Source organism: Halichoerus grypus, chromosome 9 (genome assembly GCF_964656455.1).
Source record: "Halichoerus grypus chromosome 9, mHalGry1.hap1.1, whole genome shotgun sequence".
Classification (NCBI taxonomy): domain Eukaryota; kingdom Metazoa; phylum Chordata; class Mammalia; order Carnivora; family Phocidae; genus Halichoerus; species Halichoerus grypus.
In genome coordinates, this window is record NC_135720.1 from 134,284,269 (window position 1) to 134,502,603 (window position 218,335).

General features: G+C 41.6%; 2 protein-coding genes, 1 long non-coding RNA gene and 1 pseudogene across 5 annotated transcripts; 2 read left to right on the forward strand and 2 right to left on the reverse strand.

Annotated features, from left to right (window-relative positions):
• LOC118530225 (coiled-coil domain-containing protein 34 pseudogene) overlaps window positions 1–1,797 on the reverse strand; it is a 6,371-nt pseudogene extending 4,574 nt beyond the window's left edge.
• A 15,228-nt stretch (window positions 1,798–17,025) lies between these two features.
• STMND1 (stathmin domain containing 1) lies at window positions 17,026–40,929 on the forward strand. The gene is made up of 5 exons (XM_036083605.2): window positions 17,026–17,128; window positions 26,936–27,116; window positions 31,653–31,801; window positions 39,723–39,848; window positions 40,479–40,929. Exons 1-5 carry the CDS (start codon window positions 17,048–17,050, stop codon window positions 40,752–40,754), a joined length of 813 nt encoding a protein of 270 aa, XP_035939498.1. The 5' UTR covers window positions 17,026–17,047; the 3' UTR covers window positions 40,755–40,929.
• On the reverse strand, window positions 27,165–145,004 carry LOC118530228 (uncharacterized). Of its 3 annotated transcripts, none has more exons than XR_013441415.1 (5): window positions 144,777–145,004; window positions 107,019–107,193; window positions 106,146–106,253; window positions 101,442–101,621; window positions 27,165–27,852 (listed from the first exon to the last, which is right to left on the reverse strand). It is a non-coding gene; the product is annotated as an uncharacterized LOC118530228 (long non-coding RNA). The 3 variants fall into 3 exon arrangements; XR_013441416.1 differs by lacking the exon at window positions 27,165–27,852 and adding an exon at window positions 99,748–99,975; XR_013441414.1 differs by lacking the exon at window positions 27,165–27,852 and having other exon boundaries at window positions 100,402–101,621.
• Window positions 145,005–145,025: 21 nt separating this feature from the next.
• Window positions 145,026–157,380, forward strand: RBM24 (RNA binding motif protein 24). Its single transcript, XM_036123647.2, has 4 exons — window positions 145,026–145,344; window positions 146,636–146,759; window positions 148,249–148,303; window positions 155,157–157,380. The coding sequence occupies exons 1-4, from the start codon at window positions 145,177–145,179 to the stop codon at window positions 155,515–155,517; spliced, it is 708 nt and encodes a 235-aa protein (XP_035979540.1). The 5' UTR covers window positions 145,026–145,176; the 3' UTR covers window positions 155,518–157,380.
• Window positions 157,381–218,335: the final 60,955 nt, after the last annotated feature.

Genomic DNA, 218,335 nt, shown 5'->3' on the forward strand with positions numbered 1-218,335 from the left:
TTTGGCTATTGTGGACATTGCTGCTATAAATATTGGGGTGCACGTGCCCCTTTGGATCACTGCATTTGTATCTTTGGGGTAAATACCCAGTAGTGCAATTGCTGGGTCGCAGGGTAGTTCTATTTTTAACTTTTTGAGGAACCTCCATACTGTTTTCCAGAGTGGTTGCACCAGCTTGCATTCCCACCAACAGTGTAGGAGGGTTCCCCTTTCTCCGCATCCTCACCAACATCTGTCATTTCTGACATGTTAATTTCAGCAATTCTGACTGGTGTGAGGTGGTATCTCATTGAGGTTTTGATTTGGATTTCCCTGATGCCGAGTGATGTTGAGCATTTTTTTCATGTGTCTGTTGGCCATTTGGATGTCTTCTTTGGAGAAATGTCTGTTCATGTGTTCTGCCCATTTCTTGATTGGATTATTTGTTCTTTGAGTGTTGAGTTTGATAAGTTCTTTATAGATTTTCAATACCAGCCCTTTATCTGATAAGACATTTGCAAATATCTTCTCCCATTCTGTTGGTTGTCTTTTGGTTTTGTCGACTGTTTCCTTTGCTGTGCAAAAGTTTTCTATCTTGATGAAGTCCCAATAGTTGATTTTCACCTTTGTTTCCCTTGCCTTTGTCTCTTTCTATCCTGTTTTTTCTATGTGGTCTCATCTACTCTCCGGGCTTTATGCTAATGATCCCTAAAATTTCTACATCTTCCTCCTGAGCTCCAACCTTATATCCCCATTTGGATATCTCCCCAACATTCCAAATTATTATGCCTAAAACTGAACATTTGGTCTTCTTTTCCTCATCCTGCCTTCCCCAATTCAATAAATGTCACCTATCTACCCTGTCATATGCCAACGCTCTGGGGGGTCATTCTCAATCCTTCCTCCTTTAACCCTGACATCCAAGATATCAGCAACTTTTACTGAATCTCACTCAGAGTACATCTGGAATCTATTTACTTCTCTCCATCATCACTATTAAGCAGTCATTGTCACCTGATGACTATAATGGCCCCCTAATAATTCTCTCTGCTCTAACTCTTACTCATTTCATTTTTTCTTTCTCTAAGTGGAAGCCAGACTGGTCTTACAAAAAATGTAATTAGATCCATGTCAATCCTCTGTACAAAACTTTCAACATTTATTGCCTTTAGGATGAAATCCCAAACCCTGGACATGACCTACTGGGTACTTGGCATGAAATGGCCCCAGCCTCTTTCTATAGTCCAGTATACCTTAGAGTCAGCCTGGAATACTCTTCTCCAGGTTTTTTGTTTGTTTGTTTCTTCCCTTGAGCCTCAGGTTAAGTGTCAGTTTGAGACATCTCCTCCCATTGTATGATCTCTCACTAACTTGTACTTTCCTTTATATCATCTAATACAGTTGGTGATTAGAGGTTGGTTTGAGCATCAACTCATTATCTGTATCCCCAAGAGACCCCGAGTTCCTGGGAGCAGGGATCATGTCTGTATTATTGTTGTTGGTGTTATTATTCCCCCCAGTACAGCCCAGGCCAAGCCAATGCCTTGCCCATATTAGGAACCCAATAAGCCCATGTTAAATGCTGAGGCACATGGAGGAGATCATCATCCTCCTAGAAACAGGGTCAGAACCCAGAGATCCTGAGTCATATCTACAGGGAACCTCACTGAGAAGGCTGCATAGTCTTGTGGGGTTCCCAGTAGATGTGACAGGATCTCTGGGCTCGGATCCTGTTTCTAGGAGGATGATGTTGGGGGATTCACTCTTCATGTCTCTGGGACTCATTTTCATTATCTGGAAGCTTCCACTCTTGTCCATTACAACCCCCTCCCCACCCCACGACTCCCATCAGAATCCCTTTTAAGGCTAAAATTTCATTCTAAGGGGAAAGTAGCAGAGGGGAATAAAAGTTCTCCCCACAAAGCCTGCCCAACTATACAGGCTGCAAAGGCTGATTATTATTTTTATTTTAAAGCAGAAATGTAATTACTATATCAGTACTTAATTGTATTGAAGACCATGAGTAGCGCATAATCCCTTCACCTAAGATTATTCTTTTTTTTTTTTTTTAAAGACTTTATTTATTTATTTGACAGAGAGAGACACAGCGAGAAAGGGAGCACAAGCAGGGGGAGTGGGAGAGGGAGAAGAAGGCTTCCCGCGGAGCAGGGAGCCCGATGTGGGGCTCGATGTGGGGCTCGATGTGGGGCTCGATATGGGGCTCGATCCCAGGACTGTGGGATCATGACCTGAGCCAAAGGCAGATGCTTAACGACTGAGCCACCCAGGCATCCCCACCTAAGATTATTCTTATAGATGATTTGAACACAGTAACGGCAAGGTTATTACTATTCCAGCATGGCTGTGGTGTTATTGCCCCCTGGTGGTGATGTTAATTACATAGCCCTGCATGTTGGAAGACGCTGCTAAGAGGGGTCCACAGATATTCCTGGAGACTGTGGCATTGAGTTCTCTCCAAGTTAAACTAGAGACAAAAGCATCAGAGTATGTTCTTGATAAAAATGTATCTGTTGGCTCCACCTGGACCTCTTCCTTAGGGGCTACCTTTTGCTCCCCTTCACCTAAAAGACAGTTTGTCCCCTCTTAGGGAGACAACCACCAGAGCCATGAAGCCATTTGGTATCAAAGAACAACTGGTTCGGGACCCCCATTTTAGAGAACATCTGTGCAATATTCAGTCTGGTAGGAAGTAGCTTCTCCATGGGACTTAGACATTCAGGAACAAAAATTTTTCAAATGTATAAAATAATAGCACTGCTAACCATCAGATATGAAGTTACATGTATTAATTGCATATAATAATTACATGCTAATGCAGTGTCACCCATATACGTTTTCATGTCTCCATGCATTTTCACTCTCCAAATCAGAAACTTACTCATGAAACACAATTCAACCACTCACAACTATACAGCTTTGTTCTAACCTGAGTCACATCTACTGGGAACCTCACTGAGAAGGCTGCATAGTCTTGTGGGGTTCCCAGTAGATGTGACAGGATCTCTGGGCTCACAAAGTAGAGGAGACAAAGTAGGGGAGCGGTGCGTATGGGGAACAATGTTTCTAATTGATAGAAAATGCTTTGGCAGAGTTGAAATGTGTGTTTGTGTGTGTGTGTGTGTGTGTGTGTACACACTAGTCTTTGCTATATCTTCTTTCCAACAGAGAGAGCATTTCCCAAAAGCTGAAGATGGCTGCATTTATCTTTAATGGAAACAATTCAATAAGAAATAACAAGCTGTTCAAAAAGCAGAACCAGCAGTGGAAACACAGATTCTCCTGATATCTGCTTTCCCTTTTTTTTTCTCCATAGCCCTGGATTTAGAATCAGACAGCTCTGGGTCTGAATCTCCACTCCTCCCTTACTAGCTGTGTTACTTTTGGCAAGTTACTTAAGACTTCTAAACTTTAGGATCTTCTCTTTATCTACAGGATGGGTATAATAATACCCACCTCGTATGCTTGTTGTGAAGATCTAATGTGATATTATATGTAAAATACTGTGCAAAATGTCAGGCTTAAGCATTCAAGAAATGGTAGCTGTTATTGTTACTATAATTATTCCTAAGGTTATTCAAAACCTTCTGAATGGTCTTGAGGAAGAAAAATAATATAAAGCCAATCAAAACTAATTGTTTATATCCAGGAACAATATTCAGTCACTTACAAGAGATTATGAGTAACAAATAATATCTTTCCTATGCTTATTCCCTTCTCTCTTGGTGGGGAAGGCAGAAGTCTATAATGGCCCTTAAAATCCCAGGACCCTGGCAGATAACCCCCATATAATCCCTTCTCTTGATTGTGGTGGGCCCTGTCATTATGATGGGATGTCGCAGTCATGATTGGGTTACATACTATGGCAAAGGTGAATGCATTTGTAGATATAATTAAGGTTTCACATTAGTTGATTTTGAGTTAATCAGAAGGGAAAGTATCCCGGGTGGGCATGACCAAATCAGATGAGCCCTTTATAGAAGAAGCAACAGCGTCTTTTCTGTTAACCTTGAAGAAGCAAGCTGAAATGAGTCCCACAGCTGTCGGGAAATAAATTCTGCCAATAACCACATGAGCTTGGAAGAGGATCCTGAGTCCCAGGTGAGACCCAGCCAATACCTTGTTTGCACTTATGGGATCCTTAAAAGAAGACCTAGATAAGCTATGCATGGACTTCTGACCCATCGAGAGGGTGAGATATTAAGTGTGTGTGGTTTAAAACCACTAAATTTGTGGAGATTTGTTACAGAGCTATGGAAAACTAATACACTTTCCAATTACTATTACTAGTAATTACTATTACTAATTACTTGCCCAAAATACTATCATGATACTACTGGTGTTTTAATTTCCCAAAGAACTGGGAAAAGGAACCAGATGTCAAGACTCTTTCTTTCAGTTCTTTGGTTGCTTCTTTGACTCAGGGATTATTTAGAAGAATGTCATTTGGTTTCCAAATATCTGGGGGTTTATCCAGAGAGCATGTTACTGGTTTTTCCCATATGCTCCCAGCATATTTCCATTCCTCCCCTCCTAGCCTTTGTGCTATAATTGCTGTCATACACGGAACATTCACATACATTATAAACCCCACACTGCATGCTCTTATTTTTGTTTAAACAATCAATGATCTCAAAAAGATTTAAATAGTAATAAAATCTCATCTACTTATGCATATAGTTACCATTTTCAGTGCTTTCCACTATTTTGTGTAGATCCATATTTCCATTGGGTATTATTTTCCTTCTTCCTGCAGGACTTCCTCTAACATTTCTATATATGGGTCTGTTGGTCATGAATTCTGTCACCTTTTGTATATAAATAAATAAAGAAAAGTCTTTATTTTTGCCTTTGTTTTTAATAGATATTTTTGCAGGGTATAAAATGATAGGTTACCACTTTTGCCTGCAGTATTTTCAGATGCTTTAAAAGTACTTTAAATGTGCTTTAAAAGTGCTCTGCACCTAGTAGGTTTTCTTTCTCCATTTGCTATTAAGATTTTCTCTTTATCACTATTTGTTTTTTAAAGATTTTATTTTTTAAGTAATCTCCACACCCAACGTGGGGCTCGAACCCACAACCCTGAGATCAAGAGTCAAGCACTCCACCCACTGAGCCAGCCAGGCACCCCCTCTTCATCACTAGTTTGGATCAGTTGATGTTGATACTTTAGCATAGTTTTATGCTTCTCGTGCCAGTTTCCTTGAGTATCTTGGATCTGTGAGTTTATAGTTTTCATCTAGTTTGGAGTTTTTTTCAGTCATTATTCTTTCAAATATCTTTCCTACCCTCCCTCACCCCCTTCTCTTTCCTCTCCTTTGGAAACTGCAATTATAGGCATTTTAGGTTATGGGAAGTTGCCCCTGAAGCTCTGTTCATTTTCTAGTCTTTTTTTCTCTGTACGTTTCATTTGGGGTAGTTTCTATTGCTGTCTCCAAGTTCACTAGACTTTTCTTCTGGAATGTCTACTTGCTCATTGCAATAGACTGAGTGTTTGTGTCCCACCCCCCACTGTCAAATTCCTATAGTGAAGTCCTAATCCCCTAATAAGATGGTATTAGGAGGTGGGGCTTGGGAGGTAATTAGGTCATGAGGGTGGAGCCCCCATGAATGGGATTAGTGCCCTTATAAAAAGGACCCAGAGAGCCCTCTGTCCCTCTTTCCACCATGAGAAGACACAGGGAGAAGTCTGAAACCTGCAAGAGGGCTCTCACCAGAACCCAACCATGCTGGACACTGAGCTTGGACTTCCAGCCTCTAGAGCCATGAGAAACAAGCTTCCGTTCCTAACTCATCCAGCCCATGGTGTTTTGTTACAGCAGCCTGAACAGACTAGGCTTGGCAGGAATCCCATTCAGTGCATTTTTTTAAGATCTCAGACATTAGAGTTTCGTTCCCATATGTTCAATTTAGGTCTTTTTAATAACTTTTGTGTCTCCACTTTCACATGCTTAGTCTTCCCTCTAGTTCTTTGAACACACAGAATACAGCAATCCTAAATTTTGACATCCTCGTCTGCTAATTCTAACATCTGTGTTCATTTCAGCTCAGTGTGGGCTGACTAATTTTCCTCCTAATTGTGGATCATATTTTCCTGTTTCTTTGCATGCCTGGTAAGTTTTTTTTCTTATTATTATTAGATGTCTGACATTATCCATTTTGCCTTCTTGGGCCCTGGGTGGTTTTGCGTTCCCATAAATATTCATTTTGGCCAGAAGCAGAAGTCTACCAGATCCATGTTACATCAGGGAAAAGGGAAGACGGTGGGAGGCATCATTCTCCAGAATTCTGTGAAGCTGTCTAGGTATAGGAGAATCATATCCCTGAGATAGCTTTCCTGTTTCTCACTCTGTTTCTTTTTATAGAACAGACTGAGGAAAGAGGACAGGTGAGATGCCTCTTTTTTTTTTTTCTTTTGTGGGAACTTTGAAACATTCTTTGCTTTTTTTTTTCCCTCACAGAACAGAAAAAGAATTCTTAAATTGTTGTTGAATTTAATTCAACCAAAGCCAAAAGGATAAGAGAATAGCAAGCTGAGTATTTCCTTCTAGCAGTCTTCAATGATATCATATCTGCTCTGAACCACTGAGAGTACAATTTGGCTATGTCATTTAGTATCCCTTAAAAGTAAGATTCTCCCTGCTTGGTGAGTCTCACTGCTGCTCTCACTGCAAATACCCATCTCCCCGCTGCCTGTTCAGCCCTTAGCTGGTAAATACTCAGTCTAATTCATAGTCAGTTGGGATTAACTCTATAAAGGGGAACAAGAATGAGCTCAGTGGGAAGGTTTTAGGCCTGCCCACCCTGGAGCATTGTTCAGTTACTCCTTTTGAGTCTTCAGATGCTGCCCTGAAAGGGTCTGATGGCGCTGTTAACAACAGAGCCTGTCAGGGGAGAATGTTCCCTGCTTCAGTGCCTGCCAGAGCACATCACTGAGCAACATCCTGGGTGCCCCCTGGCTGTGAACACCACCTGTTTGCAAAGTAAAACACATTTGTTGGGGGGGTGGGAAATGGTTGGCATTTTGCCCTGAAATACAATATTATTCTCTGCTGAGTGCCAGAGAAACTCTACTAAGGGAAGAAGAAATAGCAAGATCCATGCAGGTGAGGTGGACTTAGAAGTATTGGGGGCACCCACATCCTGGGCCTGTTGCTTGGTAAATTATCCCCTGTTCCGATCCTCAAGCACCTCCTACGATGAGTGGAATAAAGACTACATGACTGCGGGGCGCCTGGGTGGCTCAGTTGGTTGAGCGACTGCCTTTAGCTCGGGTCATGATCCCGGAGTCCCGGGATCGAGCCCCGCACCAGGCTCCCTGCTGAGCAGGGACTCTTCTTCTCCCTCTGACCCTACCCCCTCTTGTGCTCTCTCTCTCACTCTCTCTCTCTCAAATAAATAAATAAAATCTTAAAAAAAAAAAAGACTACATGACTGCCTCGAGAACAAGAACTGGATGGTACTACTTCTCGGGAAGTCGCACCTAGTCCAAAGAGCAGGAGCGTTGACGTTAGGTACCTCTCTGACCTCGTCCCTCCATTCTCCTGTCTCCTCTGCAGCCACACCAACCTCTGTGCTCTCCTTCATGTGCCCCAGGCGTGTTCCAGCATGTGTGCTCTTCTCTCTCCACCCACCTTCATCCCTAAGCGTCATGTCTGCTCTACCCTTCCCGTTGCTTTCTATTTCTTTCCAAGTGTTTTTTGTTTTGTTTTGTTTTCTGCATAGCACTCTCCAACACCTCTTATGGTATATGTCTACTTATCTGTTTATTCTACTGCCCACCCATAAGCTCCATAAAGGCAGGTATGTGTTTTGCTCTCCCCCATATCTCTACCACGTGGGACAGCGCCTGGTGCCCAATAAATATTTGTTGAATGAATAATTAAGCATGCATGTAGAACAAAAGGCAGGCCAATTGGTGTGTGTGCATCGTAAGAAAATTAGCTTGACTAGACCAAAGTAGCAAATGATGTTGGTCACAAATGAAAATGTAGTATGTCTGGGGCACCTGGGTGGCACAGTCGGTTAAGCGTCTGGCTCTTGGTTTTGGCTCAGGTCATGATCTCAGAGTCGTGGGATCGAGCCCTGCATTGGGCTCCATGCTCAGCGGGGACTCTGCTGGAGATTCTCTCTCACTTTCTCCTTCGCCCCTCCTGCTCGAGCTCTCTCTTAAATAAATAAATAAAATCTTTTTTTTTTAATGTAGTACATCAGGCAATTGGAGATAACATAGGAGTCTGTAGGTATGAGTGGGCATAGCTGGTTAGCAATCTAGGACGACAATGAGGAAGGATTCTCAAGAATGATGTAATGTATGGTGATTAACATAACATAAAAAAAAAAAGAAAAGAATGGGGCAAATGGCCTGAAACTCTCCCACAAGAAAGAATTAGAATTAGAAACAAGAGCTTCAACCCCAGACCCTGTGCAGCATCTTGCAGCAGGCTGATGGAGGCTCCACGGGAAGGGGACCAGCACAGCCTTTCTGCGACCCACAGGGTTAGCTGGTAGTATTACCCGAAAGTGCAGTGGCCAAGTGACCTAACTGCAATCGAAAGCTACGAGCAGCCACTCAGGATGGTCTACAAAACTGAGCTAGAGTTTGGCATTAGCACGTTCCCCTTCCGCACTGGCATTCCTAACACGGATTTCTTAAAGAATGCACATTTTCTCATTTTAAGTCCACAGCATCTGCCCGATTCCTCTCTTCTCACGGGTGTCACCATGAGAATTCCACCCACAACACACAGCCAAAAGGTGGGCCTGAGGCAGACGTTATCATGGGCCAACGATGGGCCCCACAGAGTGCCTGACCCTTAGTAGGTAGGTCCCCAATCCATGTTTGAGGAATTCAGTGGAATCGAGCCATTTCTGCAAGCAAGGGTGGGTGCCCTCCAGAATGTGGACGAAACCCAATCAGGCACAGGGAAGTTGAGGAACAGAGTCTCTCTTTCTCAGTGGAGGCTGGTCCGGAGCCTACTCGGCACCTCATCTGTTGGAGAAAGTTGTCCCTTTATCAACAATCTCAGTCTCTCTCTCTCTCTCTCTCTCTGTTTCTCTCTCTGTCTCTGTCTCTCTCCCTCCCCGATTCCTAACCCCCAACAGTGTGTGTTTGTGCCTGAGTTTCAAGTCTTCCCACAGAGAGAGAGAGAAATCCAGAGCAGCCTCCCTGTGATGGTTTTCCTGGCGGACTCAACAGACTTCTAGGGGAGAAGAGCTATAATTTCACTCCAAGTAATTCTGACTCTGAGGCCCTCCTTGCAGCTTGTTCTGTAAGAGAAGCAAGCAAGGCAGCTTGCTGTAGCTACTCTAATTGTAGAGCCGATTAAAGGAAGACAGAGGGCGGGAAGGCGAAGCCCAGAATCATGGGGTTCATGTGAACCCCGTCTGTCTGCGTTCGGAAGGGGCTTCTCCACAAGAAAGAGCGTGGGTCACATCCACTGTGAAGAGAGTCATGCTAGAGTTACGCTGGTGGTAGGTGACACATGATCCTTACTCTCTTTTCTTAATTTTTCTAGAGCTTTTATGGCCTGACGCAACAGGTGAAGGGCAGTTGAACTGTCCTCATTGGTATAGAAATGAGATGCAATCAAACTCGTGGTTAAAAAAAAAATTAAAAACATTAAATCTTGTTTAAAAGCCAGATTATTCAATGAAAAACTGTTTTCTTCCCTTGCAGTGATGTTAATTTGATAAAGTTGTGGACTTCCAGTCAGAATTTAGAATTTTATCAGGTACTTCATGCCTATGGGGATTCCCCGTATATACGCCTATTAAATTTTATTTTCTCCTGTTAAAAAAAAAGAAGAATTTAGAATTTTATCTCCTTTACAATAAAAAAATAGGTCGACCCTAAATGTCAAAATGTAGCCTCGGTCATCTAAGCTGACATATACTGCATAATCCCTCAGGATCAATGAAGTACTTTCTATGCCTTTTTTTTTTTTCAAAATTATTTTTCCCCATAACCCTAGGAGGTACCTCCTATTTTATTTTATTTTACTTTTATTTTATTTTTATTAGCATATAATGTATTATTTGTTTCAGGGGTACAGGTCTGTGATTCATCAGTCTTACACAATTCACAGCGCTCACCATAGTACTTACCCTCCCCAATGTCCATCACCCAGCCACCCCATCCCTCTCACCCCCTCTCCACTCCAGCAACCCTCAGTTTGTTTCCTGAGATTAAGAACTCCTCATATCAGTGAGATCATATGATACTTGTCTTTCTCTGATTGACTTATTTCACTTAGCATAATACCCTCTAGTTCCATACATGTCATTGCAAATGGCAAGATTTCATTTTTTATGGCTGCATAATATTCCATTGTATATATATACCACTTCTTCTTTATCCATTCATCTGTTGATGGACATCTAGGCTCTTTCCATAGTTTGGCTATTGTGGACATTGCTGCTATAAACATTGGGGTGCAGATGCCCCTTTGGATCACTACACTTGTATTTTTGGGGTAAATACCCAGTAGTGCAATTGCTGGGTCATAGGGTAGCTCTATTTTCAACTTTTTGAGGAACTTCCATACTGTTTTCCAGAGTGGTTGCACCAGCTTGCATTCCCACCAACAGTGTAAGAGGGTTCCCCTTTCTCCACATCCCCGCCAACATCTGTCGTTTCCTGACTTGTTAATTTTAGCCATTCTGACTGGTGTGAGGTGATATCTCATTGAGGTTTTGATTTGGATTTCCCTGATGCCGAACGATGTTGAGCACTTTTTCATGTGTCTGTTGGCCATTTGGATGCTTCTTTTGAAAAATGTCTGTTCATGTCTTCTGCCCATTTCTTGATTGTATTATTTGTTCTTTGGGTGTTGAGTTTGATAAGTTCTTTATAAATTTTGGTTACTAGCCCTTTATCTGATATGTCATTTGCAAATATCTTCTCCCATTCTGTTGGTTGTCTTTTGGTTTTGTTGACTGTTTCCTTTGCTGTGCAAAAGCTTTTTATCTTGATGAATTTTTTGCCCTTGCCTTTGGTGATGTTTCTAGGAAGAAGTTGCTGCAGCTGAGGTCGAAGAGGTTGCGGCCTGTGTTCTCCTTTAGGATTTTGATGGACTCCTGTCTCACATTGAGGTCTTTCATCCATTTTGAGTCAATTTTTTATGTGGTGTAAGGAAATGGTCCAGTTTCATTCTTCTGCATGTGGCTGTCCAATTTTCCCAACACCATTTGTTGAAGAGACTGTCTTTTTTCCATTGGACATTCTTTCCTGCTTTGTCGAAGATTGGTTGACCATAGAGTTGAGGGTCCATTTCTGGGCTCTCTGTTCTGTTCCATTGATCTGTGTGTCTGTTTTTGTGCCAGTACCATACTGTCTTGATGATTGCAGCTCTGTAATAGAGCTGGAAGTCCGGAATTGTGATGCCACCGGCTTTGCTTTATTTTAAAGATGAGTAAACTGAGGGCGCCTGGGTGGCTCAGTCGGTTAAGTGTCTGCCTTCGGCTCAGGTCATGCTCCCAAGGTCCTGGGATCGAGCCCCGCATCGGGCTCCCTGCTCAGTGGGGAGTCTGCTTCTCCCTCTCCCTCTGCTCCTCCCCCCTGCTCGTGCTCTCAATCTCTCTCTCAAATAAATAAATAAAATCTTTAAAAAATACAAAAATAAAGAGGCATAAACTGAGACTCAAGAAGGTGAAATAATTTCCCAAAGGTCAAAGGTTGGTCTCCCTCCAAAGCCCGGGTTCTTCCTGTTCTCCTTGCAGTGGGACAAGCCTGCCTGTGCTCGTGAACCACCCAAGAAGATTCCTGAAAATACACCGTCCTCAGAGATTCTGACTCAGTAGGTGTGCCCGAGTTGCTGGGACTCTGTGTTAGAAGCCTTAGGGGCTGGCCCCCAGAAACCAAATTACTTCCTGGAGTGTGGTCCACCAGCCCAGAGTGGGACCAGGGTCAGAATCGAGCCAGCTGGCCCAGCATTCTTTCCACCACATTCCAGTGGAGAAAAAAAAAAAAATCCAAGTCTCTTAGGGAGCTTTGTTCTCCCTGAAGTCATTCAGTTCTTGCAGCAACCCAGCTCCCCTGCAGCGTCCAGCAATACATTCAAGGCCGGCTCGATAAAAATCACACCAGCAATTTGAGAAGCCTCAGTGCTTTGGGCCCACGTACTGCCAAAATTGGAAGCAGCGAAAATCATTTAAATATTACTTTTCTTTAATTGTGAGAATATCGGTGTGTGAAAATTGCCATGTGTAAGCTCCGGAGTCGTTACGGCTTTCTCAAAAGCAAGCCTGCCTCTCCAACTGCCATTCAGTGAGTATTGTTTCTCCCTGTTCACAACCCCATTAAGCGCGCAGCCCCAAATTAGACCCACATAGTCCCTAAACGTGGCCCAGAACTGGTTCTTAGGGAGGATGTAAATGGAAGTCTTTTAATTCTAGGAGATAGTTCCTGCTAAATTTATGGTCAAGGTCAATAATCTCTGAGCAATTATCCTGAGATGGGTGTTTTCTCTCCGTATTTATCCAGTTTGTGTTGAATGAGCAAACATCAAGATGGTTGGCTTAATGCCAAAGTTCGGCAAACAATTCTTCCCCTGTTTGAGGGCTGACTTCTTTATTTCTGGATGTTCTCTGCAAGAATCTGTCATATCAAGTCCTTGAAAGCGAGTCCTGAGATGTGCCTGCCCTCTGCATTTTGAAGCAACTCCATTAATTCATTGCTGGTGTTACTGCAAGCATTCGGACATCGATTGGGTCGCAAAGATCCTGATGAGGCAACTGCGTTGTTGCCTCTTTTTTGTGACAATATTCCAGTACGGTTGTTTCTTCTTTACTAGTGGTAGTTCATAGACAGATTCAGGAGGTTTCTAAATGTGCTTGGTACTGTCGTGGAGGCCACCTGCCAGAAAGGCAAACTTCAGCGGCCCCTCACATCTGAGTGACACGATGTATGTGTACAAAGGAGAGGACTGTTTCCCAGATATACAGTGTTTGGGCTGAAGTGTCTGACAAAGGAACATGAAGAACCAGAACGAGATGGGGTTTTTTAACTAGGTCTTTAAATTCAAGAAGACACTCAAAATGCCACTCGTTTCTGACAATCTGGTGCTCTCTTTTCTTTTTCCAGAAGCTACAATGTTCCCTGCACCACCTCCCAGGATACAAAACAGCCTTTCAACATAGTGAGGTGGTCTTCCCCACTCCACAGGCTTCCTGTCCAACAGGGTGTTCCAGCAAAGCCCGGGGGGTAAAAACCTTTCTTAGCGCATGTATCAGGGCACAAAAGCAGCCCTAGATAATATGTAAACAAATGGGACTGATTGTGTTCCAATAAAACTTTATTTACGGACACTGAAATTTGAACTTCATGTAATTGTCCCAAATGACTAATTAATGGGCTTCGTTTTTCTATTTTTTTTCCAATATTTTTTTCAACTGTTTAAAAATATAAAAATATAAAAACGTGTCAGACAGGCAGTGGGCCCGATTTGGCCCGGGGGCCATAGTTTTCCAATCCGGGCTTTAAGCCAATAACTGACTAATAAAATAGAAATAAAATAGAAACACCAACATAGCCATGAGCTTCCCTCTCTCAGTTAATCCTTAGCAAGCACCCAAGCTGTCAGCCATTACTGTGGTGATTAGTCATTTGGGACATGTTTGGGAATGAAGGTCAGCATGGAATCGTTCTATTCAGTGCAACTGGAAACCCCTCAGCTGCATGGCACCGACCCTGCCCTCATACACCAATGTTCTCAGCGCCGCAGGGAAACATCTATCTCTGCCCTCTGGTCTACCCACCATCCCTGGAAGGATAGCTAGCTCAAAACAGACAAAGAGGAAAACCTAACTCCAGAGCTTGGGTGACAGCAAGGAAGGATTTTCTTTTCTTCCTCGCCGTGACCCAGTTACTCACAAAGACCCATCCTCTACCAGAGAGGAGGGAAAAGAAGCTGTAATTTTATGCTCAGAGGTACTTCCTAGATGGAAGTAAAATGAAGTATGGACTTCGTGTTCATTCTCACCTCTCATTTTCCTCCTCAATTCTTTCTCCTTCCTTCCATCTTTCCTGTCTGTCTTTTGAAGTAATGATTTAATATTCAGATGTGTTTTATACGCTTCCTACCCCAAGTACGATGCTCTACCAATAGTACCACTGGAAGCTTGTTAGAAATGTGGTCTTTGGGCCCCAGTCCAAACCTACTCAATGGGAATCTACATTTTTTTTTTAAGATTTTATTTATTTATTTGAGAGAGAGAATGAGAGAGAGAGAGAGCACATGAGAGGGGGGAGGGTCAGAGGGAGAAGCAGACCCCCTGCTGAGCAAGGAGCCGGACGTGGGACTCGATCCAGGGACTCCAGGATCATGACCTGAGCCGAAGGCAGTCGCTTAACCAACTGAGCCACTCAGGCACCCAGGGAATCTACATTTTAACGAGGTCTCCGGGGGGTGCACGTTACAATTTGAGAGACACCAGTCCTTACAATATCCTCATCACTCCAGAGAAAAAAGAGTTCAGATCAAAACTCAGGCTTAAATTCTATAGGGAAGTGGAGAGTTGACCTTCTCGAGATTATTCAAAACTGAAGAGAAAAACCAAGGATGGTAGTCAAACTTTAAAATGGGCAAGTGTTGGGGCGCCTGGCTGGCTCAGTCCATGGAGCATGTGACTCTTGATCTCAAGGTGGTGAGTTTGAGTGCCAACTTGCACACAGAGCTTACCTTAAAAAAAAAAAAAAAAAAAGGCAAGCGATGGCCCTGTTTTGGTGAAAATCAAAGGCTTTTTCACATTGGCAGCCTTCAAAGTGGAAACAAATTATCCAAGACCAGAGCGTGATCATTAAGGGCCAACAGAACAGAGCCTTAGTACAAGGCTCCAGAATGAAGGGAGGAGGAGAAATGATACGCACACATATTCCATGGCTGGGGGTGGGGGTGGTTGCAGAAATCAGAGAAGGGTAAGCAGAGTAGAGCTATTTCTTGATGTTCCCAGAATAAAAGAGAAAAGGCCGAAGTAGGCTCGTAAATGTTTAATAACCAGCTCCAGGGGTGGGGGTGGGGGGAGAAAGCCCTGATTGTTACCTTTTATCAATTTTCATGGTGTCCATATTCCCACTTTGGCTGTGATGTCACTGGGGGTGGAGTTGGAAAGAGATCCACAGTAGCACATCATGAAGGCACAATAAACACTAACAAACTCAAAAACATAGCAGCAGTAAATTGTAATAAAATAATAAGGAACTGATAAGTTGTATTTATTACCTTTATTTTTAATATAACTAATCGTAAATTTATATAACTTTATTTTTAATAATGACTGTGTTTAACAATTAGGTCCAAATATTCCTGATAATCAGCTCTCCTGAGGCAGTGTAAGTAGACTCTAGCACATCCCTAGAAAAAGCATTTTACAACTTTGGAAGTTATAGGATGCTTCCAGAGATACCTGCAGAACACATTTGGCTTCCACCCCATTGATTCACACTGATGGCTTAACAAATCTCTGTTCACAGATTGCCTGGAAAGGAAAGGAAAGGAAAGGAATGGGAAGGAAAGAACAGGAAAGGAAAGGAAAGGAAAGGAAAGGAAAGGAAAGGAAAGGAAAGGAAAGGAAAGGAAAGAGAAAAACCTCTCACTGTTCATCCTGTACACTTTCATTAAACTTTGTCAAGAACATTTCATTGGTGTCTTTTGTGTCAAATTATTTTAGTTGAGAATTTTTTGTTCCCAGTTGGAATATTTCATGTGACTCATTATAACCATGAGTTAATACTTTCAGATATGTTCCCCAAACACCATCTGAGCCTTGTTTCAGCTTCATTCACAAATCCTTCAAGCTCCTTGCTCAATAACTATAATGTTTCCACTTGAGTTTAATCCCCTCTTTCCTCGCTTCTCATTTTTAGTGAAAGGAAAATTGACAGGCAACACCATCCAAGCAGTAAGGAGAGGCAGTGAAATGAACTTAAATGCTATGATGTAAATAATCAGCTTCTTCTAACAGAGCCGACCAGTAACTTCCCCAGAAGGATCCAGGATTTTTACATTTCCAAGAATCCTTACTGGAATCTTCCTGGTGTTGTGGATTCATGGACCCACTGAGTCAGGCCACCCCATTCCTCATTCCAGATCCCTCATTAACTAGCCTCCCCCCCGCAATCTGAATCACTCAACCTCTCTGAGCCTAGGTTTACAGCCTGTAAAATAAGGGGTTGGTAAATGATGTCTAAGATCCCTTTCAGCTTTTTATTTTTTAATTCTTGAAAATAAAAATTAATTTAGAAATAGAACAAAAAGAAAAAAGAAATCCAGGAAAGAACCTGTTGCTCTTTGAGCAGTCTTCCTGGTCTGCCTGTTTTGGTGGATGACACCATTTTTATTTAATTCTCGGAGAGAAGTATGCCTAGCCAGGCACTTTCCTTACCCTGTAACAGCTCACAAAACGCAGTCTCCATAAAAATGATTTGCATAACCCATTTCTCGGCTGCCGAGCTGTTCTGATCCTAATGCCTGGTTTTCTTCATTGTGTGGGTTTCTGTTTGCGTCACCGTGGCCGTCCTCCCCAGCTCTGCCTGTGACCCTGCCGTCGGGGGCCGTGGGTCTGTCTGCACTGCCTGCCTCCGCTCGGGAGCTGCTCGCGCGATCGGACTCCGCCGCCGCCGCCTTCCGCACGGTCCCCAGCGTCCGGGGGGCCCGGGAGAGGCTCCCACGGGGCCTTAGAAAGGAACAAATAAGAGGTCCCCGCAGGATGCCTTAGTCTAGGGTACTTCCAAAACTAACTCAGCCGGGCAGCGGGCTCCTCCCACCCCTCGCTTCCCTCTGCAGAGGGCTGCAGTTTGCATCCTCCTTGTGGTTTAGACGCCTCCGATCTTCCCGTTTCCAGTTACAAACGTCCCGCCGCCGCCCAGGTCCCAGGTCCGCGTGATGCGGTTTATTGTGGCAACAGTTCCCGGCAACTGCCCAGCTGCGGAGCGCCTCCAGCCCCGGCTCTCAGTGCGCAGGGGCGGGGGAGCAGGGCGCAGGGGCGCAGCAGGGAGCACCCCCGGGGTGCACCGCCCGCCCGGCCGGAGGGGAAGCGCGCGGCGCGCGGCATGGGCTGCGGACCTTCCCGGGCCGCTGAGGACCAGAGACGCGTGCCCGCGCCCAGGAAGGGCTGGGAAGAGGGATTTAAGGTAAAACAAGCAAACACAACAAACAAGCGGGCACAAAGCCGTTTGCCCCGCTTGGGGGGCGACTGGAGGCTGGAGCTGGGTCCGCAGGGGCTCACAGCCCTCCTGGGTGGGTGCGCGGGGTGGGAGCCGCTCTCTTTCCCGGTGTTTAACGGCTGTTGGATCCAGGACTCATCCGGCCACAGGACTAGCTTTGAGAGCCCTTTGTGTTCCAAGAACTTGCGGAGGTGGTCACACCCCAGGGCAGAGGCAGGAGTGGCAGGTAGGGCTGTGCGTTCTGCCCAGAGCTGGGGTTGGGGGTGATTCTGGGGGCGAGGGGGGAGAGTGCCTGAGAGCTGCTGTACGTTATTGGCTTCCGGAAAGTGGGCCCTTTGAGAATTACTTAGAGCTCGAAGAGATCGTGGAGGCCATCTGTCTGGCTGAGCCCTCTCGCTTACCTCCGGAGGACCCTGAGGCCCAGAGAGGTGGACGTCTTGCCTGAGGGTGCACAGCTTGTCTGGGGGCAAAGCTGGAGATAGAATCTGATTTTCAAGAGTCTCATTCTAATACTGTCTCTGCTCTCTCTTTCTCTCTCTCTCTCAGTTGCAAACCCCGTAATTTTTCTGGAGACATGAAGGGGAATTTTTTCCAAGGTGGGGCCTAGAGGGATGAGGTCCAGGATTTCGTCCCATCCTCACCACCATCAGTATTGCACAAATGAAACTGGGAACCCGCAGGGCTATACCTTGGAGAGGGGTCACCCAAAGATAATATTACCGTATAATCTATCATCAAAAGCAGGATTTTTTTTTTCTTTTTTTAAAGATTTATTTCTTTCTTTGACAGAGGCACAGCGAGAGAGGGAACACAAGCAGGGGGAGTGGGAGAGGGAGAAGCAGGCTTCCCGCTGAGCAGGGAGCCCGATGCGGGGCTCGATCCCAGGACGTTGGGATCATGACCTGAGCCGAAGGCAGACGCTTAACGACTGAGCCACCCAGGCGCCCCAAAAGCAGGATATTTTTAAGAGTGAAAAGGAACACTATTAACAAATTTGCCCAGTCTGGTTTAGGCCCATACAGTCCGCAGAAAACTGGGATTTACGGTCACCCTACCGAAAGGGCATTTTTGGAGCTACTGTCTAAAGAGCGCACCTTTTTTTTCAGCAGACGATGTGCCAGTCCATTTGGTGCCACTTACAGCAGCTACCGTGTAGGTGGCACACATCATCAAACAAACCAGAGACTCGGGCTTAGGACCTGGTATCCACCATCTTGACACTGTTTTCTGCTTTCTTTCTTTTTTAAGATTTTATTTATTATATTTGACAAAGAGAGAGAGAGCACAAGCAGGGGGAGCAGCAGAGGGAGATGGAGAAGCAAGGCTCCCCGAGGAGCAGGGCGCCCGATGCGGGACTCGATCCCAGGACCCAGAGATCATGACCTGAGCGGAAGGCAGACGCTTACCCGACTGAGCCACCCAGGCGTCCCTGTTTCCTGCTTTCTATCCCAACTGCCTCTGTCCCAGTTTAGGGCCCTATTACCTCTTGCTGGGTCTTCCTGGCTCTCCCACTGGCATCCTCCCTACCCCATCTGCCTCCCACACTGCCACCTTTCTTTCTAAGAAAAAAAAAATCCTTGGAGTGTGCAAAACCCTCTACACGTGGTCCCGCCATTCTTCCTGACGTCATCTTGTCCAGTCCCGCGTACTCCTGGGTCTGCCCCAGGAACCTGCAGTGCTCCCTTCCTCTGCTCATCAACTCCGTCCATGCTGTTCCCCATGCCATTCCCCCTTCCTGGAATGCCCTCCCCAGGCCCCTATTTCCAGTTCACCTGATGAATTCCTACTTAACCTTCAGCACTGAGCCCAAACACCACTGTTGTGACAGTCCTTTCTCACGTGGTAAATGTTTGTTTCAAACTCCTTCTGCCTCATGGATGTATTAGCTTCTTGGAAACAATTTGGTCATCTTTATTACTCATTACTGCTTTGAATTAATATATAAGAATACATTTTTCTCCCTTTTTCCAAAAACTATATTAATGTGGGGCATGTGGGTGGCTCAGCCGGTTAAGCATCTGCCTTCCGCTCAGGTCATGATCTCGGAGTCCTGGGATCGAGCCCTGAGTCGGGCTCCCTGCTCAGTGGGGATCCTGCTTCTCCCTCTCCCTCAGCCCCTCCCCACCACTCATGCTCTCGCTCTCTCTCTCAAATAAATAAATACAATCTTTAAAAAAACTATATTAATGTGACTTAAAATATTAACCCATTGTGCTTTTATTCTTTTCATATGAAAAAAATTTTTTTAATTTACTCTACTGGCATGATTACGAATAAGACTTCCATAGAAGGAAATTTTCACTATCTGTGTTTCTTATCTGGCCGTTAACCTTTGTTTCATTTCGTGGTTATTACTGAAAATGGTTTTGTTGAGCAGGAGGGAGGTAGAGCAGGAGGAAGTGATAAAAAGCAATCCTCTCTGGGTCCCTCTAAGCCAAGCTTCCTCAAGCTTGGGAGGGTTTCTGTATTTCTTCCTGAAGTCCCTGGGTATGAAAGTCACTGTGTCTCTGTTGGACTTCTGTCCAGTTCTCCTAACTGGTCTATCTGGGTCCTTCCTGCCCACCCCCACCTGTGCTCCAGCTTGTCCTCTTCATGACCTCCAGGGCAATCCTGAGTTATTACCTTCTCACGCATATACCTCCTTCCCCACCCCAGGCACTTGACTTTGGAAATCTGATCCAGCAAAGGTATGATTATTAATTAAACACTCTCTAGCTATCAGAGCAGTGCGGCTTTTGCTAACTTCCTAAATGCACAGGCTGAGGGTTCAGTAGTTCACCGGTGTCTTTAAAATGAGATGAACGGGGGGTACCTGGGTGGCTCAGTCGTTAAGCGTCTGCCTTCGGCTCAGGTCATGATCCCGGGGTCCTGGGATCAAGCCCCATATCGGGCTCCCTGCTCAGCGGGAAGCCTGCTTCTCCCTCTCCCATTCCCCCTGCTTGTGTTCCCTTTCTCGCTGTCTCTCTCTCTGTCAAATAAAATCTTTAAAAAAAAAAAAAAAAATGAGATGAACGTGCTTGCTTGCATGAAATATTTATGTGTCTTAGCGGCACAACTTTAAAATATTCTGACTCGAACTTCTCGAGACCTGCCTACTGACTTTCTCCTCACTTTTACCTTAGTCTAAAGTGGTAAAAAGACATGGTAATAAAATAATGCACGATGAGAAAAGCATGGGAAACTTTTCTCAGTTGGAGAAATGTTCTTCTGTAGGATGAACTCCGAGTTTCCGGCTTCTTATGAAAGGGAACAGACTAGATTGGAATAGACCATCTCCAAGGACCCTTCACAGTTTTTCCCTAATCTTTGACAAGAAAAGTCTTGTTTATCATCAGAATAAAAGGGACTAAGTGACTTCTTCTAGTCAAGATTTTTAAAAGATGGTATTTCTGAGTGTTTTTGGAGGGTTGCTATTTGTTTTTACATTCATTAGATGTAAACTAGAAAAATCAAATTTTGAAGAATACATTTTTCCTATATGTCTGCAAGACAAACATATTTTTAAAATGCACCTGCCAATAATGTGATTTAAGGTTTCAGCTCAGGGGAGACTTGACAGATGACTCCCTCCAACTGTTTGGCAAATGTGTTTCCTGAAAGATTTAGAACACACCCTATAGTACCTCCAGACCCAAAACAAACAAAACACCAAAAACAACTCTGTCTGTAGTTAAAACTAGTATCTTTTTTGGAATGCTGATGATTCTCCTGCATCGCTGTTAGCTTAGAATTCTCAGCTTTTCAATTGTGTCTAAAATTGATAAGATTTTATCCCCAAGACAATGAAGTATAAAATATAATTAATACAAAATACAGAAACATATTGATTCTGTACTTCTACCACAACTTCATCTCTAGGAAAAAATAAAATCTCCCCCCACCTCCCCACCCCCACCCCCAGCACCACGGCAGATAGACTTCTCATTGGTGTGAAAATAAAAACCCTGCATGCATAAAAAGAACAAGAAATCTGTTTTTCCATACCCCGAGGGGCAGAGATATAATTAATTTGTAAATATCTCTGGTCTTTGAACTCTATTTTCCAGTCTAGATTATGAAATAGGGTTAAAATTTCCAGAATGTGTTGCACATAGATAAGATATTTGAAAGACAGACTTAGTTTTCCAAAGAGAAAAACCTTACATTTCTGCTCTGGAAACTGAAGGCTGGTATATGTAATTTTATGTCAAAAGATTGTGTTTCCTCTGCTACCATTTAAGCTTTGGTCACGAACACAGCTTGAAGGCAGACTGGGTCTAAGTAAGCATAAAAGGGCGAAGATCCTTGCTAAGGCCTGGGTTCATGGCTTTGATGAAACCATTGGGAGATCATGCAGGGTTGTGAAACTTAAATATACTCTGACTTGTAGATGACAGAATATCTTTGTGAAAAGCCACCTTTGAGACTGAGAATGTTCAAATTTGCTCTCAGCTCCAAAAAGGGCATTTTGTTTGTGGTGGTTAAATTTTTCAGGGTCTCCAATGGGAAATGTTAGATGGCAACACTCATCCCTATGTTTAACTCAGTGCCTTCCTAGGTCCAAAAACCGAAGGGTCTGCAAAACAAAACGAAGTTGTAAAATCACCTGTCTCACCATCACTGCAGAGAACTGGTTTTTAATAGTTTATTTGGAAAGAGGGGCAAGAATACCTAACACGATTTTTGCTTTACCTTCAGCATGAACTGTGAGCCCCAGAAAAAGCATCAGTCTGCTTTTCCTTTGTTATATGTAACAATATGTATTTATATATATTTGTGATATATGTGTGCATAAGTGTGTGTGTGTGCATGTGAGAGAGACCCTGTCTGATATAATAGGATTATTATATAATAAACAATAATATGTAATGTCTATAAAGACTTTTCCTGGGTCGGCTTACCATACACGGACCACACGGCAGTAACTATGTCTAGGAAGAAAGACAAATGGAGAGAAAGAAAAAGCACATATTTGCTCTCATGCTTTCTCCATATACCATTTGTATTTCAAATCGATTGACTTCTTGTTTGCTTACTCGTTTGCTTGTTCAGTTGGTCGCTTTTTCATACTTTCCCATGGAGTCCTGAAGCACATATCTAACTAACCCTCAGCACGATAAAGTGATGTTGGTTTAGCTGGAGCGATCGTGCTATGTAAAACTGGTGATGAGGAGGTACGTGAGTCTCCCTATGAACATACGAGAATCCCTAACTGAATGACAAGAACCTGAGGGTGTTGGAGCCACCATGACCCAGCTACTGTGATTTCTACTTAGCCTCTGAGGGATTTCAAAGCACTTTGGAGAGCTTCCAGAAAGTGAACAAATGTGCTTAGCTTTTTTTTTTTTTTTTTTAATTTGTATGATTTTTATGGTGAGAGTACCAGGAGTTTCATGCTGTTGTCCTATTTTTTTTTTTTTAAATTCAATTTTCCCAAAGGGAATGCTTTCTGTTTAGTGCCTGGAGTCATAATTTCGAACCAGAGAGACCTCCCTCATTTATTTATTTTTTAAAAGATTTTATTTATTTATTTGACAGAGAGAGACACAGCGAGAGCAGGAACACAAGCAGGGGGAGTGGGAGAGGGAGAAGCAGGCTTCCTGAGAGCAGGGAGTCCGAGGCGGGGCTCAATCCCAGGACTCTGGGACCATGACCTGAGCTGAAGGCAGCCGCTTAAGGACTGAGCCACCCAGGTGCCCCAAGACCTCCCTCCTTTAAATGGAAGTTCTGAGAAATGTGCTGTCTCCCTTTCTAATGTTTCTGGGCCCGTCTCTTTCCCCCAGTTTCACTGCCACTGTCTTAGTTCACATTCAATCAGACCTCACCTGGAAAATTGCAGTCATCATTACTGGCCGCCCTGCTCCGTCTCTTCCTTGCTTCCTTCAGCTCCCCTAGTTTGCACTAATCCCAGTGATTTTTCTAAAAACACATGCCTGATTATTTTATTTTACTTCCATATACAGAAATCCTATGAAGGATTCCTGTCGCATTTAAAATAAAATCAAATTCCTTGACTTTCCTTTCCCACCTCAGCACCAACCCCTTTATACCTCCATCTGTTTCTGCTCCACTGGAAAAATTCAAGTTCATATGCTCACAATATTGTTTCATACCCCATCTTTGTGTGTGCTTAGACTCTTGTCTAGAAGGACCCTTTCTTCTTGCCCACTTTTCTTCTTGGAAACTCATTCATCAAGACCCAATTCAAGCATCTTCTCTTCTTCAACACCTTCTGCTGCCCCAGCAAGATACAACGTGGTACTAGGGTACCAGGGCATTGCTGGAAATACTGGGGTTTGGAGGTAGGGTCCTGGGGCCCTTCAAATACACAGGGGAGAAGAAGAGCACCCCTTGGGCCAACAACACAAAATCAATAGACATGAGAAGAAGACCCAGAGGACAATACTCATAGAAGATGATTATGTTCTTAGGTCTCCTGGGGACACTGAGGAGGCTTCCTCTGGTATGTGTGTCTTAGATGCAGAAGAGGTTGGCCGATCAACCCAAGCAAGAAAAGAAGAGCCAGCGCTGAGAGGGAGGGGGCAGGGGAGTTAGAAGGAACTGGAGAAAAGTGTTCCTGAACATATCAATATTTAGAACATGCCGCTGCCTTTCCAAATAAATGACAGTTCTTTAAATTGAATTAATTTAGCTTTTTGAAAAACTCACTACATTTTTGTCTTACTTTTCTTCTCTTGCTGTGGGACTCTGAAAGATTTGATGCGGACCAGCATTCTGGGTGTTGTCTAAATCACATATGGGCCCTTTTTTACAGAGTTTTGACCTATTTGCAAGCAACGGAATTGTAGTATGGAGAAATTGATATTCTTAAAAGGGAAAGGTGGGGTTGTACGCCAGTGCAGGATTTATGGAGGACCCTCTGGAAACCCATATTCATATAAAATGTGTACATCTTTGGATCCAGCATGTCCATATCTAGGGATTTATTCTCATGGAATGATTGGGTGAGTTCACACTGACGTTTATGCACAGATATTATGCCAGCACTGTTCATTATATTGAAAATATATATATAAACACAGGTAGAAACAACTAGATGGCCATCAGTAGGAATTGGTTAAACAAGTTGTGGTACATGTAATTACATAATAGACCACACTACAGTCATCAACTAAATGACTACTCCCCACCATTAAGTAGAACGAGGTAAACCTATAAACACTGACCTATATATCCCTATATACACTGACGGAAGCAAATGTCTCTGATATATTGTTAATGAAAAAAACAGGTTACAGAAATATAATACAATACCATTTAAGGGCGCCTGGGTGGCTCAGTTGGTTAAGCGACTGCCTTCAGCTCAGGTCATGATCTTGGAGTCCCGGGATCGAGTCCCACATCGGGCTCCCTGCTCAGCAAGGAGTCTGCTTCTCCCTCTGACCCTCCCCCCTCTCATGTGCTCTCTCTCTCTCTCATTCTCTCTCTCTCAAATAAATAAATAAAATCTTTTAAAAAATAATACAATACCATTTAATATATAACCTGATTTATTCACAAATAGCTTTATTAAAATATAATCCACATATCATACAACTTGCCCATTTAAAATGCACAATCCACAGTCCTCACCACAATCTAATTTTAGAGCATTTTTATCCTCCCCACAAAAGAAACCACTATCCATTAGCGGCCAACCTCCACTTCCCAAGCAACCACTAAATCTATACTCTGTTTCTATTAATTTGCCTAGTCCGAATATTCGGTAAGTGGACCCATCTTTGCGTCTGGCTTCCTTCACTCAGCGTAATGGTTTCAAATGTCACCTACGTAGCAGTGTACTTCAGTATTTTATTTCTGTTTATTGCCATATAATATTCTTTGGTCTGGATAGACCACATTATATTTATCCATTCATCAGTTGATGGATATTTGGGTTGTTTCTACTTCTTTAGATATTATGAACATTAGTTTTGAACATTTGTGTGCAAGGTTTTGTGTGGACATATGTTTTCATTTTGCTTGGGTATATATACCTAGAAGTGGAATTTTTGGATCAGATGCTAACACTCTCTTTGGCTTTTTTTTTTCTTTTAAGATTTTATTTATTTATTTGAGACAGAGAGAGAGCGCACAAGCAGGGGGAGGGGCAGAGGGAGAGGGAGAAGCAGGCTCTCTGCTGAGCAGAGAGCCCAGTGTGGGTCTTGATCCCAGGATCCTGGGATCATGACCTGAGCTGAAGGCAGACGCTAAACACCTGAGCCACCCAGATGCCCCTCTGTTTGACTTTTTGAGAAACCCTCAAATTGTTTTCCAAAGTGGCTGCACCATTTTATATTCTCACGGCACTGTACAAAGGTTCCAATGTCCCCACATCCCCGCTCACACTTATTATGTGGTTTTTTTCATTGTAGTAATCCTGGTAGATGTGAGGTGGTATCTCCTTCCGGTTTTGACTTGCATTTCCTTAATGACTAATGATATTGAGCATCTTCATGTGCTAATTAGCCAATTCCAATTTATTTTTAAAGATTCTATTTCTTTAAACAAACACATCTGGGAAGTTATATACTAAGATGTTAATAGTGCTTTTGTCTAAGGAATAGTACCTACTTACTTTCTACTCTGTTTCTGTATCATTCAGGTTCTACCAAAAGAACAGAACCAGGATTATGGCTCGTTGACTGGATAGATAGATAGATAGATAGATAGATAGATAGATAGATAGATAGATGTATTACAAGGAATTAGCTTATGCGATTATGGGGGCTGGCTAAGCAAGTCCAAAATCCACACAATAGCATAAGCAGTCAGAAAGGACAGGTTGGAGTTGAAGATGCAGTCCACAGAATGAACTCCTTCCTCCTCAGGGAAACCTCAATTCTACTCTTAAGGCCTTCAACTGATTGGATGAGACCCACCCAGATTATCAAGGATACTCTCTTTTACTTAGTCAACAGATTGTAGACGATAACCACATTTACCAAATACTCTCTCAACAAACACTTAGTATGATGGAATAGCAATACTGTAGACTAGCTTAGTTGACACGTAAAACTGATCATCACCAGTCTCCTTCTGTGTTATTTATTTTTACAATGAGTCTGTATTACTTTTTTAATCAGCAAAAACAATAAAGATACTTTCATTAAAAAAAAAAAAACACCTTTTTACACCGCAATATCTTTACTTTTCACACTTGATGAACGTGTTCATCTTGGAGTCATCTGGGGCGCTCAGCATAGTAGCTTGTACCTGATAGATTCCTAGTAGATACTATATCCATTTCTATTGCTGCTATGACAAATTATCATACACTTGGTGGCTCGCTACAACACAATTTTACTCTCTTCCAATTCTGGAGATCTGAAGTCCAAAATCAGTTCCACTGGGCTCAAGTCAAGGTGTCAGCGGGGCTGGTTCCTTTCAGCAGCTGCGAGGAAGGAATCCTCTTCCTTGTGTGTCCTGGCTTCTAGAGCTGAATTCCTCCCATTCCTCGGCTGGTGGCCCTTCCGTTATCTGTTGCTGGTAGCATCTTCAGCGTGTCTCAACTTCTCCACTTCTGTAGTCACGTCGCCCTCTGTCTCTTTCTCATAAGGACACTCGCGGTCACACCTGGGTAATCCAGGATCATCGAGCCATCTCGGGGCCCTTAAATGAATCACATCTGCATGCAAGGTAACATCTCCAGGGAGCTGGGGCTATTCAGCCTCCACTATGAGTACTAGTTGGCTGAATATTTGCAAAGCAGACCTTGTGATGTTGTTTCCATCTTCCAAGAAACCATTTTCTAAGAAATCTTGACTCTCACATGGAGCCGTTCCCTTTTCACAGGCTGATGTCGGTGGGACTCATTCCAGGGAGGACGGCAGGCCCCAGAGTGAAGCTGCACTATGCAAGGACACTGTGGGCAGCCCCGACAGCCTGGAAAACCAGGCTCTGTTGGGAAGCTTACCTGGAACCATCCCAGAAAGTTCCCCAGCTCTTAGTGAAAGAAACAGAAGAATAAATTCAGGTAATGGCCCTCATTTATATGAATCTCCACAAAATACTGTCTCTCTAAATATATTGTATAATGTATGGTAGCAACCCTTTTATCACAGTTTTGTGGACCAGGCGGTGCTCCAAATGGCAAAGTCCCTACCTCTGAGACATGAAGATGGAGCCTTAGGACTTCATTATGTGAATAAATAATGCTAACCATTAATCTTCTTGCAGATGAAGTAATTAAAACCATCTTGGTTTTTTTCTCTTTTTTTTTTCCTTTTTTCTTTTTTTCTTCTCTCTCTCTCTCTCTCTTTTTTTAAGCTAAGAGCCCTTACTGGTGGTTGGGAAACAAGCCTTAGGAATAAGACTCACACAGACTTTGGTTACATTCCTGTAAACTTCAGCTGTGCTCGCATCTTTCCAAGAGAAAGTTCTCCATTTGAAAAAATAAATACAACCTACATCAAACTGTTTCCCCCGTGTCTCCTATCCAAAGGATCAGCAAATATACAAAACAGTCATCTTCCAAAAACACAGAAGAAGTCATTATGACCTGGTGTGCTCCCTAGAAACTATTTTGATTTTTCCCGTGTTTGTTTTTCTTTACTTGAGTTACCACTGCCCCAGCTCCGGTGTTGATTTAAGAGCCTCTGAAACAAAGTGAGCTCAATAGAACTCAAGGAAAAATGCTCTGGTTTACTTGAGGGGAAGGCTTTCGTATCATTCCTCACCACTGTCATTTCTTCCGTAGGCACATGTGAGACCTGGAAAATAGATGGGTTAGTCGTTAAGCGTCTGCCTTTGGCTCAGGTCATGATCTCAGGGTCCTGGGATCGAGCCTCGCATCAGGCTCCCTGCTCAGTGAGAAGCCTGCTTCTCCCTCTCCCACTCCCCCTGCTTGTATTCCCTCTCTCGCTGTCTCTCTGTGTCAAATAAATAAATAAAATCTTAAAAAAAAATAGATGGGTTAGTAAATGAGATTCTTTTCCGTGGACTTTGGGGGCACTCTCTACTAATGGTAGATTTCATATTAGCCTTCACCTGCTGGTTCTGATGTGAGGTAGGAGGTGGGGGATACAGCGGGGCAGCCTCTCCTCTCTCTGTGTGTCCGGCCAGCACGTATATTTTTTCTCAATAATTCCACTGATGGGAATTCCTCCTAGACCTCGGCACAGATGCTCAGTGTCTATGGTGCTAACAGACTGTAGACCGTAAGGTGCACGGGGACCCGGGCGAACCCTCGGTCAGTCCGTCCAGCAGGGTAGTGCTGACAGACACACCAGGCTGGGGAGGGAGTGAATTTTAAAGTAGGTGTTCCCAAGATGTGGTGTAAATTAGTTTCCAGGAAAGACCTTCCCACAGAATGAATAAGAACCAGTACCCTACGCTTTATATTTGTTTTCTGCCCGGGTTCTCTTCTGTCTCTTTTCTGCATCCCTGCTCTGCCCATCTTTAGAGTGTATTTGTTAAAAATTTCAAGTTTCACACTAACACTTCCCAAGTCTTTCCTTTAAAAAAAAAAAAAAACTTATTTTGAATAATTTCAGACTTAAGGGAAGTTGCAAAAAAACAAAGAATGCCTGTATTCTTTCCTCCAGATTCCCCAAATTCTAACATTATACCACATTTGAATGTGATATAATTACATGCATCACGGTCCCTCTCTCTCCCCCTCCTTCTCTCTCTCTCTCTCTCTCTCTCACACACACATACGTAGGTTTTTTCTGAGAGCAAATCGCAGACATAATGACACTTTACTCCTAAGTACACCAGTATGTGTTTCCTAAAACAAGGATATTCTTTGCATAATCACAGGACAAGGATCACAATCAGCAAATTACCCCTGATGCAGTACATTATCTCATCTGCATATTCAAATTTTATCAATTGTCTCACAAATGTCTTTTATAAATAAATTTCATGTTCAAGATCTAATCCAGGATCACATGTTTAATTTAGGTATCATGCGGTGTTTTTCTCCTTTAATCTGGAGCCAGTCCCTCAGCTTTTCTTTGTCTTTTATCAGATTGATGTGTTTGGAGACATAAGCCATTTACTTTGTAGAAACTTCCTCAGTTTGTGTCTTTCTGATATTTCCTGACGATTATCTTCAGGTTATCCATTTTTAGCAAAAATACCAAAAATGATATCATACCCTGTTTAGTACATCAAATCAGGAGGTATGCGATATCTATATTTGACCTTTATTGCTTTTTTTTTGCCTTGCAAACATTTTTTAATGTAAAATTTATCAATCTTTTCTTTTACTGAATCTGGAATTTGAGTCATAGTTAGAAAGCCTTTCCCTATGCCAGAGTTAAAGATGAATTCACCTACGTTTTCTTGTATGACTTCACTTTTTACACTTACGAAGAATTTCTAGCCTTGTGAGAAAACACTAATCTATATGTTAACTGCATAGGAAACAGAACTGTATGTTCAGTATGATGTCAAATTTGTAAAAATAAAATTTGATATAGCAACAACGGTAATCTCTGAATGGTAAGAGGATGGGCATTTTTCTTTTTTTCTATACTTTCCAAGTTTACTCTGATAACCATGTATTACTTTCATAATCAGAAAGAAGCATCATGTCACTTTCCCACATTCCCCCCAATCGTCTTCAGCATCCTGAGAAATCACAAGGATTAGTTGCAAGACCATCATAGTGGAGGGGTTTCTTTGTAGGTTGACCCCCGTCAATGTCAAGCCAGTATTTTGGTGGACTCAGAAAAATAATTGATCGAGATGGTTGTTTTTATTTCATAATCATTTTAATAATTTTATTACATTAGTGATAGTTGTCGACTATGGCATTCTCTTTAGAAGCATCCTGATGGGACGCCTGGGTGGCTCAGTCAGTTAAGTGTCTGCCTTCAGCTCAGGTCATGATCCCACGGTATTGGGATCGAGTCCTGCATCGGGCTCCTTGCTTAGCGGGGAGTCTGCTTCTCCCTCTCCCTCTGCTGCTCCCCCTGTTTGTGCTCTTTCTCTCTCTCTCTGACAAATAAATAAATAAAATCTTAAAAAAAAAAAATAGAAGCATCCTGAGAGGGGAAATGGACCATGCAGTGCAGCTCTTTCCATGACCTTGGGGAAGGAGGTGGCAGAGAACACGGGTATTGAAGTCAGACATTCTTGGATTCAAATCCTAGTTGATTCTCTTCCTACCCGTGTCACCTTAAGCAAGTTAATTCGCCTCTCTCATATAGTTTATTTATACAATAGGGATAATGGTAACTCTGTCACAGAAGTCACAATGTTACAAAGTATGTAAAGTACCTAATATAGTGCCAGGCACCTCAGTGCTCAGTAAGTAGTAACTATTACTTTGACCCTTCCAGATAAGCCCTTCTCAAAGAAAAAAAAAATCCTCCTAATTCTTTGAAGAGGATTTACCTCTAACTTTTTATTGAATTTTTCTCTATTGTTTCAAGCTTTAGTTTACTAGTTTACCGACTTGAAAGACATGTTTTACCACTCTAGCACTCTTTAAAGTGAAAATTGAGTCTATTTCAAGGGTAGAAGACCCAGCACTGGACGAGAAATGAGATTATTGGCAATTTGTTGAAGTTACTTGCAGTGGTCAATAGAGAAGTCTCTTGTAACAAGGTGAATATTCTGAAGTGAGAAACATCTGGCTAGTGTGTGTGTGTGTGCGTGCGCGCATTTTTTTTATCTTCCAGCTACAAATTCATGAAAACTGTCTTTGTTAACCAGTGAGGTTAGAAATTTTCATAAAAAGACTCAGTCCACTAGGTGGAATGAATCTGGTTACTATCAGGACTTCCCGATGATTACAAAACAGAAGATAGCCCATTTCTGAGGACTCCTCATTGCACCTTTATTTTATAATGTGAGTCTGTAAAAACAGATGCTTGCTTGTTTATTTGTAGAAGTGGGTGATTTCTATTGGGGGGATCTTTCTCATTAGTGCAGTTTATAAAGGCTCCCCAAGAAACTGTTTCAGTGCCATTTTTAGAAACAATAATAAAAATGTAGCTGATATCACTTGACTTCAATTGTGATTTGGTTCAAAGACTCTTTTCAAAAAGGCATACTCTTACTTACATAGATTTAGCAGATAGCGTCATTGTAAACTCAAGGTTGCAGAACTAGAAGTCTCTTGGCAACATCCCACTGTTTATCCTTTGTATACAAAGCATAGAAACCAAACTGCAGCTCAGAAGAGTCACTGGAAGAGTATCTCCTTCCTAGCTGTGCTTTAGCTTCACAATTAGCGTAGAGAACCCATGTAGTCATACTCAAGTGTGTAAGTGTTGTTACAACAAAAAAGTAGTACATAGCAGCACATGAAAGACTTCTTTTTATGTTAATACGGGGCCTGCTAAGTAAACAGTATATTATGCTGATGTGTATCCTCTGTAAAAACATTAAGAATTTGAACTTCAAACAATTCAAAGATTTATAATAGAAACATATATAGGTAAGAGTGCTGAGACTAAGATTTAGTTAAGTAACCTGATTTATAAGGCATCCATTTAGCATCTGATTGATAAAATGTTCATGCTTACATTTCTATTCCTTCTTTCTTTCCCTTTAGACCTAGTGACCGGATTAATCCATAAACCCCAACCCCTAGAGAGCCGAGAGCGACAAAAGTCATCAGACATTCTGGAGGAATTAATTGTTCAAGGAATAATACAAAGCCACAGCAAAGTATTTGGAAATGGAGAATCCTATGATGTCATGGCAAGTAATTCCATAATTAACATTAGCTTATAGTTAAAAATAGCAATAGAATAGGATCGGTAGCAAGTTACATTCTGCAAACTCTTCAAGTCGCCATGCAGATTGTAGCATTTAGCTAAGCCAGTTTTTTCTCCCATAAATTCTCTCTCCTGTCTACACATCACCCTTCTCTACAGATTCACGAAGTGCCCTAATCATTTTTTCAAGCTTATTTATTTAAGCAACCTCTAACCCCAATGTGAGGCTTGAACTCACGACCCCGAGACCAAGAGCTGCATGGTTCACCGACTGAGCCAGTCAGGCACTCCAGAAATTGCTTTAATCTTCAATGATTAATGAAGACAATAAAACATCTTGGGTTTTACTGAATTTGAGAGACAGTAAGCCCCATTGAATAACCTGCCTTCATTCTTGGAACAATTTTTATTAAGCCTTACCTGTGTACTAGGTATTATGACTATAAAACTGAACTCCGATTTCTGTAATAGGGAAATACACCTGAATACCAAAGCTATAACAGACATGCTTATATACACCCTAAGGTCAAACATGAGGAAATGAATACAATGATAAAAATCCTCATACTCTAATTTTTTTTCTTTGTTGATTCATCTTGACTAACTGATCATTGTTTTTCCTTAGTGTGGGCAGTATTTTTACTTTGATTTTAACTGGTTGTGGGCCAAGTCTTGAGTCCTTAATTTTTAAATAAGTTCTAAGCCCGTGAAGAGGATAGCAGGTGTTGTTTTGGTCTGTTTTCTCGTTTGTTTGTTTGTTAACCAAAGCGCCCAGGCAACCCCCATCATCCTAAAGAAGATGGAAAGAAGAATTAACAGAGAAAAGAAGCCTGAGGAGAAATGAGTAAGAAAAAAAAGAAAGACACAGAAATGACGGAAGTAGGGACCAGAAGGAATATCAAAGTCTCCTCTATGGTTGCCTGTCCCTGTCTTGTAGGGAAAACAACTAACTGGGAATAAAAAGATGCATTATTTAAATTAAGTTTGCCACCTCGACCAAGTCACTTAAGTGTTTGAATAAAGGTAATTTCCTTCTCTGCGTGTAGGAAGTGCTGAGAACTCATGAATAAAAGCCAAAGTGGCATTTTCTTTTGAAGAAGGAAAATACGTCCCGCAGAAGGTATTTGAGGAAAAGAGAGGAGATGGCGAAACCTCATGAATGATATTATCGGGCTGCCAGTAATAAGAGAGTGTAGGGGTCAGGGGATGGTAAAAATAGATGATATAATGGAAAAGATAATGCCAGTAAAATGACAGTTTACATCTGGGTGACGCTATTGTGATACGGGGCACTTTAGAATACCGTATCTTATTTGAAATTACTAGAAGATGGGTCTTTAACATGGAAAACGAAGGGAGGGATTTTTTTTTCTAGCTGTTGGGGAGTCTCTGGGGGTCAGAAAAAAGGAAGGTGTCTCAAAAGGAAAAAGACAGGAGAGCAAACTGGAGGAGAAGGATGGATTGTGAAAACTTTCAGTAGCGAAGCAATGCCTTCTTTAGGGAAATGCTGTAGAACCCTGATGCTAACAGCAGTGAGAACAGCATTAAAACATTTGTCAGTGATTCAAACGCCAGAGATAAATGAGTTCAGACTGAGTCTTTACAAGGGCACCAGCAGAGTTAATTAATATAAACTACAGCATGAAAGAAATATATCTATTAAAAAATGAAAACTATGGGCTTGACCTTTGATAACATCATTAGGTGAGCCCAAGAGGAAGACTGGGTTCATATTATATTGAAATGGAATTGTTGTCAGGAGCCTAGCTGGAGTGTTCTCAAAAAGATCTAAAGGTGACAGGACCACAGAGGTAGGCAAGAATAACACATTTCATTTCTTTTGCTTTTTGCTTTGCAATTGGGCCATGATGTCCCAGCATAATCCAGACTGGCAACAACACAGCTGTGTGTTTTATCGCCTAGGGCCGTGGTCCTTAACCTGGCTCCACATTCAAAGCACCTAGGAAGTTTTCAAAAAATCCCAGTGCCCAGGTCCCACCTGGGACCAGTGACTGGGGGGTGAGCCCTGGCTATAGAGTTCCCAGGTGATTCCGGTGGGCAGCTCTGGCTGAGAACCACTGCCCTGAGGTTTCTACCAACGTGGACACAAAATCCTCAAATTCATCATAAAGCTGCAAAGGGTTAAATCTTTTGAAATTGAATTCCCGGGGCATCTGGGTGGCTCAGTCCATTAAGTGTCTGCCTTCAGCTCAGGTCATGGTCCCAGGATCCTGGAATCGAGCCCCACATTGGGCTCCCTGCTCAGCGGGGAGTCTGCTTCTCCCTCTCCCTCTGCCTGCCACTCCCTCTGCCATGCTCTCTCTCTCAAATAAATAAATAAAAATCTTTAAAAAAAAAAAAGAAATTTAATTCCCCCATTCATTATGAAAAAAATTCTAAATTGTTCCTGAAAATGTTATTATAATGTTATATATATTAATATTATAATAAATATATATGTTAATATTATAATGTTATAATAATTATATATGTATTATTATATATTATATATAATTATATAATTAATATTATAATGCTGTAACACACTTTCAGGTAGAGGACTAAGGATATACCCAGGAACATATGGAAATGAAGGAGAAAGAATTGTACAGTGTCACAGGTAAAGTCTCTCAATTCAGGTGTAGTGAGAACATATGTATATCAGATACCAGGTGTCTTCATATTCTAGGAAAAGTTAGGAGGCCAATGTACAAAGATGAGTGAATACTGAAAGGGGAACCATACTAAGAACAGAAATATTATTAGACAGTTCATTCTTTTAATTATCCAATATTTAATAATAGTTAATTGGATCATACTTTTATTTATACTATCATACTTAATTGGATAGTTAATTGGATCATACTTTTAACTATCCAATATTTAATGATATGTTTTGAGGAAAAAAAGAACAGATGATAAAATTGGCTAAAAAAAAAAAAACAAACCGAAAGGGATGTAAATGTCAGCAGTTCCTACAATGTGATGAAGCCAACTAGACGTGTAACACAATTTCTTCATTGATATCAAAAAAATCTTTTAAATCAAATATTAGGGAGGAATGGAATAATAAATGGAGACTACTTTAAAAACAAGACTTCTTATGTAGACCAAGAGTATAAATACAAGGGAATGTTAGACAGATCTGTCCACTTCTGCAATTTGGTTCTCATGTAGACGGAAATATAAGGAAAGATTCTGTAAAGTGAGGGTCCTCTGCTCATCTGCTGAATCAGGGGACAGCGCCCCCGCCATGGACCAGTCTCTCCCTGGAGTTCCATGGCAGTATCTATCCCCCATAGGCTCCCACTCATCTTTTTTTTCTTAATTTTTATCATTTGCTTGTTAGCAAATACTACAGCAATTCCATAGTGCCCCGCCCACCTCAGATAACATGCTTTCAAGCAGATTCATACCAATAGAATATACCCTCACTCAGAAGGAATTATAATGATATGCAAGGAATATAATATTAAGCTAAATATCAGACTAAGTGAATCTTTCAGTATACTTTAAAACATTCTAAAGAGACTTGAGTGGCTGTATTATAAATGTGTATATACTTTATATACACATGAAACTATGTGTCTGGATGGGTATAGATCCCTACAAGAGTTGTACTTGGCTCTCATTTATCCACATTGGTATTGTCTACTTGAAGTGTCTTTTCTCCTAAACTCCTTTTTCCCCATCTCTAAACCCGCCCAGGGTCTCCAAACACAAGACTCCGATTTCTCTATTGACTCCTTTTGTCTCTGGCCAAAGTTTATTCCCTCCTCTCGGCAACTTCTGTGTGTGGTAACCTTCATTAGAGTGAGGGAGTTGGTTCACCTTGCATCAGAGTCTCTAACATTGTTGAACCTCATGAAGAGTTTTTTAAGGAGGAGGACGTGGACTGGGTGAGACTAATGTCAGCTAACGCCGTGACCTTGCTGGATGGCCTCAAGGGATGGAGCAGGAATGGCAGGAAGCTTGGACCCGTTCTGTGCACAAGACTCTAGTGAGGGAACTTAGCCAACGTAGTTCATCTGTGGGTCAACAGTTAATTAGGGAAGTTCTGAGGAATCCACAGTGGCAGCAAAAGGAATATATACGAGCAAGGATGGCTGGAAATAAGATCCAAACCTTATCACAGCATCTTTAGGCATAGCAATCCTTTGCTGGTATTCTTAAAGACAATCATTGAACTAGCGACTTCTATAGGTTTTAGAGTCGATTTTTTTTTTTTTTGAGTTTCTATGAGTAGCACCTCTCTGAGTGTAATGTTATCATTGTTATTTTCAAGTGCCGACAGTTGGTAAATCTTGACTTCAGAAAATCCAGTGGGAAAGAATACAGATATTTTCCCTGAGGTCTTTCAAGGAAAGGAAGAGGGCTGCACAGGGAGGATTCACTTCTGGAAGCAGGAGGAAGTACTTGATTTTGTAGGTGTCATCTGGGATAAAGCCACAGGAAGAGTCCACCCAGACCCGAAATCCCACATCTCTCAGAACTACTCATCTACGCCTTTAGTCAAGATGCAGACTCCTGTGGAAACCCTCACAGAGTCTTTCTTCATTGAATCTGAAGATTCAATGTTCTTTGTACCATTTCATGTTCTTTTAGCCCTCCATGAGTGAACTTCCCAAAAAAACTGTTTTCATACTAATTTCACAGTATCTTTAGCTGAACCACTACAGCAAAAACATCCCTCTTTGCAGCAAATAGCTTTTGCCAGCAGAGAGCCTGAGAGCCAATTGTCATAAAAATAATACAGTGATGGGGGAGGGGAGCTTGCTTTGACCAACATCCCACGGTTTTCATGTAGTGAAAAACTTCTCACCACATAAAACTGTCTGATGGCTGTAACTGAGCCAGAACTTCAACAAATGTTTCCCTCTAAAAGGCTTTCCGAGAATCATGGTTCTTAAAGCTGGAAGGAACCCTAGTGGTCCTCAGCCTCCTCACTATTTTTCCATGAGAGAAAACAGAGTCCAAAGAGAAGAGGTGCCTTGTCTCAGGTGACACCATGGGTATTAGTGGCCGACCCAGGTTTAAAGCCCAGGACTCCTGCTGGCCCCTGTGATTCGGGTTCCCATTCCTGCCCTTCAAGACGAACACTGTAACTTGGTGATGATTCTGTGTTGAAAAAAGCCACCGCTTGAAGACATGAGCAGACATCTCTCCAAAGAAGACATCCAGATGGCCAAGAGACACAGGGAAAGAGACTCAACATCACCCATCATCAGAGAAATGCGAATCAAAACTACAATGAGATATCACCTTACACCTGTTAGAATGGCTAAAATCAACAACTCAAGAAACAAGAGGTGTTGGCGAGGATGTGGAGAAAAAGGAACCCTCATGCACTGTTGGTGGGAATGCAAACTGGTGCAGCCAATGTGGACAATAGTATGGAGGTTCTTCAAAAAGTTAAAAATAGAACCGTCCTATGATCCAGTAATCGTACTACGGGGTATTTACTCAAAAAATAAAAAAAAACACTAATTCAGAAGGATACATGCACCCCTATATTTTTAGCAGCATTATTTACAATAGCCAAACTATGGAAACGGCCCAAGTGTCCATTCACTGATGCATGGATAAAGAAGATGTGGTGTATATATATATATATATATATATATATATATATATACACACACACACACACACACACACACACACACACACACACACACACACAATGGAATATTACTCAGCCATCAAAAAGAATGGAATCTTGCCATTTGCAGCAACATGGATGGAGCTAGAGAGTATTATACTAAGTGAAATAAGTCAAGTCCGAGAAAGACAAATATCATATGATTTCACTCATATGTAGAGCTTAAGAAACAAAACAAATGAACAAAGGGGAAAAAAAGAGAGAGCAACAAGCCAAGAAACACTCTTAACTATAGAGAACAAACTGATAGTTATTAGAGGGGAAGTGGCTGGGGGGGGGCAGGGGGATGGGGAAACAGGTGAAGGGGTTTAAGGAGGGCACTTGCGATGAGCCCTGGGTGATGTATGAAAGTGTTGAATCACTCTATTCTACACCTGAAACTAATATTACACTGTACGTTAACTATACTGGAATTAAAATTTAAAACTTCATTTAAAAAGTCATTGCTTTCACTGAATGAAATGTAATGACCATTTCCTGAGTGATTACTGATACTTCCTTAAGAAAGAAAATCCTGTGAAATAAGTATTATTAAAATGTCATTTTTTTAAAAAAGATTTTATTTATTTATTTGACAGAGAGAGACACAGCGAGAGAGGGAACACAAGCAGGGGGAGTGGGAGAGGGAGAAGTAGGCTTCCCGTGGAGCAAGGAGCCCGATGCGGGGCTCGATCCCAGGACCCTGGGATCATGACCTGAGCCAAAGGCAGAGGCTTAACGACTGAGCCACCCAAGCGCCCCTAAAATGTCATTTTTAAAATGACAAAAGCAAGGCTTACAGAGCTTAAGGACTCAGGCCAAGACACACCATGGCCAAGCCAGGGCTCAAACCTAGGTCTGTCTGAGTCTTGGTTTGGTATCTTTTTCTATTGTGCTGGACCTCCTCTCTGTGGATGTATTTTCAGTATGGGCAGTCTTATAGTATAAAGAAACAATCTTTTAGATATTACAATGGATATCAATAGTTCTTTTGTCTTTAAAATTCTTTAGAGAAATTACCTAGAACAATCAGTTTATTTATAGTGAAACCCCAGAGTTCATTGGGACCTTCCCCGGTTGTCATAAATCTATACATTCTGACCTAGAAGGACATTTGTAGCAAATTAAGTGAAAAAGGCAAATTGCAGAGCCTGGTGAGGGTATAATCCCATTTGTTTGGCTTAACATTACAGAGGTACTACACGTACATATGTATATAAATATATGTGCATAGAGAATTCTGGAAAGACACATACCAAACTCTAGTTCATGCTGATGAATAGGACTGGGGACCAGGTGGTTAAACCGAAGCCTAGGAAACTATTTATGTATTGCTTTACTTTTTCATGACCAATGTATGTTATGAAAAATTAATTTGTAGGGGCGCCAGGGTGGCTCAGTTGGTTAAGCGTCTGCTTTCAGCTCAGGTCACAATCTCAGGGTCCTGGGACCCAGCCCTGCATCGGGCCCTCTGCACAGCAGGACTCTGCTTCTCCCTCTCCCTCTGCACCTACCCCTGCTCATGCTCTCTCTCTCTCTCCCTCAAATAAATAAAATCTTTAAAAACATTTTTTAAATTAATTTTTAAAAAGAAAAAGTATGTACATTAAAACTTTCTTTATAAACCCTTTACAACAATTTTACTCTTTTATAACTAGAAATTGTAATCAGAAAGTCATTATCCCTGCTTTAAACTACAGGAAGGGTAATAGTCGGGGATGTTTCCTAATGTCATGAAAACATTCTCAAAGTCCTGACGCAAAGGCCAGCCCAGGGTCACTGCTCAGTAATTGTTAATTCTCTCCTTTTTGAGACCCAGAGTACTAAAACCCAATCTCGATCCCAAATGAAAGGCCTTTGTAGCCTGTGGAATATTACAAAATTATCAGATTTAACTTTTTACCTTGAACTACACATTCATCGCTCATCTGCTACGTTTCTCTGCCTTGTGCTTGTTCTCCAGAATTCTCCAGAATGTTTTCTTCTCCTGAATCCTCTTCTGGCTCCAGAACATCTTTACATTCTTTCATGGGTTTCAGGAAGAGCCTGTTTTTGTTTTTTCTAGACATCTCGCAGACTTTTTTTTTTTGAGGAATTAGTTCTGTTGTTCCCAGCGTTCACATGGTGGTTTTAACTCTGCCAAAATACCTGTGTCGATTTTTAGGACTGACATTTTACACTGTGTGTATTCTGCCTCTCCTGGATCTCTCCTCAGCCCCTGAATAACGTTTGTTTCTCCCTTTTGAAAACTGTCTTCCTCCAGGTAAACACGACGCCGCTGAGAAAGCTGCCAGCCAGGCTGAAAAAGCTTAAGCTCAAAAAGGAAGCAAAAGCATTCACAATGAACGACCTGGAAGAGAAGATGCGGGCGGTGGAGAGGCGCAGGAAGGTACCCAAGCTCTCGCCTGAGCAGGTTGCCTGCTGAAATGCACTCACATAGGCCTTTCCTATCTGCTGCTTTGAGATTGGGATCAAGCATTTGAGTAAACTGTATGCTTCCTGTGCTGTATGTGTAACTTTCCTTGAATTCTCTTTGTGGGGTGCAGGGGTAAATCCACATCTTGAAGCTGGCTGGATGCCGGTTTCATCCATGTAGGCTCAGGAAGCAGTGTTCCCTTCTGAGTATGGAGTCTTCTTCATAGGGAAGAAGAAAAGCTTCAGTTGGGGCGGGGATGGGAGGAGGCATTGTGTGGGAGGATGGAAGCTGAGGGAAGGCCGTGCAGACCATCAGAGGACACCTGGTCCCCATCACCCTCTGTCCCCCATCCCGTCAGAAGCAGCCTGCCCAGCTGTGGGCTGCCGACCTCTGTCTCCATCCTCCTACCTGGCCGCTCGGAGACCAAGGGCCACCCAGAAGCTCCAGGAGCGGAGGGAGTGTGTCTGCCCTCCACAGCAGTGCCTCAACCCGTGTTTGTGAAGTGACTGAATGATGAAATGGACAAGCCATACGGGTTCATTTCAGGCACAGGCATGATTAAGTTATTTGGGCTCATTTTTCTTCTTTCATACTGCTTTTCAGACTAAAGAAGAAGACATAAGGAAAAGGCTGAGGAACCACCGACTTTTGGCCAATCATCCGGATGCAGCGGAACCGGTTGGGGCTGAGGTTCCCTCTGCCAAAGGACTCGACACCGTGACCTCTGCCGAGTTTGAGCCGGCCCACCTGCAGGGAGCAAAGCCTCTGAAGAGGAAGAAGAACAGTGCAACCTCTAGTGAAAAAAACTTCAGTTACGAAGGACTTGGGGTGGTGGAGTCAGACTGGTCCTACAACCAAGCGGATGATGCATTTGAATAAAGCCACCTTACCCGAATTTCGTGAAAAGGCGCCCATTCTCCCTGGTTGTGACCATCTTAGTCTGTCGCGTGTTTTTCCTGGCGGCCTGATCTCCCCCCACTGGGACGCGCCGTGGGTAGAGGAATGATTATGTAAGCGGCAGGGGCTGATCTGAGTAAATGGAATGCCGCTGCTAGCGAAAGGGAAAAAAACCAAGAAGATTTGACTAGCTTCCAGATGATAGAGTTGGCATTCTCCTCCAGTGTGACTTCAAACATCGTGAAGATGTCTTTATGGATCCTTCCCAGCTTACATCAATGTGCCAGATGCAGCCCTTCTTTTTGGCTCCGGGCCCTTGGCCCTCTGAGGGTCCCTTCAGACGAAGTGCACGGATGTGAATTATGTATTTAAATGAGCTGTAGGCTTCTTATTACCTGTATGTTTAGTTATTTCTTTTTAACTCTCTTTGTGTGGTGAAGGATTAAAGCCATATCTTGAAGCTGGTTGAATTATAGTTTCATCCATATTAGCTTTAAGCAAGCTATATCCAATTCTTAAGAACTACATATGAAAAAAGAAAAACTTCTGTTGGGTCTAGGGGCTAGGAGGATGTCCAGGAGGGGGTGAGCTGGGAGGACACCCTAAAGTCAGTGTCTTACTTCCCTGTGAGCACTCGGAGCTGAGTTTGCTGGCCCTTATCTTACAGGAATTATGCTTGGTTCTCCCCTCTGCTTTACCATCCACATCCAATCGTTGCCAAGGTTGGATGTGTCTCCATTCTGAAGATCTCCCCTCCCTTGTCACACGTTCCCCCCCCCACACACACACCCAGCTATCATTCAACGGGATCACAACTTCTGTTGATCTTCAAACCATAGTCCTCTGGTTAAAACCCTCTCTTGGCCTCCTTTTGTGGTCAAGATAAAGTCCAGACTCCTTTCCATCACCGGTAAGGATCCCCTCACACAATGTACCTGCACTGAACTTTTAGTTCCTAAACTCGGCACACTCTCCCTAGCCTCGGGGTCTCTGCACCTGCAGATCCCCCCTTCCCCTCTCTCCCTCCTGCTACGTGAGCTGCCTAATGCCCTCTTGTTGTTCGTGTCTCCACTCAGACCACTTCCTCCAAAGCTCCTGGTCTGGGTGAGTGCCCCTCCCTCATAGTGCCTTTTGACACACTGGCCCGCTCATCTCTGCACTTACCACCCTTGGTTGGAACTGCCCAATACGTTTGCAGCTCCCCCACTAGATATCTCAATATTAACAGGGCAAGAGACAAGGCTGTTTGTTTCCCCCTCGGGAAGTGAATGGCATGTAAGTGCTGTGTAAATATTTTGTTAGCAGATGAGTCAATGTACCCATACATCTTCCAGAAGCAGGAAAGCCCCAGAAGATGGGAACCACTAGCTGGGGCAGTGCCAATTGGACTTGAGGACCACAGGGCCCCTCCTGTTTAGGCATTCCCTTTGGGATATTGTGTTCCTATAGCCTATAGGACTGAGGACTCTTGCAGCCAATGAGGCATGATGTTGGAGGGTGGGGTTTCTTTCAAAACTCATTGCAGAACAAAACCTTTCAGAAACTTCAAGAGTGTCCTTCATACAGTGCGACCTGGAGAGCCCTGGTGCAGGACTCCCCGGGTCTCCATTATCTTATATGTTAATTTGGGAATACCACTTTTATGAAGTCGTACCAAATACTACTTAAAAAAGTACTATTTAATCCTCCATGACACAAAGAGAATTTTTAAAAAACTAAACATGCAGATAAGAAGCATATAGATCATTAAAATGGCATCTAGAATATGCCATAATATTATAGAATATTATTTATATAAAATCCCATGTGAGCAACACGATGTTTTCCACGTGTCCTGAGATTTTTCTCTGGAGATTATCTTGTGGTGACATGTGCTAATCTTATAAAATATCGAAGTAGCTAAAATGACTGCACTAGGCCACTTAGGAAAAGATTTGGCTATCATTCAGACCTCCGTAAATAATCAAATTTAAATGACCAAAACAGACATCAAATGCAAATGTATAGTAACTGTTGGAAATTAAATCCCCCAATTTGATAAATACTCCAATAATACTTTCTCTTGAACTTTCATGCCCCTGCTTACGTTATTTATAGTGACTTGGGGGACATGTCTGTTGAGTTAAAACACACACACTGTAGATGTGGACATCATCACTGATACCCTGGCTTGGAGACCTCTCTACATATAGAGAGTCAAATACGCCCAGTCACACTCCCCGAATGACTAGCTGCGTATTTCCTTAGGGAGAAACACTTGAAAGGGTGGGAAGAGAGGCAAAGGAAGCGGACGTCTGGACCCAGGGAACAACTCTAAAGATCTAAGTATATTACTACTCACCAAAACAAGCGGAGGCTTTAGGGATAAGTTCAGAGGCTCTAAGCACCTCCCACCTTCGGAACCCAGGCATCCACCTTCAAACTCACGCACGATGCCCCCAGAGCTATCAACCCATCCCTGCAAAGTATTTTTTTAACTTCAAATGTAAATGGGACTTTTTCCATGATCTTTTTTTTTTTTAAGAATGATTTATACTGAAGAGTAATAGAAAAGAAAGAGATTTCTAAAATACAGCCAATGGGATCATGTTAATTTTAGGTGTTGAAATAACATACTTGGCTTTCTCATTCTTAAAACATAAAGTTTTAAACAACCACCAGGGTGTTTCGACTCAAATCCAGCCACAACCTTCAGGACGTCATGAGTCAGGAAGACAAGATTAGGTAAATACCCCTCAAACCACTTTAACTGGGGGCAACAGAAAAATGCCCATATAGATTTCCTTGTGAGAGATGATCCAGTCCCGTCTAATAGAAGGTAACCTTGATATTTAGTAAATCCTCCAGGTTTTTTTTTTTGGGGGGGGGAATACTTATGGATAACATCTAAAATAATGTTTAAAAGGTATATTTAAAATATTTCACATATATTTAAAATAATACACTTTGTAAGATTCTTATGTTAGGTCAAAAGTAACTTCGCGATCACAGGAACAAAAATAGAATTTATCCTAGACTGTTTCTAGAGTGATACCAGTAACTTATGACTGTGCCTATTTCTGTGTTTCTTATTCCTACCAGTAAACAGCTAGTATTGGAAGTAGTAATTATGCGGTAAATACTGCATTTTAAAGATGGGTGATGCTAAAGATCCGTGGATAGATCACTTTGCACTCACATAACTTGTAGATTCCACACCTTCTTGTAGGACGTCTCAGGTCAGGAAAGGGCATTAATTATTTTAAAATAAACTGTGGGAGAGGACAGTTATGGTCTCTCTGGGTCACTCGTATTTGCTTTTTAAAAATAATAGCTGCTTCTTTTTTTTTTTTTTTTTTTTAGTTATGTAAGTAAGTTGGAGTAGCAAACACTGAAAAACATAAGAAGCAAAAAACACCAGGAATCCAACGTGTTTCCGTCTAGCTAAGATAACTGCTAGGAACATGTGTTTCCCTCTAGCTAAGATAACTGCTAGGGACATTTCGCCGGCTGTATCTCAACACTGTTTCCCTGCAAAAATGGACTCATGCTATAGAAACTCTTTTTGCAGCTTGCTTTTTTCACTCGACAACATGCCATTCCATGCATATAAATCTACTTGAGCACCATCGTTCTTAATGATGTAACACTGTTTCGTTTTCTTATTACATATCTAAGGCTTCCCACAGCCAAAGACAGTCAGAATGCAGGTTCCATTTCTGTTTTTAAAAGGTTGGTAAGTCAAATGACTTGAACATTTCCCCAGTGAGCCCAGAACAGTCTGAACACCTGGGAGGGCAGAAGCTGCCTTGCTCACTTTCCCGGCACGCGCTTTCTGTTCCTCTGCCCTTCCATGCAGGATGGCCAGTGCAAGTGAACCCAAGGTCAGAGGCAACCAGCTTTGTAGACCCACCTGCAGGCTCTGCTCCTGACTTCCTGTCATCACAGTTCCCGTTCAGCACATGGAGACCTCAAGCATGCTTCAAAAGCCCATGTGATAAAGAGAAAACAAGAGTGACAATTACATCTCATCTCTGAGGTGGCTTTTCATGGATCCGGAATAAAGGCGAGCCGCATTTGCAAAGTGTTTTTGCCAGAAAAGCCATTTGCAGGGAAGGGTCTGAAACCTTTTCTCTCCTCATTCAGAAACAAGAAATTACAGTCCTAAAAATAAAGCAATTGGCTATTTTGAGCACAGAGTGCAATCATTCTAAACATCAGGGGCAGGAAAGCAGTAATCCAATTCCTAGTAATTTTTGGTAATTAATATATAAATTTCCTTTCTATGTAATACAACTCAGTCCCTGAAGTAAACACAATAGATCATCTAAAATGTACATGACAACAATTCATACCTTTTCCTTGCTTAACTTAAAATGAACAGCAATGCTCACTTGTTAAGTGGGAAAAAGACGGCACAGAGAATTTTTATCAACTCCCTGGGTTGGACTGTGCCTGTGATTCTCAGAGGGTGACCCCCCCCCACCAGTAGAACCAGCCTCACCTGGAAATTTGTAATAAATGCTAGTTCTCAGCCTTCCACCCAGACCTTCTGTATCAGAAGGTGGCGCCCAGCGTTCTGGGTCTGCTCAAGCCTGCCAAGTAGTTCTGAGGCTCACCCAAGTCTGCACTGGGCTTCCGTTCACTCGTAGGCACACAGTGCATGCCCGTGGAAGCTGCCCACTCAAGTCAAAGCCACTTTCCAGCAGGAACAAGGACCCCTGCCCCCGAGGCTTGCTTTAAATATGTACCAGTCAGTTATGTTTCTCCTAAAGCCTATTAATGCCATTTGTACTGGCTATTATATTTCATTTTTAACAGCTTCTGTATTTTAAATGTGGTCTGTAAGGGAATAGATAAGATGGTAAAAAAAAAAAATCTTCAAAGGTTCTACACTCACATCATTTGATAAAATGTACAGATTCCACCCTCCAATTAAAACAACTAAAACTTCGGTTGCGGATAATGCATTACGGATGTGGTTTGTGTAAGAATTCAGTCCATGCCTTGGTGTTACATCAAAGTATCTTCAAATGAAAGTCTATGTAAACGTTTTAAGTTAAAATAAACTACTTAGGGTATATAGGCATTGTTTCTTAAGACTCTCTGTCCAGATGACTATTTTTTATTAACTAAGAATCTCCCAGACTTGATTCTATTATATTTCAAAGGAATTTTATAACACAGCCTTTAATATACAGATCAAAATTATAAAAATATTTTTTATTTAAAATCAGTTCTCTCAGGGAGCCTGGGTCACTCGGTCGGTTAAGTGTCCGACTCTTGGTTTCGGCTCAGGTCATGATCTCAGGGTTGTGAGAACAAGCCCCGAGTCAGGCTCTGTGCTCAGTGCGGAGTCTGCTTGAGACTCTCTCTCCCTCTCCCTCTGCCCTTCCCCTGATCACATGTGTGCTCCCCCCACAAAATAAATAAATAAAATCTCTAAAAATAAATAAATAAATAAATAAAATCAGTTCTCTCTCACATACCACTCAAAACTGCTAAAAATATTTTTTAAACCATTCAAGGGGATTTGCATGTTTAAAAAAAGTTGGAAGATACTGCTATTATTTATTTAGTTAATCTCTGTTAAGGAAGGTTTTGGTTAGTTTCAATTTGTCAGTTTCATAAGTTATTGTAAATCTTTCTGCAGTCAACGTACAAATGCTAGCTTATTCAACTAGTCTTCAATGTCTTCAATTTCATTCCCTACATTCTATGCAATGGAAATTTTCGTTTTGCCTCTTGCGTCTACCATTGCAGAGAACTTGATGATGCGGGAAATTGCCGTTTCCACAGATACCCTGGCAATGAGTGACTGCTTGATTAGCTTCGACGGCTTGGAACCATTTGTGCGATTTTCCAGGAAGGGACTGCTTCCCCCTTCATCCTTCCAAACTTGCTGTAATCTGTGCAGTTAGAATGCTGGAAATCCTCACTGGGAAACACAAACAAGTCATCATCAGCTGCAACAGCAGAAGTAGAGAAGTTCTTCTGGACTTGAGTCCTCAGCCCAAGGTGAACAATTGCTGGCCTGCAAATCAGTTGCTAGAAAGACTAACATCTCCAGTGTGACATGCTATATCGCAAGAAGGAAGGAAGTGATGCCCTGGATAGACGGCCTTGGAGTATGGCCTTGGCTAAAATATTATATTCCACTCTCTAATGTAAAATTCGGAGGTTCAATATGGTCCAGTCATAGGCAATTTCATGTCACTCTGTCTGATAAAGGCCTGCTATTTCATATGATCAAGGGGCATAGCAAGACCTGCACAGGCAATGCTCCCAACTCGGGGGACGCCGGGACCCTCACAGTGTCCCCTGGAGCCTCTGAACAACCAGTCAGTGTGATCCCTCCCTGAGGTGGCTGCTATTTGACCATCTCTCCAGTATATCCCAATCGTCTCAATAAAATCAATGAGTACTTTTCAATATATTTTTTTCTCTTTCCTCACTTGGTCTTTTTTTTTTTTTTTTTTTTTTTTGAGAGACCGAGACAGAGAGAGAGAGAGAGAGAGTGTGTGTGTGTGGGGGGGGAAGGGGCAGAGGGAGAGGGAGATTAGCAGACTCCCCGCTCGGTGCAGAGGCCAATATGGGGCTCCATCTCATGACCCTGAGATCATGACCTGAGCCGAAATCAAGAGTCAGACACTCAACCCACTGAGCCACCCAGGTGCCCCCTTCTTCACCTGGTCTTAAATTGAAAGTTTTAGAATGATTTTAGTTACTACTTCTGCCAATTCCCACTTTTTCTGAGATAATTTAGTACTTCCGGTTTAATATTGTTAAATTATCCATAAAGAATGCTCTTTTGTTTCAGGAATCCACAGCTGCACTTATATACAGATTGTAAATATCGAAAGTGCCATTGCCCATGATGGTTTCCTATCATCTTCTTGCCTTATCTTCATGCCTGCTTGGGTTTGTGGTCTGCTTAGAACATTTCCTTGACAAAAATTCCTCCTTTGGGGCCACTTAAGTGATACTGTCTCTGAACTCATGCCTACCTTCAAGTTCCTTTGACATGGGAAATGGGATATCTTAGCTGGGTATAGGATTGTGGCTTATAGTTTTGTCTTGCAGAAGTCTATAGATCTGACTGTATTGTCTTGCATCTTCTAGTGTTACATGTGAGAGATCCAAGGCCAGTCTGACTCTTTTTCTTTGGAAAGTGATTTGGTCTTTTTGCTTGAAGGTTTTATGATTTTCTCTTTCGTTTTTGAATTCAGGATTTGTATTGGGATTTTTCCTAAGTCTGTGTCTTTTCTCATATATGAGGTCTGGAAATCAGTATGCCCTTTCAATCTATAGGCCACCAATATCTATTTAACTTACAGAAATTTTCTTTTATTATTTTTTAAAGGATTGCCTCTTTTTTTAGAGCTCCATTACAGAATTAGGTGTTTAAGCCTGTTTTCCTAGTCTCTTATTATATATATATACGTATATATGTATATATAGCCAAACTAGCACCAATTTAAGGGATAAAGAAATGTATCAAGGTATCTTGCAAAACTGTCATACATTATCACAACCAGGATATTACATTGATAGTCAAGATTCCAGATATTTCACTGGTGCAAGGATCCTTCATATTGCCCTTAAAATTTTTCAAATTTTTAATTGTGGTAAAAAAATACATAACATAAGCTTTATTATCTTAACATTTTTTAGTGCACGGCATGGTATGGTATGTTAAGTATATTCACATGGTTATACAACTAGGTTTACTGTTGAATGCTTCTTCTTACTCTGATATTTGGCAAATATTAAACATTTACTCTTCACCTGGACCTGTACTAGGTTCAGTGGTAGGGTGGGCATGTCACTAGTAATATTTAAATGGAGTATCTGATTACAGAAAACTTTAATGAACAGAGGTAGGGTGGGGTGGGGGGAAAGACATGTACATATGAAAAAAGAGAATGGATAGTATATTCCCCGAAGGCCACATTATAGAAGAGACAACTCTTCTGTCTTATTCCTGTTTCCTTTTCTTTTATCCTTTGGGTGCCTGTTGGTTAGTCTTCCCCAAACTCGGCTTCCCTCTTATGTCCTTCCTCCTTCTTCTATTTCTTCTCTAGGTATTTCAGAAACCAAACTCTGTGAAACTGATTACCTCCGGTGAAATGCCAAAGTGATTATCTAATTAATCACAGTGCACTGAGAACTTTTCTATTTTTCTTCTGCCATGACATTTATTAAAATCACACGGAGGACTGTCCTTAGAGGCGTCATCCTTATAGTTATTGCTTTGGCCTGTGTCCAGCAGGTGGCGCTAAAGGATAATTAATCGAAGTCAATCCGCAACTCACTGGGTTTTACATTTTGAGTCATTCTGCTTGATTGCATAAATAATCAAAATTTTGGATAGTCTATCCCTCGACTATCTTAGCTCCTGGGTCACAATCACACTTTCCAACACTCCTCTTGTCCCCGTTGTTGGCGATTTCAATATCTGCGTGGATATCCTTCTCACACCTCTACTTCTCAGGTCCTTGACTTCCTCATATCCCTGATCTCTTCCTGTTAGTCCAGGATGTAGCTTTTCCTTTGGGCTTCTTTTCTTTCCTACCCACATCACCTTTGGTGAAACCCAGTCTGGTGGCTTCAAATTACCATCTACACGCGGATGACTGACGACTTTATATCCAACGCAGGTATCTTCCCTAAGACCAGGCTCCACCTGCTTGTCTCATCAGCATCTCAACCTCACACGTTCCAAATAGAGCTCTCTCCCTCGGCTTTATTCACGGCCCTTCCAGTCTCAATGAATGGCAGCTCTACCTCCATGACTTGGGTCCCAAACCCGGACGTCATGCTCGACTTCTCTCCTTCCCTCCCATTTTCTGTCCCGTCCATTCGCAGATCCCGTTGGTGAGTCTGTTGGTGAGCCTGACACCTCTGCACTGAGACTCTGTCCAAGCCACACCCATCTCTCAGCAGAATCCTTGTCATGGCCTCATTCATCCCCCTGCGTCTGCCCTATCTCCCTCCTGTCTACTCCGAAGACAGGAGCCAGAGTGACCCTGTTAAAGCACAAAAGAGAGCCTATCCTTTTTCTAATTGACATTACAAAGGTTTCCCATTGGCACACCCAATAAAAGCCCAAATCATTTCAATGGCCTGCGAGGCCATATATGAGGAGGCCTCCACCCCACCCCATGCTCTCTGGACCTCATCCTCTGGTACTCCCCTGACTCACTCTGCTCCAGGCTCACTAGTACCTCCCCACTCCTCAGCACCCCAGGCATGTTCCCTTGGCCTGGGAGGCTCCTCCCCTGGACAGCAGGATCATGCCTCCACCTCCTTGGGGCCAACAAGCTCTTCCCTGACCCCCTGGTGGAAAACTACAGGCCATCTACTCTCCTAGTTCTCTAGCCTGCTTCCGGCTTTCTTCTTCTCCATGGTGATTTACACACACACACATACCCCATACACATACACCGATCAGATTTGGTTTATTGCCTGCCTCCCAACTAGAGTGCAAGATCCATGTGGGCAGAGACCTTTGTATCTGTATGCTGTATCCCTGGGGGCCAACGGGAGCCCCTGGCGCGGGATCGGCGCTCAATACCAACTTGTCGAAGGACGGAGAAACGAAAGATTACTCTGCCTTGCATTAGGGGGTAGAATCCCAGAATATTTCTGGGCACACAAATACCACCCACCGCTCGTGACGGATAGTACTTTGCCCTTCCAAAGTACAAGCTCAGGCAGATCTCCAAGTCCTTGGTCAAGGTTTTACTGAAAGGAAAGATTAAAACTCAGGACAAACCAACTCATATGTCTTTGCAAATCATTTATCGGCCTACGGTCTGCCAACAATTCCCTTTCCTTGAGCCAGCTCTTACCTGAGTGTACAAGACCTAATGGCATAACTTCTGCAAGGCTGAACACAATGGCATGTTTTATAAAATACCAGTGACCGAAAAACATCTTCACCCTTAAAACCATCTATAAAGATAGGGTTTCCCCCAGCTTCACCCATGTTTTAGAAACCTAAGAATAGATGAGTGTAATTTTTTTTTTTTTTTGAATGACACTAAATTTCTTCTGTGGCCGGTGTAGTGTCTTTCATCCCTAAGATACGTGCATTAATCTTAATAAAAGGAACAACCTTGGGTCTCTATCCTCCAAATTACAGCGTGTCCTACATTTCAAATGGGGAGGGTGTTACCAAGTCATGTCTCTGGCTTTTTGTCACTGAAATAATGGGGCAGTTATATTGGCTCCAAAGAGCGAGACCACACCCAAACTCTCTTTAGCACCGATCAGATTTAAAATGCTAACGCCTTTCTGGAGGGGCAGGGGAAGGATTGGGGAAAGTAGCATTAAATTCCATGTAGAGCAGACAATGGTCTAAGGGAATTCTTTCTGGAAATCTGCATATTGTCCATAGTGTCCAGCCTTGAAAATGTTTTCCAGGCCCCTCTAGCTGATTTGCCCAACCCCCATCTAACGAGTGAGTCTATCTTTTCATTGTATTTTTATGCCTTAAGGGAAAAGTCAACTGACCCTTTGCTTCTATAGTTTGCCCTTGACTGTCCAGTATTTCATGCAGCAAGTGTTCATTTAGCAAGTGTTCTTGTGCTGGCCACCGGCCCAGGTCTCGGGGATACACAGAAGACAAGGATAAAGAGAATACATTGAGCTTTATTTCTAGGGGCTCACAAGGCATTAGAGAAATGTGCAAATAGATCATCAGAAGGTGATGTGATGCATTGTAAATCAGAGCACAGAGGAGCGAAGAGAGAAATTGTGTTACTGAAGGGCTCTGCAATGGCTTCATGGAGAAATGACATTTAAGCAGAATCTTGACTGATGAGTGGGAGTCTACCCAATATAGAAGCAGGAGGGAAAGACTCCAGGCAGAGGAGGAGATATGCAAAATCTGAAAGTGTGAAAGTAACAGGCACATCGGTGGTAGAACAAGGATAAGTTTGCCGTGCCCAAATGAGAGATGCCGAGGAGAGAGAGACGTCCCCGAGAAACTGAAGTGTCTGCATTCCCTGCTCAATGGTTGGACTTTATCCTGTAAACACGGAAGGGTTTCCGGTGATGGACGAGTGCACCAATCCGTTGTAGGGTGATTGCGGGGGTACAGTGCTTCCCGAGGCGTGGGTCACACCGGCAGCAGCGGCCTCACCTGGCAACCTGATAAAAATCTAGATTCTGGCCCCAAACTCAGACTTCAGAGTCAGAATTCAGAATTTCTGGCCATGGGGCTTGGGAATTTGTGTTGTACCAAGATGTCCGGCTGATTCTGATCCATATTCAAATTTGAGATGCACAGTCCTAGTAACAGTTTGGAAGCTGAAGGGGGGTGTAGAAGGACAGATTGAAGCTGCATAGATCCAAATAGCTCAGCCCGGAAGAAAGCAAGAGCCAGGGGCATGCATTTTAGTGGGACAGGATTCGCTAGAAAGACCTTTCTGAAACCTCATGTTTATAGGATATAAGGATATCTCCAGATATCCAGTTCTCAAATCTCACCAATGACCAAAATTATCTGGGTGGCTTAAAATTATAACTTCTAGGTCCTACTCTCGACTTAGCAAACACAATCAGTATCCTGCTTTGGGGTCCTTTGTGTTTTGCATTTTCTGTTCATGGACTCTCCCCTGGGGCTAAAGTTGTTCAACTACCTGCACTTTGTGGGGATTTCTGGTAAGTACCACCCGCCTTCTTTAGAGTGGAAGACAACCTTACAGCATTAGAGCTGGGTGGGGCCGTCACTATTCAGAGACCGCGGCTCTCAATTAATTAGATTTCCCGGGTGATGCTCCCTCGGTGATTCTAACGTGCAACCAGCACTAAGAACTGACAAGTGGTCCGAGAGCTTCGTTTTAGTGTGATGGAGTCCAAAAAAGAGAGGTCCTAGGGCCAAGCAGGAGTATATCACAGAACCTGGGTCAAATATGGGCATAGTCAACTGCATTAAAATGCTGAGGAGGTGGGGGATGAGTACCAAGAAAAGACCATTACGTTTCATAATGAGGACGCTGCCATTGGCCTTCCAGGCACAGATGACCCCACAAAGGCAACTCTAGAATCTCTCCCCAGTTGCTAAAGCAATGAGCAAAACATTGCAAACAAACACAAAAGCCAAAAGTAAACGATACAAACTTAGCAGGCGTAATCAAACACGAAAAAAGAGACCACCATGTCATACACTTTGAAAAAGAGACGCAGAGGAAGGATCAAACGATTTTGGGGTGGTGCCATCCATGTGGCTCCAGACAGCTCTCTCCTCCCCCGGAAACACTAACGGAGGAAAGAAGATGATGAGCTGATGAAATCTTGAGCCTTCTTACTTCCGATCTGTGGAAAAGTAGACCAAGCACATGGCTTTGGCATCCCTGGACAAACTGTGGAAAAGTCTTCCACATTAGAAGCCCTTCTCTCTGTTGGGTCCTGGAAAGATGCTAGAAAGACAAAGAGGGCTTCCCACCCTCCAAGAAGTCGTGTTGAGTTGGGGTGATGAATCCAGCATGATGGGGGTTGGTTGTCCCCCTGGCTGGGTCAAGTGGGCCCTGTTACATTTGAGAAAAATCTCAAAACACTTTCAGAACTCGTGCACCCAGGCTGAGATGTTAGCCCCAGGCTGGATGTTATCCTCCATCCCTCTTCATGCCACCAGGCTACAGAAAACTGAACTGAAAGCAACACCTAGCCTTAAAACTGGCCTCAAAATAAGGTGAGGAACATGTCAAGTAGAACTCCTTAGAAGAGCAATTGGATGTCTGAGCAGAGCTGTCTGCTTAAAGCATGAGTAATTTCTGTCTGCTCTCCAGGTGTCCCATGGCTAAAAACAAACCTACACAAAATTAAACTAAAAGCAAATTAAAAGGGGAAAGAAGGGAGCTGCAGAACATGGACAAAGAACCTCAGCTGGAAGAAAACATAAGCCAAGAAATAGAAGTAGATTTCCTGTGAGTGCATCATGTTATAGAAGAATTTTTTTTTAATAATTCCAGAAAGTTCTAACACTCTTCAAGGAAATAGTTTTAGAAGAGTGGTGAGCTACAAACCAGATCCCAAAGAGGAAAGGACTGAGCACAGGGTAGTTAAGGCTCCGTGATGATAATGAAGAAGAAAAACATAAGTTTGAAGGTTTATCTAAGAGAGGAAATCATTGTTTTTGTTATTTCTATTATTATGAGATGGGATCATTGAGCATATTTGTAGGCTAAAGAAAACAAGTAATCAAATTAGTCTTATCAGTCTTAGGAAAGAAAGAAATTTTGACACATGCTCCCACATGGATGAACCTTGAGGACATTATTGAAGAGAAATAGGCCAGTCATGAAAAGACAAGGACCATATGATTGCACTTATGTGAGGTATCTGGAGTAGCCAAACTCACAGAAACAGAAAGCAGGACGTTGGGGGTGGGGGGCTGGGGGCCGAGGGGTGGGGGAGATGGGGAGATGGCTTCCAGTGGGCACAGAGTGTCAGTTTTGCAAGATGAAAAAGTTTTAGGGATCTATTGCACAACAGCGTGAGTATACTTAACACAAGTGCACACTTTAGAATGGTTAAGTTGGTGTGTTTTACGTTACGCAGGGTTTCTTTTTTTTTTTTTTTACCACAATTATAAACAATGAGTAAAATAAAATAGACAGTCCTAAAATCCAAATAGCCACTTTTTATGACCTCACTCTAGGGTTGCTTCCCATCTGTTTAGAATGATCTTCATTCTCTCTGATGGAATGTAGGAAATGACTTGGACTCAATCATTTTTAAAATAATAGGTTAATTGGGGCTTCTGGGTGCTCAGTCGGTTAAGCATCTGACTCTTGATTTCGGCTCAGGTCATGATCTCAGGGTCCTGGGATCAAGCCCCGCTTCAGGCTCCCTGCTCAGTGGGGAGTCTACTTCTCCCTCTCACTCTCCCTCTCTTCTCTCTCTGTCTCTCTCAAATAAATGAATTAATTTTTTAAAATGTTAAAATAATAGGTTAATAACCTTTGTAATAAAGTCAAAGGATAGACAGTTTAATGATTTTATTTATTTATTTGAGGAGGGGGGAGAGGAGCAGAGAGAGAGGGACAAGCAGACCCCACGCTGAGCACAGGCCAGATGTGGGGCTCGATCCCACAACCCCAAGATCATGACATGAGCCAAAATCAAGAGTTGATGCTTAACCCACTGAGCCACCCAGGTGCCCCCAAAGGATAGACAGTTTATTAAAGACCTGAATCGAAAATGAAGCCATCGTAGGCCAATCAACCTAGAAAGCAAATGTTTGGTGTGTCAGAATAATAGTGTTCCCAGGAGAGGAATGCTTTGGCATTGAATATGACTTTCTAAAAAACCCAGTGGAAATCATAGTTTGCAAACAGTATTATAGCATGATTTATTTAGCATTGGAGCACAAACATTTTTATGTGCAGCATTTCGGTTTCCATCAATATTTATAGTGGATGTATAATATTCCACCCAGTGAATAGACCGCTTACATATCTTTGCTAACGTTTCTCCTGCTTTATTTTGGCTGTTTCTGATATTACACTATTAGATAACCATGGTGCGCATTTATTTCATCCATGTAGATTTTCCTGCATTGTGAATTGTTTCCTCGTAATAGATTCTCAGAAGGGGCATGATGAGGTCAAAGGGTAAACATTTTTATCATCCTTGACCCAACACTGAGTATTACCAAAATAATTTTTATTGTAATTAAGAGGAAGAAATGTTCATTTGCCTTCATATTGTTACTGCTGAAATTAAACATTTTAAATATATTTTTATTAATTTATTTCCTTTTTTGGTGAATTGATTGTTTATGTGATAGTCTATAAACCAGTGCCGGAGGTGATGTTTAATTCTGGGACCTTAAAATACCCTCAAACTCTTCTGTTCTCTCATCCCAACTACCTGTGATGTTAAGACCAGAAAATTTCCCACAATGTTCTACTGTCACACCAGGGGATGTGTTCACGGGCAAGTCCCGGGGGGCTTCTGTGTTACCTACTTCCTTCTTCTTTTTTTTTAAAGATTTTATTCATTTATTTGAAAGAGAGAGAACACAAGAGTGGGGGAGGAGAAGCAGACTCCCCGCTGAGCAGGGAGCCCCATGCCGGACTCGATCCCAGGACCCTGAGATCATGATCGGAGGGGAAGGCAGACACTTAACCGACTGAGCCACCCAGGTGCCCCCCACTTCCTTCTTCTTGCGGCCTTCTACCACCGATGAGAAGTGAGCTACTGCCATTTTGTCACTTGGAGAATTTACTCCTAAAATCAGTGGTTCCCAACACTGACTGCACATTAGAATCACCTGGAGAAGTTTTAAAATTCCCAATACCCAGCACGTTCTACACACCAATGAAATCGGAGTCTCTGGGGTGGCACCTGGCATCAGTGTTCTCGGAAGGTCCCCCGAGGATCCCAAAACACAGCCAAAGTTGAGAACCATTGCTTTACATCCCCGGTCATGGGAGCACTATGCTAGGCACTCAGGGTGTAGAGGCCCATATGCAGGGGCTCCTACCGTCAGGGAGCGCACAGCTGGGAGGTTTGGGGAGCAAGCACACTGAATGCTTCAATATATATGCACAGAATATAATATGTACAATATGCACACACACACACACATAGGACACTTGATTAACTATAACTTATAACTTCATTAACCAGTAGCATCAACTCTATGTCATTAAGAGGGAAACTGCATGAAAACAAAAGACTTCTTAAAAACACGTGTAACAAAGGCTGAGAGCGTTTGTGACGATCTCTAGCTGTCTGCGCTACTAACTTAGAAAACTGATTCTCCACCTAGGGAACTGATTTTTCTAAAGGATGACCGTGAAGCACTATCATTCCGATTTGCCTAAGAAATGGTTGGTTATGTTCACGATGCTGTATTTATCGAGGCAAAATATAGATGGACACATTAGAAAAATCATTTTAGAATGAGGCCACAAAGGCTTTTCACTGCCCTTAAACTCATCGCGCTCTCCCTCCCCGCCGTTTCTGCAGCGGCACCGATCTCTCCACTAGGTGGCGCTCTGGACAAATTCATGAGCCGCGCGCTCTGGAGAAGCTTCTATCTCGTTCTGTGGCTACTCATTCCTGGTCTGGATCTAAAGCAATCAGAAGTGGTTTTCTTATCTTTTGCTAATTGAGAGATAAAGTTAGGCGCACTTGAACAGTATTTATAACTATCAGTTCAAGTGTTGTCTTTAGAATTTTTAAAACCTACCTTATTATTCTATTGAGTTCTGGTGCATTTCAAGACAATTACAGGCTTTAAAAGGGTGCTATAGTCTTCATCTTACCGACATTTAGTCCCTGCTTTTTCTGTTAAAGCCAATAATGAAATATAGCTCCCATTGTCTCTATATAAAGATCCAAACACACATCAGGCTTCAAAGAATTGGATTTATTTTATGGGTTAAAGCATCTGAATGTTATCTGAGACAGAATTAAATGGCAAGCATTCCTGACTCTTCTCAACAGAAATAGGACCGTCCTTGGCCCTGGGCCGGGCGGTTGAGTCCTCAGCTAGAATAATATACGGTATTCAGCAAAAGACAGGTCCAGCTCCGAAGCACCACTCAGTGGTTGTGCAACTTCTCAGGAAGTCTGATCAGAATTTCCAGAGGCAGCTGGCCACTGCCATTCCCCTCAGCTCCTCTGGAAAGGGCAGGATTTTTTTTTTTTTCCCTTTTTTTTTTTTTTTAATTTTATTTTTTGAATTTTTTATTGTTATGTTAATCCCCATACATTACATCATTAGTTTTAGATATAGTGTTCCATGATTCATTGTTTGTGCATAACACCCAGTGCTCCATGCAGAACGTGCGGAAAGGGCAGGATTTTTGAGGGTCAAATTCTATCCCATGTTCATCCTCCTCTATCCACGGGTGCTGCCACCCGGCTTCTTCTTTCTGACATTTATGTTGACAGAGATAGACCATTAGAATGAGTCTGGACTCTTCTGCTGTAAAACGAAGCTTGAGACCCAGAGCCAGAGAAGGCTAAAGACATGTTTTGCTTCCCTCTAGCACTGGGATAAATGTCCCCTCAGGAAAACTGGATATTAATGAGCACAGAAAACAACGGTAATATACTCTCCTTCCGTTGGCAGTGGCCAAGCGTTTGGCTGTCCTCTGATCCTGCCTCAGCAAATGTGATGCACTTGACATTCATAGCAGTTTCTTGGATGAGGATCCTGGTGCCTGAGGGTTTAGATGGCACTATTTCTGATCGCCACTTGATTCTCTTTGCTGTCACCCTCCAGGGACCGGGCCAGCCATGGAAAGGGTTAGCCAATCCCCTTGCTTCAAAGTGTCCCTCAGTCTGCTGCTGATGCTTTTACACAAACACTGCTGCTTCTTTCTAAGACATGTTCTCCAAAGAACATTGGGTACTTGGAATGAGCACACAGGTAAGTACGGATGGTGGAAAGAAAGAACTGGAACACCATCCAAGTCACAGCTTCTGAAAGAGCATAATACTCTGCTCAAGACAAGCTTCTCACCCCAATGGAGCATCTGGATACATAGGACAGAGGACACTCCATATCAGGTGGTGCTCTCTCTGTGTGAGGCCAGCCAACCCAGAAATGACCCAGTGCTCATGGGAAAACAGGAGAGAGAGAGAAGCTTCCAGTTAAGTGATGCCACTGGAAGTAAGGCTGACATGAGTGTGGCTCTTCCTCAATGCCCCTCCTCCCTGCCTTGTGCTGGGGGCTCATAGGGGACCAAGAAGAGAGACTGGGACAACCCAGAAAAGGGGTGAGGTCAGGGTATGGTTGGGACCAAACAGAACTCTTGCCAAGTAATCACGTGCCAAGCACGTTACATAGAGCATCTCCTTTAATACTCAAACCAATGCTGTGTAAAATGATCTCAACTTTACAAATAAGAAAAATCTAAACTTTATATTCTACTCAGCATCACACAGTAAGGGACCAAGTCTAAATCTGGGGCCAGGGCTGTTTGCTTCCAAGTCTCATGCTCTGTGCTGTATCCCAGCAAGAGATGGAGCTTTCTGCTTAGTCTTCTGGCCTTTGTTCTCATCCTTCAAAGGGGGCAAAGGAGTATTCCTGAAGGAAGTGCTAGCTACGCCAAGGAACAAGGAATGTGGAATGCACAGGAGAGGGAAGAATTCTGCTCCATGAAATGGTGATTCAGTGCAACAAAGCTGAGCCTAGTGGTAGAATCTGGTTTGTTTTTCTGTTGCAATCAACATCTCTCTTTTTAAAGGATGGTGATACCTATTGCTGATATTCTTATTTTTAAAATATGGGGACATAGCCCAGAGCTGCTTTGATCAACTTCCCCCTTTTATTTTTTAAATTTTTTTTTAAGATTTTATTTATTTTTTTGACAGAGAGACACAGTGAGAGAAGAAACACAAGCAGGGGGAGCAGGAGAGGAAGAAGCCGGCTTCCTGCAGAGCAGGGAGCCTGATGCGGGGCTCGATCCCAGGACCCTGGGATCATGACCCAAGCCAAAGGCAGATGCTTAATGACTGAGCCACCCAGGCCCACCCCCCCTTTTATCTTTTTAAAAAGATTTCATTCATTTATTTATTTGAGAGAGAGAGCACGAGCAGGGGAAGGGTCAGAGGCAGAGGGAGAAGCAGACTCCCCGCTGAGCAGGGAGCCCGATGTGGGGCTCAATCCCAGGACCCTGGGATCATGACCTGAGCTGAAGTCAGACACTTAACCGACTGGGCCACCCAGGCGCCCCTCAACTGCCCCTTTTAAATCTCAGCTTTAGTTCCTCAACAAACGAAAGATAGGCTTTTTAGAGAGTTTTTCTCGCTAGACACAATATTGTAGTGTTTGTTGAATCTATATCCACAGCACTAAATATTCCTCACACAATAGCACTTAACACAGAATTTTAAACAAAACATCTGACCCATTTTAATAAACTTGGCAGAGCAGACTTTTTTGCCGGGATGGATATTTCCACAAGGTTCTCTCAAAGGAGACGAACACCATAGTATTCAAAGCATCATTTCTTCAAAAAGAGACATGTGCACAGCAAAACCAGCACGATTCACATCACCTAAAAGAAGAGGTGACTTAGATTCGATGACCTCAATATAAGTTCATACACTGTCAAAGCAAAGGACTTTTCCAGATCCCTGTGGCCCTTGGATCCAGGAGTGATGGTCTTGCCTCAGCCCATCCAATCACAGCCCTACCTTGGCATTTTATTTTACTGTGAGACCAAGAGAGAGTGAATCAGTTCTGCTCTGTTTGTGGCCTCAGCAAGATGTCAAATTTGGGCTCGTCTGTTGTGATAATGAGGTCGACCAAGCGGGCAGAAGCAGAGACAAAGCACAAATCCTGGTGGTAGTTCAAGGCCCTCCCGGTTTTTCCTTGAGTCGAGCCCCATCCTTATTCCCTTCACAGTCAGGCTGTTGGTTTCCTCTGATCATGTCAGAAACCCCAGGATCCTAGCCAATCCTTCTTCGTGCTTTAGCTAGTTTGAGTTGATCTTTTATCATACGCAAGGAAAAAAAAAAACAACTCACTACTAACGTACCATCAAACTGAAAATAGATGAACTATTTGTCTCAAGAAATTTTAGGGCTATGTCAGAATTTTAACTTCTTGATAGAAGGAGGCCAGCTTCTCTGATTACAGCTAACAAATGGTTGCTACCTTAAAAGGGCCCTGTAAGATCTGAGCAGGATGCAAGGAGTCAGAAGATAGCTCTGCTTTGGATCAGACATTTACATAAAAGGAAAGCATTCCGCCCATCTGCATAGGAGCACCCGGCCTGGCTGTTGGAAAATGCTAATAAGAATCCAGCACTTCACCTTGGGTTTCTGCTCTGCCTAAAAAGACGTTGCACCGAGGAAGCCGGGAGACTGAGCCCTTGTCGGAAAAGATGATATTTTCAAAAAAGTGCTCAGTAGAGAGGTTGAGGGGATTCAATCACGTTCGAGTCATGTCAATAACTAACAAAAGCACTTAGACAATTAGAGGCTGCCATTGACATGAGTGAATGCCACTAGTCGTTTCTTTCCTGGACAAAACCCTCAAACACCAGTCTATCACTTTTGAAACACTTTAAGCCCGATCCCTGTGAAGCCGTCTTAGGTAGAATCGGGTCCCTCTGTAGGGAGGACCAAGCAGACAGGGGAGAAGGGGTAGGGTAAGAGAGGGGGCAAGCTGGGGAGAGAATGTTCTCCAGCTATACAGTAGGTCTGAGGGACGGGAGAGAGCTCAACACCATAGGTCGGCACCTGCAGATGCATCTTCTGCCCCATCAGGCCAGATTTTCTGGAAGGAGAAGCCAAGTCCCACCTGACAAGAGAAGAGAGGAAGGGCCAGCTCTAGAAAAAAGACTTAACTTTGCAGCTTATTCTGGCTCCTCTCCAGCACCACCTTGATGCCCCCACCCCCACTCTTGCTGCGCCTCTACAGTGGTTGAATAGTGTCCCACTGCAAATCCATGGCCAACCAGAACCTACAGTGTGACCTCGTTTGGAAATAGGGTCTTTGCAGTTGTTATTAGTTAAAAATCTTGAGATGAAACCATCCTGGATTAGGATGGACCCCAAATGCCATGACTGGTTCCTTACAAGAAGAGAGGACACAGAGAGACACACAGGGAAGGAGGCCATGTGAACAGGGAGGTAGACATGGGAATGATATGGCCACAAGCCAGGATGCCAGAAGCCCCCAGAAGCTAGAATAGGCAAGGAAAGATTCTTCTCTAGAGCCTCCAGGAGGAGCGTGGCCCTGATGACACCTTGATCTTGGACTTCTGGCTTCCAGAACTGTGAAAAAATACATGTCTACTGTTTGAAGCCACCAAGTTTGTAGTCATTTGTTATAGTAGCCACGGGACACTAGTGCAGTCTGGAAGCTTGTTCGGCATCCCTCCCCAAGCCAAGTTCACCAAAGCACCCATGCAGACCTTCCTTGTCCTACACACCTTCTTCTCTCCCCCCACCATGCCTCATCTCCACCCTTCACTTGCTCATCCTAATATCAAAGGCCCCATTTCCTAAATGTGGCTCTTGTCAGTTAAAGGTTCAAAGAAAATCAGTTTGATTGAATCCATTCTCATCCGAATAGATGATACCACCATTTGTCCAAAAACATTTCCGCTTTTAGAGAGAAACCTTATGAACAAATCTTTAACCGGTGGCATTTCCTATATGAGAAGAGCATTTGAAGAGTAGACACACTTCCATTCTGAAGAAGAAAGGTCTGCCCCTGGGGTTCTCTGGGTTCAGCGTTCAAGGGGCACCTCAGAGCAGGAACTCAGTCCTTCCACTCTCCACCCAGCTGATTCCCACCAGCCAAGGTCATGTCAAACATGTGTCCCCAATCTTGGTTGTATGCATTCCACCGCCATTTTCCCAGCCCCAGCCCCACAAAGACAGGAGAGCTCAAACAGAACTTAGGGATCATCCCACTCAAAGCCCTCATTTTATCGATCAGGAAACACAGCTCTCTAGTGGCGCAATCAAGACAAGAACCAAGGTCTCTTCTATTCTAAAGATGGTCACTGGAATTTGTGGAGTGGTTGTGCCAGGCACTGTGCTCGGTACTTTGGATACACTGGAGCATAATATTGCCTCTGCAGTTAAAGCCACAAAACGTGTAAATGTGCAGGGACAGTCTGTTATCCAACAGGGAAAAAGACTGCAAGAAGACAGTGTTTAATACTTCTTTCCCCATTGAGATCCTTTCAGCTCATTGGTTCGGAAGGCATCTGAATGACCCTTCTCTTTCTGGTCTTTCTTCCTCTGTCTCTTTCACTTGGAATCCTTTTGGCCTTTTCTACCCTTGTTCTTCCCCACAGGTTCATTTCCCTGTGGGGGCAGGAAGCATGGTGGGATCCCAAGTGATCTGAGTGTTCTGGGAAGGGCTTGCAAGCCTTTATGCGAGTCCGAAGAGCAGCGCCCTCTTGTGGAACGTCTGCAGGAGACCCCCTCCTCTTGCCAACATGACCCCCACCTAGGGCAAAGCTTCAGGATAGTGCAGTCGTCCACACAAAGCGTCGGCCTTTCTCCTTGTCTTACTCCAGACCCATTCAGCACTTAGACTGGGGATGGTCAAGGAGAGGGGAGGAAAGGGGAGGAAAAGCAAAAAGAAATCTCCATCTGTGGCAGTTACTAGTGTTACACCCTGTTTTACAAGAGAGGAATCAGAAGTTGAGTGAGGTTGAGGAACTTCACGGAGAACTGGGAGGGCATGAGGCCAGCTTCAAACCCAGATCTGTTTTTATCTGCCCCACCTCATTTGTTCTCCGGAGAGTTGAAGCATGACTCCCCGGGGTGCTTGGCTCCAGACCTCTGCTCCCTTAGTGTCTCCTATCGACCCCAGGAGCCCCCTCAGCTTCAGTCATGCCCGTGTCAGGACCCACCAGGGGACAGGGGTTGATTTTTGGAAGTGGGGTGAGCTCTCAGGAGCTGAAGAACCAACACTGCTTATGTCTCTCACTGGGGATGCCCGTGGCCTGTCGGCATGGCTCAGTCTTCATCGTATATAACTCAGAGGTGCAGCTCTGTAGCTCATATTGTGCCGTGCACACTGGCCTGGAGCCAATATGACCCTGCAAGCAATAATAAAAATATTTCTCTGGGGGCTGCCTGGGTGGCTCAGTCTGTTGAGCATCCAACTCTTGATTTTGGCTCAGGTCATGATCTCGGGGTCATGGGATCGTGCTCCGCACTCAGCAGGGAGTCTGCTTCTCTCCCTCTCTCTCTGCTCCTCCCCCTGTGCTCTCTCTCTCAAATAAATGAATAAATAAATCTTAAAAAAATATTTCTCTGGCTCTGCAGTCCCCTCTTTCCCAGGACCTCTTGATCCACTCTCCTACCTCAAGCACCCCTCCCCTCTCCACACCAGAGTATTTCACCCATGTTTATTCACATACCTTCTCGAATGCCCCTTGCTTGCAGAAGACAGGATGGGACCACGGCACCTGCAGCGGCCGCCTACCAGAGCGGGCCCCAACCCCCCCCCCCCCCGCCCAGGCAGCCCTGCCTCTGGTCAAGGCCCTCCAAAGCACCATATTGTGGGGGCCTCTGAAATAGGAAGACCCTCCTTCAATGCGTTAAACAGATTCCTTTACATAGATTAGTTGTTTGAGGTTATTACCTGAGATCCTTTATCTCTTGAGGACTCGGACATAAACTATATGTGTGTGCCCATTCTTCCCTCTTTATTCCTTCCTGCTCATTGAAAAATAGACATGGTGGCTGGAACTGGAACAACCAACCTAGACCATAAGGTGACCTTTGAAAATAAGGTCGTGGATTACTGATTATCAAGCCGGAAGGATGGACTTCTGAGTTTCTGAGGCCCTAGGATACTCTACCAACTGGACTGTTTATTTCCAGAGTCTAAAGTGAGAGAGAAAGAAATTTCTATCTCATTTGAACCACTGTTATTTTAGGGTTTGTAGCTCATCCCTGAACCAAGTCCCGCTAATATCCTTTAGCTTTGTGTGTACTTCATGTTCTCAGTGAAGTATGTTTAGTTGTAAGTGACAGAATAGCAAGCCGGTGGGGATTCAAGCAACAAAACATTTAATTGTCTCCCATGAAGATGTCTGGAGGTAGGGAGTTTCTGAGTCTGTTCTATAGCTCAACAACACCAGGACACGAAGATGGTATTTCTGGGGTTCTCTTGGCCTGCTACCCCTGATCACAATCTGACTGCCACAGCTCCTTCTCACACACCAGCATCCAAAATGGGAAGGCAGTCTCATCTTTATCAGCTAAGAAAATCTCTCCCATAAGCCCATAAGCACATTTCCCCTTATACCTCACTGTGAATCCCTAGTTTGGTCATTATCAAGGGGGAGTGGGATTTCCAAAACTTGTTTAGTCTATTGATTTAGCTTGTTGATTCCCCAGCATGGGACACATTGCCATTCAAGCAAAACCATGGTTCCATTAGCAAAGAAAGGAGAATAGATATTGGGGAGGCAACCACCAATGTCTGCCCTACGAATTAAAAAGAGCGCATTGTGAGATAAAGACATTTGGGTCTTTGATATGGTTCCCCCCCACAGTTGTATTGACATCATTCTGAAATGCCAACGCTAACTTTATTCACTTGGGGCTTGTAGCTTCTCCATTTACAATACACTATCCAATGATTTAAGGCTAAAGAAGAGCTAAGTGTGGACAATATTTCACTAAACTTATAATTAGGAAAGATGATGATTTAATCTTTTACGCTCTCAGCCCAAATCAAGCTCAAGCTCAGAGAGAGAAAAAAAAAGGAGCTATTTATTTTAAGAAATACCAACATCAAGGGCTCCTGAGCCGTTCCCTGTCATTCCGGGTTATTGGTTCTCTTCTCGAACACTGTGTCTGCCCTTCCTCCATGGCGGTCGCCGGCTCTCACCCCACCCCCACCACACACCGCCTCCCTTGTCCTCCAGACTTGCCCTGTGCCTTGTTGTTGTTGTTACTGTTCTTTTTCTTATTTCTTTTGTCTTTCTCGTTCCTTAGTCCTCCTCCCCTGCCTTCCAACTGCACCCGATTGTGAAGTGTTTCTGGTAGGAGTGGTTGTTTCGCTAGATTTGTGTCACGTTCATTATCCTTACTCCTGAAAGCAGGTGAGTTCAGTGTTTGTGCATGGTCCTTGCAGAAGAAGCTTTCACAAAATTAAATGAAACGAATGAAAACAAGACAAAACAAAACAAAACAAAACAAAACCCAACCTTCCCCATTTCTGTCATGTGACTGATTAATTCCATTCAGTATTTGGTCTTATGAGGGAAAGAACTAGCAACAAAGCAGTATCCTATTAAGCTCTCTTCTTTGATTTGATCTAATGAATTCAGTCAAGCTCTGGCAGACTGTGCAAAGCCATATGGGCTGTCATGAAGCCCAGCAAATATTCATGTAGCTGGATCCTCTCAGGTACTTGGCTACCAACACAGAGAACTGGCTTGGACCCAGCACTGAGCAGGAGAGTCCCACAAGGGGAGGTGGTAGGATGAATTGTGTCTCCCCAGAGTTGAAGCCCTAACCTCCAACGTGACTGAATTTGGAGACAGGACTCTTAGGAGGTAATTAAGGTTAAATGAGGTGATAAGGTTGGGCTCTAATCCAATAAACTGTGGCCTTATAAGAAGACGAAGATATCTCTCTCTCTCTCCCTTCCTCCCTCCGTCCCTCTCTCTTTCCCTCTCTCTCTCCATCTCCCTCTCTATCTCTCTCTCTCTTTCTCTCCCTTCCTCCCTCCATCCCCCTCACTCTCCTCTCTTTTTCCCCTCCCCCATCTCCCTCTTTCTCTCTCTCCCTTCCTCCCTCTCTCCTCTTACCATTACCATATGAGGACATATCAAGGTGGTGGCCATCTGCTAGCCAAGAAGAGGGTTCTCATCAGAAACCAAAATCAGCTAGTACCTTGATCTTGGACTTCCCAGCTTCTAGAACTGTGAGAAAATATATTTCTGTTATTTAAGCCCTCCAGCCTATGGCATTTGTTATGGCAACCTGAGCTGACTAATACAGGGGCATAGTTTCAAAGCAAAGTGTTGAGGGATGAGACTAGAACAACATGACGCCATTTCCCCATCCAACCTCCCCCGAGCCTGAAGCAAAAGTCCCACCTTCCCAAGAGCCTGGGTGGCTCAGTCAGTTAAGCATCTGCTTTTGGCTCAGGTCGTGATCTTGGGGTCCTGGGATCAAGCCCCGCATTAGGCTCCCTGCTCAGTGGGGAGTCTGCTTCTCCCTCTCTCTCTGCCTCTACCCCACCGCTTGCTTGTGTGTGCTCTCTCTCTCTCTCAAATAAATAAAATCTTTTTAAAAAATGTCCCACCTTCCTATGTAGGCTCTATTTGTGCATCCATGACTCAATAGAATAAACTCTGACTTCTGGCGGTGAGGTGGGGAGGACATGAAACTTTCCTGAAATAGATTATATCTCTTTCCTATCTATTATTACCAGGGTGATTTATTTCTTTTTAAATTTCACCCATAAAATTTTTAGCATGTATCTCTAAAAGATAAAGATTCTTCAAAATTAACCATAATTATTACATCCCAAGAATTAAGTCATTCATCAATATCATCAACTATTTAGTATCCATGTTCACGTTAATAATTGTTTCATAAATGCATTAATGGCTGTGTTTTCATTCTTACACATTGTTTATTTGAATCAAGATCCAAAAAGCCCACCACTGGCAGTGGTGACTAAGTTGCTTAAGTCTCTTGTAATCTACAGTGTCCTCTTTAAATCGTTTTATTTCCTTCAATTTTGTTGTTGTTATGGAAAAGCTGGTTGATTCCTTCTGTAGAGTTTCCCTGTTTGGATTTGCTTCTTATATCTCCATGGTGTTTTAACATATCACTCTGTCCTTTAGAATTTCTTATAAGTGGATAGTTGGATCTGATTTTAGGATGAATTTTTTTTTAAGATGGTTTTATAAGAGGTGTTGAGGTCTTTCATGTGGAGGATCTAGTTGTTTCTCTTTGTGTGATGGTGGCAGCCACTAATGAATAATATGTAGATACATTAATTCATTGAGTGATATAAAATGATAATATGCTATCGATCCTTCTTCTTTTATTAGCTGGAATAATTCTATAGAGGAATGCCCCCTCATGTACTATTTATAAAACCCGTGATACCGTTCACAGAGAAACATCAGGATAAATGCTTGATTGTTTCCCTTTGTATATTAGCTTCATATTAATGTGTTGGTTCTCCAGTGTTCCCCAAAGGTAACCACTTGTCAATGAGTCTGAGTTGATTTTGTTTGTTTATGTTGTTCTTCCATCATGAACTTGTGGATTTTAACCTATTTTTACGTGCTTGTTTGCTCTCTCTCTTTTTTTTTAAGATTTATTTATTTATTTGAGTGAGAGAGTGCACTTGTGCAAGCAGGGAAAGGGCAGAAGGAGAGAGAGAGAGAATCTCAATCAGACTCCCCCCTGAGCGTGGAGCCAATGCAGGGCTCTATCTCACGACCCTGAGATCATGACCTGAGCTGAAACCAAGAGTCGGTTGCTCAACCAACTGAGCCACCCAGGCCCCCCTGCACTTGTTCTCTTTGATGATGTTTAAGTTGCTCAGTCTTTAGCCAGGGGGCCTCTTCGGGTTGGCTCCTAAGTCCTTCTGACGTGTCTTAGTGAATAAGTTGTCTTTGCCATCTTCCCTTCTTCCTTCATTTCTGATCCAAGAAGATATTCCAGGTTTCTCCTGTACATTTCCTGACCCAGATCTCGAATCAATCATTTCTCCAAGGAGCACTTTCCTTTTAGTGGGAAATGGTATTGCAGGATCACCATCTGTCTGCTGAAGATATTCATTGCTATGAGGTTCATCATTATTTTCTTGGCTATTTCTGTAGACAGAACTAGAAAATTGTTTTAGAAGAAGTTTAAAAAAATTTTAAAAGATAAAATACATCATGAGACTATATTGAACCTCCAATTCAAATTTAGGAGTAAATGGTTTATTTAGCCTCTTGTATCTTAAATATGGCCTTTTCCCTGCACCAATAAAACTGGTTGTCAAGGACACTGGAAATGAATTAGAATATCACACCATTATTCATTTGCTTTATCCTGCAATAGACCCAGAACACTCTTAGAGAAACAATGCCTTGCTCACCATCCCCAGACAATGCAAATCCTGAAACCAGTGTTAAGATTTTTTCCCCTTTATGTTTTGTCCTTATGGTATATCCCACTGGGAGTGTACTGTTAAATTATTGTGTTTAAAGCCTCTTGGAATAGTTCTTCTTTGTGTGGCCATCTTTCAGAATGTAGCTCTGAGAAGTCTGAGGAGGACCGAGCCAGAACAGAGGTAAAGGACTTGCTTACAGAAGGACTATTATCCTTCCCCCAAGAGCCAAATGCTCTCACATCCAGCTTAATTTTTTCCTTCTGCTTCCTTCACATAGTTTCCCTAACTCCCAGCCACCCCAACCCCCAGTATCTCCCTTCATGCTTGGTTCCTCCAACACTAGCTTCTGGGCCGTATGGTCAGGTCCCTGGGCCATAGGAATCTCTACCCCTATTTGGGGATGTGAATCAAGATTTACAAAAATATGTTTAAAAAAAATAGATGTTATTTCTTACAGCACCTTTAGGTTCACAGTAATGTTGAATAGAAGGTACAGAAATTTTCCATATATTCCCTGTCCCCATTCATGCATGGCCTCCCCCTTACAACATCCCCCACAGAATGGTGCATTTGTTACAACAGATGAACCTACATTGACACATCATTACAGTCCAAAGGCCATAATTTCCATTAGGACTCACTCTTGGTGGTGTACTTTCTGTGGGTTTGGACAAATGTTATAATGACATGTATTCATTATTATAGTGTCATATAGACTAGTTGCACTGTCCTAAAAATCCTCTGTGCTCCTCCTAGTCATCCCTCCCTCCTTCCCTGCTCACCCCAGGCATCCACTGATTTTTAACTGTCTCCATAGTTTTGCCTTTTCCAAAATTTCATACAGTGGGAACCATACAGTACATGGCCCTTTCATATTGGTTTCTTCCCCTAAATAACATGCACTTAACTTTCCTTCATGTCTTCATGGCTCGATAGTTCATTTCTTTTTAGTGCTGAATAATATTTCATTGTCACAATGTGCCAGAGTTCACTTAGCCATTCACCTATCGAAGGACAATTTGGTTGCTTACAAATTTTGGTAATTGTGAATAAAGCTACTGTAAACATCAGCATACAGCCTTTGTGTGAACATAAGTTTTTCATTCTTTTGAGAAAATATCAAGGAGCATGATTGCTGGATTATATGGTAAGAGTATGTTTAGTTTTAAAAGAAATGGCTGCATATGTTCCAAATGGATGTGTCATTCTGCATTGCCACCAGCAAACTGTGAGAGTTCCTGTTCCTCCACATCCTTGCCAGCATTTGATGTTGTTAGTGTTTTGGATTTGGGCCATTCTACTAGGTGTCTAATGATATCTCATTGTTTGAATTTGCATTTCTCAGATTACATATGATGTGGAGCATCTTTTCACATGTTTTTTTCCTTGTGAAGTGTCTGCTAAGGTCTTTGACTCATGTTTTAATCACGTTTATTTATTGTGGAGTTTTAAGTGTTCCTTGTACATTTTGAATGAGTCCTTTATCTGATATAGCTTTGGCAAACATTTTCTCCCCCACTTTGTGGCTTATCTTTCCATTCTCTTGATAGTGTCTTTGGCAGTGCAGGAAATGGTAATGGTAATGAAGTCCAGCTCATCAGTTCTTTCTTTCATGGATCATGTATTGGTGTTATATCTAAAAAGTTCTCGGGGCGCCTGGGTGGCTCAGTTGGTTGGACGACTGCCTTCGGCTCAGGTCATGATCCTGGAGTCCCTGGATCGAGTCCCGCATCGGGCTCCCTGCTCAGCGGGGAGTCTGCTTCTCCCTCTGACCCTCCCCCCTCTCATGTACTCGCTCTCTCTCATTCTCTCTCTCTCAAATAAATAAATAAAATCTTTAAAAAATAAAAATAAAATAAATAAATAAAAAGTTCTCAACAAACCCAAGGTCATCTAGATTTCTCCTTTGTTATCTTACAGGGGGTTTACAGTTTTGTGTTCTACATTTAGGTCTGTAATCTACTTTGAGTTAATTTTTGGGTAGAGTGTAATGATTCTGTCTAGATTCATATATATATATATTTTTTTTTTTGCATGTGGATGCCCAGTTGATCCAGCACCATCTGTTGAAAAAACTATCTTTGTTCCATTGTATTGCCTTTGCTCTTTTGTCAAATATCAGTCGACTATATGTCTGGGAGTTTATTTCTGGGCTTTCTATTCTGTGCTACTGATCTATTTGTCTATTTTTTCTCCAAAACCACACTGTCTTGATTACTGTAGATTTATAGTAAGTCTTGAAGTTAAGTAGAGTACAGGCCCCCAACTTTGTTCTTCTCAGTATTGTGTTGCCTGGTCTAGGTCATGTGCCTCTCCATATAAACTTTAGAATCAGTTGCTCTCTCCATAAAAACTGGGATTTTAATTGGGGCTGCACTGAATCTATAGATCAAGTTGGGAAGAACTGATATGTTGACAATCCTGAGTCTTCCCATTCATGAGCATGAAACATCTCTCCATTTATGTGGGTCTTTGATTCATACACCTTTGATGCAGTAATTTCATTTCTGATAAGTAAGTCACCCAAAAAAGGAAAAAAAATATATGCAGCATTGATTTTAATAATTCACGGACAAGATAACTCTGAAACTTTAAAATGAATACAAAATTTCCAAGGGAACATATTTAAAATGTAGATTTTTTTAATTAAAAAAGGAATCTAGGCATTTTATTTTGTATTTTTCTTTTGATAGGTAAAATGTAGATTGTATTTGTGGCTTTAAAGTAACGTTTCCCTGAACACCAATTAGGTTGAGCACCTTCTCATATGTCTATTGGCCATTTTATTCCCTTCTTTGTGAATTGTCTCTTTCTGTGGGAATTTTTCTCATTTGTTTTCTGAGTTCTCAGTTTTTTCCTTATCAATTTGTAAGAATTTTTAATCTATTCAAGATCCTAGACTGACTTTCTGGTAATACAGGTTGCAAATATTTTTTTTCTATTCTGTGTTTTGTGCTGTCAGTCTCTTTTTGATGTCTTTTGATCGACAGAATTCCTAATTTTATTAAAGTTAAAATTAGCAAGTTTTTCCTTCATGAATAAGAAATTCTTCACTACTTTTGGGTAATTGAAGTTTTCCCATCTTCTATGTGCTTTATAATTTTGTCTTTTGCATTTTGATCGCTTATGTACTGGGACTCAATTTTTATGTATGATATGAGTAAGGGTCACTTTTACTTTTTTCCATATGGATTACCTACCTATCCCAGGAGTACCATTTGAAAAACTCATTTGGATTCTCTGAGTGACCTGGGGAGCCATTGTAGAGTTTCAGGCAGAGACTGGCATGATCGGACTTACACCTTAAAAGGACCACTCTGGCAGTTGAGTTGGGAATAGAAAAACAAAGCCACCCTGGTCACATATGAACATTCTATACGAGCAGATATCTGTTTCTGGGTTCTCTATTCTAGTCTATCAGTCTGTTTACAATCCTGGCATCAGTACCACACTATCTAATTCCTGTAGCTTTATACCATATGGAAGGACAAATTCACCCCTTGTATTTTCCTTCAAGAGTGTTTTGGTTATTTTTTTATCATTTGCATTTCCTTATACTTTAGAAGCAGTGAATCAATCTCAATAGATAATCTGATTTAATTGTTATTAGGATTGAAAAGACTACAGTTCCATTTAGGGAGAATTGACATGTTTAATTGATACCAAATCTTCCAACCATGAACATGGTATGGTACAGCTTTCCATTTATGTAGGTCTTCTTTAATGTTCAATAAAGTTTTATTATTTTCTCCATGAAGATCTTTTGCACGCACACACACACACACAAGATCTTTTGCACATCTTTTCTTAGATTTATTCTTAGGTCTGCTGTATATTCAAGTTAAGGGTATCCTTTTTCTTTATTTTCTGGTTGTTTGTAGCTAGCACGTAAAGTACAAGTAAATGATGTATGTTAATTTTGCACCTATCAACCTTGATGATTCTTTTATTAATTCTATAATTGATCTGGATAGTGTTTTGCATTTTCTATATACATTATCATATCATTTACAAATAATGACAGTTTTGTTTCTTACTTTCCAATATTAATACCTTTTATTTCTTTTTTTTTTTTTTGTCTTACTACTTCAGCTTGACCCTCTGATGGATAAAAGTGATGATAGTAGATATCCCTGTCTGATCCCAAACAGAAGGAAACCTTTCATTTTTAAAGAATTTTTAGATATCCTGACAAACATAAGAAAGTTTCCTTCTATTAGTTATTTTAAAGTATTTTCTAAATTATTATTATAAATGGGTGCAGAATTTTATCAGTGTTTTAATCTATCAAGAAAACAATATGATGTATCTTCCATAAGAAAATAATGGTTAATTATATCAGTTGACTTTTCTAATGTTAAATCACCTTGTATTCTTAGGACAAGCTTAACTTGGTCATGATGTGTTGTTGTCCTTTTAAAAACATTGTTGGGAATAAATATATTGATGGATTTGATTTTTGTAGGAATTTACATTTTTACATATTAATTTCCTTAGCAAATATTTATTGAGCACCTACGATGTGCCAAGCACAGTTCCACATCAACAAAACAAACCAGGATCCTTGCTCTCAGGAAGTGTAAATTTTAGCGGGGAGAGACATAAAAGAATAACTGAACATAATCCATAAGTCTTATTCAGTGTGTTAGAAGATGAAAAGTACTATGGAATAAAGAAAAATGGAACAAGGTTTGGAGGATAGGGAGATCTAAAGATGGATTGGGAGGATGTAGTGGAATAGGGTGATAAGAACAGGTCTTGCTGAAAAGACAACAGCTAAGAAAAGAGTTAAAAGAGATAAAGGGTATTAGCTATGTGGCTATCTGGTGGATAATATTTAGGAATAGGGAAGAGCAAGGGTAAGTTCAAAGGTTAGTGTAGCTGGACTGGAGTGAGCAATGGGAGAACTAATAGGTGAGTTGGTCAGAACGTTAAAGGGCTAGGTAATGTGGGGTTCTGTCAACTATTGAAGGGTTTTGGATTCTCTGAGTGACCTGGGGAGCCATTGTAGAGTTTCAGGCAGAGACTTGGCATGATCGGACTTACACCTTAAAAGGACCACTCTGGCAGTTGAGTTGGGAATAGACTATAAGTTGGTAAACATAGAAACAGGGAGACTCATTAGGAGGCTATTACAATAATCCAAGAAGGAGATGGTGGTGGTTCAGGGAAGGCTGATAGCAGTGGCAATGGTAAGCAGTTGTTAGATTCTGGATATATTTTAAAGGTTGAGGCTACAGGATTTCCTGATGGTTTATATGTGAGGTGTAAGGATTGGGGGAGGAGGATAAAACTGGCTTCGAATTTTTTTCACATGTGTCGCTGGAAATGCACTCATTAATGCATATTCGGCAGATAAAATCCCAAGTTCATTTTGATACATGTTGAATTTAAGGTTTTTATTAGACAGTCAAGTAGCATTGTCAACTAGGTAGTTAAATCTTGACATTGAAAGAGAAGTCTGGGCTGGAAATACAAATTTGGGAGTCCTCAGCTTATAAATGGTATTTAAAGTTAATTGTCTGGATGAGGTTATCAAGGAAGTAAGTGTACATAAAAATAAGAAGAGAGGGACCAAGGATTCACTCTGAAGAACCCCAACATTAAGAGTTTGGGGAGAAGAGGAGGAGTCTGCAAAAGAGACAGGGAATGAGGAAATCGTGAGGCAGAGAGAGAACTAGGGAACTATGCTATCATGGAAGTCAAAGGAAAAGAATTTTTAGATATCCTATCCAAGAAGAAAGGAAAAATGCACTCTTACTCTGTCAAATGCTATTGATAGGTTCAGTCAGATGAGGGCAGAGGTTGACCATTTGATTTAGCAAGGTCGTTCGATGACCCCGACAAGCGCTATGTTGGAGGAGTGTTAGAGAAAAGCATGAATGAGAGGAGAAAGATGGGAGTAGAGGAATGGTTCAACTTTGGGCTATAAACAGAAGCAAAGAAATGGGTAGATGGAGATTTGGGGCAAAGAGAGGTTTTTTTTTTTTCCCTTAGGATGGAGAAATATGCATATGTTTGCACGCTCATGGAAATAACCTGGTAAGGAGTAAAAAATCAAATATATAACAAGGAGGGGAGAATTGATAAAGCAATGCCCTTAAGTAGGAGAGAGGGGTAGGATCTAGTGCACAAATGGAGGGGTTGTGTTTAGACAGGGGCGTGGATAAGTTCATCATATTAACAGACAGGAAGTTTGTGGGTGCAAAGAAGGGTCTTACAGGGAGTGAGTTAGGTGGCAGAGGTCTGTGGAAATTCTTTTGTGATTTATTTCAAGTTTCTCAGTGAAGTAAGAAATGAGGTCATCAGCTTAGGCTCTGGAGTTTCAAAAATTTTAGAACAGAGTTGTTCATATTCTCTTCTTATTTATAAAATAACTACAACATTGGTAGTGGAAACACATTTTCATTCCTGTTATTGGCTCTCTTCCTTTTTAAGTTGCTGTTCTATGCATTTCACTGGACATTTGTCACTATTGTATTTTTTTTTCAAAGAACTATATTCTTCCATTATTGATTCTCTTACGATTTCTCCATTTATTGTCTATTTTACTTATTTCTGTATTTTATTTCCTTCCTTATATTTTTTTGTGTGGGAAGGGGTTATTTTGCTGATTGTTTGCTAATTTCTTGTGACAAATGCTGAGCTCATGAATTTCAAGCACTCTTCTTAGCTAATATATATTTAAGATTTAAAATTTCCCTTTATAAAATGTATTAATTACATTCCACAAGCAGCTAAACATATACTAGTATTACAATCACTCAATTCAAAATATTATCTAATTTCTATTTTATAGCTCCTTCTTTAATCCACTTATTATGTTGAGGTGTATTTTTTTTTATTTCTACGCATTTTTATTAATGATTTTTTGCTTAATTATGTTGCCGTTGGAACCAAGCTCTGTAAAATTTCACTTCTTCAAAATTTATTAGGGCTTACCATGTGAACTTGTATTTGGTCCTTCACTATAAATGTTCTACATGTGCCAGGAAAAATTATGGACCTTGCAGTTGGTGGGGACAGTTTTCTGTCTACGTTCATTAGGTCAAGTTTGTTAATAATGCTATTAAAATCTTCTGTAGTTTATCTAATTCTTACGTGCTAAATTTATGAATTACTGACAGGTCTATGCTATGATTGGAATTATCTCTTTTTTCCTTACATTTCTGTCAATATGTTTTCTTATACTTTGAGATTAGAAGATTAAGTTATACTGTCAAAAATGCATTTGGGGGCTGCCTGGGTGGCTCAGTCAGTTAAGCATCTGACTCTTGGTTTCGCTCAGGTCTTGATCTCAGGGTCCTGGGATGGAGCCCCATGTGGGGCTGCACACTCAGCAGGCAGTCTGCTTAAAGATTCTCTCCTGCCCCTCCCCCCAACTCACGCTCCTTCAAGCTCTCTCTCTGTCTCTAAAACAAATAAATAAATCGTTAAAAAAATGCATTTGGGCACTTAGGTGATTTATTTTTTTTTTTTTTAAAGATTTTATGTATTTATTTGACAGAGAGAGAGAGAGAGAGAGAGTGAGAGAGGGAACACAAGCAGGGGGAGTGGGAGAGGGAGAAGCAGGCTTCCCGCTGAGCAGGAAGCCCGATGTGGGGCTCGATCCCAGGACCCTGGGACCACGACCTGAGCCGAAGGCAGACACTTAACGACTGAGCCACCCAAGCGCCCCGGTGATTTATATTTAATGTAATTAGTAATATATTTGACTTATGTCAACCATATTATTCTGTACTTTATATATGTTCTACCCATTCTACACTTTTTCTTTTAAACCCTTACATACCTACTTAACAAAGCCTAAAATTAATCAGTAGACTTAGCCTCCTTCCAAACAATATGAGAACCAAGAAACTTAGAACACCTAAGCCTACATTCACCTGGCTCAACAAATGCTCTTGGGGCACCAGGGGTTTAAATGCTCCAGGTTCCCATTTAGTCCTCTTGGTTCTCATTTCTATTTAGGTTTTAACTTGTTAATTTCTTATTCTCTTGTCAACTTTTTCATGTTTTAATGACATAGCTTGGCACAATATCAGTATCCTAAATTATATTCTACTGAACTTAATATAGCAAATACAAGAGCACTTGGCCGATTTCATACAAGTATTTTCCCACTATGTTTATGCTTTGTGTTTTTTTTTTATTTATTTTTCAATGTACAGAGTTGTAATGATTAAGCATCGCAGAGCCTCGAGCACTGAGTGAGCACAGAGCTGGTCACAAAGTGGCAGTGCATTAAATATTTATTGGATAAACTAATGTTCTTCGTTATTATGTGATTGAATATGCCACTCTCTTCCATTGTGAATTTGCCAATTTGCAAGCTCCAAAGTTAAGAAAGTTACTCCTATCATTCATACACTTAATGTAGGATATTCTCTGGAATAAGAAAAATCAGTCAACAATGCTTAAATATATTGTAGCACAAATATGGTGAAATTAACACAGACATTAACTTGATTTAGCCACACTGGCTACACGCCAAGCCTCTGGAGACACTGTATTGCTAAAGACTCGCAAGTCTGTTAACACTTTGGATTATGTTTTTCTACACTCCTGAAGTCAGTTAATCATATTGGGAGATGAGCCTGCAGACTACCAGGGCCATTACATTAATTTGCTTCTTAAGAACTTTTTTCCAAACCCTTTCCAAGGATCTGGACCAGAGAAACACCAAACCAGTCTTAGGACATAACTTGGCAAAGGAATTGACTTCTGAGTCCTCTGTCAGCCTCCCCTCAATTTCCATAAGCCCTTCCACCGGTCCCATTTGCCACAGCCAAGCAGCAAGGGGAACAGTAAATCTCCATTTTAGTGACGGTGACTGGTACTCACAGTATGAGCTCTCTGGCTTCCAAAAGTCCCAGGAGCACGTTCCCCATTTGGTGAGGTATCCTATTTATACCAGTGACCTTCCCCACATTCAGAACTTGAACAGCTGCATAATATATATAACGGAATGGAAAGTAACATGACACACATTTCAAAGAGAAAATTGGAAAGGGATATGTCTCCAACGTTCCTTCCAGCTCTGAAAGGCTATGCTTCTTTGAGTCTATATAATAAAAATAACAAAGGGGACAGCATGGGGCATGACAGAGGAGGCTGTTGTAGGAAAAATTATTCTAGCTTTCCAAAGTTAAAGCCTGAAACAAGGAAGGAAATGTTTAAAAGAGGACCGAAAAATTTACTGATCAAGACTCTTAATGAGCACTATAATTATTCTTTCTGAATTTGAAACAGTACATTTTAAAAGGTACCAATCATTACACTTAACATATTTTATTTTTTTTAAAAGATTTTATTTATTTATTTGACAGAGAGAGACACAGCGAAAGAGGGAACACAAGCAGAGGGAGTGGGAGAGGGAGAAGCAGGCTTCCCGCGGAGCAGGGAGCCCGATGCGGTGCTTGATCCCGGGACCCTAGGATCATGACCTGAGCCGAAGGCAGACGTTTAACAACTGAGCCACTCAGACACCCCTACACTTGACATATTTTAAAATAACTACAGATTTATTTATTAGTACCCTTGAGATCCAGGATCGTGTGTATGACTTTCCATCTGCAGGGCCTAGTGCCACACATATAATAGTCATTCATGTGTTGTAATTAATAAATTGTGACAATCTCAAGAGTGACAGAGGATATGTGTGTGTTGTGGACACCTGTAGTTGTAAGGAATCATTAACATTTATGGGGTGCTTGCTGTATACACCACACTGCTCAAGAGAGTGAGATTTCTTCGGAGATAAGTAAGGTGCTCCTAAGTAGAGTGGAGTCATTGGGTTTTGTGATGGGAAAATGATATTTAGAGTGTAAAACTATTGTAAATTCTAATTTTTTTTTAAGATTTATCTCCTTTATTCTTTTTTTAATTTTTTTTAAATTTTTTTATTGTTATGTTAATCCCCATACATTACATCATTAGTTTTGATGTAGTGTTTCATGATTCATTGTTTGTGCATAACACCCCGTGCTCCATGCAGAACGTGCCCTCTTTAATACCCATCACCAGGCTAACCCATCCCCCCCTCCCCTCTAGAACCCTCAGTTTGTTTTTCAGAGTCCATCGTCTCTCATGGTTCGTCTACCCCTCCGATTTCCCCCCCTTCATTCTTCCCCTCCTGCTATCTCCTTTTTTTTTTCTTAACATATATTGCATTATTTGTTTCATAGGTAGAGATCTGAGATTCAACAGTCTTGCACAATTCACAGCACTTACCAGAGCACATACCCTCCCCAGTGTCTATCACCCAGTCAGCCCATCCCTCCCACCCCACCCCCCACTCCAGCAACCCTCAGTTTGTTTCCTGAGATTAAGAATTCCTCATATCAGTGACGTCATATGATACATGTCTTTCTCTGATTGACTTATTTCGCTCAGCATAATACCCTCCAGTTCCATCCACGTTGTTGCAAATGGCAAGATCTCATTCCTTTTGATGGCTGCATAATATTCCATTGTATATATATATACCACATCTTCTTTATCCATTCATCTGTCGATGGACATCTTGGCTCTTTCCACAGTTTGGCCATTCTGGACATTGCTGCTATAAACATCGGGGTGCCCGTACCCTTTCTGATCCCTACTTTTGTATCTTTGGGGTAAATACCCAGTAGTGCAATTGCTGGATCGTATGGTAGCTCTATTTTCAACTTTTTGAGGAACCTCCATACTGTTTTCCAGAGTAGCTGCACCAGCTTGCATTCCCACCAACAGTGTAGGAGGGTTCCCCTTTCTCCGCATCCCCGCCAACATCTGTAATTTCCTGACTTGTTAATTTTAGCCATTCTGACTGGTGTGAGGTGGTATCTCATTGAGGTTTTGATTTGGATTTCCCTGATGCCAAGCGATGTTGAGCACTTTTTCATGTGTCTGTTGGCCATTTGGATGTCTTCTTTGGAAAAATGTCTGTTCATGTCTTCTGCCCATTTCTTGATTGGATTCTTTGTTCTTTGGGTGTTGAGTTTGATAAGTTCTTTATAGATTTTGGATACTAGCCCTTTATCTGATATGTCATTTGCAAATATCTTCTCCCATTCTGTCGGTTGTCTTCTGGTTTTGTTGACTGTTTCTTTTGCTGTGCAAAAGCTTTTTATCTTGATGAAGTCCTAATAGTTCATTTTTGCCCTTGCTTCCCTTGCCTTTGGCAATGTTTCTAGGAAGAAGTTGCTGCGGCTGAGGTCGAAGAGGTTGCTGCCTGTGTTCTCCTTTAGGATTTTGATGGACTCCTGTCTCACATTTAGGTCTTTCAACCATTTGGAGTCTATTTTTGTGTGTGGTGTAAGGAAATGGTCCAGTTTCATTCTTCTGCATGTGGCTATCCAGTTTTCCCAACACCATTTGTTGAAGAGACTGTCTTTTTTCCATTGGACATTCTTTCCTGCTTTGTCAAAGATTAGTTGACCATAGAGTTGAGGGTCCATTTCTGGGCTCTCTATTCTGTTCCATTGATCTATGTGTCTGTTTTTGTGCCAGTACCATACTGTCTTGATGATGACAGCTTTGTAATAGAGCTGGAAGTCCGGAATTGTGATGCCACCAGCTTTGCTTTTCTTTTTCAACATTCCTCTGGCTATGCGGGGTCTTTTCTGGTTCCATACAAATTTTAGGATTATTTGTTCCATTTCTTTGAAAAAAGTGGATGGTATTTTGATAGTGATTGCACTGAATGTGTAGATTTCTCTAGGTAGCATCGACATCTTCACAATATTTGTTCTTCCAATCCATGAACATGGAACGTTTTTCCATTTCTTTGTGTCTTCCTCAATTTCTTTCATGAGTATTTTATAGTTTTCTGAGTACAGATCCTTTGCCTCTTTGGTTAGATTTATTCCTAGGTATCTTATGATTTTGGGTGCAATTGTAAATGGGATCGACTCCTTAATTTCTCTTTCTTCTGTCTTGTTGTTGGTGTATAGGAATGCCACTGACTTCTGTGCATTGATTTTATATCCTGCCACTTTACTGAATTCCTGTATGAGTTCTAGCAGTTTTGGGGTGGAGTCTTTTGGGTTTTCCACATAAAGTATCATATCATCTGCAAAGAGTGAGAGTTTGACTTCTTCTTTGCCGATTTGGATGCCTTTGATTTCTTTTTGTTGTCTGATTGCTGTGGCTAGGACTTCTAATACTATGTTGAATAGCAGTGGTGATAGTGGACATCCCTGCCGCGTTCCTGACCTTAGGGGGAAAGCTCTCAGTTTTTCCCCATTGAGAATGATATTCGCTGTGGGTTTTTCATAGATTGCTTTTATGATATTGAGGTATGTACCCTCTATGCCTATACTCTGAAGAGTTTTGATCAAGAAAGGATGCTGTACTTTGTCAAATGCTTTTTCTGCATCTATTGAGAGGATCATATGGTTCTTGCTCTTTCTTTTGTTAATGTATTGTATCACGTTGATTGATTTGCGGATGTTGAACCAACCTTGCAGCCCAGGGACAAATCCCACTTGGTCGTGGTGAATAATCCTTTTAATGTACTGTTGGATCCTATTGGCTAGTATTTTGGTGAGAATTTTTGCATCCATGTTCATCAGGGATATTGGTCTGTAATTCTCCTTTTTGATGGGGTCTTTGTCTGGTTTTGGGATCAAGGTAATGGTGGCCTCATAAAACGAGTTTGGAAGTTTTCCTTCCATTTCTATTTTTTGGAACAGTTTCAGAAGGATAGGTATTAATTCTTCTTGAAATGTTTGGTAGAATTCCCCTGGGAAGCCATCTGGCCCTGGGCTTTTGTGTTTTGGGAGATTTTTGATGACTGCTTCAATTTCCTTAGTGGTTATAGGTCTGTTCAGGTTTTCTATTTCTTCCTGGTTCAGTTTTGGTAGTTGATACATCTCTAGGAATGCATCCATTTCTTCCAGGTTATCTAATTTGCTGGCATAGAGTTGCTCATAATATGTTCTTAGAATTGTTTGTATTTCTTTGGTGTTGGTTGTGATCTCTCCTCTTTCATTCATGATTTTGTTGATTTGGGTCATTTCTCTTTTCTTTTTGATAAGTCTGGCCAGGGGTTTATCAATCTTGTTAATTCTTTCAAAGAACCAGCTCCTAGTTTCGTTGATCTGTTCTACTGTTCTTTTGGTTTCTCTTTCATTGATTTCTGCTCTGATCTTTATTATTTCTCTTCTCCTGCTGGGTTTAGGCTTTATTTGCTGTTCTTTCTCCAGCTCCTTTAGGTGTAGGGTTAGGTTGTGTACTTGAGACCTTTCTTGTTTCTTGAGAAAGGCTTGTATTGCTATATACTTTCCTCTTAGGACTGCCTTTGCTGCATCCCAAAGATTTTGAACAGTTGTGTTTTCATTTTCATTGGTTTCCATGAATTTTTTTAATTCTTCTTTAATTTCCTGGTTGACCCATTCGTTCTTTAGTAGGATGCTCTTTAGCCTCCATGTATTTGAGTTCTTTCCGACTTTCCTCTTGTGATTGAGTTCTAGTTTCAAAGCATTGTGGTCTGAAAATAGGCAGGGAATGATCCCAATCTTTTGGTACCGGTTGAGACCTGATTTATGACCTAGGATGTGATCGATTCTGGAGAATGTTCCACGGGCACTAGAGAAGAATGTGTATTCCGTTGCTTTGGGATGGAATGTTCTGAATATGTCTGTGAAGTCCATTTGGTCCAGTGTGTCCTTTAAAGCCTTTATTTCCTTGTTGATCTTTTGCTTAGACGATTTCTCCATTTCAGTGAGGGGGGTGTTAAAGTCCCCCACTATTATTGTATTGTTGTCTATGTGTTTCTTTGCTTTTGTTATTAATTGCCTTATATAATTGGCTGCTCCCATGTTAGGGGCATAGATATTTACAATTGTTAGATCTTCTTGTTGGATAGACCCTTTAAGTATGATATAGTGTCCTTCCTCATCTCTTATTACAGTCTTTGGTTTAAAATCTAATTTGTCTGATATAAGGATTGCCACCCCAGCTTTCTTTTGGTGTCCATTAGCATGGTAAATGGTTTTCCACCCCCTCACTTTCAATCTGGGGGTGTCTTTGGGTCTAAAATGAGTCTCTTGCAGATAGCATATTGATGGGTCTTGTTTTTTAATCCAATCTGATAGCCTGTGTCTTTTGATTGGGGCATTTAGCCCATTTACATTCAGGGTAACTACTGAAAGATATGAATTTAGTGCCATTGTATTGCCTGTAAGGTGACTGTTACTGTATATTGTCTGTGTTCCTTTCTGGTCTATGTTGCTTTCAGGGTCTCTCTTTGCTTAGAGGACCCCTTTCAAGATTTCTTGTAGGGCTGGTTTTGTGTTTGCAAATTCCTTTAGTTTTTGTTTGTCCTGGAAGCTTTTTATCTCTCCTTCTATTTTCAATGACAGCCTAGCTGGATATAGTATTCTTGGCTGCATATTTTTCTCATTTAGTGCTCTGAATATATCCTGCCAGTCCTTTCTGGCCTGCCAGGTCTCTGTGGATAGGTCTGTTCCAATCTAATGTTTCTACCATTGTAGGTTGCATATCTCTTCTCCCGAGCTGCTTTCAGGATTTTCTCTTTATCTCTGAGACTCGTAAGTTTTACTATTAGATGTCGGGGTGTTGACCTATTTTTATTGATTTTGAGAGGGGTTCTCTGTGCTTCCTGGATTTTGATGCCTGTTTCCTTCCCCAAATTAGGGAAGTTCTCTGCTATAATTTGCTCCATTATACCTTCTGCCCCTCTCTCTCTTTCTTCTTCTTCTGGGATCCCAATTATTCTAATGTTGTTTCATCTTATGGTATCCTTTATCTCTCAAATTCTGCCCTCGTGATCCAGTAGTTGTTTATCTCTCTTTTTCTCAGCTTCTTTATTTTCCATCATTTGGTCTTCTATCTCACTGATTCTTTCTTCTGCCTCATTTATCCTAGCAGTTAGCACCCCCATATTTGATTGCACCTCATTAATAGCCTTTTTGATTTTGACTTGGTTAGATTTTAGTTCTTTTACTTCTCCAGAAAGGGTTTCTCTAATAACTTCCATGTTTTTTTCAAGCCCAGCTAGTATCTTTAAAGTGATGATTCTGAACTCTAGATCCGACATCGTACTAATGTCCGCATTGAGTAGGTCCCTGGCAGTCGGTACTACCTCTTGTTCTTTTTGTTGAGGTGATTTTTTCCATCTTGTCATTTTGTCCAGAGGAGAATAGATTAATGAGAGAACAAAATGCTAACAGGGTAACAACGTCCCCAGAAAATATACTCTAAACAAATCAAAAAAGACCTGAAGCAGCGGGAAAAGAAACGGAAAGAGAGAAAAAAGAAAAAAAAAAAAAAAAAAGAAAAAGATAAAGATAAAAACAAACCAAAACAGAACAAAACAAAAAAAACAGAATATGATCAAATATGATCAGGCTGGTATATAGATCAGTGCCACACACTAGATTTTGGGTGTATTTTGGTCTGTTAGAAGAAAGTGCCTCCCAAAATTTTAAAGAAAGAAAAACTTACATATGTATGAAAATAAGGGTTGATATGATGAAGGGATGGAATATGACTGTAAAGATGGAAATTATAAAAAATTTTATAAAAGTAATTGATAAGAAGTTGTTTGAAAAAAGAAAGAAGAGGATTTAAAAAAAAGAAAAAAAGAAAAAGGAGAGAATGTGATCAGGCAGGGGAGTAGAAAAAAACCATACACTAGAGACTTAGGGTATATTTTGATCTGTTAGAAGAAACTATCTCAAAATTTTAAAGAGAGAACAACTTATATATATATGCCAAAAATACAGGTAACTACTATGAAGGGATAGAATATGATTCTAAAAATGAAAAATAAAAATGTCTTTTTAAAAAAGGGATTGATAAGATGTTGGTTGAAAAAGGGAAAAAGAAAAATTCAAAAAAAAAAAAAGACAGTTAAAAAAAAAATTAACTTTGAAAGACTACAGAATCGTGGTAAAAAAGCCATGAATTCTATGTGCAGTATTCCCCTAGCGCTGGAGTTCTGCCGTTCTCACTGATCGGTAAACTTGGTCTTGGCTGGCTGTTCTCGCTGATCTTCTGGGGGAGGGGCCTGTTGCCGTGGTTCCCGAATGTCTTTGCCGGAGGCAAAATTGCCCCGCCCTTGCCGGTCCGGGCTAAGTAATCTGCTCGGGTTTGCTCTCCGGAGCTTTTGTTCCCTGCAAGCTTTCCGTACAGCTTTGGAGGCGGAGAGTGAAAATGGCGGCCTCCCAGTCTCCGCCCCGGCGGAGCCGAGAACTCGGGGTCCCACTCCTCAGCGAGCCCCCAGAGAAAAGCCGTCAGTCACTCCCGTCTCCCCGGTCTCCCGCCACACTCCGCGCTCACCCGGCCTGTGACCGCGCCCCTCTATCTGGCACCCGACCCCGGATGGAGTCTCCAAACCCAGCAGATCCCCGTGGTGCGCTCCCGCACCTCTCCTCCCGGGGGAAGAAGGTGAGTCTCCCCGGATCTGCCGCTTGTTGGGTCCCTGCTGGAGGAGCAGTGGCCCGACTGTGCCGCGGATCACGGTTTATAGCAACCCCGAGCTGAGAGCCCGCACCTGGGCTCCGTCTCTGCAGCCGGCTTCCCTGCTCCGATCCCTGGGAGCTCTGCCGCACTCAGGCACCCCCAGTCTTTCTGTGACCCCGAGGGTCCTGAGACCACACTGTCCCGCGAGGGTTCCACCCCCCACTTCGCCACCAGAGTGACGTCCCTCAGCGGAGCAGACTCTAAAAGTTCCGATTCTGTGCTCCGTGGCTCTATCACTTGCCAGAAGCGGCCGACGGAGGCCCCTCCCCCGCCGTCTATCCTCCCGAATATCGCCTCGGATTCACTTCTCCGCACGTCCTACCTTCCAGAAAGTGGTCGCTTTTCTGTTCAGAGAGTTGTTGCTATTCTTTTCTTCGATCTCCTATTGAGTTTGTAGGTGTTCAGAATGGTTTGATCCCTATCCAGCTGAATTCCTGAGACCAGACGAAATCCAGGTCTCCTACTCCTCCGCCATCTTGCTCCGCCCCCCCCAATTTTAAAGTCAAATTAAGCAACCTCTTCTCCATCAACTAAAGACCTCCTCATCTTCCAGCCCAGTTACACCCTGACCTCACCTCTGGCCTACGTAACTGGAAAATCAAGGTCAAAGGCAAGGGCCCCCTGCTTTGCCAGACACCTGCCTCCCTCCCTTCTTCCTACTCACCTCCATATGCACCTCCATTAGTTTGGAAGCTAGTATGTGTGGCTTGCTCAGATTGCTACAATCGCTAGATGAGGCTCTGCAAGGCACAGCCCCACAGTTGTATTATCCTTGTCCCTGAAACACCCTCTCTCTTCCTAATAGTGTAACAGGAGAACAGTAATGTTGTTTTGCTTTTATTAAACTGTTAGCTGCTCAGTAGAAAACACAAAGAGCATACAGATATGTGAATATGTTCAAATAATTTGGAAATAGGTTTATTTTTCTTTTATATAGGAAAAACATGGAAACTTATTGCTATCACACCCCACCCAATTTTACTCACTAGCCAATTTCCAGAATATAAAGTTAGTCTTCTCCTTCTTCTCCCTCTCCATCTTTCTTCTCCTCCTTTTCCTCCCTTTCAGAGAATGCGTGCTTTGAACAGAAGAATGGGAAAGTCACTTCAGCAATATGAGGTAAAAACTTATTTCAAGAATTAAAATGCAAACCCAGGTGGAAATGTGGGGAAGGAACACAGATTTGCTTACCTGTAAAACTTGGGTCTAGATTCTAGATGGACTGTAAGTCTCCTTCCTACTCTATAATTCTGAAATTCTGTGATATGAGTAAAGAAAGGTGGAAAGGAGGAAAGACAGGTATGCAAAACGTTTGGAGCTACCTCAAGAGATGATTGTCATGTTCCATCTTAACTACAGCAGTACAAGGCAGACCAGGAGGGACCAGGACCCAAAAGTGGGCTAGTTTCAGCCTCTTTGTTGGGTGAGAAAAGGCTCTGAAAGAATGTACCTAGCTATGGAAGCTAGGAAGAGACGTAGAAGCAAGCAGAGACTGAGATCTCACTGGTCGGAAAATGCCAAGTGGATACTGGGGGGCTCTCTAATCCAGAATTGGTGAATCCCAAATGCCAGAGACAGGGAATCCAAGAGCTGTGAGTTTTCAGAGATCCAAGAAAAACAGAGGGAAGGTGGCATGAGGGAAATTGGCTGGGACTTAGGTGGACTCAGAAAGATGGAATCCACTTATAAAATTGGGTTCAAGGTAGACCTCAAGGCTTCAATAAGAGGAAAAGACCAGTTTCCAAAAGTAGACATAAGTAAAGGTAGGTGGAGGATATATGGTAGTCTATTGTGGTGAGTTAAAGATGGCCACAAATCTGATACCTCTTCCACCAACAGATGAGCCCTATGTCCTCAACTCTTGAACCTGGGATGACTTTTTGACTGATTTGATCAACAGAATATGAAAGGGAACTATACTAGTTTCTTGGCCCAGGTTTTAAGCAACTGGTAGTTTCTACTTCCTGTCTCTTGATACACTCACTCTTGGAAATCAGCTGCCATGTTGTAAGGAAGCCCAAGCATCCTGTAAAGAGGGCTACAGGTAGAGAAACCAAGGTCCCAATCAACAATCCCAGCTGACTTTCAGCCAACAGCCAGCACTAGCTGACGGCCATCTTGGAAGTGACTCTTCCAGCCCCAGCTGAGCTGCCCCAGCTGATGACAGATGGAGCAGAGACTAGCTGCCCCAACTGAGCCTTGCCTGAACTGCAGATTCATGAGCAAAATACATGCGTGTTGTTGTTGTAAACAAACAAGTCATGGGGTGATTTGTTATGCAGCAATAGGGAACATTCATCATATTATTTCTATTTTTTATGCATGTATGAAATGCATACATGGTTTTCACTCCCTGGAAGAAATCCAAAGAGAGTTTTCACTTTTATGGAAACAGGGAAAGTAGTGCTCAGCATCGGTTTGGCAGCGAGTTGTTACAGAGATGCTGCCACCCCGCTGGAGTCTTGAACTCTGTCTGCAAGCATTTGGATTTTATCTTGATTTCTTTTGTGTATCGTTAGCAAGATGTGTCTTAAGGTTTCAGAAAAGCCGAAGAAAGGTTATTTTTTAGGTCTCGGGACACTCAAAACTGTTTCAGACAAATTAATAGTAACTGCTTGTTCACTTTATACCATTTGGGCATAGGAAAGTCCTCATAGGAACACTCTACTTTTGGATACTGGGGGAAACCTTTACCGGAAAATGGAAGGACCAAAGCACAAACTAAAGTTTTTCTTTGTGATTGAGTAGAAAATAGATGTTTTTCTGCTGAGAGGAATTCGGATTTCAATTTCCTTTTCAAAATTATTTCTACACCCACTTTAAAGTGTTCATCTCTCTCTTGCTATTGCAAAGGCTCTTCTGAGCCAACACATTGCATTTGGGCCTTCCGGTTTTGAGTGGTGTGGGGAGGTGTTAAAGAAGGCGGACTGTGGGAGGATTGACAAGTACAGGAATCTGTGTGGTGCTTCAGCGAGTCGCAAAGCAGACAGATGAAGCCAGGCACCAATTACTAGCACATGGGTAGGCATGGCTTTCCTCCTTCCCCACTGCTGGAGGTCATGCTGTCTTGTTCACCTGCTTTCCACCCCACTCCCCTGGTGGTGGGAAATGTAGACAGAGGCACTGGGAAGAGAGGACAGAGACCAGAAAACCACAGGGGCTCTTTGTGGAGAGTGTTTTACTTGGGACCAGCTTTGGATGTGAGAGAATTAGATTGGAGAGAGAAGAGTGTGGCCATGTGGCTGAGAGGAATCTTGGCATGATCCATGAAAAGTCCAAATAAGAGGATGGAGTCGATTTTTGAGTGTAGGTGGTCCCCGACTTACAGCGGTTCAACTTGACAATGGTGTAAAAGTGATATGCATTCAGTAGAAACCATACTTGTGTTTTTATTTTTGATAGCAATATGCAGTGTCATCCTCATCTGTGAGGTAGGACAAGGGCAGCAAGACCACACGGGAGTGAATGACCACACACTGACAACCACTCTGGCCCACAGACCATTCTGTTTTCACTTTTACTGAGGTGTTCAATACATTAGATTAGATCTTCAACACTTTATTATCAAAAAGGCTTTATGTTGGATGATCTGACCCAACCGTAGGCTCGTCTAAGTGTTCTGAGCACGTGCAAGATAGGCCAGGCTGAGCTATGATGTTCCGAGCTTAGGTGCATTAAGTGCATTTTTGGCTTACGATATTTTCAACTAGTGAAGGGTTTATGTGGATGTAACCCCATGTTAAGTCAAGAAAGATCTGTACCTTCTCTTGCTCCTTGAATGCATCACCACTCCGAGACTGGTCCCAGATACGTAAGTATTGTGTAAATATGAACCTGGTTTAGAAGCTATGGTGGTACCCCAAGAACTTTCTGCTCTCTTTGTAAATTAGATGCAAAGTCCTTGAACCCACACTCCACCTTGTCTGCATATATATGCATTTTTATTAATAAGCTGTCAAGAGTTACCATGTATATTTGACTAGTTGATTTGTCAGGATCGAGAACAAAACAACATGTATTGGAAAACAAATACAAACAAAGTGCAACATGTGTTCTTAACATTCTATTGCACATGGAATCTCAAATCTCAAATATTTTGCAGGTAGTCATCCAAGAGAAGCAAGAAAAAATTTCTTGCCGGTCCATAGTAACACAGACCACTATCTATCTTGTACAAACCCAATTTCTTGTGATGAAGAACTCCTTTCCTTTTGCTTAAAATAACCAAGAAGGGTGTTCTTGGAAATGGGGCTGAATACAGTACTTGGGGACAGAGATGGTTAATATCCCCCAAATATTGGTGGGTTCTCCTACAACTCCCCACCTCCTTGCATTGGGTTGGGAGCCACATGAGTATAGGTGGGCAAAGAACTTAAAATAGAAGCGATGATCGTCACTCACTGTGCATCTCAAGGCCAATGAGTTTTCTCTATTTCTCGTTTCCCCTTTCCACAGTGACTGGGAATTTGCATGATACTGATGGCCCAGCTCTAAGATGGAAGCAACCCAGACTCCAAAGTCACTGCATGGATAAGGGCTGCCAAGGGAAGTGAGCAAGAAGTACATTTTCGTTATGTCAAGCCACTGAGAACTTGAGCTTTATTTATCACTGAAGCATAACCCAGCATCACCCTAACATGGTTCCTGGGGAAAATGGAGAACAGGTTCTGTTATCCTTCCTCCTAGAAAACCGGGTAGAGGGAGGAAAGCACCCCAGCAAGGCTACTTTCCCATTTGGTGGGAGTTGCAAGGTCAATTGAGGTAGAGACACAATGAGGCAAGATAATTTTGTATCTGTTCACCCAGATCCTCGGAGATCTCCACTTACCTCCCAACAAATGCCTTTTGTGACCACCTTTTCGATAAACCTTCCTGCATTTACCCAGGGTTGAGCCTGAGGCAACTTCAGTGTTGCCTTCGAGAAAGATGTGGCAATACTTCTGATGAAGCCACTTGTTCTATGCTTTCAACACTGCCTTCACATTTATTGAACAGAGGTGGAAGACGTTCTATGGCACCAGGCTGCGTCCCGTCCTCTAGGATCTTCTGGTCAAGGTCAGCCGATTCGGAGAAAAAGTGCCTCTCGGCTCTAAGCTCCCATCAATTTAAAACCATGCGCTAGAACCTAGCACTTAGACAAAAGGACGTTTCTTTTCATTTTGACATAAATAATCAGCGGTAAATTAAAACCGATTTGGATCTCAAAATCAATCCTTTTTACTTAAGACCAAGAACTTTCTTTAAAGATCCAACGAAATTGGTTTTTGCAGTACTGGATAATGTACTTGAAAGTGCTTTATGAGCCATTCATTTTCGCTGCCATGCACAGAAATGCTCTCTTGCCGGTTTTAAAGAGATGGAGAACACTCACCTTATGTTTGAAAGACTGTTTAAAGCCCCCAAACAACTTAGAATTACTGGCATGCAGCTGGCGCCTCGTAGTTGCTTCTGCCCGTATCTGACAGAGCCGTGGATGCTCCTCTCAGCCTGTCTCTCTTTCAATCGTGTGCAATCTGGTGATTATGGGACTTAATTTTTTTTAAGCACCAAAACCCAGCATTTAGCCCATGGGTCTCTGTATTACCATCTAAGGACTCCTGGCAGACTGGAGCCATTTTTCCCTCAGACAGACCTTTAAATGATTCTTCATGCTTTTGTCACATAATTAAAATTAGATTACTTCAACTCCCTGTTGGCCGGCCTGAGTGCGGGCCCTTGTAAAGCCTCCAGCTGGCCCAGGGGCCTTTGAAAAGAGGAATAAGGTCCAAACACACTCAGCTGCTGCCTCAGCCCACCCCTGGCCTGGAGGCCATTGTGCTCCTTGCCAAAGGCAGACAAGATTTACCCCGAGTTTATCAATGGCCGCTTATTTTCTAAGGGCTGGATTTTTCTATTCAAAAGACTTGGAGTCAGAGATTGGTATGTTGGCTTTTAAGGATCCCAAGCTATTCCAGACCCACCCTCCCAGCCCCCCACGTCCCCCACTTCCCAACACCCAGAGAGCTCACCTCTTAGTGCTTTACCTGGGGCGGGGCGGGGGGGGGGGGTCCGCTGCAACGGACGGCTCCGGGAAGATCAAGCAGCTGAGCATGTATATTGTCCGACACATTCGCTTCCAAATACTTATTTGACTCCTCAGCCAAGGCTGACTTCAAAATCTCTGCTCTCTGCGCCCAGCCCTCTGCCCCCAGGACACGCCCTGGCTGCGTTTCTAAGGGCAGCCTCAATTCGGTTTCTACTCATCACCGCAGACAGCACAAAACAACTCTTCACCATATACACCTACTCCTGCTGAGTTTCTGACATCTGTCTCTTCTCTCTCCTTCTCAAGTTCCCTAAAAAAATAGAGGAGGCAGAACTCCTGTCCACTGTTAGCATCCATCAAGGAATCTCAGCTCCCTCTGCTAAAAGAACAGCTCTTGTGGGTCACTCTTGGTGTCTCTAGACAAATGCCCCCTCCGTAACCTTGCCCGGGGTCCCTCTGCCTGCCTCATCTGCCCGTCTCCCGGCCTCTCGCCTGCCCACTTTCTAGCCCATAGTGCAGCCACGGAAGAGAGGGTTTGAATCTGATCAGACGTGGGCTAGGCTTCCCACGATAGCAACTGATTAGGGCCGTGACCTTCAGTAAGTGACTTAGCCTCCCTTGAATTTCATTTTCATGTCATTAAAATTAGGGATACTAATGCCCACCGCAAAGGGCTGTAGAGAGGATTAGGAAAAACGCAATGAATGCCTGGCCTGTGGTGTCACCCGGCTTCCCAACGGAGGAGAGAAATTGCATGCTTGGGCTTCGTGATTAAACACCGCCTCCCCTCTCTCTGTAAAAGGCAGTGAATTTCCCTAGTTTATGGATTACTCTAGTCTTGATGGCCTCACAAGTAGGGTGAACATAGACATAACCATATTTTCTGCCACAAAGACGTAAATGCTCTGGAGTGTGTGTGTGTGTCTCTAACATTTACGGAGTATTTGCAATGAGCCAGGCTTTGTGATCTGTGCTTTGCATGGACTCTGTTAGGTGAGGCAGCTTCTAGTATATTCCCACTTCACAGGGGAGAGGACCAAGGCTTAGGGGTCATAACTTGCCTGAAGCCACACGGTCAGCAAATGGCAAAGCTGGAATTTGAACCCAAGCCATCTGGGTTTGGACATTTCTGTTGCAGGACTTGAACTCACGACCCCAAGATCAAGAGTCGGACACTTTTTTTTTTAAAAGATTTTTTATTTATTTATTTGACAGAGAGATGAGGAGAGAGCACAAGTAGGCAGAGTGGCAGGCAGAGGGAGAGGGAGAAGCAGGTTCTCCGCCGAGCAGGGAACCCGACGTGGGGCTCGATCCCAGGACTCTGGGATCATGACCTGAGCCGAAGGCAGATGCTTAACCGACTGAGCCACCCAGGCGCTCCCACTTTGCTACCTTCTTCAACAGAACCTCATTGACGTTACCCTTGCAGGGAAAAGGCGGACATTCATGATGCAACAATATGGCAGTCCCTGCCTCGCCATGCTCTTGGTCTCTGCATTGCCCCCCTGCCATAGATGTGCCTGCCTCCTACAATGGTCTCCACTTCCGATTTGCTCTTTATGGTCTGTTCTTTATGTGAAATAAGACACCTAAGCTGGCTAAGACGGTGCACGCAGTCCATAAACCCCGAAGGACTGCCTGGGGACTCTCTGAAAGTTCATGCTCTTCAGATTCTGTTTGACAATGTGAGGCACTCGGGAAGCTTCTGCCCACACCCTTACCTTTAGGTTTCTCAAAATTTAGTTGAGGAAACAGGGCAAACGCAAAACAACTAGAGAATCATATGGAATCAGCTAGAATCAGACACCGCAACGACGAACCTCATGGGAGCTCAGGAAAGAGAGTAAGATACTATTATCAATCTTCAGGGCAGACCAAAGGGGCACAGGACAGAGAGCAGCCTGGAGTTAAGAGCACAGACTCTGTCTCCCAACTCTCCCACTCACCTGTGTGTTTTGTGGCCTCTTGGGCCTCAGCTTCCCCATCTGTAAAATGGGGAAGATAATACCACATATTTCCTACTATTTTTTTTTTTTTTTACTTTTTAGAGCTAGGTGAGCGCACGTTTGTGAAGTTCTTACACTAGCTCCTGGCATATAATAAATGTTCCTAAGTGCCATTATACAAGACGCAGGGGCTGACAAGCTAACACAGAACGAAGAGGGGAAGGGAGCCTGGGATGAAAAGTGAGCCGTCCAGCCAAGTCTGTCCCTGCATCCCACACGGCTGAGCAGGCGTGCACACCCACACCTCCTTGCTCATTGCATCTGCCATTTCTCAGAGTCTCGGGATCAGGCTGGGTCCTTCTCTTGGTCCTCCCTGAGCAGTAAACTTCCTCTCTTTCTGACAGCCACGTATCCTGATGTTCCCCTAATCAGAGATCCCACTGACCTCCAGGGACAGCCCGGGAGGATTTTACAGACAGTCGCTGCTGTCTTTGAACCGTGGGTGCTCTCGGCGTGTCTAGGTCTATGTACGTCTGCATCTGTTCGTGGAAGAGTGTCTTTCCTACTTCTTTCCAGAAATAATCTGCGGCCTCTGGAGAAAGTTTTGTGAAATGGTGCCGGTCGTCTGCCAAAGGCTAGACTAGAACTTCATGCCTATAAAACCATCTTTGTGATACAGATGTTTCCTTAACGTGAGTTTGCGGACCCTGGAGGAGCTTCGCAACGCCCACTGCAGTGTTGGCCCGGTTCCCGGCAATGGTAGGCAACCGCGGACCCTCCGAGCTTATCTCCCTACACTGTGATTTGTTTTCCTAGCACCGAGGCCCGGAAGGTGTCGGCAGGTGGAAATGCTTTGCCCATTGCTGTGGCAGCCAGGTAACTTCAGGGGCGGCCTGACACTGGCCTCAGCAGAGGGAGCTTTCTCTTGCCGACCGCCCACGCTGTCCCCCCGGGATACCGACAGAGACCGCCCAGCCCCTCTGCTGCATACACAGCCCTGGGACAGGAGGGAGTCCACACCTTCAGAACAATCCTTGAGCAAGGGAAACTGAAGCAAGAAGTAAATACTCCCTGGCTCCTCTTCTTGAAGAATGTTCTAGAAGGTTTCTCAAGGGGTCCTCAGTGGGCTAGATCCCCACCTGACAATAGCAGTCACCAGTCCAATGATGCTCTCTTGACTTGGCTTCCCTGCTTTCTCAGTTTCACTCTCCCCGTTCCCCCATTCCCCACTCTTATTTCTTGGGCCCAATTTCCTAAATATAGCGGCTGCACAAAAGTCCTACTTTTAGGCGACGCGTTTCCAGGCTAAGGTAGTAGGGATGACCACCAGAGCAGCCCTCGGCCAAGGCTCTATAACAGTGTTACCACACAGAGCCCCTAAAGAGGAAAATTGATTTCAATCGTGATGCTATTACGTGCTGGTTGCTAATAGAAGGAACCACCGAGTGTCCCCAGACTGCAGGATTGCAAAGTTTAAGTCAGTCTCACAAAAGGAGGGCACGTTCCGAAATACGTAAGAGGAATACAACCGTGATTAGAGAAGAGGAAATTTAACATATCCCTCTTACTACTGAGTTTCATGGAGTTTCTTCTTCCAACCAAAAATGTTATTAAAACGTGTGGTGCCCTTAAGAAGGAATCCTCAGCTTAATTCCCCGAAGGCAATTCCTCAGTGGAAAACTGCCTACTTCTTCACACAAGATCACCGGCTAACATTCACACGGGTGTGTTTGTAGGAACATCTTGAGACCCATGAGGAAACAGCCTTGTTCTGGTCATAATGTGTCCTCATTTTATGTCCCCAGAGGAAAATAACTCTCTCATAATTAAAAGGAGTATTACAAAACATGCAGTAAAAATCAGTATTCCTATTTTAAGTGACATATTTGAGTTTCAGCTCTTGTTTTTAATTGTTAGCAGGGTGACACATAAATTTCTTCAGGGAGAGAGATGCTGAAAGGGATGTGTTAAGAACCTTATTTGAGGGGTGCTTGGGTGGCTCAGTCGGTTAAGTGTCTGCCCTCAGCTCAGGTCCTAATCCCAGGGTCCTGGGATCCAGCCCCAGGTCGGGCTCTCAGCTCAGCAGGGAGTCTGCTTCTCCCTCCACCTCTGCCTCCCTCCCCTGCTCATGCTTTCTCTCTCTCTCTGTCTGTCTCTCTCTCAAATGAATAAATAAAATCTAAAAAAAAAAAAAAGATTCTCTCTCTCTCTCTCCCTCTGCCCCTCCCCACCCACTTGCTTGCACACGGGCTCTCTTTGTCTCTCAAAAACAAAACAAAACAAAACAAAACCCAACACTTATTTGAAATACTTTTAAGTTTGATTCAAGAAAAAGAGAAATGAATGAATCAGAAGTGAGAAGGTGATAAAGATGATGGCACAGCAATATAAACAGTGCCAAATAACCAATGGATAGCTTTGAGAACTCAAAAAACGGGGAGAAGATGGAAGACTTACATTAAGTCTGATTTCCTAACTTAGAACCAAGACTGAAAAAGCAACATAAGCCACTGCATCTGTGGTATAGAGTAATAAGTTCTTTTTTAAGGTTTTTTTAAATTTTTATTTTATTTTAAGCAATCTCTACACCCAATGTGGGGCTCGAACTCACGATCCCAAGATCAAGAGTCACCTGTTCTGCCAACTGAGCCAGCCAGTGCCCCTAGAATAATAAATTCTAAAAATTTGATCTGTTCTAGAATTTCTTATCCTTTTTATTTGCTTCTGTGTTTAAAGGCGTTATTTAAACAAAAACAGAAACTAAAACAAAAAAAATGCATTATCAGACCCTACTAAGCCTTTATCCTGCATTTTCTTATCAGATGAGCTGTCACCTGCAGGAACTCTAATACAATGGGATATAAGACAAATAAATTTTGATCATTTTCATCATCAGGAGCACAGACCTGGGAGAGCATACTCAGCTGTTCAGTAGAGAATCAAGATCAAAAGGCGACATAACACAGTAAGTAATTGATAGAGAAAGCTTAGGTAGGGAAATTTAGTATATGACAACAGTGGCATTTCAAATAAATGTGGAAAAGGTGAATTACTCAGTAAATCGTACTGAGGAGGTATCCACCTGGAAAAGATTAGAATAAATCCATATCACATTCTTTGGACTAAAATAAGTTCCAGGTAAAAAATAGATTTAAATGTAAACAATAAAACCGAAAAGTATACATAAAGGAAACAAAAAAAATTTAAGATAATTATAGAGTGGGCAAAAACCTTCTATGACTCAGAACACAGAAACTATAAAACTGATAAATTTACCTATAGAAAAATAAAACAAATGTGCACAACAAGGAAAAAGCATGAGAAATTCAAGACAACCGACAAATAGAAAAACATCTGCAACTCAGATGACAGATACTGAAATAATTTCCTTGATATGTACAAAGACTTCCAAATGACCCTGAAACACATAAAGAGATGTTCAATTTCACCCCTACTAAAGGAAATACGAAATACAACCGGGAGGAGACACAGATTGATGGCTATTAACGAAGCGGCGACAGGACTCCTCAAAACTTCCGCGCCCCTGAACCACCATTACAAACATGCCCATTCTGATTAAGAAGGTCTGGGTGGGGCCTGAGCATCTGCATTCCTAACCAGCTCCCCGGAGAGCACAACCACGCTTTGTGAACGATACATCGTCGGTGGGCATGTGAGTTTGTATTAGCTGTCTGGAGGGCAATTTGGCACCATCTTTCAAAATAGAAAGTGCACATACTGTTTGTCAGCAATTCCATTTTAGTAATTATCCCACAATCTATTCAGACATATGCAAAGTTATGTGCTGACAAGGAAATGTACCCCAGCTTTCTTAGCGGCAGGAAAAACTTAGAATGGACATGAGTATCCTTCAGTGGGGGGCTGTTTAAATATATTACCCATATACTTGACTATGCAGTTGAGAGAAAGAGTAAGGCTGATAAGGAGGTGGGGATAGGGGAAACCTCCAAGATATTTTAACGTTATCAGGAAGTTTCAGAAAAGAAGAACCACACACATTCGTGTCTGTATACGTGTGTGTCATCGCTTTATTGAATGGGCTGAAGACATAACGGATTTCCCCCCTCCCCACCTGCTCTGGGATGCAGTTCTATCTCGGACAGGTTCCCTAACTTCTGCAGACGTGGGAGGCTAGCATGCACCTGCACGCGTACCAGACGGTGAGCAGTATTGTTGCCAATGTAACTGTTCCTTCCTGCTCTGTCGCTCTAGGCAGATGGTCGTGGCTTTCTGCCCCTGGATTGCTCGAAAATGAACCATCAGGCGTTATCCTCCTCCAAAGGACAGGAGCCACACTTCAAGCTCTCCAAGTAGACTCTTGGGTTTAAGAAGGGGTAAGGCAGAAACGTCTACTTGTTTACGCTACTATTTCTGGAGTCTCTGCTACTTGCTTCACTGGAGGAAATGTAGCTACAGATATTTTTGATATGCACCCTAATATTAGAGGCCACAAACTGGGAGCCTCGGCTGTGTCTGGCCACAGAGATATTTTGGTGTGCTTTTTGGTTTTGTTTTTTTTGTTTTTTTGTTTTGTCCTGCCTGGCTTTTCCAGCTTTATTGAGATACAACCGACACATAAGATTGTGTACATTTAAGGTGCGAGGAGTTGATCTGATACATTCAGAAGTTGCAAAATGACGGCCACCATAGTATTAGCCACCACCCTCATCTTGTCACATAGTCACCGCTTCTTTTTTTGTGATGAGAACATTTAAGACCTACTTTCTTAGCCACATTCAAGAATATGATACAGTATTACTAACTATCATCACCATGCTGTACATTAGATCCCCCAAATTATTAATCTTATAACTGCAAGTGTGTACCCTTTGACCCAAGATCTCTCCCATTTCCCCCCACACCCCAAACCCTGGTGACCACCACTCTACTCTTGGCTTTTCTGAGTTGCCTTTTTTAGATTCTACAAGAGGACTCACTCTCAGAGTCAACATTCCCAAACTAGAAGATTTTATATAGACATCAGGTTTCTGAAAATTTGAAAGTTCTGCCAACATAGGGCCTGCATTCCTCCTTTGCGATATTTGACTGGAGCTGAGCAATGGTCGGCCCTTTAGTGGGGCCCCCCACTCCCTCCCCACATTTCCTTTCCCAACCATTCCCACTGTCTCAGATCTGCTTATTATGATATTGGCACTGTGGTCTCACTTCCATCCACCTGTTTCTTTCATTGGTGTGCATTTCAGTACAGAACCCCACACCATACAGAGCATGGACCATGCAGCAGCACTGGTCCCAAGCAAAACTGCAAAGACTCCAGAGCATCCTACTACTTTTTTCTAAACTATTTCCCCTATTTTAACACCTCTTCCCCTCTCTCCAAATCCAGGAGGTTAATGTTTTCTTATCGCCTCTTTCCTGGAAGAAAGAAATGTGACCATCTCATTCACACTAAATTGTTAGTGATTTAATATGTCCTTTGGGGAACAAAACAGCCAGAAATTGTTTACTATTTCCAAATTCTAATCATTCTGGCACTTGGACGAATGAGACATTCTGGGGGGCAGGGGACTTCTCTGACACCCTTCAAACCACATCTGGTGGACAATTACTCCTTCCCCACTTTATGTCAGCCAGCTAAAATCTTTGCCAAAATGATCAGAAGGGCTGTTCCTGTCTGCTTCTCAGGCTAGTGGCTTGCCAGGGAATCCCTGCCCTAGTTGGTTCTTCCTGGAAGAAATATTTATATAATTTGTTCCTATTCTGGGGTGGGGTTCCCTGTGTGTTTTAGCCTACCAGAAGTCTCATCTGTGCCAAGGGTGCTGTGTGTAAAACAAAACACAATAAAACACTTGCACATAAACTCAGCCACGTCCATGGATAGAGAGCATGGGGAGCCATCTCCCCAAAATCTTACCCCACATCTAAGGCTTTGTACAGACCGTCCCGGGGGTCCACGTTTTGAGAATGCCGACAAGGCAAGAGCATTCGGAGGAAAGAAACCAAGAAAGGGGAAAGGTTGGAACCACACCAATGACAAGGGAAGACTAAAGAAAAACTCAGTGACTGCCTTCGAAGGTTTGTAGGCCTGTCACTGAGAGGGAAGCAGATGGATTAGGTCTTTGTTGTGCCAAAGAACAAACTAAGACCAAAGGATAGACGTTAAGGGATGGGAGTAGGAGGAGATTTTGGCTCAGAAATAAATTTAACAGCTACTAGATAGAGATTAGAGGAAAATGACTTTCCCTTTCACTAAAAATATCCCGGGAGAGGCTGTTTGGCCATCTGTTTGGAGTGCTATAGAAAGAATCCTTACAATAGTTGGTGGCCTGATTTGATTTTGTTGGGACTCTTTATACTAAATCCCATTCTTGTATGAATTCCGCTTGCATATCGCAGAGAACATATAACCCACAAGCGCAGGCTAACGTCTCCACCTACTCTGTTTGAACTTCAGTGTGGTCATTTAGATCCCCTTACATCAGGGTTCTCTTTTAGAGCGAGCATCTGTGCTGTCCCCACTTTTGTCTTTGTGCCCCTCGGATATGCACACTTTGTATTCTTGTTGTCGGCAAGCATGTGAAATAGGTTTCCACCCAGCGGGTTTTATCCTGAGTGCTCTTGCACAGAAAATGATGTGGCCGATTGTTTATTCCCTGGATAGCCTTTTTCTGTCCCCAGAATATGGGCAACATATCTATGACTCACATTCACGGGACAGAAGGATTGTTCTGGCTTATGCTTTAACTTCTTTGGGCCAACTGGAGAGTTATTTATAAACATTTATTGATTTGGATTCATAAACCGAAGGAGGGGGGAAAAAAATCTTGCTATGCTGGTTGCTATGGTAACTACCATTGCACGCGTGCACTCACCAGCCAGCAATGACAGCTCAGAACAGAAACCCAAAGCCTACCTGTGGCTTCAAACTGCATACTTACTCCTTCTCCATTTTTAATGGAAAATCAGTGATTTCCTCCCCAGCACCACGTGCTCGTATATGGTACTGAGGCAGAAAACAAATCTTCTTTCATTTATTCCCGATGTGGTTCTTGTCCTTGTCTTGGGGCATTTTCCAGATACATGTGACTTTTAATCAAGTTTGATTGTCAAGAATTAAAGAGGTCACACTCCAAGCGCACGTCTCTGCCATGTGTGGAGGGTGATACGGAAGAAATTTGGGTTCTTTTCTTTGTCTTCAGGAACTTACAGCTGGAGTGAAGGGGCACAAATTAAAGTAGCAGCCAGGCAACACCAGAAAAAAATGTGGTTAAGTGCCAAACTATGCAACACAGAGGGTTATAGAAGCAAAGCATGCCGGCCAGAGCGCAGGCGGCAGAAGGAGACATGACTAGTCTGAACTGTGTGACCTTGAGTAAATGACTTTATTTTCTTGAACTCACCGAAATGAGAACCGTGTCAGCCCACAGTGTTGTCTCAAGGATCAAGTAAGAGAATTATATAAAGTGCCTAGAATGATGTCAGACCCACAGCAAGCACTCCATTAATGGGAATTTTTGTGTTGAGATATTTTATTGAGATGATAAATTATGTTTTGGTTTTTGCCAGGATAAGATTCAGAAATTATGGGGGGGGGGGGGAGTTCAAGCTTATACAATTTTTAGGCCCTGTTGTAAGAATATAATAAAAACTTGTGATGTAAAATCAAGTATAAAGGAGCACTATAAATTCAAAACTTAAGCAGGTGAAAAATCTAAAAATGTAACATATTATTTTATATTTAGTTACCTGATTCGTGTCTCTAGTGTTTCTCTCTACACTTTCTTTGGTTTTTTTTAGATTTTATTTATTTCTTATCAATTAAACTTTATCATAAGGATGTATGTATAGGAAGAAAACATATTATATATGGGGTTCGAAACTATCCACGGTTTCAGGCATCCAGTGGGGGTCTTGGAATGTACACCCCATGGAAATGGAGAACTACTGCATTCCAGAGAAAGCTTCTGTTTTGTCTGCCAAATACTTGGCTTACATTTTTTTTTTAAGAATTTATTTATTTATTTGAGAGAGAGAGAGAGAGAGCACAAGCGGGGGGAGGGGCAGAGGGAGAGGGAGAAGAAGACTCCCTGATGAGCAGGGAGCCTGATGTGGGACTCGATCCCAGGACCCCAGGACCCTCAGGACTACCTGAGCCAAAGGTAGCCACTTAACTGACAGAGCCACCCAGGCGCCCCTTGGCTTTCATTTTTCTACATTTGGCGAATGAAAGAATTTTCCACAGACCACCTTTCTGGCTCCATGCATTTCAAACCTTGTTTCTCTATTACTGTCCACGTATTTCTGGTGCCGGGTACCCAAGGAGATACGCATACCCTAACTGACCCCCTGGCCCTGCCCAGGGGCATAACTGAGTGGCCAACAGGAGAGTCTCCTAGGAGATTCTTAAGAGCCATTCCTACACCAGAGTGGCCAGGAATAACCTAGCAATACATGGAATTGATTGCCTCCACAAAAACATTTTCTAATAAATTGAAACTGAATGTTTTTCCAACTTCACTTCCTCCAAGCTGGATCCCCAAAATGTCACCCAGCACCACCCAACACAGGGGAAAAGAGAATTTAGGGGGAAATATCTTATTTTTGCTAATTTTGCAATGACCTTGTGGGAGTCCCTCCCAGAGTCTTAGAAAGAGTCTGACCTTCAACTTCATTACCTTCATGGAAATTCTTTCAGTTCTTCTGGCTTTGGAGCCAAGGGACTTCATTCCACATGTGAGAAAGAACACGAGCAAGGGGTCTGCAGAAGTGTAGAGGACCGATGGGCTCCTGGGGTAGCTCGTCAGATAGGAGCAGAGTCCTGGTCAATAAAGCTTCCAAGATCCATTTCTGAGGACCTTGAAAGGCCAGACAGAGAAAGAGCAAGGAGTAAAAGGCTTTCAGCAAGAAAGAGACAAAATGAAAGCATTTTAAAATATTAGTTTGAATGAATACCTCTGAACCTCAGTTACTTGCAGAAGCTCAGAAAAACATAGATCTCATCAGGAGGCAGAACTCAATATGGCAAAAAGAGTGTAGATAATAGAGAGCAGGGAAGTTCTGCCTGCTGAAAATATGCTGTTTAAGGCAATCTATGGATCTAAGTGATCATTCAGTTGAAACGCTCCTATGATGTCCCATGGAAGAATAACCTGCGAGGCCTCAAATGCAGAGCGAATATAGGAAAATTGTTGCTATCAGACCTCCCAGGATGCTTACTCCAGCTGGAATTTCCAACCAACAACCTGTCTTGTTCTCAGAAGTCAGGATGCAAGTGACAGATGCCAGAGAGAAATTCTGCTCCTATAGCCAATGCATTCCACACTCACTGATGTCTCCCAGTCATCATAAAGAGTGTCCCAACTTCTCTGGGGTACCACCGCATTGTCACCCGAGGGTTATCAGACAATGACCAGAGGATAAACGGGACTAGCTATGGGGCGCCCAGTTACATGGGGAAGAGGGGTGAAAAATAAGAAATGGACCCACAAAAAGAGGAGAGAATGAACCAGAATATCTGGCTGAAAAGAAAGGGAAGGGCTTAGAATCTTTTTACTTTGAGTATTAAAAAAGATATGGGCATTTTTTATAGCTTAAGTTAGTGAAATGGAATATATGTATTTTATGTTAGGCCAATATGCCTGGATTTTAAATTATTTACTTATTTATTCATTGTCTATTGACTGCCTATGTGTGTCTATAAATATTATTGTCAGTGAGGGAGAAAGCAATGTTCAAGACAGACAAGGTTCCTACTCCCATGAAGCTCACATTCTAATCGGAAGGAGAGCAGAAATAAAAAATTTTAAAAGCAGGGGCACCTGGCTGGCTCAGTCAGTGGAATGAGCAACTCTTGATCTCAGGGTTGTGAGTTCAAGCCCCACATTGGGTGTAGAGATTACTTAAAAATAAAATCCCGAAAAAAAATTTCTTAAAACATAATAATTTCAGATGTTATGTTGCTATTAAAAAAAAAAAAAAACCATGAAAAATAAAAGCTAGAGTTAGTGGCATGAGGAGGAGGGACACAGCTATTCTACCTCAGATGACCCGGAAAGACCTTTGTGAGGACAGGACGCATGAGCTGAAAGATCTGAAGTCAGATATCCAAACACCTGGAGCAAATATGCCTGCCAGAGAGCATCAAGGACGAGACCCCTGAAGCCAGAGGAACAGAGAGAAGAACAGAGTGTCTGAGTAGAGGGGGCACCAGTGAGAGCATGAGGTCACAGAGATGGGCAGAGGCCATCAGATCATTTACAACCTGGTAGCCATGGTACGGCATTTGGATTTCAATCTAAGAGCAATGGGAAGCCATTGAAGAGTGCTGAGCAAGGGAATGACATGATCCGGTTGGCATTTTTCCAAGATGATTCAAGCTATTAGGCGGGGAATGGGCTGTAGAGGTCAAGAGTAGAAGGCCAACCCTTATAATGGAGGCTACAGAAGCCATCAAGTCAGGACATGACACTGACTTGACCAAGGGTGGTGTAGTAGAATGCATGCATGAATGGTCCTAATAAATGGCCGTCCAGTATCCGAGCCCTTTGGTCTATCATTTATGATCCCCTTTCATTATGACTGGGTTTTGAGCAATGTTATCCAAGTAGAGGCTTGCAAAGAGCATGTGCCTTAGGGCTTGCTCTCCTGCATAATTAGTCCTCTTTGCTCCTGGCGCCCTGCTGTGTGTGCCCTGAGAGCAGGTCCATGCTAGCTGCCCACTGGAGGAGGAGACACCACATGGAACAGAGCTGCAGAGTCCCAGCTGAGGCCATCCTAGATCAACCAGCCCCTAACCAACTCTCAGGTTGAATGTTGATGCATAAGCCCATCCAGCCAACATCCACAGAGCCCAGTTCACATCAGCAGAAATGTCTAGACAAACCAAGGACAGGTAAGCAATAATAATTGGGTGTGATTTAAAGCCACTACATTTTTAGAGTGCTTGTTACTTAGTGTTAACTGGTCTAAATGCTAGAAAAGGTCTGGGAAGCAAAGTTTAGATTCAGAATATATTTCAGAATTAGAAAGGGCAGCATTGTTGATGGTTAGAATAGTTATCCACCCTCAAACACATGTAATTAGACACATCACAATGATTTAAATCCAGCCAAAAACGCATATTTTATAGAATCCTAACAAACAGCACGTTTTTAGTCCCTGGTGTTTCCATTAGTTCTGGAAGTCCAGACCAAAGTAGAACCAAGAATTCCATTTATTTCTGTGATGCTCACAGAGTGGTAGTGTGAAGACTTGGGGAAGCTAAAACTTTCATCACAGAGCAAATCTTTGAGGACTTGAGGGGGCAGGAACCAAAAAAGGAGAGGAGGACAGAGGAGGGCATAGCTTCCCTGGAGGGGAGCACATCCTGGAGAGAGAAGTGCCATTAAAAATTTAATTCCTAAAAATTTGACTATGGCTCCAAGGGGGAGTCTTTGATCCAGTATTGTTCCAGATAAAAGTTATTTGAGAAAATGAAGAGATTGAACAAAGACCTCGAGATCATTTGTTGCCTGGGCAAAATTAAATTTTTGGATTCAGTCTGATCAAAGTTTTCTGAATCAGGATGCACCAGCAAAGGAGCCTAAGAGGCAAAGACTGGGATTAAGAGTGAGGAATTTCTGACTCCGTTGCCAGTTTTTCCAGGGAAATAATTAGTTTCCCCTGTGTCTTAGATGAAGTTCTCCAGGAAACAGACTCTGAAAGAGACATTTGTTTGCAGGACGGTTATTAGAGTATGCTCGTGGAAGCAACAGCTGTTAGGGAAGAAAAGAGAGCTGAACTAGACAGAATTTCTCTTGCGGGAGAAATCAAACTTGCAGTAAGTTGCAACAAAGGTTTCAGTCAATCTCATGGAAAGGTCTGGAGCTTGGAAGGTTCTTCAAAGATGTCCCTCACTGAGGCAAAGGGGTCTGGTACTGACCCCAGATCAACAAGTTAGTGCATGCAGGCTGCCTCTGGAGTGGAGAGTGACCTTGAGTGAGGGGCTCCCTTCTGCTGAGAGCAATCACTGGGGAAGGACTCAGGGGTAAGCTCTCGGTGGGGAACTCCCAGCAGCTGGGAAGCAAGTGCCTCCATCCTGAAGGGGGGATCTGCATGGTAACAACAGGGTCCACTACAATCTGTCGAGCAAGGTCGTCCGCACTTTCCTTCCACTTCACTGGGAGGGAAGCTATGGACGTTCATCCGGGTGTGACCACGGACCATCCCTTCCATTACCATGATGGGGTTAATGCGAGGCCCCAGTGAGTTGAGAAAACATATAACTTTGTTATATGAGGTAGTGAAGAAGAGAAGAGAAAAGCTCTTTGTGACCACAGAAGAAAGATGTAGAGATTTTTGTTGTTTTAAGTAATGGCAGTGATTTGACTATGTCAAGAGAATGAGGGAAAAATTGAATAAGGACACTGAAAATATGTAAGAGACAAATAACTGATAAAACAAGCACCAAGCAGTTGAGAATTGGGAGTGCATGGGAAGGGGAGTCTGGAAGGGGGACAGGGAAACAACTCTCTAAATGGAGAAAGGAAAGACAGCTGTAGGTGGGGCTGGAGGGAGGATGTTTGAAGGGGACTGTGGCCACGTAGTGACCTCTTATTATTCTCAGTGAAACAGGAATCAGAGCCCTCTGTTGAGAGTGACAGGAACAGGGTAGATTCAGGATTTGAGATCAGAAATGATCTTCTGAAATTGTTGCCTTTGGAAATGGGTGAATTTGCCAGGCAGCGATGAGAAGACAAGAATGGGCTAAGAATTCTACAAAGGTGGTGGAGCCAGTCCTGGTCTAGCTTTGGGTGTAGGTTTTGCTTTTGGTTTGAGGGTTTCTTCTTGAAACCCTCACCTCAGGGCCAGGAACAGAAGAAATGAATGGTTGGGCTCATCCTACTTAGGGATGGACTGGATCAGAGGAGGTGGGTGGCATCAGTGGGGAGAGAAAACTGGGTGGTGCTGAAAACTTGCTTGAAATAATTGATCTTGAAGCCTAGGAGAGCTAAGGAGGAAAGTGTGGCAAGGAAAAGAGCTGGTCAACTTGGATAACTAGAAGGGACCAGGACTAGGAGAGGTTTAGTGGACACGGCAGCTGTATGATGGGGCTGCTCTCCGGAGGTGAAGGGACACCCCACCCCTCACCCCTGGTTTTCTATCAGGAATTCCATCTTGGGCCTTGTCAACAAGCAGTGGTCTTAGGGTTCAGATCTTTCTGGTTTTGCTGGCCTTCCTACCTAAGAACCCAGTAGACACCTGCCCCATCAGCCGTGCAACTGACAACCACATCTCTAATACCCTCTGACTCTCAGGTCTTGGTGATCCTTTGATGTCTTCCCAGTGCTGGGCCCCCATATCCTCTGTTGTCAGCACCATGAGAAGGTTGCTCATCCTACCTTTGTAGATCAGAGTGGGAGAGCATGACTTCTTGGTAATGTTCTGCTGGGAAGACTGGCCTTTCTTCTGAGGGATTCTCTTCTATCCCTTTTATAATTTGACCCTTTCTTCCTAGTTATAAGACAAGGCGAAAATGCTCTATGGCAGAAGTGATTTTATACCAAGACAAAAGTTGTGTGTGCTCTTATAAATGTTGTCCATATGGGATGTGCCCATATGCAACAACAACAACAACGAGTTTGTGTTTAAGTAAACTTGGAGGCATGGATATATAATAGCAAGACTTATGTTTCATAGCGCACATATGCATATACATAAAAACCCTATTAAGAATCCATTTGAAATTGTGAAATTCTTCTATTCTAAGAGAGCACATCAGACTCAAGGTGATCTTTATTTAAATGACATCAAACAAGGTTATGTGAGAACCCCTGTAGGTAGAAACCAGAGATGAATGAGACCATTTAGGTCATTCTGTATTTTGAGCTCCTTGGCAGAGAAGTTCTGCCCAATGCCCTGTACTCACTCACACTATTCCCAGGTCACTTATAACAGATGCAAGAAATCGGGCTGTCATAGCTCCTCAGGACTTTCTCAGACTTAAGACTGTTGGCCTTGTTTCATTTTGATTTAATTTTGTCCCTGACCCCTGGATATACCATCTCATGAAATCCCTGAGCATATCTGCTGCTTATCATGAGCTGGATTCCAGAACGCCTTCAAGAAAAGAGGGAGAGGGAGCACATTTCCTTGTACCGACATTTTGGACAAAATGGCTCCCACAGCCAACTCACCATTGACCTAAACCATAAGCCACCACAGAGCACCACACACACACACACACACACACACACACACACACACACACAGACTTGCCTTAAGGACCAACAAAGAGATCATCCCAGGCCTCACACAGCTTGACAGGAGATGCCATAAATAAGTAATTCACTCCCAGGTCCGATTTCTTTTCTTTAGTTTAAGTGTCCAAACGCACTTTGTTGTTTTATTAATGCAGGTGTCTCATTTCCATGCTCAGTTTCAAAGCTGCTGGAATCAGACAAAAACAAACAAACCAAAAAGCCCTGCATCTGTTAGTAGGCCAAAGTCCACCCATCTCCCCCATGAAAAGTATGTTAATTTGATCTATTACAGAAAAAAATTCAGCATTGTCTCTAATTTGATTGTTTGGGACACATACATTCCTCTCCTGTCATTGTCCGCAGCGTCTGTATTGTCTTCTAATGAGAAACTGTGCCTGGTTGCATGTAAAGAGGACTCTACCAATCTGTATGGTCAGCTTGTCAGGGAAAATCGGCTCTTTCCTCTACAATGGGTTGGTAAAATGAGCCCCAGACATGCTTCGGTGATGGGAGCAGCACTCAGCAAGAATGTCTGCCCATAGGCAAACACCGAGGGTGAATTTAGTTGAGGACCTGGAAGAGATTCATGGAGGCTCAGAACTGGAAGGAACCCTTAGCAATGGTCTAGACCAATCTCTGCCTACAGGCAAGGAAACTGAGATCTCTTCTTAGAATCCAAATAACGTCTCCAAAACTAGCATGAACTGAGCAAAAACAAGAGTAAAATACAGTCCTGCTGACCCCCAAGTCAACACTATCACCTGAGATTCTTAAACAGAACTCCCTAGCCCTAACGGATATAACTTCATGTGCCAGAAAATACTCAAAGCCAAAGCATAGATATGCCACTTCTTCTTAAGTCTTGAATATTACCTTAAGATTAGTAAGCTAAAACATTTTTATTAAAAAACAAACATATTTATTATGCAGGAGGAAAAATTCACATGATTTTTAAAAATGTACATGAATTTTTTTTTTTTTAAGATTTTATTTATTCACTTGAGACACAGAGATACAGAGAGAGAGAGAGAGCATGAGCAGTGGGAGAGGCAGAGGGAGAGGGAGAAGCAGACTCCCGGCTGAGCCAGGAGCTCGATGTGGGGCTCGATCCCAGGACCCCGGGATCATGACCTGAGCCGAAGGCAGACGCTTAACCATCTGAGCCACCCAGGCGCCCCAAAACTTTACATGAATTTTTAAAGAGCACACAAATCTTAAAGGAAGTTTATGCTTGGGCAGCTAGCTACTGTTCAGGGGCTGGTCATGGACAAGCACTGCTTTACCTCATACTGCCTGTGATGCCCAGGAAGTCCTTCCAAGGACCCCTTTGGCTAATTTCTCTTTCTCCTGGCCATTTCCCTCTGCTCTACTCCTATATTACCAAGTACAAGTGACCCACCCCAAATGTACTGGAACCCACCTTGTTTTCTTCTTCCTGAATAGAAGGCGGGGGGAATAGCTTCAGTGTCTTAATACACTGAAATCTGAATCATTGTTATGCCTCCTCTGCCATATTCTTTTGGGATTATAGGTCCAATGTAGCAATGGGAAGCCTGGGAAGGAGTAGCTTCCATATATATTTTTTTTAGATCTTCTCCCTTAATTCTACATAGTGCTTTTTACTAGTCTGGGTCACAAAAATGTTACCCAAATCCATGTCTAATTGTTCTACTTCATCCCAATTTACCATCACTCTCTTGTTTTAAAGAGCAAACACAATTTTTTCCCCTTCTCTTAATTTACCTCCTGTCCTGCAAAAGGAGTTTCTCCTAGAGTTTCGTTAAAGCACCTGCAGTATGAAACATCTGCTTTCTGAAAATATAAACTGAAAACGTGTTTGAACACTTCTTATACAACAGCTAGAATTATTTAGGTGGGTATTCCTGATTCATTTCGGTCCAGAGAACACAGCCTATAAAAATGAATCGGTATAGCTCTTTTTCAGTAGTTACTTTGCGGGGCATTACATCGATGGCTCCAATTCCTCTCCCCTTCTTCTAGCCTTGCACTTTCCCACATGAGTTCATAGCCCTTCCTATCGAGTGGCAGAACATACTTCCGTGTTCTTGGAATAGGAGTATAGTCACGTGGCTCGCTTTGGCCAATGGGCTCTTGTGAATGTGGCATAAGCCGAAGCTTAAAGGATGCTCACGCATATCTGCTTGCTCTCTTGTGTCTCTGCCCTTAACCTTGAAAAGAACATTCTCAAGTTAGCCTGCTAGACCCAAGAAGAGGATGAGAGACAGAAGTAGTAGAACCACCCCCAGGCAGCTCCAGATGTCTGAGTGAGTCCAGCCAAAACCAGCAGTTGCTTATTTTACTCGAGAACTTTGAAGATCTCATCCTCCTGGCTCCTGGCTTCCACTGTTTTGTTGAAAAATCAACTGTTACTCGCATTGTTTCCTCTCTTGCTACTTGCAAGATTTTTCTCTCTTCCTGTTTTTTAGCAGTTTTACTGTGATATGCTTAGATACAGTTTGATTTATATTTATGGTACCTAAAATTTTTAGTGTTTCTTACATCTGTGGCTTGATGTCTTTCATGGTTCAGGGGTTTTTTTGTTTATTTTTAATTCTCAGACATTCCTTTTTGCCCCTCATCACTTCCTTTTTCCAAACTCCAACATAATATATATGTTGACTTTTTCACTATATGCCTTAGGCCTCATACTCTTTGTTTCTGTTTTCTCATTTTTGTTACTCTTGTTGTGGGATTCAGTGTGGATATTTTCTTTTGGTTTTTCATTTAATAATTCTCTTTTCATCTGAGTCTAATCTGCTCTTAAAATCACCCACTGAGCTCTTAATTTCAGCTATTATATTTTCTTCTTCTGAAATTATCATTTGGTTCTTTTCATGTTTTCCATTCATCTGTCAAAATTCTCATGTTTTTAAAATTTTTCCTGAACATTTTAAATCTTATCTGACACTCTGTTATCTGTAGATGTATTTCTATTTGTATTGCTTCTCTTGTGTTTTTTGCCATGTTATATTGTCTCCCCTTGTGACTGGTTAATTTTTATTGTGTGGAACATTACATTTGAAGGATGGGAAAGTTGATGTTAGGTTTTGGATGATGCTATCTTCCTCCAGAGAGACTTATATTTGCCTCTAACAGGCTAGGGCTAAGGTATTAGCAATCCCCAGATCACCTTAACCCAATCAAATACTGAGATGATTCAATACCAGCCTATTTCTGATTTAACCATTCTTCTAAGATATAGTTCTTCAGGGTCTCAACCCCAAGCTTAGGTGAGGGTTACCAGGGAACTCCCCATCCTTGGCAGGTCATGACCTCCATTTTTTGTCCTTCTAGATTTCTGAGTCAGAGGAGAGCTCTTCTTAGATTCTTAGCTGCTCCTTCCAAAATCTGCAGGAGAAAAATGCCTCCAGGAGAAAGCGGTCACAAATACTGAGCTCAATTCTCTGACTTTCCTTCCTGTTCCAGATTTTTGCCCTATAATTCTTCAGTGTCTTGGTATCTGTCTTATGTCTTCAAACAGATTTTTGCTCGTATTCTCTATTTGTTCTCAGTGGGAGAAAAGAAGAAAATTACCTCAGAAAGAATATTAAGATGCATCAAAAATGTTGGAAACCAGAAAACAATGGAATGACATGTTTTAAGTAATAAAAGAAAATAAATTTTATATCTAACAACCTAAATTTTAGATCTCACAAAAAATTTTTTTTCTAAAGCAAACATGAAATGAACAAATTTCCAAATAAAGACAAATGGAAAGCATTTGTCACCAGTAAGTCCATAATAAAAGAAATACTGAGGGGCACCTGGGGGGCTCAGTCAGTTAAGCATTTGACTCTGGCTCAGGTCATCATCTCAGAGTCTTGGGATGGAGCCCCACACCGGGCTTCCCACTGAGCAGGTAGTCTGCTTATCCCTCTTCCTCTGCCCTTCCTCCTGCTTGTGCTCTCTCTGGATAAATAAAATCTTAAAAAAAAGAAAAGAAAAGAAATACTGAGATCCAGCAATTCCATTCCTAGGTATTTATACAAAGAAAAAGAAAACACTTAACACAAAGAGGTATATGCATTCCCATGTTCATTATAGCATTATTTACAATAGCTAAGATATGAAAACAACCTAAGAGTCACCAATGGATGAATGGATAAAGAAAATGCAGTATATATACACACAATGAAATATTATTCAGCCATACAAAGGAATGAAATCTTGCCAATTGCAACAACATGGATGGACCTTGAGGGCATTATGTTAAGTGAAATAAGTCAGACAGAGAAAGAGAAGTACTGTGTGATCTCATAGATACAGAGAACAGATTGGGGGGGGGGGTGCCCAAAATAGGTGAAGGGAGTCAAAGGTACAAACTTTTAGTTATAAAATAAACAAGCCATGCAGGTGTAACGTACAGCATGGTGACCACAGTTAATAATAGTGTATTTCATATATAAAGTTCTTAAGAGAGTAGCTTTCAAAAGTTCTCACTAGGGGCGCCTAGGTGGCTCAGTAGGTTGGGCATCAGCCTTCTGCTTGAGTATGATCCCAGAGTCCTGGGATCCAGTCCCGCATCGGGCTCCTTGTTCAGCAGGGAGCCTGCTTCTCCCTCTGCTTTCCGCTCCCCCTGCTTGTGCGCTCTCTCTCTCTGACAAGTAAATAAAAATATATCCTTAAAAAAATAAAATAAATAAAAATAAAAGTTCTCACTACAAGAAAAACAAAAAGTTGACTATGTATGGTGATGGATGTTAACTATTCTTACTATGGTGATCTTCTCAAAATATATACAAGTATTGAATCATTAGGTTGTATTCCTGAAACTGTTACAATCAATTATACCTCAATAACAAAAAAGAAAAGAAATACTGATGGAAATTCTTCAGCTGGAAGGAAAATGATGCCATGTGGATGCACACAAACACAAGTAGAAATGAGGAGCAAAGGAAGTGGGAAAATGTGGGTAAGTCTAGGTAAATACTGACTACACAAAACAACAATAATAACATTTTATAGGACTGAAATATATGCAGAAATAAAATACATGACAACGATAACACAAAAAGCAGCAGGAATAAATGGAGTTTCAGCTCTTAAGTCTTATCATTGCCTGTAGAATGGCAAGAAACTGCTTTGTGTCAACAGTATTTAAATGGGTGGTAGTGCCAGTGGGAGATAGAAAGATGAAAAATGTACTGGATGAGTCCAAAAGATGGAAAGAAAGGAGAGAGGGACCATAGGACAGACATAGGACAAACAGGATACAAATAATAAAATGGTAAATATAAACTGCAATATATCCATATCTCTAGCCACATTAGAGGTCAATAATAGGGGCATCTGTGTGGCTCAGTCAGTTAAGCATCTGCCTTAGGCTCAGGTCATGGTCTCAGGGTCCTGGGATCCAGCCCCGTGTCGGGCTCCCTGCTTAGCTTCTCCCTCTCCTTCTGCCCCTCCCCCTGCTGGTGCTCTGCCTGTCTCTCCCTCTCTCAAATAAATAAAAATATCTTTAAAAAAAAAAGGTCAATAATGTTTTCAAACTGGATTAAAATAAGTGAAATCCAACTATATGCTACTTATAAGAGGCACACTCTAAGAACAAAGAGAAGTTGCATGCCAGAGACATAAATATCAAAACCATAAAAACACTAAGCAAAAGAAAGCTGGTGTGGTTATATCAACATCTGGCAAAGTAGACTTTAAGGTAAGAAATAGGGATAAAATATATCCTAGATCAAGTGGGAAAAATATCAGGAGGGACATAAAGAGTCTGAACAATGTGATTAATGTATTTGAATCTTTGGGGATATATAGAACTCTGTACCTCACAATAGTAGACTACATATATACATCTGTATTCAAGTGTATAAGAAACATCTATCAAAATTCACTATATGTTGGTCCATAAAGCAGGTGTCATTAAAATTCAGAGATTTTAATCATTCAGGATATGTTTTCTGGCCACAGTGGAATTAAGCTAGGAATTAAGAAAGATATAACTGGGGCGCCTGGGTGTCTCAGTAGGTTGAGCATCTGACTCTTGGTTTCGGTTCAGGTCATGATCTCAGGGTTGTGAGGTCGAGCCCCAGTCAGGCTCCACACTCAGCATGGAGTCTGCTTGAGATTCTCTCTCTCCCTCTCCCTCTGCCTCTCCCGTTTGTGTCTTCTCTCTCTAAAATAAATAGAATAAGGGTGCCCGGGTGGCCCAGTCTGTTGAGCAGCTGCCTTCGGCTCAGATCATGATCCCAGAGTCCTGGGATCTAGCCCTGCTCGGTGGGGAGTCTGCTTCTCCCTCTCCCTCTGCCTGCCGCTCTGCCTACTTGTGCACTCTCTCTCTGTGAAATAAATAAATAAAAATCTTTAAAAAAATAAAATAAATAGAATAAATCTTAAAAAAAGATATAACTAAAAATGTTTCCATATTTGAAAATGAACCAATAAATTTCTATTCCAAGAATGCAATGTTGGTTTAAAATTTGAAAATCTTATCAATATAACTCACAGTATTAACATAAAAAAAGGAGGAAAATTATATAATTATCTTGATAGATGCAGAAAAAAAAAATTTAGTAAAATCCAACACCCATTCATGATTCTTTAAAAAAACAAACAAAAAAACCCTCTCTAGATGATAAAGAATGACTAAAACAAACAAACAAAACTACAACTAACGTTGTATTTAATGGTGAAATAATGAACATTTTCCCTCTGAGATCAGGATAGAGACACAGACTCCTACTATCCACACTTACTGAACATCATATTATATTTCCTAGCCAGTGTAATAGGCAATAAAATAAAAGGGGCATAAATTACCATAGCAATAACTCAAGCAAGAAGATTAATAGATTTAAGAATCATTGAGTAAAAGATCATTGGCAGACAGAACATTCACACAATGTCAAAGTATTGACCCACAGATTTATTTATTAATTACAAAAGATAAAGAATAATTTACAATCTGGCAAACACCGTCTTAACCAAGTGATTGGAATTAACATCACCAGTAAGCCAAAATGACATCATTCGTCTCCCACTGTGATGCCTGAGGCATATTTTATCACACAAAAATTATTCCACCAGGAATGTTGATTCTAAATATAAACATCAGGAATCCATCAGATGAATCTACATTGAGTGAGATTCTGCTTAACAAATGGTCTTAGAAATTGTGAACATTATGAAAGACAAAAATAAAAGGCTGGGAAACTGTTCTAAAGAATTTAGATAAGAAGTGTCATGATGGGGTGCCTGGGTGGCTCAGATGGTTAAGCGTCTGCCTTCGGCTCAGGTCATGATCCCAGGGTCCTGGGATCGAGTCCCGTATTGGGTTCCCTGCTCGGCGGGGAGCCTGCTTCTCCCTCTGCCTCTCTCTCTCTCTGTGTCTCTTATGAATAAATAAAAAAAATAAAATCTTTAAAAAAAAAAAGAAGTGTCATGATGTATGAGCTTATACAACTTATCAGCAAAATATATGCATATCTATCTATCTATCTATCCATCTATCTGTCTTCTAGCTGAAAGAGAGAAAGAATGTGTACACACAAAAAAATTAGCAAAATGTTAGCAGTTGGAACATGTAGGCCAGAGGTAACTAAAACCCACAGGTCAAATCAAGCTGAAACCTGCTTTGCAAATAAAGTTTTATTGGAACAGAACCGTGCCCATTCATTCACACATTGTATATGGTGGTCTCACTCTATCATGGTGGTGTTGAGTAGTTGTTGCAACAGTGACTGGCCCACAAAACCTAAAATATTTATTATCTGGCCTTTAACAGGAAAAATTTGCCAACCTGTTTTGAAAGATTGCATAGAGGAACATCTTCATGACTTTGGGGGTAGTCAGAGATTCCTTAAAGAGGACACAAAATGTACTAACGATAAATTGGGTTACATTAAAATTAAAAACCTTCTGCTCATCAAAAGATATCATTAAGAGAGAGAGACTAGGCAAGATGCAAAGCTGGAGATTATTTCTGATACATAGATACAGCAAAGGAGTGGTACCTGGGTGGCTCTGTGGGTTAAGCATCCAACTCTTGATTTCATTCAACTCAGGTCATGATCCCAGAGTCGTGAGATTGAGCCTGGTGTGGGGCTTTGCGCTGGGCTGGGCGTGGAGCCTGCTTAGGATTCTATCTTTTCCTCCTCCCCTGCCCTTCCCCCCTGGTCTCACACATGCACTCTCTCTCTCAAAAAAAAAAAAAAAAAAAAGATACAGCAAAGGACATGTACCTAAGATATATAAAGATCTCTGTGAAAGGCAGTCTCACATGGCTTCTAGTAATCCCTGCCTCCTGGCAGGCATAGCCTGTGTAATCCCCTGTTCCTGACTATGAGCTGCATAGGTACTCTTGTTACCTCTCTTTGTAATGAGGGAGGACTTGCTCCTTATTATTTTGCAATTGGCCTTAGGTGGCCTCTGCAGAAGTAGAGACAGAAAGAGTCCTATTTATGACATTTTATTGCATATCTTTTCTATGCCTGTTTCTAAGATTTTCTGGTTTTCTTTGGTGTGCTGCAGTTTTGCTCCAATGTGTTTAAGTGTGGATTTATTTGTATTTATTCTGTTCCTAACTTGGTATGCATCTGCAAATCATTCTTTGCTTTAAGAAAATTCATTTTGGGGACGCCTAGGTGGCCCAGTCAGTTAAGCATCTGCTTTTGGCTAGGTCATGATCTCAGGGTCCTGGGATTGAGCCCTGCTTCTGCTTCTCTCTCTCCATCTGCCCCTCTCCCTGGCTCGTGCTCTCTCTCTCTCTCTCAAATAAATAAAATCTTTAAAAAAAAAAAAAAAAAGAAAAGAAATATTCATTTTGGGGTGCCTAGGTGGCTCAGCTGGTCAGGCATCCGACTTGATCTCAGTTCAGGTCCTGATGGGCTCCAGGCTGGGTGTGGATTCTACTTTAAAAGAAAAAAAAGAAGGGAAGAAGAAAATATTCATTTAGGGGTGGCTCAATCGATAGAGCTTGTGACTCTTGATCTCAAGGTTGTGAGTTCGAGCCTTATGCTGGGTGTAGAGATAACTTAAAAATAAAATCATAAAAAAATAATAAAATCATAAAAAAATTAAAAATCAAAATTAAAAAATACTCATTTGTTATCTCACCAGATATTGCCTCCCTTCAAGTAATGTCTCTTCTACCTGGAACTTTTATCAGGTATCTGCTGAGCTTTCTGGTTCATTCCTCCATGTTTCTTAACCTCTCTGATTTTCCATCAGTTTATCTTTGGGGGTAATTCCACCCCACCCCTCCCCATTTCTTGGCCTCTGTGGATGAATTTATGAGCTCTGTCCACTGGCACATTCTCCATTCATCTGTATCAAATCTCCTGCTTACCTCTCTCTATTGGGGTTTTTATTTTAATTTTGTCATCTCCTGGAGTTCTATTTGGCCCTTTTACAAATCCACTTTTTATCTCGCAGGATCCTATCTTGCAATACATTCTTTCTTCTGTCTCCTGAGTAATTTTTCTCTTGTACTTTTTTTTGTAGTTTTCTCCTGAATAATTTTAAGCATATATTACAGCGTTTTCCCCAATGATCTCTTATGTCCAGGACCCGAGGTACCACTTGTTTTACCTGTTGACTCATCCTCACATGGTTCCTTCCTTTGTGTGGTCTGCGATTTTTTACTGGCAGGTCACACTGGGTTTCCCTCCCACCCCCAGTGCATTTCCTTCGGTCAAGGTCCCAGAGTTTTCACTGACGGTGGACTAATATTTATGTTTACTTCTAAGCTTCACGTTCCTGTACATTGTGGGCAATCGAAGTGTGGACTTCATATCTGCCATGTGACGCGGGTTTGGAATAATTTTGTTTTCTCCTTTATTTAGATTTGCTCACGCATTTACAAATACCTTTGCTGACCACTGCCCCCAAGAAGACGACAACCTTCTTTATAGCTTTCCGGGATCGGGGCAAAGTTGTTCTGATCCCTTTCATACCCGAGGCAAGCCTCCAATTCCCAGCTTTGATAAGGACCTTTGTCCCAAGCTCCCCTCCCTGCACAGGTACAAGTTTATGTATCCTGTTCCCTTATGTGAACATTAAAGTCCCTGCTCAGTTCTTAGGGTCTGTATTTGGGTCTGATAGTCCCTGGGGCTTTACTTCTGTTTCTTTTTTATGACTCCTACTTTGAGTTTCTTCTCTGTTCTGGCACCAAGGTATTCCCCTTTCTATGAAGCCAAGCAATGTATCATTTTGTGGTTGATATTTTTATAGGATTTAATATCATATAGAAGTTAAAAGTGTGGAATCAGGCCACCTGGACTCAAATCCCAGCTCTGTCACTGACTGTGTGACCATGAGCAAGTTACTTCTGCTCTTTAGACGTCAGTGTCCTCATCTGCAAAATGTGCATTAATAATAATACATACCTCACATGAGGATTAAGAGGCTTCGCAGAGCTGGAGTGCCAAGGGCAGGATGTGTGCATATTACAAGTTTATTCAGTTATTAGTTATTGTTGTATTTCTCTTATGATCATCATCACCGTTATTATCCCATGTGTTTATACCAAAAGCAGGGCCCTTTCTTACTGGAAATGCTACAAGATATTTTTCACCCTAATCCCCAAACAGGATCACCCTGCCATATGTCACCCTAAATAAGACTCTCTTTTCTTGGGGTGCCTGGGTGGCTCAGTCGTTAAGCATCTGCCTTCAGCTCAAGTCATGATCCCGGGGTCCTGGGATCGAGCCCCGCATTGGGCTCTCTACTCGGCGGGAAGCCTGCTTCTCCCTCTCCCACTCCCCCTGCTTGTGTTCCCTCTCTTGCTGTGTCTCTCTCTGTCAAATAAATAAATAAAATCTTTAAAAAAAAAAAAAGAGACTCTCTTTTCTCTAGCTCACATAGGCTTAGAGGATGCAAATCAACTTTAAATTTGGTCTCTGTAAACTATCCTTAGGAAGAGTGAAGTGTTTCAAGGACCACTTATATATTTCTGAACTAATGATAATAATTTTTATTATCTTTTCTCTCTCTTTAAAAATTATCTAAATCATGACTCCCCCACATCAGGGCAAATCATTGGGAAAAAAAGGGAGTCACATCTTAATGATACCACCAACCCCTCAACTATCAAAGATGAGCTATCAGAGTTGAATGCCCCGTTGTGAAGCCCCGAGAGACAGGGGTCCTCAGACGCGAAGGCGTAGCTAGAATGAACGAAGTGGAGTATAATGAGGGAGGCTTTGTAGCAGAGTCTAATGAATGACTCCTTGACATTCTCTGATCTCTGACATGACAGGCATCTGGTGTTTATCAATAAATAAAAAGGATATAATTACTTGAGGCTGAAGCGTTCAGGGCTTGGTAACATTTGGTAAGCTGGAGAGCTGTCCGCCCCACTCTTTATCCTGATAGGTGGAATAAAATAAAATGTCTCTATAAAAATCGATTCATAGTACATGACAGTCTTCCGTCGTCTTCAGGTTCCCCAAAGAAGCAGTAGTTCATGCTCTAATTTGTGTCCATAGGTGTATGTTAGTGTATTATTTAAATGGCACTTCAAGGTAATCACAATCAGTCCTTAGAGCTTTTGACACCCAGCTCCTCATAAATGTCCCCAGCCTGAAGACCAGGGCTAATCATTAGCTGGTGGTTGACACACTGGCACCTCAGTTTTGTTCTGTGGTCTCTACTAAAATCCTAATGCCAGGCACAGCTTGGTGCCCTTCAACAGCCACCCCTGGGGAAGGTGAGGGATGCGTCAAGGAAGCTCCAGAGGAAGGGCAGATGGGGCAGGCTTTCTGTCTGCCTACCTCGTACATCTAGACTGTAACTGCACAAAAGCATCTTGTCAGGAAACAGCCGGTAGAGCCCAATCAGTAGGACAAATGAACTCCAATTTTTCTGTAGTCCACCATTTTGCCAATTTCTTAGAGAGGTACGACGACACGGATTCTATTCATAAAGTCCTTGCTTAGAGGAAAATCCTTGCTATCATCCTTAAGTTCTTTCTTTCTGTCACATCCCGTAGGTCAAACTGTAGGAAATCCTGTTATTTCAACCTGCAGTATCATCTCCAGAATCTCACCACTTCCCACCACTACCACCACCATAGTCTGAGCTCCCTCGCTTCTCATCTTGATAGCTGTGATCACCTCTTAATCGTCTCCCTGATTTTGTACAGATCACCCTACAGTCTAGATTGTCCTTTAAGAAGAGAAGTCGGGTCACATCACAGCTCTGGTCAGCATTCGGCATGGGCTCCAAAGTCCTTACGCTGACTTACCAGACTCTTAAGATCTGGCTTCCCATTTTCTATCCTACCACTCACTTGACTCCAGCCAGCTGATCCTTTTGCTGTTCCTCAAATAGGTGGACACGATCCCTCAGCCTGGAATACTCTTGCCCCAAATTCTGGAGGGATGTTTCAAGTCCTCATTCAAATCTTGCCCTTCAGTGAGGCTTATCCCAGCAACACCCCTACTTAAAATGAGAACCTGCCCTCCATCCTTGACCCAGGTTAAAGGGTCCTGCTCTCCTTTTATTCTAAAGCATTTCTCTTCTAACATACTATGTAATTTATTAATTACGCTTATTATCTTGTCCAAGTCTCCCCTCTAAAATACAAGCTCTCTGGGAGCACCTGGCTGGCTCAGTCAGTAGAGCAGGTGACTCTTGATCTCAGGGTTGTGAGTTTGAGCACCATGTTGGGTGTAGAGATTACTTAAAAAAAAAAAATCTTTAAAAAAATAATAAAATACAAGCTCTATGAAAGCATGAATCTTCTGTTCAGTGATCTATCCTAAGCACCTAAATCAGGATTGCCAGGTAAAATAAAGGATACCCAGCACAATTTGAATTTCAGATAAACAATGAAGAATTTGTTTTAGTCTAAGTATGTCCCATGCAACAGTTGGTTTATTTGTTGCTTAGCTGAAATTCAAATGTACCTAGGCATGCTGTATTTTGATTTCCTAAATCTTGCAACCCTTACTTAGAACAGGACCTGGCATCATCACTAGGGGAAACATTACACATACTTTTTTTTTAATCAAAATTAATTTGGTTTTGACATTTTAATGATATTCTGGGCTAACTGGAGATACCCTGGACTGTCACAAGAAAGATACTATATCATTATTATTATAAATACTTTCAGGGAAAGCATATTGTCAAAAACACCCAAATGAAACAAGCTAAGGATACCATCTGAAATTCAAAGAGCAGAGATACAGTAAACAGTTTTAAGCATTAGGCTTTATAATAGCAGTCAAAGAGACAATGAAAAGTCCCCAGATGTGAAGCTGAGATATATGTTGGAGAAATCATATTAAGTGGACAGCTAGAGCTTGAGGTCAAGTGTCATCTCTTGTTGAAGAAGTATATGGAGAACGAGAACAAAACCCACATTAACCTGCACACCTGACTTCTACTTGTCCTTTCCAGTTACCGTGGCCACTAATATTTGTGCGACCTTGGGAGAGTCAAGGGATGACTCAGTATCCGATGTCTCACTTTTATCATAAGCTCCATTCCATCTCTAAAAATCTGTGATCCTATATAAAAACATGACCAGAAAGTAAAGAGACTACTTTTACAAACATACTGGAATTTGTGTATGATAACAAGTGCTCTCAGAATAGTCACCATAAGCTATTCACTGACCCCAGTGAAGCTACCAACGCTCAAAACATTCTTGGCATTTCTATTTGGGATTTTCCTTGAAGCAGGGCAAAATTTAAGAAATACTAAAAAATGTGGGGCACCTTGGTGGCTCAGTCGGTTGGGCGTCTGCCTTCCGCTCAGGTCATGCTCCCAGGATCCCGGGATCGAGTCCTGCATCAGGATCCCTGTTCGGCGGGGAGTCTGCTTCTCCCTCTGCCCTTCACCTTGCTTGTGCTCTCTCTCGCTCGCTCTCTCTCTCTCTCAAATAAATAAAAACCTTTTAAAAAAATGTGTTTATGCTAGCCAGCGAGAGGCAGAGCTAGGACTTGAACCAGGCAATCGGAGAGCACCATCTGGGACCTTAGCATCTATGCTGCCCTGTAATGAAAGTTGCATGCCTTGTACACTGGAGTTGGTGGACTGGGATTGATCTACTGCAGTCTACACAGGTTATCAACCATATGGAAAAACAGCCTTCCAACTTCACTTTTCATTTCACGTAAGATAGTATTATTCAGCTTAATTGGTTTCATCTCCCACCTTATCCATTAACTAGGCTATGAATAATTTTTAACTGGTTGTAAACAGTCTACCCTCAGTGAAATGTTTGACAGCACTGATGGACATCTAACTGGTCAACGGGTCCAACCTGCTCCTAGGCAATTGCAGAAAAAGAGGTCAAGAAATGATGTCAGGAATGGCAGAACCACTCTTATAAGCATGTCGTTTACTATCAACAGGTTGCTGGGGTGGTTGATTTTGTCTGTTAACTTGACTGGGCCGTGGGATGCCCAGATTAACATTCTTTCTGGGTGTGTTTGTGAGGTTGTTTCCAGAGGAGAGCATCAGTGGCCTCAGGAAAGTAGACCACCCTCCCCTATGTGGGTGGGCATCATCCAATTCATTGAGCACCTGAATGGAACTAAGAATGGAGGAAAGGATGGCTCATTCCCTTCCTGCCGACCTGCTTGGGCTGAGACATGGGTTCTTCTGCCCTTCTACTGGAATTTATGCATTGGATCCTCTGGTTCTCAGGACTTTGGACTCAGAATGAATTACACCACCAGTCTTCCTGGGTCTCCAGCTTGCAGGTGGCAGATTGTGGATCTTCTCAGCCTCTATAATTGCATGAGCCAATTACTCAAAATAGATTTCCTTTTATATATGTATAGATATATATATATATTTCCTATTGGTTCTGTTTCTCTGGCAAATCCTGATGAATACAGATGCCCATGGGGATAATATACTCTTCTATGTAAAATATTCTTACGTATTTGTTTTATTTATTTATTTACATAAACTCTATGCCCACTGTGGACTCGAACTCACGACCCTGAAATGAGGAGTCTCATACTTTACCCACTGAGCCAGCTGGGCACTCCACATATTTGTTTTAAAGAGTCACCTTATTCTATAGTCAATTCTGACTGCCATTCTATGTTCAATAACCCAAGTGGATCTCTTCCAACAAGGCTCATGCTCACAAGTGTATCACTTTCTCAATGTATTATTTTTTAGTAACAGGTTAATTAAGATATAATTTACATACCATACAATTCAACCATTTAAAATGTACAGTTAGTTATTTTTAGTGTTCACAGAGTTGTGCTACCATCACAATTATCATATTTTGAAATATTCTTTTAAGTAGGCTCCACACCCAGTGTGGGGCTAGAACTCAAGACCCTGAGACCAGAAGTCACATGCTCTACCAACTGGACCAGCCAGGTGCCCCAATTTTGAAATATTTTCTTTACCCAAAAGGAAACCTCAAAACCATTAGCAATCATGTCCCCGTATTCCTCCTTCTAGCAACTCCTAATCTACTTTCTGTTTCTATAGATTGTCCATTCTGTCTATTTTGTATAAATGGGATCATATAATTTGTGACCTTTTACATATAGCTTCTTGCAGTTAACATAATATTTTCAAGATTCATCCGTGTTGTAGCATGGGTGAGCACTTGGTCCCACTTTATTGCCCAATAATATCCCATTATATGATACACAACATTTCTTTATCCATTACTTAGTTGATAGACATGTGGATCATTTCCTCTTTTTTTTTTTTTTTTTTTGCTAACATGAATTATGCTACTAAAAGCATTCATGTACAGGTTTTTTCTTAGGACTTATATTTTCAGTACTCTTAGGTATATACCTAGGAATAGAATTGCAGGGTCGTGTGCTAAGTCTATGTTAACTTTCTGAAGAACTACCAAACTTTTCTAAAGTAGCTATTTTGGGGTGCCTGGGTGGCTCAGTCGTTAAGCATCTGCCTTCGGCTCAGGTCATGATCCCAGGGTCCTGGGATTGAGCCCCGCATCAGGCTCCCTGCTCAGCGGGAAGCCTGCTTCTTCCTCTCCCACTCCCCGTTTGTGTTCCCTCTCTCGCTTTGTGTGTCTCTGTCAAATAAATAAATAAAATCTTTAAAATAAATAAATAAATAAATAAATAAATAAATAAATAAATAAAAATAAAGTAGCTGTTTCATTTTACATTACCACCAGCAATGTATGAGGGTTCCAGTCTCTCCACTTCCTTGTCTACCTTTGCTATTTTCTTTATTTTAGCCACCCTAGTGAGTGTGAAATGAAATCTCATTGTGGTTTTAACTTGCATTTCCTAATGACTTATGGGTTTGTTGGACATTTGTATATCTTTCTTTTTTCTTTTTCCCTTTTTTTTTTTTTTTTTTTTTTGGAGAAATGTCGAAGTCTTTTGCCCATTTTTGGAGTTGGTTGTCTTTTTATTGTGGCATTTTAAGAGTTCTTTATATATTCAGGATACAAGTTTCTTATAACTATGTGATTTATAAATATTTTTTCCATTCTGTGAGTTGTCTTTTTGCTCTCTTGATTGCGTTCTTTGAGGCACGAAAGTTTTTAATTTTGATGAGGTCCAGTTTATCTGTATTTTCTTTTGGTGCTTGTATATTTGGTGTCAAATCTAAGAAACCATTGCCTAATCCAAGATCACAAAGAGTTACTCCTATGTTTCCTTCTAAGAGTTTTATACTTTTACCTCTTATACTTAGGGCTCTGATACTCTGTTGCCTCAGCACATTTGTTGAAAAAAAACATTCTTTTCCCATTTAATTTTCTTGGCACACTTGTCAAAAGTTAATTGACCATAAATGTATGGACTTATTTCTGGACTCTGAATCCTATTCTACTGATCTATGTATCTAGCTTCATGCCAGTACCACACAATCTTGATTACTGTTGTTTTGGAGTAACTTTTGAAATCAGGAAGTATGAGCCCCCTCCTACTTTGTTTTCTTTTTCAAGATTGTTTTGGCTATTCTGAGTCTTTTGTAATTCCATAATTTTAGGATCAGTTTGCCAATTTTTCCAATGCAAAGCAGCTAGAATTCTGAAAGAGATTTCACTGAATCTGTGGGTCTGTTTGAAAAGTATTGTCACCTTAATAGTATGTCTTCCAATTCATGAACATACGATGTCTTTCCACTTATGTAGGTCTTCCCTACTTTCTTTCAGTGATGTTTAGCAGTTTTCAATGTACAATTCTTGCATTTGTTTTGCTAAATTTATTCATAAGCATTTTATTTTTGACACTGTTATAAATATAATTGTGTTCTTAATTTTATCTTTGGATTGTTCACTACAAGTGCATAGAAACACAACTGATTTTGTGTTATATTGTACTGTATTACAACTGGCTTCAGCTTTTGACAGTTTGACTACAGTATGTTTATAGCTGATGGTGTCATTGAGCTTTCCTGTTTGGAGTTTATTGAGCTTCTTGGATGTGCAGATTGATATTTTTCATCCAAAGTAGGAACTTCTCAACCATAATTTCTTTAGATATTCTTCCTATTCTTTTCTTTCTCTCTTCCTTCTGGGACTCCCATTAGGCATATATTTGTATACCTGTGGTATCCGTGGGTCTCTGAGTGCTCATTTTTTAAATTTCAGTATTCCTTCTGTATCTCAGGCTGGGCAATCTCCATCCTATCCTCAAATTCAGCGATTCTTTCTTCTGCCATCTCAAATCTGCTGTTGAGACCCTTCACAAATTTTTCATTCACTTATTGTATTTTTCAACTCCAGAATTTTTATCTGATGCTTTTAAAATAATTTCTGCCTCTTTATTGATAATCTCTATTTGATGAGACATCAGTCTTACAATTTTCCTTTTTTTTAGATGTGGCTTCTTTTAGGTCTTTGAAAATATTTATAAAGCTGATTTGAAGTCTTTGTCTAGTAAGTCCAATTTGTGGGCTTGCTCAGGGAGTTTCTTTTGACTGCTTTTCTTATCCCTTCTCCCCCCAATCCATGGTCTTTCCTATTTCTTTGCATGACCCACATTTTTTTTGTTAGAATTTGTTAAAACTGGACTTTTACAATAATACAATGTAGCAATTCTGGAATTCAGATTCCCCCCACCCCTCTGTTTGTAGCTGATTGTTATTATTTCTGTTGCTGCTGTTTGTTGAGTGATTTGCTGAACTAATTCCATAAAATGTGTATTCTTTGTTGTGTGTAACCACTAAAGTCTCAGCCTGGCTAGCTTTGTTGTCATCTACCAATTGGATGTAAATTTCCCAAACTGCCTTGAACAAATAAGTCTCCCAGCCTTTCCTAAGAAGCTTTGTGTCCTATTGAGATAGGCATTCGGTGCTCCAGGAGTTAAAAACTCTGTTTAGCCTTAACTTCCTGCTTGCACAAGGTCAACCAAAAGTGAGAGATTAGGGTCTTCGCAGGTTTTTCCTGGGCACGTGCACAATCTTGCCTATGCATGTGGTCTCCTAGATTCTCAAGAACATGGCAGAGTTTTTCAAAGCTCCCTATGGACTTCTCATTCCGAGGGTTTTTCTTTTAGGTTTTTTAGTCATTGCTGTTTACCACGACCTCAGACAGCTACCATGTTAAACAACTGCCCCTGAAATATTTGACAAGTGCCCCCAGGAAAAAGGCTGTTTGCACTGGGTGAGTTCCGTGTGAGGTCAAATCAAGACAAGCTCTGTGAGTGGAGATTTCCAAGGAGCCGTCAGAAGGGTCAAATAATGACAATTTTCTGGGAATCATGCTTTGGGGGGATGCTCTAACACCATTTTGCCCCTTCCAAGAGCTGCTAGGCTGCTGTTTCTCACACCTACAACACTATTGGTTTTCAAGATCACTATGAAACTGGGATGAAGATGAAAATTTCCAGAATTCTGAAAACACTAATTTTGACTGTTTTCTTTTTGCCAATATTCTCGTTGCTTTTACGTGAGAACACATTTTCAAAGGTCTTTACTGTGCCATTGCTGAAGTACTTTTCCTCCACCAATATGTTCTGAAACTAGGTGTTTAGACCCTTTGATTTCTCTTGAACAAGAAAAATACACGATATTTTGGAAGTTCTGAACACTCCTAGCACATTGCACATTTTATGGAGTTTTACACTATTGCAGACCACTTCTCCAGATAGAATCCTTTCATGTGGGAAACATCCTTTGGTTCTGACATGTATAAATGGATAATGTTGAGCAGCTCATAGATTTCAAAGTGAGGAAAAAGCAGTCCTTTCTTCCTGTTTTTTAGCTGCTACTTATAGTTAATTAAAATTTCATTTATTTTAAAATCTTCATGTTCTCCCCCTTTCCTCCTGGTTAGGATAGTTTAACAAGGTTTTGCTGAGCTAATATAAAATAACACAAGTGTGTACACCTAATTAATATTAATAAAAGAGTGGCAGAGAAATCATACACACGAATCACTTTCAGGAAAGTTCTTCTCTTCCTTAAACAATAAGAAATGAAATAGAGTAAACTGTCTTTTTAACCCATCTTGTCTATGGCTCAATATGATCTGAGGATGGTTCTGGAAATCCTTAACACATGCATTTTGGCGTATAGAGAGTTTTGTGGAAAGTATCCAGGATGGTTCCAGGAAAACAAAGGGTAGATTCGGGTTTTCTAACATTAAAAAAAAAAAATCTCCAAACCTGAAATATTTTACTAGTCATAAATATTTTATCCTTCTCAAACTTACTGATATGGCTGAGATAATAATGCCTCAACATCAACAGGAAAAATGTATATATTTTTATAATAATAATATAAAATTTATAATATATAAATATATACAGTGTATGGATCTCAAATGGCCCGAAAAAAAAATATATATATATACACTGTATATAGAAAGTATATATATAAATAACTAACAAACATATTTCCAGAAAAGTTAAATATTTAATGCCCATACATATATATATTTGGACTAGGATAATTTATTTTGGTACATGGTACTATGATATTGCTTGCGAAGTACAATGCATCCTGAGAAAATGTTTATTTGCATTTTGCACGTGAAATCACTTGTTGGTCTTTTTTTTCTAATAAAAAAATAGTGATAGTTTTCATCCATAAATATGCAAAACAAAGAAGGAAATTTGAAACTGGAAGAGAAATACAATTAGAAAAAAAGATCTGTTTTTAAAGCCATGAGGAAAAATATTTTATAAACATCTTCCAGAGATTAGAAAAATAACCAACTGTGCAATTAGTTACTTAAGGTAAATAAGTTTTATGCCACCGATTCATCTTTTAAATTGTCCTCTGAAGTGAAAAGGAAACTGTTTTAATTATGACATCCTACATTGGTATGGAGTCTTGGTTCAAGTAGAAAATGTTCCATATACAAATGGGGGCCAAGTACGTTATACGGTAATATAAATAGAAACAGAACAGATAAGCCAAAATAAATGATTTTCATAAAATGTTTGAGTTATTTCACTGTGTTTTTGTAGATATAATTAGATAAATTGCTTTGCTTTGTACACAGAAAAAAGAGATCTCTTAATCATAACTATAAATACATATACATATATATTAATTTTATAACATTACTTTTACTGTTTATGTGATTTAAAACACAGTGCAGAAAGGCTTCTTGATTTGCACAAGGTCCCGCTCAGAATCACTGTGAGAATCCGACAGAAAGCCTGATTGTGTTTGACTCTTCAGTGTGCTTTTTTGCTGATTTATTGGCACTTGACTCTTTGTCAGAGCCTGATGAATTACTTTCTAATTGAAGTAGTTTGAGTATATAGGGAAACTCCCCCACTTTCCTTAACTGACACCCTTAGTCCATCAACTGGTCGCTATGCTATCTCTTCTATTTCTCCCATCCAGTTCCGAATTTCTCGAGTTGCTTCTCATAACAAGGACATATACCTGTAGTTATGCAGGAATTTTGCTGGTTGAGGAAAGATCAATATTAAGATGTCAGAGAAAACATCTGGAATGATGCTTTCAAGCGCACGAAGCTTCACCCAAAAAGAGAAAGCCAAACCAGTGTAAGAACACTATAATTCTCTGGCAAAACCACATGTCTAGAAACAGATATATCCTTATTTTTGTGTCCCTCCTCAATTCAGTGTTGACAACCAGGGGGGTACACATGACCTTGCTAGACACTTCTGGTTCCTCTCTCCCATGCTGTCTCATAAAATTCACATATGTACACCTAAGCAGTGTTTGCAAATGCTGGTGTCATTGAGCATAAAATCCCCATGCTTGGAGGCCACGAACTACATTTGCAGAGAACAAACCTACCTATCTATGCAGAAAGGAGAAAGATGTCTGAGGCAGTGAAGATGTACACTTTGAGCCTTGAAAGACATATTTGCATTGTAATTTTGTCTCTTTGTGTTGCTGATCTTAGTTCACTCACACTGTTCCTGAGCGTTGTGAGTAATAACAATATGCTCTATTAAAATCAATTTTATACAACTGGCCCAGAAGGTGAGAGATAAAGGAAGTCAATCTGGAAGCTGACTTTGACAAACCCATGATTTTTTTTTATTGCTTTGGTATTTCAAAATCCGATCATGAAAACGAATAGTTTCTTGTCTTTCGGCTAAAACGAAAGTTTAGTGTGAAGAAGGTATTTATGCACTTGATACATTTTCCTGTATGAATATAGACCTTCCAAACAGACGAAGGAAAATCTCCTGCATTTTTGGTAAGAGTTTGCTGGAAACGCCACATAAATACACTAATTGCTATAAAACAAGCCTCATGATAGGTTTGTTCGATGAATTTAAAAAATAAAGAAATACATAAATATTTTTAGTGTAAGGGAGTTTTCACCAAAAGTATATTTATCATTGATTTAAAAGAATTTTGGTTCAAACCATGACAAAGTGACTGGTATCACTAAATTCACACCACTAAGTAAGAGCTAGGAAGACTGAACACAATATATAAAACAACTGTTGGAAGGCGCTGGACAGCAAGAAATGGAGGCGTACAAATCTCGAGAGAATGGGAATTCCTGAAATGAGTCCTACATTCACTCCAGATTTCTCCCTGAAGTTATTTTCCAATCCTTGGCACAGGGAAATGGGGCCCAAGCACAAAAGGTCAGCTTCGTTGGGCAGGAGAAACAGAGATCAGAGTTTGGTCTGATAAGAATGCTGAGATTTGGGAGGTAGGTAGCAGATAAGGGAGAAGTAAAGATAAAGAGCCTTAAAAAATCTCCATAAAAATTCTCCTTGGATTTTAAGCTAATGGACATACTTAAAAGGGAAGACAGACTATATATTATTTTAAGTTTTATTTTATTATGTTACGTTAATCACCATACATCACATCATTAGTTTTTGATGTAGTGTCCCATGATGCATTGTTTGTGTATAACCCCCAGTGCTCCATGCAGAACGTGCCCTCTTTAATACCCACCACCGGGCTAACCCATCCCCCCACTCCCCTCCCCTCTAGAACCCTCAGTTTGTTTCTCAGAGTCCATAGTCTCTCATGGTTCATCTCCCCCTCCGATTTCCCCCACTTCATTCTTCCCTTCCTACTATCTTCTTTTTTTTTTTAACATATAATGTATTATTTCTTTCAGAGCAGACCATATTTTTTAAAAAACCTGCTTTTGGCTGGGGGGTTGGTGGGAGGGAGCAGTAATTGATAAGCAAAGCAGAGGTTGCAAAATGCTACAAAGATCTTAACATTCTAACTCATTCGAACTGAAAAGACCTTAATGAACACTCCATTCATTCAGGTGGGACTCTAGAAAGTTCTTGCTTAAGAGTGATGACTACTTTGTTGGAGTAAGAAAATAATTAAAAACCACTAACTTAAAAAAAAGTTCTAAATTTAATTATTGGCAGAATTGATTTGTCAGCAATGTAAGTGCCTCCCAAGTAAGCACAGACCAAGTAGCACAGTCCAAGGTCTCAGTCCCACAAACACCACCCCCACCTCATTTACCAGCAGCAGATGAGGTCCCCCGGTGACCCACACTTCTGCCTTACTGGCTACAATTCAGGGGTTCTCACGATCACCCCCTCAGGCTCACAGAACTCAGGAAAGTGCTTTACTTATGACTACTAGTTTATTATAAAGGATACAACTCAGGCGCAGGCAAATGGAAGAGATGCACAGAGCAAAGTACGGGGGAGGGCGGTGGTGCCGAGTCTCATGGCTTCTCTAGACATGCCGGTCTCCTAGCTCTCTGAACCTTGTTGTTTAGCAGATTTTATGGAGGTTTCATTATATAAACATGATCAATTAAATCACTGGCCATTGGTGATTGAACTCAATTTCCAGCCCTCTCTCCTCCCTAGAGGTTGAGGGTGGGGTGGGGCTGAAAGTTCTACCCCTTTAATCAAGGTAGGTTTTTCTAGTGACTAAACTCCATCTGGAAACTATAGAGTCTCCTTCCCCTGGTCATCTCATTAGCATACAGAAGACAGTAAATTCCAAGGGTTTTAGGATCTCCCTGCCAGGAGCTGAAGACAAAGACCAAATACTTTTTTTTTTTCTTTTTTTTTTTTTTTTTTACTATAACACAGTTCCCAATAGGTGCAAAGTGAGTCTGGGAACCAATGGGTAAATCAAGAGGGTAAATCAAGAGTGGCCTTGATTTCCATCACCCCCCAGTGACTCTCTGGGAGGTTTATCCTTCTTGCCCCTGAAACTCTGAGCTCTGTGTGTGTAGAGGTCCTGGTTCCAAAGAGAAATTCTATGCCATGAGACACAGCGAGAGTCACATAGAACTCTAAGTTACCGTTGCCACCTAAGCTCCTTATGTCAAGGGACCAGCAGACAAGAAGGGAAGTCACCACCCTGATAGGGGTAATTGATGTAATCATCAGGAGGAAACAGGCTGCTTTATCCTACAGGGGCACATGATCAAGTTGGAGGCCTCTTGGTACCACCTTGACTTATTTTGACAATGAATAGACAAGGGTAGCAGCTACATTATGAGAGGGGCATGGTGACCAGGGGTTCAACCCCTTAGGGATTGAGGCTCTTGATCACGTCCTGTGAGGGTTAATTTTATGTGTTAACTTGGCTAAGCAATAGTGCCCAGTTGTTTGACCAAACACTAGTCTAGATGTTGCTGTGAAGGTATTTTATAAATCTGATTAAAGGAGGGGCGCCTGAGTGGCTCAGTTGGTTAAACATCTGACTTCAGCTCAGGTCACGATCCCAGGGTCCTGGAATTGAGCCCCGCATCGGGCTCCCTGCTCAGTGGGGAGTCTGCTTCTCCCTCTCCCTCTGCCCCTCCCCCTGCTCATGCTCTCTCTCTCAAATAAATAAATAAAATCTTAAATAAATAAATGTGATTAAAGGAGATGATTCTCGATAATATATGTGGACCTCGTCCAATCACGTGAAAGCCTAGACAGCAAAATCTGAGGTTTCCTGAAGAAGGAATTCTGCATCAGGACTGTAACACGGAAGTCCTGCCAGAGTTCACAGCCTGCTAGCCTGCCCTACAAATTTCAGACTTGCCGGCACCTAATTACATAAGCCAATTCCCCCACCTTCTCTGCATACACACACACATATATCCATACCCATACATCCATATACCCAATATCCATTTCCTATTGGTTCTGTTTATCTGGAAAACTCTAAGCAAACCATCATGACTAAGTGGCATGCTAGTTGAAGATGAGTGGAATATAGAATAGTGGAAAAGGTGAAAATGAGTATCAGTTGCATCTCCAAGGTCCCTTGGAGCCCCAGAGGCTGTGGTTCATCCCACTAACCTTCCACTGCTAAGTCCTTTCAGGGAAAGGAGCACCTGACTCCTGGAGTCGCCGTTCCCATAACCTATATGAAGAAAATCCAAGAGGCACAGGCTCAACTACAAAGGACCCTGCAATGCACTGCCCATGTTCCCTGCATTTTTCCAGGGACTGGAAGAGCCTCCGGGTGAAGCCTCCAACTGGCAGCCTCATATGAGGAATACATTGGCTAAAGATGACCGATTTGCCCAAAGTCTCGTGTCCTTTCGGGCGGTGGGGGGTATATCCAATGACTGGATCACTGAGAAGTTGTAAAGTCACAACTCCCTCAACCCTGAAGGGTCATCCCAGCTTCAGAACTCCCCTTAGGGTTGGCTGAAACTCTGTCAAGACTGCACTGCAGCCCAACTTCCCCCTGTGCCGAATCTTGCTTCCTTAAACTCCTGAGAAAGAGGTGTTAACACCTCCAACCGTGCCTGTGACTTGAGCAAAAGAAGCCAGACACAAAAGTGTGAATAAATACTCTATCATTTCACTTACATGACAGACAAGAACAGGCATAACTAATCCATGATGATAGAAGAATGGTGTGTGTGTGTGTGTGTGTGTGTGTGAGTGAGTGTGTGTGTAGGGTGGGGGTGGTTACCGACTGGGAACAAGCACAGGAATCTTTTGAATTGAAAATGTTCTACATCTTGATCTGGGTAGTGGTTACCTGACTGTATACATGCATACATTTCAATTCATGCAAAAACATTTTATCTATTTATCTGTCAGAGAGAGAGAGAGCACGAGCAGGGGGAAGAGCAGAGGGAGAAGCGGGTTCCGCGCTGAGCGAGAACTCAATGTGGGACTCGATCCCAGGACCCTGGGATGATGACCTGAGCCGAAGGCAGACACCCAACCGACTGAGCCACCCAGGCGTCCCACAGATATTTTTTTCAAAGGTACAAAAGAGTTCATTCGAATCCCAGTTGAGTCCTTTCCTTTCCAAAAAGAAGCCATTTCTCCTAACTCCAAAATGAGTTACATGGCATGGGTCTATCAAAACAATGCTTTATTTTTTTAAAATTTATTATTTATTTATTTATTTGAGAGAGAGCGTGCACAAGCAGGGGGAGGGCCAGAGGGAGAGTGAGAAGCAGACGCTGAGCAGGGAGCCCATCGCTTAACCGCTTAACCAACTGAGCCACCCAGGCGCCCCTCAAAACAGCTCTTTAAAATGTTCTTAGAAATTGAAAGAAAAAAGACAAAAACCTTTTTTTAAAAAAAAAGGCAGTTCTCAAAAGAAAAACAAATGGTCCCTAAACATGGGGACAAAAATTAAGCGACAAGAGCCTTTTTACTCTAGAAAATACATACATTTAAAAAATTAAATGTCAATATTCGTGATCGTTTTTTATTGTTTCCAAATCATTCTCTCTACCATTTCTTCTTCCAAAAAAAAAAAACCCAGAATCTCACAACCATGGGGTTTGGTAGGGTTCCCCAGTTCCAGGGATGGGCCATCATGGATCTGAGCAAATTGGGGTTGTCTCACCCCGGGGCCCTAGGGATTTGTTCCATTATGGGAACACAGAATGGAGCCAGGCCTAAGCCAATTAGCAAATCACATTCCTTGGCTTCTCAGATTGGTTCAAGGTGAGCTCACAACCTAAGATGATACAATGTAAAGAAGATCGGACTTTTTATTTGATAAGTGTGCAAAAAGGATGTTTTCCCCTGCACGTGAATAAGGAGGCTCCTGGCTCTGGGAGCTGTTGGCAGCCAACTTGCTACTTTGAGGGCGTCAGCTAAAAATTAAAGCCAACTGGGCGCCTGGGTGGCTCAGATGGTTGGGCGTCTGCCTTCGGCTCAGGTCATGATCCCAGGGTTGTGGGATTGAGTCCCGCATCGGGCTCCCTGCTAGGCGGGGAGCCTGCTTCTCCCTCTGCCTCTGCCTCTCTCTCTCTCTCTCTGACTTTCATGAATAAATAAATAAAACATTTAAAAAAAAAAAAAATTAAAGCCAACTACCAGAGGACGACCAAGACAGGAAGATCTCAACAAATGGAGTCATAGTCTTGGGGACATGGGTCAAACCACACCTGAAGCCTACCCTACCTCGGGACTTTTCAACTCTATGAGACAGGAAATTCCTTCTTATAACTTAAGTCAGTGTGACTTAGGATTTTTCTTACTTGCCAAAAAAAAATTATTTTATCTTCTAGAGCTGCGTCAGCGAGGATTCTGGGAACACTGACATCAATATGCTGCTAGTAGAAATAAAATCTGATACTACCTTTTGTAAAGCAATTTGGCAATATGTATCAAAAGATCTAACTGTGGGCATATCCTTCACTCTAATACATCAACTTGTAAGAATTTATTCATTTGCTCAACAAAGATTTGAGCTCTTCTTATGAGCCAAACACTGTTCTAGGAGTCAGGGGTTTAGCAGTGGACGAAACAAAGTTCTTTATAGAAACTGCTTTAGGAAATAATCAACAAGAATGTGTTAAAAGGGGTGCCTGAGTGGCTCAGTCAGTTAACCATCCGACTCTTGATTTTGGCTCGGGTCATGATCTCAGGCTCATGAGATCAAGCCCTGTCCGGCTCTCCGCTGGGTGTGGAGGTTGCTTGAGATTCTCTCTCTCCCTCTCCCTCTGTTCCTCCCCACCCCATGCTCTCTCACTCTCTCTGTCATAAATAAATCAATCTTTTTTTAAAAAAGGATTTATCTAAGGGCACCCTGGGTGGCTCAGTCGTTAAGTGTCTGCCTTCTGATCTCAGGGTCTTGGGATCAAGCCCCACGTCGGGCTCCCTGCTCCGGGGGGAATCTGCTTCTGCTTCTCCCTCTCCCTCTGCCCCTCCCCACCCTGCTCGTTCTCTCTCTCTTTCAAATAAATAAATAAAATCTTTAAAAAAAAAGATTTACCTACAGGATGTTAATTTCGGAGCCCTTTATAAGAGGGAGAATTTGGAAACAACATAAATGCCCAACAAAAGGGGATTGCTTAAACAAAGCATGGGTCATTGACATGTTAAAATGCTCTTTAGGCATTTAAAATGAATTGAAGAAACTAATAATAGACAGAAATATTCACCATAGACTATTAGGTGAAAAAAGCTTATAGTAAAACAGAATGTAGGGGTGCCTAGATGGCTCAGTCGTTAAGCGTCTGCCTTCGTTCGGCTCAGGTCATGATCCCAGGGTCCTGGGATCGAGCCCCGCATCGGGCTCTCTGCTCAGCGGGAAGCCTGCTTCTCCCTCTCCCACTCCCCCTGCTTGTGTTCCCTCTCTCGCTGTCTCTCTGTCAAATAAATAAAATCTTTAAAAAAAAAAACAAACAGAATGTAAAGGGTAGCTCATATTTATACACTTATACGTGGATATTTATATATAAGAAATGACCTGATATTAGACACTCTAAAATGTCACATTATTCTGAATAGAATTGTGGATTGTGAGGGGTTTTATTTACTTCTTTGTATGTCTTTATGCATCTTTATAATTTTCTGTCATGAACGTGCCTTTCCTTTGTTAGCAGAGAAAATATCAGTCTTACAAAATGATCTCAAGTATTTTAAACTAGAACGCAAATAGCACTTGAGTGTTAGCATTGGGCTGTCTCATAAATCGAAGGTGAATCTCTAAAAATATCCGTAAATAAAGGGTCAGACTAACGTCCTCCATTCTAGGAAGTGTCCACTCAGGGAAGACTGTTGCAGGTTTTCCTAACCTCATTCAGACTTTTTAATGGAGTGAGCCAAACAAGGTCTCGGAGCTGGCTCAGGACTGCCTGGGCTAGGCCCTAGGTCTCCTTGGTTTGGGGACCCAGAGCTATTTCCCCCACACCGTGTCCTCTGCTCAGCACACAAGCAACATCATTAGAACGAATCTGTCATCAAGAAAGAGTCATTCAATACATTTGGAGAGTATCATCCGCTCCGTAAAAATAACTTGGCAGCTCCAAGGCTCACTGTTTAAAGACTTAAAACCAAAGTACTCCCTGAATTTAAAATGTGAAGAAGCACTGAGCGGGTTTAACATGTTTGCATTCTCTGCCTTGTCTTTCAGACTTCTATAATAGGATTTTAAAGGGTGCCTACACTTAATGCCACTTTGGGGGACAGAGGGCCACTGTTGGTCAGGCGAGGTTGGCAGTGAGCTCTTTCTGTCCCCCTTACTTTGATTTTTGCCCCTCCCTTGTTCTCCGAGGAACCCTATCCTGCTTTCCATTTTCTGGATGTTGATGTAAAGGGAGCATTATGACTTTAATGAGTGGATAACAGTTACAAATTTCCATTTCACTTTACTTACCAGCTTAGATGTGGCTTAATACAGCATGAACAGAATTTGCCCAGAGGTGGATGTGAGCTGAACTGACTAGGTTTCTGACTGCCAATTCTTCTGCACACTAAAATAGCAGCATAACCTATTACCACATTTGTTATCTGTTACTAAGAGAAAATTACCAACCCACCCAGAGAAACAGAAATACAGCTGATCGTGGGACTTCTCAAAAGGGCAGGAAACTTGTTGGTTTTACATCAGAATGCTCACACAGACTCTCAGAAGAAGATAAACATTTCCAACCAACCAAAACAAAAAATCTCATTGAAGCTATATTTTTGTTTTTCCAAAACAACAAAACGAAACGAAACAAAGAGTAATCTGGCCTAACTACACTGCACGTGGTCAGTTCTAATCAAGAATGTGTTTTGGGCATTCGAGTCCTAGAGGCAGAGAGGACCCCTCCTAAGATCAAGGAAAACAGGCCAACACCCTGGCATGTAACAGTAAAACTTGCAAATCTTAGAACCAAGGAAACCATCTTAAGGGCAGTTAGGGGGAAGAGATTCCTTACGTACAGAGGGAGGAACATCAGAATAACGTCAGACCTATCCACAGAGACCTGGCAAGCCAGAGAGGGCTGGCAAGACATATTCAGGGTACTAAATGAGAAGAACATGCAGCCAAGAATACTTTATCCGGCAAGGCTTTCATTTAGAATGGATGGAGAGATGCAGAGCTTCCATGACCGGCAGAAACTGAAAGAATATGTGACCACTAAGCCAGCCCTGCAAGAAATATTAAGGAGAAAGACCCCAAGAGTGATCTACAACAGAAATTTACAGGGACAATCTATAAAAACAACGTCTTCACAGGCAACATGATGACAATTAATTCATATCTTTCAATAATCACTCTCAACGTGAATGGCCTAAATGCTCCCATAAAACGGCACAGGGTTGCAGATTGGATAAAAAGACAGGACCCATATGCTGTCTACAAGAGACTCATTTTGAACCTAAAGATACATCCAGACTGAAAGTGAAGGGATGGAGATCTATCTTCCATGTCAGCGGACCTCAAAAGAAAGCTGGGGTAGCAATTCTTATATCAGACAAATTAGACTTTAAACTAAAGTCTGTAATAAGAGACACAGAAGGACACTCTATCATTCTTAAAGGGTCTATCCAACAAGAAGATCTAACAATTGTAAATATCTATGCCCCCAACATGGGAGCAGCCATCTACATAAGCCAACTGTTAACCAAAATAAAGAGTCATATTGACAACAATATGTTAATTGTAGGAGATGTCAATACTCCACTCTCAGCAATGGACAGATCATCTAAGCAGAAAATCAACAAGGAAACAAGAGCTTTGAATGATACATTGGACCAGATGGACCTCATAGATATTTACAGAACATTCCATCCTAAAACAACAGAATACTCATTCTTCTCGAGCGCACACGGAACTTTCTCCAGAATAGACCATATACTGGGTCACAAATCAGGTCTCAACCGATACCAAAAGATTGAGATTATTCCCTGCATATTCTCAGACCACAATGCTCTAAAACTGGAACTCAATCACAAGAAAAAATTTGGCAGAAATTCAAACACTTGGAAGCTAAAGACCACTCTGCTCAAGAATGTTTGGGTCAACCAAGAAATCAAAGAAGAACTTAAACAATTCATGGAAATCAATGAGAACGAAAACACATCGGTCCAAAACCTATGGGATACTGCAAAGGCGGTCCTAAGGGAGAAATATATAGCCATCCAAGCCTCACTCAAAAAAATAGAAAAATCCCGAATTCACCAACTAACTCTACACCTTAAAGAACTAGAGAAAAATCAACAAACGACACCTAAGCCACGCATTAGAAGAGAAATAATTAAAATTAGAGCAGAAATCAATGAATTAGAAACCAGAAACACAGTAGATCAGATCAATGAAACTAGAAGTTGGTTCTTTGAAAGAATTAATAAGATTGATAAACCACTGGCCAGACTTATCCAAAAGAAGAGAGAAAGGACCCAAATTAATAAAATTATGAATGAAAGGGGAGAGATCATGACTAACACCAAGGAAATAGAAACAATTATTAGAAATTATTATCAACAACTATATGCCAATAAACTGAGCAATCTGGATGAAATGGAGGCCTTCCTGGAAACCTATAAGCTGCCAAGACTGAAACAGGAAGAAATTGACAACCTGAATAGGCCAATAACCAGTAACGAGATTGAAGCAGTGATCAAAAACCTCCCAAAAAACAAGAGTTCAGGGCCTGATGGATTCCCTGGGGAATTCTACCAACCATTCAAAGAAGAAATAATACCTATTCTACTGAAGCTGTTTCAAAAAATAGAAAGAGAAGGAAAACTTCCAAACTCATTCTATGAGGCCAGCATTACCTTAATCCCCAAACCAGGCAAAGACCCCATCAAAAAGGAGAATTTCAGACCGATATCCCTGATGAATATGGATTCCAAAATCCTCAACAAAATCCTAGCTAATAGGATCCAACAATACATTAAAAGGATCATCCACCACGACCAAGTGGGATTTATCCCCGGGATGCAAGGGTGGTTCAACATTCACAAATCAATCAATGTGATAGAAGACATTAATAAGAGGAGGGAGAAGAACCATATGGTCCTCTCAATTGATGCAGAAAAAGCATTTGACAAAATACAACATCCTTTCCTGATTAAAACTCTCCAGAGTATAGGGATAGAGGGAACATTCCTCAAGCTCATAAAATCCATCTATGATAAACCCACAGTGAATATCATCCTCAATGGGGAAAAGCTGAGAGCCTTTCCCTTAAGATCAGGAACACGTCAAGGGTGCCCACTCTCACCACTGTTGTTCAGCATAGTACTAGAAGTCCTAGCAACAGCAATCAGACAACAAAAAGAAATAAAAGGTATTCAAATTGGCAAAGAAGAAGTCAAACTCTCTCTTTTCGCAGATGACATGATACTTTATGTGGAAAACCCAAAAGACTCCACCCCCAAATTACTACAACTCATCCAGCAATTCAGTAATGTGGCAGGATACAAAATCAACGCACAGAAATCAGTTGCTTTCTTATACACTAACAACGCAACTGTAGAAAGAGAAATTAAAGAAACGATTCCATTTACAATAGCACCAAAAACCATAAGATACCTCGGAATAAACCTAACCAAAGAGGTAAAGGATCTATACTCTAGGAACTACAAAACTCATGAAAGAAATTGAAGAAGACACAAAAAGATGGAAAAATATTCCATGCTCATGGATCGGAAGAATAAACATTGTTAAAATGTCTATGCTACCCAGAGCAATCTATACCTTCAATGCCATCCCGATCAAAATTCCAATGACATTTTTCAAAGTGCTGGAACAAACAATCCTAAAATTTGTATGGAATCAGAAAAGACCCCGAATCGCCAAGGAGATGTTGAAAAAGAAAAACAAAGCTGGGGGCATCACGTTGCCCGATTTCAAGCTATATTACAAAGCTGTGATCACCAAGACAGCATGGTACTGGCACAGAAACAGACATACAGACCAATGGAACAGAATAGAGAGCCCAGATATGGACCCTCAACTCTATGCTCAAATAATCTTTGACAAAGCAGGAAAAAACATGCAATGGAAAAAAGACAGTCTCTTCAATAAATGGTGCTGGGAAAATTGGACAGCCACATGCAGAAGAATGAAACTCGACCATTCTCTAACACCATTCACAAAGATAAACTCAAAGTGGATGAAAGACCTCAATGTGAGACAGGAATCCATCCAAATCCTAGAGGAGAACATAGGCAGTAACCTCTTTGACATCGGCCACAGCAACTTCTTTCAAGATACATCTCCAAAAGCTAGCGAAACAAAAGCAAAAATAAACTTTTGGGACTTCATCAAGATAAAAAGCTTCTGCACAGCAAAGGAAACAGTCAACAAAACAAAGAGGCAACCCACAGAATGGGAGAAGATATTTGCAAATGACACTACAGATAAAGGGCTGGTATCCAAAATCTATAAAGAACTTCTCAAACTCAACACCCAAAAAACAAATAATCAAGTCAAAAAGTGGGCAGAAGAGATGAACAGACACTTCTCTGAAGAAGACATACAAATGGCTAACAGACACATGAAAAAATGTTCATCATCATTAGCCATCAGGGAAATCCAAATCAAAACCACACTGAGATACCACCTTACACCAGTTAGAATGGCAAAAATGGACAGGGAAAGAAACAACAAATGTTGGAGAGGTTGTGGAGAAAGGGGAACCCTCTTACACTGTTGGTGGGAATGCAAGTTGGTACAGCCACTTTGGCAAACAGTGTGGAGGTGCCTCAAAAATTTAAAAATAGAGCTACCCTATGACCCAGCAATTGCACTACTGGGTATTTACCCCAAAGACACAGATGTAGTGAAAAGAAGGGCCATATGCACCCCAATGTTCATAGCAGCAATATCCACAATAGCCAAACTGTGGAAAGAGCCGAGATGCCCTTCAACAGATGAATGGATAAAGAAGATGTGGTCCATATATACAATGGAATATTACTCAGCCATCAGAAAAGATGAATACCCAACTTTCACATCCACATGGATGGGACTGGAGGAGATTATGCTAAGTGAAATAAGTCAAGCAGAGAAAGTCAATTACCATATGGTTTCACTTATTTGTGGAACATAAGGAATAACATGGAGGACATTAGGAGAAGGAAGGGAAAAATGGGCGGGGGGAATTGGAGGGAGAGATGAACCATGAGAGACTATGGACCGGAGAAACAAACAGGGTTTTAGAGGGGAGGGGGTGGGGGGGTTGGTTAGCCCGGTGATGGGTATTAAGGAGGGCACGTACTGCATGGAGCACTGGGTGTTATACGAAAACAATGGATCGTGGATCACTACATCAAAAACTAATGATGTATTGTATGGTGACTAACATAACATAATAAAATTTAAAAAAATAAAAATAAAAATAAAAAAAGAAATAAAAAAAAGAATGTGTTTTGGGGATGCTTGGGTGGCTCAGTCGGTTAAGCGTCTGCCTTTGGCTCAGGTCATGATCTCAGGGTCCTGGGATCGAGTCCCACATCGGGCTCCCTGCTCAGCGAGGAGTCTGCTTCTCCTTCTGCCCCTTCGCCGCTGCTTGTGCTCACGTGCACCTGCTCTCTCTCAAATAAATAAATAAGATCATAAAAAAGGAAAGAATGTATTTTTCCCCATCAAGCTTGCAGGTAGATAGCTTTAACATACCAATTCTCTTCAGTAAATATTTCTTCTGTGTGTATATGTGTAGAACTCTGTGGAGGATCTCATGGACCTGCAGAAAATACAGTGACATCCAAGGGGCCAACCCTTCCCGCAGGTGACTTACTATCCAAAGCAACGCTGTCCCTGGAGCAGACATCTCCATGAGCTGGAGGAGTGCTTCTCTACCTTCATGAAATATTTCCCTCTTTTCTCACAATTCTTCATAAGCCTTGGCCCTGGAGTTGATCTCCATGATCAATTTAACGGGATGGGGGGAGAAAATAGATAAAAGAATGGAAAACCTGTCCATTTGGTTCCCTCCATTAATAGCCAAATAAAGAGTTTGAACAGAGTGGACAATAATTTACTGTAAGTAATAAAATATTACCGATCTTTCCATGGTGTAGGAACCGAGGATTCAGGGCCATCCATATGTACTAATTTGGATATGACAAGCTTGGAACCTATTTATAACTTTTAAAGTATTTTATGGTTCTTTCTTTCCTAAGAAGTACACATCATATTGCACAAGCTCTGTGAATATACAAGTGTTCTTCGCTGCCAAAAGCAGCTGAGAAAGGAAAAGGATTACTCAAGTATTGTTTTTCAAACTTGACTTTGTAATGGGTAATTATGCAGAAATATTTGGTACTTAATAACCTTGAAAGTTTGAATTCAGGAAGATTTTACGGCCCCAAGGCTACATGGTCCGATGGCTCAGGTTCACAAAACCACCAGGAATGGTTCTGGCCCTTGTAACTGAACCCACCTTTGTGCAGATAGAAAACAAAGCCCAGTGTCAATAATGCGTCTCTCTAGCCCAGTGCCCGCCTGTCGGGGGCGCTCCGCGGTTTCTCAGGCTGAACTGGGTAGGAATTAAGGCTTCTATTTAAATCGGCATGGAAAATAAGGAATCTCTTTTTCTCTTAACCTTTGTTCTCCATCAATCACATAACACCAGATGATTAGTAATGTTTTAATTATCTGTGGAATTCAAAATCGGGAATATTCAAGCATCATTTCATACGGAATGAACAAAGTTTCAAACCAAACTATCAAATATTTACCGCTCAATTGAAAGAATAAAAGCACACCAGTCAGGGGCTGCATGGGGCTCAGGGAGGGTGGCTGCATTATTTTCTCTGGGACTATGGCAGGGAAGCATCTTGTTTCCAGAAGCCGAGTTCTAGGACACAGCTATCCCAACCTGGGATCAGAATTTCCTTGTAGATCTCACCACTTTACTTAGTGAACATCCAAGCTGCTGGCCACATTCCCAGACACCCTCTGTCCCTGATATTATCACAGTCCCCTCCGGGGTGGGCTCCTCATCCAGGCAGGAAGAGAGGTGAGATAACCGAAGTCACTCTTCTCCTTCAGGCTTCTCTGGAATAGCTTCTCCCTCACAAAAGAGTTTTTGCCTGAGCCTCATCTAAGTATAGTAATTCTTCAGTGACCCAGCAAGATGGATGTTGAATATTAAAAAACATGCCTCCTTTGTTTCATAGGCTGCTTTGTTTTTCTAAGTTTTAAAACCTACCTTTCATCATACCAGTACACAGAGTCTCTTTTAAACTTGTACTTTTCCTTAAGCAATGAGGAGAGAGTGCTATTTACAATTTCCCTTTCTGGCTCTCATATAGCTGTGAAGTACCTTGTTTTTCTTCAGTTGGATTTTTTTTTTAAGATTTTATTTATTTATTTGAGAGAGAGACACAGCGAGAGAGGGAACACAAGCAGGGGGAGTGGGAGAGGGAGAAGCAGGCTTCCCGTAGAGCAGGGAGCCCGACGCGGGGCTCAATCCCAGGACCCTGCGACCATGACCTGAGCCGAAGGCAGCCGCTCAACCGACTGAGCCACCCAGGCGCCCCTTCAATTGGATTTTTAAAACATTTTCCAAAAACCTTTGGATTTCTTATTTCTCCATATCACCCGCTGGGGGTTCAAACTTAAAGAAACTCATGACCTCAAAAGGCCAACTTCAGGCAGAAGGCAACAAGGTGAAAAGCTCGAGGATATTTGCATTCCCGTTCGTTCGCTTTGGCAAATGCAATGTATCTCATCCTTCTGGGCTAACTACAAAGGTGCCCTGGAAAGAGAAACACAAGTATGTGCTTCTCTAATAGGTTAACATACTGACCTGCTTTAAATGGTTCAGCCCAGGGGCAATTAATGTATGGACTTCAACAGACACTCCTGATGGAAATGACTTAAAAGCAAATCATGCCCCTCCTACAGGGGTGGGTGGAACATTCTGCTCACATTAAATACCTTCATCCAAACCTCAAATATGACAAGGATTTTATGCTTAATTGAATGTACTCTTGATAAAAAGAAGTTGCAAAAAGCTGATATTAAAAAATAAATATATAGGGGTTGCACTAAAGTCTGTATTTTCTACAAATGCTTTAAAGGTCTGCTGGTAGAAACCAGTGGTTATGTAACAAGTCGATTTCAAAAAATTACACCTTTTACAATTACAGTACATCCTAGTAAAACAGTTGAGGTCAAGTCACTAAACACTCCTGCAATTCAAATGGAAGGAAATAGATTAATTCTTTGCTTCGGGAAAAAAAAAAAAAAAAAGAGGATTTATAATGAGAAATCTGTACCAATCTCCCCAAATAGTTAGGGTGGAATAAGTAGGGAGGAAACACAAATTTGATAACTGTAGGAGCTAAAGTACTAATTCATGGTCCTCTGAAATAGAAGGTGGTGTCTACGGTTACTTAGCTTGGCTGGGACCGTGAGCAATTAAAGCTAATGGTTTTCTCCAGCACACCCAAGCACTAGACCTATTTTTTGTTGGGGCTTCCCCCCCCTTCTTCCCTCTGGCTCTGCCTCGCTGGTTCTCCCCAGTACTGGCTCTTCGAGGGTCAAGGAAGGTTGGGGACCCTCCTTCTCACTCTCCAGACCCCAGACTATCAGACTCGGGTACCGTTGGCCGAGCTTGCCGGCCCCTCCGCGCCGGGGAGGGAACTGGCCTTTCCACGAACCGCCCCAGGCCTCCCGGCCCCCAGCTCGTCAGTCCAGGTCGCCGGCCGTGTCACCGTGGCCCAGCGCAAAGAGCTCGCGTCGTCGTTTTGGGAAAGCGACGCAGCTCCCTCCTCGGACGCAGTCTGTGCGTCCCAAGCCCCGGCTAGGACCGCGCCGAGTCCCTAGGACTTTGACGGGTTAGAGCAGGCGACCGCCGAGAGCAAGGCCGCCTCGGGCCATCCCCAGCCCTACCCCAGCGTCGGCTCCAGAGCCCGAGCCCCGCGGCCCAGCGCCGCGCCGGGAGAGAAGCAGCTGTTCCCAACAGCTGGGGGGCGGCGGCGCCGGGCACCCCAGGTGCGGCCGCGGCCAATCGCAGGCGTCCGGCCCGCCCCCTCCCCAGCCCGGCGCCGACCCCCGGCCCGCGGGGGAAGGGAGCAGAGAGGTGGAGAGCCGTACTCGTCACTTGTCTTCCAGCTTCCGCGGCGGGAGGGACAGAACCGGAGCCCGAGCGGCGCGGAGTCCCCCACCCCCGGCCCCGCCGCCGCGCCCCCCGCCCGCCCGCCCACCTCCGCGCCCGGACGCGCTCGCGGCCGACCCTACCCACGCCCCACCCAAGACACCTACCTAATTTCCAAGAAAGAAAAAAAAAAAATCTACCTCTAAACGCGCCCGCTTCTTCGCTCGAGGACCACCCTCTCTTTTTCATTTTTGGCCTCCCAGCCTGGTGAGTGGAAACCGCTTGCACATTCTATAGAACAGGATCCTAACCCAGACGATCCGGAGAATTTGTACGGTGACCGGCAGGGGGGGCGGGAGGAGAGAGCGAAGTCAAGTCTCCGGGGCTGCTGGCGACTTCGGAAGCCGCGCGCCCCGCGCCCTCGGCCGCCCCCGGCCTCTCGCCCCCGCCGCGCCGCCGCCCTCGCCCCCGGGCTCGCCCTTGGCCCCCGGCGGCCGCGAGAGGGTGCGGGAGACGCGGAGCCGGAGGAGGCGGCGCAGCCGCTGCCCGAGCCGCAGCCGCAGCCGCAGCCGGAGCCCGAGCCGCGGGGCGGGCGCGAAGATGCACACGACCCAGAAGGACACGACGTACACCAAGATCTTCGTCGGGGGGCTGCCCTACCACACCACCGACGCCAGCCTGCGCAAGTACTTCGAGGTCTTCGGCGAGATCGAGGAGGCGGTGGTCATCACCGACCGGCAGACGGGCAAGTCCCGGGGCTACGGATTTGTAAGTTGCGCGGCTGCGGGCTGGCGTGGGCTTGGGGTTGGGGAGGGTGGGGTGGGGGCGACAAAGGGCCCGGCGGGGAAATCGAGGACCGCGGGGGCGGGGAGGCTCGGGGCGGCGCAGGGCCTCGGGGGGGGGGTCGGGGTTTGCCGTGGGGGGCTCGGTGTGACAATGTGAGGAACCCCGCGGACGCGGGCGGCGCTGCCCCTTTGCTCCCGGCTGAACTGAAAGTTTGCGCGCGGCGGAGCTGGGGGAGGGAGGGCTCTGCTGCCTCGCGGGGTTTCGAGGGGACCCAGCGCCCTGCGGTGTCGGGGGGACAGGCGGAGCGGGGGTGGAAGGAGAGAACTAACCACTGCTGGATTTGCGGGTGCGCGGGGCTGGGAGGGAGGGGCCGCAGCCCCTCGGAATCGCACGCCGGGGTTGGAGGCCGGTGGTTAAGCGCGCCGTTGCTTTGTGAAAATGCGTGTCTTCAGGCGTTCTGGCTGGGGCGGGGAGGGGACACCCTAGGAGGTCTAGGGCTCTACTCCTTATGCCACCCCCCACTTTTTTTTTTAAATGGCAAAGATGGATTCTTTAAAAAGATGATCCTCTAGCTCTTTGCTGAACTGAAGGAGAGCGTATTAAGGCTCCTGGGGATTTAAGCGTGCAAATTCAGCTGCTGGAGAGCCGGGAGCTCCGGAGTAGGACAATAGCTGTGGTCGTTAGGGAGTGCTTGCTGGTGGTCGGGAGCACCGGGTGGATGTGAGGCTGGACTTTCTTTAAAGCAAACAGTGCCTCTTGGGCTGGGTAGGGACCTGGTGGGGGGCGGTCGGGGGAGGGAGGATCTAGAGTTCCAAGACGGAATTCAGGCTTCCGACTCCCTGCTAGGCCCTACTAGCGCCCTGAAGGCTTTGGGGGTGTCGGGAGGGGGTTGTTTCTTTCTTCCTCTCTCTTTTTTCTTTTCTTTTCTTTTCTTTTTTGACGGGGGATCAAGGAGTAAGTTCCAGGAAAAGAAAAAGGAAAAGGAGGGAAGGAAGGAAGGAAGGAAGAAAAGAAAGAGAGAGAGAAAGAAAGAAGGAAGGAAGAGAAAGAAAGAGAGAGAGAGAGAAAGAAAGAAAGAGAAAGAAAGAAAGAAAGAAAGAAAGAAAGAAAGAAAGAAAGAAAGAAAGAAAGAGAAAGAAAGAAAGAAAAAGAAAGAAAGAGTTTAAGAACCCCCTCAGTTTTCTCATGAATGACTTCTCCAGTGTGATTCTTGGTTTCCTTCAGGGGTTGATTTAGAGCTTTGTATGTATGTGTGTGTGTGTATGTTGCTAAGGTCACCATGGCTGACCGAGCCGCTGCTGAGAGAGCCTGCAAGGATCCGAACCCCATCATTGATGGCAGGAAGGCCAATGTGAATCTGGCATACTTGGGAGCAAAACCAAGGATCATGCAACCAGGTAAGAAATGTTCCTCCTACCCACTCCCCCCCACCCATCTTGAGGACCCCCCCCAACTTCTGAATAGAATGAATCCCTGTTTCAGAAGACATTGTAGATGTTTAGTAAAGTTGAACCATGGCTGGTTATTCTATCAAGATATTAAATGAGCGTTGTCACCGGCTCTTGCAGGACTTGAAATGTACCTATGTGCAAAAGTAGATCTTGGGGGTCTGGACAGTTTGTACCCACCCAGACTTAGGCTTGACTCATCTGTTTCAGGTATGACATACAGTCAGTCTACTCTTTTATTTTCCAGTTTCTCGCCACTTGTAGATCATTCACATGTGGATTTTGTGGGCCAAATGTGTCACCTCCGGCTGGTTATACTTCCCTACATACTGTTGTCTCTCCTTCTACCACCAGTGGCCCTGTGCTCAGAGCGGGCAATCCCACTTGAACACTGACCCAAGAGAAGCCTAGGGGCAGGGGGTGGTGTCTGGATGGTAAAGCTTTAACATAAAATCACAAGACTATTAGTAATCAAAGAAAATGGGGAGATTTCAGGTACGCCTGGGCCCTCGTGTAACAGATAAACTGACACTTAGAGATGGAAAATGTTTTACTTCAAAGTCATGCAGCTATTAGTCGTCAAAAGGGAAGCAGGCTTTTGTCTATGTGAAAATTTGACCTTTTGGATTATTTACAACAGGGCCTTTACCATTAGCACAAATAATTAAGAGTTGACTGTTGAGCAAATGGTAATCTTTTTCTTGGGTAAGCAACTCTGTTTTGTTCAGTCATTATACTCTTCACTCAAGTGTTTCCATCTGAAATTTTGGAAAGAGGTTGACACTTCCATCCAAGTGGATTTACTAGGGAACTAGATTGTCAAGAAAGTGAGTGCATGTGCCCATATCCGTGAACATTAAAAGACTCGTGTTTGTGTGTGTGCTATCCAGAAAAGGAGACTTTGTTTTTGTGAATTTTTAATACCATAATCTGTAAAACCCATAATCTTCCAAAGCATTGTCCAACATGTTCCAAATTACAAAGACTTTTTATAGATCATGATTCAGAATTGCAGGAATATTTGTGACATGTAACTTCATTATCAAGTCCTGTTGTTCCTGGTTTCATTCCACAAGAATTTTTCCCTGGCCTGATTTTCTACGGTCTTCTTGTATGACTGTCAAACTTTGCAGATAATTTTTCGTTTCCACCTGTAGCCTATTAAAATTTTTACTTGGGTCCATGATAACATTAGTAAAAAGAACTTTTAAATATACGTATGTATATATTTATAATATATATCTATAATGATAACATCAGTAAAAAGAATTTTCAAGTATATATATTTGTAATATATATAATATTTATAATATTTTCTGCAAAGCATCAAAAGAATGGTGATCTTCTCCAAGTGAAAGTTGTGATTGCATTTTAATATGTAGGAGTAATAAATGCCTAACCATGCACAAATAGAGAATGTGGTATGTTTTATTGTCAGGTTTTGCCTTCGGGGTTCAACAACTTCATCCAGCCCTCATACAAAGACCTTTTGGGTAAGTCAGTTCATCAGGCCCTCCTAAGTTTTGATAAGTATCATCTGTTAACCTGCCTCTGTTATATACAGACAAGACCATCATGTCACAGAATGTTCCTTGTGATACATATTTATATATGTTTGTACCTTTTTGATGCTGATAATATAAATATTTTTAGATGAGTCAAGTTACTGACCAAGTTTGCAGCCTCCAAACCAGACAAATTTTGAGCTTATGATTAACAAAACAAAACAAAACAAAACTACCAGGTATGACTTGTGTACAAGACGATTGTGTCCCAGCACCATGATTACTGTTCAACTTGACTCAATGTTATTTATCTCTTTCTAACCTGACAGGGCTCGTATACAGTTAAGCTAACTGATCAGAAGGATACGATGATAAGAGGTGGAATAGTTCTGTTTGGAGTTAAACTCTGTAACCAGTAGACTCAGACACACAAGCTCAGATGGTGATTAACGATGCATGGATGTTGGTGTTGTTGTTTTATTTTTCACAATAGTCAATAGACCTCCGTGTGCTTTATTTTATTTATTACAGTAATGAAGTGGTGTTGATAGCTAAACTGTGTGCTTTTTACTTAATTGAAAAGAGCTGTAGTGAAAGTGTTTTCTTTTCCTCGGGGAAGGGGCTCTTTGTGTTTTTGGTTTTGGTGGTGGTGTTGAGGAGTGTTGACTTTTGACTTTGCCATGGGAAGCAAAGGGCCTTTTTTTTTTTTTTCTTGCTTTTAAGCTGTAGCCTGTGACTTCCACTTAACCGTATTTTTGTAGTGAGTGCTAAATTGTGTGATTTCCCTCTGTGAGAATACAGATTCATTGCTTGCATGTCCTAAGTTTCTGTTTTACTGGGGAGTTTTCTGGGAATGGGGTTCTTTCTTTTGCAATGTATATCCACCTTTAGGCCTTCTCATTTAAAGGTTCAACAAACACTCATCAGATTTCACTGACACTAGCCAGTTTTTTGAGTCGAGTGGCACTTTCACCTTTCAGACCTAACTCAGGTGAACACGCTGCTCATCTTTGTGTTCCCTTTGGGCTCTGTGATTACCAGCTTTCCTCCTCTGAGTGCCCTTCTTTCCCTTCTGTTCAGACAACGTAAGTGGGCGATCCCTACCACCTAAATTTACTCGGACTACTTAGAGTCTGTTTGGGCTGTATTCTACCTGATTGACATTGCTAGAACTCTAGTGACAGAGATTTCAGCTTTTTAAATAGTCTAATTGTTCAAGAGGTGTTTTATCCTCAGCTATCGTTTGTTCTCTAGTTTAGCACCTAAATATCTACCTGTGTAAACTGGAAGGTCAGATTCTAGATAGATAGATAGATAGATAGATAGATAGATAGATAGATAGATAGATAGATATCCACCTTATGTGTCTCCAAGGATAGACCAGAAAAAGTAATAATCATTGCACTTGGTAGGGCCAGGTTGTTTTCCATGAATACCTTCTTAAAACCCTCCCTTTAACATAGGGATTCTTCACCTTACCACCAACTCTTACTTTTTAAAACCATGGGAGAGTATTCTGTCCAATATGATTAGAAAGGGCCCTCATACCTCATAGCTATTTATCAGTGCCCCATCCCAACCATCCTGGGTACCGACAACAAATAGTGGGTTGATGAGTCCAGCTACTTCTGTGGGTCCTCTCCTCATTCGTCTAGACTATGTGTGAGGTGGGATTAGGGAGGAGAACATACATCCTAAGAAGTGGTGATAAACTTAGTCATGATCTCACAATAATAGTCTTGAAACAATTATGCGGCTAAATCGATCAACAGGTATTAGCATGTGTTTATGTTTTTCTGTGCTAAGTAGGTGATACAAAATAAGGAGACTGCAAAACTAACACAAACCAGTCAAGAACTACTAGTTGCTAAGATACTTGGTATTTAGGACAAAAGGAGTTCAGAATAGCAAGAAAACAGGTGAATTGGAGAGGTGCACAAAGCTTCATGGGACTTGAACTAGTCTTGGACCAGTGGGTATGTCCTGGACAGGTAACAGGAGCAAGGGACATGCCTGAGGGCTATAGGATGAGGTGAGCATAAGCAAAGGCAGAGAAGAGAAAAAGATTTAGTGCATGGAGAAACCAGACTGTTTATGGAAGTTATTGAGAGCTGGACATAGAAATTTGGACTGGCTGTGGTAGTCTGCATTGATCCTTGAGAAAGAAAGTAGCACAAGGAAAATAAGAATAACCAGAATAAAATGTCCTATGGAAATTTTAAATCAAGTATGCTTTGATAGTAACCTTTTGTTGTTCATCCCTGCTAATATTAAGCTGTCTTTATAAAGGGTGGTGATTATTACTGTTTGCATAAGTTGTTTGAACTTGAGATTCTTATTAGAAATAGATAGCGTTGCAGGCTTTCTCTTTTCTTTTTTTAAGGGGTTCTTTAACACTGCTCTAATTCCCAGAGTCTGTACCTAACAAATCACACCTGGTCATCCTCAATTCTGTTGGAATGCCACACGTTTTTATTTTAGGCCTGGAAAAAAGCTTGAGAATTTTTAATCTTACTTGACTTCTTTGAAGTTCTAGTAACTGAACTATTTTTTATGTGGTCCTTAAATGGCCCCCACTTAAGGGGGCCATTTAATGGGCTTTTCAAGAGAAAATCCTGGCTTGAAGGAATTTCTGATGTAACACAGTGGGCAGATGTATAGAGACTCGTGCATTTGCTAAACAATGTCTTAGAAATACTTTCTGGTTGCAAGAAGCATTTTCTTATTGAAACCTTAGAGAGGAAAGACTATGCATCTGTGAGTAGAAAATTTTAGGCTGGTTTAGAGCAGTTTGAAATACCCTTAAACATTTATTGAGTATACCTTTAAGTGCTCAGGGTTTTGGGGGGGTTGAAGAGTTTATTTATTTATTTGAGACAGAGAGAGAGAGAGAGCGAAGGGTGGGGAGGGGCAGAAGGGAAAGGAGAAGCAGACTCCCCACTGAGTGTGGAGCCCAATGTGCGGCTCAATCCCAGGACCCGGAGATCACGACCTGAGCTGAAGGCAGAAGCCTAAACGACTGAGCCACCCAGGCGCCCCTTAAGTGTTCAGCTTTATGCTAGTTGTATTAACACTGTACTAGATACTATACTATCCACTAAGGGGGGGCAGGAGGGACAGTAACATTAAGTGAACATCTCCTACATGCCTGGTACTAGTAAGAGATTTACATAAATCATGTAATTCTCACAATACTTATTTGACTCAAGCTGTTCATGTCAGCCAGTGAATGTTCTTTCCATGGGTGAAAAAACAGATACAGAGAGGTTAATTAACTTGCCACAGGGCTAATAAGTAATAGAGTCTGGTTCTAGGTTCATAATCGTGATTTTCCTGACCTCAAAAGCTGTGTTCTTTCCTCTGTCAAGTTATAGCCAGAAAGACACAATTCCATTCTCCCTTATAATCTAGTAAGAAAACTGAGAAGCCCCCAGAAGGGTGTGGCTTAAGACAAGGAGGGAGACATCAGGTTCTTGGGACCCAAGAAGTCTTCATGAAAGAGGTAGAAGCTGACCTAGATTTTTAAAGGATGGTCGAGAATAAGGTACTCTTGTATTGAGTGCCTACTTTATTCATCATTGTAGGCTCTGTGCGTAGATAATGTTATTTAATGCACAGCAATTCAGGGTTGGAAATAATTGGATTCATGTCACATATGAGAAATGTGAGACCAGAACGTGAAGCAAATTCCTGAAGTCTCTCTACAGAGTGAGCGCTAGACCTAGGGTGGAAAAGATTTGGATTTCAACAGGTAAAGATGGAATGAGGTTTGGCTTCCCTGGCAAAGGGACGGCATGAGCAAAGTGAGGATCTAGAAATGCGTGGCTTGTCCAGGGAGCACTGAGGAGTCCAGCTGACCCGGGTTCGAGGAAAGGTGGAAAGAAATACTGGAAGGAATGTTTTGGAGCCAGAAGCATAAAAGGCGTAGCATGCCAAAGGGGCAACAGGTTACAAGAACAAGCAAATGGAATGAAGACTTTGCCAGCAGTCTGGTGATGGACTGGAAGAGGAAACCAGTTAGGATGTCAGAAGTCACAAAGAGATGTCAGAGGACCTGAAAAAGAAAAGGAAAATGTAGTCAGTGTTTTTTGACAGTTGCCCAAGGTATCTGCCTTGTTCTTGGGCTTTTGTAACCGCTAGGTACGCCCACTGTGTGATTAATTGAGGGAAGGGACACTGGTAGGTAGGGGAGACAGATTCTCAGATTGCCTTCATGAGCTCCTTAAACTAGTAAAAGACCTCCTAATGCAAGAATGGCTTCCGAAGCACCACCTTAGCCTTTGGTCCTTTCCTGCCTGCCTTCCTGAACGGAGGTATTTTAGGCTCTCCTTGGTCTTCTGGGTTCTCCTTTCCCTGAGCCTCTGGATTTCATGTGCCTTCCAGATGTATTCCTGACCCTTGCCAGACTTCATGTAGGGTTCTGATATGCCAGGGAACTCTACACTCTCATTGGTTGGCATTATCAAATGAAAACTATTAATATAAAATCAGTGCAGAGACAAGAGTCCTGTAAGCAGCCCTGCCTATCTTCTAGTGCATTCCTCACACACACTCACACACACACACACACACACACACACTTCATCCTGCCTTTTTATAGGCTAAACTCATTTTCAGTTACCAGCATTCATTCAAAGATACAAACCTGGTAACCATCCTGTTGTCCTTAGAGCTTTGGGAGTACAGGGGTTAATGTTTCCCTATCAGTGAGATTCATACTGGCTGGACTTCGCTGCTGATAGATGTTTTACTTTGGCCTTATAAAGACATTTTACCCGCTGGAAACCCTTGTCGCATGACAGGATCAAAAATAGCCCGGCTGCAGCCCCTGCTGTCCATCACCACATGTAAACGGGCTTGAGTGGAGGCTGTCTTTGCAGTGTCCGCACATTGTGGACGCGGCGGCCTCCAGGGACCGGGTTTCATAAAGCCACACCTGTCGCTGTGAGTCAGTCACCTGACCTAGAGAAAAGTTTGGAGTATGTGCATGACCATGCGTCTGGTTTCTGACAAGCAGTTAAGAACATCTCTAAGTGTCCTCAGAAACACTTGATGACGTGTTTTCTCCTGGCACTGGGAAAGATCTACAAGCCTAGTAAAATCGAGTGTATTTTTATCATTGGGGTCAAAGTTCACTACCCTCTATGATAAATTCATCTTTTCCATGGGTGTTCGTTAATAAGGACTTTCAGTGAAACTCTGAAAAGACGAAGCAAAAATCTGTGTTTTCGGAAACCTAAATGTGAAGTTTTCAGTCTTGATTTCTTTAAAATACTTTAAAATAAGGATTGCTACTTGTTGCTTCTACTTCCTGTTACATTGGCTTTGCCAACAACCAGATGGCATTATAGTGTCATGTTTTTAGAAATATAGGGGGTTCTGAGGGAGATTGCTTTAAAGAAAGGTGAAAATAAGTCAGATATTCATGGTAGCATTTTAAAGGGGCAGTAATGAATCGCAAGAGTGTGAGAATTGAAATGCATGGGTTTTCTTAAAAATACCTCTTGTGATTAATTTTTTTTAACAAAATTAACTTCCTAAGTAAGGTCATTGGAGTGTGTCTTGTATGTGATCTCTGAATGTATAATTGTTAAAGGTACTTGATTTTGTTTCTTGAACTTTTACAGGATAATACATAACACAATTGATATGTATCAAATATCTATGAGTAGGGCAGATTTAAAACCAACATGCTAATCTATTTGTTGATTTGGAGGATAAAACAAGAGTTCCTATGTGCGCAAAAAAAAAAAAAAAAAAAAAATGTTTCCTTACTCATTTTGTTATGTAAACATTTTAAGTTTATATGAATTTTTAGAAATATTCCTATTCCTTCCTTTACCCTCAACCTCATCATTTCCCCAAAACCCCTTCTGTCTGTCTTGCATAGAGATAAACAAGCTGGCTGACCTTCAGGTGCCTGATAGTCAAAACAGGTTTGGTTGACCCTTGTGTCCTTATGAATTTTATGGAGAGAAAGAAAGAAAGAAAGGCAAAAAGCGTGCTGCACATCTCTTTGGGAATCACTGCCATGAATGTTGATAGCATTTCTGTAGCTTCCCACAACAGCCTCTTGTGATAGAGTGAGCTGCACTACAGTTCGTTTGAGAAGTGTGATTCTGCTGTGTTTACCACACTTTTAAACTCTTTTTTATTTTGTCGCCTGCTTCTTGTATCATCATTATTTTTAATAAGGGTGACTGAGGTTGCAGAGAGATTAATGTGTGCTGAGTCTGCATAGCAATTTCAAGTAGGGTTGCCATGATAATAAACATACGGATTTTGTGGAAAAATTTATTTTACTTTTGGGAAATCGGCCAACCCCCTCCCTCCTCCCCGCCCCCCTCCCCCCGGAATTGAACGATCACGGATTACCTTTGGAGTCCTATTATAGTCACCGCTGAGAATTTTTCTCTCTTTGCTACAGTTTTACGAACTCATTGCAAAATTTTCCAAAGTCTTAAAATCAATTAAGCATGTATTCACTACCTCTCCGGTGCGTAGCCCTCACGAACCTTGATTTATTTGCCAAACTGCTGCTGAACGATAAGCGTTGGTTCTCTTAACCGATCCTAAATCCAACCTCCAGCAGGGAGGGGCATCCCCCCGCCCCTTCACCCCCCCCACCCCCCCCCAGTGCTTTTGTCGCTGAATTCCTTTCGGGGCGCTCCGCGATCCGGCTACCGCCTAGAGCACTCCGACGGACCCCCGGCGAGGAGATATTGTGGCAACCCTATGCTCGTAATAACCACTAAATTTGAGTCTGTCTTATCTCTGAACGAGCCGCGCTGCAGACCCGGGGGGCCGGCGGCGCCTGACTCGCTGTCCCGTTTGTCCGCAGGATCCCCGCCCACTACGTGTACCCGCAGGCGTTCGTGCAGCCCGGCGTGGTCATCCCGCACGTGCAGCCCACGGCCGCCGCCGCCTCCACCACCCCTTACATCGACTACACGGGCGCCGCCTACGCCCAGTACTCGGCGGCCGCCGCCGCCGCCGCCGCCGCCGCCGCCTACGACCAGTACCCGTACGCGGCCTCGCCGGCCGCCGCCGGCTACGTCACGGCGGGGGGCTACGGCTACGCCGTGCAGCAGCCAATCGCCGCCGCCGCCCCCGGGACGGCTGCCGCCGCCGCCGCCGCCGCCGCGGCCGCCGCCTTCGGCCAGTACCAGCCGCAGCAGCTGCAGACCGACCGCATGCAGTAGGGCGGCCACGTGACCAGAGGCGACTCGTTTCCCCCCCCTCCCCTCCCCCATTGCCCGACGTGTCGTAGGTAAGGCGAGTTCACATCGACTTAACAGCTTTCCGGAGGGAAAAAAAAAAACAAAAACAAAAAACAGCAAAAAAAAAAAAAAAAAAAAGCAAAGCTATGCTCTCGTGAAGCAGAATTCTTATTTTTTTTTTTTTTTTTATACTCCAGTAGTGTCGTAGATGAGAGAGAGAGAGAGAGGGGAGTGGGCGCAGTTTTGGAAATCGATCCCAAAGAGAGCCTGAGTCAAGGAAAGTGGGAGTAAACAGTGGAACTTCACTTTTATAACGGGATTTTTATTTTTGCTCTTTTTATAGTATCAGGGAAGCAAACTGCCTTTTACAAGTTAGGAGATGCTATTTGAATCTAGTCGAACCAGGGAATACAGAGTGAGCAATATGTAGCTTGAATAACCTTTAAAAGCAGATTTAAACACACACACACACACACACACACACACAAAATGGTGAAAGCACTGATTGTCATTTTTAGCAGTCACTATGGCCTCTAGAACTTTTTCAGGTAAGAAGATCACGTTCTTACTCTCTCAAAACATGGGCATCGAACAATCAACCTGGGAGCGTGGCAGTGGGTAAAATGGTGGACAGGCACCAAAGCGATTTTCTCATCTCTCCTGTGGATGAGCGGGACTGTGGGGCAAGTGATGTGGAATTAATGGGTGCAGCACTGTACAGACAATCAATAACACACACAGTTCTGGAAAGAACACATCACTTGTGCTTGTTTGATGAGCTTGTCACATTCTAATCCCTCTCCCCATCCTGTTTCAATTTTGGGAAACTTGTATCTGCTGGCCTCAGCAGTTCTGATTCTGAAATAGGATCAGGCTTTTACTACAACAGCCTTCTCTTTCTATTTATTGTGTTGACTCGTGGCTTACGATTAAAGGCAGGCAAAGTTTGTAGACTCTAAACCCTTAAGAACTGTCTTAAGGACGTTTCTTTCTCCCCCCCCCCTTTTAAAATAATTTTACACTTTTTAGTATCTATTTCAGAGTCATATTTAAAACTATTTATTAGTGAACACAGTACACGAGACAACAAGGTGACTGAGATTACAATTCTTCAAAGGTTAACGATAATGTGGTTTATACTGTGCCTTAATAGTAATGCTATTTAAGATATTTATTTTTAAGTTTTACTATGCTGCACTCTAAAGAAAGGAACTTTAGATGTGACACTGTAAAATTATGTATTCATCTCATGGCATAAATTATTTAGTAGGTCTAGATGTAGCATATTAAATATTAACCTATCCAACGAAAGATGTTGACTTGGATTTATTTAAATTCATATGTGCACTGTATAAGAGAATCCTCTTACATTAACACATTTTAATTTATTTTAGTTTTTAGGTTTTTTTTTTTTTTAAACGAGAGATATTGCTAGTTTCATGCTTCCTTCTCTAAGTTTTGCTCGTGTAGATCTCATTTATTGGTACTTCATTAGTTTAACACTATTCTTATGTAGTTTATGTAGTTTTAAAATGCTGCTTTACTTTTTTCTTCCAAAACTGCAATATTTGCAATTTTTATTCTTAAACTAAATTGAATACTATTTTACACTGTATTGGATTTTTATACTTGAACAATTTCATACAAGGGAAGACAGGTTAGCATTTTTATGGACTTTTCTCCATTATCACTGGATTTACTTTAAGTATTCCCATACTAGACAGTGTTATGTAATGTAGACATGACTCTCCTGTGCAGATTATTTATTCATTGTGTATATTGCTTTATAACATTTCAGATCTTCTAATCTATTCACTTGTATTAAATATAATTTTTAAAAACTTCTGTTGCATCGATTGTTTCTAATTTTGTCATAAAGGTAAGACAACTTCTTCTAACTCACACTAATTACATGTAACATTTTCGGTGAGCAGAGAGCTTCCCAGATGCCCTGTTTTTATACCTTTTAAGTAGATTTTATTAACCCACCATCTTTCTTATATTCAGCAAATGATCTAGGTCCTCCCCCCCACAGTGAACCCTAAAGGGCTATTCATGTCACTGAAAATTGCTTAACTAAAGGTCACTCAACAGAGTGGGTGCAGAGGGGGCCAGTCCATCCAAAGCTGGAGTTGGGTAAACTGAGGTTTGGTATTAGAGTCTACCGCTTTCCAGCAATATGAATGGAGTAGGTTGCTTTTTGTAATCCACTTTTGGGGTGAGGTGTTCATTGATTTCTATAATATTGGGACAATAATACTGGTCTCACACAGTTATTTAAAGTATATCAATGACTTGGCCCAAAGCCAAATATATAGTAAGCTCTTGATAAATGATCACTGGTAGTAGTTGATGTAATACCCTACAGTAAAAGCTAACCAAAAAGGAAGTCACCTTTTGGAATGTTTTCATTTTTCAATTTTTGCGCACATCGACATGGCAGTCTCTGATAACGTGTGTATTAGAACATCAAATTCATTTTGATGGCAAAATTCATTTGACTGGCATATTGATTGTCTTAAAGTGTGTATATTATGTTAATTATGGAATGGATTGTTGGTTGGTCCCTTGGTCTTAGGATTTACCAAACCTGTGATATAATGTCTTTTATCGAACTCCATTCCTTTGCGAAAATTATGAGCAGCAGAAAGTTGTGATAACAGATTCTATCATGCTTTCTACTTTACGATCACCAATTTCCTATTTAGAGCCATCACAATCTCAAATGTTAATTGCCTCTAATTTTCCAAAGAAAAATAGAGACCAGCTTATCCCCAGGCAGGAATATTATGCACCTTCAAGGTATTATCTTGGATCAGCAAGATAATTTCTAAGCTACTTAATTCAGTCGGTGCATCAAATTATTCTACCCCAAAAGACATGTTCTACATTTAATTTTTCAGATTTACGAAAGGTCACTTATGTCCTCAATAGGCCACATATTGATTGCTGAATTCAAGAATGAAACATTATTTATCAGCAAAGAATAGGTCAGACAGTTCTGGGAAAACCTTGTCAAAAATAGCCGTACTCAGGAAAGCCGAAAGCCCTCCTACCCTTGGCTGTACCTTTCTTGGGGGTATTTCTGATCTATACTAATATCAATATTAGCAGTTGGAAAGAGGGCGAGATTTTTACTTTCTAATACTATGCTATATATTTCTATAAATAAAAGTTCTTATCTCATTAAGAAGGGAGGGTAGCCATGGCCTAATGTGCACAGTGGTCAGGCAGGCCAGTTGCATATGTAGAGGTAGAGATACCAATGGGTCCGAGAAGCAAAGAGCCAGCCGAGTCCTGGTTCCTGTACCCACCAGCAGGGTGATCTTGAAGCACTTCATCCTGGTAAGATGGGAGTTGATCGTGTCCAACACAGTGGTTCTATCTACCTCTCACATTGTTGATTAAATGAATGAATTATATGAGAGCATTCTAAAAATGCCGAAGTATTAGGCAAATGGAAATTATACTGAGGGAATATATGCAATATTAATTTGGAAATTGATCCTCCGTCGTCTCGTATTGAATGACCCTTACAAAGGAGGACATAATCGTATCTCATGATGTGATCTCTATTGGGTCCTCACCAAGTAACAGCTAAAATTGTTGTGCAAGAGGAACGGTGCAAAAATAGCACTGAAAGATGGCAAGATTGCCCAGATAGGGGAAGGAAGGGGAGACGAGAAGGTTCTGGAATACATTTCTCTCACAGGGGAGTTATATTTAGCTCCTTCCTCACTCCTGTCAAATATTGTTCTTAATTCCCTCTGAGGCTTGAAAGCGTTCATTAAGATGACAGCCTGAGGTTTGGAGGGGCAGAGGTGAAGACGAACCAAAAAATAAATAAATGCATTTTCATGCTTACTTTTGTCCTCTCTTCTCCTTCAAGAGTTCCAGGCTGTTTCCATGGAAATTCTAACTTGTTTTGCTTAAGCACTTCGTACAGAAGAGGTTTCATTTGGGGGTGTTTGTTCCGAGTTGAATTTCAGAAGTTCAATAATGGTTTTAGCCAAGTCCTTTAAATTCCAGGCTTTGAAACCCCAGTCGTAAATCAAAATGAGAAAGAAGTCAGACAAGATGTGTTTAAGCACTTTAGAAATTTTAGATAAGAAAAGTGATATACATTTATAGCTTTGATAACATAAATTAGTTATGTCTTATTGCACAGTATTTGGTCATTCTTGACCCTTGACCAACTTCTTTGGAGAGAAAGTCTATAAAGTCCCCTTTTTTTCCAGTCACTTGTCTTCTGGAAGATGGATGCCATTGCTTTAAATCCAAGATGATACCACTGAGCTATTAATATACTTTAAGTGAGTTGGAGGGTGTGCTTTGTTTTCCATTTTGCCACTGTTGGAGGTAATTCTGATTACAGTAGGGACTGAGTACCAGTCTTTTTTTTTTTTTTTTCATTTAATAGCTCAGATAATGTGTTCTTAAAAGGGCAAATATCTAAAACTGACTTCCAAATGAGTCTAAAATACAAAAATAACCGTTTTGCCAAGTAGAAGGTGTGTTTTCGCTCTATCTTAAAACTATGTTCATCTGACAGTCCCAACCAGGTAAGAACTTGTTTGTAAGTCCTCTGACCCCTGCCTCAGATGGGGTGCAAGAGATCCAGTGGGGTGCCTTGGGAGAGCCTTGGGGTATGCATTTCCACCCTGCACCCACCTATGTACATTTTAACATCGGAGAAAAGAGGGATGTGAAGATGTAGACGAAAAAAATGAAGGAAAAAGGCACGGAGGTCAAAAACATCTCCTAAAAGCATCCCTGAAGAATGAGATGATGGAGTGCGAGTCGCATGGGCTGGGTCACATGAGGCAAGGGCTTATCAGTAAAGGGGTCACGTTAAGGGAGAGAGGGAGAAGTGGCTTGCTGGGTGGCAGGACACTTCATCTGGGGATGGGGACTGGGGGAATCATTTAAAAGACAATCATTGGGGACACCTGGGTGGCTCAGTCAGTTAAGCATCTGACCCTTGATTGTGACTCATGTCATGATCTCACGGTCCTGGGATCAAGCCCCAAGTTGGGCTCCCGCACTGGGAGCGGGCTTAAGATTTTTCTCGCTCCCTCTTCCTTTGCCCCTCCCTCTCTTAAAAAAAAAAAAAAGAAGAAGACAATAATTGGATATTTGGTTTTCTGTTTTCTAGTTCAAAGACATTTAGGACAACAGCTGAGTTTTTGAACTTGCAAAGGTTGAGACATTAAAAAAAAATTGGAGTATAGTCTTTGTAGCAGAAAACTTTTAGAAACAGATAAAGAGGTGTCCCTGGTAGGATTCGATCCCATGGAGCTTCACCATGGACCTTGCACCTCCAGAGACCTGGAACATTGGCATCTGTCATCACTTCCATCTTAAGCCAAGAAGTGAGTCAGAAGAGAAAGGAGGAAGATTAGAGAAAGTGTATTTACCTTGCTATCCAGTATCCTTTCCTCCAATGTATTAAAACATCATTTGTGGGGCGCCCGGCTGGCTCAGTCGGTAGAGCGTGCGACCCTTGATCTCAAGGTTGTGAGTTCGAGCCGCACACTGGGTGTAGAGATTACTTTAAAATTAGAAAAAAATTAAAACGTCATCTATGGCTGAGACTCAAGCTCGCAATGTCGGTATCTGCTTGTGCTGTGCTGCTTCTGTCCTGGGGCGGGGTCTGTACTGTTGATGGTGGACCTTTGTGGAAATAATGGCAAGTTTGCAAGGGAACAGGCTTGCAGCACTAACCACATACCATGTGCCAGGTACTTGTATTTAATCCTCGTAGCAATGTAAGGTACGGGATAGTAGCCCCATTTTTCAGACAAAGAGAAGAGTGCAAAGGCAGAAAGCAGCCTGCCCAAAGTCACGATGTCCACGTGGTGCACAACCAGGATTTCAAGGGGCGGGGGGCCGAAACCGCGTCTCGTATGCACACCACCTCACCGTGCTGCTTCCTGACTCTTCCCTTCCTGGCGAGCCCTTTGTGTTAACCCTGGGGTTCCAGATACAGCACTGCTCCCTCAATCTCCTGTTACATGTAAGCAAGCAACCACTGAAGTAGTGGAGAGAAAATCCCTGTGCATGGGTATGAATTACTGGAAACAACAGGGATAGCAGATTCCAGAGGAGCTGAAAGAGACTTCAGGATTGCCCTGAACCCATTTTGATTCATTCCCAATCACAGCTGAATCCACTCTTTGGACCTTTAGCCTGACATCTAACTGTACTTAATGTACCTGCTTATCATCGGGGCACCATATTAAAAAAATCTTCCGATGCCCATTTTCCACCCTATGCCTACTTCATAAATAATACTTTCAAAGCATTCCGAATGCTCTGTCATTGACCATGTGTGGCAACGCGGGTGGCATAAACCACTGCCAGATGGAAAGAGAATGTGTTGGGACAGTGTGACTGGCAAATGGGAAGCTAATGTAAGTGTCGGAAGTCCCATGGGGACACAGAGGGAAATTGTCAGGACAAAGCCTTGACCTCGTGGATCCTTTGTTTGGTTCTTTCCCTGTAGCCCTTACTTTCTCTTATAAAGAGGCATTCCATCTCGTGGATCCATATTCGAGAAGGAATACTGGTAATAGTCCAGAGCAGATGGAACACTCTTCTCTTTATTCCCATCATTCACTTCTTTGCTGTAAATGTCTACATTATGGCTGGGCATCCACACTATATACATTATTTGAATTCCTCACAACCTCATGGTAGGCTTGGCATTACCATTTTCATTTGAAAAAGAGGCTAATTATAATTGGCCTGAAATCACAACTGGAGGTGATACACTGAGAGAGGAGCCCCGAGTCTGGACGATACCAAAGACTCACCACCATTGGACTATTTTTGCAATCTCTTTCTGTGTCTGGAGGAGTTGTCTCAGAAATTCTCAGGGAAGCTTCATAAACATGCCTTGGGTTCAGTAGACTGTGGGGCTCAAACCAAATCTAAGGACCCCGAGGCAAATATATGCATGATTAAAACCCTTCATATGAGTCCTAGAACATAAATGTCTCCGTGCTTCTATTTTAAATTTAATTTCTGTGGTCAACATTTGTTTAGTCATAGTGCTAAGGATTGTACTGGTTATTTATCATCTTGACCTCCATCCACTTGGGCTTTTATGGGAAAGATATTATACGGTGATTTATCATTATGAACTACTATAAAATTGAGTAAGGGTCTATGTCAAGGAGTGTCAATTAATTATAAACTTTGAACGCTGCCAATTTTAACAACAACCACATTGGCTTTAAATGCAGAATGCCGTTATTAAACGGGTATAGTTCAAGTCATGTGCCATTAAGAACCTGGCTGTCTCAATGAGAATTGAGAAGAGCTGAAGGAGAAAATGAGGACTTGAAGAAGAAATAGTTCCAGAAACAGGAGCCAGGGCGTCTTGGAAATGACCGAGCTAGAAGAATGCATGGCATCCTCCCTTGGAGAGAGTTTGAGAGGGGAAGCTGGCTGGCCAAAGAAGTCACTGCGTTTGTCCCCGAAAGCACACGTGGGGACTCATCTTTACCGTCCGGGGCATACGGAGAATCTCGACAATTCATGCTTTCATAACAGCTGCGTTTCTTATCATCTTTGGCATATTTCTTTGGCTTGCACAAAGCCTCTTATCTCGCAAACAGTCTCTCTCTGGACTGCTGTCTCTTTCAGCTGCTTCGAGGCCACGGTCCCTTCAATCTCCCAGCTGTCTTTCTTACCTCTCAGCCCTTGCTCCCTTTATCTGTCTCTATTTTTTTTTTTTTTTTAATCTTTCCCAGCTGCCACTTTGGGCACAGGGGTGGTCTCCTGGTTCTCTCAGAATGAGACATTTCGGCATGCTGGTGTAGGGAAGGGACGCGATGGTCCTAACAATGCATTTTCTCAAAATTAGCCCTGCCATCGATCAGGAAAAAAAAAATTTCATCGCAGCTTGCTCGTACAAACTGTGCTCCATGAATCAACCTGTGCATTTCTGAAAGGATCGAGGCGCCCCAGCGGCCTGCACAAAGAAAAGCGAGAGAGAACCACGGGGCTCTTAATTGTCCCAAACAGGAGATTTCTCCCCTTAGAAATGCAGATTCTCTGTGGCTGCAAGCCTCACCGAGTTTATATAACACCCTCTCAGTTGGATAAAATGTTAACTGGCATCCCCACTGTGTACAGAAATGTAAATGCTACAAGCTGGAGAGAAATTTCATTTCATATCGGAAACTATTTGGCTTCACTCGCCAACTATCAACACCTCTAGTTGATTCCAAGCTTGTATAACCCATGTAATTGTCTCTCCTCGGGGTAACTCTTGTAAGAGAGTTCTAGTGGTTCTGTGGGGCTACCAGATTTTTCGTAACATGATGGATTCTGAGTGATTAAGAAAAATATTATAGGGGCGCCTGGGTGGCTCAGTTGGTTAAGCGTCTGCCTTCAGCTCAGGTCATGATCCCGGGGTCCTGGGATCGAGCCCTGCATTGGGCTCCCTGCTCAGCGGGGAGTCTGCTTCTTCTTCTCCCTCTCTCCCAGCTCGTGTTCCCTCTCTCTCTCAAATAAATAAAATCTATAATCATCATCATCATCATCATCTTAGTTTGAGGGGATTTTTTTTTAAAAGATGTATTTATTTATTTTGAAAGAGAGAGAGAGAGCCAGGTGTTGGAGAGGGAGTGGCAGAGAGAGAGAAACTCAAGCAGACTCCGTGCTGAGCATCCCATGGAGGGGCTCGATCCCACAACCCTGAGATCACGACCTGAGCCAAAATCAAGAGTCGGACACTTAACCGACTGCACCACACAGGCGCCCCTTGGACAGATTTTTTTTTTTTAATTTTATGATAAGGGCTTGAGGACCTCTGCAAAACAGAGAGGGACAACTTCCGGGTGCCACACTTCTAGGCACAGCTAGGAGACTCTGGCTTGGCACCTGACACTCCTTTATTCCTACTCAAAAAAAATGCTCAAAAGGTACAGATGTCTTGGGTAACCCCCTAATTCCCTTTGAGGTTAACCAGTATCGCTCTTTTCTCCATTAACCCAGGAAATTTGGACAAATTTGTTAAAATATCCTTGTGTTGCTAGTATGCTGTGAAGATTATGATTCCAAAGAATGTCATCAACCAATGTGGAAGGTAAATCTCTTGATCGTACAGAAATACAGGCCCACCATGCTCTGAAGTAAATGGCAACTTTATATACGGAGTTAAGTCCAGGTTCTTGGATGAGGGGAGAATCAACAGGCAAGGTCTATCCAAGCTAGGTTTACTCATTTTGACTGCTCTCTCATTCAGAATCAGTCGCTGTATCTGAATGGATTCTGCAGAAGTCTGTGTCGATGATAGTCTGCCAGAAAGAGCAGTTGAACTGATACCCACGTGCAGACACACATCGCCAGGTTACAAAGAGCAAGCTCTTTCTAGCGAGTGCTAATTAGATAACAGTTTGGGTCTTGATAGAAATAGTTTGTGTTAGAAGGATAGAGGCTCTATAACTCTGCAAGATGAATTGGGATCCTGCAGTTCCAAAAATGTATAATTTAACTGAATCAGCTCAGTGCTTCCTAGCCCTTGGGCAGACAAATCATGCAGCCAGTGGATGCTACAAATTACAATTTAAAAATGAAAAGTTGTAATTATTTTTCATTTCCAGAGTCATTCTTACTCTTTTTTTCTTTTCTTGTCATAATTGAATTCCATTTTCCCTTTCTATTCCAGTGATGTCAACACTAATATCCACTCTTTATTGGGCATTATTGGGCATTTCTTATGTATAAGACATGTTAAATACACTATGTTTCTGCAGTTTTGCTTCTAGGTAATAGCCAGTATGTAGGAGCTAACATCCCCTTGACGTTATTTTCACCAAATCTTTGAATACATTACTTTTTAAAATCCCTCATAGAATAAAGTAAGAGTAACTAAAATGGTGGGAACTGGTTTCTTAAAATTAAACTTCTCACTGTTTTATAGATCAATTATCTTTCTCATAAATATTCCAGAGGAATGATTTGCACTGGTACTCATAACATTTTAATCATCTTCATGATTTCATTTGTGTCAAGTCACATGTACCTCGGACTTGTTTATAGATTTTTCAGACTCAGAGGAGATGTCAATTAATACAGACGGGAATCCAAGCATGAAAGCTATAAAAAGACTGTAGGAACATGCAAGTGCAGTGAAGAATGAGACAAAGTATTCTCTAAGGGTGGCAGAATAAAAATAATGTGCACCACCGTGTGAAGAATTACGAATTTGCACAAAGAGAAGCATTGAACTATTTACATGCTTCAGTATCCATGGCAGTATGATAGGACACCCCCCTGCAAAAAAACCTTAGCGGCATAAAATAAAAAACAGCAATCTGTTTATACTCGCCGCCTGTGGGTCTGAAATTCAGAAAGGGCACATCGGTGACAGCCCTTCTCTGCCCTACAATCAGCAGCCATGATTAGAATGGCCAAGCCGACTGGAAGGCCTGGTGGCCTCAACAGCTGGAGCCTGGTGGATTTCTTGCAAGATGGCGCCTCCAGCATGGTGGTCTCAGGGCTGTCTAGCTTCTTACACAACAGCCCAGCACTGCAGTGAACAACATGGAGGCCGCATGACCTCTCCCGGCCTAGCCTGAGAAGTTAAGGAGCATCACTTCTACCACATCCTGTGGATTCCCAGTGAGTCAGGAAGGGCCATCCAGCCTCGGTGGCAGGGGACTTAGACCCTACCTCTTGGGGGAGGAATCAAAAGTATTTGGTGCCATCTTTAAAACTGCCACATTAACAACATTTTTATTTTCAGTATGAATTCATTTATCTTTAATGCCTTTTTCATCCCAATATCTAATATGTAAAATTAATAATCATCATAATAAGTTCTCTTCCTTTTCCTGTGGCTGTATTTGTTCATTTTTTTGAAATGTAGGCACTGGTGTGTTGTAAGTGGGATCTTACAACCCCAGGGATATAAGAAAGGTGTAAGAGGTTACTTCTGACATATCACTAATTAGTTTCGATAATAAAATAAAAATGTGTATGTCAATAGGACATGTCAAATAGTTATCACATGTAATTTATCACTCAACTTTTGAGGAGACCGACACTTTTCCTGAACTTGGTAACCAATTTGCCAGGTGTTAGGATGTGAGTCCAAATTCCTAGAGTCGGGATATAGGGCAGAGGAAAAAGAGCAGGGTTTAAAGAGCGCAACAATAGAGGGCAGGAACTCACATCCAGAGGAAGCCAGCAGTCTGTCCACTTAAAAGGACCTGGACCTGGGAGGCCAGAGGTTGCGAGTTCAGTCCATGCCTTCCGAGCCACCAGGATGGGCTTGGGCGAGCCCCTTGACTTCGCTGTCTTGTTTGCTCATCTGTAAAGAGTTTGTCTAGGTCACGTCAGGATCCCTCCCTTCCAGTTATAATAACACTATGACTGTAGTTCAAGTCCCTCCTACTGTGCTCTTCACAGAGCAGCTCTTAAAATATCTATGAAAAGAAGATAGGAAAATAATTGAATGAGCAATTCCTTTGGTAACTAACTTTATTTTACATGCACTTTGCATTTTTACATGTAATAAAAAAATGCCTAAACTAAGAGAAGAAAGATCTAAGAGCTTGAAGGGAAGGTATTTTGGTGCAAATGGGTTACAATTAAGATTCCGGGTCTAGAGAGAACTTCCTGGTCAAGCTAAGAGACATTCAGTAATGATGTCCGTTGAGGGCAATGACAATTGCCAGTGTCCCTCCCCTCCCCTTTCTCTTATTCATTTAGCCAGAGAAAAGGTGCTTTTCCTTTGGCGTGTAGCTTGAACAACAGCCACCCTCACATCGCCTTGGATGAGCATGCACGTGGGCTGATATGAGGGGACACCTGTGCCGGCAAACTGAGGCTGAAGAGCTGTGTCATGTTTGTCTAGGGTGACAGGGGTCTTGCTTAACCGTGAGCTCTATCAATAATCCATGGCCCTGTGGAGAAAGAACCCTATTAATAAGAAATGTTGGCTGTTGGTAGAGGACAGAGCCAATGATGCCCTTGTTCCAGGGAAACAGAATATGCTCAGACTGACACAGCACTCTCTGAACTTTCCAGTTACATCACCAGATAGCTTAGATCAGAAGCAATTTTAGAAGATGCATTCAACATACGACTCTCCTTTCAGCCAGCCCAATTTGTTAGGGTCAAAGTCTGGTCAGAAACACACTTGACCAATTTGTCAATTATACCTCCTTAAGAAGGGAGGGAGGAAGGAAGGAAGATATCTGACCAGAGTTTTGCTTATTTGTCGTTAAGACTGGTAAAGGGCACTGAGTTATTTTAGAGCCTTAGGCTTTATGTCCCTTACTAAGTATGAAAACGTTACCTGGTTTGTTTTACATCCAAAATGGAAGACTGAGAATCAACAGCATTTCCAAATCTATATTTAATTCCATTTAAAACTCCTAATCTTCTAGGTCTGTCTAGTTCTTTTTTATGGTGACATTTAATTATTAATCCTTCCTTACTTTTAGGTTCTAATTTAAGAGTGCATTAATAGATTGCTCACTAGGGGGTTTGCCAAAATCACAGCAGGACAAGGTCATTAGCCTACGATGGCTAGGAGCATGGACTTGGAGGCAGACTGAGTGATCTTAAGCAAGTTACATACCTGCTCTAAGTCTCTACCTTCTCCTCTGTGAGTGGAGTTGATGCCTCATATAAAGTACAATAATGTAAAGCACAAAGCAAAGCAAGGAGTAAGCACTCAATAAAGGTTAGCTATTTTAGTTGTTTTTCTTAATTATTTCTCTATCAAATATTTATTGAGTACTTAATATGTGCTAGGCATTGTTTTAGGCACTGGGGACATAGGAGTACTCAGCTTTGGCGCCCATGAAGGTTACATTCTCGGAGCAAAGAGACCACAAATAAAGAGTCAAGTGAATATAGTTTTCCAGGAGATAAAAAAGTAATAACAAAGTATAAAGGAAAAAGGGGAATTAAGAGTGAGAGAGGTGGGAAGGGGGTAGTAGCATATTATCAGTTTCTCTGATAAGATGACATTTAAACAGGGAACAAGAGGATGTAAGGGAGAAGCCACATGGACCATTTGAGGGAAGATCAGTCTGTGCACAGAAAGTTGCATGTGCAAAGTCCCTGAGGCAAGCATGTGCTTGGTGTGTTCAAGGAAGAGCAGCCAGAGTGGAGACGGTGGTAGATGAGGTCAGGGAGGTGTCAGGGAAGCAGAACATTATCTACCTTCCTCCTTTCCTTTTTTAAAAATTTGGATATAATTGACAAATTGGTGAAGTGTGTTTCTGACCAGACTTTGACCCTAACAAATTAGGCTGGCTGAAAGGAGAGTCAGATGTTGAATGCATTTTCTCTAAAGCAGCTGTAGGACCTTATAGACCATGATGACTTCGGATGTTACTGCGATGAGCTAGGGAGCCACTGATACGTTCTGAGCGCAGGCAAGTCAAGATAAGACGATGTTTCAGAAGGATTCCTCTACTTTCTACAGGAAGGATACAGGATATACATAGGGAGGCAACCAGGGAAATAGGGAAGCCAGTTAATACAAGAGATGATGGTAATTCGCACTAGAATGGCCATAATAAATGAGCAAGAAGAAGTCATATTCTGTATATATATATATTTTTTAATTTTATTATGTTAATCATCGTACATTACATCATTAGTTTTTGATGTAGTGTTCCATGATTCATTGTTTGCGTATAACATCCAGTGCTCCATGCAGTACGTGCCCTCTTTAATACCCATCACTGGGCTAACCCATCCCCCCACCCTCCTCCCTTCTAGAACCCTCAGTTTGTTTCTCAGAGTCCATAGTCTCTCATGGTTCGTCTCCCCCTCTTATTTCCCCTCCTTCATTTTTCCCTTCCTGCTATCTTTTTTTTTTTTAACATATAATGTATTATTTGTTTCAGAGGAACAGAACTTGCAGATAAAATGTGGGTCTGGGAAACAAAAGGCAGTCAAAGAGGACTCCAAGGTTTTGGCCTGAGTAGCAGGTAGAATGGGGTTGTTACTTATCAAGAAGTCAATCAAAGGCAGTGACAAATCAGGCAATAGGAGGTGAGGGTGAGCGAGAAGCCAAGAATTTTGGTTTGGATATCCGAAGTTTGAATTGTCTCCTATATCCAAGAGATGTCAAGTAGGCACTTTGATCCACCAGTCTAGAGTTTGGCAGAGATGTTAGGGTCTGAGAGAAAACTGTGAGAGATACTGTAACCATGAGAGCCATCCACCAATATTCCTAGACCCATCGTGGGATGGTACTTTCTGTCCCCTTAAAGTTTGGCAGAGCCATGTGACTCAATATGGCCAATGACTTGAGAGCAGAAATGATTACGTCACTTCAGGCAGAAGCTTTAAGCTTTATGGGTGTGAGTCACCATGGCCCCTTTCCCTGCCTAGGAGATTGTGGACACGTGTGTCAGCCTGGGTCCCTGAGTGACAGACACCTGGAAATTGACAATGAAAGAGAAATCTCTGTGGTTCTAACCCACTAAGACTTGAGGGTAGTTTGCAGAAAAATCTAACTTACTCTGAGAATTGTGCATGAAGCTGAAAATGTTTTTAAGCCATGGAACTGGGTAAGACCACCCACGGCGTGAGTGTTGATGGTAATGAGTGGAGGGCTGAGGGCTGAGCCCTGCAGTGTCCTGACTCTGAGAGGTGGGGAAGGAAAGGAAGTTCCAGGGGAGGAGACTGAGAAGGAGCAGCTGCCAAGGGGAATTAAGAGATCCCAGGAAGAAAATGCCTCAAGAAGTGAAGAAGTAATGGACTGTGTCAAGTGCTACTGATCAGCTAAGAACGGTGAGATTTAGGAAATGAACAATGGGTTTGGCAACATGGCGGCTACTGGGGCCCTGACAGGAGAGATTCTGAGAAGGGGTGGGAGCAAACGGCAGCTTGTCCTGGGTTCAGGAATGGAGACGGATAGACAAGACAGGGAAGGGAAATGTGTCTGTGAAGAGAAGCAACGAATGGAGGGGTTGAAGGAGGGTGTTTAAAGATAAAAGATTACAGCAAGAAATAATTGCCTGGTAGTCAGGAAAATATTAACAACGCAGGACAGTGGACAATGGCGGGAGCGATGTCATCGATAGGTAGGGGTAGGGATCAGGCATTCCAGTGGAGACACTGGAATATGGGCAGTCATCCAAGGTAGGAAGAGAGAAGAGAAACTGTAGGGATACAGATCCAGATAGGCTGGTGGGCGGGGTGGTGGGGTAAAAGTTCTTTTGATTGGTTTCTTTTTTTTTTTTTTTTTTTTCAGTGAAATAGGAAGTGAAGTCATTAGTTAAGAGTGAGGATGATGGGGCGCCTGGGTGGCTCAGTTGGTTAAGCGACTGCCTTCGGCTCAGGTCGTGATCCTGGAGTCCCGGGATCGAGTCCCGCGTCGGGCTCCCTGCTCGGCAGGGAGTCTGCTTCTCCCTCTGACCCTCCCCCCTCTCATGTGCTCTCTCTCTCATTCTCTCTCAAATGAATAAATAAAATCTTTAGAAAAAAAAAAAAAAGAGTGAGGATGATGAAGGTGAGGATGGTCTACAAGGTTCTGTGTGTTCTGGCTGCTCCCTGCCCCCTCTGACCTCATTTCCTGCCACTCTCCCCTTACTTTCTCCAATTTTTCTTAGCTGCACTTTCTTCCTTGCTCTTCCTTGAACACAGCAAGCACACTCCTGCCTCAAGACCTTTGCACATGAAATTCCCTGTGCCTAGAATGACCTTCCTTTGATGTCCACATGGGTAATTCCCTTATATCCCCTTGTTCTTTGTTTAAATGTCATCTTATCAGAGAAACTTCCCAGACTAGCCAGTCAAAAATACCACCTCCCCTTGCCCACCTTTATCATTCATTCTCTGTCCCTTTTCCTACTTTATTCTTTGTCATTACCTCTATCGCCTATCTGAAAAACATATTTGCTTATTTATTCATTTTTGGACTTCCATGTCCCCAGAATTCAAGCTCCATGAGTACCAAAACTTTATGTATTGAGGAGGGAGGAGAAGGTCTACAATAAAAGGCTTGGAGAATGGGATTGTTGAGAAAAATGGAATAGGACTACCAGGCATCTGTCAAGGCCTGTGTCATGAATTTAAAGCACTGTATCTCTTCTTAAGTATGCCAGTATTTACAATTATCTTTTCTACCTGGAAAAAAAAATCAGTTTCACGAGCAAAGAGAGGTAAGAAGAAAAAAAGTCATGAGAGCCCTAATGAAATGCTTTGGGTTGTCATCCAAATAGAGATGCAGAAGGTGTTCCAAGAGCTCCAAAGCCTGGTATCTTAGCTAACTTCTTTGCTCCCAGATACATTTCCACTCCACATTATCCACTTCCTATTAGATGGTAGTGTTTTCTTTTTAGGAAATCCAAAGGAGCAGTCTGAACCAAGGAACAGACTTTTCCAGTCTCATTTCAAAAAGCTGAACAGAAGGATGCTGCCTTTACTTATAGCTCTTTGGGTCTCTCTGTATGAAGTCGAGTGTTTGATTTGCCCGTCTTAGGATGGAACCACCTTGAAGACAGGAACAGGTCTTGTTTATAGTATGGCTAATTTATGTATACATTTAGTTTTGCCATCGTGGCAACTAACTAAAAAAGGGGAATATGACATAAATTGTTTCCTCATTGCTTGCTGAAGGAGAAATGCATTGTCCTCTGGAACAAAGCTGAGCTCTCAGTGTAATGTACTCTCCTTCCTGGTATCTGTCTTGAGACTCCTTGCCCATGAAGGATATAGTTTTGGTGCTCCTGGCCCCTAAGATGTTAGTAAGTTATTGCCCGACATTTCTTGGTTTGGAAGACTCAGCCCACTATCAATAATCTGCCTTCACAAGTGTGCAGTGCGGATAGATCCTCAAATCTCAGTGACTTATAAACACAAAGTTCGAATCCCACTCAAACTACAAGGCCATCATGGTTGGCTGACACCACGATAACCTGGCCGAAACCATCTGGAATGTTCAGTGACAGAGGGAAGAAATGTAGCAAAGCCCAAACTGTTCTGAAACTTTTGCATGAATGTGATACGCATTGCTTCTCATACTCCATTGGCAGAGGCAAGTCTCATGGCCAAGTGTGCCTTCAATGAGTAGGGAAAGTGGAATTTTCTCTCAGGAAGTGCAAGCAGGTATTATTGGTAAACTGTAATGGAGTCTACCAAAGAACCCACCCCTGGTCTTCCCATATAAGGCTCATCACTGCTTCCTCTGTTTGACCTCTAGAACTTCCGTATTATTACAGAAGGTATTGTAACTGCTTGCATGACTACCTCCCCAACTACAGGGACTCTTTGTGAGAATTAGGACTGCCTTTTTTTTTTTTTAAAGATTTTATTTATTTGACAGAAAGAGACACAGCGAGAGAGGGAACACAAGCAGGGAGAGGGGGAGAGGGAGAAGCAGGCTCCCAGATGAGCAGGGAACCCGACACGGGGCTCAATCCCAGGACCCCGGGATCATGACCCGAGCCGAAGGCAGCCGCTCAACCAACTGAGCCACCCAGGCGCCCCAGGACTGCCTTTTATGGTCTTGTCACTTCTACGGTACCTGGGACATAGTAGACGCACTGTTGATTAAATGATATTGGATGAATTGAACAAAATTGGATGGGCTGGATCAGAATGATGCAAAACAGAGTATATGAATCCATGTGTTGATGTGTGGTGTAAATAAATAAGCCTGGATAGAATACAGCATAAGGTAAAATTAGCCTGGGTAGGAATTTGAATACAGAGATCCGTTTGCTCAGTGATGATGCTTTGTTGATGAGAAAATTAAAGCCAAAGCGGGAGAGAAGGCTGTGGTCCCACATCACACACAGAGCCGGTGAGGCACGCAGGGTTCCGCTCCCCTAGTTCGGCTCTGTTCCCATCATCACCGGAAGCACCTTTTGAAAACACACAGCCACCACCACAATCACCACCTAGGTATTTCCTTATAAATTTCATATTCAAAGTTAAATTTAAAATAATGAAAAAGGATAAGCAAATTCCATCCTCCCTGTATCTTGCCTCTACCCCGCTTCTGGACAAGTAACCACTGTTGACACCTGCTTATGTATCTTCCAGAAATTTGCCACCCGTGCCCAAGCATATAATGTGATTCTTTTTACCCAAATCATACAGTGCATATGCCATTTACTTTTTTAATTTAAGGATATATCCAGAACACCTTTAGTATCAGTCTGTGTGAAGCTATGCCCTTCTTCAATGGCTACATGATATTCTATTATGGATACCATAATTTATATAACTAGCTAGCTAGTATTGCATTTAAACATTTCATATCTTTTAATATTACAAATGATGAAATATCACTATTTGCTCAGGACTCCCTAATGTACAACTCAAGCCCTGACCTCTCCCCCAGATTGTTCTACTTTGGGTCTACTTGGTATCTACACTTTGAATATCTAGTAGGTATCAAAACCGCAGTAGTCAGAAAGAGAATTCTTGCCTGCACTCATCAAACTTTTCCTTTCCCAATCTACCTCTTCTCAATTAATGACATCTCCATCCACCTAGTCGTACAGACTGAAATAGTAGCAGTCCTTCCTATGTCCTATCTTTTCCTCTCATTTCAAATCCGATTTCTCATCTGGCTCCATCCCCAGAATACATCATGAATTCAGCCACTCTCTCGGATCTCCATTACTGATGCTGCGGGCTAAGCTCTTCTCGTGCTTCATTTGGTTTATTGAAACAGCTTCCCCGTTACTTTCCCTGCTTCCACCCCGCAAAGTAGCCAGTGTGATCTGGTGTTGTTTTTATTATTGAACAGCCATATAAATAAATAAATAAATAAATAAATACACAAATACCCGTATATGTATATACACACAATAGCGGTCAAACTATATTTGTTTTTATAGATTATATATTTATTTTTATATTGTTAAATTTATATTATTTCAATATGTATTTTTGTCATATATTTATGTATTTACTATGTCTCGTTAAATATGGATTTATCATTCCAGGGGCGCCTGGGTGACTTAGTTAAGCATCTGACTTTTGATCTCAGCTCAGGTCTTGATCTCAGGGTCTTGAGTTCAAGTCCCGTGTCGGGAAACATATATATGTGTGTGTGTGTATATTTATATAGGATATAAATATTTATATTATATTTTGTAAATTATAATATTATAGATAATATAAATATGTATATCATTCTTAACACAGAATTTATACATTATATATGTAATAAAACAAACACCAGATGCACCTATCACTCAGCTTAGGAAAGAGAATATTACCAATAAATACTTTTGAAGCCCCCTGTATGCCCTTCCTCAGTCATATCCCCTTCTCTCCTCCAAAAGCAGCATTCTCTTGAATTTTGCATGGCTAATTTACCTTGCTTTTTACTGTTTTTGCCACCTATGTAATTTGCCCTTGCCCTTGATGAACTAATGCTCATCAAGATTTCTGGTTCTCCTCTCCTGCCGGACACCCAAAACCTTGATATGAGGCATAATCCTCCAAACTGATTTGGTCTGTGAAATGTGAGCAGAATGCCCAGCTGGAAATGTATTTATTTTACACTCGTCCTGAAATATATTAATCAGGGTTTACAACTGCGTTTTAAAAACATGCAAGATACGTTTCCATTGTCTTCTGGCTTCTAATCTTGCTGTGGAGAAGTCACCTGTAAATCTAACTGCCATTTCTCTGTGGTAATCCACGTCTTCTCTTTGGCTTTCTGCAATTTTACTTTGATATAGTGAAGTATGCATTTCTTTTTATTTATCCTACTTGTAATACTTTGGGTATCCTGAATCCAAGGATTGATATCTTTTAATAATTCTGTTCTCAGTTCTCAGCATTTATCTCAAACCGTTTCCTCCTCTCATTCTCTTGCTGCCTTTTTCACAAAACTCTAATTTGATATATGTTGGACCTTCCCTCTCTATCTTCCTTGACTCTGAACGTCTTTATATATTATCTGTCTCTCAGTCTTTCTGAGCTGAGGCGTAGATACCTTCTGGTTAGCTCATACCCTCTTCAGTTCCTCCTAGTCTGTGTATCACTCCATCCACTGAATTTTAACCTTCTATTATTTTTCCTTTTATTTCTAGATATCCTTTTACCTAACCTCCTTGATAAAATCTTAGAGTTTTTTCTTCTGTGCTCATAAGTGTAAGCCTCTCATACTTCTTTAAACATATTAAACATTAAACATATTCTATGTGATCATTCAAATGCTCTGTTTCTGCACTCTGTTTTTTTTCTGCTGCTTCTCACTCATGGCCTCTTGTTTCCTTGTGTTCTGAGAGATTTTTGTTTATGAGCTCATCATCTTTAAAACTTTATCTAAGAGAATCCTTTGAGTCCTGGGTTGAACTAGGATTCTTCTTGCGTTTGTTTCTCCCAGTTGTATTATGGGCACTAACAACCTAGGACCATTTAAATTGAACTCTTCCTTTGGGATACTGTGAATGATTTTTTTACTTTCCACCTACCATCAAAGTCAAGATGGGCACAGTTTCATACTTTCTTTTCTTCTTCCATTATTTCATTATGAACACTTTTATTACACTCTGATTTGTAATTTGTGATTTATTTACATATCTTCCTACACATCCACTCCCTTATCTGTCCATCACCCCATAGTGTTTTTGATGTATTTGAAAGTACATGCCACTCTTCAGCATACATGTATATTATTAATTGAGTCAATATTTGTTTACAGTTCTTTCTTTTGGAGTATAACATTTAAATTATATGAAATGCACAGATTTAAAATTTTCTGTTTTATGAGTTTCAGTTTTATGAAGATATAGAACATTAACATAACACCAGAAAATCTTCTCCTACCCTTCCTGATGAGTCCATGTTCCCTATCTCTAACCCTAGAAGCGTGAATTGTTCTGATTTTTTCTTCTCAGATTAGTTTAGTACATTCTAGAATTACATATAAATAGAATCATACATTTTGTGCTCTTTTGTGCGAGCATTATCTCACTTAGCATAATGCTTTTGAAAAGTATTCATGTTGTTAAGTGTATCAGTAGTTTGTTCTTTCTTTATTGTTAGCTAGTATTCTATTGTATACATACACCACAATTTGTTTATCCATTCTTGCATTGGTGAGCACTTGAGCTGTTTCCAATTTGGGGCTATTATAAATAAAGCTTCTATGAATATTCCCATACAAGTCAATTTGGGGACATATGTTTTCATTATCTTGGGTAAAGACCTCAGGAATAGAACTTCTGGGTCATAGCATAGGATTATGTTTAGTTTTATAGGAAACTTCCAGACTGTCTTCCAAAGTGGTAATACTGTTTTACAGTCCCATTGACATTCTATGGGAGCTCCTGCTTTCTCTTCCTGCACTGTGGTTTCTTTTCTTGTTCACTCTTTAAGATCCATCCTCTTGGGAACTGAGCTTTATATGGGGGGGTTCCTATTACCCTCCCAGCTTGGGTGGGCCCTAGACTTCATCTCCTTCTGTGTGCCTTGAGCATCAGACAAAACAAAGATTAAAGTTCACTACAATTGGGCAAACACCCTTAGGACAAAAGCCAGTTCCAGGGATGTATGTCCTAGGATTCCTGTTTTTGTTTCATTTTGGCATCTGCAAATTCCTTGCTTGTTTGCAAGATTTTAAAATACGAGAAATATAAAATTATCAAGAATTTTTAGTTGTTTTTAATGGAAGGGATTCCTTCCCCATTTTAATGAGATAGATTTCATTTAGGAAATCTTCCAAATTATCAAGAATTTTTAGTTGTTTTTAATGGAAGGGATTCCTTCCCCATTTTAATGAGATAGATTTCATTTAGGAAATCTTCCATGCTATCAATAACTGGAAGTTTCCAAAACATACTTTTTAAAATGTGAATCAGATCACATCACATCTCTGATTAAAATTTTCCAATGGTTTCGTATGGCATCACCCATCTGAAGTAGCCCCCTTACCCCGCACCAATCACCCTGATTCCCAGTAGTCTGTTACTCCTCATAGCTCTCATCACTCATCTGAAGTAGCCTCCCCACCACCCCACCAATCACCCTGACTCCCAGAAGTCTGTTAACCTCCCCATAGCTCTCATCACTGCAAGAAATCATATTATTATTAGGGCGCCTGGGTGGCTCAGGGTTAAGCATCCAACTCTTGATTTCACCTCAGATCATGATCTCAGAGTCCTGAGATCGAGCCCTGTGTTGGGCTCCCTGCTGGGTGTGGAGCCTGCTTAAGATCCTCTCCCTCTGCCCCTCCCTGCTTGTGCTCTCTCTCTGTCTCTCTCTATTTCAAAAAATATATGTATTATCATATTATTATTTACTTACATATTCGCTTGTCTGTCTTGCCCTGGGAGAGAATGTAAATTCCATGGGAGCAGAGATTGGGTCTCTGTTCCACTGCTGTTTTCCCAGTGTCTAAAACTGTGCTTATAACCTAGAAGACACTCAGTCAATAGCTGTTAAATGAATGAACAAATGAGTGTGTTCTGCAGGAACTAATCTTATCTACATATTTTATATATATGTTCATTGTAAGTGTAGTCATGCCTGATTCTGTAAATATTAAATTTTTATTTCAAAAAATAAACTGATTTCCTTTTATTTCTCCTTTACCTGGTGTTATTTGGATTCTTTTTTTTTTTTTTAAAGATTTTATTTATTTATTTGACAGAGAGACACGGCGAGAGAGGGAACACAAGCAGGGGGAGTGGGAGAGGGAGAAGCAGGCTTCCTGCTGAGCAGGGAGCCCAAAGCAGGACTTGATCCCAGGGCCCTGGGATCACAAGCCGAAGGCAGACGCTTAATGACTGAGCCACCCAGGCACCCCATCTTTTTTTTTTTTTAAGATTTATTTATTTATTTATTTATTTTAGAGAGAGAGCACACAAGTTGGGGGTAGGGGGAGAGGGAGAGAGAGAGAGAAGCAGACTCCCCACTGAACACAGAGCCCGACATGGGGCTCAATCCCATGAAACTGAGACCATGACCTGAGCTGAAACCAAGAGTCAGATGTTCTACTGACTGAGCCACCTAGGCGCCCCTGTTATTTGGATTCTTAAAATATATATATAAGCATACTATTTGTTTATTGCAAAGGCATTACTATTTGTCATATAAAGGAGATGCCGGTTTTCAAAGGGTTGAGAACCACTGTCCTAAGTACTCATGATTCTCTGTACTCTAAGCACCAGACCTCTATTTGTCCAGTGTTCTACTAAACATCTCACCCTCAGATATGGCATGGCATTCTAAATTTAACGTGTCCAAAGCAAATCTCATCATCTGGCTTGACAAAACTTTCTCCCTATGCTTAGTTTCCAAAAATTATGCTCTTGCTCATCATCTTCCCTGCTTCCTCACCTAATTGGTTATCAAGTATTATCTCCTATCACCTTGGCATCACTTAACGATCATCCCTTCCACCCCATTCCCATGTCTTAGTTCATCATCTTATCCCTGGAACCTTCAACATTCTCCTTTCAGGGCTTCTGCCACCCTTCTATCACTCTTGGTCATAGACTATATACGTATGAATCATTTTATGGACATCAAGTAACAGGGAGGCTACTGTGCCTTGGCCATTTTCCAAAATTCATATTACAAAGTAAACTTTCTGAAGTTTCAAATCTGATCCTATCCCTGGTGCCACATTGCCTACCCAAAAAAGTTAATTCCCCTCAGTCTGGCTGTGCTACCCTTTATAACTAGGCACCATCTTTGTTCTCCAAACTGTCCGCCAAACAGCCCCAGCTCCATGCTCTTATACTTGAGCATTCTGCAGTTTCCAAATGTGTTACGTGCCTGAGTGGTTTTGGACACATTTCCTCATCCAGAGCCATCCCTGCCCCATCTCCTCTTGCTTGCTGTTGAAATCCATAATCATCCTTCAAAACTTAGCTTAGCTATCACTTCCACTGTGGAGCTGCCTGGGTCTTTTCTCTTCCCCCATATGTCCTTGTAAAATCACACTCACTGTGCTGCACTGTAACTTTTTATGCACATCCCCCCAACCATAACGCCACCTTCTTATAAAATCCCAACCAGCTCCATGCTCATAAGAGACCAGACATGTGAGAGATATGCAACAAACATCCTTTGAGAAGATGAATGAATCTGGCACTTGTATGGTATCTTTCTTCCTAAGAAGGATTGTTTCTAGTCTCCAGTTATGAGATTGAATTAATATTTTCTCATAACATTTCCCCATGGTACTTTAAGCCATCCTTTTTATGCTTCTTTTATAGGTCTTTAGAGAGGAATTTAATTAAACCATCCATACTCAATAAAATGACTGCCTATCTGCCATGGGCAGAGCAATCTGGGCTTGAAAACAAACAAAGACACCATCCCTGGTGTTGTGAAGCTCAGAGTCTTATGAGGACTTGACAGCATCGCCGGACTTTAGGTCTGGAAGAGACTTTCAAACTTGAATCCAGCCCATCATTTTACAGAAGAGGAAACTGAGTGGAGGAGAGTCCTTAAAGGCAGGCTGTAGTAGAACTAAGCTAGAACATAATTTCTCTGGTAGGAATAATACAACACACAGAGAAAGAGAGAGAGGAAGAGAAGAACTCTACAAGTGCATGACAGCATTCATGTTTAGTCAGCAAATGAAACCTATGTAAAAAGTTGGAAACACTAGCAAAGTGATGAGACCATCTGTAGTCTCGAGCAAGCAATTTAAACGGTTCATGCTTCAGTTTCCTCATTTATAAAATAGGAACAATCATGGCTTCCTTGCAGGGTGTTGTAGGAATTACAAAAGATCCATGTAAAACACTCTATCAGCTAAGGACGCTTTGGTTGCAAACAACATAAAACCCAATTTATAGCATCTTAAACAAATAATTTTTTTCATATTAAAGTTCTGGAAATAGGTGGCTGCTGACATTCATCCAGTGGCAAGTGTTACTGGAAGTTTCTTGGTCTTTTCTCACGGTTGTGGCCTTGTGGTGACCACATAAACGATCAAGGTCCAGACATCATTCCTGCATTCAAGACAGCAATGAGGGGGAAAGATGAAAGGTCTTGCTAGGATATTCAGTTCTTTAAAAGACTAGACAGCAAGTTTGACCTAGAAATAACAGCAGAATTCTGCTTGTCACATGGGCCCTGAGCTATCATACTATCCCTAGCTAGACAAAAAGCTACAAAAAGCAAATGTTCAGCTTTTAAACCTCTGTAGCAGGGATGTCCAGGAAAAGTGAGTTGGGAATAACTTTTCAATAACCAATGAACAGAACCTTCCATAAGAACCTACCGTATAGGGGTGCCTGGGTAGCTCAGTCAGTTAAATGTCTGACTTCGTCATGATCCTGGGGTCCCAGGATGGAGCCCCGCATCAGGTTCCCTGCTCAGCAGGGAGTCTGCTTCTCCCTCTGCCCCTCCCCCCACTCATGCTCACTCTCTCTCTCAAATAAATACATAAAATCTTTAAAAAAAAAAAAAAAAGAACCTACCGTATAAGAAAAGGCTTAATTAAGGGTGGGTTTGGGAATGTTAAATAAGCCTTTGAGGTCTGCTCTGAACGTATGCAGGTATCCTGATCTTTGTGCCCTCAACAATGAACTTCTCATTACAGAGAATGAACAAGAAAGTATTCCGTGGTTTTGGTGCATGGTTTCTGGTTCCTACCACATCACAGGCTCTTCACATCTTATATATTGCTTGAGATTGTCCTGGGATTATGGGAATTTGGTGACTTGGGTCATGAACTCCATTATGGTGGCATTAGCCTTCAGGGTATAGATCCAATAGCAAGCTGATCTTTGTATCTATTTTTAACATCTTGGATTTGGAGGTTAAAGGAGATGAGGTGAAAGCCCCAAACACATTGAAGATCATGAAGTAATGGGAATGTAAGTTGGAAGCATGAGGAATCAATGTGTTCTTTATCATCCTTAACAGCTTAAATAAAATGACTGACTATTCTCAGAGTCAAAAATAATTCAGGATTTAATTGGCAAAGGTATTTTAAGGTTCTGTCTTCTTCTATTTTTCTCCTGCTTGGTGAAGCTATGAATTATGTTGCAAGTTCTGAGCATCTTGAAATAGGAGTTACTAAGACAACGCCTTGAATTAAGAATTAATTGAATTTTTAAAATCCTCCCGTATCTGCACACAAACAAACCATACCGGTATTGTGCTTCTCCTTTTGCCTTGGCCCATCTTCCTAAAAGAAACCTATATAGTCTTTAAATCCTGAAAGGCAACGTTTTCACACCTCCATACGTAAGCAGAATCCTTTAAAATGATAAAGGATCTTCTTCCTAAGAGAAGGCTACTTATTACATATTACAGAGTCCTATTATATCCTTGTTAGTAGGCCTCCAAGCTGGCTTCCACCAAATTATAGTAAATAGCTACTTTCACCTAACAGTTGATTTCAGAGTTCCCAGGACTATTTGTCAGTGGTGCTGCCTTGTTTTCGCGCGCTTTCCTGAATTTCTCATTGTGAGCCCGTGAGGTTCCTCTAAAATGGGAAATTAGGAATCTTGCATTTGAGCTTTGAACGTGCTGGTGGGTGCTCCTGATGATATGAACTGAATATTCCAGGAGGATGCTGCTCTTCTCTCTGGAAACAGAAGCCAGATTCCTGTGGACACCAAAGGTTAAGGGCAAAGGCCCTGCAAAGAACACACAACTCAACCTACTTGTGTCTCACGGAGCATCACAGCACAGATCCGCTCACTTTTCCAAGACCATAAACTAGTGGCAGAAAAAAAATTACATCCCAGATCCTCATAAGTTTGAAAATCTGTCACACCTTTTTATGGAGATATTGGGGCCATGGTCCTCTCCCCACAGGCTACACTCCCCGCCCCCCCCCCCTCAGCTGGGTTCAGGCACTGTGCTGGGATGCTAAGGATACAAAAGGGACTGAGACGTGATCTTGCTCTTAAAGAGCCCACCTAGTTTTTCTCCCTCAAACAGTTTGCCCTGCCCCGGCTACGAGAAAACTTCCTTCCATTCCCTTTCTCTTGTGTCTCTGGGATCTGGTGAATCCCAAAGCTGTTGGCAATGCAAAACCCTTAGAAGTCACCAGCATGGAGTGTGAGTTAGGGGTGGGAGTGGGGATGGCTCGGCAGGTTGTGGGGCGTGGAGATGGGAGAGGAAAGTTGTAGCTACAACCACCACAGGCTCCCGGGACCATGACTGAGGGAGGGCTGCTAGCTCTTTAACCCAGGCCACCTCTAGAGCAGGCGATGAACAGGAGGGGCTTTCAGCCCCAGGGTTCAGGATTTTCACTCCACCCTCCCTCCCGCCTCACCTCCTGCCCTGTGGGCAGCAACAGGAGCTAGGTTAGCATGATTGGGACAAATGTCGTTCTCTCTACTGGGACTAGTTGAAATCTTCCTCAGTTTTTTTAAAATTATAAAAGAATGATGGTTGTCTTCATGGCGAAAGAATACATGTCGTGTTTTGTTTTGTTTTTTTTAAGATTTTATTTATTTATTTGAGAGAGAGAGAGAGCACGAGCAGGGTGAAGGGCAGACGGAGAAGCAGACTCCCTGCCAAGCGGGGAGCCCGACGTGGGGCTCAATTCTGTGATTCCGGGATCATGACCTGAGCTGAAGGCAGAGGCTCAACCAACGGAGCGACCCAGGTGCCCCAATACATGTCGTTTTTAACAGAAAAAGAAAAATGTTGATATATAAACACTTAATATTTTGAAACTCCACTATCTCTTAAATGCAAGCATGGCAGTGAATTGTTGAAAAAAGGTTTGATAAATGAATACCAGTATTTTACCACTGTTTCATGAGAAATTCTTGTCTCGGCTTAAGCTTTAAAGTATCACAAGAACTGTAACTACATACATACCTGCATCATTTCAGGTATCTGGATTGGTTCGTGTTTTATGATATCTATTTAGTATTACATGTATGTTTTGTGCCCACAGATTTGGAAAACGTGAGTATACCTTATGGCAAGGACATCTTTAATCTGTAATCACAATAAATTAAGGTCTAGGGCTCTATGCTTGCTGGACACTGGGCAATACAGAAATAAGTGCCCTCAAAGAGCTCACAGTCTAGTTGGGGAAGCAACCATTTCATCGCTGCCAGAAACTGACCTCATTGTCTTGCTAGCAGCTACTGATTGTGGTCCAGGATTCTAAAAAAAGACATTCCAACTCACAAACCAGCTCCAAATCAGAAAAAATACAGTTGCCCACTTACCCACCGATTCTACTGTCTTCTTTCTGTATATCTGCTGCTATGTGCTATACCGTGCACTCATGCATAAAACCCAGAGCTGCCGAGATGTCCTACTGCTCACACATCAAGGTATAAGATTGAGGAAATTATTCCCGTGGGTCAAGCCATTTGGGTTTTAAATTATTAGATTATTTATTCATAGAAATGTTTGCCCTGAGTTACCTAAAGATCTGCCTTGGCTCTTTCATTCATTTTACAAGTATACCCGTTGGAGAAGATTGAGTCATTTCAAAAGAATGTTTGTTTATCCACGTATCTGGTGGACTAGAAAAAGGAGGCATATTTCTCCAAATCTGGGTTGCTTGGCAACTACATCAGCTTTCCATTCTAGTTAACCAGCAGTGGGTAAAGCCTGTTAGAATCCAAGGATTGAGCTAACACTCACATATTCAAGGTGGCCTAGAGCCAAGGTCAGTGATAGAGCCACGGTCTCAATAGAATTGATGATTCTCGCACTTATAAGATAGTAAGATATAAGGCTCTCAGATTGGAAAAGAACCCAAAATGTTATTTAACCTAAGTGCCATCCTGTCTGTAACTTCACTGCAGACCTCTGGACCAACCACTGTATGAACATCTGCCAAGTTTAACGAACTATTAAACTCAACACGTTTTTCAACAATGTACTAGCAGGCTTGAGTTTAAACAGATGGTGAGGTTTAAAAATATTAACAATGTTTATATTCCAACATTTTTTGTTTTCTGATTTTTTAAAAGGACATGCATTCTTTTTACAGTGAAAAAAACCGCTATTATTTATCCCATCAGCTTTTCCCCATCAAAATTCTACCTTAGACTGAGACAAAAAAATCTCTGTTAAATCTCCCCATTAAAGATAGTTTACCTGGGGGCGCCTGCATGGCTCAGTTGGTTAAGCATCCCACTCTTGATCTCAGCTCAGAGCATGATCTCAGGGTCCTGGGATCCAGCCCAAGCCTGTGCTAGGCTCCACGCTCAGTGGGGAGTCTGGTTCTCTCCCTCCTCCTCTGCCCCTCCCCAAGCTCCTGCACACACACACACACACACACACACACACTCATTCTCCCTGTAAAATAAATAAATCTTAAAAAAAAAAAAGATAGTTTACCTGTTGGTACCTTGTAGGTCAAATCTAATTTCTTTCCCATATGACAGCCTAGCGATATCTTATTCTCCTTTAAGGTGTTCCTTCAGGCTAACTTTTCCATTTCTTCAATCAAACCTCACACACATAGTGCCAACTCCCTTCACAGTCCTGATCACTCATCTTTGATCTCAAATTAATGTTTATATGTTGTTTGTGAGCAGAATGTAGCCTTCCAGGAATCACAGAGGAAATGGGGACCACACCCTAACTTGAGATGACACCATGCTTCCATCAATGCAACTCAACATTGCATGACGCATTTGATACAAACAATATTTGAAGTTGATACGTGTCCAGTTCATTGAAGACAGAAACTTCTGCGGCTTGTCCACACACACAGCTATTAAACACAGTGTCCCACATCCTGTACATGTGTTTTAGGGTTTTTTTTGGACCCAAATGCAAGACCTTAAATATATCCAGGTCAAATCTCATTTAATTCTGTCCCTCAAGTTAATCAATCAAAATTTCCTGATTCTTTTCTCCAATATATCCTTTCTTACAGCTTGGAGTCATATAAATATATGATGAACCACACCATTTATACTCTCACTCAAGTAAATGACAGAAATGTTTAATAGGGTGGAAAGGGCAGAGTCCCATGGGAAGTCTTGAAACCCATCACCAGGCTGGCAGTATCCCATTCATCTACTCTTGATCATAGCCAGTGAAGAAGATACTAATCTTTGCCTCCAGCCCATAATCCTCTATCTTCATGGGGAACAGATCAAGAAGAACCTTGTCATATGCCCCGCAGGAGCCAAAAAAGAAAACTAATATACACTTGTCACCTCCTACATTTGAGTAGCATTGTATTACCTCATTTGTTTATTCAACAGCCATTTACTGAACACGTAGAGGCCGGGTGCTCTTCCAGACTCTGGGAAAATATAGCAAAACAAGGTATTTTGTATTACCATACATCCAAGTATTATCATCCTCATCTTGCTGAGTAGAAAAATGAGGCTCAAAGATGTGAACTGACTTCCAAAGTGAACATATAAGAGTCAGAGCCAAGATCCAAACCTAATTCTGACCGCATAAATGCTTGATGCCATCTCTGAAATCCATGCCCAAGGTAGCTGCCCAAACCTCTTCACTTCAACTTCTTCACCTTTTGCCTTCCATGCATAATGGTTTCCTCTTCACTAAACCCTTGTCTATAGAGTCTATGCTTTAACCCTAAGTGGTGACTATTGGTGAGAATTATAGGCGTCGCAGTAGACTGATTGGGAAAACGTCTGGGGCAACCAGGCTATCAACTTGTAAGGAATCACTGGCTTTATGTGTTTTCCCTGCAGGAACTCACTTTCTGGTTCTGTTGTTATCCTCTTAACAAGGATCCGCATCTCGCAAAAATGGACAAAACTCCTGAAGGAAGATAGACAGATTGAAGCACGCTCAATTCCATACTTAGAAGTAATCAAATGCACCTCAGGTATAGTGAGTTATTCACTACGCCATAGCCCCAGATCATGCCTTGGAGAAGAGGATGAGGGTTGAGGATTTCCAGGGCCAACTTCCAGTTCCCAAAGAAAATACTAATACTAACGTTGTGTTTAACGCAAACAAAACCAGCAAAGTAGTCTAGAATGTCCTATTTGTCTTTATTCTTTTAGGTAAAAAATTTAAGTTCACATTAAGTTCTTTCACAATTACTCTTTTTTTTTCCTGAATAAAATCATAATTAACTACATTTTTATTGAAAAAGTAATAACTGAAACTGGATTCCACCATTTACTGTTGTTTGGTCAATCCTCAAATTCCCATTCTGGAAAATGACTGATAGTGGTATCTATCTTAGAGGGCTGCTTTGAGGATTAAGAAAAGTGATATGTGTAAAGCATGGTATCTGGGATGCAGTAGGCACTCAGTAAACATTTTATTAGCAGCATGAAAGTCAAAGACTGACTCATAAGGTGTATATGTGAGGTCACTGTAGGCAATAATCCAGGAACAATCCACTCCAATCAGCCCAGCTCTGTCTTCCTTCCCTGAGAAGACTGGAAGCAGAGAGGAGCTCTTTGCCTTGAGAGCTGGTGGGCCATGAGGATTTGTTAAAGTCTCCCCTGAAGCAGTAGCTCTCAAGGGCAGCCCGCTATTTCTGATGGCTCTTAAATATCCTCTAGATGCTCTGTGAACTTACTTCCCTAAGCACAAGTGAGAAAAATTTGGGGCACCTGGGTGGCTCAGTTGGTTAAGCGTCTGCCTTCAGCTCAGGTCATGATCTCAGGGTCCTGGAATCAAGCCCCATGTCAGGCTCCCTGCTCAGCTGGGAGTCTGCTTCTCCCTCTCCCTCTGTCTGCCTCTCCCCCAGCTTGTGCTCGCTCTCTCTCTCTCTCTCTCTCTGTGTGTCAAATAAATAAATACAAATCTTTAACAACAACAACAACAAAAAAAAAACAAGTGAGAAAAATTTAAGAGAGCACCTTACTGCTCTAAATAAACTTAGGTCTTCCCACCTGGATCAATTTTGTCCCAGAAAACAGAGGCAACCAGCAGATGAATTTGTTAAATAAGTGTCAATTGTCCTTAAGTTATCTTGGAGAATGAAAGACATGCCAAAAGATTAGAGAAGGGGGAAATATTATCTTCATATTGATAAAGATGTATTCTGTGAATTATCAATTTCACATTGAGTAGAGATCCCAGACAAAATTCTAGAGAATATTATTAAATAGTGTTTAAGTACTTGAAAAATAAAGAAAAATAGGTAAAAATTAAATAGATTGATGATATCTTTTTTAAAAGATTTTTTATTTATTCCTTTGAGAGAGAGAGAGCGCAGGCAGCTGGGAGAGTCAGAGGGAGAGGGAGAAGCAGACTCCCCACGCAGGGAGCCTGACACAGGGCTCCATCCCAGGACCCTGGGATCATGACCTGAGCCGAAGGCGGACGCTTAACCGACTGAGCCGCCCAGGCACCCCTGGATTGATGATATCTTATTTTAGTGAGGAAAAGACTATATAGAGCAGTACTTTTCAAGCTTCAGTGATCATACGAATCACCTGGTTAACTGGTGGATTCTTATTCAGTGTGCCTGGATGGGGCCTGAGAGTCTATGTTTCCAGAAAGCTCCCAAGCCAGCCAATTCTGCTTGCCATAGGACCAGACTTTGCACAGCTAGGCTGTAGGGTGCTATCATTTACTCTTGAAATATAAATTGTTGAAAAAATGTGTAGTGTTCGTTAGGATTTTAAAGGTGCATGCTTTTTAAGATAGCAATTCCATTTCTAGGAGTCTACACTACATGATTTCTTTCTCATATACCTAAAGATAAAAGGATGTTCATAGCAGCATTGTTTATTAAAGCAAAAATTAGGCAACAACCTAAATGTCCAATGGTAGTAGTAAATTGTGGTAAATTGAGGACTATTTTGAAGCCATTAAAGAGAATGTGTAACATCATGGAAGATCCTCAGGAACTTTATTAAGTGAGATAATATAGAGCACTACCCAATATATATTTAAGAAAGTATGTATATTAATGCATATATATGTAAATATATAAGAAAGTATCTAGAATGACACACATCAATTTTGCAGTGGTTTCCTCTGGGTAAATGATGTGGGAAACAAAGGCAAAAGAAAAATTAAATTTCCTTACTATCTACAGCCTATTGACAAGTCCTTGAGACAGGCAGAGGGAACTTCCTCTAGGGACTCAGCTGCCTCGATGTTAATACTTTGCTAAGGGCAAAAGGGAATCATAGTCCGACCCCCAGGATCCTGTGAGTCTACTTTAACATAAAAATTCCTTTGGAGGGGCGCCTGGGTGGCTCAGTCATTTAAGAGTCTGCCTTCAGCTCAGATCATGATCCCAGGGTCCTGGGATAGAGCCCCACATCGGGCTCTCCGCTCAGCAAGGAACCTGCTTCTCTCTCTCTCCCTCTGCTGCTCCCTCTGCTTGTGCTCTCTCTCTGTGTCTCTCTCTGTCAAATAAATACATAAAATCTTTGAAAAAAAATTCCTTTGGAAACTTCCTTTATATCCACCCCCCAAGATACATGTTGGTTAGTCGTCCCCCAAGCATATGACCCACTGATATACATCTGAAGGGTCTCATGACTCAGGTTTGATTAGACAGTAATAAATGACCTTTTCCCAACAACAGCTAGCCCCCTCAAGGTCCTGGAAACTTTGCTTCCAACATTCCTTAGAGACTTAAGCTTTCTTGAACCCCCTCCCAACTTGAAAGTATATAATGGGACACTCACTCCTCATGACCCCAGTGCAGCTTTTTCTGCCCACAGGTCCTATCCCTGGGCTTGAATAAAACTACCTTTTTGCACCAAAGACGTCTCAAGAGTTCTTTCTTGGCCATCAGCCTCAAACCCTAACATCTTTCCTGCATCACAAAGACATGAAACCAGAGCAGGGAAATAAAAAAGGAAACCTTCACTTTTCAGACTTTTTCCTTCTATATTTTATACACTTTAACACAAACAACCGTGTGATTGCTTTTAGTAGAAAAGCAAGATGTGGGCAATGAAGTTGCCATGGGTTCATTAGAAATATACTCATGAATGAAGTCTAAAAGAAAACTTCTGCTTTTCTCTACTACTACTACTGCTCACACCACTTTTTTTTTTTTTTAAGATTTATTTATTTTAGCAGGAGAGTGGGGCAGAGGGAGAGAGAGAAACGGACTCCTGCTGCATGCAGAGCCCAACACAGGGCTCGATCTCACCACCCTAGACCATGACCTGGGCAAAAATCAAGAGTCGGGCGCTCAACTCACTGAGCCACCCGGGCACCCTTCATGCCACTTCTGACACCAAATGTGTGGGTTATCCACACCAAACAATCCTGACACTGACTGCCTGGAGTTGGCATCAGACCCCACAGGTGAAGGGCTCAGTCCCACAAGACAGGCCCCACTGCAGTGCTGATCACAAGTACAGGACCCCAGTACTCCCAAATACAAATCAGGGGTTCCCAAGACCCCCTCCTCAGGTTTGATAATTTGCCAGAACAACTAACAGAACTCAGGAGAACAATGGACTTACCATTCCTGGTTTATTTTAAAGGCTACAAGTCAGGAACAGACAGTTGGGTAAGAGGTACATAGGGCGAGGGATGCGGAAGAGGTATGAAGCTTCCATTCTTTCTCAGGGAGCATCACCCTCCCAGCACCTAAATGTGTTCAAACCCAGAAGCTCTTCAAACCCCTTGGTTAGGGTTTTATATGGAGACTTCATCAAGTAAATGTGATTGATTAAATCCTTGGCCATTAATGATTCACTCAACCTCCAACCCCTCTCCCCTCCCTGAAGGTCAGGAGGTGGGGCTGAAAATTCCAAGTCCTCTAATCTAGTTGGTTCCTCTGGCAACCAGCCCACATCCTCACAGGCTTTCCAAAAGTCACCTCATTAACATAAACTCAGGTGTGGCTTGTTATGAATAACAAAAGACACTCCTTTCTCTTTTCTTTGGAGCTATTTCAGGAACTGGGGATAAAAACCAAATATTTTAGCAAAAGATGCTCTTATCACTCTATGCTTAGAAAATGACAACGGTTTGAGAAGCTCTGTGCCGGGATCTGGGGACAAAAACCAAATATATATTTCTCATTATATCACAACATCACAATGTCCTTATGGATGGATTGGATTCAAGGACAACAAAGTGGATTTGTAATTGTTAGAAAAAACCTAATCCACATCCTATTCACCAAAAAGAAAGGGCTCTTGCGGTGTGCTCCGGGACTCTGCTCTGGTCCATTTTAAAATCTTAACTTGGACTTGCATAGGGGGAAACAGGGCATTTAATCAAATATTCAAATAAGGCTAGGCGAAAATGATTCTTCGAATGATAAAACTAGGAATTCAAAAATTCTTGACTGGCTGGAAACATTGATCAAATCTGAAAGAATGAAATTGATTGGAGATAAATGTAAAGTCCTACTGCTAAGTTTAAAAATCCAACACGAATACAAAACGAGAGAAGCATGGTTTAATCAAATCTCACTTGATAAACTAGAGAGTTTAGCTGCCTGACACTCCAAATGACCTGAGAATATAATGTGGCTGTCACAGATATCAAAGATTAGATAGCTGGAAAAAAAAAATATTTCTTAAGATCCAAACTAGGACCAAAGAGGGGAAGTTTCATGAAGACAAATTTCAGGTCAATATAAGAAAGACATTTAGCCCGTCTAACAGTAAATTATAGCATCCTGAGATCTTGCATTCCTGATTTGTGGAAATGTTCAAGCAGAGACCAAGCTACCTCTTGCTGGACAAAGTGCAAAAGGATGAGGCAGACAACCTGAAAGCCCAATTCTGGGATTCTGAAAATGTACATTTATATGACCTGAAGTCATAATCGACTTATGATTTTTAATGTTTAAAAACAGGACATGATATCATATCTTAAACAAAAGAATTTTATTCATTTGATCAATTCTGCCAAGAATGAGTCTTTTTTGACAGGCATAGAAAGTATAATGGGCGGTCCAAGGGTTTTCTGCCTTGCTGGATATGGTGCATACTTCTTTATTAAAGGTATCTTCTTAAATTCCAAACCTGGAAGAAATTAGGAGCATCTAGTCTATAATCATCTCATTGAAAATGAAATAGAATCGTGTGCCTGATGTAGATAGAAGCCTTTGTGCTCAACCTCAGCCTCACCCCAGTGGAAATGAGTAGAGATGCTTTGCTTTCCTTTAAGCTTCTGCCCTGGCCCAAATCATTCAAGGGTATCTAGGGTCAAGGTCAACCCTTTAAGGTACCAGGAGCAGTGGTGGAGCAATTCCTTTGCCATACTTCTATGCTCTAATAGTAGTTTTTAATGATATTTAGGAAACAAAATCCCTCACTCTTAGGCAATGGGGACCAGAGCTGCAGACTAATTTTCTGCCCTGGTCCTAGCCCCTGTGGAGGACTTTACTTTCTCCTAAGTCTGTTCCATCTCCAGATGATGCTAACCAGAGCTTTCCCTCCAAAAGATTTCCATATTGCCCTTGCACAAAACTACTGTGCCATGAATTTATTTTTTAAGTATATCCTACACACACACACACACACACACACACACACAAACACAAAATTACTTTTCCCAATATCTTAAAGGCTTAATTTTTTTTAAAGATTTATTTATTTGAGAGAGAGAAAAAGAGAGAGCACAAAAGCAGGGGGAGGGAGAGAGGGAGAGAGAATCGTAAAGCAGACTCCCCACTGAGTGTGGAGCCAGACACAGGGCTCGATCCCATGACCCCGAGATCATGACCTGAGCCAAAATCAAGAGTCAGATGCTCAACTGACTGAGCCACCCCGGCAGCCCCTCATGGTTAATATTTTTTAGGCCAGAAAATTGCTCCTGATGATCTTAATTCTGGTGTTGGTGTCAGTGTTGTCAGTTAGGAAAAAAATAATCCCTCAAAGAAAAGGCAAATAGATCTTTTCAGGGATTCATGTTGTGTTACAGGAGGGGAGGAGTTTGTTTCTGTATTTGCGTGTGATGCTGTCACTCCAAAATTGAAGCAGAAGTGGGCAGAAGTAACTGCTCTTCTGGAAGAAGAAAAACACTAATTTGTAGCATTAGCCAATTTCTATGGTATAAATATTCCCACCATGATTGGTTTCAAGCTACCAATATAGACGCCACTGGACTTGGGGGCAGAAGGAGATACACTGATAGACTCTGATAAGTCAAGCAAGCCTCTTCAACTGGAAATTTAGTCTGGTATTTAGAGTAAAACAACAATTTGATACCCGACATGAATCTTTCTTCATAAAAAACTTTGCAGACGTATTGAAGGTTTGGGCCTGGCACATTAAAATAAAAAGCAGTATTTGTTTCTTTTTTTCTGTCCTTACACCAACTGTTTTGATCATCTGTCTAAATTTGCTTTCTTATTAAAAAGTATTTTAAGAACGAGAATTGCAGCCATTCTAATATTTATCTTCATCATTGTGAAACTTAATCTGTATTTTTATATCAAAGAAGAAACTGCAATAACAATTAAAGCTATATGGTTGTAAGAAGAGACATAATTATATATCTTTAGAATAATTCACTTATTCTAAAGTGATATCCCCTTTCCTCCACAAAATAGCTACTTAAATGGTTCGATCCCATTCAATGTAATGAAATCTATTTTTTAAAGTTGATATTCTTTGGTGGAAAAGAAGACTCAGACATTCTTGGCTGAATATCCTAATACCCATTCCCAACCCCTCTTCCTCACCTTCCTGAAGAGACAGGAGACAAATAAATGAACACTTTCCCAGATTCCCTTGTGGCTTGCCTGGAAAACTCCATGCTCAATGGAGGTCTGTCCAATAAGGTGTAAGTGAAACCTACTTAGAGCATATGGGGAAAAAGGAACGGACACAACTGCCAGAATCCTGTTTCCTCCCCCTCCCTTCTTTCTGAATTGAGTGTGAACATGATGCCTAGATCAGTGGCAGCCTGTGTCATGGAGTAATTCACAAGAGGATGAAGGCCAGGATGGGAAAGATGGCAGATTGAAAGGAGAGATTGGATGAATCCTGACAACATGGTCAAACCACTGATGGGACCTTGATGTCTTAATATGAGAAAATGGCCCTATTATTTTTTCACACCTTCACTGAGGTGTAATTTACATAGCATAGAATTCACCTGTCATAAGTATACAATTCAGTGAGTGTTAATAAAAACTAACACAGCGGTGTCCCATCACAATCCACTTTTCCCCTCAACCCATTTTCAGTCAGTCCCCATTCCTAGCACTGGACCTGGGCAAACCGTGATCAGTTGTCTGAGTCTAAACTTACCTTTTCTGGACATTGCCTATAAATAGAATCATGCAATCGGCCATCTTTTGCGTCTGGCTTCTTTCATTTACAATAAAAGCTTTTGAAGTTTCCATGCTGTGGCATCTACCAATATTTTATTCTTTGTCAATGCTGAATCGCATTCTATTTGTATAGATAAACCTCAGTTTCATTAACCATTTGCTTATTGATTGACAATTGGGTTGTTTTCAGTTTGGGGGCATTATGAATAATGCTGATCAGAACATTTACATATAAGTCTTTTTGCAGATCTGTGTTTCCATTTCTCCTAGGAGTGATATCTGGGAGTCACACGGGAAGTTTATGTCTCCCTTTTAAAGAAATTGCCAAACTGTTTCCCCAAGTGGCTGTACCATTTTACATTTCCACCAGCAGTGTATAAGAGTTCCCATCTCTCTACATCCTTGCCAAAATACTTGGTGTTGTGTGTCTTTTTGATTATAAGCATTTTTAGTGTATAGTGACATCTTATTGTGCCTTTAACTTTTATTTCCCTAATAACTAATAATGTGGAGCACTTTCTTGTGCTAATAAACCATTCATGTTTTTCTTTGGTAAAAATTTCTATTCAAGTCTTTTGTCCACCAATAATTGGATTATCATCTTACTTCTCAGTCGTAAGAGTTTGTTTTTCTTTTTTTATAAATTCTGGATACATGTTCTTTATCAGATATATGGTTTGCAAATATTTCTTTCAGTCTATGGCTTATTTTTTCATTTTCTTAATCTTGTCTTCTGAAGCTCAAGTTTTTAATTTTAAAGAAGTCCAGGGACACCTGGGTGGCTCAGTTGGTTCAGTGTCTGCCTTTGGTTTGGGTCGTGGTCTCACGATCCTGGGATCCAGTCCTGCACCCGGCTGAGCCGGGAGCCTGCTTCTCCCCCTGCCTGCCACTCCCCCTGCTGTGGGCTCTCTCTCTTTCTCTGACAAATAAATAAATAATCTTAAAAAAAAAAGTCAAATTTATTCATTTTTTTCTTATTTTTTTAAAGATTTTATTTATTTTTTGACAGAGACAAAGCAAGAGAGGGAACACAAGCAGGGGGAGTGGGAGAGGGAGAAGCAGGCTTCCCACCGAGCAGGGAGCCTGATGCGGGGCTCGATCCCAGGACCCTGGGAAGGCAGACGCTTAATGACTGAGCCACCCAGGCGCCACCATTTTTTTCTTTTATGGCTTATGCTCTTAGTGTCATGTCTGATTCTTTGCTAACCCAAGGGCATGAAGATTAACTCCTGTGTGTTTCTATAGAGATTTAACCTTTTTATTTCTTTTAGGGTTAAAAAGAGTACTTTGGAGTTAAGTTTTCAGCATAATGTGGTAAGGTTCTATGTTTACTGGTTTATATTATTTATTTATTCCATTTTTTTTTTGCATATGGATATCCAATGACCTCATCACTGTTTATTGAAGAGACTACCCTTTCTCTATTTGTCTTGGCATCTTTGTTGAAAATTAATTTACCATAAATGTAAGGGTTTATTTTTGAACTTTTAATTCTATTCCATTGATTTATAACAGGGGTCACAAAGTATGGTCTGTGAGCCAAATCCAGCCCACCACATTTTTTGTTAATAAAGTTTTATTGAACACAGTGATTCCCATGTGTTTACATTTTGTTTGAGCTGCTTTTGCACTATGACAGGTGTGTTGAGTCATTGCAACAGAGACCCTAAAGTCTCAAGTATTTACTGTATGGCACTTTATAAAAACAATTTGCCAAACCCTGATCTCCATGCTATCCTTAAGTCAATACCATATTCTTGATCACTGCAGCTTTACAATAAGTCATGATATCAGACAGCAGAAGTCTTCCAACTTAGTTCATATTAATCAAAATTGTTTTATAAGAATTGTTTTGGCTATCCTAGGTACTTTGCATTTCCATATAAATTTTAGGATCAGCTTGTCAATTTCTGAAAAATCATGCTAGGACTTGTGTTGAATCTATAGATCAATTTGTGGGAACAACCATCTTGACAATACTGGGTTTTCCGATCCATAGGCTTGCAGTATACAAGTCTTTGACTATTTCTGTCAAATATATTTCTCTGTATTTTATTATTTGGGATATTGTTATAAATGAAATTGTTTTCTTTCTTTCATTTTCAGGCTTTTCATTGCTAACTATTGAGATATACAATTAATTTTTGCACACTGATCTTATATTCTAGGAACTAGCTAAATAATTTATTCCTTCTTTTATGTTTCGGTGGATTTTTAACGTTTTTCCACATATAGGCTCATGATATATGCACATAAACACAATATTTTTTCTTCCTTCCCAATCTGGACTAGATTCTTTTTGTTTTTTTCAAACTTTTACACTGACTAGAACCTCTAATATGATGTTGAACAAAAGTGTTGATAGTGGACATCTTGCCTTTTTCCCCCTGATCTTATATGTGGAAAAGCGTTCAGTCTTTCACCATTAAGTATGATTTTAGCTCTAAGTTTTTCATAGATGATCTTCATAAGGTTGAGTAATTTTCCTTCTATTCCTAGTTTGTTGAGATTTTTTAAACCAAGAATGGGTGTTGGATTTTTTTCACATGCTTTCTCTGAAACAATTGAGATGATCATCTTATTTTTGTTCCTTACTATTCTACTGAGATGGTATTCTGTATTAAGTGACTTTCAGTTGTTAAATCAACCTAGCATTCTTGAAACAATCACACTTGTTGATCTTGTAAAACTCTTTTTTTAATTAATTAATTTATTTGAGAGAGAGATCGAGGAGGGACAGAAAGAGAGAGAGAGTTTTAAGCAGACTCCATGTTCAGTGTGGGCTCGATCTTACGAGCCTGAGATCATGACCTGAGCCAAAATCAAGAGTCAGTCACTTAACCAACTAAGCCACCCAGGTGCCCATTCCACAGACTATTTTTGACTCTACATTTTAAATTCTTTTTTTAAATATTTTATTTCTTTATTTGAGAAAGACAGAGAGCACAAGCAGGGAGGGGCAGAGGGAGAGGGACCAAGGATCTGAAGCAGACTCTGCACTGAGAGCAGAGCCTGACTCGGGGCTCAATCCCCGACAGTGAGATCATGACCTGAGTTGAAACTAAGAGTCAGATGCTTAACCGACTGAGAAACCCAGGCGCCCCTACATTTCAGATTTTGTTTTTCCTCCACTATACATGTTTTTCCAGTGTTGTATAAACTATGACGTGTCCATGTGGTGATACGATCTCTGGCCGTGTGCCTATGTGTCATAAAGTGGAGTGATTCACTATGAAACAGTAGAAATATTCCTAAAATTATATCACAACAGCTATCAATAACTCTACATGAAAGTGTTATAAACCACATAAATATATCCTTCTAAAGCTAAATTAAATGTATCCCTGACTCAACTTCTCTCTGGCTGCATTCCAGAACTGGTTGCAACCGTTCTATCCCCACCCAAATGAGGGAAGATGTAATGGAGGAAAAGTTGGAGTGGAAAGAGACAATGATCTTGCCACAGCTGAAAATATCTTATGTTTGCAACATTTACAAAAATAGGTTTCTTTGTGAACACGTTGTGGGGACCCTACCCAGAGCTTGGAAAGGACTCAAAAAACTGTCCTAAAGCCTAAGCTGCATTATATAGGATAAATGAGAGACAAAAATAACAATGAGTATGCACTAGCGATTTGGGGACTGGGATGGTAGGGGACAGGGGAAAGAGAGAGACTTTCCACAGTATGTCTTTTTATCATTTGAGCATCTGTGGACCTATTAAAAATTACAGTGTTTAATTGGGGCCAAATATTATAAATTGGAAATGAGTGGCAACTACATTGAACACTAAGTGAGCCTAACTTTTTGATAAAAAAGAAAAAAAAATCAGAAAAAAACTGTGATTGTACGTAAACAGTCTATCCAAGGACTCTGAGGGCTGCCAATAGACCCCAAATACTAAGCAACTAGTGATACAACCATTTCTCATTGACCCTCAGTTTTGCCCTCCCTAGAAGGTCTTCACAATTATTATGCTAAGATACATCCAAGTATTCCACAATGTGACTTCATGGTTGCAAAAATTCTATTATAAATTCAGTAAGTGTACCACAACCCAAGCGACATGTGTTTATCGAGCACTCAAGAAATGGCTAGTATACCTTGAGATGTGTTGTAGCATAAAGCACATAGTGTCTTTTAAAGATTTCGTACAAATAAGAATCTCAAAAATAAATTTCACAGTAAATTAAATGATTACATGTTGAAGTCATATTTAGAGTATATTGAGTTAAATAAAACATTAAAACTGATTCCACCCTTTTTTTACCATTAAAAATAGGACTACAGGAAAAATTTAAATTACATGTGTCTTAGGTTATGTTTGTTTTGAAGAACGCTGTTCCAAAGGCACACTTCACGGCTCCTACCATTTGTAGGACCCTTGAAGACATCACTTGACACAACTATGCCAGCTTTATTACTTTTAAAGAGAAAGTTAAATTTCGAAATATCAAGAGCTTAGAAACTTCTAGAATGAGAAAATCACCACAATTGAATAGATCCATTTAAGTGTTATATAATTACATTGTTTCATAAGTTTTAAATCATCTCAAGAGTTTTCTTTAAAATAATAAGTAGTTTCTCCAAACAGTTCATTCTAGTTTTTTATTACCAATTCATTTTATGCCTCTCCAAAATACCTTAGGTTATATAAAATGAGAAAAATGCCCTTCCATAATCATTAAAAATTATCTTACAAGAAAAAATTATAAGCAAGAAAAACACATACAGAGCTGAATGCTTTCTCAAGTAGTCTAAATTATTTATTATGGTAAATATTGTACTAGCTCGCCCTTCTATATCAGCTAGTCTGCAGACCAAAAACTTATGTGAGATGGTTCAATATATGAAAACTAATGTCATATAATATACCACATTAATAAAATGAAAAACAAAACACACTCAACTGATGCAGAAAAAGCATTTGGCAAAATTCAGCACTCTTTTGTGATAAAAACACTCAACATTCTAGGAATGAGAGGAAACTACCTCAACATAATAAAGGCCATTTATGAAAACCCACAGTTAGTATCATACTCAATGATGAAACATCGAAAGCTTTTCCTCCAAGATCAGGAACAAGAGTAGGATGCCTACTTTTGCCACTTCTTTTCAACGTAGTACTAAAAGTCCTAGCCAGAGCAATTAGGTAAGAAAAAGAATTAAAAAGCACCCAAATTTAAAAGGAAGAAGTAAAATTATTCCTATTTACAGACATCAGGATCTTGTATATAGAAAACCCTAATTATCACACACACACACACACACACACACACACACACACACACACACAATGTTAAGACTAGTAAATAAATTCAGCAAAGTTGCAGGATAACAAAATCAACACTCAAAAATCAGTCGTATTTCTATACACTAACAGTGGGCAATCTGAAAAGATAATTAAGAAAATAATTCAATGTATAAAATCATTAAAAAGAACAAAATACTCAGGAATAAACATAACCAAAAGAATTGTATACTGAAAACTACAAAATGTTGCTGAAAGAAATGAGGGAAAACACCAATAAATAGAAAAACATCCTATGTTCATGACTTGGAAAACTTATTATTATTATGTTGTCAATATTACCCAAAGTGATCTTTGCAATTCCTATCAAGACTCAATGCAATTCCTATCAAAATTCCAATGATATTTTTTCTAGAAACAGAAAAATCCATCTTAAAATTTGTATGGAACCTCAAGAGAGCTAGAGTAGCCAAAATCAAACAAAGTTGATCTCACATGTTCTAGTTTCAAAACTTATTACAAAGCTACAGTAATCAAAACAGTGTGGGGGCGCCTGGCTGGCTCACTTGGGAGAGCATGTGACTCTTGATCTTAGGGTCATGAGTTTGAGCGACACATTGGGTGTAAAGATTACTAAAAGAAACTTTAAAAAAATACCAGGGTGATACTGGCTTAAAGACAGACACGTAGATGAATGAAAGAGAACAGAAAGCCCAGAAATAAATTATATATATGGTCAAATGATTTCAAAAAAGTGTACCAAGACCATTCAATGGGGAAAAAGAGTCTTTTCAACAGAGGGTGCTGGGAAAACTGGATATCCAGAAGAAAAAAATAAAGTTAAATCTTTCCATTGTTCCATATACAAAAATTAACTCAGAAGAATCTAATCCTAGAAAAGCCCAAAATAAACTCCATGCCTATTTAACAAGTATTCCCCATTTTGCCCTCTTCCAGTCCCTGGCAACTACCAATCTAATTCCTGTCTCTATGGATTTGCCTATTCTGAACATTTCATATGAATGCAATTGTACACTATGTGGGGTTTTTTTTTTGTGTCTGGCTTCTTTCACTCAGCATATCTTCAGGGTTTATCCATGTTGTATCCTTTATCTGTACTTCATTTCTTTTTAGGGCTCAATAATATTCTGTTGTATGAATATACAACATTTTGTGTATTCATTCATCCATTGATGGATATTTAGGTCGTTTCCACTTTTTGGATATAATGAATAATGTTGCCATGAACATTAGCATGCAACTTTTTATATGAACATAGGTTTTCAAATCCCTTGAGTAGATACCTAAATGTGGAATGGTTGGGGCATACAGAAAATCTATATTTAGCATTTTGAGGAACTGCCAAACTGTTTTCCAAAGTGGTTTCATTATGTTAAATCTGTAGATTGACTTGGGGGTATTGTTATCTTAATAATATTGAGTTTTTTAATCCATGAATATAGGATGTCTTTCCATTTACTTAGATCCTCTGTAATTTCTTTCAATAACGTTTTCGGTGTACAAATCTTGCACTTTTTAAGTTAAATTTACTTCTAAATATTTTATTGATTTCAATGCTATTGTAAATGGAATTAATTCCTTAATTTCATTTTCAGAATTTCCAGTGCTAAAAATAAAATAGATTTTTTTGTGTTAATACCATACCCTTCAGTCATGCTGAACTTATTTATTAGTTGTAATAGTTTTTTTTTTTGTTTTTTTTTTTAAGATTTTATTTATTTATTTGAGAGAGAGAGAATGAGAGACAGAGAGCATGAGAGGGAGGAGGGTCAGAGGGAGAAGCAGACTCCCTGCTGAGCAGGGAGCCCGATGCGGGACTTGATCCAGGGACTCCAGGATCATGACCTGAGCCGAAGGCAGTCGCTTAACCAACTGAGCCACCCAGGCGCCCAGTTAGTTGTAATAGTTTTTTTGTGTGTGCCTGTCTTAGGATTTTCTATATACAAGATCATGTCATCTTCAAATAGAGATAGTTCTACTTCAAATAGAGATACTTCTACTTCTTTCCTTCCTCCTATTCCTTCCCATCAATCTAGATGCCTTTTTGTCTTATTGCCCTGGTTATAACCTCCAGTACAATGTTGAACAGAAATGGTGAGAATAGACATCTTTGTCTTTTTTCGGGTCTTAGAGAAAAAGCTTTCAGCCCTTCATCATTAGGTATGATGCTAGTTGTGGTTTTTTTGTAGATGCCCTTTATCAGGTTGAGAAAGTTTTCTTCTATTCCTAGTTTGTTAAATGTTTTTTATCACAAAGGAGTTGGATTTAGTCAGATTTTTTTCCCCTGCATCTATAAAGAGGGTCATATGCTTTTGTTTTTTTCTTTTTGGGGGGAATATCTTTCTCTGCTTTTGGTGTCGAGTTCATACTGACCTCATAGAATGAGTTGAGCCATGTTCTCAACCTAGCAGTATTTTCTGAAAGAGTTTGTGAAGAATTTATATTGTGTGTATTTATATTGTATTTGTATTTAAAACTATCTGATAAAATTCACAGTTGAAGCCATCAGGAGTCAGACTTTTCTTTGTGGGAATATTTTAAATACTAATTCAATATCTCTTTTTATAGATCTATTTAGATTTTTTTTCTTAAGTCAGCTTTGGTTGTTTGTGTCTTTCTAGGAACTTGTCCATTTCACCTAGGTTATTTAATTGGTTGGCATATAATTGTTAACACTAGTCCTGTATAATCCTTTCTTTTTCTGTAAGGTTGATAATAATATCTTCCCTTCCCTTCCTAATTTTAGTAATATGAGTCTTGTCTTTTTTAACCATTCCAAGGAAATTGCTTTTTGTTTCATTGATTTCCCCTCTTGTTTTCCTATTCTTTATTTTCTTTCTTTACAAAAGATTTTATTTATTTATTTGACAGAGAGAGAGAGAGCAAGAGAAAGAGCAGGGGGATGGTCAGAGGGAGAGGGAGAGAGGGAATCTCAAGCAGATTCCCTGCTGAGTGGGGAGCCCCACGCAGGGCTCTATCTCATGACCTGACCTGAAGTCAAGAGTTGGATGCTCTGTTGACTGCACCATCCAGGTGCCCCTATTTTATTTATTTCTGCTCTAATCTTTATTATTTCCTTATCTCTCCTTATTTTACGTTTAGATTTTTTTTTTTACTTCCTTAAGGTAGAGATTTGATTATTGATTGATTTCTTTTTTTTTATATGGACATTTACAACTATAAATTTCCTTCTAAGAACTTCATTGGCTGCATCCTTTAACTTTGGTCTTGTGTTTTTTTCTTTCATCCCAAAGTATTTTCTAATTTCCCTCATGATTTCTTCTTTGACTCATTGGTTATTAAGGAATGGAATGTTTAATTTCCATGCATATGTGACAAATTCCTTCTGTTATTAATTTCTAATTTCATTCCACTGTGGTCAGAAAACATAGCTTATATAACTTCAATCCATTTAAATTCATCAAAGCTTGGTTTTTTTGGCCAAACGTATGTTCTATCCTAGATAAAATGCTTTCTCTAGAAACATGTTCCAAGTATAATTGAAAAGAATGTGTATGCTATTCTGCTGTTTTGGGGTAGAGTGTTCTATTGGTACTTGTTGGATCAAGTTTTTTTTTTTTTTAATTTTTCTTAAAATTCATTCTTTGGAGAGAGAGACCAAGAGAGCGCGAGAGTGCGAGAGCACCAGTGGGGGAGGGGGTGTCAGAGGGAGAGGGAGATCAGATTCCCCGCTGAGTGGGGAGCCCGATGCGGGGCTCAATCCCAGGACCCCGGGATCATGACCTGAGCCGAAGGCAGACGCTTAACCAACTGAGCCACCCAGGCGCCCCTCAAGTTGGTATATAGTACAGTTCAGTCTTCTATTTACTTGTTTTCTAGTTGTTCTCTCTATTATTAAAAGTGGAATATTGAAGTCTCCAACTACTATTGTTGAATTATCTATCTCCCTTCCATTCTAAAAAAAAATGTCAGTTTGTGCTTCTCGTGTTTGGGTGCTCTGTTGCTAGGTGTGTATGTTCCCATTGGTTATACCTTCTTGCTGGGTTGACGCTTTCCTCATTAGAAAATTCCCTTCTTTTTCTTTAGTAACTATTTTTGTCTTAAAGCCTATGGTACCTATTATTGGTATAGCAACGACAGCTCTCATTTGGTTACTGTTTGCGCAGTATTATTTTTTCCATTCTTTTATTTTCAAACCACTTGTGTATTTGAATCTAAGTGGTTTTTTTGTAGAAAACATGTACTTCGACCATTTTTAAAACCCATTTTTCCAGGGGCACCTGGGTGGCTCAGTTGGTTAAATGTCTGCCTTCGGTTCAGGTCATGATGTCAGGGTCCTAGGATGGAGCCCCCCCACCCCCACCCAGAGCTCCCTGCTCAGCAGCGAGTCTGCTTGTCCCTCTCCCGCTGCCCCTCCCCCTGCTCGGGCTCTCTCTTGCTCTCTCAAATAAATAAATAAATCTTTAAAAAAATTTTTTTTTCCAATATCTGCCTCTTTTTTTTTTTTTTAGATTTTTTAATTTATTTATTTGACACAGAGAGAGAGAGAGAGTGAGAGAGAGAGCACAAGCAGGGGGAGGAGTAGGCAGAGGGAGAGGGAGAAGCAGGCTCTCCGCTGGGCAAGGAGCCCGATTCGGGGCTGGAGCCTGATGTGGGGCTCGATGCCAGGACGCTGGGATCATGACCTGAGCTGAAGGCAGCCACTTAACTGACTGAGCCACCCAGGCGCCCCAATATCTGCATTTGATTGGAGTGTTTACTCCATATATATTTAGTGTAATTACTGATAAGATAGGATTTATGTCTGCCAATTGGCCTTTGTCAGTGTATGCCTTATGCCATTTTTGGTTCCTATATTCATCCATTATTGCCTTCTTTTGCATTAAATAGACATTTTCTTGTGTTTTATTTCAGTACTTTTTTAAACTATATATTTTTAGTTATTTTCTGTAGTTACCCTGGGGATTATAATTAACATCTAATGTGTCTAGATCTCAGTAGTCCAAGTTTTAGCCTTCACCGCTGTGACTTCTGTTGCTGCAAGTCTTGTCCCTGAGTAAGACGTAGATGAGCCAAGGTTCTGCGCTGACTCACAGTGGGAAAGACAGAGCTATTCTGAGATCACCACCTTTTTACCACTCAAGTCCTCATTCTACCTTCCTCTTTTCAGAGTTCTTTTTGCCTTCTGATACAACTTTCTCACAATTCACTTTCCATACCTCCCTCCAGGCTGGATTCCACCACCTCCTCATCTCACCTTTGCCATGGAATGATTGAGTGACCTATTAATTAACAAATCACAGGACTTTTTTCCATGCAGCCCTCATCCTCCTTGACTCTCAATAGACCTATTCTATTGTGAAGCAGTGCACTCATTCATCCCTCACAGGATTTGTTTAGTTATAGGATTGTTTGTGCAACTTTCTCATTCTGAGAGCTGCTCTGTCTAAGGGACTGGGGACCACTTCCTTTTTCCTTGAAATTCTCTGTCCTTGGTTCCTATAAGGCTGTTCTCTCCTAGTTCTTTTTGTTGTTGTTGTTGTAACTTTGCATTTCTTTTTCCTTTTCCTCTGACCTGCCAGACTTGAATGAGGGACTTCCTCGAGGTTCAACTCTCAGTTATTTACATCTCCTCCCTTTATGCTTGAAGAGCTCATTGATCCTGGAAACCCAGATCTTATATGGTGTTATGTCAATTATCACATCTTCAGCAATAGCTAAAGGACTTCTGTTTCTGTCCCAGAACACTCTAAGCTTAGACACACTCTTCTAATCGCCCATTAAACACGTCCATTTGGCTATTCTCCTCTCACCACAAATCCAACAGGTCTAAAAGTCAACTCATCGCCTTCCCTTCCTGTCACTGATCCCCCTCCATGCCCTTGTGATTTTTCTATTTCTATGAATGGTGTCACAATTTTCTCAATCCTTCAAATTTCAGAATTGAAACAAAACAAAACAAGTTTTTAATCTCTTTGGCTATTTGCCATCTGTACATAATCATTTAATTTTATTGATTGTTCCTTTAAAGTTTATCTCTTGGTTCACTTCTTTGGTGGGTGATTGGCAGTATCTATTAAAAATTTTAGTGTGCATATTATTTGGCTCAATAATTATGTTTAAAAGAATTTATCACACAATTTTTCTTAAACACCTGAAAAAAGACTTATACATATAGGTATGTTTATTTCCATATTGTCAAGTAGGAAAAATTTGGAAACAAACTAAATGTCCCCCACTCACTGGATCTGGATGTACCAATATAAGCTAAGATACTCTGTTTCATGAAAAAAGCAAGTGGTGAGATTAAATTTATACTATTATTTTATTTTGTATAATGAAACCAAAAAAGGATACACACATACTTATATATGCATAGGCACTTTTTGTAATGTAGTTTTCACCATTTAAAAAATTAAAATATAATTTACATACAATAAGATTTACACTTTTTAGTGTGTAGTTCTGAGTGTTTTTGACAAATGCATACAATTGTATGAGCCCCTCACAATGGAGATATTGAATGGTTGCATCAGTCCAAAAATCTCTCCTGTGCCATATGTGGTCCCCTCCAATTCTCATCCTCAACCTCTGGCCACTAGTGAGGTATTTTTTGTCTTATATACTTTTATCTTCACCAGAATGTTGTACCAATGGAATTATGCAGTATACAGCCCCTTGAATCTGGCTCCTTTAAGCTAACGTTGCATTTTTAGATCTCTCCCTGTTGCTAGGTGTAACAGTAATTTGTTCCTTTTTATCATGCAGTAATATTTCATTATATCGATAGACTACAGTTTGTGTATCCGTTGTCTACTTAAAGGACTTTGGATGTTTCCAGATTTTAGTAATTATAAATAAAACCATTATAAACATCCATGATTAGGTTTTTGTGTAAATGTAAGTTTTTTTCTCATTTGGGTGAATATCTAGGAGTAGGATTGATGGGTCATATTGTAAGTATATGCTTAACCGTATAAGAAACTGCCACATTTTATTTCTAAAATGGCCATGCTATTTTGCTTTCTCATAACCAATGGATGAGTTCTAGTTGCTTCACATCTTTGCCAGGATTTGGTATTGTCAGTATTTTTTTATTATTATTTCACTATTCTCAAGGATAGTGTTTCAGTATGTTTTCAATTTACATTTCCGTAATGACTGATATTGAACATCTTTAGCTGTGCTTATTTTAGGTATAGTCATTGTTGAAAAATATTCACACACATTCTTTTTTTTTTTTAAACATTTTATTTATTTATTTGACAGAGAGAGACACAGCGAGAGAAGGAACACAAGCAGGGGGAGTGGGAGAAGGAGAAGCAGGCTTCCCACTGAGCAGGGAGCCCGATGCGGGGCTCGATCCCAGGACCCTGGGATCATGACCTGAGCCGAAGGCAGACGCTTAATGACTGAGCCACCCAGGCGCCCCTACACACACATTCTTAGTCATGGTTATGCACAGTACCCACAATGAGAAGGATTTGTAGTAGCTGGTGTGGGATAAGATTTTTACTTTTATGTTTATTCTTCTTTATGTAGTATTTAAATTTTGTCAAGAATGTGTTTACTTTTTTTAAAATCTTTGTAAAGCTAACTTTAAACAAATTCTTTCCTTTATACAAAACCATCACTATGCTTTATTAATCCTCTTATAGGGCTTCATATGTAACATATAAGGATAGTAGGTTATCCAAACCACTACAGGGTAATCCAGAATATGAAGAGGATTGTTTCTGGATATATAAAAAGATTTGTCTCCTCCATCCCTTTTTTTAATTCCCCTAGTTCAGATCTCACCATGGAGTAAAAATTGATGTTATTTATTTCATATATTTAAAAAAAAATCAATAACCCATTATTTTTAATAAGAAAAGAAATAAGAAATCAGTGTCATGTACTCAAAACATACCTTTCAAATGAAGAAATAAAGCTTGAAAAATGAACAAGATGGACTTTTTATTTCCAAGTTGAAATCTCACCATGAGATACCACTACACCTCTATTAATGTGTTAATAATATATAATGTATATATTATCTGTTTAAAATTAGAAAGACTAAACATACTAAGTATTGGTGAAGATATAGAAGCCATGGAATTCGTATACACTTCTGGTGGGAATATAAAATGGCACAACCAATTTGGAAAGCATTTTGGCAGTTTCTTAAAAGTTTCAAAATACATGTGTCCTATGACCCAATTATTTCACTCTAGGTATTTACTTGAGAGAAAGGAAAGCATATGTTCGTACAAAGACCTATACACACACATTCATAGCAGCTTCATTTGTAATAGCCCCAGACTGGAAACAAGCCCATCAACATGTAGATGGATAAACAAATTGAGGGATTCCCTAAAATGGAATACTACTCAACAATAAAAAAGGGGGGGGGGCGCCTGGGTGACTCAGCCATTAAGTGTCTGCCTTCAGCTCAGGTCATGATCTTAGGGTCCTGGAATCGAGCCCCGCGTCGGGCTCCCTGCTCAGCGGGAAGCCTGCTTCTCCCTCTCCCACTCCCCCTGCTTGTGTTCCCTCTCTCGCTGTGTATCTCTCTGTCAAATAAATAAATAAAATCTTTAAAAAAATTTTTTTAATGAACAGGGTGAATCTCAAAATAATTTTGCTGAGTGAAAAAAGATCAACCAAAAAAATATATATGTATAAGCTATATGATTACACTTATATAAAAGTCTAGAAATTGGAGACTAGTCAACAGCAACAGAAAGCTGATCAATGGGTGTCTGGGAATGAGAGAAGTGACATGGAGGGACAGGAAAGAGGGATTACAAGAAGCAAGAGGAAACTCTTGGGGATGATGGTATCGATAGATACATTCATTATCTTGATTGTGGTGATTTGTAGGTATAAAGAGATGTCCAAATGTATCAAATTATCCAGTTTAAATATATGTTATTTATTTTGTGTCAATTATCTGTCGGTAAAAGCTGTTAACAAAATTGAACCCTAACAATATCTGAAAAGCATTTGCCTCTTTATCATATAAACATATTACGTAGAAAAGAAGCCATGTTGGTGAGTTTAGACTTTAGACCTGTGGATTTTAAGACTTAGAGGCATCAGATTATGGTGATGATGATGAGAAAGAGTGTCAGAGATGTGCCATTTAAGTCGTCAGGGATGGGCTTTTCTCCTCTCGACTCTTTTTCTCCTATCGAATGGCCAAGTGCTGCACTGTCCAAAACAGTAGCCCCAGCCACATGTGGTTACGGAGCACTTGAAATGTGTCTAGTGAAGAGCTACATTGTTCATCTTATTTTAATTAAATCACAAATTTAGTTAAATTTAAATTATAATAGCGCATGTGTCTAGTGGCTACCATATTGGACAGAGCAGCTCTAGAGCACTTGTTGCTAGAAATCTGTTTCATTGTCATTCTTTCCCTGTCTGATCACCATCTGAATTTTTCCGTCCTCACCAAAAGATAACTGATAAAGATGATTCCTGGCAGTGGTAGCGGAGGCTTCTGCTCTGGGAGATGAAGCAGGAGCGGAGGAGGAGGGAAGAACACCTGAACTTTTCATATCAAACTTAGATGAACACCTACATCGTTACAGAAAGTTCTTTCGGACGGCACTGCTCTCTGGAGGGTTGCTGAAGCTGTTTGAACATGACAGGTTTGAGCTCACATGCAAAATGAAATTTGCTGTCTGCTTGCTTCTAAAGCCAGGCACGAGGAGAGTCACTGAAGTCTACTGGCTACAGGTCTTCAAATGCACAGAGCAAATGCTACAGTGAATCAACCTTCATCAAATGCACTCAGCACACAACCTGGTCATCGCTGCTCCAGACACAAGGGAAAGATGAGCTCTGGGACTTTGGCACTAGAGCTGGATTTTATGTGGATGGTTGAAAAACTATCTACAGAATGTACCCTTACATAATGAATAAGCTTCCCTCACTGATAAATGCCAATTTTCCAGTGGACCATGGAAAATTGGCTATTTTTGGCCACTCTGTGGGAGGCCATGGAGCTCTTACTGGTGCTTTGAAGAATCCTGGAAAATGCAAATCTATGTCGGGACTTGCTCCAATTTGCAACCAGTTCTCTGTCTTTGGGGAGGTGGGAGGGCACAAATCTCTCAATGGATATTTGGAATCAGATCAAAATAAATGAAAGGCTTGTGGTGTTGCTGTTCTTAGCAAGTTTTATTCAGGTTCTGGTTTAGATGTAATCCAGAAGACGATGACTAAACATGTCAGTAAACCAGTGACTTCCTGACATCAATTGTTTTTAGATTTTAAGAGGGTTGTAATTAGAGTTACTTTTCATCACAATCTTTATTAATGACCACATCGGACTTCATGTAGAATTTCTGAATACAGAAAAAATCAGATACAGGAATGTCTTCTGAGTTATAAAAGTTAGAATATAGAAGGGCGCCTGGGTGGTGTAGCTGGTTAGGTGACCAACTCTTGGTTTCAGCTTAGGTCATGACCTTGGGGTTATGAGATGAGCCTGGCATTGGAGTTCGGGGCTCAGTGTGGAATCTGCTTGAGATTTCCTCTCTCCCTCTCCCTCTGCCCCGCCCTTCTGGGCACTCTCTCTCTCAAATAAATAAATAAATCTTTTTTAAAAAAGTTTAGAATAAAGAAAAATATAGTTATCAGATTTTATTTTATTTTTTTAAAGATTTTATTTATTTATTTATTTGACAGAGAGTGAGACAGTGAGAGAGGGAACACAAGCAGGGGGAGTGGGAGAGGGAGAAGCAGGCTTCCCACGGAGCAGGGAGCCCGATGTGGGGCTCAATCCCAGGACCCTGGGACCATGACCTGAGCCGAATGCCGGTGCTTAATGACAGAGCACCCAGGCGCCCCTAGTTATCAGATTTTAAAATATGGGTTTTCATGCCCCTGAAAGGAGTTTCATTCTGTAGTTGAATCATCTAAAGAAATGTACCTAATCCAAACAAACAGATTTCGAGTGTATAATTATAATTTCAGAATGCTTATCGACCATCAAATATGTTTGGATGGCACTGCACAATTATTCAGAATTTCTGTAGTTACTTTTTTAAAAATGTGGGCAGCCTGGCCTTATTTTACAGATCTCTTTGACACTTTTTATGAGGTTATAGTAAATCATTCAAGACTTGTCTGAAGATCAAGTTTTGTTGAATGAAGGATGAATTTTCATTGCTGCATCTGTGAGAAGTAAGGTATTCATCACTTTTTTTTCAAAGTCAACTTAGATTTAAGCCCCCAGTATTCTCCTTCATCATGTCAGAAACTGGAAATAGAAACTCTGCCCCACTCTGTGCTGTAGAATTCTCCCTCTTCCCATTTATGGCATTTGCAGAGGTTACATTGATTTTTTTTTATCCACTATTATTTCATCACAACCAGGAGAAATCCACAACACTGTAGTGAGATACTTATTAAAGTTTCACCCATGAATGCTTTTATTATTCTTAAAACGGGAAATCGAAAGCGTAGCCTCTCTAGGCTCCTTCAGTTTCGATTCAGGACAACTTTCAGTGAGACCTGCCCTGTGGTCATGGATAGTGGACCAGGCGTTAGTTCCATGCCCCCGTGGCACCTGTAGCCCAGCCACGCACTTTTCCCACCAACGCTGGCAGCATGGGCTGGCCCTGGCTCCAACTCTGTCTATCTGCTCTGCCCTGAACAGCACCCCACATCTTTCCTGTTGCCTCCTCCAGAGCCTCCCTCCGTGCATGCGCTGCCAGATGGATCCATGGGTATCCTGGCCTCTCCCTGTCATTCGCTGCACCTCTACTTTCTCCAGCCTCCAGCCCTACTGATCCCTCAAAAGTAGAAGCTGGGAAAAGACCCAAGGCTAGGCAAGGTCCCACTCCTCACTTAGAGCTGCCCCCTTCCTCCTACCACCAGATCACTAACTATTAATGGATTCGACAGGACCTAGAGAATTTCTGAAATGGCATAAGATGAACAAGGTACTCTCTCTATATATCATATGAAACCCAGATGCTAATGGTTTAGTCCCACATGAGATCTCATTCAAAAGAACAGTAATGCAGAACCTCAAAGAATAACCTAAGAAAGCCAAGCCTTTACTGAAGGTTCAGACATCCTTCCGGGAGCACTGGTGGGTGCAGGCAGTTACCTCCCCGCCCGCCCTCACTACTAGCACCAGAAGCCCAGATGGTGTAACCAAAAGTGTGCATGGTGACTCTGTTTCCTTAATTCAGGAATTTCCCTCTGTATGATCAGGTTCTTGTGTTGGCAGCTGAGAAAGCCGCTGACAGCTGGGGAGTTATTTTCTCCTTCAGTCACAGGATGATGGAGATAATCTAGGATGGGAAGTGTGGGGGAGAGGAGGAGGAGACAAATGCTCACTGCTCTGAGCAGAATTGGGCAAGATGGCTCATAGATCTTCCTTTCGTGGAGATCAGACACCTAAATAACTCATGACTCTATCCCTTACATCTGATGAGAAACAACTGGATCATATTTTTGTCAATGTCAGACATTTGAGGTGTCAGAAAGAAGGATCAGGTTTTAAATCAGCCTTATTATTTTTCTCAGGATCATTACAACATACTTAATCCAGATTGCATTGTTTCAAAAAAAGTAAATAAACCTGAAGAATGCATGAAAATCAATAGAACACTATTTTCCAAGTATGAGACATGGCCAGGAAAATTATTTGAAGTTAATCCTTCCTGTTTTGTTGATGAGGGGTGAACTAAAACAGGCAGAAACTTGGACATCTACAGTTGTTCATTGTAAAAAGTTTTCAGGGGATGCCTGGGTGGTTCAGTGGGCTAAGCATTTGCCTTCTGCTCAGGTATGATCTTAGGGTCCTGGAATCAAGCCCCTCGTTGGGCTCCCTGCTCAGTGGGGAGTCTGCTTTTACCTCTGCCTCTCTCCCCTTTCCCCCACCCACCCCACTCATGCTCACTCTCTCTCTCAAATAAATAAATAAAATCTTTAAAAAAAAAAAAAGTTTTCAGGTGCCCCGACTAGGAATATACCTCCTTGGAAGGAAAGTCATTGTTTTGGAATTTTCCACTTGCCAACTTAGAGATTCCATGAAATTGTGGATCAACCCACTCTTTATTTTGTAAATATTAAACATATTCTCTATTTATTACACACTTAATATACAATACATATATATCACATTAAATTCATAAGAGACCATTGATTATTATTTTGTTGTTTAAAATTATTTTGAACAAGGAAAGTTTCTTCTAGACAATGCACATTTTCCAGATTGTTCCCTTAGTGTTGGGTGCCACAATATGCAGTCCAACCAATATCTAGCGAGAGCCTTCCATGTGCCAGGTGGATGGATATTTTAACATTTCTTTTACTTAACAGGGGGTTGTTAATTTTGGCTAAGTTCTAGCTAGACTGCTCCATACATCTCAGGTTTTCTTCCTTTGCCATCATTAGCTGCCCAATCATGTAGCAATAGTGTAAGTACTTACTTCTGCCATAATTAAATGAGAGAGGCAGGAGTATTCCACTTAATAAACAAAAATCTTATTTTAAAAACTGAAATCTAATTTTCTATTGTAGCTATACATTATGGCTTCACTTTTAACTTACAACTGCAAAATATATCACATAGAAGATATGAAAAGAAATATAAAAATACTTGCATATTGTGTTAGGATGATGTGATTATTTTTAATCTGTTCTCTATTTTCATTATTTTAAGATACGACATCAAAATGAAGACTAAATGAGCTTGCCGTCTTACTAATAATAATAAACTCTTGTCTAACCATTGGCTCTGGCAATTTCACCTTCCCAAACTTTCTTTATACTCAGAGTACAAGAGTTAAATACCATATTGTGCTTTTTTTTCTACTCACTCTGGGTTCAAATGGGCCTCCAGATCTCTTAAATTCTCTTGGGTAATCTCTCTCCCTTAGGCTGTCTTTAAAAATTTTGAATCAGGCTTTTCTCTTATTCTGTTTTCAAAGCCATTATCTTATTTCTTCACAATAATTGGAATTAAAAAAAATACATTAAACACTTTTTGCAAAAGTGGTTCCCCCCCCCCCCCCACTATTCTGGACAAACTTGTCTATTTCTCTGAGCTCTGACTTTAGGTCTGGATTAGTTTCAGTAAGCAGATCGATGAAATCGTGTATTGACCACTGATTACATGTGACGCACGGTCCTCGGTTAGGGCCGCGGTGTATAGCTCTGCAGGTGGGCCCAGCACGAGGGTCCCCAACTAACAGGTGAATAGAGGCTATTTGTTAACAGGTGCCAAGAGGAAGAGACTATGGGCAGGCTTTTTTGGCATTGCATAATAATATAAATAAAATAAATTTGAGATATGTATGGTTCTGCTTTTAGGCATTTAAATACAGATAGAGAAGACTTGGAAAGGAGAAAGCAGAAAAAATATTTAAGAGGGAAATTTCTTTCTAATTTAATGAATAAACTATCAATTTCAAAGGTATTCAATGAAGGAAGAGATTAATGTGGACTGGAGTGTTTAGGAATAGCTCAGTGGAATATAAAAAGAATCCTTAGGTTCAAGACCAGCGGTCTTCTCTACTTCTAGTTACATAAAACTTTCATGCAGAGTCATCTTATCCACAAAGTGGGTTATTAGAGGTATGCCCTGTGGTTTGAGTGGTGTCCATCAGCCCCCTTTGTCTTCTCAAATGCCTCTGAACCTCACCCCATGCCCACCTCATTGCCTGGGATTAGTAAATTATCCTTTTGAGTTAAGGTATGACCATCACAAGATGCTCTTTAAAAAAAGAGGTTATTCCCAAAAGGTTAAACCTACCAAAGACGATCTGCCTGGATGATTCTGCTAAGCGAAGCTGCTTTGTGCCTGGGCTCTGCCGAGAACCAGAGCCTGTGCTCACCTGACATCGAGATGTTGGCTTTGCTGTGGGACTCAGATAGCAAAGGCGGGGAGGAATCATTTGTCTCTATTTTGCACGTCTGTAAATCACTGATATCTTGATCAATGTTTAGACATTGATCTGAAGTTTTTTCAGAGCTGACTCCAAAAAAATATGATAAAAGCTATGGATCATCTTCTTGGATAAATGCAGTAATCTAAAATATGACATCGAGTTCATGGAGCTCACAGATTCCTGAAGCCTGTCTAGAGATCCCAGGTTAAAAATCTCTGTTCACCGAACACATAACAAGTGCCATTTTGGGTGTCTGCGGTGCTAGGGAAACTGATATTGTTCACCTTCACTTTCTTCTATTTATAGTTCATCACTCAACTTTTGTGCTCACCCTTCCCTCACCCCCCACATTTGTGGGTGGATAGACCATCAAAATAATGACTAAGAATCCTCACATTGGAAAAGAAGATGGCTGTGTTCTGCTACCTGTGATTTGTTCCATGTGCTAGAACTATGTGACCAAGAGCAAGGCGTGGCCAAAGGAGACCAGGGCTGTGTGTGGGTGGTGGTGGAGGGGAAGGTGGCGTGGAGGTGGTGTCTCAGAAGCTATGTGACATGGTCAGCTCCGCCGTACTTTGCAGCTGCTCAATCACAGGCAAGCTCAGTATAACTCCTCCATGTCAGAGAAAATCGGACCACGTGTAGCATAGCCATCAAATAACTCTCTCTCTCTCATGGCTGCTGAGTCAGGACATATGAAGGTAGATAAGAGAGAAATCCTTACTAAGGATCTTCATGTGGCAAAAGATTGGAATATTTAAAATTTGTTCTTTTACTTCTCTGGCACAAGGCTCCAATGGAAAGGCAAAAGGTCAGGATGACAGAGTTGAGCTACCCTGGTTTCCTCTTTGACAAGAAAAGATAAAGAATCCATTCATCCAAAGCAGTCGATGACTCACTGTTACCTCTGCCAAGGGAGTTCGTATCACAGAAATGGGGCGACATTTAACTTATATAATTTATCTTTGTCCATATTTCACGAACTCAAGGGAGTATTACTCACCTGCCCCTTTCTCTGCACAGCTCACTCTGTGATACTATAAAGTTCCATCATTTCCTTAGCGGGTTTATTCATTCCTGATACATCAGCTCAGTGGAAGCAGGATATCAGTTTTATTCTTAGATAGTCTTGATGATGCATAGACATTAATTTCTATCACAACTGTTCAGATATCTAGTCTTGTAGTAAGCATGTGTTATTATCCACTGCTACTTTTTTTTTAAGTTTTTTATTTATTTATTTATTTAGTAATCTCTATGCCCAACGTGGGGCTTGAACTCACAACCCCAAGATCAAGAGTCAAAGGCTCTTTCAACTGAGCCAGCCAGGCATCTCCCCCACTAGTAGTTTTCCATTTATTCCTATTTGTTCCTATTCATTCATGTAAAGCATAGTGGTTAAGTGCACAAAATCAAGCCAGTCTCCTGGATCTAAACTCCCACTACCAATGTTGTTTTGTGATCCTGAGCAAATGGCTAAAGTTCTCTGTGCTTGGTTCTTTATTTATAAAGTGCAGATAAGAACAGTACCCACTTCACAAGGCTGGGGAGTTAGTCCATATAAAATGCTTAGAACAGAGCTTGGCCCATGGTAAGTGTTCAGAGTTAGCCATGATGATTATTCTCTGTTTGCGTAGAGTGTTGCATTCTTAGTACCCACAATGTGTGAATCAACCACTGGTAAAATTGCCATTGATAACTCTCAACTTGGAAGTTATTAAAATACAAACTCGCAGGGTACACTGGTAATGTGTTCTTCAGAACTTCCAACTTCACGGACCAAGAAAAGCTCCCCAAAGGACATTGTGTTCACTGGACGCTTTCCATTTGCCAGTCAGGGAAAGGAGATGAGGACAGAATAGCATGGGGGCAATAATCTGGTCTCAGTGGTCTCAGCAGCCATGTGGTGGAGTGGGGCTCACAGAGACCTGGAGCCCTAGCATAACTTCATGAAGGGCACCACTTGGAATCCAGAGACCCATTCTCTTTCATGCACCAGCAAGGACACTGGTTAAGAAAGAGGGTGTCTTTGGGTTTATTTGTTTCCATCCATGACCCAACTTCAGGGGAGACTTCACCAAGCCAGCTCACAGATAGTTAACCTCCTATATGTCAGACTGAAACAGGTACATTTGGACCTTGGGAGTAGATTCTGGAAGAGGAGCACGGAAGTCTTGATTCTGCCTGAAATTTTATGAGCTTTATAGACTACGAATTTTGAGATTCTCAGTCACCTACTCACCATCGAGATTCTAGCAAATCCCTTCATTTAAAATAGTTCATTTAAAAGTTTTACACTATATACAGAAAGGCAAAAGAATAGTAGAATCATTCCAACAATGGGCCCCTCCACTTCACCATGTGTCTACCATGTTATCAGCTTTCAGATACAGACATGGCTGTGTTTATCCAGGGGACACTGGAGTGTTTATCCAGGGGACAAAACCAATGGAGAGGAGGAGGCTCAGATGCAAGAGTACGAGCCCAAGGTGGAATAAGACAAGTAGCTTCGGCAAGGGAGGGGACGTTAATTCAAATGAAATATAATGAGCAGAGAAGAGGAGAGGAGAAATTTGGGGGCAGAAGGCAGAAAAATGGATGGCATAGAAGGTAACATGGCATTAGCCTCTTCGTAGAGCAGATAATGAGATCATCGGCTAAGGAGACCTGCAGGTTTGGGTTGGAATCGCAAGAAAGACTGAAAAGATTTAGAAGAGCCTAGCTCCCGTCCTCTTCTTTCTAACTCCACAATGTTCAGAACAATTCCTGTAAAAGAAAAATATATCAGCAACAAATGTACACAATGACCTTTCTGTGTCAGCCTTGGGGACATAGCATTAAACCTTTGAACAGACATGATCCTTGCTTTTTTGGAACTTTCTGGTCTAGTTGGAAACTATGGACAGTAAAATTAGGGAGTTATTTAGGAAGATGAGTTCACTGGGGGTTAGCCCCGTTGGGGCATATGTCAGCAGACATACGCTATTGTTAGGTGAAATTAATTCTAAGAAGAACTCAGGCACCAGGTTAAGGCTCATTTACTTTTCCTTCCAAACTAGTGAGTTATTTCTTAGAGGATTTCCCTGCCTCTTACCTCTTTCCAATCCTAGATGACACCACCAAATTAACCATTATCATGGCTCAGCTCCAAATCTGTGAATAGTTCCCTGATTCCTGCCCCTTGGGGGTCAGTTGTCTTAGGTTAAGATTGAAGACCTCCACCAGCTAGAATCTATCCTTCCTCCTCTATCTGACTCCTGCAACTATCCATCCCAGCTAAGGTCACTGCCTGTCCTTCAGATCTGTCCTGTCCTTTATCACCTCTTCACTTTGTCCCTGCTCTTCCTTTCATCATGAGTATCCTCCCCGGGCCCTCCACTCATATTGTTTTATTTCTGCTTGAAAGTTCGACTCTCACTTCTGCCAGGATGTAATCTCTAATCCCAGTACTAGAAGCAACCTCCCTCTCTTCTACATGACCACAGACCTTCCATCGTATTTCTTTTAGGACATTTTTTATAGTCTTCTTTAGACTGTGGTTATTTTTATACTCTCTTCTTCCTACTATATTATAAACCTAAGGGCAGGATTTGTGCCTTATTCACCTTTATACTCCATAATACTTTATACTCCAAGGCAAAATATACTCAGCTAAAGGAAATGCTCTATTAGTATTTGTTGATGTTAATGTTGGGGCGGGGGGAAGGTCATATTAGACTGGAACCTTGGATGTTTCCTGTAAACCTGCACAAACTGGTTCTTACGGATATATTACTTTTTACATTCTTGGAACATAAATGTTCTAAATACATGTATACTCCGTCCATCTATTCATTCACTTATTCATTACTCAGTAGAAATATATTAGATACCTCTCAAATGCAAGGCCCATGGGGATGGGGATGGCGCTGGCTCTCGGATATATGCAGTGTATGCATTCATTTATCAATGCTTATGCCATTTTGTTTCCCTTCTTTTCAGACAAAGGGGACCAAAGAGGCATCCCCCTGTTGGCTAAAAGCAATTTGTATTAGCACTGACCTTCATGTAAGTTATGACTATCAGGTCAGAATAAGCCTCGTAAGGCACAGAACCAAACTAGATGCAATTTTAACACTGACAGAAAATATTAGCTTTTTAGACATTCATCCTCTTGTTTGTTTGAAATTTGTAGTATCAATTACCATCCCCCCCTTCCCTCCTCTGTAATTATTTTCCTGGCATTTATTCAATGAAGAGTTTAAAGTCCACTTTCTCAGACTGAAATAAATGATGAAAATTGAAAATCAATGTTTTCCTTCTACTCATGTTAACAAAAAAAAGTAAAAAGCCTCTAATTTTATATTTATAATCAATATATAAAGGGGAAATGGCCACAAACAGACATAAACGTAGAGTGTTTTGGGATAGAGTAGAGTGTTTTGTTTTTAAATAATTGGGCCTTGATCCTCTTTTTTTAAAGATGCTGTATGTAAGATTCATTTTAAAAACACATTAGAAAATGTTTTTACAAGATCTGAATGCATCTGAGCTTGATGCCCAGCTAATACGTTAGATGCCCACCTCCCTCTTCTGCCAGGACCCTTATCACATATTGGG

What these genes read in the sequence shown, in the direction of transcription:
- STMND1 (XM_036083605.2), top strand. Translation starts at nt 17,048, where the DNA reads ATGGGCTGCGGACCTTCCCGGGCCGCTGAGGACCAGAGACGCGTGCCC. An exon ending in AAACAGAAGAATAAATTCAG is followed by an intron (nt 27,117 to 31,652) that starts GTAATGGCCCTC and finishes CTTTCCCTTTAG; the next exon opens with ACCTAGTGACCGGATTAATC. An exon ending in GAGAATCCTATGATGTCATG is followed by an intron (nt 31,802 to 39,722) that starts GCAAGTAATTCC and finishes GTCTTCCTCCAG; the next exon opens with GTAAACACGACGCCGCTGAG.
- RBM24 (XM_036123647.2), top strand. Translation starts at nt 145,177, where the DNA reads ATGCACACGACCCAGAAGGACACGACGTACACCAAGATCTTCGTCGGG. An exon ending in ACCAAGGATCATGCAACCAG is followed by an intron (nt 146,760 to 148,248) that starts GTAAGAAATGTT and finishes TTTTATTGTCAG; the next exon opens with GTTTTGCCTTCGGGGTTCAA. An exon ending in CTCATACAAAGACCTTTTGG is followed by an intron (nt 148,304 to 155,156) that starts GTAAGTCAGTTC and finishes GTTTGTCCGCAG; the next exon opens with GATCCCCGCCCACTACGTGT.